The sequence below is a fragment of the Maylandia zebra genome, linkage group LG17, assembly GCF_041146795.1.
Source record: "Maylandia zebra isolate NMK-2024a linkage group LG17, Mzebra_GT3a, whole genome shotgun sequence".
NCBI classification, from domain to species: domain Eukaryota; kingdom Metazoa; phylum Chordata; class Actinopteri; order Cichliformes; family Cichlidae; genus Maylandia; species Maylandia zebra.
Genome location: NC_135183.1, coordinates 34,305 through 322,662, shown reverse-complemented (window position 1 = coordinate 322,662; position 288,358 = coordinate 34,305). Strand labels below are relative to the sequence as shown.

General features: G+C 43.0%; 3 protein-coding genes across 8 annotated transcripts in view; 1 reads left to right on the top strand and 2 right to left on the bottom strand.

Moving 5' to 3' along the window:
• Nucleotides 1-117,622: 117,622 nt before the first annotated feature.
• On the bottom strand, nt 117,623-237,866 carry kcnc2 (potassium voltage-gated channel, Shaw-related subfamily, member 2). 5 transcript variants are annotated; one of them, XR_013093996.1, is made up of 5 exons: nt 236,607-237,866; nt 128,509-129,442; nt 126,241-126,411; nt 119,805-120,911; nt 117,623-119,216 (listed from the first exon to the last, which is right to left on the bottom strand). XR_013093996.1 is itself a non-coding variant. In XM_076876266.1 (5 exons), exons 1-4 carry the CDS (start codon nt 237,159-237,161, stop codon nt 119,838-119,840), a joined length of 1,722 nt encoding a protein of 573 aa, XP_076732381.1. In that variant the 5' UTR covers nt 237,162-237,865; the 3' UTR covers nt 117,623-119,216; nt 119,805-119,837. The 5 variants fall into 5 exon arrangements, 3 of the variants coding, with proteins under 3 accessions (XP_076732381.1, XP_076732380.1, XP_076732382.1); XR_013093997.1 differs by having other exon boundaries at nt 117,623-119,899; nt 120,576-120,911; XM_076876266.1 differs by having other exon boundaries at nt 119,805-119,899; nt 236,607-237,865.
• A 21,962-nt stretch (nt 237,867-259,828) lies between these two features.
• Nucleotides 259,829-275,676, bottom strand: LOC101475347 (uncharacterized). Of its 2 annotated transcripts, none has more exons than XM_024805806.2 (6): nt 275,338-275,676; nt 265,257-265,456; nt 265,110-265,179; nt 264,938-265,028; nt 264,648-264,757; nt 259,829-261,780 (listed from the first exon to the last, which is right to left on the bottom strand). In XM_024805806.2, the coding sequence occupies exons 1-6, from the start codon at nt 275,477-275,479 to the stop codon at nt 261,443-261,445; spliced, it is 951 nt and encodes a 316-aa protein (XP_024661574.2). In that variant the 5' UTR covers nt 275,480-275,676; the 3' UTR covers nt 259,829-261,442. The 2 variants fall into 2 exon arrangements, with proteins under 2 accessions (XP_024661574.2, XP_024661575.2); XM_024805807.2 differs by having other exon boundaries at nt 265,257-265,453.
• Nucleotides 275,677-280,082: 4,406 nt separating this feature from the next.
• cmah (cytidine monophospho-N-acetylneuraminic acid hydroxylase) overlaps nt 280,083-288,358 on the top strand; it is a 17,961-nt gene continuing 9,685 nt past the window's right edge. Inside the window, exon 1 of the mRNA XM_076875746.1 lies at nt 280,083-280,179. The gene's annotated coding sequence lies outside the window, so the exon portion shown is untranslated. The remainder of the gene's footprint in view (nt 280,180-288,358) is intronic.

Sequence of the window (288,358 nt, the reverse complement as noted above, 5' to 3'; positions counted from 1 at the left end):
TCATGCATTCTGGCACCCGATAAAGGCGTGCAGCAGCGTTCTGTACTAATGCAAACGGTAGAGAGAGGAGTGAGGGAGGTCTAAATAAAGGGAGTTACAATGGTCCAGTCTAGAGGTAATGAATGTATGAATAAACTTTTCAAGGTCCTTGGGGGAGAGAAAAGGCTTAGCTTTAGAAATCTGATGTAGCTGATAGAAGCTAGATTTAACCACAGTAGATACTTGTTTCTCTAATTTGGTTTCCGTGCCTGCCCGGCCAGCCCCACAAGGCTGCATGTGTTTGTTTGGTTTTCTCTCTCTCTCTCTCTCTCTCTCTCTCTCTCTCTCTCTCTCCCTCCCTCCCTCCCTGGGCGGAGCTCACTGTGGGCTCCCGCCATTGGCTCACACACCTGACAACAATCAGCTGTCATCACCTGGAGCACTATTTGAGGCTGGTACACAGATCCTCTCGTCGCTGGATGATTGTACTACAGACGTCAGTGATTCTCCCAGCTCCTGTGAACCTGTGCCTACTATTCTTGTGATTCGTGAGTGACTTCCCTTTCAGACTTTCCTCCCCGGACCTGTGACCTCCCTGCCGTGTGAGCGTGTGTAAGTTTGGGCAAGAAGACGTGAGCGAGTGTGAGAGAGCTTCCCCGTGATTCCCTGGAGTTTGGATTTCCCTTCACTGTATATATCGTGCACTGGTGCTGTAAATAGTTTTTGGAGACGTCAAACCGCTCTTCTCTTGAGTCCCTACTACAAGTTTGTGACAGCTACGTCCAGATGAACAGAATCAATGTTTGGAAATTTGAATGTCATTGGCATAGCAATGGCAAGAAATATTATATCTTTGGAAAATAGATCTCAAGGGCAACATGTACAGAGAGAATAACATAGGGCCCAAAACAGACCCCTGGGGCACACCACAGAGAAAAGGAGCAGAGGAGGAGGAGTATTGCCCCATAGTGATAGAGAATGAGCTCTCTGAAAGATAAGATTTAAACCATGATAAGGCTGTGCCCTTAAGACCAGCTATTTGATCTAACCTTGATAATAGAATGTTATGATCTACTGTGTCAAACGCAGAAGTCAGATCCAGTAGACTAAAACTACAGCGCAACCTGAATCAGTGGATAAAAGGACATCATTAAAAACTCTTAACAGAGCTGTCTCAGTACTATGTTGAGGCTTGAAGCCAGACTGGAACTTTTCAGTAATACCTTTGGTATCTAAGAAGGTCTGAAGTTGTTTACAGACCACTTTTTCCAGAAATCAACATATAATTTGAAAGAACACTGGAGTCAAGATTAGTTTTTCTTAATAACGGGTTGAACAACAGCATGCTTGAAGGCAGTCAGTACACAGCCTGAGGACAGTAATGCATTCAATATTAATAAAATATAAGACCCAATAGTATTCAGCGCTTCCTTAAAAATACGGGCAGGAAGAATAACATGTGAGTTGGAGATTGTTAAGTGGTCAATTATTTCCTTTACATCCGAAAGAGACACAGGCTCAAACTGCTGAAAGACAGCAGAGCATTTAGAAACTGGAACTTGATGTGAGACTACTGATAAAAATGGGGCCCTTAAAGTAGTGATTTTATCAATAAAATTCCTTAAAAAACTTTCACAGAGGGCTAGAGAAGCCTCCTTTTATGCAATGGCACAAGGATTAATCACAGGGTTAAAATGTTAAAAAGGGCACGGGCTTGTGGCAATTAGTCAAAATAAGACCTGATAGGAAGGCAGATTTAGCAGCTTTCACAGTCATTGGTCATCATATACTGTATTTTGCAGACAGAGTTACAGGACTCTCTCCCAGACCACATACTCATACTGATAATACAAGTCAGAGCTTTATAAAAAACAAAAACAAAAACTGGAGTTCAAGTTTTTTTTCTTCCAATAGTGTTAACATACTACACAGGTCATGAACAAGATTTTTTATTTTCATTGTAAGTGGGATAAAGCACTTAAATAAAAGTAGTCTTTGTGGAGGTATGTAAAGACGACAGGAGAGGTCTCAATATGTCTCACTCCAACTTCTTTATTAACGGCTTCACAACAACTCCACTTACAAAAAGCGTGAAACCTCAACCCCAACACTTCCCTTAATCCTGGGTGTGAGTGGAGCCACCTGGTGGTCTGCCACACATACCCCCACCCCCCGAAAACCCAGCAGGGTCTCTTTTCAGTCCAGGACCCTGGGCCTAGGCAAACGGCCAGAACGACTGAACCTGGGAGGGAGAAAACTGGCAGAGGAAGGTCATCCTGTGAATGAGGCTGGTGTAGGCGAGCAGGAAAGGCAGGAGGAATTTCAAACACCGTTGGTTGGGGGGGGGGGGGGGGTGCTCCTGGGGGGAAAACCAGAGTCAGTTAACCCCGTGGAAGGAGGGCGGCCACAGCGAGGGGCCTGGGTTCTCGGGCAAGAATTCCTCAGGCACACAGAGGGGCTGACCAAAAACCAGTTCAGCTGGGGACGCGCCAAGATGCTCCTTAACCACAGAGCGCAGCCCAAGGAAAGCCCATGGGAGGCAGTCAACCCAATTACCATCCTTTAAGGAAGCATGAAAAGCAGCCTTAAGCGACCTGTGGAACCGCTCACACATCCCATTGGCTTCCGGGTTGTACGCAGTTGTGCAGTGGACCTTAACCTCCAGTCGGTCAGCCATAGCGGACCGAAGCTCTGACACAAACTGGGGACCTCTGTCTGAGGTAATGTCCGTGGGGGGGCCGAAACGCGAAACCCAAGTCAACAAAAATGCCTTGGCCACCACTGCTGCTGTAGTGGATGCCAGGGGGACTGCCTCCAGCCACCGGGTGGTGCAGTCGATAATAGTCAAACGGTGCGTAAAACCTTGTGACTGCAGCAGGGGACCCACCAGATCAACATGCACATGATCAAAACATTTGCCGGGGATGAGGAACTGCTCCAGTGGTGCCTTGGTGTGTTTATAAACCTTTGCACGCTGGCAAGGAATGCACGCCGCCGCCCATTCCTTCACCGATTTGCAAAGGCCTGGCCAAACAAACTTAGAGCTGACCAGTTTGACAGAGGCCCGGACCTCCGGATAAGATAGAGACGGCACCATGAAACGGGAACTACCGGGTGATGGCGGCAGGAGGAAACGTCACAGACCAGTAGAGTACCGCCATCCTGCACCGGTCTATCCTCCAGCATGAGAAACCAGCGCATGGGACAAACAGTCAGACGTGATTGGACTTACCAGCCACGTGCTGAATGTCTGTGGTAAACTCAGAAATGGCTGCAGAAACTGGCGCTGCTGGGTCAGAAACTTTGGACATTGCAAACATCAAGGGTTTGTGGTCTACGTACGTGGTAAAGTAGCGATATTTGAAAAGGAAGGAAGGAAAAAAGGAAATGACAGGTCGCCAGGTGGAGAGCTAGTAGCTCCCTGTCAAAAACGCTGCAATTGCGCTCGCTGTCTCGTAGTGTACAGCTGAAAAAGGCGAGTGGTTGCCAGACACCTGAGATTCGCTGTTCCAGCACCGCACCCATCAGTGGTCAACGTGAACTGTTCCAACGGGGATGGGTGGGCCAGAGGGGCAGCATTAGCTAACGCCGACTTAGCATCAGAAAACGCTTGGATGCGTTCCGGAAACCAGTCAACACAGTCATTAGCCTTCTTACCTTTCAACGCCCCGTATAGGGGCTGCAGCATGCAGTGCCATGCCTTTGCTCCAAAACGCTGCTGATAAAAACACAGCCCTTTTCCACGGTGCTGCCATGCAGCGATCCCAGCCACCATCGACGAGTTGAAGGGGCCCTGGAGTATCCATGGGGGGCGGGGGAAGCCGCTGGTGAGTCCGGAACAATCGCCTGGACACCGAAGCTCCTGGTAGCCAGGAGGATGCGATCCGCCTCTTCCGCAAGGGACCGGTAATCCTTCGTGGCCAATAGCGGGGAGTTGGCAAGGCCAGTGCGCACCGGAGCCCGCAGCTGTTGGAGGAAGAGGTGGATGCTAATCAAGATGGCGCCGAGTATGGCAGCCTCGTCGCGAGCTCCCCCAAGCAACGGCTTTCTTCTGTGTTTAATTTTACTTTTCCTTTATTTTTTCACGAGCAGCACTTGTCTCCTTGTGTACGACCGACAAACCTTACTGGACATAAAAGACGGTCTTTCTTATAACTTTCCGGAGTTCAAGTTTTGCAACACGGACGCTCCGTTTGCAGACCCCCCATTCATCTCACCTGAGACGCCTTTGTTCTCTGGCCCTGGAGGCCGCAAACGCCGATGCAGAGGGAGAAGATCTGGCGTTCTGGTTCGATTGAGACGGCGCACTTACAGACCACCGTTACCCAGTTTATTACTGGCTAATATGCAGTCTCTGGAGAACAAGCTGTGCGAGCTTCGGGCACGGATCTCATTCCAGCGAGAGATGCGGGACTGCTGCGTGATCTGCCTCACAGAAACCTGGCTATCGGACAAAGTACCGGACTCCGCAATACAACTGCCGGGGTTCTCTGTGCACCGCGCGGACAGGTCACAGGATCTTACTGGGAAAAGCAGAGGCGGTGGTGTGTGTTTCATGATCAACAACAGCTGGTGTGATTATGCGAACGTGCACCCGGTCAAATCCTTCTGCTCACCGGACCTGGAGTACCTGATGATTAAGTGCCGGCCATTCTGGCTACCGAGGGAATTTACAGCAGTGATTATTACGGCTGTTTACATTCCCCCACAAGCCGACACTGACCGAGCACTCAGGGAACTGTACAGCGCGATCAGCAGCGAGGAAACCGCACACCCAGAGGCAGCGTTTATCACAGCCGGAGACTTTAATAAGGGAAACCTGAAGAAAGTCTCACCAAAACTCCATCAACACATCCTTTTCAACACACGTGGAAACCGGCAACTCGACCACTGTTACACCTCTTTCCGGGATGCGTACAAAGCCCTCCCCCGCGCCCCATTCGGCCAATCAGATCACTGCTCCATCCTGCTCCTGCCCGCCTACAGGCAGAAGCTGAAACAGGAAGCTCCAACCCGGAGGGCGGTGCACTGTTGGACGGACCAATCGGAGTCTACGCTGCGGGACTGTTTTGATCACGCGGACTGGGAAATGTTTCACGTGGCCGCCAGAGACATTGATGAATACACAGACTCAGTCTGTGGATTTATCAGGAAATGCGTGGAAGATGTCGTCCCATCCAGAACAGTCAAATCCTTCCCAAATCAAAAACCCTGGATTAACGGAGATGTTCGCGCGGCACGGAACACCGCCTTTGCCTCCGCGAACACATCGGACTACAAACACGCACATTACCAACTCCGGAAGACGATCAAAGCAGCCAAACGTGAGTACAGGGACAGGGTGGAGCAACAGTTTGACAACCCTCGGAGTATGTGGCAGGGACTAAACACGATCGCAGACTTTAGAGGGAAAACCAGCACACCGCAGACCACGGCCTCTCTGTGTGAGGATCTAAACGTATTCTACGCTAGATTCGACACAGCGAACACCATGAGACCGGACAGTGTGCGCACCGCGGATGACGTCAGTGCGCACACTGTGTCTGAGGAGGATGTGCGGAAGTGCTTCAGGAAGGTGAACGCACGCAAAGCTACTGGTCCGGACGGGATTCCCGGCCGCGTCCTCAGGTCATGCGCGGCTCAGCTGGCTGGAGTGTTCACGCACATCTTCAACTTTTCCCTCTCTCTGTCTGTAGTCCCAGCCTGCTTCAAAATGGCCACCATCGTCCCTGTACCCAAATCCTCCACCATCTCCTCATTGAACGACTGGCGACCTGTAGCCCTGACCCCCATCGTAAGCAAATGCTTCGAGAAGCTGGTCAGGGACTTCATCTGCTCTGCACTACCCGACTCACTGGACCCTCTACAGTTTGCATACCGCCACAACAGGTCCACTGATGATGCCATAGCCCTGACACTACACACTGCCCTGTCACACCTGGAGAAGAGAGACACGTATGTGAGGATGCTGTTTGTAGATTACAGCTCAGCATTCAATACCATCGTTCCCTCGAAGCTGGACAGGAAACTGCAGGATCTAGGACTGAGCAGCTCCCTCTGCAGCTGGATCCTTAGCTTCCTGTCTGACAGACGCCAGGTGGTCAGACTGGGCAGCATCACCTCATCCCCCGTCACACTGAACACTGGTGCTCCACAGGGGTGTGTACTGAGCCCTCTCCTGTACTCACTCTACACCTACGACTGCACGGCCACTAACAGCTCCAACATCATTGTGAAGTTTGCGGACGACACTACAGTGGTGGGTCTTATCACCAACGGTGATGAGACGGCTTACAGGGAGGAGGTCAGCGCCCTGACCCACTGGTGTCAAGACAACCATCTCACCCTCAACGTCGCAAAGACAAAGGAGTTGATAGTGGACTTCCGGAGGTGCAGAGAAGTACACACCCCCATCACCATCAACGGCGCTGCTGTGGAGAGAGTGAGCAGCTTCCGGTTCCTTGGTGTACACCTGGCTGAGGATCTTACGTGGTCAGTACACACAAACAAAACAGTGAAGAAGGCCCAGCAGCGCCTCTTCTTTCTCAGGAGACTGAAAAGATTCGGCATGAGCCCCCGCATCCTCAGGACCTTCTATCACTGTGCCATTGAGAGCATCCTCACTGGATGCATCACCACCTGGTATGGCAACAGCACCGCCTACAACTGCAAAGCTCTCCAGCGAGTAGTGCGGTGCTCTGAACGGATAATTGGAGGTGAGCTTCCCTCCCTCCAAGACATCTACAGGAAGCGGTGCCTGAGGAAAGCGGGGAGGATCATCAAGGACTCCAGTCACCCCAGCCATAAACTGTTCAGACTACTTCCACCAGGAAGGAGGTTCTGCAGCATCCGGTCCCGTACCAGCAGACTGAGAGACAGCTTCTTCCATCAGGCCATCAGACTGCTGAACACGTCATAGACACCTCAGCTTCACTACTGGAACTTTAACATTATGCACTCCACACTGTATATAAATGCCACTTGTTTTGCACATATTCAACTCTGTATATTTTATATATTTTATTATTATTATTATTATTATTATTTTATTTTTTTACTATTTAATTTGTAAAAATGTGTATACACACACACACACACACACACACACACACACACACACACACACACACACACGTAGGAAAATATTTAGTATACACATCCAGAAATGCATACACTATTATATATTGTACATATATTTATTAGTTTCAGGTTGGCCATTCTTGTATTTTGCTCGTTTGTGTTGTTGTGTTTGCACATCTCTGTTGCTTGTGGGGCTCGCACACAAGAATTTCACTCGCATGTGCTGTGCCAGTGTGCCTGCACATGTGATGTGACAATAAAAAGTGATTTGATTTGATTTGATTTGATTTGATTTGATTTGGATGAAGAGGAATCCTCCGTTTTCCATGCCCAGTAAGGACAGCATGCACTCCATGACCTCGAGAGAGGTACCATCACCCAGGCCCGCAAGAGAGAGAAGTTTCTCTGCCCGCTCAGCGTCAGAGAGGGAGTAACGCCACAGCAGCGCCTTGAGGGCGGTGTATTTGCAGGGGGGTCCCAGAGGAGAGTCATCACAGGTGGACAGCAGATCAAGCGAGGCCACCACATAGTGGTATTTTATATCGTTGGCTGAAACTCCACGAAGAGCAAAGTGAGCTTCTATGTCCACAAACCATGAAGAGGGTTGTGAAGCCAGAAATCCAGCAGCTTAAGCGCCACAGGAAACGCAGCCATAGGCGGAGGTGGAAGTCCGGTGGCAGCTGATGCTCCCTGGCTTCGTCTTCGAACCTTAGCATGTTCGCCACAGGGGTCACCAATGCGGAGGTATGTAAAGACGACAAGTCTCAATATGTCTCATTTCAACTTCTTTATTAACGGCTTCACAACAACTCCACATACAAAAAGTGCCAAAACTCCACTCTTCCCTTAACCCTGGGTGTGAGTGGAGCCACCTAGTGGTCTGCCACAGTCTAATATAAATGTAATTGGTCTGTGAAGGTTCTCAGTCATCCAGGTCATCGTAGTCAAAGGAGCTTTCAAAGAAAAGCGTCTGGACTTCTTTAGGTTGCTTGAAGACGTTTCACCTCTCATCCGAGAAGCTTCTTCAGTTCTAAGGTCAAATGATGGAGAGTCCCAGATATAAACCTAGTGGGAGTAACCCCCCACAGAGGGACAAAAAGACCCCCTGATGATCCTCTAATCACTTGAGCCAAGGTGTGAAACTGGGTGTGGGTCCCAATCAGCCAGAGTTTCGGGTGAGCTCATTGTGAAACCTGGCCCCACCCTATCATGCGAATTCCTGAGGTCGGATGGCCCAGGATGTGAGTGGGCGTTAAGGCGTCTGGGGAGGGATTTCAAAACTGGATTATAGATGGCAGAAAGAGTCAAGAGCCTTCCTTTACACTTCCTCCATGTAAAGGTTGGCTACAAAGGTGACACGGGGGAGCCCATAGCAAATGTAATTTGATTATTTTAATAAACCATGTAACTTGGATGGATTCGACGCTGGCGTGAACCACAGTGCACACGTCTAATGTTGCTTAGAGTGTCAAGTGAAGGCTGTGTGCAGGCAGGAGTGGTGGTAAGGAGGACCCAAAGTGCAGACTCCGGAGACAAACGTGAACTCAAAAAAAGAGCTTTAATGTTCAAGTCAAAGTAACAAACTTCAAAAATACAAAGGCAGGTGGGCAGGCAGGCCTGCCTTCCTGTGTGGCAGACCACACAGCATGAATGAGGGTAGATTGCGACACAGACACAGAGAAACACGGGGCTTAAATACACAGAGGGAGCAATCAGGGAATGGAAAACAGAAGGGAAACACAGCTGGGGCAAATCAGGCCTAACGAGACAGGAGAAGCAAAACCAGACACATTAACATAAGACATGGACCTTCAAAGTAAAACAGGAAACATAACACAGAGAAGCAGACTAGACACGGGGAGACAGCAACTATCGAACACAGAACAGAAAACAGAAGGCACAACTCTGACAAAGAAACCAAAAGACTAGAAATGATAAAGGCAAAATCAAAGTACAATAATAATGAAAACTCAAAAGCCTGGGTCAACGACCCAGGCACCCCAACATACAGTGGTCCAAGGGACTGCTCAGGGAGTTTGTGTTTGCTCAGACACATGAAAAATTGGTGATGACGCTCATGGAAGCAGACAACAAACTTACAAATCTTTAATATTGTTTTATTTTGTTTTTGGTAAAGTCAGCATATCTGCGTACTGGAAGGTATTTCTATGGTTTTAATCTAACGTGGTAATAGATTCAGCTACAGGTGTTCAAAGTGATTTAGTACTAACTCTACTGAATGCTTTAGACCCACTAACATCAACAAAACAAAACAACAACAAATTCATTTGCTGTAAACGCATCAGCTGCTTTCTCATTGTGTTTTTTAGTATAATCTTTACTTTTGAAAAACCCCTTTAGACAACTGTTACTGTATAAATAAAATGCAACTGCCAATTGGTCTTTTTGTTTTTTGTACTATGTGACACTTGAAAATACATGTCATTAATTAGTTGAGTAACTTCTGTGGATGACTCTGCATTAGAATAATGATAAAAAAAATTAGTTTGCTTGTAAATGATGTTTGGTTTTTTTTAAAATTACATTTATTTAGTTTTGTTAAAGCTGACAGAAAACAATTCCCCAGGCCAATGTTGGGATAAAGTTTGACCCGCTCATTAACAAATATCCAAAACATCATGTTTTGAATGATTTGTATGAATGACGACATCATCAGTAAATGCTTCAGAGAGAGCTCTCCAAATGTTAAGCACTAATGTACAGGCACTTTTCATCAGTTAGCACACACAGGCATATACTAATATATTAGCTGCATAGTCTCTCAGGTGCTCCACGTTGGTTTATGTGTTTTATTCTGCTGTTGCATCCGCCGCTGCTGTTTAATCATTTATCATTCCCTGTTGGCCTTAATCATGAGACCCGCAATTATGTTTGTCAGGAGTGAATTTTAATACCAAACACACTTTCATCTAAATTTCTCTTACATAACCCTTTTCATATCCTCTGTTGCTTTGTCCTAAGAGTGTGCCCTGTTGCCATGGTGATCTATGAGGGGATGGATGCTGTTTGAAGGGCAAATGGTGAGGAAAGGCCCACCAAATTGCCTGAATTAGGAACACAGCTGACTATATGCCTGTAGAGATTGACCCTGCAGCTCTCCTTCTGTCCTCCTCTTCCTCCCTCTCAGTTTCTCACACACTGAGTTGATGAAAACTACTAGTCCTAAAATAGACACGTATTTGAGAGGTGGAGAAACAAAAAGGGAAGCAGGTTTTCAAAGAAGATGAATAGTCTCACTTTTTGTAAAAACAGAGCTGTAGAGCAGAGGTAAGCCTGGTCATTCCCAGCCCTCCCTGCTCTCTCCTCTGTCTGCTTCCAAATTAACTGAGTGTGTGTGTGTGTGTGTGTGTGTGTGTGTGTGTGTGTGTGTGTGTGTGTATATATATATATATATATATATATATATATATGTGTATATATACATATATATACATGTATATATATGTATATATATATATATATATATATGTGTATATATATACACATATATATATATACATGTATATATATGTATATACATGTATATATATATGTATATATATACATATATATATACATGTATATATATGTATATATATATATGTATATGTATATATACATATATATATACATATATACATGTAACTGTATATATGTATGTAACTGCCAAGCAAAGACTCACAGCCTTGGCCAGCCGCTTGAGGAGGTACACCAGAGAGATAACTAGCAGCTGGTTCATTTGTGCTGCCAGGCGCTCATGGAGTGCAGTCAGCTTCTTTAGCCAGTAGGCGTGAACCATGGCTGTTCAACTTGTAGCCAAGCATCTCACTGATCACTGCTGCCGTATTGTAGATCAGCTTGTTAGTGTCGGTAATCGTGGTTGTAGGTATCAAATCAAATCAAATCAAAATTTATTTATATAGCACATATTAAAAACAACAGTGTTGACCATAGTGCTTCACAGTCAATAAAAACATGAGACAGTTAAAAAAAACAATAGAAGAGGACAACAACAATAGGTAACAACGCAACAAGCTAAAACAGCCAACTAGACAGAATCAAAAGCCAAAGTAAAAAAATAAGTTTTAAGACGTAATTTAAAAGACTGGATAGACTCGGCAGTGCGAATATGAACGGGGAGGTTATTCCAGAGTCTGGGTGCCACGGATGCAAAGGCCCGGTCGCCTCTCGACTTCATTTGAGTCCTAGGTTGTGCTAGGAGCCTATGGTTGGATGATCTAAGTGCCCTGTTGGGATTGTATGAATGGAGTAAATCAGAAAGATAACTGGGCGCTAAATTATTCAAAATATTAAAAGTGAACAAAAGAATTTTAAAATCTATACGATATTTAACAGGGAGTCAATGTAATTTGGCTAAAATTGGAGTTATGTGTTCATGAATTCTCGTACCTGTTAAAAGACGCGCAGCTGCATTTTGAATTAACTGGAGCCGGCAAAGAGAGGAGTGTTGGAGGCCCGAGTAGAGGGAGTTACAGTAGTCCAATCTGGATGTAATAAATGCGTGGATAAGCTTTTCAAGATCTTTTAAAGGAAGGAACGGCTTTGCTTTGGAAATCTGACGCAACTGGTAAAAGCTGTTTTTTACCACAGTGGACACCTGTTTCTCGAGTTTAAAAGAGCCATACAGGAACACTCCGAGGTTTCTTACAGTGGACGAAAGATGGCTAGCGAGAGGGCCTAGGGCATCAACTAACTGGTCTAGCGGAGTGTGACTACCAAAGACTATGATTTCGGTCTTATTCTCGTTCAATGTAAGAAAATTATGTGATAACCAAATTTTAACTTCATGCAAACAGTTGAACAGAGGTTGCAAAGAAGCAGTCACATCGGATTTCAAAGGTAAATAAATCTTGGTAACCGGGTCCAGGTTTCAAGCTTGGCCATGATCCTATTTTTCAGGTCAGTTCCTCTCGCACTCAACGATCCTTCTCCTATCGCACTTGGGGCTATGTACCCAATCTCGGGTGGGGGTGATGATATCTCCCCCCTGACCTGGCGTCCTGACTCCTCCTTGCCGTAGCATTTGTGTTGTACCTCGTCAATCTCTAGCTGTGAGAGCAGTCCCTTCTTTCGAATGTAGCCCCTTCCGCCGGGGTTACTTGCGTAGTAGCATTCCAACAACGCCCTGTTTTCGTCTCTTGCCCACCGATGCCTTCTTGTTCCAGTAGCCCACTTTTCGTCAGGGTGCATGGTTTCTCAACACCTGACGCGGACCTTGTTGATCCGGGCTGGTATTTGGCCATAGGCCACGGGGACCCCTCAAAGCTCTGAAAGAGGCGTTTTTGAGCCCACATGGGGTTTTCAAAGTAAATGTCGGCAGTTATGTAAAGCACTTCCGTGAGCGTTTGAATCAAGCCAACGCTCTGGCTATATATATATATATATATATATATATATATATATATATATATATATATATATATATATATATATATTTCTCTCCTTTTGACTCTGTGCTTGTTTCCAAAACCTTCTCTTCTGCCTTTTTTCTTTCTTTCAGATCACTGATGTTCTTTATTTTTCCCTCTTTCACTCTATTTCTCCATCTTTCCCTTTATGAGAAACTCTTTCTTCAACTCAGGCTGGCTGTTAATTTTTTCTCTCCTCTTTTGTTCCTCTACTGACAGGTTCCCCTTTGCTATTTTAGCCTGAAATGTACCATTTGGTAATTACTATAATTTTTCTGAAGCATATGCATTTATACAGATTAAGAATGAATATTCACAACACAATTATGTATTAAGCAATAGAGATGCTGTTAAGTCTGATGTCATTAGCCATTTCCAGGTCCAAACTCCGCTGCAGATCCCAAAGTCAAAGGAACTCTGCGGCATCACTGAGAGTTACAAACTGTCTAAATTCTTTCATCTTTAATAAAATGATCAGTGTGGCTGCTCTACCAGGTGTCCATGAAAACAGAATACATGAAATTTAACAGAGTTAGAAGTTAGATTGCTTGTTTCCACCTAAACATGATACACCAGCTCTGCTATCACTTCCAACATAAATGGAGACAGAACACTAAACAGCAGTGATGTTTGTAGGGTTACTGAAGTTGTGTTGTGTCGCTAGCAACACAGCTATGTTAGCATAACATAAACACAGTGAAGCTGGAGGATGAATGCTAACTTTTTTCCACTTGATAAAGGTTAACGTGAGGGTTCCTGATGATTAGGCTGACAGTGATCACTGGCTGTTTTTTAGGGGCTTGTTCAGATGTAATAGAACAAGATAAAAAAAAACATTAAAACATTTTAGCAGCACAACAGGCTTAATAAACGCAGAATAGTTTAGGCACTGAAGCAGGATTAATACATCATCACTTAAAGAACAGCTCTCGGGCACAGCTAGCTCAGTAGATGCCACATGATCGGAAGGTTGGGTGTTCAAATCCAACGAACAGCGGCTATCCTGGGTTGGTAGCTGCCCACTGCATCACTGAGTGAATGGGTCAAATGCAGAGGACTAAGCATTACAGGATTAATAATGTATACATAAACAATGAGATTCAAGATAAGGCAAATTCGATAATATTTGACACATCTGTGAAGCAGAAATATCAGTAAAATACACAGGAAGTAATATATCTGAAATATTAGTAAAAAATAACTTAATGTAATTGATGAATAGCACACTTTTGTGGCATTTGTCAACACCATTTGAAAAAGGTTCAACACCGTCAGACAAAAATCCTGATGGTGTTGACATCTGGTGGTGTTGACAAAATACCCGATTTTCTCTCATAACACATGTTTTTCTGACAGAAGCCATCTTGTTTTTCATCAGTTGCTTATGGCCTCTACAATCTACCTAAATGAAGCTCTTTTTACAAGAAAAAATAATTAAATCTTGGATTACATCGACTGTGGTGTTGACGCACTATGGTTGTGACACAGAGTTTTATCAGAAAGGTGTGCAATAAATGAAATAAAAATAAAACACAGTGACCTCATGGCATGTGTAGCAAACAGGAAGTGGTAAAGGGGTCCTCAGAGTGTAAGCTGCACACAAAAATTCCTGATTTTTTTGTACTTTTAAAAAAATCTGATGGTGTTCACAAAAACTCTGGACACGATTTTAATCACTTAAAAATATTTAAAAATAAATTTTCAATTGCATATTTTGATATTATATAAGGTATTGACTTAAATACTTAGTGGTGAGAGCCATGATGTTTAATTTTATATTATTTTTAATTTTTTTCCTGTATTTTAATATTATCACACCTGCTTGTGGACAGCAGATTTTTAAGGTAATGGTAATGTATTGTACCATTTAAAATAAATATATATGTATAAAAAATGCTAAATCATACTTTTGTTGTATAAACATTGCCTTGGTTTGTCTTTTAGGCAGTTGGGTAACACTTGTATGCACATTTTTAACCACAAAATTGGGTTTTATCTGCCGGACATGTTTTGTCCCTTATCTGAAGAATCACTGACAATTGTGCTAAAACACTAGAACAATGAGCATTTCCAATTTCTTTTATGAAATGACATTAGGATGAAAGGAAAAATGAGTTGATCCGTGGACTGTCAGATGATAAATGATATTTCTTTCTTTTCAATGACAAATTATGAGAAATGACACCGTTTCTCTGACTGAGCAGGTCAGGTCAAATGTTTGACTGCCTAATTTGTCATTTCCATCAGAGGATGAGAACGGACATTTGTCCTTTGTCTTATTCCAATCTCTACATCCTCTATGAAATCTACTGGCTTCAAAATACTTCATATGTTTGCAGGGTGGAGGATTGGAAGGAGCTGCATTCAGTAGCTCAGCAGAAAGCGATTTCTATGAGTGAAGCTTCGCTCAAAGCTCCAAGGACAACTCTTTTTGTTGTGAGAGAAAATCTTGGCACCTCTAAGTAAAGGTTAACAACTCAAATTCAGTATTTCATGGTCTCCATGGATACAAGTGAAAAGTCTTTTATTGAAGTTACACAGTAACTTCGGTGTGGGCACATATGCTTTTAAAGTGTTTTTTTCATTCATTGTTCAATTGAGTTGAAAAGAATTCAAATACCTCGCATTTGAAGGTTTTTGCATTTTAATTCCTTCAATAAAAATAATCCAAATACCTGATTTGGAAAGCAAAAAATCACAGACTTCAAAGGAAAGGAGTGCAGAGTATTTCAGCATATTTAGATTTGGACATTTTTGAAAACATATTGACTTTAACTAAAAAACAAGAAATCATTTTTAAAAAACGAGAAATCAAGGAACCAAAGATTTGTATTTGTACTGTAAAACAATCTTAACAGTTCACAGTACTGAGGCTGGAGTTATATGGCCTGAGATTAAGTCTTGTTATTTCACACAAACCTGGTCAATTTGTAAGCAACACGAATTGATGAGATCAGTTCTTGGGGAGCATTCAGACAGTAAATGTGGGTAGATTTTGTGTTGGGTGAGAAAATGTTCCAAGGACACCGACCACACTGGAGGATCATTGTACCAACATTGTCTTGTAATAAAAATGGTTAATGGACATCCTGCATCTGTCCACTGCTGCCACCCAACATTTTGTTGGGTTGTTGAGGTTGAACGGAGACAGCCAAAGGAAAAAAGTCGAGTCATGCTTGGATTGTCCTTTTTTTTTCTCTTAAATTAAGTTTATAGTAATTCATTAATAATGATTATATCATTGTTTGGTGAAATGATAGCCCTATTATTGATGACCACTTTCCAAACGAAATGAATTACTGTATACAACCACAGACAGATCACATTTCAAAACCAAGAAAATAAGAAGATCGCACTCGCAGATATTTCCCAAGACTCTTCATTTGACTCAACACAATGTGGTGTTCAAATTTGTTGCAGGTGTCGTGACTACAACTTATATAATCAGTTTTGATTCATTGTTCTTTCACACAGTCAGAAACACCACTGGTGGCGGTGGCCATGTTGGCAGGCTGTATTGTTGTCTACAGTTGGTCATAGCACCTTTTCACAATTGCTTAACTGCTTAGCACGTTCTTCAGCTGCAAACTCTATTTGCTCAGTTCACAGTTCACTGAAAACATTTGAATGCATTCATGCACACAACACTGTCCAGTCAGTCAGCCAGCACAGAGCTTCCAAAATGCCTCCAACCTGTAGCATGCTTTATTCTGTTATGTGTGTCATCACATGTGACTAGTAGCACGTATCTATTAAGACATTCAGTCAGAGTGCTTTATGCACATGGCAAACAGTGTGCATGGACAGTGCAGAGAAAATACACAATCTTCGATATTCCAACAAATTCATTCAGGCTTTAAAGCCCTCAGCTAACATGTTAAATCTTAAAATTCATGACAATACAATTAGAAAAAGACTAAACAGGCCTTCCAAACATCTTGGAAAGGTTGCCAGGAGAAAGCCACACTGTCAGGGCTCTGTGTGCAGGCAGTCGGAGATGAGGATCCAAACGCAGGACTCGGAGACTGAATTGCAACAGAAAACCTCGGCTTTATTGCTGGCGACGAGCAACACATGAACTGAACAATGACACTGAGCACAGAAACACACATACAAAATCTGAGGGTACGACGTGACAGAGAGCAAAGGCAAACACAGGGCTTATATACACAGGGGAATAATCAGGGAATGGAAAACAGGAGGGAGACACAACTGGGAGAGATTAGGGCTAACGAGACAGGGGAGCGAAGCTAGACACGCTGACATAAGACAAACCTTCACAATAAAACAGGAAACAAGAAACAGACTTGATACTGAACTAAACCTATACTAAACATGACACACAAACCTAAGAGCTAATCCCTCACCAAGAATAACTGAAACATACTAAATAATCATCATCATCATCATCATCAAAGCTTGACAAGAGATCAAGAAAAAAAACAAAAAACAAAATCAAACCAAAAAATAAGAGACTCAAAACACTGGGTCAAAATAACCCAGAAGCGTGACACACACTGGCTTCAGGACCTGGACACAATCACTGAGTCAGCCTTAAACATGTACACCAAATATGAGGCCCTCTGTCTGACTGCCAAACTCTGACTGAAATTATGTCAGGAAACAGGACAAGGATCCCAAGGTAACCAACAGATCTACAATAGATTCGCTGAAAAAACATCGATATGAAAAGCAATCATGGTCAGCATCCAGAGCACAGGACAGCAGTGCACAAACAAATGCCTACAAACGGCAAACGAAACGTAAAGAAAAGTTGGTCAGATTTCATCAAGGATTACGTGTGAGACTGATAAAGCAATACAGAAAATGATCATGATCTGCTAGTAAAGGTTGTACTAGTTACAGTATCATGGGTGCATTTTCTTTTTCTTTGATTTACGTTCTGTACGCTGCTTTTCAGTCCAGTAATACCCAAACGTCTTAACCAGAAGAGAGAACAGGATGCTGAAGATGCCCGGGCACAGTGTGAGAGAGATTTTCAGTGCAGTCGTTCAGTGTTTTGGTTAAGCAGCTGAGTCACTCATCGGTAGTTTGGTTGAATCTGCTGTGAAAACTACAAACCGTGGTGACATCAGCAGCTGCTTGTATTTCCATCATTATCTTTTTCCTTTGTCTTCTAGACCCTTTACAGCATAGTGCTTATTGTACACAGAAAAGTTGCTCTTCTGCTTTTCAAATGCCACCATTTTAGCACTGAAATTCACCTCTGTGCCTGTTGCCAAGCAACTCCTGACCTGACAGGCTGTGTTTTTCAAAAATCTGAGGAGACAAAAATAAGAAAGCAGCGAATGAGTAGACTTTTATTCTACTTGTTTTTAATGCCTTCTTCAGTGTTTGTTCCAATCCTACAAACATCAGATTGTGTTTAGCTGGGTCTCTTTCTTTCTTTTACTTTTTTAAAACTTCTTATTTTGAATTTTCATTGTGACAGAAATATGACAAAAAACTAAAGCAAACAAAAAAAAACAAACAACAAAAGTGAAAGAGGCACAAAACGGGTCACTGTGTTGTATAGAGCGCTTTGAGTACTCCGGGAGAGTAGAAAAGCGCTATATAAGAATCAGTCCATTTACCATTTACTGTTCCAGGCATCATACAAACAGAGAGATAAGCAAAATTAAGTGACAGAACCTTCAAGACGTTGCTTATATTTATGCCATTTAATCCAACGTTGTTGAAGACGATGATCTTTTAGTCATAGAAAGAAAGTCAGTCTCTCCATAAGATGTATTTCCTCTATAATCTCTAGCACTTGCTCTAGTCTGGGAGGATCTGTCTTAAGCCAATTCCTTGTTATGACCTTTTTAGATGCGATCAACAGGATTTTAAAAATATATCTGTCCTTTTTTAGAATCGAATCTCTGGGTAGCAAGCCCAGTAAGAAGATCCTGGGATCCTTAGGGATGGCATAGGGCATGATGTCATCTGTTAACTTGGATATACTGTCCCAAAAGGAAGTCAGTTGTGTACTTGTCCAAAAGATATGAGAGTGATTGGTGTTCAGGTGGCCACACTGTCTCCAACACTGCTGCTGGTGCCCTTGAAATTTGTTAGTAATATGTGGAGTAATAAAGAATCTAATTGGAGTTCGTGGCGGAGGTGTGGTCCCGGGCTCGGCTGCAGGGGAGGAGTCGTGCAGTGAGCTCAACGGGGCGGTGCTGGGGAGGCAGGTGAGAACACAACTGGTGGCGTTTGGTCTGATGACAGTTTCTTCCCCTTTTTAAGTGAGACGGGAGAGGAGCGGAGGAGAGCTTGGAACCGCTGAGACCGGAGCTGACCAGACTGTGAACTGTCACAACAAGCAAAAACCAGAAATAAACGTGACATCTCGCTCTAACGAACTGTGTTTGTGTGAAGTGCATTTCACAGAGGTTTCCACCTGAATTCCCTCCACCTTTTGGAGCTAGTTGATGTTTGTTGTGTGGTGCACATTGAGAGCGAATCACCCTCTGACAATCCGATTTTCAACTCAGCTTCCCATTTTGACTTCACATATAGTGTGTTGTTGCCATTTTGCTTTTGTAGCCCTTTGTAGAGTTTAGACATGTTTTTGGTGGGCAGACATTTGTAAAAACCTTGACAAGGTTAATTTCTGGGGAGGAGGGGCCCTTTATTTCTGTACTGAAAAAATGACGAATCTGCAGATATATGAACAGATCCGTATTTTCCAGGTTAAATTCTGTTTTCATTTATTTAAATGATGTAAAGGCAGATACAGAGCTGTTAAACCTTATTTAATCCAACATGAGAATGTTGGATCTAACCTTCCAGGTAGGAAGTAGGAAGGCCATGACAAAATTTTAATATTGCTCCCCAGATTGTATTTGTTAACAACTTCATGCCAAGTTAAAAGAGTGTTTTCCACTATATGGTTATTTAAGTTACTTATCCTTGATTTTTCTACCAATCGTGTTTGGGGAGGAGACTTGCCCATGCTCAACCCAATTTGTTTCCATTGGCCCTCGACTGCCGGGAAACACTGGGCACTCCTCTGGATACTCGTACACCAGAGAAGAGCTCCTTAACTACAGGACTACAACGCCTGTGGATTTATTTCCAATATTTGTCGCATCTGCGGCAGATTTACTGCAGACTCTGATCAGGAAAGCGAGACGCAGAAAGAGAGGGAAGCGAGCCGGCGCACTCGTGCGTTTGAGGAGACGCGGACTGCGAACTGCTCTTCCTGGGATCTTCCTTTCTAATGTACGCTCACTCGGCAATAAGATTGACGAACTGGCCCTGATGAGAAGCATGAACAGAGACTTTGCCTCCTCCTGTGTCTTATGTTTTACGGAGTCGTGGCTCAGTGAGAACATCCCAGACTGCGCGCTCAAGCTGGAGGGCTTCCATCTGCTGCGCGCGGACCGGCAGGCCGCTCTCTCCGGTAAGTCCAAAGGTGGAGGTCTCTGCTTCTACACCAATAGTGGCTGGTGCACAGATGTGACAGTGATTGCTCAGCACTGCTCTTCCTCTCTGGAATATCTTTTTATCCACTGCAAACCGTTTTATTCACCGCGGGAGTTTGCTTCATTCATCCTGGCCGCTGTTTACATCCCGCCAGACGCAGATGCGCAGGCAGCTCAGTGCGCACTCGCGGAGCAGATTCTCCACACGGAGCGGACATTCCCGGACTCTCTCATCATTGCTCTTGGGGACTTTAACAAAGCCAATCTGAGCCATGAGCTTCCAAAATATAAGCAGTATATTAAATGCCCGACCAGAGAGGAGAGGACATTAGACCGCTGTTACAGCACGATCAGCGGGGCCTATCGCGCGGTGCCCCGCGCTTCACTCGGACTTTCTGACCACGTCATGATCCACCTAATCCCCGCGTACAGACAGAGGCTGAAGCTCTCCAAACCTGTCGTGAGGACTAAAAAACTGTGGAGCAACGAGGCTGTGGAGGAGCTTCGCACGTGTTTGGAGACCACAGACTGGGACACAATGAAGGCTGCTTCTAACAGCTTGGACGAGTTTACGGACACTGTCACCTCCTATATCCACTTCTGTGAGGACAGCATTGTGCCATCACGCACCAGGGTGAGTTATAACAATGACAAACCCTGGTTTACTCCTAAACTCAAAAAGCTGTGGCTGGAAAAGAGAAAGGCGTTCAGAAGCGGAGACAGGGACTGCTACAGAGAGGCCAAGTACAGGTTCACTAAAGAAGTGGACATTGCCAAACATCAGCACTCTGAGAAGATGCAGCAGCAGATCTCAGAGAATGACTCGGCCTCTGTGTGGAAAGGTTTTAGGAATATTACAAACTACAAGCCTAAAACCCCCCACTCCACTGATGACTTGCTCTTAGCCAACACCCTTAACGACTTCTACTGCCGTTTTGACGAGCCATCAGGCAGCCTTCACACCTCCAACGGCCCCAACAATAGAGACACTTTGGACACTCATTCCCCCACCTCTCCCCCCTCCATAGAGCCATCACCACCTTCAAACTGTTCACCTGCAACACCCGCCTCCTCACCCCACACAAAAGAGGATTTCACACCACCTCCTCCGACCACAACTCTTCATATTCATGAAGCAGATGTGAGGAAGCAGTTTAAGAACCTGAATGCTCGGAAAGCTCCCGGCCCAGACGGTGTGTCTCCTGCCACCCTCAGACACTGTGCAAACGAGCTGGCCCCAGTGTTTTCTGGCATTTTCAACTCCTCACTGCAGGCATGTCATGTGCCTGCCTGCTTCAAGTCCTCTACCATAATCCCTGTCCCCAAGAAACCTAGGATCACTGGACTAAATGACTACAGACCCGTGGCTCTGACATCTGTGGTCATGAAGTCTTTTGAGCGCCTGGTTCTCTCCCATCTCAGGACCCTCACGGCCCCCCTCCTGGACCCCCTGCAGTTTGCATATAGAGCCAACAGGTCTGTAGATGACGCCATCAACATGGCCCTACACTTCATCCTGCAGCATCTGGACTCCCCAGGAACCTACGCCAGGATCCTGTTTGTGGACTTCAGCTCTGCCTTCAACACCATCCTTCCAGACCATCTCCGAGACAAGCTTTCCCAGATGAATGTGCCTGATCCCATCTGCCGGTGGATCACTGACTTCCTGACGGACAGGAAGCAGCATGTGAGGCTGGGAAAGAATGTCTCGGACTCCCGGACCATCAGCACCGGCTCCCCTCAGGGCTGTGTTCTTTCTCCTCTGCTCTTCTCCCTGTACACCAACTGCTGCACCTCCACCCACCAGTCTGTCAAGCTAATCAAGTTTGCAGATGACACCACCGTTATTGGACTCATCTCGGACGGGGACGAGTCTGCCTACAGGAGGGAGGTTGAACGTCTGGTGTCCTGGTGCAGCCACAACAACCTGGTGCTGAATGCCCAGAAAACAGTGGAGATTATTGTGGACTTCAGGAAGCACACAGCTCCACTCCCCCCCATCATCCTGACTGACACCCCCATCACCTCTGTGGACTCATTCCGCTTCCTGGGAGCCCACCATCACCCAGGACCTGAAGTGGGAGCCCACCATCACCTCCGTCATCAAGAAAGCCCAGCAGAGGATGTACTTCCTGAGGCAGCTGAAGAAATTCAACCTGCCAACACGGACGATGATGCAGTTCTACACTGCAATCATCGAGTCCATCCTCACCTCCTCCATCACCGTGTGGTACGCTGGAGCCACTATCAGGGACAAACAGAGACTGCAGCGTGTTGTGCGCTCTGCTGAGAAGGTGATTGGCTGCAGACTCCCATCTCTGCAGGACCTGTACACCTCCAGGACACTGGGGCGTGCAGCTCGGATCTCAGCTGACCCTTCTCACCCTGGACACAGTCTGTTTGACCTGCTCCCCTCAGGCAGGAGGCTCCGGTCCATTCGCACCAGAACCTCTCTCCATAAGAACAGTTTCTTCCCCTCTGCTGTTGGACACATGAACAATAACCGTATGACTGTTCCCACCACTAACACATGACCCTACGCTGTGTTCACTGCATCATTCCATGTTTGGCACTGATCACCACCTGCACTCATGTATATATCATGTATATATCTATCTATCTACTTAGCACTTTTAATTCTTATTCTTATTTTTATTTTCATGTCTATTTAAGCTTAATTTATAACAGTATGTTTGCACTGAAGCACCGCAGCAATTTCCTAATGTTGTAAACCCGCTCAACATTTGGCAATAAAACCCTTTCTGATTTCTGATTATTATTATGACAGGCGGAAGAGGAAGTAGTTCCTTTGAATGCAGACAATCCGAATGATATAGTTTCTTTCCACTGTGTTCCTGTTAACGATAAACTACAAATTTACCCTAAATTACTAAAATATCGATATTTTAATGTGAGAAGCGATTCTAGAACATAAATGACTGGTATCAAAGGAATCGATATTTCAGTATCGATCTGCACATCACTAGCATTTGCACAAATTAGAAACAACTTGTCTTAACCTACAGGAAATAATTCATGTATTTATGATTTCCAGTGTGGACTATTGTGATTCATTACCAGGCTGTTGTACAAACCCTAGAAAATATTTCAGTTGATCTGAAAAACTGGAGTGAGATTAATGTCACAAGATTACTTCATTGGCTCCCTCTTTAATTCAGAATCAAATTTAAAATCCTTTCTTCACGTAAAAGGTCTTGAATAATCTAAAGGTCCTCATATGATCATATCACCCCAAACCTTTCCACAGTTTGTCTTTTGTCCTGTCTCCCTCCCCCAACCCCAACTTTTGCACATCAGCATGAGCATTTGTTAGCAAAGCATTCTTCATTGCATTAGCATGTGTGTGTGCGTGCATCACTCTTCATCGCATGAGCTTGTGCATGTGTATTTTGTTTGTGGATCATGTCAGAGTTTTACCCTGATACTGCTGGATAAACAGAAGCTCACTCAGGAACGAGGTCACACAGAGCTCAAGTTTTCACTCGCGAGAGGGAAGCACTTGTCTCCAACCCACTTCAACTTGCTTTTATTGGTTACACACATGAATATTCATAAAGCTTGTTGCTGTATTACCTATGAGAAATTACTATAACTGGTTATAAAGTGTGATTGTGCTGTGCAAGCATGATTATACATTGTGTGTGGTTATATGGTAAATGGCCTGTATTTGTAGAGCGCTTTTACTAGTCCCCCCTAGGGACCCCAAAGCACTTTACACACCCAGTCATCCACCCATTCACACACACATTTACACACTGGTGGAAGCAGCTACAGTTGTAGCCACAGCTGCCCTGGGGCAGACTGACAGAAGCGAGGCTGCCATATCGCACCATCGGCCCTTCTGGCCAACACCAGGCGGTGGGTGAAGTGTCTTGCCCAAGGACACAACGACCGAGACAGTCCGAGCCGGGGCTCGAACCGGCAACCTTCCGATTACAAGACGAACTCCCAACTCTTGAGCCACGATCGCCCCGGATGGGAGTGCAGCTCTCCCAGATTGTTGTTGGTAGAATCTGTTCTTCTCAAGGCTGCTTGTTCCCCTTATCAATGTCATGCACGTAGTCATATGCGTAGGTTACCTAGATAGCAAACAGATGAATTCTAGCTTTCTAAATGGCATTGTGTAGCTTTTCAAATGGCAACCTACAACACATACATTACCTAACAGATCACTTCTCAGTGGATCAGCATTTCGATTTAGGTGTGTGTGTCACTTCTCACTCAATCAACGAGTGCACATGTGTTTGTGTTGTGTTGTATGTATATATCACTTCATACTAAGTCAGTCTGTGTGTAGATGTGTGTGTTCATCACTTTCCTGTTCTGGTGTCTTGGGTAATCCACGGCCTGAAGCGTGCCCTGGGGTCCTGCCCTCCTCCTTTTCAGTCTGTTTGTGACCATTGCTGCTGCTGCTCACAGTTCTGTGATTCTGACCCCCATTGGGGCAGTCCTTTCTCCAGTGTCCATGCTTGCCGCAGGTGAAACCTGCATCTTCTTCTGTGTCTTGTCTGTTCTGAGGTGGCTTCTGACCTCAGTTGCTCCTTATGTCTCTGTTGCGCCCTGCTCTCTGCTGCCCGATCATCTATGTTGGTCCGTCACTTCCCTGCACTGTGTTAATACAAAGTTATCAAGGTCAGCATTCTTTTGCTCGGCATCACTTTTCATCCAGGCTTAATGGGCGTCTCGGCACAGCTCTGTCCGCTGAAGTTATCTGGGAATTTCCTCCGTGTAGTGAAACGGGCTTTGGCATCCTCCTTCTCTGCTGCATAAAATCCCTTTCCTGCAGCACTGTCGACATTTTCAGGTTTTTGTTGTGGGTCCAGCTGCTACAGCATTTGGTCAGGGTCACGTCGAAGATGGTAGAGGGGAGAGCAGGAGTCCAGGTCAGCCTCGGCTTTCAGGGCCTGCAAAGCAGCTTGTAATCAAGCATAAAGAGGAAAACAAAAACAAAACAAAACAAAAACAGACAGGAGTGTACGAACAGGAAAATGATTTTGTTTTCTGTGTTACATGGAGAGGGGAGAAACGCTGGGCCGAGCCCTGTGTCAGCCCTCTCTCCTCCTTGTTTTTTTTTAAAATAATATAATCAACTCATAGCTCGCCAAGATGACAGGACAACAGAAATGCATATTACCATATTACCACAAAATAGAATTTTCTTCATACAGTAATCACTTTTGTTGCTCAATCAGCAGAAAACATCTTACAATTTGACTCTTAACCACTAAATGTATTGTTTCGTCACTCGCTAGTCATTCCAGTCTCTTTCTTTTTTAAAGTTAAGCTGTTGTCCAGCAACCCGGAGAGTTTGTTTTGTCAGTAGTGGATAAACTCAGCATTTAACAACAAGTGTGTGTTAGGTTTCCCTGCTTTAATATTGCTGAAAAGTATTTGACATGTTTATGAGTGTAAGCTGATTTTCATTCCATGTGTGGGTTAGTGGGCAGTTCAATGTATGTGTATGGCGTGGAGCTGTGGACTCAAACTTCTCTACAAAAAGCATTTCATGTCTCCCTGTTTGAGTGTGTGTATGTTCTCTTTTTACCATTTTATTGCGATAGTCTGGACCAGGGGTCGGCAACCTCTCTGATGACGAGTGCATCTAAAATTTCCTCAGAAGTCAGTGTGCCATATGACTGCATTAGCAATAAATTTAATAATGCTCTATAGTAACAGTTACTCACTATATAGAACAACTTTATAGAATTATATTTGTTCACAGATGTTGGCAGCTATCAGCGAATAGTTATCAGCTATTTGCAAACAAAAAAAGACTTTTTATCCACAACAGCAAATGAACTGTACAACAGATAGTGCAAATGCTATTTATGGTCTCCTCACAACAATGATAAGAAAAATAAACTGGGCCAATATGGCATGTTTGTTAATACAGAGACACACATGTTAATGTGATCTCTGGTCTCCACTCAGAGACACAGGTCTCCCAGTGTCCAGCATTCAGACCTGAGGACTCATGTGAGAGAAAATCTGCTCACACAGACATGTAGAGCCAAACACAATAAGGCCTCTGCAATGTTCTGAAGACAGTTAAACTTGTCAGGTAGTGACATCCAGCAGGTGAACATGCAGCTCCATGAACACGCACAGCTGTGGATTTCAGCTGCGTTCATAGTTCTGCAAACTTTGACCCCACAGAGTCGAGCTTTTCAGTTCAAGCAGCTGCATTTTGATGTCACATTAACTGGCATTAACTCAGCCAGTTAATGCGAGACAAATCCAGCTGCTCATTAAAGCTTTCTGGTTTGATCAGAAAAGAAAACATTGGTCCAAACACCTGAAAGTCCAGAAAATCCATTGTGAATTCTGTCTCGAGTCTACAGATGTATCCGTGTGTTTCCGTGGTGCTGATGCAGCGCTGAGCGGACAGCTGCTGAATCTTTTGAAGTGTCGGAATGTGGAAATTTCAACATCGCTTGATGCTAGCAACGTCCCTCTCACCGGTAGGCTAAGTGATTTTTAGCCAATTACAAGTTGAATCTGGTAGTTGGGGTTGTTAGCTAAGATACTGTCATTAAGAAGAGGCACAATGTGTCTATGCGAGCTAATTTGCAATGTGCACCGCTGGCCCGGCCATTTATTTTTTAATGCACCCTCTCACATTAACTCACTGCGTGTTTTTCCCAGGGCTGGACTGGGACAAAATAATCGGCCCAGGCATTTTGACTAGAGACCGGCCCCCCAGGTGTTAAAGCCATGAAGCCTTATTTCCTTGTGCCCACCTCTCCCTGTTAATGCCCTACCTGCCCCCCTGGCAACACTTTGCTAGACCCGCCCCTGCACAGTTACCAGCTGTCAGCTACTTAGAAAAGGATCCTGGTGTTATTTGTCTCTCAGAAACAGTTCATAACTTCAACTCATTCATGTCACCTAAAAGGTGAACCTGTTTCTCCGTCACCTGTTCAGCTCTGATGATTCAGTAAGGACATCTCCTGGTTTCATCTTCATGTTTCCCTCTCACCACATATCCAAACCATCATGACCAGCAGCTTTACAGCTGTGGCTCCAGCAAACATCAGCTGATACTAGAAATTAATATTAAATAAATTCTAACAGCAGCTGATCAAACGTGCTGCTGTTGTTTAGCGCGACATCCGCTGGTTTCCTCTTTCTGGCGCAAAGGTTGGCAATTCTACTAACTAACCTTATGAATAAAATAAAGTTCAGTAACATCATAGCACCACCCAGCTGTATAGAAACTCCATCATGCTAGCTAGTACACAGTACGAGTTATTGTAACTGACTGTAAAAAGTCAGCACAATGAAAATAAACTCCACCTAAACTTGGTTTATACAGTGGGGCAAAAAAGTATTTAGTCAGCCACCGATTGTGCAAGTTCCCCCACTTAAAATGATGACAGAGGTCAGTAATTTGCACCAGAGGTACACTTCAACGTTGAGAGACAGAATGTGAAAAAAAAAATCCATGAATCCACATGGTAGGATTTGTAAAGAATTAATTCGTAAATCAGGGTGGAAAATAAGTATTTGGTCACCTCAAACAAGGAAAATCTCTGGCTCTCACAGACCTGTAACGTCTTCTGTAAGATGCTTTTCTGTCCCCCACTCGTTACCTGTATGAATGGCACCTGTTTAAACTCATCATCTGTATAAAAGACACCTGTCCACAGCCTCAAACAGTCAGACTCCAAACTCCGCCATGGCCAAGACCAAAGAGCTTTCGAAGGACACCAGGAAAAGTATTGTAGACCTGCACCAGACTGGGAAGAGTGAATCTACAATAGGCAAGCAGCTTGGTGTGAAAAAATCAACTGTGGGAGCAATCATCAGAAAATGGAAGACATACCAGACCACTGATAATCTCCCTCGATCTGGGGCTCCACGGATGATCTCATCCCGTGGGGTCAAAATGATCATGAGAACGGTGAGCAAAGATCCCAGAACCACACGGGGGGACCTGGTGAATGACCTGCAGAGAGCTGGGACCAAAGTAACAAAGGTCACCATCAGTAACACACTACAACGGCAGGGAATCAAATCCCGCAGTGCCAGACGTGTTCCGCTGCTGAAGCCAGTGCATGTCCAGGCCCGTCTGAAGTTTGCCAGAGAGCACATGGATGATACAGCAGAGGATTGGGAGAATGTCATGTGGTCAGATGAAACCAAAGTAGAACTTTTTGGTATAAACTCAACTCGTCGTGTTTGGAGGAAGAAGAATACTGAGTTGCATCCCAAGAACACCATACCTACTGTGAAGCATGGGGGTGGAAACATCATGCTATGGGGCTGTTTTTCTGCCAAGGGGACAGGACGACTGATCCGTGTTAAGGACAGAATGAATGGGGCCATGTATCGTGAGATTTTGAGCCAAAACCTCCTTCCATCAGTGAGAACTTTGAAGATGAAACGAGGCTGGGTCTTCCAACATGACAATGATCCAAAACACACCGCCCGGGCAACAAAGGAGTGGCTCCGTAAGAAGCATTTGAAAGTCCTGGAGTGGCCTAGCCAGTCTCCAGACCTCAACCCCATAGAAAATCTGTGGCGGGAGTTGAAAGTCCGTGTTGCTCGGCGACAGCCCCAAAACATCACTGCTCTCGAGAAGATCTGCATGGAGGAATGGGCCAAAATACCAGCTACTGTGTGTGCAAACCTGGTAAAGACCTATAGTAAACGTTTGACCTCTGTTATTGCCAACAAAGGTTATGTTACAAAGTATTGAGTTGTATTTTTGTTATTGACCAAATACTTATTTTCCACCCTGATTTACGAATAAATTCTTTACAAATCCTACCATGTGGATTCATGGATTTATTTTTCACATTCTGTCTCTCACAGTTGAAGTGTACCTCTGGTGCAAATTACTGACCTCTGTCATCATTTTAGGTGGGGGAACTTGCACAATCGGTGGCTGACTAAATACTTTTTTGCCCCACTGTATCTGACACAGATAGACTGCAGGTCATAACTTCTTACCTGAAGTTCAGTTCACCTGACACTTGGACCGGCGGCCGCCTCGGGTAAAATAACCTTTATCTGATTTGATGGTTTTGTTACAGACTTTTCAAAGAAGTGTTTTGCTTTTCTTTCACAAATGTGGGATTAAATTGTGTTAAAATGTACAAATCAGTGATGTCATGTTTTGAGACGAGGACCCAGGCACAGGGAGACTTGATGAATTTAAGAATCTTATGATTTAATAAAGAAATTTGCAGACTTTCACAGAGATGGTAAAATTATGATGACTGATAACAGAGACGAGGACAGGGAGGAACAGGGGTTTAAATGCACCAAGGAGACAGTCAGAGGGAACTCGGGACTACTGGAGGCATTTAAGGATGCAGGGACTGACAGAGACGGGGAAGAAGTCTCATCGTGATGAGTAAAGTTTATCTTGCCTGGATGGGCAGCTCTCTGGGTGCTCAGCACCCCCAAAGCTCTGATTCTAGAATCGCCCCTGTCCTTGGGGTGGACCAATTTTTGGCGCAGCGTGTTTTGGGGTTTAAAAGCCACAGAGATGCGGTGTTTAGAAAAAATGTGACTCAACTGTGAGTGACTCCTGACATGTACGGGATCACTACAGGTTTTCGCTTAGTCTCCTGGATCAGCTGGAACTTTCTTTATGTGCCTTCCCAGCTTTGACAAATGTCCAGCTGGGATAACCACATTTACTCAGGGCCTTCTTGATGTTCTTCTGCTTCCCTGGCTGCTGTGTCAGTGGGGCTGGTGTTCGCTCTTTGTTGTAGCGTCCTGAACATCAATATTAAATGCTTGCTCTAAATCCAGAGTTAAATTCAAAATCCTGCTCCTCACATACAAGGTCTTAAATAATCAGGCCCCATCTTATCTTAATGACCTTGTAGTACCATATCACCCTATTAGAGCACTTCGCTCTCGCTCTGCAGGCCTACTTGTTGTTCCTAGAGTATTTAAAAGTAGAATGGGAGGCAGAGCCTTCAGTTTTCAGGCCCCTCTTCTGTGGAACCAGCTTCCAGTTTGGATTCAGGAGACAGACACTATCTCTACTTTCAGGATTAGGCTTCAAACTTTCCTTTTTGCTAAAGCATATAGTTAGGGCTGGACCAGGTGACCCTGAATCCTCCAAATTCAAATTCAAATTCAAATTTTATTTGTCACATACACAGTCATACACAGTACGATATGTAGTGAAATGCTTACACAACTGCTCGTGACCTAAAGAAAAAAAGAAAAGGCTATGAATAAGATAGGAAATAAATATGAAAAATAAAAAGGGTCAATTTAACTAGGAAGGAATAAAATAAAATGTAAAAATTAAAGTTAAAAATGAAATAACTGTACAACACAAATTAGAATGAAGGGTAAATTTAACTGGGAAAGAATAAGATAAAATATATAAATTAAAGTTGAAAATAAAATAACTGTACAACAAAATACACAATATAGAACTATATAAGAATATATGAAGAAATATAAATAAATATATACACAATAACAGCAGCTGTACAAGTATTAACTGGAAATGAAGAATATAGTGACCAGTGTTGTGCAATCCACATTATGTCTTGTGCAGTGCAAATATGCTTAAAGTGATTAAGTGATGAAGTGAAAACAATGTCCAGTGTGTGTGTAAGAACTGTATGTGTGGGTCAGTACTGTGTGGGGGTGTGATTGAGAGACCGTATCGCCTGCAGGAAGAAGCTCCTCCTCAGTCTCTCTGTGTTGGTCTTCAGGGAGCGGAATCGCTTTCCTGACCTCAGCAGAGAGAACAGTCTGTTGTTGGGATGGCTGAGGTCCTTCACGATCTTCCTGGCCTTGGTCCAGCACCGCCTGCTGTAGATTGAGTGCAGGTCAGGGAGCTCGGAGCGGATGGTGCGCTCAGCTGACCGCACAACCCTCTGTAGAGCTCGTCTGTCCTGCATGGTGCTGTTCCCGAACCAGGTTAAGATGTTTCCCGTCAGGATGCTCTCTATGGTGCAGGAGTAAAAGTTCCTGAGCACCTTGGAGGGCAGTTGGAAGTCTCTCAAGCGTCTGAGGTGGTAGAGACGCTGTCGGGCCTTTTTCACCACGGTGTTGATGTGACAGGACCATGACAGGTCCTGCGTGATGTGAACTCCCTTAGTTATGCTGCAGTAGACGTAGGCTGTCGGGGGATTCCCATGATCAGAGGTGGGTCGAGTATCCAAAAATTGTACTCAAGTAAGAGTAGCATTACTTTAAAACATTATTACTCAAGTAAAAGTGAAAAGTAGTCGTCAAAAAAGTTACTCAAGAGTAAAAAAGTACTTGGCGAAAAGACTACTCATGTAGCGAGTAACTGTTTAAAATGTCCGATTTATTTTTTTAAATAAATGCTATCAGACAAACAAAAATAAATAAATACACAAATTTTACTATTTTCAAAAGGAATATATGTAAAAACAACAAAATAAGGCACAACAATTCTAATTTCCAGGTTTCAGTTTTTCACAACATAAAGCTTTTTTCACCAATACCTGCAGTAAATAATATAAATATATAAACAGTGCAAACAATTTCCAGTGACTAGATATGCTGTAAACTTTATATTCATCTTTGCTCCAAATGGCACAGCAGCCTCAGAGAAAACAGAGCGAGGCAGCTTCAACGTATGTTCATACAAGGCAGCTCAGTTTACCATAAGTTGTATGGGTGTGCATCTATTTCTGCATGTTCAGCAAAAATGTGCCATTTCTTCACTCAGTGAGGTGATGGTTAAGCTTCAGCAGCAGTTTGCTCTCAAGGTTCTTTCTGTGAAGCTGTGACTGTTCAGCAGTGAACAGGAGTCCTGCATGACTGAGAAGTCCTTCACAAGCTCCAGATGCAGGAAGAGCTGTACTGACTTTGATCGCAGCTTCTTGATGTGAGGAACGCCATGCAATAGAGCCACACCTCCAGTGAATGGACATGAAAGGTACCTCTCCAGCCCTGCTTCTGGCTTTCCTGACCCCATGGATCCATCATCTTCGTTGGTTAGGCCGCTGTTTGTGCTGGTCTCATCCAGCTCTGTGTCTATGTGATGTCTGATGAAGTGGAGACCTGTGGAAAGATGTAAGGTTTTCAAAAGAATCAGGTCTGATCATTATAGTGCTGTAAACACTGCTAAGCTGTGGATGTTTGTTTGGAGCTAGCCTCCAAAAGCTGCCCATACACTGTGTGATTTTTGGCCCATTTTGAGCCGATTTTTCAGTCGCGCAACCGTTTTGGGGATCGGCCGTGTTTTGCCTTAATCGTGTGTGCATCGTGTCGTATACATGGGGTAACGAAAAGCAGTTAACGACCAGCTCCCAATCATCAATCGTTTGGTCGCATGATAATCAAACCTGTTTGAAATCCTGTCGCCCCTCAACGCAGCCTCTCACACTGCGCACGCACAAACACAGAAATGAAAGAAAAGGAGGAGCAGCACAGCAGTGCAGCGTGTGATCTGCACAGAAGAGATGGAGGCACAACTTGTAGGATGAAGCAAGCTCATCTGAGTACGTAAGTGTAGAGCTGCCACCCAGGCAAAAGAAAAATAGAGCTATGTCACGTTATAACGTGAAACGTTTATTGTTCTAACAATATACTTTTCATGTTCATGCAATATACCTTTCACGTTTGAACAACGTTAAAAGGGAGTTTTTCCTTCCCACTGTCGCCAAAGTGCTTGCTCATAGGGGATCATATGATTGTTGAGTTTTTCTCTGTATGTGTTATTGTAGGGTCTACCTTACCATATTAAGCGCCTTGAGGCTACTGTTGTTGTGATTTGGCGCTGTATAAATAAAATTCAATTGAATTAATGCTGACGAAACAGCCAGCTCGCCACACTCGCCGCTGCCAGCCATACACATCACCACCTCCAAGAACAACACAGAACAGAGCACATGTTGATTGTAGTTGAATCCATCTCACCCTGCACGGCATCACAGACCACGCCCTGCCACAATAATAAAGCATTTTTTATTTAATTATAAACTTTGTCCGAATCATTTCCTAGGTTTTAACTATTTAATAATAAAAAGGAAACATCACAAAAAACACTTAAGGTTATGAAAATTAATAGAGATTTAGCAATTCAATGAAGCAGCCACCTTAAGTAAATTGTGACTTTCCCCAGTTAATATGGGCGCGCTTCCTAAATGATCAGCAGGTGCTAAATGCCTGACGGAGTGAACAGGATGAACAGGTAAACTCGACATTGGATCGAGATGATTGGTGGTGTTCTGGGGAAAAGAAACAAAATATATATGTTTTTAATTAAAGTAGCTTTATTGTTGTCTGAAGATAATGTTGATATGTAAGCTATATGTATTTGCAGGAGCTGGAGATGTATTTTTTATTGACATCTTTAATCTTGTCAAACTACATGATGCACTGGCAGATTAAAAGGAGCAAATATATATCTGGAACACAGAGAGTGTAAACAAATCTAACTAGTTAACTTACACACTTGTTCATCTGAAATAGCAGATATACTTCATGTATTTCCAGTGGCTTACCCTTGCAGACAGACTGACATAACGACAATGTCCAAACTGGAGGCTTTAGTGACAGACTGATCATATTTAAAATTGAAGCATTAATTAATGGTAGGGCTCGATTAGAGACATGGGCGTGGGCTTCTGTTTAGGACTACATTTCCCCTTCCCTTGTGTATTTTAGCCCTGTGTTTTGCCCTGCCTGTTGTTGCGTGCCTTGTAAATTCCTCGTTCTAGTTTTCCCAGTTTCAGTTCCATGATCCTAGTTTTCAGAGTTTTGGTTAGCGCTTATTTGTTTGCATTGTTTGCTAGAGCAATAAAGCTGCCTCCCTGAGTTCACTCCTTGATTTTTCGAGTCCTGCATTTGGGTCCTTCATCCTGCCTGCCTCACATCTAACTATGACAAACAGTGGCTAAGTGACCTTTCCCCACTCTGACTGCGGGGGCCTGGCTAGTTACACAATGAGGGAATACTGTGAATATTATTAGCAACTGATTCAGCAGAGAGTGTGCTTTGGATAAAACATGTGAAACATATACTACGAAATAAATCATTATCTAAAGGTTTTTAATTAAACACAACAGATAACTACATAAACACCTCTGTGCATTATAACAGGAATAGGAAGAGATATAAATGGTAAATGGTAAATGGCCTGTATTTATATAGCGCTTTACTTAGTTCCTAAGGACCCCAAAGCGCTTTACATGTTCAGTCATCCACCCATTCACACACACATTCACACACTGGTGATGGCAGCTACATTGTAGCCACAGCCACCCTGGGGCGCACTGACAGAGGCGAGGCTGCCGGACACTGGCGTCACCGGGCCCTCTGACCACCTCCAATAGGCAAACATGGGGTTAGTATCTTGCCCAAGGACACAACGACCGAGATATCGCAGCACATTTGGTAGGAAGGCTGCTGTCACAGATACATATTCTAATATTTCCTGATATATAAAACCGTGTCGTGCCAGGGTCCATGAAAACAAAGCAAACGGAATTTACCAGAAATGCTTCATTTCATATTCTTTATGTAGAAATGCAGCAATTTATTAAAACAGGCAGACATAAGCAGAATATTTTCAATACATAGTGGACCAATTATTTGTATTTAATAGCAAAGTGAAAACCACAAAAGTTAAGCATACATGCCTTTAAGTGAGCTCAAATCATCCCTAAAAGTATGTTTCGCATCGAGCCATTACCCCAACGTGTCCATTCAGTCAGAAGACTGAAGTGCTCATCAACCCCACCGTAATCCTTTGTTAAAATGATTAATAATCTATATTAGTAAAGTGAGCCCTTATACCACCAGTCCCAACTAGATGGAAACACAACTGAAAAGGTCGTGTCCCTGTGGAAGATTGTTATGTCAGAGGTTAAGTCAGAGCTGACAGAATGTATTTAGAGTTTCTTTGCACAAATGAGGCTTGAAGGTAAATTGGCCCACCAGACAAACATGCAGAGGTGACCTGATCAAATCTACTTTTAGATTATTTTGTTAGAAATATTCTCAGTAAGATGAAACTGCGGTCAAGAGTAAGCATCAACTCGACACATTCTGTCAGGGATTGTTAACTCTGTGCGATTCTATAGTTTGTACAGTTTCACTCTTCCTCCGCCTCTGCCAGGTACCTCCAGCATGACGTTGGAATAAAACCTCACCAACTTCCCAAGTGTTTGTTTTTCCCCCAGTGCTCACCTCAGAATTCATTATAGGAGTGGAGGTCAAGGAGAACAGAGACACACCTCAAATGAAACATGTGTTGTCATCCAATGAGGCTGTCAGCAGTACTTCAGCTCTCCCAGCTCTTTTCTAGCCAGGAAGGAGAAGCCCCGGTAACTCAAACAAAAAAAGATGTATTAATATAACAAAAAATAGAACTTTGACCTTGCAGTGTTAATATGTGTGCATGCCATATAAACACTGGAAGGTGTGATGAAGAAATAAATTTAATAAAGAAACAATATTGGACAATAAGTAGAATATATTTAAAGCAGCTAGTGGTGAGGTGTGGCGCTTACCCTGTGTGGCTTGCCATCACATACTAAAAACAAATGCCAGTCGTTATTGTTGGGTCGGGGCTTCCCACAGGCCCTGCTGGTTTAGAAACTTATTCCCATTAACGACAAGGAAGCAAGGCAATCAGCGATCGATCGATTTTACTTGCGTAAGGGAGGCCCCAGTTGGTGTCTCAGGAAAGCACTCTGAATCCAACCTTGCTGCCTTCTGTTGAAAACAGTTACAGTACCTGGCAGGTAGCTCCGTGCCCTCCTGGGTTTTAAATGCACCTTAGAACACACATGCATCAACACTACAATGAGCGGGTGGAGGGAGGTTTGGAGTCTTCTCTCACCCCCATTCTCTGCGACCTGCTGGAGCGGGGGGGCTAGGAGGAGGAGTTGGCCGTCCGACTGCGGTCTGGAGTGTGGGGCCTCCCTGCTGCTGCGGAGTCGGGGCGGTCTGCCTCCCCCCACCGCAGGGAAAAGGGTAACACCACCTGGGTCTGGGTGCAGTTCCCCCCTCCAGGGGCAAGGGTACCTAGACCCGGTTCGTAGAGTACGCTTGGGGAGTGTGATCGTGTGTACAACGTCTCTTTATGTCTGTCTCCACGTTGGTTGAGTGTGGAGTAAGTGCATATGAGAGCGTGAGGGTGGGAATGGATGTTTGTGTCTGTGTGTGCCTGTATTTCTGTGTCTATATGTCAGGTTGGGTGTCAGGCGCCACCTCTCTGGGGACATCTCAGGCCCTCCAAGGTTTGGAGGCCTATCTCCCCCTACCACCACTTCCCCTGCCAGTGGCGGACTCCCTCAGGTGTCGGTGCGTTGGTGGTTCTTTGTGTCCGGGGATGGGCGTCCAGGTACACACCGGCTCACTCCTTGGCGGCCGCTTATCGGGGCCTGGAGCCTGGGGCTCGCTCGGGCCACTTCGGAGGTGGGGTGCCCCCGGCGTCTCGGCCTGGGGCTCGGTCACTCAGGCACGGCTGGCTGCCGGCGGAGCTCACGGGCGCGTCACTGCAACTCCCCCTGGCTTCTGCTCCGCGGCTGCTGAGTGAGCCCTCATCTGGGACTCTCCTCAGCTCTTTCTGGGACAGTGGCGCAGCTGCCCCTCTGTTGGTCTTCCTTGGTCTCGTGTGTTCTGGGGGCCTCTGGATGTCTGGAGTTTTGATCTCCTCCATACCTGCTTCATGCCCTGGAGGACGGGGCTGTGGCCCCCCCCCCACACCCTCTAGCAGATCATTACATGAAGGAACCTTTTAAAAACAAGCGCGTCCATGCTCACAGGTGTACACACGGGTGATCACACCCACAAACTACACCCTTTTTGGCTCCTACCTCAAAGCACACTGTGCGCTGTTGATCTTATGTGCTGCACAATAATGTTTAATATTTAGTATTTACTGTCATATTCCCATATATCATTGTGATGTTGTTTATTCTATTACTCTTGTTCTCTTCTGCTTGTTTTCTTTTTTCTTTCTCAACAGGTGATCCAGGTGATCGATAGATGGATTGTTTTTTCTGCTCGTCCTGTTGGTTTTTGTCTTTTGCCCTTCTCCCCCGTCCCTCTTCTCAGCTGTTTCTCTTTCCCTCTTTCTTTCTCCCCTTCTTTCCCCCAGTCAAGTCTGTCCCGTATTCAGTAAGTGAAAATAAAATAAACAATAAAAGGTGAATCAAATGGACCATTACGGCAAGGCTGGGATGGTCAGTTTGGTAAAGTAAATCCGTTGGGCATCTTTCTTTGCCTTTAGACAACAATTCTGATGCAAAAGAGCCAAACGGGACAGGCAAAAGAAAAAAAAAAAAAGAAAACAGTTACAGTACACACAAGCACCACCCATTGTAAAACCCCCCTATGGTTCTAAAAGATAAAGTTCTATGTGTGTATGTGTGTGCACGTGTAAACACGTGTGTGTATGTGAGTGTGTGTATGCATGTGCGAGAATGTGTGTGTGTATGTGTGCATGGGAGTGTGTGTTTGTGTTTGGGGGTGCGTTTGTGTGACCTCCTGCCCACAAAAGGGTCATAAAGGCAGGAAGTGTACTAAACAAGAAAACAGAACCCTCACATAGGATGTGCCTATAATAAAACACTACAGCCTCCCACACCAACAGACTGGCTGGGGAGGGCAATAGAAACAAAAGAATGTCTTTGATCATGCTGTTTGAACTAAGAATTGTAAATTTAAGTAACACAATGACAACATTTAACAATTTGACTCCAACAGTTATAGCAAAAATAGTCTGATGGCAGCTGGAGAATATACCAGCAACAGAAAGCAAATATAAGATTATTCAGCATATTACACAGGAAAAATACGGGATAAAACATGTCCCCTCTTTAGTTGAGGTGTCCATTTTCATATTTTTGGTAAAATAATACATTAACCTTCAGTTTGGCATTTTCTCATTAATCTTATAAGACGCAGTCATATTTGGGTAGACAAGTATATTAAAACATGCATATATCAAGATCAGTGTAAATGATGGATCAGTGTTGTTACAAAGTGCCCTAAACCACTAGATTTGTGCTTTTATGTTGTCTCTCTGTTAGCCCCTTGTATGCTTTGACTGCTTTAACTGGCCATGTAGTGCCATTTGTAGATGTTGCATTGCAGCTAGGCCAAAGGTGAGCCAGTTTCTGCTGTGGTTCAACCGATCACATCAATGAGGACACCTTTATCTTTCTTTTCATCCAGATCTCCAGCAACTTTTGAAGGATCCTTTAAAGTTTTGCATGCCAGATGGGTGGTGTGAGCCCTCTGGTGTTCTTGATCTGAAGCACCTGCCTGTAAAAAGCGGTGGAGCATTTCTCAAGGAGGTTTCATCACAAACCCAAACCACCTCAAGTGAATCCTTTCAGAACTGGATCTATCCACCTAAATGTCAGAACAGCTACACTGCACTCGAATAGCCCAGATACAGTGAAACCCCCCCCCCCCCCCCTTTTTTTTTTTGCTTTAAAGACTGAGCATACCAGCTTCCCCTCCAGTACCAGCATGATGTTTCATGTACCTGAGATATTCCAAAGTCAGATTCCTACCACTATCATCCAACTCACACACAGACTGATGCTTTCAGCTGTGAGCACAATGCCAAAGATACTCAGTGCTCAGACACCGCTAATCAAATGATGGTAATAAAAGAAAGAGGTCTGCAGCGCCTCGGGTCCGCCGTCGGCCCTCTTCAGCTGATAACACAACCAATCACTTCATGGCAATTTAAGCAGCCCTGCAGCCGCAGGCAGGAAAGGAAGTAGACAAAAGATTTCACTTTTATGTGTCCAATAGATAGCCACCTGTTTATTTTCTATTGTGTTACTGGAGACTTGTAAAGGTAAAGAAACTAAATCAGAAACTCAGGTTAAACTACAAGATGGAGATGATCTATTAAAGCGCTCTCATTACAGCTGCTGTTTTGGATGTTTAGTTTTGACTTGCACAGTGGCATGACCGGTCCCAGACCTCTCAGACGATCTGTGACGGTTCATCGTGCAGCAACACAACTAGATAGCACTTTGAAACGCATGTTTGCTTAATATTTGCAGGGAATCTAAGCCTGCAGAAGTAGCTGCAGCTAAATTGGGAAAATCAGTTATGTAACTCTTTTTCTTTTTTTATCTATCTTCGTCCCATTACCATCTAGGTGTCATATTGAAATTACAAAAAGTTAAAAAGGTGTCAGTTTGTCAACTGTTTAAAATGAACTACTAGCAAAAGAACAATCACAAAGTTAATTCTTCTTAAACATTAACTACTCCTCACGCTACAGTAGCTAAGAGGCAACATTTGCAAGTACGTATGTGTCAAATACTGCATTTTATCTCTTAATATTATCATTTTATAGTGTGTTTTATAGTGTGTGTGTGTGTGTGTGTGTGTGCTCTCATGTTCTGCGAGCACAGGCAGCAGTCTAAAAAACCTCCCAGCAGAAACTCATGTGACAAATCCAGTAAGAGCTTTGAAGCTGCAAAAGCAACAACAGCAGGAGTGTTAACCAGATTACCACCAGCTGACAACCATGAGATGTGTAAGACTGCAGGTGTTAAGACCTGGGTTCAGTCTGAGCCAAACATACAGTGCTCTGAGAAAGTATTCGCATTTCTTATTTTGGGTGCATATTTATCACACTTGCATGTTTCAAGTCGTACGTTTTTAGTATTTGGCAAAAACCAACCCCAGAAAATAAAAATTACAGTTCTTAAATGATCAATTAGGTTATTAAGTGAAAAAAGCTATCGAAACCCACCTGCTCCTGTGAGAAAAGGTAAGTGTCTCCTAAATCTAATGGTTGGTTGTGCCATCCTAGACAGCAGAAATGAAGCTTATGCGTTATAATAATAATGGATTGCATTTATATAGCGCTTTCGAGACCCTCAACTCAAATGGCAGCCTCGATATGGCGAGGCTGCCTTATCGTGCCATCAGCCCCTCTGGCTATCACCAGCAGGTGAAGTGTCTTGCCCAAGGACACGACAACCAAGACAGACAGAAGAGGGGACCGAACCGGCAACCTTCCGGTTACAAGATGAGCTTCCCAACCCCCTGAACCAACCAACCCTCTGTAGTCACCAATCTGTCTGCTCCCCAAGTGTTGGCAGCTAATCTACGAATCACATCACTTCCACTTTCTCACGCTGTCAAGCTGATTGTAACATCACGGTCAGGTTCAATCAGCTTTCTGCCAGGCTTTTTCATGCCAATCAGCCTTCATTCTGCGTACTTTAAATCTCACTGCGCATCTGTCATTCTTCAAACTACAAGCTGGGGGGGTTGTAGATTACCTGACAGGAGGACCAGAATATGTGCATCTTCAACAGTATGTGTCTAACAAGGGGGTCAGCAACACAGGCCCACCACAAGGGGCTATCTTCTCCCCCTTCCTCTTCACCCTCTACAACACAGACTTCAGCCACTACACAGAGACCTGCCATCACAGAAGTTTTCGGATGACTCTCCTGTGGGTGGATGCATCAGTGAAGGTGTTAAGATGGATCACCAGGCTGGTCTCCTTTATCATGTGGTGTGAGTAGAATCATCTACAGTTATACATAACAAATAAGAAACAAGGAAATGCTGACAAATGAATCCACTGACCCCTGTTCCAATCCAGGGAGTTGATGTGGAGACAGTGGAGGACTATAAATACCTCAGAGTACACATGGACAATAAACTGGACTGGGTTAAAACACCACTGCACTGTACAGGAAGGGCCAGAATCATCTGTATCTTCTAAGGAGGCTGAGGTCTTTCAACATCTGTTGGATGATGCTCAGGATGGTCTGCGACTCTGTTGTGGGCAGTGTCATACTCTATGCTGCTGCATGCTGGAGCAGCAGGTTGATGCCAACAAGATCCACAAGATCCACAATTGATCCACGAGGCCAGTAACATTATGGCAATGGAACTGGACTGTCTGAAGGTCATGTCAGAGAGGCAGATATTCTCCAAGAAAATGAAGATGCTGGATAATACCTGCGACCCACTCCATGAAGTGCGGGCCAGCCCCAGGAGCAGGCTCAGTGAGAGACTGAGATTACAAAAAAGAACCACTGAACAACACAGGAGGTGATTCCTGCCTGATGCTATCTGGCTATTCCTCCATCTCAAAACAGTGCACACATAATATCTGCAAATCCACTACAGAGAAAATAACTATTAGTAAGATAAGAGGGGTGCATTATTTCAATTTTATTTATATTTTCATTGCTAAATATTAGAGCTATTTTGTAATGTATTATAGTATTTAATATGGTACTTTAACTTGTTTAACTTGTCTACTCACCTACTGTCTACTTACCGTCTTGGAGCAACTGTGACCACATCATTTCCTCTGGGATTAATAAAATATTCTGATGACAAGTGTGCAAAACAAAACAAACAAGCAAAATAATCAGGAAGGTAGCAAATGCCTTTTCACACCTCTGTATGTACGACTTCTATTATTGCTGCAGCGGAGCAGTGACTGATGATACAAGGTTCAAACATTTAGCTTCCACCGGACAGAACCATCTCGGGCCACAAACAGCAGAACTCTCTGCCTGGGAGGGATGTGAGATGGGCAAATGAACTGAATCATTTCTTCAACAGATTTGACTCAGCCATGAGGCAGTCTCCAACATCGGCTGCAGACTCACCCACCCCCACTGCTGCTGTTCCACCTCAGACCCTTCACACCTCCTCTATTCACCCTGCTCACTCCCCCCCACCCCCAACTGCAGCATCCAATACACACTCAACACAAGGCTCCAGCCTGTCTCTCTCAACCACCCAGGTTAGGAGGGAACTGAGGAGGATTAATGGCAAGAAGGCAGCGGGTCCAGATGGCATCAGCTCGAGGGTCGTCAGGTCCTGCGCGGACCAACTGTGTGGGGTGATGGAGCACCTCTTCAACCTGAGCCTGAGGTTGGGAAGAGTCCCACAGCTCTGGAAAACCTCCTGTGTTGTACCAGTGCCAAAGACTTCACGCCCCAAGGACCTCAACAGCTACAGGCCGGTGGCTCTGACATCCCACCTGATGAAGACCCTGGAGCGGTTGGTCCTGGCTCAGCTTCGGCGCCTAACAAGCTCATCACTGGACCCACTTCAGTTTGCCTACCAGCCTGGCATTGGAGCGGATGATGCCGTCATTCACCTCCTACATCGTTCCCTCGCTCACCTGGAGACCGCTGGAAGCACTGTGAGAATCATGTTCTTTGATTTCTCCAGTGCCTTCAACACTATTCTTCCCTCGGTTCTGAAGGACAAGCTGGTGAACTCTGGAGTGGACCATCACCTCACTACCTGGATCCTGGACTACCTCACCGACCGACCACAGTATGTGAGGACTCAGGGCTGTGTGTCGGACAGGGTCGTCTGCAGTACGGGGGCCCCACAGGGAACGGTTCTGGCTCCGTTCCTCTTCACCATCTACACTGCAGACTTCTCCCACAACTCCACCCAGTGCTTCCTGCAGAAGTTCTCTGATGACTCTGCAATAGTCGGCCTCATCACTGATGGGGACGACAAGGAGTACAGAGGTCTGACCCAAGACTTTGTGGACTGGTGCCAGCTGAACTACCTCCAGATCAACGCCAGTAAAACCAAGGAACTGGTGGTAGACTTCCGCAGGCACAAGCATTCTCCACTGCAACCACTGAACATCCAAGGTATGGACATTGAGGCTGTGGACAGCTACAGGTACCTTGGTGTTCATCTGAACAATAGACTGGACTGGACTCATAACTCAGACGCCCTCTACAGGAAAGGGCAGAGCAGGCTGTACCTGCTGCGGAGACTCAGGTCGTTTGGGGTGGAGGGCCCACTCCTGAAGACCTTCTATGACTCTGTGGTGGCTTCTGCTATCTTTTATGGCGTGGTCTGCTGGGGCGGCAGCATCTCTGCTGGGGACAGGAAGAGACTGAACAGGCTGATCCGAAGGGCCAGCTCTGTTCTAGGATGCCCTCTGGACCCAGTGGAGGTGGTGAGTGACAGGAGAACGGCGGCTAAGCTGTCATCCCTGATGGACAACATCTCCCACCCCATGCAGCAGACTGTGACAGCACTGAGCAGCTCCTTCAGTGGGAGACTGCAGCACCCACGGTGTGGGACGGAGAGATTTCGCAGGTCTTTCCTCCCCACTGCTGTCAGACTCCATAATAAAGACTTTAACTGATCAAACACACACATCCATACATATGCAATAATACTAAGTGCAATAATCCTTTCTGTCATCGTTGTATTTTTACTCAGTTGTATATAGTATTTGTATTCTATTTTTATCTTATTGTATATTTATTTTATTTTATTCTACTGTATGTAGTATTTTATTTTATTCTATTCTGTACAGTTGTGTACTGTATTTATTCTTATTGTATTCTAATTTTTGCCTCATAACTTTTGCACTGTCCACTTCCTGCTGTGACAAAACAAATTTCCCACGTGTGGGACTAATAAAGGTTATCTTATCTTATCTTATCTTATCTTATCTTATCTTATCTTACATACAAATGTAGGGTTTGTCCTACATGGAGGAATGTTTGGGGGCCACTCTACCAGCTGTACCCAGCAAAGGTGAAGATCATGAGCATCAAATAACAGCATTTGAGAGCAGTCAGCCGTCCCGTCATCCAACTATGTTAAGGTGTTTTGGTTGTGACTCAGTCTGACTTTTATACTGTTCATGGTTGTAATGAAACTACGGCAGTGTCAGGCAGGAATGGTGGACCCAAAGTGTAGACTACCGGTAGGCAAAGCTGCACTCAAAAACAGCTTTATTGCTGAACATGTCATGGTCCTGGGTCGTTGACCCAGCGTTTTGTGTTTATTCTGATTTGTATTAGTTTAGGGGTTAACCTGAAGTTTGGTGTATTGTCAGCCCTACCTGTGTCTGTCCTTGGTGCTCTGTTTTTGTTCCCGTGTTGTGTTGTAAATCAGTCTGTGTTCCCTGCTTTACTTTGAAGGCTCGTGTCCTAGATTTCCTGTTCTATTCTGAAGGTCTGTGTCTGTTGTCATTGTGTTCAGCTTGTGTGCTCCAGTCATCATGTGTATTCAGATCAGCTGTTCTTCCCTCCTGTGTGCGATTACCCGATTACCTTGTGTGTGTGTGTGTGTGTGTATATATAGTGGGTGTCGGTCTGTGTTCGTTGTCGGCTCGTCTGTGTTTCTTGGTATCCTGTTCCTTAGTCTGCGTCTCTCTGCTCCGCTCTCCGTTTTGTAGATTTTAGGTTTGCTCTTTAGTTTCTCCCAGTTTAGGTTTGTCATTACTCATGCTTCATTGCCTGTTTTTGCCACTGCCACCGTGTAAATAAACGTCACTCGTATCATCAGTTTGCTGCATCTTGGGTCCTCCTTTTCCTCCACACCACACGGCTCACTCCGCCAGCCGTGACAGAACATGAAAACTAACTAAACTGAAACTACAAATAACCTAAACAGGCTCGGCAGATGGAACACACAGTACAGGATTAGGGAGCTCAAAACACAGACCAAAGAAAACACAGGGCTTAAATACAGAGAGGGAGCAATCAGGGAATGGGAAACAGGAGGGAAAAACACCTGGGACAAATCAGGACTAAATTCAAATTCAAATTCAAAAAAATTAAAATTAAAATTCAAAACAACTAACGACTAACAAGAAAAGAGAAGCAAAACCAAATACATTAAGACGAGACACGGACTTTCAAAGTAAAACAGGAAACATAACACAGACAGGCGGGCTTGTCAAGGGGATACAGTTGACAGGGGAGACAGAGCAACCATGGAACACAGAGACAGAAACCAGAAGACCAAGGACTCTAACAAAGAAACCAAAAGACTAGAAATGATAACTAATGTCAAAATCAAAGTTCAATAATAATGTAAAACAAAAAAAAAAAACTCTGGGTCAACAACCCAGGCACCCTAATGGACAGCCCAGTCCACATGTTCATGCTTTTCTGCATCTAACACACTTTATTAGCGGTTGCTGTTACACGTGACTGCGACTTTCCAGTCGCCAGCTGAACATACACACCAAAAACTGCAAACACGAGACCCTACACAGATTTTAAGCTGTCGAGGCATGATTGCGGTGCCACGGTGTCCGTCTTCCCTGCTGCTGCACCACAGCCCATGCACCACTACAATGGCCTAAGAATACATTCTCTATTACTCTCAGTAATTGTAGTAATTGGTTACAATCCAGAATTTCTTGGTGGTTTAATCAGGAGTATATGACAGGGTTGCCAGGGCTCCATGTGTCAGTCATGAGTTAGTGACACATTTCCTTGCATTGTGATAAGTTCTACATTTCAGCATTAGCACAGGTCCAAATGGTACACCCCTGGGATCTGAGGAGCTAAGAACCTGGTGGATTAATTCCATTTCCAGTTATCCAAACTATTTCTTGTTCCGAGAGCAATTGGTGGAGAGTCCAGTCTGACCACTGGTGGTGGTCAGAGGGCCCGGTGGCGCCAGTGTCCGGCAGCCTCGCCTCTGTCAGTGCGCCCCAGGGTGGCTGTGGCTACAATGTAACTGCCATCACCAGTGTGTGAATGTGTGTGTGTGAATGGGTGGATGACTGAATGTAGTGTGACGCGCTTTGGGGTCCTTAGGGACTAGAAAAGCGCTATACAAATGCAGGCCATTTACGATGACCTGGAATGAGAGCCTTTTCAGACAGTCAAAATTAATACTTGACGAGCAGAACCACTAGGATAAACAGCAATGACATCAGAATGATGATAACAAAGAGAGGGAAGGTAGTCAGAACTGAGGGGATTGAACTACCAGAAGGCAACATTGCAGACATAGAGGACAGTTACAAGTACCTGGGGATTCCGCAGGCGAATGGGAACCATGAAGAGGCCGCTAGAAAAGCTGCAACCACCAAGTACCTGCAGAGGGTCAGGCAAGTCCTGAGGAGTCAGCTGAATGGTAAGAACAAGATCCAGGCTATCTACACCCTGCCCGTGATCAGGTACCCTGCTGGGATAATAAGCTGGCCAAAGGAGGAGATAGAAGCCACTGACATCCACACAAGAAAGCTCCTGACCATGCATGGAGGGTTTCACCCCAAGTCCAGCACCCTGAGGCTGTATGCTAAGTGGAAGGAAGGAGGCCGGGGACTGGTGAGCGTCAGCACAACAGTCCAGGATGAGACAAGGAACATCCACGAATACATCACGAAGATGGCCCCAACTCACAGTGTGCTCAGTGAATACCTCAGGCAGCAGAATCCCAAGAAAGAGGAGGGAGACGAGGAACCATCATGGAAGGACAGGCCCCTGCACGGTATGTACCACCGGCAGATAGAGGTGGTGGCTGATATCCAGAAATCCTACCAGTGGCTGGACAAAGCTGGACTGAAAGACAGCACAGAGGCACTAATCATGGCAGCACAAGAACAAGCTCTGAGCACAAGATCCATAGAGGCTGGGGTCTATCACACCAGGCAAGACCCCAGGTGCAGGCTGTGTAAAGATGCCCCAGAGACAATCCAGCACATAACAGCAGGGTGCAAGATGCTAGCAGGCAGGGCATACATGGAACGCCATAACCAAGTGGCCAGCATAGTGTACAGGAACATCTGTGCCGAGTATAACCTGGAAGTCCCGAGGTCAAAATGGGAGACGCCCCCAAGGGTGGTGGAGAGTGACCGAGCTAAGATCCTGTGGGACTTCCAGACACAGATGGACAAAATGGTGGTGGCTAACCAACCGGACATAGTGGTGGTAGACAAACAGAAGAAGATGGCTGTAGTGATCGATGTAGTGATACTGAATGACAGCAACATCAGAAGGAAGGAACACGAGGAGCTGGAGAAATACCAAGGGCTCAGAGAAGAGCTCGGGAGGATGTGGAGGGTGAAGGTGACGGTGGTCCCCGTGGTAATCGGAGCACTAGGTGCGGTGACTCCCAAGCTAGGCGAGTGGCTCCAGCAGATCCCGGGAATAACATTGGAGATCTCTGTCCAGAAGAGCGCAGTCCTGGGAACAGCTAAGATACTGCGCAGGACCCTCAAGCTCCCAGGCCTCTGGTAGAGGACCCGAGCTTGAAGGATAAACCGCCCGCAGGGGCGAGGGGGGAATTGTTTTTTTAAAATTATTTTTTATTTAAAAGGAGATTGATCTAATGTAACTTTGCTTACGGAAAGAGAAACTTCAATTTAGGTGACCCAGTTGGACTGTTCCTTGAATTGAGCCAAAATATAGGGTCATGCTCACTGGTTGATAACTGGACAGGCAATATTATCTTTGTACAGTAGGACCTTGGAGGTCCTCAGTGCTTAATTACATGTGGATTAAAAAACTGACAACCTTAATGAATCCTGACTGTCTAAGCAGGTGAAAATGGGCTAATGGAAGTAATTTCTTTGCCTGATTGGTCTGTTAGAGGTGAAGCTGGTTTTAATTCGGACAATTAAACAAGGGATATAACTTGTGGTGAGGATTGGAAATCAAATTTGTCATTTGTAAAACATCATCCACGTGGACACATTAACTGGATGGATAAGTGAGGATTTATGAACTACAGAATGGGGGACACCCAATTTGACTTTGAAAACAACAAAGCACTGCCATGCTTGAATGCTGTTTGCATGACCCTACACAACAGATAGAGAAAAACACCAACACATGCATACATTACACATTTAAATAAAGTCTTGACCCATCTGTTTGTCAATGACCTATCCTATGACCGATACCAACCCTACAGGGGCTGCATAATTGGGTGGTCTGGTAGATTTACTCAGTGTGTCACTGGCTACAAATGCTCAACCTAATGTGTATGTGTACAGGTCGCTGTGCAATTCAACACTGACTTTCCTTGAGGATGCATGTCCTTCACTGCCCTTCAGTCTGTAACCAAAACAGATGGCTGTAGCTCTTCTAATTTCTAACATGAAGTCACAGGAGATTAAGCGACTATATTCATTGGTTGACTGATATTTGAAATATGTGAGTGGGTGACAACTTAACACCTTCAGCAGAAGAGGTAGCAAAAACGAGCATTAGTGCCTGAACAAACTGAAACCTGCAGTTTGGGTATTAGCCATGCATCATGCATAAAGGACAAACACATAGCAGTGCAGCTAGTTGCAGGCTCTGAGCTTCAAAGCATGCAGTACATACCTTTTGAAATCAAAATTAAAGCCTAAGTAACCAATGGGTGTGAATTGGTAGATTGGTAGATGTTGCAAGCATCCTCAGAATTGGTGTTGTTTTAAAGTAACTGCGCAGCTACACAAAGTGTCTGAGAGCACAAGTATGCTTTTACTCAAACTGGTGACATTATGGTTTATGAATTACTAATTACTAATCGTATACAGTACTGTGCAAAAGTCTAAAGCCTCTCCTCAAACTAGGTGCAGTTATTTTTGAAATGTGAAAGCATAATATGGTACAGAAGACAAAAGAAGACTTTGTATCATTCTAATAAGCTTGAAAATCAACATTTTGTTTGACCACCTTTATTCTTTCTCTCTTTTTTTGACATTTAAGTTTTTTATTGATTTTGCAACATATAATTAAACCTGTATAAGAGGGAGAAAAACAAAAAAACAAGCAACAAAAAACAAACAAAGAAACCTCCAACAATTAAATGTAGCTGAGATCTGCCCATTTTCATAAGCTTTATACACTTTTTGTAGGACCAGAGCAAGAATGTCAATAAATGTTTTTTAATACTCAGCTGTTAGGCCATCGTTACCCAGTGATTTCCCTGATTTCATCAAGAAACTTTCTTTCTTCTTTATAGAAGCATATGCTAGATATTGCAAACAATCATCATCACACCTTCAATCCGTGCCTGAACACATATTATTCTTCCCTCTGCATCTTTAAATTCCTTTACCAGTACAAAGTTAATATTTCTTCTGATGAGGATGATAACCCCATTGAGAAGGACTTGCACTTGAGAAGGAGCTGTAGAAAATGTGACCTGCCCACCCAGTTTTTAATTTTGACTTCACCTTGCTTTAAATGTGTCTCCTGTAGAAATACTACGTCCGCTTGTGTTGTTTTTAAATAAGACCATATTTTACGTCTTTTAACAGGACTACCACATCCATTTATATTCCATGTTATTATTCTAATAAATTTTCCTGTCATTTTGCGAGAAAATTTGCAGTAATTTGGAACCAGTGCTCCTGCATTTTGGAGTGATCATTCTCCCTTCCCAACTGACTAACCCCAGAAATTGCCACCAGCCAAAACCCGTGAACAGAGAAAACATTTTTATAAACTTGAAATGGGAAAGAAAGAAAGAAAGAAAGAAAGAAAGAAAGAAAGAAAGAAAGAAAGAAAGAAAGAAAGAAAGAAAGAAAGAAAGAAAGAAAGAAAACCTTAGTTTGCTGCAAGGCAGCGATATAAAACAGAAAACAAAAAACAAAACCTTATCGGGTCCGTGAGTGATGCAGACCAGCTTCGTAGCTTTGTCCCAGATGACAGGCGGCACAGAGCCCTCTCCCACCGACTTATCAACTACACGACATCTGGTTCGTAGCTAAAGTTAAGAGCCCCTCCCTTCCTTCCCTCCCCATCTCCAGCTGCCTCCCTCTACCCGCTCCACCACAATCACTCACAGGGCCTTGGGGTAAAGGTGTGTCACCAGGGTGTAGGGGAGGCATCCCCCCCTGTCCCCTTCTGGCTGCCTGTGCCTCAATTTTATCTCACAACTTAGACATTCACATTACTCACACTCTCATAACACATACATATAGGATCTTGGGGGTGGGCACGATACACGGAGTCCAAAGTACCATCAGGGTGTACAACCTCACCCCTGGCGTCGGGTATCAGACGCCACCTCTCTGGGGACATCTCAGGCCCTCTAAGGTATGGAGGCCTATCTCCCCCCACCACTTCCCCTGCCAGTGGCAGACGCCCTCAGACATCGGTCATCGGTGCATTGGTGGTTCTTGGTGTCCGGGGGTGGGCGTCCAGATACGCACCGGCTCACTCCTGGTGGCTGCTTTTCGGGGCCTGGAGCCTGGGGCTCGCTTGGGGCCCTTCGGGGGGTGGGGTGCCCTCAGCCTCTGGGCCTGGGGCTCGGTCACTCTGGCACAGCTGGCGGCCGGCGGAGCTCACGGGCGCGTCAATGCAACTCCCCCTGGCTTCTGCTCCGCGGCTGCTGAGTGAGCCCTCATCTGGGGCTCTCCTCAGCTCTTTCTGGGACAGTGGCACGGCTGCCCCTCTGTTGGTCTTCCTTGGTCTCTTGTGCTCTGAGAGCCTCTGGATGTCTGGAGCCTGGATCTCCTCCATACCTGCTTCATGCCCTGGAGGACGGGGCTGTGGCTCCTGTTAGTACAAGAAAACATAATTAGAATATAATGTGCTTAAAGCTGCTTAGATGAGAGGGTACAGCAGTAGATCAGAGGAATAGGGAAGGATTTGTCTGTGTCTTTCAGTTTGGTTTAGCTATAGGCCTGAGAGTGTGTGTAATTGTGTAGAGGGAGGGGAATTTATGGACACTGGGGGTCAGCCTGTCATATAAGGAGACAGGAAGCTACATTTGGGGGATGCTGATGTTAATGCTTGTACCTGAATGTAATAAAAGCTCATAATTATCATTATTTAGAAGTAGGTTTGCAGGAGACTCTCCACATGCTTACCTGTAAAAGTAAGACAACAAGAGGCCAATGGCCCAGTGGATGCAGAGTGGGGGTCTCAGTGCTTGTAATCTGTTAACTATGTTTTGTAGAGGAATTTGGCGTAGCTTGGGTGAGGGGAGATGGCCCTCTTTATGACCGACGTTCACAATGAGTTTACAACACACCATGTGGGTTTTACGATGGGGTCGCTTCTATAAAACTGTGACAAACAAAGAAGTGAAGATCTGCAGAGGGACACCGGCCATGCACGTCTCCCCTTCTAGAAGGTCCATGCATAACTGAAAATGAATAAAGGTTTTATGAAATGACTACTGAGTCCGGTGCCGTCTCTGGATGCCCGAGGAATAAAAAAGAACTGGGATGAAACTGCTTTACATAACACTCCCCACACCCTCTAGCAGATCATTACATGAAGCAACCTTTTGAATAAAAGCGCGCTCATGCTCACAGTCACAAACTACACCCTTTTTGGCTCCTACCTCAAAGCACACTGTGCGCTTTCAATCTTATGTGCTGCACAATAATGTTTAATATTTAGTATTCACTGTTATACTCACATATATCCTCGCAATGATGTTGTTTATTGTATTGCTCTCTTTTTTTGCTTGTTTTATCTTTTTCTTTCTCAACAGGGGATCCAGGTGATTGATATATGTATTTTTTGTCTGTTTGTTTTGTTTGTTTTTGTTTTTTGCCCTTTATCACCGTTCCTCTTCCCTGCTGTTTTTCTTTCCCTCTTTCTTTCTCCCTTTTCTTTCCCCCAGTCATGTCTTTCCTGTGTGTAGCAAGCGAAAATAAAAATAAAATAAACAATAAGGCAAAGGTGAATCAAATAGACCAAAACGGCAAGGCCAGCATGGTCCATTTGGTAAAGTAAATCCGTTGGGCATCTTTCTTGGCCTTTAGACAATAATTCTGATGGCAAAAGAACCAAACGGGACAGGCGAAAAAAACAAAAGGAATTGATCGATGTACTAGCATGAAAATTAAGCTACTCCGATATTTTGAAAATATTTCATAAAGATGTTTTTATAAATAAAAGATGAGACTGAAAATATCTTGCAGAGCTTTAGCAGTTCAGCTTAAAGTTCCTCAGAGGCTGCAAAATTAGTGTCTGAACAGAACACTGAGAGGTGGGATTTATTTCAAAACGCTGCTTTGGAAAAGACGTGTAACAAGATAAAAAGACTGAATAAAGCTGTTTTAAAAACCCTGAAAAAAAAAAAAAGGGAGCAGATGGCTGAATTTATTAAACTCCACCGAGACAGCTGGTGACGCAAATCTGAAGGCTAAACCGTTGTCCCATTTCACAACCGCTCACTACCGGCTAACCCGGCCTTTGCGGTGTACATGAGCTTGGTCCACCGAAGGCCAGGTCGGTCCTCAGGAGGATGCTGCTTATAAATTTGGACACCCCTTGATAGTCCCAGTCCAATGTGCAGTTAATTAATGGATCAATCCCCGCAAGGCGGCAGGACCAGACAACATCCCGGGACGGGCTCTTAAAGCATGTGCCAATGAGCTGGCGGAGGTTCTGACCTCCATCTTCAACCTCTCCCTCAGCCAGAACACTGTCCCCACATGCTTCAAGACCACAACCATCATCCCTCTCCCCAAGAAAAGCCCAGCCACCTGCCTGAATGACTATAGACCAGTTGCACTCACACCAATCATTGCGAAGTGTTTTGAGAGAGTGGTGCTGTCCTACATCCAGAGCAACATCACAGACACTCTGGACCCCCTGCAGTATGCCTACCGATCCAATAGGCCCACGTCAGACACCATTGCCGCTGCCCTTCACAGGTTCTACAGCTGCATTGTGGGGAGCACCCTGACCAGCTGCATCACTGCATGGTACAGCAGCACTACTGCTGTGGACCACAAACGAATGCAGAGAGTGATAACAACCACTGAGAAGATCATCAGAACTCCGCTGCCCTCTCTGCAAAGCATCTACCATCGCGGAGTCCAGAGGAGAGCTGCCTCCATCCTCAAAGACCCCACACACCCCCAATACGGACTGCTCACACTTCTGCCCTCAAGACGAAGGTTCAGAAATGTGAAATCCAGAACATCGAGACTCACTAACTCCTTCTTCCCCACTGCCATCAGACTCTTGAATAGCTGACCCAGCCCGAAAAAAGGACATGGGCCTATCTCCCTGCACGCCCACCACCCGCAGGAGGCGCTGTAGGGTAGGGTGCATTGTGAGCCGGGCGGGGACCAGGAGGATCCCCGACTACCAAGACTGGCAATTGGGACATGGAATGTCACCTCTCTGGTGGGGTAAGAGCCTGAGTTAGTGCATGAGGCTGAGAGATACCGGCTAGATATAGGCGGGCTCACCTCAAAGCCCAGCTTGGGCTCTGGAACCAGCCTCCTGGAGAGGGGCTGAACTCTGTGTTAGTATGGAGTTGCCCCTGGTGAGAGGTGGTGGGCTGAGGAGGGTGTCTTGGTATCCCCTCATCTTGCTGTCGGTATGTTGGGGTTTCTCAGAGAGGACGATAGGGTTTGTTCCCCGTGCCTCCAGGTTGGGGAATGGGTCCTTACCGTCGGTTGCACTTATGCAACGAGTGACAGTTCAGAGTACCCAGCCTTTTTGGAGTCCCTGGGTGGGGTACTGGAGGGTGTTCTGCCTGGGGACTCTGTTGTCCTACTGGGAGACTTCAACGCTCATGTGGGCAACAACAGCAAGACCTGGAGAGGCGTGATTGAGAGGAACGGCCTCCCAGATCTGAACCTGAGCAGTGTTTTGTTATTGGACTACGGACCACAGTTTGGCCATAATGAACACCATGTTTGAACATGAGAGTGTCCATAAGTGCACGTGGCACCCTAGGCCGCAGGTCGATGATCGATTTTGTAATCGTATCACAGAGTTGAGGCCGTATGTTCGGGACACTCGGATAAAGAGAGCGGCTGGTGAGTTGGATCAAGTGGTGGGGGGAAATGCTGGACAGACCTGGCGCGCCTAAAAATATAGTGAGGGTGTGCTGGGAATGTCTAGCATAGGCCCTGGTCCACGAGATCTTCAACGCACACCTCCAGCAGAGCTTCAACAGCATTCCGAGGGAGACTGGGAACATGGAGTCCGCATGGACCATGTTCAGCATCTCCATTGTTGAAGCCGTTGCATTGAGCTGTGACCGCAAGGTGGTTGGTGCCTGTTTGGTGGTAACCGCCAAACCAAATGGTGGACACCAAAGGTGAAAGGAGCCACAAGGCTGAAGGAGTCCAACCAGTCTTGGTTAGCCTGTGGGACTTTGGAGGCAGCTGATATGTACAGACAGGCCTAGCAGAACGCAGCTTGGGCAGTGGCTGAAGCAAAAACTCGGGTGTGGCAGGAGTTCGGAGAGGCCATGGAAAAAGACTTTCAGACTGCCTTGAAGAGATTCTGGCAAACCGTCAGGTGACTCAGGAGGGGAACGCGGTGTTTTGCCTGTACTGCGTATAGTGTGAATAGAGCACTGCTGACTTAGACTGAGAAAATTGTCGGGCGGTGGAAGGAATACTTCGAGGCCCTTCTTAATTCCACTGGCATGTCTTCCATGAAGAAAACAGTCTGGGGACAAAGGGGAGGAGCCGCCAATCCTGGGGGAGGTAACTGACGCAGTTAAAAAAAACTCCTTGGTGGCAGAGCCCCTGAGGTGGATGAGGTCCACCCTGGATGTTGTAGGACTGTCTTGGTTGACATGCCTCTACAATGTTGTGTGGAGATCAGGGGCAGTAACCCTGGATTGGCAAACCTGGGTGGTGGTCCCCATCTTTAAGAAAGGGGACCGGAGGGTGTGTTCCAACTATAGGGGAATCACACTCCTCAGCGTCCCTGGAAAGGTTTGGCTAAACCTAGAAATTCTGTCCATAAAATTATGAACAGAATCTGTGATGAAGAGCAGACCTGGTGGAGCCATTATCCACCAGGAACTATGCGGACCAAACTCTTGTAACAGCTCTCAGTGAGAGAGTAATACTACAAAAAAGCACCACTGCTAAATGACACAGGAAATCATTCCTGCCCATGGCCATCTCCCTGTACAACTCCTCCATCTAACACACTGTAAATACTGCAATAGTTACATCCTGTTAGGATGCCTGGGTCGTTGACCCAGGGTTTTGAGTTTATTATATTATTTATCATTTCTAGTGTTTGGTTTCTTTGTTAGAGTTCTTTCTTATGGTTTATGTCTCTGTGTTGTCCTTAGTTGCTGTCTCCCCTGTCTGCTATATCCCCGTGTCCAGTCAGTGTCTGTCTGCCCTGGTCCCACGTCTCTGTTCCCTCTGTTGTAGTGCCTGCCTGTGAGTCTGTGTCTGTAAGTTCAGTCTGTGTTATGTTTCCTGTTTTATTTTGAAGGTCCTTGTCTTATGTTAATGTATCTGGTTTTGCTTCCCCAGTTTCGTTAGGCCTGATTTGCCCCAGCTGTGTTTCCCTCCTGTTGCCCATTCCCTGATTGCGCCCTCTATGTATTTAAGCCCTGTGTTTTAGTTTGTTGGTGTTGCAATCTACCGTTTTCTATGCTGTGTGTTCTGTCTGCTTGCCTGAGTTTATTTGGACTCTCAGTTTTGTTACCTTTTTTGAGTTCAGCATTAAAGCTGTTTTGAATTTACATTGTGCCTCCGACTGTCTGCACTTTGGGTCCTTTTCCTGCCTGCACACAGCCTTCACATAACACATCCTTTTTGCACATGCTCTACAGTAAAATAACAAATGACAAAGTTCACTGGTTAGAGTTAAATGTCAATAATATATATTTCACCTCTGTAATATTCTTGATATTTATAATTGAGCGATTTGTATATATTACTGCCATTTCTTAAATCTGTAAACTTTGTAACATATTCCATTATTTAAATAGCTTAGTCTGTTACTGTTACTGTCTTGGAGCATCTGTACCCCACATAACTTTCTTAGGGATTATTAAAGTATTCTAATTCTGATCTATCAACCTCCCCATCACTACTACACCTGTGGTAATATCACCTTAAACCTATTTGTCACTGCTATTACACACCTCACCACAGTCTTGCTGCCCACCTAAATCTCCTGCACCACTCGCCAATACTTCTCGGTGCAGATAGGAGGGCAGACAGGTGGTGATAAGTCCGAGAGCAGTTAATCGCAAGGGAGATCCGAAAAATGGTGACCAGCATCCAAGAAGTGAGTGAGCTGCTGTCAGAGCAAGTGGTGGATCCAGAGACTACAAGGGCACTAGTGGAGTATGGTAAGTTAAACATAGAAAACACATAACACAACGAGTAAAAATGGCTTGTTACAAACTCGAGGTAGCTGACAAACTAACGAAGAAACGATGGTCTTAAATACCACCTGTAGATTAACCAGGATCTTCCACAGGTGACTGTGGCAGGTGCACTGATGAATGCTTCACCTAGGGGTGGAAACAGCAACATCACAGAAAAACACTGGTTACTCGGCCCATGACACTGTTGGCACCCTGTCATATTCTTTCTCTGGATTACCACAGTATCTGGAGAAAATCAATACCATACACTTCTTCTCCATTCCTCAGGGCTCTTATAATTTTTCAAGATTGTTTAACACAATCTGGTTACATAGTCCACTGTCCTCTTTCCTAGACTTCTCCATAGGCTTTTTCACTCTCCATCCTCTTCATAGTTGCCCTCACTTCCTCCTTACTAATCCTTACACGTTACTGTCCTCCATTTGTCCTCCTCTCACGCTCATCTCCTCCATTAGCTCCTCAAAGTACTTCTTTAATGTTCTCAACACTTGTCTGTCCAGAACACACACTAAACACCTTCTTGGCAATATAGCAGCACTACAGATGTACTTTTCTCTTCCATAGCATCCACAGTCTGTTTAAACTCTTCCCTGAACTCTGTGCAACACCTCTCCTTTTTTTAAAACTTTTACCATTTGGTTCTTGCCTCTACTCACCTCCTCTCCTTAACATCAATAACCATTGTACAGCCATCCATCCAATACTGCCTTGCTGCATTTTCCCTCTCACTAACTTAAGTAGAGTTTATGGTCCAGCAGATGTAGCTCAGTCAATATCCACTCCACTCCACGGACTGCTTGTCTGCCTGAAAAGAGCTCTGTTGCCAGATAAAGGCAGGGTGAAAAGTATGTGGTACCACCAGTCTGTGGACCACTCTTGCTTGTGCTGTTGTTGGTCCGTGAGCCAGCTGCAAAGAAGAGTAAAGTTACAACATACAAGGAGCTGAAGTGAAACTGAGAAACACCTTCTCATTTAATGTTCATCTAGATGTAGCGTGTTCAAGAAAAAAAACGGTACATCTAGCTGCAAATTGTTTGATTGATCGGTGATTTACTTACCTGGATGATTAGGCATGCATCAAGACCTTCTCATTTAATGGTTTTTCCTTTATTTTCATGACTATTGTCATGGCTGGCTGTGTGGGAGCCAGGAGTAGAATCCAAACACAGGACCCAAACAAAAAGGTTAAGTGAAAGAGGCAGCTTTATTGGCTTTGCAGAAAACCCAAACAGTAAATATATAAAAACAGGGAACTCAGTTCCCAGTTTCCCAATTCCAACTAAGAATAGCAAGGGAAATGAGGAGCACAGGAAAACACAAAGCACCATGGAGGACATGACAGCAAGAAGAGTAAGACAGAGGATTTAACTACACAGAGAATAATGAGGGGATGGGAAACAGGAAGGGAACATGGCTGGAACTAATCAGAGACAACGAGACAGGGAGGAAGCAAAACAGAACAGAATGCATGAAAGACAGAAGACGTAGAATAAAACAGGAAACACACACACACTAAAACACAGACTGACTAAACATGAAATATGGTCAGGCAAGCAAACAGAACCATTAATTACACTAAATCAACGAATCAATTAAAACAGAAAACACATCAACACTGGCAATGTAAAGAACTATTTACAGCCTGGAGGTGTGTTTGGTGTCATTGTGCTGTTGAAAAATAAATGATGGGATGGCATGTTGCTGCAGGATGCTGTGGTAGCCATGCTGTGCTGGGTCAGTGTGCCTTCAGTTTTGAACAAATCCCCAACAGTGTCACCAGCAAACCCCCCCCCCCCCCCCCCCCCCCCCCACACCATCACACCTCCTCCTCCATGCTTCACAGTGCGAACCATGCATGTAGAGACCATCGTTCACCTTTTCAGCACAAAGACACAGCAGGTGGAATCAAAGAGCTCACATTTGGATTTATCAGCCCAAAGCACAGATTCCCACTGGTCTAATGTCCATTCTTGTGTTTCTTTAAATCTCTTCTGCTTGTTGCTTTTCCTTATTTGTGGTTTCTTAGCAGCTATTTGACCATAAAGGCCTGATTCACACAGTCTCCTCTGAACAGTTGATGTACAGATGTGTCTGCTACTGGAGCTCTGTGTGGCATCTATCTGGGCTCTAATCTGAGCTGCTGTTTATGTTCTGAGGCTGGTGACTAGGATGAATGTATTCTCAGCAGCAGAGGGGACTCTTGGTCTTTCTTTCCTGGGCTGGTCCTCATGTGAGACAGTTTCATTGTAGTGCTTGATGGTTTTTGCGACTGCTCTTAGGGACACATTCAACATTATAAAAGGTTTTTGGACTGACTTACCTTCAGTTCTTAAAGTAATGATGAACTGTTGTTTCACCTTTACTTACTTAAGCTGATTGGTTCTTCCTGTAATATAAACTCTTAACAGTTGTCAAAAAGAGCTGTCAGCTGTGTACCAGCCTGACTGCTGCACAACTGATGGTCCCAACCCCATTAAGAAGGAAAGAAATTCCAAAAATGAGCCCTGACAGGTTTACCTGTGAAGTGAAACCATTTCAGGTGACTACATCATGAAGCGCACTGAGAGAAGGCTGAGGGGTCGCAGCGCTGTTAACAAAGCTACTTACAGGAATCTATAAACAGTGTTGGGATTTTTTTTAAACCTGTTTCGGTCTGGTTTTCAAAAGAAACATCCTACTAAAACTGTTCCTTTGAAGGCCTGTACTAATCTGTGATTGCTCCTGACGCCCATGATGACATATCACTGCATATGCTTAATGTTCTGACTGTGATCTCTGCCTCTGTGTTACATTGGTTTTCTTATTTATCTAATAGGACCTTCACTGTTAGAGCAAATACATGCTCTCTAGCAATTACCTTGTTAAAATACCATCAAGACTGAGACCATGGTCATTGTTTCTCCTAAAACCAGTCAGGGTCTTACCTCCTTTTATTTAACTGCTAAGTTAAAATCGGTGCTTTATATTGATTCCTTGCTAGTTTCTGTTTCACGTGTAAAATATAGTTCTTGTTCCTGTTTCCTTCGATTAAGGGACATTTATAAGTTGTGACATATGGTCTTTTTGGCTTAACTGTAGATAATAATTCATGCATTTGTGTCATTGTGCTTAGATTAGTGTAATGCCTTATTTAATGGCTTATATAAATCATCTCTTTCGTGCCTCCAAGCGATACAAAGGCTGTGGCCCGACTACGAACATGATCTAATGAGTGAGCTCACATTACTCCTATTTTATATTCGTTATGCTGGTTCCCAGTAGATTTTAGGATTTGTTTTAAAATACACACAGAGCACTAAATGTGCTAAACACTCTGCAGCCTGCAGTCTTTGATCACAGGCTCAGAATTTGATCTTCTTTGTACAAGATTAAAGAGTAGAGGAGGCAGAGCCCTTCAGTCTGTGACACCGAGACTGTGGAACAGTTTCTCACTGTAATTATGCTTAGCTGACTGTGGATTTACAAATAGTTAACAGGTCTTTTTTTAATGTAACCAGGCTTTCTGTTGATTGCCTGTTCACTTAATTTTGTGTCTTAATCTTTTATTACAGCAGTTTATTTTCTTGTTGAATTGACTCTGTTTTATTGTATCTATGTATGTATCTGTGAAAAGTGTTTAATAAAGAAGCTTGTTTATTTTACTCCCCAACAACATGAGCTCCATTTGCACTTGTTAGCAGGCTAATGACTAATTATATGTGTCATCCAAGTGGTTGTTGAAGTCTGAGTTGCATAGCAGTAAATGTAATGTAAGGCTCTTTGCCTTCTTTCAGCTCCTTTTCTCTGTGTTTCTAATGGATTGTTATCAGGGACCAAGCCGCCAAGAACATACAGGCACAGGTATAATCTTCACAGAATGGGGTTTTATACCCCAAAAAGACAAAACTATTAGAAAAATTCAAAATGACAGAAACAAACTGTTTTAAGAACCAAGTGGGCTCATGAAAGAGGTCAACTTAACAAACATTTAACAAACCTTGGCTGTGTCCCAATTCAGCGACCGCAGGCTTCGTAGTGCGCATTTGGAGACCGATTACGTCACAGCGATGCGACGAAGGGTGTCCCAAGTGTACTCCAAATGCTGTCGAGAAATGCACCATCGATTTCCAAAATTTGAAGTGTGGTCTTGTGTAGACTTCATGGCCCCACATATCCCAAGATTCATAGCGCGGTGGTGGGTGTGGATATTTTTTTCTGAAAAAAACGGCGGATGCCTGAAGCGGGGCGGCCGAAGAGTAAACTTTTAAAAGTAAGTACTGAATAAGGAGCTTGCAAAGAAAAGCGTCTGGACTTCTTTAAGTTGCTTGAAGACGTTTCACCTCTCATCCGAGAAGCTTCTTCAGTTCTAAGGTCAAATGGTGGAGAGTCCCAGATATAAACCTAGTGGGAGTTTCCCCCCACAGAGGGACAAAAGGACCCCCTGATGATCCTCTAATTGCCTGAGCCAAGGTGTGAAACTGGGTGTGGGTCCCAATCAACCAGAGTTTCAGGTGAGCTCATTGTGAAACCTGGCCCCACCTTATCATGCGAATTCCTGAGATCAGATGGCCCAGGATGTGAGTGGGCGTTAAGGCGTCTGGGGAGGGATCTCAAAACTGGATTATAGATGGCAGAAAGAGCCAAGAGCCTTCCTTTCCTTCCCCCTAACCCTTTACACAGACAGTTGGCCGCCTCTGTTCAAACATGGTCGCTCACAGTGGACATAGATGCTTCTTTCACTCCTCTTTCAAACCATCTGTCCTCTCTGTCCAAAATGTGAACATTGGCATCCTCGAAAGAGTGACCTTTATCCTTTAGATGCTGATGGACTGCTGAGTCTTGTCCTGTGGAGGTGGCTCTTCTGTGTTGTGCCATGCGCTTGTGAAGTGGCTGTTTGGTCTCTCCGATGTAGAGGTCTGAGCATTCCTCGCTGCACTGTACAGCATACACCACGTTGTTAAGTTTGTGTTTTGGCGTTTTGTCTTTCGGGTGAACCAGTTTCTGTCTGAGTGTGTTGCTGGGTCTGAAATACACCGGGATGTCATGCTTGGAGAAAACTCTCCTGAGTTTTTCTGATACACCGGCTACATAGGGGATGACAATGTTGTTGCGTCTGTCCTTCTTATCCTCCCTCGCTGGTGTCTGATCTTCTTTTCTGTGCCTCTTTGCTGACTTTAAGAACGCCCATTTAGGATAACCACATGTTTTAAGTGCTTCTGTTACACCACTCCAGGACAACTTGGTGTAAACAGCAGAACCGAGTTTATTTGGGTACTTCAGAACCGTGGCTTTCACATACAGAGCCCAAGAATACACTCTTCTTCTTTTTTTTTTTCCGAACATTGTTTTTCTTTTTCCGTGACTGCCCCCTACTGGTGGAAAAACATGTAGCAACCAAAAATCCAAACATATAGTTGAATAACACAAATACCAACAGATTCGTGCAATGTTTTGGACATATTTTAGCTTTACACTTTACCAAGTGCTACATTCCTCCCCTGCTAAATAAATGTTGTCCCAACATTGAGGAAACATGACAATAAGAAACAAAAATAAACAACTATACTTCTCTTTTCCTTGTGACAACGTAGAGATGGCGTAAGTCGGCATAGGGTTTAGCAGTGCTCTAAGATCACTTTCACGATGCACTATTGGACCTCAGGTGACAGAATCACATGTTACTCTCTTACCAGATAAGCATCGGCTTACAACAGTGCTGAGTTGTTTCCGACAGTCCACATACAAATATTACCCTCTAAGACGTTACTATCACTTTACCATGTGCTCCGGAGCTTGTCAACTTAGATAGTAACCATTTAATCACAATTTACCTCATCAAACATAACGATCCAAACGCATCATAAGTCAATATTTTCCGTGGACATCTCTCCCTCTGAGATCTTCTCGGCTGCGGTTCCGACAGTTCTGGGTTCATTTCACTGGGCTGATCTGGCGAAGCAACAGTGTCTGATGATGCTGAGGTGTCATGTTTAGCGTTACCTTGTCCATTCACCATATCTACTTGAAACTCTTCAGCATCCACTCTAAGCTCCGTGCTCTTTCGCTGAAGGTCCTGGTCCAGTTCAGTAGCAGGTGCAGACACCATTAAATCCCCTTGAGGCTGACAGTGGTGGTGCCTCACTCTCTGAGACCAATACTGTTCTTCATCATCTGAGCTCTCTATATGGTTCGATGCGTCTTGTAGGTCTCTTTGTTTTTGTGTCTGTGTAGTGTGGCTTCGTTCAGTTCTTGTTATTGTGGGAAGTGGTAATGCATTACAGGGCATTAACATGTTGCGGTGGAGGATACGGCCTCGCCCAGCACCACGCTCCGGCTTAACCTCATAGACAGGGCTGTTTTCCCCCTTTTGAGAGATCACTATGTGAACTTGATCCTCCCAATAGGAGCGTAACTTTCCCGGGCCTCCCCTCTCTGACATGTTCCTGACAAGTACCCTGTCCCCAAGTGAGAGTACAGCACTTTGTCTCTTCAGGTCATAATGTGATTTCCCTCTTGCCAGAGTCTTTTTAATGTTTCTGGATGCAATGTCATATGCTTCTTTCATTTGTTGTTGCCATTTGTGAGCATAATCCTCATATGATTTGCATTTGTTTGTCTCACTCAGTCCAAAAATTACATCAATAGGGAGACGTGGATGTCTACCAAAGAGTAAATAAAAGGGCGAATATCCTGTCGAGTCACTAGTTGTGCAATTATAGGCATGCACAACTTTGTTTACATAGTCACTCCAGTTTCCTTTCTTTTCCTCATCCAGGGTCCGCAGCATTGACAGCAAAGTGCGATTAAACCTTTCCACCGGGTTCCCCTGTGGATGGTAGGGTGTAGTCTTTGAATTGGCTATTCCTGTGTACTTCTGCAGCTGTTTGAATAAATGGTTTTCAAATTCTCTGCCTTGATCGTGATGTAATTTACCAGGAAAACCAAATTTCAAGGAAAAGTCATTAAAAATTTTATCTGCTGCTGTTTTGCCAGATTTGTTGCGTGTAGGGTAGGCTTGAGCAAACTTGGTGAAGTTGTCCTGTAACACTAAAATATACTCATACCCTCCCCTGCTCTTTTCGAGATGGACATAGTCTATTGAGACCATTTCAAAGGGTGCAGTAGCCGGCACATGACACATGGGGGCCCTACACTGAACTGTAGGTTTTTTCTGAATATTAAATTTGCACACCTGTGTAATGAAAAACTCAATATCTTTGTACATATTCGGCCAATAAAACCTACTCCTTGCCAAATTCATCACACGGTCCACCCCCAAGTGACCCATTTCGCAGTGAAGGTGTTTGTACACCAGTTCTTTGTGCGATTCCGGAATCACAATCTGAGTGTAAGTCACAGTCTTTCGTATCAGCAACCCGTCATCTGAGATAAACAGCTTTTTCCACTCGTGTAGTAGCTGTTTTCCTTTAGGGGTTTTGAGCGCTGATGTCTTGTCAAAACTCGCACCAGTACTCTTTAAGTTGAGGACATAAGCTATGGCAGGGTCCTGCTTTTGAGCTTGCAATAGCTCCTGCGTTGTGATCCTCACATCTGGCGGATTTTCTGTAAGTATTTTGTTTACTTCTGGATTGCATGTTATGGCTGATATCCAATCCAGTTGTTTGTCTTCCTGTGTTTCAATGGCATTCAGTACTGCACTTAACACTTCAGGCGAACACAGCTCAGTACATTCTGACATGTATGAATCCATACTAGAAGGTGTTCTGGACAAAAAGTCTGCATCAACGTTACTTTTTCCGGGTCGGTATTTCAGTGTTATGTTAAAATCAGCCAGCTCGATTAGAGAAAATGACCCCCCTCTTAATTCATCCTGACCAAACTGGTTTCATAAAAGGTCGGCACTCCTCAACAAACACTCGTAGATTACTTAATTTAATAGACTACTCATACGATAAAAACATCGAAGCCATAATATTATCTCTAGATGCAGAAAAAGCATTTGACAGAGTTAATTGGAAATTTTTATTCGCAACTTTACACAAATTTGGTTTTGGAAACTCTTTCATAAACTGGATAAGAATATTATACAATTCCCCAACGGCTCGTATCAGAACAAATGACCAGACATCCTCCAGCTTCTGTCTCCTGAGGGGCACCAGACAGGGATGCCCACTCTCCCCCTCACTTTTTGCAATTTTTATCGAACCTCTAGCAGCAGCATTTAGACAGGCTACAACAATTAAGGGCATAAAATGTAAGAACATAGAACATAAAATCAGTCTCTATGCAGATGATGTGTTGCTTTTTCTGCAAAACACACAAACCAACCTCTCTGAGGTAATTACTTTAATAAACTGGTTTTCAAGAGTTTCAGATTATTAAATTAACTGGTCAAAATCTACAGTTCTTCCAATGAACTGCTCCTTCCATAATTCTTCCTCTGCCCCACTGCAATCCGGAAATATTAAATATTTAGGTATTAATGTCTCTCCTAAGCTTTCAGACTTAACTAAACTAAACCACATCCCACTTCTAAAGAAAGTAGAAGGCGATCTGACTAGATGGAAATCTTTACCCATATCACTCATGGGAAGGGTCGCCACTATAAAAATGATGATCTTGCCAAAAATAAATTACTTATTTTTGATGATCCCTAACAAACCATCACAAGATTGGTTCAGATCTCTGGATTCATATATTTCCAAATTCCTTTGGAAAGATAAACCCCCGCGTATTAGCTTAAAAACGCTACAAAGAACCAAGGATAGAGGAGGATTAGATCTGCCTAATTTTCACCAATACTTCTTAGCCAACAGGCTTCAGTTCATCTCAGAATGGTTAAAACATACCTTCTTAGTTGAGCCCTGGCTAGATGTTGAACAGGCACTATGCAAGGATCTAGAGATTTCAGACCTACCATTTATTAGCTCAAACATCAAAAGACATGAATGCTTTAAAAGTATCAACATCAGCTTTTCTCTAACAGCATGGTGGGAGTTTCTAAAAATAACGGAGTCTTCATTAATCCCATGCAAACGTACACCTATCTGGAATAACCCTGACATATTACAAAACAATAATATGATTAATTTCCCAGAATGGAGTTGTAAAGGAATTAAATACTTAGAACATACATTAGAGGGAACAGAATTTATTCCATTTGACAGACTAGTTACACAATATGGGATCAACAAGACAAGGTTTTTAGAATATCAACAAATTAAATCCATAGTAAAAAAGAAATTTAACCTCAGTCAAGTTGAATTACAAACACCACTAAGTGCGGCACATTTTCTTACTCTTAAATCCCCCAAATTATTATCTAAAATATACAGAACACTTTCTAAATTAGATGAATCAATATCCCTTCCTACTGCAAAGTGGGAAGCAGATTTATCAGTCAACCTAGACCAAAACTTCTGGTCTCAGATTTGCTTAAAAACTTTTAAATTAATTAGAAATCCCAGTCTGCAATTAATACAATACAAAATACTACATAGAGTGCACTATACAGGTCATCGGATGTTCAAGATGGGCTTTACATCTTCCAACAACTGCTCACACTGTCAAGGCAATACACCAGACAATTACATCCACGCTCTTTGGTTCTGTCCACCAGTGCAAAAGTTTTGGCGCGAGATATGTGAAGACTTATCGAAGTGTCTGAAATGTAATATTCCAACTTCCCCCTTAGTGTGTTTGTTGGGCAGCTTAGATAATGTCACTTCAGAAAAGAATATAGCCCATATGATCTTCACTGCCCTATGCATAGCCAAGAAAACAGTCCTCATGAACTGGAAAAATAAAAATAATCTTAATTCTAACCAATATAGAAATTATCTATTAGATTACATTAGTCTTGACACAGCCTCTGCCACCACATTAGATCAATTGCTCTGGGCCCCTTTTATCAGCTCCATCACCTAGTGGGGGTGGGGGGTCATAGTTTGGTCCCGCCTTCACTGTTGTGATTGGTGAGGGGGTAGGGACAGGCTTAGGGCGTCGGGGGGTTCCCCGGAGGCATCTTCCTTGGGGGGCTCAACCCGGGGTAGCGGTCACGTCCGGTTGAGGGCTCTGTTGGCTCTCAGGTGACTGTTTCCTCGCGGCTGCGTGCAGCGGGGCTAGGGGAGGGTCTGTGCTGACGGACGTGGGTTACTGACCTGGCAACCTGGCTGCCCCTGGGTGGGTCCGGGATGGGCGTGAGGTTCTGGGGGCGCTCCGTCTCTGGGCTGGGGCCCGGGCCGGGCCTCGGGGGCTTGGATCCTGGTTGGTGTGTTGCCGGGGTTGTGGGCGGGTGGGTGCATGGGGGCCCGGCCCTGGAGCAGGGTGCCGCCGGTGCATCGAGCCGCCTGGGGGGCTCTTCAACTGGTGGGGGGGATGGTCACATCTTGCAGGAGCTTTCTTCTCTCAGGAACTCTCTGCAGGAGGGGGAGATACAGGAGAGGTGGAGGAAGATCTCAGCCTGGGCGTTTACCGTCTTATGTAGTCTGGAAGATGTGTGGTTGGTGGGGTGGGTGCAGTTTTCTCTGTGGTGGGGTTGGGTGGACTGTCCAGGGCTCTGTGGAGCCGGGGGGCGCTACTGCACTGGGCCCCGGTCTGATGGGCCTGGGCCCCCCTTCCCTGGCGGGTCGCGGAGGGTGGGAGTGCCTACTGGGGTCAGCGGGGGAGCTGGCCCCAGGGAGGGGTTACCTGCCCCTCCCTTCCTTCCCTCCCCATCTCCAGCTGCCTCCCTCTTCCCGCTCCTCCACAACCACCCACACATGCAGGGCCTTGGAGTGGGGGTATGTCACCAGGGTGCAGAGGAGGCTACCCCCCCCCCCCCTGTCCCCTTCTGGCTGCCTCTGCCTCAATTTTATCCCACAACTTAGACATTCACATTATTCACACTCTCATTACACATACATATAGGATCTTGGGGGTGGGCACAATCACGGAGTCCAAATCACCATCAGGGTGTATACCTCACCCCTGACGTCGTTGCCCACCTCTCAATTTTAAATACACTTAGTCATTGAGGGTTAGCAGGAGGGACTATGCGCTTACCTGCTGCTCCTTGGCAGGTAGCTCCATGCCCTCCTGGGTTTTAATTGCACCTTAGAACACATATGCATCAACACTACAATGAGCGGGTGGAGGGAGGTTTGGAGTCTTCTCCCACCCCCATTCTCTGCGGCCTGCTGGAGCGGGAGGGCTAGTAGGAGGAGTTGGCCGTCCGACTGCGGTCTGGGGTGTGGGGCCTCCCTGCTGCTGCGGAGTCGGGGTGGTCTGCCTCTCCCCACCGCAGGGAAAAGGGTAACACCACCTGGGTCTGGGTGCAATTCCCCCCTCCAGGGGCAAGGGTACCTAGACCCGGTTTGTAGAGTACGCTTGGGGAGTGTGATTGTGCGTACAGCGTCTCTTTATGTCTGTCTCCACGTTGGTTGAGTGTGGAGTAAGTGCATATGAGAGCATGAGGGGGGGAATGGATGTTTGTGTCTGTGTGTGCCTGTATGTCTGTGTCTATATGTCAGGTTGGGTATCAGGCGCCACCTCTCTGGGGACACCTCAGGCCCTCCAAGGTTTGGAGGCCTATCTCCACCAACCACCACTTCCCCTGCCGGTGGCGGACTCCCTCAGGTGTCGGTGTGTTGGTGGTTCTTTGTGTCTGGGGGTGGGCGTCCGGGTACACACCGGCTCACTCCTTGGCGGCCGCTTGTCGGGGCCTGGGGCCTGGGGCTCGCTCGGGCCCCTTTGGAGGTGGGGTGCCCCCGGCCTCTCGGCCTAGGGCTCGGTCACTCAGGCGCAGCTGGGGGCCGGCGGAGCTCACGGGCGCGTCACTGCAACTCCCCCTGACTTCTGCTCCGCGGCTGCTGGGCGAGCCCTCATCTGGGACTCTCCTCAGCTCTTACTGGGACAGTGGCGCGGCTGCCCCTCTGTTGGTCTTCCTTGGTCTCTTGTGTTCTGGGGGCCTCTGGATGTCTGGAGTTTTGATCTCCTCCATACCCGCTTCACACCCTGGAGGACGGGGCTGTGGCCCCCCCACACTCCCTAGCAGATCATTACATGGAGAAACCTTTGGAATGCAAGCATGCTGATCCACACAGGTATGCACACATGGGTATTCACAGACGCGGACTAAAGCTTTCTTGGCTGCTGCCTCAAAGCACACTGTGCGCTGTCTATCTTGCGTGCTGCACAATATCGTTTATTACTTAGTAAATACTGATATCTATGACTAGCTAGTTTATTGTGATGGTGCTTTGTTTTCTCTATTATTATGTTGCTCTTTGTTGTTTGCTGTCTCCTCTGTTTGTTTTTGTTTGTTTGTTTTTTTTTTTTTTTTCTCCATACAGGTGACCCAGGAGTTTTTTTTTTTTCTCTCTCTTCCCCCCCCTTCTCACCGTCTCTTCTCCCCTTTGGTTTTCTTTCTTTCTCTCCCCCTCTCTCTCTCATTCATTCCCCCTGTCCTATTTATTAAAAAAAAAAAAAAAAAAAATGACAAAGGATGAACTGAAGCTCTGCCATCACGTAATGTCGCATACTGCTGTTTCTGATGTCATTTAGAAAAAAAAAAAAAAAAAAAAAAAAAAAAATCAGCCAGCTCGGAAACCCATCTGTGTCCTGTTGCATTCAGTTTAGCTGTGCCTAAAACATAGGTTAAAGGGTTGTTATCACTGTACACTGTCACTGAGGGAGCATAGAACAAATAGTCTCTAAAGCGCTCAGTCACAGCCCATTTTAGTGCCAAAAACTCAAGTTTCCCTGAGTGCCACCTGTAATTCCTCTCAGCTTGTGTTAATGTTCTTGACCCATATCCAATGACTCTTAATTTACTGTCCTGCCTCTGATACAAAACTGCACCTAGGCCTTCTTCTGAAGCATCGATGTGCAGAATGAAGGGTTCCTCAAATTTAGGATAAGCCATCACAGGTGGATTAGTCAAAACATCCACCAAATAGTCTAGTGCTTTTTGGGTGGCTGTCACTCCATATGATTTTTTGGGTGGGTGCAGCATGCCCCGCCTTGGCTGACCGCGCTGGTGTTTGGGTGTGGTCAACTGAGAGTAAATCATATAGGCACTTTGCATGTCTTGAAAAATCTTGTACATAGCTTCGGTAGTATCCTAAAAATCCTAAAAGCTTTCTCAGCTCTTTAATGTTTGTTGGTGGGTTGTCCTTCAAAGCTCGTACTGCTTGTACCTCTTTGTCATCCATTTTGTAGCCGTCTGCTGAAATGATTTTGCCCACATAGCGGACCTCATTTTTAAACAAGTCACATTTATCAGGTCTTAGTTTTACTCCCCAAGCCCGCTGACGTTTGAGAACTGATCTCAAATCTTCAATATGCTGTTCAAATGTTTGACTGTACACCAAAACATCATCTAAATATGGAGTGCATATTTTGTCCCTCAAGCCTTCCAAACTTTCCTCCATGCTCCGCTGGAAAGCTGCAGGTGCATTGGTGAGTCCAAATGGGATTCTATTCCATTCATACAGCCCCCAGGGTGTTGTGAAGGCGGTATATTTTTTTGAGTCTTCGCTGATTTCACCTTGATAGTACGCTTTGCCTTGGTCAAGCACACTAAACCACCTATTGCCGCCAAGTCCATCAAGGATTTCCTGTATTCGTGGAATAGGGTGTCTGTCTGGAATGGTCTTTTTATTGGGGCCCCTATAATCAACACACAGTCTCAGGCCTCCATCCCGCCTCCTCACACACACTATTGGAGAGGCATATGGTGAGGTTGATTTGTGAATAAAGTCTTTTTTTAACAAGTCCTGAATGTGACTTTTTACTTCATCATAGAGAGCACGTGGGACCGCATTATAGGATTTGGCTACAGGAATCTGATCAGTGAGTTTGATATCCATTTTTAAATTTTTTATGTAACCAACTTCCTCTTTGTGTTTAGCAAATGCGCCTGACTCCTCCCTTAACATTTCCAAGACAACTGCCTGTTGTTCTGTGTTAAGGTGGCCCAAATTGACAGGTGGTTCCCAAGGCTCTTCTGCTGAGCTAGGTGGGTTCTGATTGTCTTTTTCTACAATCGAGCCCATCTGAGCTTCTTTGAGATTTACAGGATAACTATGTGTTACCCTCTCTATGTTACCTAGAAGGGTTTTAGGTGGCAGCACAATGTCATGTTTGGTAGCATTAGTAACATAGATATTGACTTTGCGGGTACTGCCTGATATAGACAGCAACTGGCAGTTAGATTTCAGACCCTCATCTAAAGATAAGTTTTCATCTGGCTCAAAAAGCATTTCACTTTTTACCTTTAGGTCTGTTTTGATGGAACAACTAACGCCGTACATTTGTCCACTCGGTACGACAATAGCTTTGCGTCCTGATCTGATAGGATAAAATTCAAATTCAAATTTTATTTGTCACGTACACAGTCATACACAGTACGATATGTAGTGAAATGCTTGGACAACTGCTCGTGACCTAAAGAAAACAAAAAAGGAAAAGGCTATGAATAAGATAGGAAATAAATATGAAAAATTAAAAAGGGTAAATTTAACTAGGAAGGAATAAAATATAAATTAAGGTTAAAAATGAAATAACTGTACAACACAAATTAGAATGAAGGGTAAATTTAACTGGGAAGAATAAGATAAAATACATAAATTAAAGTTGAAAATAAAATAACTGTACAACAAAATACACAATACACAATATAGAACTATATAAGAATGTATGAAGAAATCTAAATATAAATAAATATATACACAATAACAGCAGCTGTACAAGTATTAACTGGAAATGAAGAATATAGTTGAAGGAAACGGTTTCCAAGGCCTACTCCGTGGATCGGCTTCCTCCGAGGCGTGGACGTCTATCAGCAGAGAATGTACCTTCACCTATCAGCAGAGAATGTCCCTTAGTCTGTAACACAGTCAAATATATTCTCAAGTAATATTCAAGCATGCCATTCAGCGTGTTAGTACGAGCTCGGGAGCAGCTTGGGAGAACAAGAAAACAGAGACTGCTTTAGATTGTCTTCCCAAAGTGACTCAACTTTATTCACAAGTACAACAGTTTATATAGAGGGTAAAATTCACGAGACAGCAGATTATCAGTTTAAACCAGTACAGACCAAGATAAGGGAGCGTCTTCCTGCCCTTGGGTGAAGAAGCATCCTTTGTGTAGTTTATTAGTTCAGCTACAATTGTGATTATCTCAGCGACATATTTTCAAGGCACAAAACGAAGAGTTCTTACATTAGTGAAATCTGAAACAAACCATTTGGCCTCAACAGGCGTCTAAAAGATTAAGAAACTAATGTAGCTGAGGGAGTGATCTCTGTGGTATTTCAACCTTGTACCAGCCTGTGATTCCCACACATCAATTCTTGGGTCAAAGAGAAAAATAACTAAAACAAAGGGGCCTTATTGAATGACAGAGTTTTCCTGCATAATGTCACTATAAAACAATATCCAGTAAATGCTACCATGGTACTAAAATACCTAACACTAGGATTGGAACCCGAACCTCATTCTGAGCTACAGCTTTTCCTCTCGAATCACAAAGGCTAAGGCTAACTTCTACCCAACCCTGGAAAGGGACTTCAGATCCATTTACAGCTCTCAAGTCTAAAAGTTCATCCTTACTTAGTAAATCGCTGATGGGGTGAACTTCTAAGTGAGGTAAATTGTCTGATTTCCAGCATGCACTCATTATTGAAACTTGGGCTCCCGTGTCCCACAGTGCCTGTGTTTTGCAGTTATTCATTCTACACCATACTAGACACTTTCTGCCCACGAGCTGTGCTACTTTTCTTTTTTTGGTACTTAAATTTAACACGTTTGGGGGTTGGTTCCTAATTTTAGGATTTCCTGAGTCAGTTGGTGATGCGAGGGATAAGCTTTGGGCCTTGGGAATGTTATCACATTGAGACATTGGTGGTAAAGCTGTGGCTTGTCCCGCAGTCACAGCCCCGCCCAGTTTTCCTGCTTCTGAGCTCCCCTTACTTTACATCCCTTTGCCCAGTGAGAGTCACTGCCACATTTGAAACAATGGTCACAGTCCCTGTTTTCTTGTTGACATGCAGAGCATCGCCTTTTTGGTCTCTGAGCTGCCTTTCTGTACGCCCTGACTTGTCTATCACCATCACCACTTCTATCTCGTTGGACAGTTTGCACTAGTGAAGCTACCTGTCCTGTGAGTTCCCTGATTGCTGAGTTACTTTCCTCAATTTTTGCAAATAAGGAGTTATCTTTGAGGGTTTTAGCCAGCTTTGTGTCAGGCTGGCTTGTGCGGGGATCAGTAAGCGCTACATTCTGCTCAACTACATTTAGTCCTGTTCTAAATGACCTGTGGGCTTTTGCCTTTAACGCTCTCTCGCTTTCATTGTACTGGGCTGTTTGCATTTTCATTAATAAGAGTTCATCGCTACAGTTTTCATCCTGCAAATATGCTCTCATTTCTGCTCTGACATTGTCATTTAGAAGACCCGTTCTAATGGACTGAAAACATTGACTTTGAACAAGTTCTTTGTTATACTTTAGGCTAGACTGGGTGCGCTCAGATGCGAAAAGGATTTTTTGACGCAAATCCAGCACTCTAATCAGGAACTCAAGTGGTGTTTCATTTGCCCCCTGTGTAGCTTTGGTTAATTGCTGGTACAGTACTGTTGCATCCGTTTCTGCATAATGGGCTTTTAGAACTTGTCTCAGGCTGGTCAATGTGAGATCTTCTTTCCCTTCCAAATAGCTCCTTAGTTTTAACCCAGGACTGATGGCACTTATGACAGCCTCCACAATCTCAGCTTCAGAGTAGCCCGTTTTTAAGCCGCTTTCCATCTGGTGCTTTAAGCTACTGAAACTCAGCGTGTCTTTAGCTGTCGACTCACCCACATGCCCACTTATCCTGAAGTCTTTTCTGAATCCACCTGATGAAACATTACAGCAGCTGTTGCCAATACAGTCTCTCCCCCTGCGCTGTGTTTCGCCGTCCAGCGACGTCCTCATGGCCACCTGCTGCTCCGCTGATGTCCCTTGAGCCGCCTGATGCTCCAGCGATGTCATCGGCCCTGTCCGCCGCTCCGAAGGTGCCCGCGCAGCTGCCAGTTGCTCCTCGTGCACAGCCTCCGCCGTCATCTCCGCTCTGTCTGAAGATGAAGACCGGACCACCGCTCCTGCGCCGACAGCCGCTGACCGCGCCTCCACCAGCAAAACCAGCACATCATTTAGCTCGAGAAGCACCGACATGCCTTCATCCTCTCGCTGTAAAAACTCTTCTCGTTCACAAAACTGGCTAATAAGCTTAACGAGAGCTCTGCGAGATTTGCTTTGTATTTCTTTGCTGCTCTTTTCTGTAATATTACATAGTTCACATACTCAGCAGTTCTTCCAAAGAAAGTCCACATAACTTCTGCTCCAATTCCAACAAAAAATCTTCACGGTTCACAGACATGCTTTAAAGATAACTAAGACGAGTAAAACTCTCTCAGTGTATCTGACCGGAGAAAAACTAGCTATGAAGCTTTGAGTATTTTGTCTCAGGTGTACACACTGCTCCTGTTGTGTAGCAGTGTGTACACCTGAGACTGTCACCTGTCTGTCCTGCACTCTCTCTCTGTTTCTTTCTCTCTGATTGTGGAATAAAAGTATGAACATGTGTTTATAAGTTACACTTGTGTTTGAATCCTGCAGCTTATCACACATTTGATTTCCATGTGTGACGACTGCAAGTGTCCAGAGTGAGGACAGACTGAGGGACCCACTGCTGCACATCATCTGTGAGGCTTTGCAGCCCTGATGATCCACCAGGACAAACTCAGCAGTGTGTGAGGAAGAGGAGGAGGAAGAGCCAGCAGCAGCTGACAGATGGAGAGAATAGACAGACTGTTCCCTGTTTGTGAAGGACTGCTAGGAAAGTTTAACATAACTGTCTGTGCTGAATCAGTCTTATTAGGTAATGTTCAAATAATGTGATCATCCCAGTGTTTCCAGTGTGGGAGAAAGTACTCAGAGTACTCAGGGCCTTCAAGTTACACACTATGAAAGGCAGCAACAAGTTTAATGTTCAGAAACCTAAAGTCTGTATCAGCAGCAGAATGGAGCTAAAATAAATGTTGGTTTCAGTTCTATGAAGCTTTGAGTATTTTGGATCAGTAGCTGCTGTGTTTGTTGCATCATATTGCTGTGATTGTTTATATGCTTTATATATTCTGAGCTAAGTTGATCTATAGTGTTACATCATATTCTATAAGGATGTTATGTGTTTGTAGACTTTCTGCCCAGTTTGACCCATTTAGCAGAAGCCAGCCAGTTTAAGGCTCTGATGTCTATTCTGTGTGACTTACAGCAGTTATGACATGGTCTGATTTTCTCACCCAATAAAGGAATATTTCATATATAAGTCTACTCTTCATTCTATCAGACACAGTTACACTGTCAAAGATACTAGTTTTTGAGCGAAGATTTAAGGTGATAGGAAATATAAATAAATGCAACTTGAATCTTTACTGAATCTCAGTGTTTGACACAGAGTTCAAGCTCTGTATAATATATCATAATAATCTGACAATAAATATAATATTGCCCATATTATATTAACATTGCCAAAGTGAGATGACTTCAGTCTCCTGAACAACATTACCTAATTGTTATTTACTAAGTAATGTTTTGGTTTTTTTTTGTGTGTCCCGTTTGGATCTTTAGCCATCAGAATTGTTGTCTGAAGGCCAAGAAAGATGCCAAGCGGATTTATTTTACCAAGTGGATCATCATGGCCTTGCCATATTGGTCCATTTGATTGACCTTTATCATAATTATGAATTTATTTTATGTTCGGTTGCTACAAACAGGACAGACATGACTGGGGGATAGGACAGGGAGAAAGAATGAAAGAAAGAGAGGGAGAGAGAGAAAACCAAAGGGGAGAAGAGACGGTGAGAAGGGGGGGAAGAAAGAAAAAAAACAAACAAAACACCTGGATCACCTGTATGGAGAAAAAAAACAGAGGAGAAAGCAAACAACAAAGAGCAACATAATAAAAAAAACGGCACCATCACTATAAACTAGCTAGCAGTAGATATCAGTAGATACTAAATAATAAACGATATTGTGCAGCACGCAAGATAGACAGCGCACAATGTGCTTTGAGGCAGCAGCCAAGAAAGCTGTAGTCCGCGTCTGTGAATACCTGTGTGTACACCTGTGTGCATACCTGTGTGGATCAGCATGCTTGCATTCCAAAGGTTTCTCCATGTAACGATCTGCTAGGGAGTGTGGGGGGGCCACAGCCCTGTCCCCCAGGGTATGAAGCAGGTATGGAGGAGATCCAGGCCCCAGACATCCAGAGGCCCCAGAGTACAAGGACCCGAGGAGGACCACCAAAGGGGCGGGGGGGGGGGGGGGGGGGGGGGCGGGGGGGGAACCGTGCCACCCTGCTGGGAAGAGCTGAGTAGAGCCCCAAAGGAGAGGTCACCCAGCAGCTATGGAGCAGAGGCCAGAGGGGGTTGCAGTGGCGTGCCCGCGGGCTCTGCCGGCAGCCAGCTGTGCCAGAGAGGACCAAGCTTCAGGCCCAGAGGCCTGAGGGCATCCCACCCCCCGGAAGGGGCCCAGCCGGGCACCAGGCCCCGCCAATCGGCCACCAGGAATGAGCCAGTACATACATGAGCGCCCAGCCCCAGACGACAAGGACCACCAACACACCAACGTCTGAGGGCGTCAGCCACCGGCATGGAGTGTGGTGAGGGGAGTTAGGCCTCCGTACTTTGGAGGGCCTGAGATGTACCCAGAGAGGTTGAGTTTAAGACCCAACCTGACATATAGACACAGACGAACAGGCGCACGCGGACACAAACGTGCATTCCCACCCCATATACACAAACAAATACTCGGCACTCACCTGACGTGTAGACAGACACAAATAAACACTGCACAGATAGTCGCACTCCCCAAGCATACTCTATATCCCAGGTCCAGGTACCCTCAGAGGGGCAAACCGCACCCAGACCCAGGAGATGTAAGGCAAGGCAAGGCACGGCCAGTTTATTTGTATAGCACAATTCAACAACAAGGTGATTCAAAGTGCTTTACAGAGACATTAGAAACAAAAACAAATAAAAAGCATGATTTAAAATTGATTAACACAAGCAAACAAACAAACTAACTAATTAACAAACAAACAACAAACAACAGTATATAAAATCAAAACAGATAAAATCAGTAGTTAAATGTAAGTTTTGAAATTTAAGCTTAAAGTGTGGATTTGGTGCTCTATTCAAATGCAGCTGAGAACAGGTGAGTCTTCAACCTGGATTTAAATAAACTGAGTGTTTCAGCTGATCTGAGGCTTTCTGGGAGTTTGTTCCAGATATAAGGAGCATAAAAGCTGAATGCAGCTTCTCCGTGTCTGGTTCTGACTCTGGGAACTGATAAAAGACCGGATCCAGATGACCTGAGGGATCTGGAAGGTTCATACTGGGTCAGGAGGTCATTGATGTATTTTGGTCCTAAACCATTCAGAGCTTTATAGGCCAGCATCAGAACTTTAAAGTCTATCCTCTGACGGACAGGCACCCAGTGTAAAGACCTCAGAGCTGGACTGATGTGGTCCACTTTTTTGGTCTTAGTGAGGACTCGAGCAGCAGAGTTCTGAATGAGCTGTAGTTGTCTGACTGATTTTTTAGGTAGACCTGTAAAGATGCTGTTACAGTAATCAAGCCTACTAAAGATGAATGCATGGACTAGTTTTTCCAGGTCCTGTTGAGACATCAGATCTTTGATCCTTGAAATATTCTTGAGGTGATAGTAAGCTGACTTTGTTATTGTCTTAATGTGTTTTTCTAAGTTTAGATCTGCATCCATCACTACACCCAAATTTCTCGCCTGGTTTGTGGTTTTTAGATGTATAGATTGAAGTTCTCTGGTGACCTGTAATCGTTTTTCTTTGGCGCCAAAGACTATTACCTCAGTTTTGTTTTTGTTTAGCTGGAGAAAATTGTGGCACAACCAGTCATTAATTTCCTCAATGCATTTACCAAGAGCCTGTACAGGGCCTCGGTCTCCTGGTGACATTGTGATATATATTTGTGTGTCATCTGCATAGCTGTGATAGTTTATTTTGTTGTTGTTTATAATCTGTGCCAGTGGGAGCATGTAGATGTTAAACAGAAGGGGTCCCAAGATGGAACCTTGGGGAACTCCACATGTGATACTTGTCTGCTCAGATGTGAAGTTACCTATTGATACAAAGTATTTCCTGTTTTCTAAGTATGTTTTGAACCAGTTTAGTACAGTTCCTGAAAGACCTGTCCAGTTCTCCAGTCGTTTGAGTAATATGTTGTGGTCAACTGTATCAAATGCTGCACTGAGATCCAGTAAAACTAGGACTGACATTTTTCCACTGTCTGTATTCAGACATATGTCATTAAACACTTTTGTCAGAGCGGTTTCAGTGCTGTGGTTCTGTCTAAAACCTGACTGGAAGGCATCGTAGCAGTTATTCTGTTTAAGAAGTAACTGAGCTGTTGAGAAACTGCTTTTTCAATGATCTTACTTAAAAACGGGAGATTTGAGATCGGCCTGTAGTTGTTCATTTGTGTCTTGTCAAGATTGTTCTTTTTCAGTATAGGTTTGATTACAGCAGTTTTTAGTGATTCTGGAAACACACCTGATAATAAAGAAAAGTTGACGATCTGTAACAGGTCTGACTCTAAAGTCTTTGAGACCTTTTTGAAAAAACGTGTTGGCAGGACATCTAAACAGCAGGAGGAGGAGTTCAGTTTACCTAAGATGTCCTCCAGGTCTTTGCTGTTAATAGGGTGAAACTGTTTCATGGTGTTTAAACAGTTTTTTGGTGGACACAGTACATATCCTGGATCTGCTGTTGATGTACCAACTGCTTGTCTAATCTTTTGGATTTTGTCTGTGAAGAATTTGGCAAAGTCATTGCAGGCTATGGTTGAAGTTCAGCTGCCACTGGCACAGGAGGGTTTGTTAGCCTGTCAACTGTAGAAAATAAGACCCGAGCATTATGGCTGTTTTTAGTGATGATGTCAGAGAAGTAGGACCTCCGTGCACTCCTCAGTTGTAAATTATAATTGTGAAGTTTCTCTTTATAAATGTCATAATGAACCTGGAGGTTTGTTTTTCTCCATCTGCGCTCAGCTTTCCTACACTCTCTTTTTTCATTTTTCACCAGTGTGGAGTTTCTCCATGGAGACTTTTTCCTTCCAGAGATAACCTTCACCTTAATGGGAGCAATAGTGTCCATTACATTTAACATGTTAGCATTGAAGCTATTGACGAGCTCATTGACTGACCCTCTGGACAGGTCAGGTGTTAATGGGAAGACCTGGTTAAAAATTGCACTACTGTGTTCAGTTATACACCGTTTTGTGATCACTGTTGTTGATATATTTGTGTGGGCTGAGATTTTACTTTCAAAGAAAACACAGTAATGATCAGACACGCCCACATCAGACACAGTAACCTTTGAAATGCTCAGGCTCTTGGAGATCAGCAGGTCGAGAGTGTGTCCTCTATTATGTGTGGCCTCTGTTACATGCTGAGTCAGCCCAAAGTTGCCCAGAGTGTTACTCAGGTCTTTAGTCCCTTTGTCCTGAGGGTTGTCCACATGAATGTTAAAATCCCCAGCAATAATTACACAGTCGAAATCAACACAGATCACAGACAGCAGTTCACTGAGGTCATTAAAAAAGTCTGTGCAGTATTTGGGAGGCCTGTAAACATTAAGAAACACAACTTTGGATGGGGCCTTCAGCTGTAAAGCCACATATTCAAAAGACTGAAAACTTCCAGGAGATAGCTGCTTACATTGAAATGATTCATTAAATAAGACAGCAACCCCTCCTCCTCTCCTGCTCGCCCTGACCTCACTGATAAAACTGTAGTTAGGAGGGGTCGTCTCGATGAGAACAGCTCCACTGTTACTTTGGTCCAACCAAGTTTCAGTTAAAAACATAAAATCAAGGCTGTGCTCAGTGATTAAATCATTAATTAAAAATGTTTTCCCAGCTAAAGATCTAACGTTTAATAAAGCCAACTTAAGTGTTTTAGAGGTATTACTTGTCCCCTCGTGTTTGGGAGCAGTCTGTGGCACACAAGGTATGTTTACTATATTTAAAGATCTTTTAGAATGCAGCTCTCTGTGTTTTGACCAGGCCACATGTCTCCTGTCACCTAAAACAGAAATTTTAAAACCTTCTAGTAAACAGGGTCCCAGCTTCTCCTGGGAAAAGTCACCACTGCCATAATCCTCACAGCCCGGACCCTTCACACATCACACATCAGACTGCGGAGACAAAGCATGAAGGTGGTAAGGAGGAACTAAGGGGGGCGAGGCTGGGCAATGTGACTTCGATTGCTCTGTTGAGGGTGGGGCTCGATGGCGAACCTTTGGCCGCTCTGGTGGGGGGTTTATGGGGGACAAAAAGGGATTGGGCCGGGGGGTAGATCTGAGCCCAGCATTGACCCGCTCCATCTGTAACCCTTCTCTCTGGGGTGGAGGCAAGCGGACCACCTCCTTATCTGCAGTAGCAGGGAGGCCCCGCATCCCAGACCCCAGTCTGACGGCCAGCACCTCCTCCCAGCCCCCCAGCCCTAACGGCTAACAGAACCGGGGTGAGTGAAGACCCCAAACCTCCCTATGCCCGCTCATATGTAGTGTTGCTGTGTGCTGTTCTAAAGTGCATTTAAAACTCAGGACAGCATGGTACTAGCTTCCTCTCAGAGAGCAGCACGGCTCCTCCCGAAAACCCTCAGTGTCTATATGCATTTAAAAATGAGGGTAGGGCACCAGCGCCAGAGGTGGGTTTGAATACACAGAACATCCTCTGGATGCTGTAGAACGTGCTCACCCCCAAGGCCATGTGTACCTACAATCCTTTGCAGTTTCACCCCGGAAATGACATCACATTTTCAGTCTCTATTGGGACACAACCCTTCACTCAGCAAACTGACCTGCCCAAATGAGAGACAGCTTCAGTAAGTGAATGAACCGTTGTATACACCAAAGGTGAAAACCACAGAGATAGTAACTAACCATAATACAAGAAGGAACCCCAGCCCCCCTGCGTGAACACTATAGATGGTTAAGTCCATGTTATTGGCCTCTGCATTCAAACCAGCTCCACCCTCAGCCTCCTCTGTTACCCTAACCAGGAAGGACTGCAGCGGCAGCCAGCTAATTCAAAAAGAAACCATAACAAACAGACTCTATGTATGTGTTATGTGAGAGTGTGAGTAATGTGGATGTCTAGGTTGCAGAATAAAATTGAGGCACAGGCGGCCAGAAGGGGACAGAGGGGGAGTGCCTCCCCTGCACCCTGGTGACACACCTGCACCCCAAGCCCTGCGCGTGTGGGTTGGTGTGGTAGAGCGGGAATAGGGAGGCAGCTGAGGATGGGGAGGGAAGAAAGGGAGGGGCCAGCTCACCAATAGCGGGGGAGCTTTACTAACTAATCTTAAATGACTGTTCAGTACAGAAATGAAGCCCAACAATCATGTTTTACAGTCCTGTGGTCTCAGCCTCAGATACTCAACTAATCAAAGTGATTTCATAAAATAAATAAAATAAATAAACAAACAAAAAATCATTTTTTCTCCCATATGAAACGTTTCTCGCGGTTAGTATCATGGTTGCTAGGCAACCTGAGCAGCGCGACAAAGGCTAGACCTTTCCATTTCACGAGCCTCTGACTTCCGCACTTCATAGTACCCGACGTACGCGAGCTGTGTCCCAAAACGTCGGCTGCATCCTCCTGAGGCCGCATTTGAAGGCCGATTATGTCACAGCCAGGTGACAAAGACTGTCCAAATTCGTCGACTCCTTTAAATGCGACCAACAAATGCGTCCTTCATTTCCTTGAATTTGATGGATGGGTCGGGTGTGTCCTTCGTGGCCCACCATATCCCAGAATTCATAGCGCGGCCCAGCCAATTCCAGTTTCCAACAATGGCGGCCGCTACTAAGTTCTAATATTGCTCATATTAATATTTCTGTCACAAAATAAACTTTTAACATATTTTCGTTACACCTTAGTTTTACTTAAGACCAACACATTAACACAAAATTTACTCAACATTTTACATTTTAGGGCCACCAGACCTTCTTTACAAAAAATAAACCCTGTTTTTTAGCGAAAACAAATTGAGAAAATTAAATATTTAATTGTTTAGATAATTTTGACTATCTGAATAACTAGAGAGTGCTGTATGTTGAACTTTAGTGAGAAAGTTTTTTTTCAAGCGTTTGAAAATTTTTAATGGCAGCAAATAATCACACTGGTGGTCCTCAGGGGTCAAAAATAACCCCACTTCATTTGACTGTTTTTTTAAAGTAAAAAGTATAAATTGTCAATCAATTCAGTGTTACACCTTAGTTTTACTTAAGACCAACACATTAAAACAAAATTTACCCAACATTTTACATTTTAGGGCCACCAGACCTTGTTTACAAAAAATACACCCTGTTTTTTAGCGAAAATAAAACAAGAAAATTTAATATTTAATTAAATTAAATATTTAAAAAAAAAAAATTTAAAAATTTAAAAAAAAAAATTCTCAATAAAGTTCAACATCGAGAGTGCTGTATGTTGAACTTTAGTGAGAATTTTTTCTTTTGAACCATTTATAAATTTTAAATGGCAGCACATAATCACACCTGTGGTCCTCAGGGCTCAAAAATGACCCCGTTTGCTTTGACTGTTTATAAAGCAACAAGTATAAAATATCATCCATCTCTGTGTTTCAAGGTTTTATTCAACTTTATTCCAACTCATTGCCTGACAGTTTTCTATATTTTGGCATGGTAGGAACACCAGGGCATGAGTCTGAGTGAAGGCAAACTTTCATGAGGACAAAGGCGTGTCCATATTTGACCCAAGTGCAGGAGGAAGCTCAGGTTTATTCCTCTGCACTGGTCCCATCATGGACAGCTTTCTTTCTGCAGTTGCAGGCCAAGGGGCATATACAGTAAACAAGCTGTTACAGGTGATTGTTTTCTTTTGGAAACCTGCAATGTTAGGGACAACTCGTGTCCTGACTGCAGGACAGACGGTTTGCCATCGCACAAGAGCATGTTCCATGTTCCATAACGGACTATAAAGCACCAACAACCGGTATGACGAACGCGGCCGTGACTCTGGCAGACGAGCTGAACACTTTCTATGCTCGCTTCGAGGCTGCAGCTAAGGTCTCCAACAATGCTAGTGTTAGCGGCGCTAACGGCTGCAGACAGGAAGATACTGCCAGCACCGGAAACGTGCTCGTCATCTCCGAGCATGAAGTAAGGAGAGCCTTCAAGAGAGTGAACACCAGGAAAGCAGCAGGACCAGACGGCATCCCAGGTCGTATCCTAAGAGACTGCGCATACCAGCTAGCTCCTGTGTTCACTGAGATATTCAACATCTCTTTATCTCAGTCGGTGATCCCCACATGCTTCAAAGAGTCCATCATTGTTCCTGTCCCGAAGAAACCCCACCCTGCTTCTCTCAATGACTATCGCCCTGTAGCCCTCACCTCAGTAGTGATGAAGTGCTTTGAACGCCTGGTCAGAGACTTCATCATTTCTTCACTACCAGACACACTGGACCCACTACAGTTTGCTTACCGTCCAAATCGTTCCACAGACGATGCCATCTCTCATCTCCTCCACACATCACTCACTCACTTGGACACTAGAAGGGGGAATTATGTTAAAATGCTCTTCATAGACTACAGCTCTGCATTTAACACCATAATTCCCTCCACACTCACCACCAAGCTGGAGCATCTGGGACTCAGCTCATCTATGTGTCAGTGGATCTCCAACTTCCTAACTGGCAGACCACAGGCAGTAAGGATGGGCGGACATGTCTCAGCCTCCACCACTCTCAGCACTGGAGCCCCCCAGGGGTGTGTTCTGAGCCCCCTGCTGTACTCTTTGTACACATATGACTGTGTGGCCACTACCAGCTCCACCACCATCATCAAGTTTGCTGACGACACCGTCGTGGTGGGCCTGATCTCTGATAACAACGAGACGGCCTACCTGAAGGAGATTAGGAATCTGGAGAACTGGTGCCAGAGGAACAACCTCCTTCTAAACGTCAGTAAGACAAAGGAGCTGATAGTGGACTTCAGCACTAAGCAGGAGAGGAACTACCAGACCCCCGTCATCAACGAGTGCCCAGTGGAGAGAGTGGACAGCTTCAAATACCTCGGAGTTCACATCACGCAGGACCTGTCATGGTCCTGTCACATCAACACCGTGGTGAAAAAGGCCCGACAGCGTCTCTACCACCTCAGACGCTTGAGAGACTTCCAACTGCCCTCCAAGGTGCTCAGGAACTTTTACTCCTCCACCATAGAGAGCATCCTGGCGGGAAACATCTTAACCTGGTTCGGGAACAGCACCATGCAGGACAGACGAGCTCTACAGAGGGTTGTGCGATCAGCTGAGCGCACCATCCGCTCCGAGCTCCCTGACCTGCACTCAATCTACAGCAGGCGGTGCTGGACCAAGGCCAGGAAGATGGTGAAGGACCTCAGCCATCCCAACAACAGACTGTTCTCTCTGTTGAGGTCAGGAAAGCGATTCCACTCCCTGAAGACCAACACAGAGAGACTGAGGAGGAGCTTCTTCCCGCAGGCGATACGGTCTCTCAATCACACCACCACACAGTACTGACCCACACATATGGTTCTTACACACACACTGGACTTTCTGGACTTTGGTTTTGCACAACACTGGTCACTATATTCTTCATTTCCGGTTAATACTTGTACAGCTGCTGTTATTGTGTATATATTTATTTATATTTAGATTTCTTCATACATTCTTATATAGTTCTATATTGTGTATTTTGTTGTACAGTTATTTTATTTTCAACTTTAATTTATATATTTATCTTTATCTTATTCTTCCCAGTTAAATTTACCCTTCATTCTAATTTGTGTTGTACAGTTATTTCATTTTTAACCTTAATTTATATTTTATTCCTTCCTAGTTAAATTTACCCTTTTTAATTTTTCATATTTATTTCCTATCTTATTCATAGCCTTTTCCTGTTTTGTTTTCTTTAGGTCACGAGCAGTTGTCCAAGCATTTCACTACATATCGTACTGTGTATGACTGTGTACGTGACAAATAAAATTTGAATTTGAATTTGAATTTTTGTACAGCTGGACCTGCATCACATGCTGCCCATGTTTTTGTCTCAAAGTTCCCTGGTTTACTTGGATGTTCTGTTGGAGGGGACAGAGTCCTTTGAAGGGGACTTGGTGCTCATACAGTCACATCAGTACCAGGATCTTACATCACAGCAGGAGGAACACCCACTTGTGTTTCAAGTCAAGTCAACACCAACACACATCATACACCTCAAATGGGAGCACGTTTGTGTCATGAACGATGATCATCTATTGTGTCTTTATCAAGAAATTATGTCCTTTTTGTGCTTCTGTGATTAATCTTGTGTCACCTTTAAAACTTCTCTACCAGACTCAGGATGTCATAAACTGGCCGTAGCGACTCTACTGGATGCACGGCAGTAAGAATCAACACACCCACATATGCCTACAGCTGCATTCGGTCCATTTTTCTTCCTCTCTTGTTGTCCCTCCTTGTTCATCATTGAGTTGGCTGTAGAGCAGGTCATCTGCTAATTGGATGGTTGTTGGTTCAATCTCTGTGTGCTCTAGTCTGGAGTTCTTACCAAGGTGTCCTTGGGCAAGTTACTGAACCCCAACTTGGTCTCTGATGCATCCATTGGCATGTGAACGTTAAAAAGCAGAATACAAGCAGAATACACTGTGTATAATGCTTTCAGCACTCGAGTAGAAAAGCCACTGAAGGAGTATGGGACCTGGCACATGTGCTTGGACTGTGGTAGATCATCTTTCTCTGAGGCACATGAGAGAGTCAGGCATCGTCTGTCACTGGGAAGGTTAGAAGACCAGATCAGTGTTTCCTCACATTACTTTCCTCACATTACTGTACTAGCGCACATTACTGTGCACTAGTACCACTTGCCATGTGTACCTACAATCCTTTGCAGTTTCACCCCGGAAATGACATCACATTTTCAGTCTCTATTGGGACACAACCCTTCACTCAGCAAACTGACCTGCCCAAATGAGAGACAGCTTCAGTAAGTGAATGAACCGTTGTATACACCAAAGGTGAAAACCACAGAGATAGTAACTAACCATAATACAAGAAGGAACCCCAGCCCCCCTGCGTGAACACTATAGATGGTTAAGTCCATGTTATTGGCCTCTGCATTCAAACCAGCTCCACCCTCAGCCTCCTCTGTTACCCTAACCAGGAAGGACTGCAGCGGCAGCCAGCTAATTCAAAAAGAAACCATAACAAACAGACTCTATGCCATCATTTGGCCTGTAGCTTACTGCTGTCATGTATTACAAACTAACTCAAAAGTTTAAATTGGTTAATATATAATCACTGAAGCTTTACAGCACAATGCAAAAATAGGAAAGAAAGGTAAACATGAATATTATTATTAGTATTTCAGCTGTGTGGTTGCATGGAGCCTTCACAATTGTTTCTCCCAATTTTAATTTGCACAACAAGAAATGAAATAAAGCTTTTTTTTCCAGATCATCTTGGTGAATAAGCATCAACTCTATGAATTCAGTTTTTATTACCAGGAAACATAAAGGCGGTGCCATTCTCTACAGTGGATTAAGACTAGGTGCTGTTTGTATCACATCAGGTAAGGACCCAGTCATGTGTTCGTCGCTGTGCCTCTCTACTTGTGATAGCAACAGCAGATGACTACAACGCCCGGGATTCCTTTTCTGCTCCTTCGTCCTTTTCCATAAATGGGGTTTAAGTGTTTTGTGTCACACAGCTTAATCTGTGGTTACGTTTCCTACTCTGAGGCTTTTCTCACTCCCTCTTGTTTTTCTGTTTGTTCAGACACAACCTGACAAGGCAAAAACCAGGTGAGCTACTTTGTGTATCTAATTTTATGTTTTTCATTGCATTTTAAGCTTATGCTTTGTGTTTTGGTTTCCAATGTGAATGTTTCTGTGATTATTGCTGAGACCTGCTGTCTTTTGCTTAAGCTTTCATTAGTTAGTTCATGACTCAACCCAGAATTTAGCCAGTTACAGTCTCAGGTCTTCCTGCCCTAGTTCTAAAATAGTTCTAATACTATGAAAATCTACTCAATAATGAAGTATGATTAATTTGTTTCTTGATTCAGGTTGGCTTATCTTAAAATAGAGCCTAATCCATATTAAATCCAAGCACAAAAACCTTACAACAGACCTTTTTCCTAGAATACTCCTTGGCTTCTACTGAAATCACAACCAGGACAGGAGTGATATATGTCAACATTCATTCCTCTCATGAGAACAAAATCCTTTTTGTAAACAATATAGGGCTGCTGCACAATCCCTAAAGTCTAAATCAACCCTTTAAAAGGCCTAAACAGAGAAACAAATTACATTTTTGGCCCTAAACTTTGTAAATAACGGCATTACTGACTTAAAACTTTACATGCCTCAGGTCAAGTGTCACTAAGAAAAAAACAACTTTCATTTGTAAAGCATTATAAGTAGAGCCGTTTCTCAGGACATTTCTAGGCAAATTAGGAACAAAGTTGTACAAACGCACTACAAAACTAAACAAACTGCAAATGACCTGATAAAATCCTGCTTGGTATTCACCTATTTTTCAAAGAATGACTTCCACTCAGCTATTGCTTTCTTGTATGCACAAGTAGCAATCATGGATGGCATCCGTGATTACCTCAGTTTGTATGGCAGAGAGGACCGTTGCAACACATTTCGGGTATGTTAGGTGCAAGGTGTAGTAATATGCCATCAACACCAACATTCCTTCCCAGAAATCCTCCAAGGGGAGAGTGGTCACTGGTATGTTTCCTACAGCAACAATGCTGGTTGTCCCAGCAAAAAGCAGCACTGGGGAGGAGAGAGGCCGCTTCTCCAGGTATATCATCTCAAGTTCAAGTTCAACTTTATTGTCACTTCAACCATATACAGTTTAAAAATACACAGTGAGGCGAAACAACGTTCCTCCAGGAACCAAGGTGCTACAAGACAAGTTAGTGCAAAAAAAATAATAATATATAATATATCTAGTAATAATATTGTGCAAAAGAGCATTTACAGGTTGGTGTGTGCGATGGTTTGGTGGTGTAGGTCAGTGTGTTTGCGCTTTGTGTTGGTTAGTCAGTCCAGTCTCAATGTTTTGAGGTATTTGAGTTAAGCTGAGTGATAATGTTAGTGTATGTGTGTGTGTGCGTGTTTATCAGTCAGTCCCTTTTTGCTGAGGAGACGGATGGCTTGTGGAAAAAAGCTGTTGCACAGTCTGGATGTGCGTGCCCGAATGCTTCGGTACCTTTTTCCAGATGGCAGGAGTGTAAAGAGTGTGTGAGAGGGGTGTGTCCGATCAGCCACAATGCTGGTGGCTTTGCGAATGCAGCGTGTGGTGTAGATGTCCTCAATAGAGGGTAGAGAGACCCCGATGATCTTCTCTGCTGTTCCCACTATCCGCTGTAGGGTCTTGCGGTCTGATATGGCACAGCTCCCAAACCAGACAGTGATGCAGCCGCTCAGCATGCTCTCAATAGTTCCTCTATAGAAGGTGGTCAGGATCGGTGGTGGAAGCCGGGCCTTTCTCAGTCTTCTCAGAAAGAAGAGACGCTGTTGGGCTTTCTTGTGCAGGGAGCTGGTGTTGAGGGACCAGCCGAGGTCCTTCTCCAGGTGTACGCCCAGGAATTTGGTGCTGTCAACGATCTCCACAGAGGAGCCGTTGATGCTCAGCGGTGAGTGGTCGCCTCGTGTCCTCCTAAAGTCAACAACCATCTCTTTTGTCTTGTCAACATTCAGAGACAGGTTGTTGTCCTTACACCAGTCCGTTAGTCTCTGCACTTCCTCTCTGTACGCTGACTCGTCGTTCTTGCTAATGAGACCCACCACGGTCGTGTCATCAGCGAATTTAATGATGTGATTTGAACTGTGTGTTGCTACACAGTCATGAGTCAGCAGTGTGAACAGCAGAGGACTGAGCACACAGCCTTGTGGGGCCCCAGTGCTCAGTGTGGTGGTGCTGGAGGTGCAGTTCCTGATCCGTACTGACTGAGGCCTTCCGGTCAGAAAGTCCAGGATCCAGTTGCAGAGGGAGGTGTTCAGGCCTAACAGGCATCTTCACCCGGCTAGAAAAGCACAATAAAGGGACAAATTCTTCACGATTTTAAATGAAAGGGTTGCTGTGCATCCAAACAGCTTAAGACACAAAAAGCAAAAGCAAGAATGTTTAGAATGATTTCCTGTTGGAATAGAAGAAATAAATGAAATTTTGGAAATGTATTAATTCTGAGCATGAATTTTCTCTAGTTTACAGCCTTTTTATCGTGTATATTTGTGCTTTTTTTAAAAACTTTGTTACATATTCTAGTTTTTGAAGGCCTTTTTAAATATATAATTTTACCCATTTTACTTGTATCCCGACTGCAATGTGCTTTTGCTCTGTGCTGCCTCTCTGGAGTAGGTTTTAAATGACAATTTAGAAATCCTGAATAAGGAGTAATTTAATCCCTGCTGAATTGAACTTTGACCCTCTCTTATTAAGCATGAAAAGCAAAATAATAATATAATAATAATACTAATACAAGTAAATGGAGTACAAGTTACAGTGGCTGGTATTGCAGCTGTTCTCACCTTGAGGATATGAAGGAGAGCCTCACTGGCACTTCGGTGGTGTAGTTGGTGAAGGAAAAAGAGATGGAAGTGCATTGAAGAGAGTGACAGTAAACTCCACCGTGGACAGAGAAAAGTATCTTAATAAAGTAATCTGAACATATCTGATGGATTTAATGTATGAAAAGGCCACTTACCTCCAAGGGGAGAGGAGGTTTCAGGACCTTCTTCTAAATGCCAAAGAACTGCACCTTCGATCAAAACTCTGCCCATCGACCCTCCATGTGATCTACCGTATTTTCACGACCATAAGGCGCACTTAAAAGTCTTAGATTTTCTTCAAAAAGTACGGCGCGCCCTATAGCGCAGTGCGCCCTGTGTGTTGTAATGAGGACGTAGTAGAGAACACAATGAGAACGCTAAAGGGTGAAGTGTGTCCGAGTTGGAGGAAAGACTCGAGCGGTGGATCATCGAGCAAAGAACGAGCGGGAGAAGCGTTTCGACGGTCACCATTCGGCTAAAAGCAGTTTCACTTTCACTTTTTATGAAACGGTGCCATTTTTCCATCCGGACCAGGACTACGGTAGCGCAGCAACTTCCAGCGGATTATAAGGAAAAGCTGGCCATCTTCCGCTCCTACTGCAGCAAACACATTGGCGACAAAAACATCCAGCCCAGCCACATCACAAACATGGACGAGGTCCCGCTCACTTTTGACATCCCGGTGAGTCACACTGTGGAGAAGAAGGGGACCAGCACGGTAGCGATACGCACAACGGGGTATGAAAAGTCTTCTTTTACTGTTGTGCTTGGCTGCCATGCTAATGGACAGAAACTGCCGCCTATGGTGATTTTTAAGAGAAAGACTTTGCCTAAAGAGAAGTTTCCAGCAGGAATCATCATTAAGGCAAATGAAAAGGGCTGGATGGATGAGGAAATGATGAAAGAGTGGCTGAGGGAGGTGTATGTAAGGAGACCAGGTGGTTTTTTCCACGCATCACCATCGCTGTTGATCTGTGACTCTATGCATCTCACAGCCGATGTGAAAAAACTAGTGAAACAAATGAACTGTGAGCTTGCTGTCATTCAGGAGGCCTGACAAAGGAACTCCAACCGCTGGACATCGGTGTGAACCGCCCGTTCAAAGTAAGGCTGCGAGCGGCCTGGGAGCGATGGATGACCGGTGGAGACCACAGTTTCACTAAGAGTGGAAGGCAGCGCCGGGCGAGTTACGCCACAATTTGCCAATGGATTGTAGATGCTTGGGCTAACATGTCTGCTGGCACTGTTGTTCGAGCTTTCGCAAAAGCCGGCATCATTTCCGAGGAGCCGCACGGCACGGAAAGTGACTCTGACGGTGAAGAAAGTGAACCTGGCATGTTTGATGGAGATTTAGCGCAGCTGTTCAATTCAGACACAGAGGATGAGGACTTCGATGGGTTTGATTGATGATAAAAATGTGAGTACCAAACTCAGTTTTGCTCCTGCTTTATTTTTAAATACGCACACTTGTATGCTTGTGTGTTGTTGATGATGACGATTACTGGTAATAAAAATGTGAGTAAGGTACCGAACTCAGGTTTGCTCCCGCTTTATTTTTAAATACGCATACGGTACTTGTATGCGCCCTACGATCCAGTGCGCCTTATGTGTGTGTTAAATACAGTAAGGGCACACATAACTGAGACTGCGCCTTTTAGTACAGTGCGCCTTATGGTCGTGAAAATACGGTATGTATTTGCACTTGGAACCACCAACGATGCGATGCAGTTCATCCATCGCCTATGACAAGGTTGTGCTCAGTTAGTCAAGAACTAACTAAACCTATCCAGAGAAAAGCAAGGAATTTAACTGAAGGTAGTTGAACTTACATTTCCTATGTCTTTGAAGCACAGGTATGCTTCAAATATGTTTGTGGGCCTGTCTTCTTCCCTTGTAACATCTGCATCAATAAAAGCTCGTGTGGCCCCAAACTCCAGTCCAAAATTTGAGCAACGTCACTTTGGTTGGGTTTTGCATTGGGTTTCCTGTACATGTTGCTCAAGGTTTTGTAATGTCTTGCCTGCATCTTCAGGTTGTCATGGTCTGCTAGGGAAAGGTGTAACTAGACTTCAGAAAATCCAGATTTTTCTAATCAGTCATTTCTAACAAGGTTGTAGGATTATTTTTAAGTGACTGTTTTCAGTTTAATATTTATGAGAATTAATGTTTGGGTTAAATATGTTTAAGTAATGAACTGACCCTACATGTCCTGATGATTTCCCTTTATGTCCTTGTCCTATAATGATCATGGATTTATGTTAATTGTTACTTCGAACAGAATCAAATATTAAAAGGAAAGTTAAAGATGCCCATGAATAAAATCATTGTGAAAACAAGGTACAGTTTGTTTACTCTGTATACCGTTCACAACAGTGTGGACAGTGATTATGAGCTGATGGATAAAAATCTTTTAGGTAATTTGATCTATGACAGAAACACTGTGATAAAGCATGATAGATGTGACCAGCATGAGGATTTACATGTGTAAATAATCAGTACTGAATAACACCCACTACAACACAAGGTATTAAAATACACTGAACAAAAATATAAACGCAACACTTTTGTTTTTGCTCCCATTCCCCATGGGATGGACGTAGAGACCTAAAATTCATTCCAGATACACAATATAACCATCCCTCCCAAACAGTGGTCACAAATCAGTCCAAATGTGTGGTAGTGGGCACATCTGCTATATTGAGATAATCCATCCCACCTCACAGGTGTGCCACATCAGGATGCTCTTCTGACATCATGAGTAGTGCACAGGTGTACCTCAGACTGCCCACAACAAACGGCCACCCTGGAATGTGCAGTTTTTTGCGCTATTGGGGGTCTGGGGACCCAGAACCGGTCAGTATCTGGTGTGACCACCATTTGCCTCGTGCAGTGCAACACACCCCTAACAAAACTGAAAAATTGGATAATTAAGGAAAAATATATTTTTAAAATTGCCTACATTTCCCATGGTCCCACGCTCTCATCTGTGGCCTTCGGTGGAGAGCGGTAAAGTATGCCGCATGGCTACAGCACATAAACAGTTCACCATGGCGCTCTGGAGATGTATGATCTGTTTGATCTTTGTTTCTTTAACTCTGAATGTGCTCCTAAGCCACATGAATGCAGCTCGTGGTCGAAGGCAGGATTTGGTGGTTTATTGTGGAAAAGATGGCTGTGAACAGGAGTTTTTAACTCGTTCTTTCGCCACATTAAACGGACGCACCCTCTGTATTTGACGAATGGAAACCCACCAAGAGGATGGAGGATCCCCCCAACGTCCCACTCTGTAGGATCGGAAAAATTGTCTGGTTCTGTGTTTGCCAACCGTGGTACTACAACAACAACCAGCACTGTGGAAATATCAACTCGTGGATCTTTGCCTGAAGCGCAGGAGCCTCAGGTTGACAGCCCGGTCACAGTAAGTAAGATAAGATAAGATAAGATAGAACTTTATTAATCCCTCGGGTGGGTTCCTCTGGGAAATTCGACTTCCAAAAAGCACAGCAACGACCGAAGTTACAGTTACAGAATTGTTATATATATATATATATATATATATATATATACACACACACATATATAAATACAGAGACAAATATAAATAAAATATACAAAGGGGATAAATAGAATAAATAGGAATAAAAAATAAAAATACAAGTGAATTGCACATTTCAAGTATTGAGTCTATTGCACTGTTGACTATTTACAAAAAGTATTGCACAAGGTATTGTACAGTGAGGTGAAGAGGCACTACAGCTTAGTTGTTCCCCCCTCCTTTGTCCTCCTGTTTCCCCTCCCTCTCCCCTCCAGAGAGGAGTTAAACAGTTTGATGGCGTGTGGGACAAAGGAGTAAGTGTTAACCTAAATAAAATGTAGTGTGACTTCTGATGACACAGCCATGGTCCTATATTACTTTTACTCATTTTCTCCATTTTCAAGTGTTTTTCACTATGGTTGGATTGTAAATCACCAGGATGAGTGTAAAGGTCACGTTGCAGCCGGAGCAGGCACGCACTCTGCGGCTGGCATGTCTCCTGGTGTAGTTTGCATCAAAGACACTTTGCTTGTTTAAATCGTTCATGTGGCAGCAATTTGGGCATCTCGTAGGAGTTACAAATGCTCAATACAGTTACAGATAAGACAGTATTTGAAAGCCCTGTAAAAAAAGTAAACAAAAAAATACAAAATCTATTGGCCAGAAATACTGCCAAAACGTATGCGCATGATTCTTTGGAAAATTAAATAAAATAATAAATGCATACAATAAAAATATGACATATATATTTATATAAACATCAATTCTACGTGAAAATCTAAATTACATTATTTTAAAATACATAAATAACGGGCACGGTGGTCAGCACTGTTGCTGCACAGTAAGAAGTTCCTGAGTTCAATTCCACCATCAGGCCGGGGTCTTTCTGTGTGGAGTTTGCATGTTCTCCCCGTGTTTGCGTGGGTTCCCTCCGGGTACTCCGGCTTCCTCCCACCGTCCAAAGACATGAAGCTTGTGGGGATAGGTTAATTGGATAATCCAAAGTTCCTACTAGGTGTGAATGTGAGTGTAAATGGTTGTCTGTCCCTGTGTGTTGGCCCTGCGACAGACTGGCGACCTGTCCAGGGTGTACCCCGCCTCTCGCCCTATGACAGCTGGGATAGGCTCCAGTGCCCCCCGCGACCCTGAAAAGGATGAGCGGAAGCGAATGGATGGATGGATAAATAATTTAATAAATACAACAAACATGTAAACAAACTAATATCTAAGTGCGAACAAAAATTCCTTAATTACAAGATAAAATCTCGTTCTCATGAACACAATCTCTTGTCTTGTCTCATCAGAAAATGGGCAACCCCTTTTTTATTGTCTTTAACTACTTTTCCATTTCTTCCATTTCACAGCTTTAACAGTAATCACTTCATTCACTTTGTTTTTGTTTCTTTGTTTTTATGGTCTAATCATCAGGTGTAACTGATTATACCTGTTGTGTAAGAATTTTAGAATTGGCCAAGTGTTTGGAGTAACTTTGTTTGTCAAATATTTTCACAGAGAACGGTCAAACATATCATATCAGGACAGCAACAATATCAGGCAGTTCTTCTGGATACGCTCAAGGAAAAATTGAGGGCAGTGTTTGAAGATCATGCCGAGAGAACCACTCAGCTTCAAGATGAGGCTTTGGCTACATTTGATAAGTTCATGGATCCTTTCTCCAGCATTGCTATGGACAGAGTAGAGCCATAGGGGAACTGTTCAGCCCAGTCAACTCACAGGAAGTAGTAGTATCCCAGAAGATTTGTTGGGTAAAGCAAGGTCTTTGAAGGGTCATGTCCATAAGCAACAAAAGTTTTTACTACGTACCATTAATTGAAAGTGTAAAGCAGTTATTGACTGATGAGAGAATCTGTTGAACACTGCACCACAAAGAAGCAGAGAGGGATTCTTCCATGATTTAACAAACGGATCCCTCTTTACATCTCACCCCATATTTACAGGCCAAATGCATTGCAATTAATACTGTACACAATTATAATATGTAACCCGTTAGGGTCCCATGCTTCTGCAAACACATTGGTTATGTTTTATTGTACTTTAGAAAATATTGATTCCAAATTTAGGTCAAAGTTAGCTGCAATATGACTTTCTTGCTATCGCTAAAGGAAATGACATTGCTCAGTGGGGTGTTGATGTTGTACCGAAAAGAATTCTTCAAGATCTATCACTGCTTTACAGGTGTAAGGATTGAAATGTCAAATGGTGAAATTGAATAGTTTGGTGTTTTTTATAGCCAGTTGCAGAAACATGCTATCCCAGCATGAGATTGCTGGCTTTAAAGAAGGGGTTGGTTTTGCTTATAGCAAATACAGACACTGTGAATACAGCGACAACAAATTGAAACAGTCTTGTGGACAGATGCTGATTCTTTTGAAAAAGCAAGAACAAAGAGCAAGAACAAATAAGTTCCCATTATTTCTTTACAAACTGTACTGCGACTGAAAAGTAAGATTGAAGAACACCTGTATCAGTTCATGCTACAGAATTAGCACACGAGCTCATTGATTATACTTCATACTGTTCTGTTAGTTTCAGGGAAATTGTGTTTGTGCCAATAACATAGAGTCTTTCTGATATCATTTCCCATAGAAATCAGCCTTAAGATTAGAGCTGCACCAACGTATTTTCTTAGTGTAGTGTTCTGATGTCGGTTAACAAACCCTCATCAAATGTTCCCTAAACCAATGTTAGGGTTGTGCCACAATAATGCTGGCATGCTGGGACAAACGGCTGTCTCTGAAATGAGATTTGTATCATGGATTTTGGTAAAATGTTTTCTCTTTTATATAAAAATTTGAAGTCAGACATGATTTTTGTATAAATCATTCAACAGATGCCTTGTGTGAATTTTTATTAAATCAAGCAAATGGAGTTTGTCACTGCATCTTGAAACAAGTTATATTTTGAGAGAGATCCGGTGAGAGACCTAATGCAGGCTATTTTAAGAGTTATTCTTTCCATTTCAGGATTTCTGTACTAATATAGACACAATTATATGGTTATTCTTGATTTAACTTTATAATCTAAAATCAAGGCTTAGAAACAAACATATCATTTTCAAAAGAAGGCAAATTACCTGGCCTGTCTAAAAATAAGATTTTAAATCATGGTAAGCACCAGATAACGTGCAGTGCAGTCACACCAATATGCTTTATTGACTTTATTGTCCTTGTTTTGTGTTTCAGTGGCTACTGTTTACTTAAGCATTAATGGACCTTTTCAGTGCCAAACACAATACATAGAGAAGTTACTTTTCAGTCTATGTTTATGTATTCAGATTACATATTACAGCACACACAGGCCCAGATCTTCTGGAGGCTTGTGCATGGCAAAGTTGCCACTCTTAAAGTGATTATGTTTCATTACAGTGGAAATGGGAGGACAGGGTTTCCTGGTGCCTCCGGATCAATAACCCAGCTCTCGTTCTGTGAACACACGAACACCTGCTTTACTCTCATGTCCAGGTTTGTCAGGATGTTCATGAAAACGGTCCCTATCCTCTGAGGGGTGTGGATGACGATTATTGCTTATAGATTACCAGTATTTATCTTCTGTGTATCATCTCTTTTCATTTGCATTTCTCACAAATTGATCTAATTTGCGACTCCAGTGAAATCCATTGTGTTGTTTTTATGAGCTGCAAAACAGGTGTTTTGTATGCAGATTTACAGTTCTGTGAAAAAGGGTTTGTCCTTTCCTCATTTCTTTCTCTTTTTCGGCAAAAATAAACAGTTTTAAATGATTTATTTATTAAGAAAAAAAAAAGAGATCCAAACCTATCAAAAAAGTAATTACCACCTGAACCTAATCACCCTGGGCAGCAAGAACTGCAGTCGAATGTTTGTGATAACGGTAATGAGTCTTTTACATGGGTGTGGAGGAACTGTTTGAATTCAGCCAGGCTGGGGGACTTTCACTTCAGTTCAGTTTGATTTATAAAATGCCAAATGACAACAACAGCTGCCTTCATTACGTATCCTCCACGCTCCATTCAGAAGCATAAACCCTCTGGAACGGCCTTTTGTCTGCCTTCCTCTCTCCTGGTAGCATTTCATGCAGGACACCTGTCAGCAGCTTGTTTTGAGGTTGTGTGAAACCATCTCAGTTGGATTTAAGGCTAAACGTTGAATAGGCCATTCCATAATGTTCATTCATTGATTTAGTTTAACAATTCAGGGGTGAACACCCTGATACGTTTCAGATCAGTGTCCTATTGCATAACCTTCATGCTCTAAAGCTCATAACCATTGTCATTCGGGATTTTCTGTTAGTGAGCAGAATTCGCAGAGTTGTGGTCCAGGTCCTGAAGCAGTAAGTTCACTTCACCACCACCCTGCTTGACTATTGGTGACGTTCATTTTATGAAATGCTATTATGATTTTATACCACATGTAACTGGATACATTGTTCTGAAGAACCACAGTGACTCTGTTGGTTGTTTTACTCAGTCTGTACGGACTGTAAGCTGCATGTGATGTCACAGGGTGGAATTGACATGTTTTAACTTGGTGGGTTTTTTCTAATCTTTCTGCATGGGTTGCTGTGTTTTATCATTTCTAATCTTTTAATAACGTAGAGTATTTTATTCCTACATTTTTATCGCATGTTTTATTGTGCATATTGTTCCGGGCACACTCCCTACCCCTACTGATCACTAATTCGGCACACCTGAGCGGACTACAACCAATGAGGGTTCCCCTTTTGGCCGCCGAAGGCCAATAAGAAGGCGCGGTGGAATGGACGAGAGGGAGAGCCGTGGAGCGGTAACTGGCAGTAGGATGGCTGGCGTGGTGAGGGGCACTGAGACCCGACTAAAGGAAGCCTGGTGGTGGCCAACAAAGTGGGGGTGGAAGGACGTCCCATCTCGGGAGATAACGAGACACCACCCACGCGTGTTGTTTGGGATAAGTTCCCACCCGGTTAATTAATGGAGACGCTCCGCGTAAATAAAGAAACGTGACTGCTGCTGTCCCTTTTCTTCAGTGGACGCTGGTGCGAAGTGATGGAGAGGACATCTGAGGGCACTGCCGCCTTTTTAGTTGACTTTTCTTAATTAGACTTTTATTGATTTTAATTGATCGGCCGAGACTAGGACTTGTAGTTGTGCTGTTTTATATATTTAAATCCTTGTGTCCCTGGCCAGGGTATTTTAATTGTTGGTTTTAAGTTAAATAACTTATACTTTAGAAACCTAGTTTTTATCTTTCCTACTGCCTTCGCTCCACTTTTCCCATTCTTACTGTTTCAGAAGTTTCCCTTCTCAGAGAACACCTCGTGATACTAACATCAACTAAAAACAAACAGTATAAGACAGAACGCAAACTTTGACTGAAATTAGTTTTTTACCCATGTGATCTCTACAACCCTCTTCTGTAAAAGCCAAAAAGGTTTGAATGTATAAGCTCAAAGTGCTTAAGTAAGGCAGCTGGAATGGAAAAGCAAAGTACTGTGACCTGGGCACAAGAGCAAGCTACTAGTAAGTTCACGGTTGTTTGGCTGCATTTAAATCACAGGCATCTGAATTATTCACAATTCCGAGGAGGGAGGAGAAGGATACTGGGTGTGGGAGGCTTCCATGCTGTAATTACTGCCTTTTTTAAAACCTAGCATAACTATTAAATATATTAGAATTTATCTCTGACACCGTTTCTGGCAATAATCCAGAACAGCAAAAATGGATTCTGTGAATTACAGCTCCCACACCTCTAATTCTATATTAAACACCCTAACCCTCAGTGCTCTCTGTCTCCCAGACATGATGACTAATTGATGTTGCTGAGCTAAGAGATTCAAAATGGTAATTTAGTCCAATTGTTCAAATTTGTATGTCCTGATTAAAGTTGAAACTTCTATGAATATCATGTGTAAAAATGGTTACTGAAGAGATGTTATAAAATTTTGGTTAAGTGCACCTCCATAACCAGAAAACCTGCTAAAGCTCTGTGTGACACCTGCCAGTCAGACGTCTAAGAATCCACCTTTAAAGGTTGTGTCTCCTATATGACATTAAAATTGTTTTAATGAGTAGAAAGATGCACATGAGTTTTATAGTTTTACAGATACGTTTGAAACACATTTCCACTCTACAGTGGATGTTAGAAAAGTACAACACTGACGTGATCTGCTGTTGTCAAAGTCGGGTCCACTCTCTGGGGAACACTGTTTTGGACAGTACTGATTCATACATTGCAGAATGGGCCTCTCACTGCAACTTTCTTATTCCTCTAAAGGCATAATAAGAAAGTTGCAATCTTCCTCACTATTTGGAGATCAACTAGATACAGCAATTTATGGTTGGGGATGAGGTCCCAATGCAAGGCTTTGGAAACTGAGTCGTATAGGGCTGCGCTTTAGAAACTGCAAAATAGTAGGCTTCTACTTGACCCCAAAAACAGACCAGAAGTTGGCGTTCCAGCAAAAGTGCAGGAATTTAAAGGCACTTTTGCAAACCAGGCACCTGTGCCAGAACATTTAAGATGGAGATGGTGTGGTTCAGTTGAGTATTTAACAGAAAAGTCATAACTAGGAATTTATTTCAACTTGTATAGTTCCATTTTGACAGTATTAGAAAATATAAGAATTAAAGCTGACAGTCTGTTTCAATCACTTTTTTCCATAAGTGTCAACCATTTCATTTGCACTTCATATTCATGTGTGACAGGAGTCATAATGCATAATTGCTGTGTCCTAAAACCTAGGCCGCATCCTTCGGAGCACCCGGCCTTCACGGGCTACGTGGGCCGGGTCCTTCGAAGAACGAGAAGGCTGGAAGTGCGAGGCTGTGAAATGGGACAGTCTCGCCTTCAGATCTGCAGCACCGCTGTCACCGCCGTGGAGTTTAATAAACTCGGCCGTCTGCTCCTTGCTATCTAAAATATAACAGGACACTGGAGTAAATTTTCGACCGTCTCACACTTCTGTTTAACCAGTTGTCTGCTTGACGTTTATTCAGAAAGCTATAAACTATTGTGAAAACTAGAACTTTAATCTCAGGCAAACTGATTTACTCATAAATAAAACACTGAAAAAAGCCAAACAATAACTTTAAGTTATGTAAATGACTTGTATATCATGTTTAACCTGAGTAGTGAAAGACCACGGGGGTTTGAAAACGATGTGCCGGGAGTTTGCTGTTATCGCCCCAGTCAGCTATCGAGCTGGTGGGTCACAGACGTCTCCGAAAACGTCGGAGCACTTTTGCAAATATGTGATGTCTTGATAAACCGAGGAGATATTTGAAGTTTACACAGCTACATTCTCGCCTGAAAAAAAAAAAAGTGAAAAGTTTATTTTGTGACCCAGAAAGTTTAATAAGAGAAATATTAAAACTAAGTAGCTGTCGCCATTGTTAGAATCTGGAATTGGCTGGGCCACGCTATGAATTCTGGGATATGGTGGGCCACGAAGGACACACCGAACCCATCCTTCAAATCTGTGAAATGAAGGACGCATTTGTCAGCTGCATTTGGAGCAGCCTTCGAATTGGGACAGCCTTTGTCGCGTCGCTGTGACGTAATCGGCCTACAAATGCGGCCTCTGAAGGACGCGGCCTGGGTTTTGGGACACCGCTTATATCGCCAAAAGTATTCACCTTTCCGAATCACTGAATTCAGGTGTTCTAATCACTTCCATGGCCACAGGTGTATAACATCAACCACCAAATCATGCAGACTGCTTCTACAAACATTTGTCAAAGAATGAGTTACTCTCAGGAGCTCAGTCACTCTCAGCATGGCACCCTGACAGGATGTCAAGACCAGTTGTGAAATTTTCTCACTACTAAATATTGTATTACTAAATAAAATCATAGTCAGCAGATGTTTGCCACCTTTCTGCAGAGGCATTGACTACAGATCTCCCAACTTCATGTGACCCTCAGATTATCTCACAAACAGCTTCAAGGAATGGCTTTCAGTGGCCGAGTCCTGCATCCAACCCAACACAACCCAAAGTGGTTTAAAGGGCACTGCTACTGGACTTCAGAGCAATGGAGACATGTCCTCTGGAGTAGTAAATTACCTTTTTCCACCTGGCAATCCAATGGAGGTGTCTGGGTTTGGCAGTTGCCAGGAGAATGATACTTGTGTGACTGTATAGTGCCAAGTGGAAAGTTTGGTGTCAGGTTGTTTTGTTTTTCTACTCAGCCTCTTAGTTCCAGTAAAAGGAACTCTTAATGCTTCAGCATACCAAGACATTTTGGACACTTTCCTGCTCCCAACTTTGTGGGAAGACTTTAGAGATGGTCCCTTCCTATTCCAACATGATTGCACACAAGTGCACAAAACGTCCATAAGTCCAGAAGGACATGGATGAGCGAGTCTGTTACAGAAGAACTTGACAGGCCTGCACAGAGTCCTGACCTCAATCCAATAGAAAACCTCTGGGATGAATTAGAACAGAAACTGCAAGCCAGGCCTTTTTGTTCCACATTAGTGTCTGACCTCACAAATGCACTTCTGGAGGAACGGTCAAACATTTCCATTAACACACCTTCAAGGTTCAAGGTTCTTTATTTGTCACATGCATAGTTATACAAGTATAACACACAGTGAAATGTAGTCTGACACGCTCCTCGACATGTACAAAAGGGGGGGGGGGGGGGGAGAGGGGTAGAGGAAGAACATTTATATATATATATATATATATATATATATATATATATATATATATATATATATATATATATATATAATGTATATATATATATACATTAGCGAGACAGATAGATATGAAGGCATGCCGGCTCGGATCAACAAGGTCCGCGTCAGGTGTTGAGGAACCAGGGCACCCTGACGAAAAGTGGGCTACTGGAACAAGAAGGCATCGGTGGGCAGGAGACGAAAACAGGGCGTTGTTGGAATGCTACTACGCAAGTAACCCCGGCGGAAGGGGCTACATGATTAGGATGAGGGACCTATGGATTCTTCGAAACCCAACATCCACAATGACGGCGAAACAACTAGTAGCTCAGTGTTCCAACATTCGAAAGAAGGGACTGCTCTCACAGCAAGAGATTGACGAGGTACAACACAAATGCTACGGCAAGGGGGAGTCAGGACGCCAGGTCAGGGGGGCGATATCATCACCCCCACCCGAGATTGGGTACATAGCCCCAAGTGCGATAGGAGAAGGATCGTTGAGTGCGAGAGGAACTGACCTGAAAAATAGGATCATGGCCAAGCTTGAAACCTGGATCCCCCGTAGCCGGTTACCAAGATTACGTGAAGTACCCTCAGAAGGTCTGCTAGATGATGTTAATGCAGCACTACGGGCAATACCTACAACCACGATTACCGACACTAACAAGCTGATCTACAATACGGCAGCAGTGATCAGTGAGATGCTTGGCTACAAGTTGAACAGCGACAAGGGCCAGTACCCTCCATGGAGAAGGAGGCTAGAGGGCAAGATCAAAGTAGCACGGAGGGAGGTTAGCCAACTAACGGAGTTGCAGCAAGGTGCGACAAATAAGGTGCCTAAGAAATACAGCAAGCTGTCCATACCTGAGGCCTTGGAAACTGCCAAGCAAAGACTCACAGCCTTGGCCAGCCGCTTGAGGAGGTACACCAGAGAGATAGAAGGCAGGAGAATAAACCAGCTGTTCTCCACAGAACCAGCAAAGGTGTACTCTCAGTGGCAAGGGAACAATAAGAGAACAGCACCACCAAGGCTGGAGACGGAGCAATACTGGAAGAGCATATGGGAGAAGGATGCAACCCATAACGGCAATGCTCAGTGGCTAGAGGATCTGAGGGCAGACCACAGCGACCTCCCTGAACAGGGTCCAGTAACCATCACAGTGGCAGATATCCAAGAAAGGGTCTCCAGTATGAAGAGTTGGACAGCACCAGGGCCCGGCATGGTTCACGCCTACTGGCTGAAGAAGCTGACTGCACTCCATGAGCGTCTGGCAGCACAAATGAACCAGCTGCTAGTTAACGAGAGACACCCGGAATGGCTAACTGAAGGCCGGACGGTCCTGATCCCCAAGGACCCCAAGAAGGGACCGGTCCCCTCCAACTACCAACCAATAACCTGCCTCAGTACTACATGGAAGCTCCTGTCAGGCATCATATCGGCTAAGATGAACAGGCACATGGGTCAATACATGAGCGGGACACAGAAAGGAATTGGCAAGAATACCAGAGGCGCAAAACACCAGCTACTGGTAGACAGAACAATCAGCCGAGACTGCAAGACCAGACTGACCAACCTGTGCACTGCCTGGATTGATTACAAGAAGGCCTATGACTCAATGCCCCACAGCTGGATACTGGAATGCCTAGAATTGTACAAGATCAATGGGACCCTAAGAGCCTTCATCGGGAACTTAATGGGGATGTGGCGTACAACACTAGAGGCCAACTCCAAGCCCATAGCACAAGTCACCATCAAGTGCGGGATCTACCAAGGAGATGCTCTGTCCCCACTGCTGTTCTGCATAGGCCTGAACCCCCTCAGTGAGATCATTAACAAGACTGGCTACGGATACCGACTACGGAACGGAGTAGTTGTCAGCCACCTCCTGTACATGGATGACATCAAGCTGTATGCCAAGAGTGAACGAGACATCGATTCACTGATCCACACTACCAGGCTATACAGCAATGACATTGGAATGTCGTTCGGACTGGAGAAGTGTAGTCGGATGGTATCAAAGAGAGGGAAGGTAGTCAGAACTGAGGGGATTGAACTACCAGAAGGCAACATTGCAGACATAGAGGACAGTTACAAGTACCTGGGGATCCCGCAGGCGAATGGGAACCATGAAGAGGCCGCTAGAAAGGCTGCAACCACCAAGTACCTGCAGAGGGTCAGGCAAGTCCTGAGGAGTCAGCTGAATGGTAAGAACAAGATCCGGGCCATCAACACGTACACCCTGCCCGTGATCAGGTACCCTGCTGGGGTAATAGGCTGGCCAAAGGAGGAGATAGAAGCCACTGACATAAAGACAAGAAAGCTCCTTACCATGCATGGAGGGTTTCACCCCAAGTCCAGCACCCTGAGGCTGTACGCTAAGCGGAAGGAAGGGGGCCGGGGACTGGTGAGTGTCAGCACCACAGTCCAGGATGAGACAAGGAACATCCAAGAATACATTGGGAAGATGGCCCCAAATGACCGAGTGCTCAGTGAATACCTCAGGCAGCAGAAACCCAAGAAAGAGGAGGGAGACGAGGAACCATCATGGAAGGACAGGCCTCTGCACGGTATGTACCACCGGCAGATAGAGGAGGTGGCTGATATCCAGAAATCCTACCAGTGGCTGGACAAAGCTGGACTGAAAGACAGCACAGAGGCACTACTCATGGCAGCACAAGAACAAGCTCTGAGTACAAGATCCATAGAGGCTGGGGTCTATCACACCAGGCAAGACCCCAGGTGCAGGCTGTGTAAAGATGCCCCAGAGACAATCCAGCACATAACAGCAGGGTGCAAGATGCTAGCAGGCAAGGCATACATGGAACGCCATAACCAAGTGGCCGGCATAGTGTACAGGAACATCTGTGCCGAGTATAACTTGGAAGTCCCGAGGTCAAAATGGGAGATGCCCCCAAGGGTGGTGGAGAATGACCGAGCTAAGATCCTGTGGGACTTCCAGATACAGACGGACAAAATGGTGGTGGCTAACCAACCGGACATAGTGGTGGTAGACAAACAGAAGAAGACGGCCATAGTGATCGATGTAGCGGTTCCGAATGACAGCAATATCAGGAAGAAGGAACACGAGAAGCTGGAGAAATACCAAGGGCTCAGAGAAGAGCTCGAGAGGATGTGGAGGGTGAAGGTAACGGTGGTCCCCGTGGTAATCGGAGCACTAGGTGCGGTGACTCCCAAGCTAGGCGAGTGGCTCCAGCAGATCCCGGGAACAACATCGGAGATCTCTGTCCAGAAGAGCGCAGTCCTGGGAACAGCTAAGATACTGCGCAGGACCCTCAAGCTCTCAGGCCTCTGGTAGAGGACCCGAGCTTGAAGGATAAACCGCCCGCAGGGGCGTGCTGGGTGTTTTTATATATATATATACAAATATAGTATATACACTGGGTGAATGTGCAGTAGTAGCAGCAAGCAGGTGAATTCTGTACATTAATATGAATAGACATCTGACTATTTTACAGGATAGACAATATAAACATATTTAAAATTAAAGGAATTGAAATGTACATTGTGCCTTGGTTTAGTGTCTGGAAGAGTCCTGTCTCAGTCAATTATAGATGATGTGAGAGGGCGGGTGTGTGTGTTTAGGGCACGGATGGCTTGGGGATAGAAGCTCCTCTTGAGTCTCTCTGTCCTTGCCCGGAAGATGCGGAACCTTCTACCAGATTGCAGAAGTTGGAACAGTTTGTTGCCTGGATGGGACGGGTCCTTCAGTATCTGCGCTGCTCTAGTCCGGCATCTCCTGGTGTAGGTGTCCTGAAGCGGGGGGAGAGCAATCCTGCAGCAGCGTTCTGCTGTACGGATCACTCTCTGGAGAGCTTTTTGGTCCTTCACACAGCTGTTCCCAAACCACGATGTCATGTTCTGTGTGAGGATGCTCTCCACAGCGCCTGTATAGAAAATCCTGAGGATCTTTGGAGAGACCCTGAACTTCCTCAGTTGTCGTAGGTGATACAGGCGCTGCCTAGCCTTTTTGGTCTGGACCTGAATGTGGGCAGCCCATGTCAGGTCTGAGGAGATGTGGACACCGAGATACTTGAAGGACTGCACCCTCTCCACTGGAGCTCCATTGATGATAATGGGCTTGTAGTCTCTGTGCTGACCCCTTCTGAAGTCCACCACCAGCTCCTTGGTCTTGCTGACGTTCAGCTGGAGGTGGTTGTCCTGGCACCACGATGCCAGATTCTTCACTTCATCCATGTAGGCCGCCTCATCGTTGTTGGAGATGGCACCCAACACCACTGTGTCGTCAGCAAACTTCACAATGTTGTTGGAGCCGTGGGTGGCCACACAGTCTGAAGTGTAGAGGGAGTAGAGCAGTGGCGAGAGGACACATCCCTGAGGTGCTCCTGTGTTGATGGTGATGCTGTTGGAGAAGCACCTGCCCACCCTCACCACCTGAGTTCTGCCAGTGAGGAAGTCCAACACCCATGCACACAGACGGCTGTTAAGTCCCAGATCCCTCAGCTTTGTGAACAGTCTGCAGGGCACTATTGTGTTAAACGCTGAACTGTAATCAACCATCAGCATTCGCACATAGTTACCCTGTTTCTTGTCCACATGGCTGAGAGTGGTGTGTAGGACGTGGGCGATGGCATCCTCTGTGGATCTGTTGGATCTGTAGGCGAACTGCAGCGGATCTGTAGTGTCTGGGATGGAGGAGTAGATGATGTTCTTCAGCAGCCTCTCAAACACCTTCATTACTACCGAGGTCAGTGCAACTGGCCGGTAATCGTTCAGGGATGAGGGTTTGCTGTTCTTGGGCACAGGGATGATGGTGGATCTTTTGAAGCATGTGGGGACCACAGACTTTGCCAGGGACTCGTTGAAGATGTAAGTGAACACACCTGCTAGCTGGTCAGCACAGCAGCGCAGCAGACGGCCGGTGATGCCGTCTGGCCCCGCCGCTTTCCTTGTGTTCACTCTCCTCAGTGCCGCTCGGACGTCATGCTCCGCGATGCTGGTCACCGGTCTCTCGCTGATGACGTCACTGTCCTCGGTAGTCAAGCGGTAGATAGCATTAGCCGCCTGGCTAACCTCGAAACGGGCGTAGAACTGATTCAGCTCGTTGGTGAATGCAGAGTCGGCGTTGATCGGCGCAGTGGATCACTTGTAAACACCTAAACCTTACTCTGTCCTTAAAGCAGTCCAGGTTAACACAGAAGCTTTCACTTTTTATTTTCTGATCTTTTCACAGTGTAGGAACAGAGTAGACTCCACACACGTTTACTTGATTAAATTAAATTATACCGTTTCTTATGAGGAACTAAAATTACCAGAGGTACTGCATTCCTACTACATGTGGCACACGTGTAAAAACAAGCAAACCTACAGTTGCAAATAGGTTAAAAGTTTCCTTTACCTTCTCTTGATCATCCAGTTTCTAATCTTATAATAATATTTCCCCTTAAAAGTAAACCTTGTCTACATACCCTCATCACATACTGCATGTGTACTAATTTTGAGTTGTTCCAGTTCTGTAAGCTCAAACTGACTTTTTTATGCTTAATACTTTTGACAAAATGTCTTTTTGGCTCAAATCTCCACATTCAAAATTAAGAGCCTAAAGCTGTTCTATACACTACAAAAATATCAGACACTTAAAAGCTTCAGAGCATCCTCAGGTACTCTGGCTGCTTAACTGTGACAACAGGAGAAAAGCTCAGCAACCACTGTGAGATCAAAAATCCACCATGCTAAATTTAACTGGCTGATATGAGTGCCCCTCGCAATGCCTGATGCAACGGTGTGCATCGGCTCACCTTACTCCGACTGGCTCATTAGCATGCTGCTGGGCACATGCTGTCTGTGATCTCTCTTTGTGTTATAACACAGAGGCAGCTGAGCTGGATAAAGGCTGGGCTGATCAGTGGGTATGTCTGACGCCAACCCCCACCCACCACTCTGCTTATCGTCAGGATATCAAGGCTCAGGATGTCAGGTGCTTCACTTCTACAGTACATAAAATGATTCTGGGAACCTGAAGATACTCGAAATTGACTCAGTATGTTGTAAATCTTCATCATTTGTTCAGTCGGTGATCTCATTTGCTTTTCAGTACAGGCTTTTAATGTATTTTTGGCAGCAATACAGTAGGCACTGAAAAAGTACTCATCAAACAGCTGAGACACTCATTTCGCCTCATCTTAATGGTCTTATTCTGTCTCTGGATATTTGTGTCTCATCTGTGGTTATTGTCACTTCGGAAAGCTCCTGCGAGTGTGACTGTAGCAAAAAGTGTTCTCATGCTACAGCGACACTATGAAAAACAACTGTCATTGATTTTGAAATGGTTGCTAAAAAAGATGCAGAAGACGTCTGTGACCATTAGGTTGTTGCAGTTTTCAAAGTCACTTCGAGTCAAGGCAGCAAATGTGACAACAAAATGATTAGTCTGCTACCAGTCTGCTGTCAGTTTGTGACTTCAAGCTGGCAACTACCAGTTTTTTTTTATAATCAGATGGTGATAAACTGTGACAAATAAGCAAAAATCGTCATCTGTGGCAAATTTGGCATTCACATAAAACATTGAAAGTCCAGCCAAAATGTCACTGTCACGGTCTGCGGGTTAGGGTGGGTTAGGGTTAGCAAAACTCAATACATTGACAAAGGACATGGACTTTCAAAGTAAAACAGGAAACAATGACGCAGACTTAACCTTCCTGCCTTCTTGGGACCTTTTTGTGCCACTGCTATGTGTTAAATGGCTGCCATTTCCACTGTGTTCAGTGGAATATAACCAAACTTGCCACAGGATAGTTTTTACCTGTCAATGTTAATATTCCAGTGTGAATTCCTTAAATCAGCCTAAAATGGCTGAGCAGCAGAAATCCCCACACCCATCACCCTGGGGACCATTTTCTGCCCATTGACTTCCATTATAAACGCTATTTTTCAACCCCAAATTATCATCATATGATTTTATTTTTTCTTCTTTTCTTGGATGTCAATGAAGACTCAGGGCCTTGAAGTTTTAATTTTTAAATTGCAAAAAAAATGCAAAAAAAATAATGGCAGGTCAAAATGTATGTTGGTGCCAATCTTTGGTCCATCTAAAGGCCTACTTATAATGACAATCACATATTACTTCAACTGGTTTTTTGTGGAAATATTTAGTTTCGTTTTTTGGTTTTTGGGGCTTATAACACAGGGCGCTCATGTAATAACACTGGGATTTGGAGGGTTAAAACAACGAAAATATAATTAAAACTTTACATGAATATTTCAGGGAGAAGTAGTTTTACAAGGTTGGCTAATTTAAAGTGGAATAAAATATGGATATATGGTCTTTTTATGGCGTGGCTGAGAATGGTCCCTAGGGTGATGGGTGTGAGTTTTTTAAAGGATGGCAGGAGGGTTAACGCAGGACTTAAGCTATACTAAAAACACGAGTGTACAAGAACAAAACCCTTAACTGAAACATAGACTAAGAATAATAATAATCAACAAGACACAACCAGAGATTAAGAATAGCCCATAATACAAAATCAAACCAAAAGATAAGAACTCAAAATGCTGGGTCGATATGACCCAGAACCTTGACAGTCATAGAAACTCAGGAAAGGAAATCCTGAAATTCCTCCATAAATAGTGAACTAGTTGCTTCAGGATGATGATTTAACTGCAAAATGACATGGCTTGGCAACCATGCTTTTATAGAAAGTAGGAATATAACCATATTACAACCAGTTGGCAAGCAGCTGTGTCACGGTCCTGGGGCAGTGACCCAGTGTTTTGAGTTTCTTGTGTCTGAGTTTTTGTATTATGATCTTAGTTCTCTTTGTTGCCCCAGTTTATTCTTTAGTCTAGTGTCTTAGTTTGGCTTTCTTGTATTCGAGTATTTCGTAGCTGCCCTCTGTGTTTCTTCGTTGCTCTGTCTCCCCTAGTCAAGTCTGCGTCTATGTTACATTTCCTGTTTTACTTTGAAGGTCTGTGTCCTACGTGAATGTATTGAGCTTCGCTTCCCTTGGGTCTCGTTATGTCTGATTTCTCCCAGCTGTGCTCCCCGTCTGTGTCTCATTCCTCTCGTTATTTCCCGGTGTATTTGAGCCCTGTGTTTCTGTGTCAGTGTTGTGATCTCCCTCATGCTGTGTGTGAGTCTCCCTGTGGTTCCTGGTGAGCTTTATGTTTAGTTTTCCCAGTTTAGTTTTTTATAACTTGTGATGTTTTTCCAGCAATAAAGCTGTGCTTTTTAGTTTATCACCCGTGTCCCCGTGAGTTTGCGTTTGGGTCCAATTCCTGCCTGCCACACAGCCGAATCATGAAAGCTGAGTTGAGTCATCTGTTGCAAAGAAACTGGGATGGACCGCAACCAATCTGTCTGAGAAAGATTCCAGTTCGCCCAATGCAGGACTCTGATTTTTTGCCACCAGGTGACCTACGCTATCACCTCACAGAGTGGTTGCAACAGCTAATAGCAATACTAATGTTTCTTGGACAGCTTTTCTAGTGTGCCTGACCCATGACACCGACAAACCACACACTACATTGTCTTTAAAGACTGTAACTTTAAACATCTGCATTTCTATTTACACTAAGAAGTATAAAAAAACACATCAAAATAAGGCAGCCTCAACAATGTAGAGCTTGATAGGAACATTTCAAAAGCTTTGAAAGGTGAGAGAACCAAACAACAGCTTATTTCACAAAGTCAAACGCTTTGTTTTTCTTCCATCAGACATAGTGGTCAGCTCTGGTCAGTTTAACCCTCAGGGCCCAGAGGGGATAGTTCGTTTTAGAAGTGGTATGCTGAGACAGTGGCTCTCATTGTCTGTGTCACAAACAAGGCCTCAAAAACCTCTTTCAGTTCCCATAAGTGTTGGTGAAAATGTTAATGGGAACAGAACAAGAATCAGGAGGACAGGTGTTTCGCAGTGTACAGTTCCTGCTAGAACGTCCCGTGTTTCGAACACCTGTTTCACATTCAAACATTGATTTCCTCTAGATGTTCCCATTGTATTCAGACAGACACGTGAGACGTTGCTGTGACGCTTTACACTATTTAGTAATACAGATGAAGAAGCAGGATGGCATTAACGTCAACGTAAATCTATCTAGTATCCATCCCTCTCTGGGGATCATTTACCTGCCACAGGGTGACCTCTGACCTCTCTGTGAAAAGAGAGACAATTCTATGTAGGAAATTAATAAAATTAATAACAGCAAAACAACCACAACAATGATGATGATAATAACATACTAATTATTATTATTATTATTATTATTATTATTATTATTATTATTATTATTATTATTATTATTATTATTATTATTAACAACAACAACAACAACAACAACAACAATAATAATAATAATAATAATAATAAAGCCTTGAAGTGATGAGAAATACTTTCTTTGTTATTTTGTATCTACACCATTCTCCTGGTGTGCTCAGGGATCATTAAAGTCCTGCAAACCTTCACAAAGCAGTACATAAACAAATATTATGAAACCGATTTAATGTAGCTGAAGAGAACATTTGCACTGCCATGACTCCCTCTTCCTGCAGCTAAATAAAGGATGAAAACTCTAAACTATGGAGGAGTACACATTGGTAACCCACATACTTACAGTCATGAAGTGGTGCGCAGGATCGCTCAAGGGCCGCTTCCCTGCGAAGCTGATGTGTGGACTCATTTCCTGCTGCAGCTGGAGTGTCTTTGCAGTTTGAAGTTCCTCTCATTTCTGCGGTGTATTTCTTTCTATCTTAATTGTTAACTTTCTGTCATCTCCCAAAACTGATGCTGGTATTTAGAGCCCTAGCAGGTCCTAACACTTAGCGCAGGCCACTACATGCTGCCCTTCTGGTTTTCAGTGAGGGTCTCCATGTCAGTGTGTGAGTCATTTACAGTGTCCCTGTGGCTTTTTGAGTATTTACCTATAACAAAGCCTGTAAACGGAGCCCCTACTCTACTCCCTGACTCACTCTGCCCTGGACGACTACGCCAGTCTCAGTACATGGTACTTATCAGGATTTAAATGCCACACTGCCGCTGTGTAGCAGCTCCAGGACCTAGCATCTTGCTTGCATTTCAGCAGTGTGTATAAATATACAAAGGGTCATGATTACAACAGTCATTGTCAGGTACCTTTTATCATGACACTTACCAGGGGAATCCTTTCTTAGCAATTAACCTTATTTCTTACCTTTCTTTTCCCCAGTCAAGTCTGCCCCGTATTTAGCAAGTCAAAATAAAATAAAATAAACAATAAAAGGTGAATCAAATAGACCATTAAGGTAAGGCTGGGATGGTCCATTTGGTAAAGTAAATCCGTTGGGCATCATTCTTCGCCTTTAGACAACAATTCTGATGGCAAAAGAGCCAAACGGGACAGGCAAAAAAAAAAAAGAAATTAACCTTATTTATTTTTGTCAGTTTATTTTAATGCAACCGCTGCAGTTCTATGGATTGTAAATGCTTGGGGCTGATTGATTGTTATGTGATATTTTCTGTTGATTTTAATGACACTTCGTGGATGAACTTCAGCTATTCTAGTTCCATTCCTCATCATGTAAAGTATACCATGTGAAGTCTTTAAGAAGAGATGTAGATTTGAAGGGTGGCAATCAATGATTGAGGCAGTGCAGGACGATAGTGTTGCTGCCCCTACAACGCTGAAGTGGACGAGCAGGAGAACATGGATGGCGTGTCATTTTTGTGTACTGGACATCTTTCTTTCTTACCTGAAATATATTTACTATATTATGTGTTGTCATCCATGTATAATCTATGCAGTGAGGGAGGGTCCTCTACACTCCTGTGTGAATCCAATGTATTCATATGTGTTATTCTCTAAGACTTCCTGATGCTTTTATTAATCATCTATCATGACCATGGTATTAAACTCCTGCTTGTTAGAGAGAAGCTCCCACAGGTGTTTCCGGGTAGTCATTACTATTCTTTAAGTGTGTTTGAAAAGGTTATTAACTGGTTAGTAATGTGTTGATTAATAGAAACAAGCACTTATTACACAGAAACTACCCGAGGTAATTGAGTGTTACCCTACTATTACCCCTTTATTACCGGGTTGTAACTAACATACAAAATGCGCATAAACATGCCTACTTATTCCCAATATTGTCACAGTTACCTGTTTGCAGGAGAGTAGACGTGCAGTCTCTCGTCTCTGAACAGCTGGCAAGAGCTGGCTAAACAACAGCAGCTGGTTTATGACGTGACATTGTGCCAGCTAATGTTAGGCTTGAGTGTCCTAAAAAATTACACTTTCACTCTGATAAACAATTACTTTCTCATATCCATCCATCCATCCATCCATCTTCATCCGCTTATCCGAGGTCGGGTCGCGGGGGTAGCAGCCTAAGCAAAGAGGTCCAGACCTCCCTCTCCCCAGCCACCTCCTCCAGCTTGTCCGGGGGAATACCAAGGCGTTCCCAGGCCAGCCGAGAGATATAATCTCTCCAGCGTGTCCTGGGTCTGCCCCGGGGCCTCCTCCCGGTGGGACATGCCTGGAACACCTCGCCCAGGAGGCGCCCAGGGGGCATCCTTGCCAGATGCCCGAACCACCTCAGCTGGCTCCTTTCGATGTGGAGCAGCAGCTGCTCTACTCTAAGCCTTTCTCATATCATATGAGTTTATTCACTAAGACTCCAGCAATGTTACATCCACTTCAAAGAAAGTTTCACTTCTGGCAAACGACAGCTAACAGATGCTAACAGTAGCTAACAGTGCCAGAAATGCTTAACGACAGTTGAGGATGTCCTCAACAACTCACAGTTTTATGTCTGTTATCAGTCAGAAGTGACGAACTCTGACTCATAGACCGATCTCAATTGGGATCCAGTCCGAACTGTAGTAGAAACAGGCGAGACATTTAATTTTAATGTGCAACACATCTTGCTTACAAGAAATACAAAAGGGATCAGTGGTTCAAGTGGCCAATGGAAAGGCTTGTTGCAGTAGTAGTCATCAGTACTAAGCATATCATACAATTAAAATTAAAGTAATCATACAATGCAATGACAGTAGACCAGTAAAAATGTAGAGGTTACTTTGGTAAAATAAGAATTTTCAGGGTGCCGGTTTAGCTCAGAGTGCGATGAGCGGGCGCCTACATGCATTATGGCTGAGAGCAGCCGTCCCGGGTTCGAGTCCAACCTGCCGCATGTCTTCCACCTTCTTTCTCTGCCACTGATCTATCTAATAAAGTTGCCCCCCCCCCCCCTTCCAAAGATGTTTAAAACAGCCCATGATGCAATATTCCTGCCACGAATTTGGTATTTTGGATTTCAGCAGCGTCCCCCACCCCCACCGTGCCAAGGTTGAGGCAGGGTTGGTGGGTGGAGGAGAAGAAGGGAAACGCAGAGTTCCTGTCCTGAAAAACACACTCCCAGCTTTGGGTGTTTACATCTCCTTGGCATGTCTGTGGCTGTTTCCATAGCGACTGGAGTAAAGGAAGTTGGGATGTCTCAGAGATATGGTGTGCCGAGTGCTGTTGACTGTTGAACCCGAAGTGGGAAATGATCAGGGAAAACAGGAAGTGGGAGAGGAAGGTGCTGACTCACCATTATCTCAGCCTGAACCTGTGGGAGTCATCAGAGCTGGTCTCCATACAAAGACCAGCTGCTTTGTTTGTCTGTTACTCTCATTCACAGCTGCACTGGCTTGGCTTTAAACACACCTGTGTTATAAGAGTAAATGGGAAAGTGCAGCTACAACAATCAGCTTCCCATCAAACTGGAGTACTGCACATTTTACTGAATGACAGTTTGACCTGAGGCAATACATTAGACATATTTTGCTTGAACCACATCAGTGAAATATGATCACATACATAACGTTTTTAAAGATATGAGTAAATTTTCTCTCCAAAAAATCTCCCAAAAGCTTTATCCCAATAAACTTTTACATTTTTGGGGATCTAGTTTCCATTCTTTCTGCAGTATATACTTGCCATATAATAATTACTGGACTTGATTTTTTTTTTTTTTTTTATTTGCAGAATGCAAAAAAACTCAAAAAACAAAATGTGATGAAGCTCTGCACAGCTGGATAAAGACCCCTCTGCTGAGAGAGGAGAGACTCATTTTGGAGGAACGTCTTCAGGTCTTCTTTCAAGAAGATGTCCAATTGTTTTCTACATAAAGATCTTTCCTGACAGTTATCGCTGAAGTCCATGACTGAATCTGTTTGGTAAATGTGTGTTCTGCTCATCTTGGCAACCTTTCTGACGTTTTTCAAACATTATGAGCAAAACTCTGGAAACCAGACTAAGTGTAGTCTGTGGTTCTAAATGTTTAGACAGCAGAACTATTTTTAGATGCTAATTCCAAGTTCATCTCTGATGCATCCATCAGATTGCTGTGGAGCACTCAGAGTAGAGCACTATATAGCAATATCAGAACCAGTCTATACCATTAATCTAAAGCAGGGGTGCCCAATCCCGGTCCTCGAGAGCTACCGTCCTGCAGCTTTTAGATGCATCCTTGTTCCCACACAGCTGAATCAAATGAATGGCTTGTTATCAGGCCTTTGCCAAACATGATGGCATGCTGAAGAGGTAATCAAACCATTTGATTCAGCTGTGTTGGAGTAGGGATGCATCTAAAAGCTGCAGGATAGTAGCTCTCGAGGACCGGGATTGGGCAGCCCTGATCTAAAGGAACAAAGTGATGGAACACAAACTTGCCTCCTGGCTTTAATTCAAGGTTAGAGTATACACCAGTACACCTCCAGCGTTGGTCACATGTGTAGTCAGTGACGTCATTACATTGCCACCTCTATTTATGCTTCATGTATGCAGAAATGGGACTAGCGATGTTACAATTTTACATCATCTTTGTCGGCCAGCGCTGTTGGTGTGTTCACGGCAAGTGTCAAATGACCCTTACACCCCCGCCATCGCTCAAATGTCCTCATAAGGAATGTCACACTAAGGACAACAGCAGTCAGCATGGTCACCACGACACAACCGAAATTACGGCAGCTGTTTGCAGCGAGCATGTTGCTTTTGAAACAGTTGCTTCAAAGATGGGGACCAGGTGTGTGACCACTCACAGCCAGCTGCCATCTTCACATCCACTTTGTGTTGAGGCGTCAATAAATGAGCGATTAGATGGATCAGTCTGGTTTCAGTAGTTAACTGAATAGGAGCAAGTTGGCTACTAACTGTAATAAACTTGCAGAAATATCAAATCTATAAATGATGAAAATCATATATCATGGCAAAAAAATGTATCTGTTTGAGATTCACTGCAGTCAGTTTAAGTCGGGCAGGTTGGCTCAGGTTGGACGGCTGGTTCAATGTTGGGGGTGTTTCACACAAACTCCCTGAGCGGACACTTGGACCACTGTGAGCAACAGCAGACGTGTGCACTGTGGTCACGCCAGCATCCAATCCATCCAAGTCACATGTTTATTAAGATAATCAAATTACAGTATTTACATTTATGTTAGACGACTTTTAATTAACTGCTTTATCCCACTTACAATGAAAATCAAAAAAAATCTTGTTCATGTGCAGCATGTTAACGCTATTGGAAGTAAAAATAACTTCAACTCCAATTTTGAAAACACAACTTTCTTCTTTTTTTTTTTTTCCTTTTTTTTATAAAGCTCTGACTACATTATGAGTCTGTGGTTTTTTGCAGCTGTTTACCTGAAAATGCAGCCAAGGCGTTTTTTTAAATAAACATTTCAAACTATTTACAGAACCATCAGCTGTTCTGCATCTAATCTGATGCCACACAAATTATTTGTGCTGCTCCAAAAAATAATTTCTGTCCACTATGAGATGAAGGAGAACAACAGCTGATACCTGCAGGCCTGACAGCAGCAGATGTATCACTGCTGTAACACCTGTAACACTCAGCAGGCGCCTCATTGTTCTGACACACAACAACACTACTGACCACACTACACACTCACTACACACTAACTACACACTGACTACACACTAACTACACACTAACTACACACTCACTACACACTAACTACACACTGACTACACACTAACTACACACTCACTACACACTCACTACACACTAACTACACACTGACTACACACTAACTACACACTCACTACACACTGACTACACTACACACTCACTACACACTGACTACACACTAACTACACACTAACTACACACTGACTACACTACACACTGACTACACACTGACTACACACTCACTACACACTGACTACACTACACACTCACTACACACTGACTACACACTAACTACACACTGACTACACACTGACTACACACTGACTACACACTAACTACACACTGACTACACACTAACTACACACTAACTACACACTAACTACACACTGACTACACACTGACTACACACTAACTACACACTAACTACACACTGACTACACACTGACTACACACTGACTACACACTAACTACACACTAACTGCACACTGACTACACACTAACTACACACTAACTACACACTAACTACACACTGACTACACACTGACTACACACTGACTACACACTGACTACACACTAACTGCACACTGACTACACACTAACTACACACTAACTACACACTAACTACACACTAACTGCACACTAACTACACACTCACTACACACTAACTACACACTAACTACACACTGACTACACACTAACTACACACTAACTACACACTGACTACACACTGACTACACACTGACTACACACTAACTACACACTGACTACACACTGACTACACACTAACTACACACTGACTACACACTAACTACACACTAACTACACACTGACTACACACTGACTACACACTAACTACACACTGACTACACACTAACTACACACTAACTGCACACTGACTACACACTGACTACACACTAACTACACACTAACTACACACTGACTACACACTGACTACACACTGACTACACACTGACTACACACTAACTGCACACTGACTACACACTGACTACACACTAACTACACACTAACTACACACTGACTACACACTGACTACACACTGACTACACACTAACTACACACTAACTACACTACTGACTACACGCTGACTACACGCTGACTACACACTAACTGCACACTAACTACACACTGACTACACACTAACTACACACTAACTACACACTGACTACACACTGACTACACACTGACTACACACTAACTACACACTAACTACACACTAACTGCACAAGACAACACACTATGTTCAGACTCCAAACACGCTAAATGTCGCAAATCTCCGCCGTCACTCCTAAAACTTCCCCCTTCCTAAACAACTAAATGTCATGTTGCCATATCATTTTTTGATTGGTCGACCAGGTTTCATTTTTCCACCAATAGGAAAGGCTGGGGGGTTTTTTTGGCGTTGTTTTTGCTCACAGGCTTTCGAGCGTTTTCCTTATAAAACGCCGTTTTTACCGTTTCTTCTGCAGTAAATATAAACAACGACAGTATTCAGGAAGAAAAACAAACATTGCAGATATTTTATCATAACTCTGGTTTTACGTGGCCGATCAACACAATTTAAAATCTGGTATAAAGTCCACACTTTGTCCGTCAGTTGTTCCGTCTGTCCTGCTCACATCTCCAATGGTTGTACACGTTGTCATTAACCTGGCTTCACTCCACATCAGCCGCTTTGCTCGCTAAAACTCCGGCACATAAGGACGCTGTCAGAGCCTGTCAACCACGTTGATTAGCTGCGTATATACGAATGTGAATCGCATCATTGGCTGGACTGTGGGATAAGGTGGCATCGTTCTGATCCCATACAGGAGCAGCCAGTCACTGACTAACACTGTGGAACAGGATTGTTAAAGTTTTAATTTTAATTTCAATTCAGGTTAGATTTTTTTTTTTCTGTGCGCAGAGACCTGAGTCACTAATGTAAAGGGGAAAGTTTGAAGGTGGTTTAATAGGTGAAGTTAAGCATTATCAAAAGAAATAAGTCGATTTTCTATTTAGAAAAGTGGAGACGATTGACTCCTATATGAAAAGTGAGGGTTTGTGTGGTGTGCGTGAAGGTTAAACACACATTTGTGTTTTTCTGACAACCAAGAAGAAAATAGGTGAAATTAAGCAAAGACAGAGACCATCTGTTAAAAGATAAATAGTTTATGTGAGTCTCTCACATAGTATTTACCTTTACTCTATACACATTGTTTTGAACGTGATATACAATATGTCATCTTATTTTATTTTTTTTTACAATTTGACATAATGATTTTTCTTTTCAGCATGCACTTGCCAACAAAAGGCTCCACAAATACAGAATTACAAAAACTAGAATTATGCTCACAGTAAAACATACGAAACATGAACTTGGATCAAAAGCCTGACAGTTGGAGGACACGATGTAGAAGCACAGCATCAGACTACCAGGACTTTACAGGAAAGAGCAAAGTACTCCACAGTAAGACACAAAAATACATGTTCTGGTTTCAAAAAAATAAACACCTTTTTTTTCAAGTTATAACATCATCCTAGAAATACACGAAGAACGGTACCCCTTTGTCAATTCAAAGAGTGAAGCAGCGTGTGTACTACATGAGGAGGATGGTGGGTTCAGGGCGACACTGGAACAGCTAGCCTACAACTGTGCCGGTTGTGCCACTTTCAGATCTCGCCTGGCAGCTTCTCCAGCTGCTTTTTCACTCGTTTTCCTTCACCTTCCTGTTTTAACAGGCTCCTGAAATCACAGTGTGGATCGGTGCTTTTGTTTTTCGGGTGCTTATTGCGAATCCAATCTGATTGTGTGGGTATGTGGGATTGCTACGGTGCAGATGTAGCCATTCTAGAAGTCCCGCTGTATAACTTGGCAAACTTCTGCTACACGTTTGCTTCACCCCCACAAGGGGAAAGATCTGGAAGAATCAAGTTATTTTTGTTAGCCACCAGGAGTCATGAGGAATAGTCTGGTCAGAACAATTTGGTTTGTATAGAGATGAACGTCTGCAGCACTAACGCAGGGTAGAGAGGGGACTTCTACAACGGCACTGCATCACAGGGGAGCTCTGTCTCATTTCTGTTTGTGCTAAATGTACAAGAGTGACAGCATCGAGTCCACTCGCTGGTCTTCTCTGACCGGGCCTTTCAAGCTATAGACCTTACCCTGGATTGTTAGGACACGCACACACGCACGCACACACACAGTTACACACAGCAGCAATTAACCTACTGAAATTACAGAGAGAAACAAAAGCAGAGATGATCGTAATGTCACATTTGTTCAACGTGCCTCTCTACACTGTATATACTCGGTGTGGAATTTCATATATGAACACACTCCTTGTTTTGAACACAAAGTGCCTCGACTGATGCGTCTCAATACATTTATTGCAAGGAGGGATATCACAGCAAGAAATATGATCGACTCAGAGTGTCAACGGCGCAACGTAGCAGCGAGCCGCCTCGTACCTGACTCGCTATATCAAAAGACAGATGTGTGGACAGAGCCACATGGCCCAGATGTGCTGTGTTGTTTTGTATTTACAGGAGCAGAATCTACACACTAGATAGTCTCTTTTAAGGACGAGCCCAGTTTGCTTTCCTCTCCTTTTCAAAATAAGAATTTTTTGTGAGTTGTCCAGTCTGCTCACCGACAGCCTGTCAGTCAGTGGCTCTCGGGTGCGTCCTCATCCTTATTGTCCTGTAGGCGTGGCCTTATGGCTCCAAATGAGGTCTTCCCACTGCAATAGGTCCTCATACTGATGACAATTTATCCCACTGTTATTCAAATAGGAAATGAATTGTCTAAATAAAATATAAACACATGTCTGGATGAAAGAAATGCATCAGATCTCACCATGCACACGCTGTCTGTTTAAAAATATATGCACAAAAATCAAAACAGTACAAAATTTTATTTCTAAAGGCTCGTCTGTGTGCTGGGGTCGTTCATGTAAGGCGTGAATCAATAACTAGGTGCAAAGACAAAGACAAGCTCCTCTTTCTGATAGTTTGACTTTTTGCCGAGCTACGTGGAAGATGCATCTAGTTGTGAGCCAGTTGCTTAGCAACCTCCTGCTACTTCTATAGACACACTGTAGTGATGGGCGAGGCACACTGCTGCATGGTTACGTCTGCTTCCCCACACCTGTTGGTACGCAGAGGCAGTTTATGCCTGTCATTGTCAAAAAGACTGATTAGCTTCAATTTCAACTGTGTAGTCTGGGGACGTACATCTATTTATTTTTTGTGGACATTGTCTCATGAATAAAATGCTACCTGTCTATGCCCCCCCCACACACACACACACACACTGAAAAATAGCCAAGAAAAGGGTGAGATGGCACCGCACCCTCATTCCTTTACCTTTCCACTATGGCGGTGCCTTTCTTCAAGCCATTAAGATAGAACGCTGCTCTCTGCTTGTGTAAAACCAGTAAAGACAACCTCTTTGCAGTTATCTGTGAGTAAACAACCAGAAACACAACAGATTTGGTGGCACTACGTCAGAGGAAAAAGAAAATTAGACACAGAGGAGGAGAAAGTTATTCAGAAATAGCAGCAAATGAGCAGAAAGCAACACCCAGCTGGGCTTCTGTGTTTTCAGTCTCCTCGTGGATTGTTGCTGAAGCCAATGGCAAAATGAGACATGGTACGAGTCGGGTACGCCCTCCCTCGCCTAAATCCCAACATAACAACATTTTCTAGAAACAACTCCAAGTCTGTTCTACAGATCCTCGAGCTCTCCTCCCCTCCTCTGTGCACGCTGCTTGAAGACGATGGTTACAGGATGATCCATGCAAAAACATGAGCAGGCCCAACAGCGGGTGAAAAGCGACTTGCCCCTCCTCTCCAACTCCAACCCAATTATAACACAGTTTACCATCAACAAAGTCACAGTTTGTGTGAGGTTAAAACAAAGTGACATCTCTCTTTCTTTTTCTGGAAGCACATCTATTTCAAGGTATCTAAATATAACAACATCTAATATCCCTGATTATTAAATGTCCTTTATTACACGTTATGGCTGCTACCTCTGAAGCCACCAGTAACAGTTTTTTTATTGCAAGACTCACATTATGATAATATCGAGCTAAAAGGTACATCAGGAGATGAATGTGAGCTAAGCAGATGTACCTCGAAGGAAAAGCGCAGAACTTGCTCAGGTTACTCGAGACATTTACACAATTCTTGGCTACGATGGTGGAGTACTTCTCCACTAGTCACAAGAACTAAACAGAGTTCGGATTTGATGCCAGAGGGATGTGGTTTGTTAGTGGAACGGATATGGGTTGGTTGGGGTCAAAGTGGTCCAGAGGTGGACATCTCACAGGATGGAAGGGATAGGGGAGCGAGAGCGGCGTAGCGGGCAGGGCGATCCATAGGGCGAGGTCACAGGAGACAGCCTCAGAGTGTTACCAGCCATGCCAGTCATGCCCGCTATGTTGTTTAAGCTCCGGGATTTCTCATAGCCTTCAGATGAGGGGGGCGACAAAGGTGGTGGTGGTGGTGGTGGAGGTGGTTGTGCAGGAACAGGACATGAACACACACAGGCAGGCAGGCAGGCAGGCAGGCAGGCAACGATCCAAATCCGAGCCAGCCGAGTGAACCGAGACAAGACAGGAGACAGGAGTGAGACATAGCAACAGTAGCATACTGTATGGTGAGTGCATGTACAGCACATTTCATGACACTGGCCATAAAGCATATTGAAATTCTTAGGCCTGGAGCTGCTTGAGAGGAAGAAACAACCTGACTGGCTCAAAAGTGCTTCTTAAGATTGCTTTAAGTGCAAACTATCTATATTGTTGCTGAAGTAACTGAAATATGAAATCCATTACATCTACAACAAATACAAACAACACTGGATACACCGATAGCTGTTCACATCTTTAGTTCCTGCAGTAAATCGATGCATAATTAAATTAAATTCTCTTTATTTAAATCTTTGCCTACTCTGAAACAAAATAAGTTTGTGTGGCGACATTTTAAACCCGAGCTGTTCTTTATGCTGCATTCATGCTATGCTAGCAGGGAGTTACTGGTAGCCTTGTCGTCACAGCAGATGTTGAAAAAAAGGCTACTTTTATTGTTGAACAATGCACTACTATATCAATTTATTGCCCAATAATATTATATTTTCAGATGGCAAGAGAATCTCTATGCCACATCAAATCGTCTAAATGTTTTAAAATTGAGCGATGAAAAAGTGGAAGACTTTAAAGCCCCACCATGCACAGTATTCATGTTTTTCTCTTTAGGGTCCAAAAATGTAACAATGCCAGCAGTTTAGCATGTCAGAGTTGAATCTCACTTGTGTTTGCTGTTTGGCCAGCTGTGCTATTTATTTAAAACTTTTAAGATGAAATATTGAATTTCAACAGTACGAAATGCTGTCATTTAAAAAGATCAATATTCCTTTAAGTAGATTCTTAAGAAAACATTCTGCTTTAATGAACTTGTTCCTGCTTTGACCCACATCTGCAGATCTTGATACAGAAAAGAAAGCTCTGTGATTTGTTCTGCAGCATCTTGGACCACAGGTTTGCTAACTCGTGGATGGTCAGTGAACAAGTGAATTAGTCATGGTAAAGGTTATCTGTTTCTACTGGCGTGTGGCTGCTCCTCTCTATCAGCGGCAGCGACATGTCCATAATTTCATCAGAGATGCCCCTCATAGCTGCACGACGTCACAGATGGCAGCTTTGGTGAAATTAAGTTGAAGAAAGAAGCTGCACAGCTATCTTTGGTTAGGGAGTCTGAGGTCAGTGATCAGGCCAGTGTTGGACGCACAACAGGAACATTCGTTGGATTTGTAGTCAGTCCTCTGATGCTGGGAATCTACTTCATTTCTCTTTCACTTTACTGACAATCTTTCCTCTGAAAAAGTGGTGCTTAGTTACTTAATGAAAAGTTGATATGGGACGGAAGAGTCAGCTTTTGATTTTGTTTATATTGTAGACAGTGTTTCTGTTTCTTGGTGCTTGTAATGAAAACTTAAACTAATAATAGAGCAGTCGTGCTACCCTGTAGTTAGCTAGGTAATTAGTAAGTAGCATATCTATTATATGTGTTGCCATTTGAAGCTGTATGTATCTTGAAGTTCTTTGAACTTTGCAAGCCAGCGGAGCTCCTTCGTAATTGTATTTCTGTAACTTGCACAGCAAGCTCCACCCCTGAGAAATACCTCTGTGAACTCTGTCAGAGTTTTAGCTAAATGAGAGATATTATAATTCTTTAACTTTAGGGCTGAAGAAAAAAAAAAAAGTCGTTCATGTTGTGGCACCAGTGACAGCATCATTAGTATTTTCTCCCATTAGAAATGGATAAAATTTCCAAGGAACGGTTAAAGTTAACAAGTGCACATATAAACCACCAATTCATATATTGAGCCACAATATGTAGCTTAAAATGAACAACATGCATGTGTCTTAGATTATGTATCAAATGTTACTGTGTGTGTATGAATCCAGACACATACTGATGATGATGATAATCGACACACCGTAATTCAATCATCTTAACAACAACAGCTCAAACTTCTGAAAATGCTGCATGTGATGCACATCAGTAAATCTGCATTGGGTTCAAAATAACCAAACAAGCCACAGCAGCCAGCGCAGTGATGGAGCATGCCAATCGGCTGATGAGGAACAGCAAATGGAAATGTTGCCTCATTACCACTCTGCATACACCACCATTTGATTCACTGAGAGCATGGGTGCAAATTAAACTGGGGCTCTTTCAGAATGAGCCAAGCGAGCAGAACAAAAGAGAGCCTGGGTCTGAGCCAACAGGTAGCAGGAACAAGAAAGGAACCCATGTTTTATGCATTACCGTCAGTGTGGCGGCAACTGCAACCATGATGGATAAAAGGGACAGCTGCTCACCTGACTTCACTGAAAATCATGATGCGCTGTCGCTGAAGATGTGGACAGGTTAACCTGTTAGACTACTCCAGTAATCACCTCAAAGCCATCAGCAGTTGTTTTTTGTTGTTGTTGTTGTTTCTTTTGCTTAATGCAATGAAAAATAAGGCTCTGTTAGCAAGCCTAATGAATGATTTGCATTCATTAGAATTCTTGTATAATGGGTGCTTTAGCAAAATAATCAGTGGAACAGAAGCACTGATTTGCCTGCCATCCAATGAGTGCTAGGTGGCTTTACAGCAATAACATTAGGAGCCGGATATTCAGCTAGGCTCCTGGAGATGCAGCTACCTTCCCATACAAGGCAGTTAGCCAAGGCTTAACACTTCCACTTTACTTTGCAGATTAACACAAGATTCATGTCTCTGCAGGTAAATAGAAGAAGCAATCTGAATGACATATGTTTCACATAGCATCCAAATGACATTTTGGTATGTTCTCTATTTAGCAGAGATAATCTGCATCTATCAAAAAAACTGCAGTCTGAACTAATCTCTGCTCTGCGAGCTGCTTGATTTATGTGCTTTGTTTCCTGTAGTGATGTGTCGGTCGCGAATGAAATGGCTCTTAGAGCCAGATCTTTGACGTGAACGACGCGAGCCGGCTCCTTATCGCGAGCCGTGGTTTTTTTTTTTTCTTTCTCTCTCTCTCTCTCTCTCGCACTTTTTTCGCTTCACTCCGCACACGAGCCTTGTGCTTTGCTGGGCAGAGGAGGGAGGGGCGATAGTTAAACTCGCAGTAGCACAGGAACAGAGCGGGAGGGAGAGAGAGAGAAAGAGAGCCAGGGACAACAACCTCCCATCAGAAAGGTATTGTATCCACAACTATTTTCAGCTGTGGATGATAAAGGATTCAGAAAGTTTATTCATGCAGGTCCATATGACAGAGAATATGCATCTTCTTTTTGTTTTCATATTTTAATTTATATTTAATTGTGTTGTGGTTTGCAGTGTTTTGTGTTGTTTCACTTGAAATTTGTTTAAAAGGAAAAAGCTGAAAATTTAAATAGTTAAAAGTTGAACTGTGACTAGTTGGTTTTTGTATTATATGATTTATTTATTACATTTTATGTGGAGTGAATAAATAAAAGTATATTTACGGTGGCCCCTACAGACAAAGCACATAAAAACTCAAAACACGTACAAAACACAACAGAGGTGCTCCAGGATGCTAGGGGGCAGTGTTGAGCTTTTGTTACCTAGTGGCTACACAAGCCAGCAAGTACCAACGACCGGATTTGGTGTGTGGTTGTAACAGGTAAATGAACATTTTTTAAATTATTTGAATATATATGAGTGCCTGTGTATAAATACACAAACACATTGCGTTCAATTGTGTAATTTAAGTGATGTAGGCAGCTCTGTTTTGGAAGTTCAGTTAACGCTAGAAATGTGTTTTGGAGTTTGTACGTGCTTTGTCTCTAGGGGCCACCGCATATGTTTATATGTAAACATGTATAAATAAAACCACTCTTTTTTTTACATTAGTAATTCCTTTTGTGCATAATTTCATATTATTGTTAATAATAAATTAATTAAAGCAACAAAACAACCTGAAGAGCCGGTTCAGGGGGCGAAAGAGCTGGCTCTTTTTAATGAGCCGAGCCGAAAGAGCCGGTTCTCTAAAAAGAGCCGGAAATCCCATCACTAGTTTCCTGACCTTTTCTGCCTTTGATATCATACAGAACAGCAACAACACTTTTAGGAAATTCAGCAGGTGCAAACTTAACAATAACCTTTAGGCTGGGTCAAAGTGTTAGCAAGCCCTTTCTGAGTCTGACCTTTTCACAATGTACTGGCACAAGGTGAAATGTGCTATGCAATTCAGGAGGGCAAGTCTGACAGCAAATAAAGATGAATTTTATTCCTGTAGTTTTATGAAAAACATTATTTCAGTCATGCAATCAGAGCTATTTCCAACTCATAATATTTGGGAAAGTGACTTCTTCATTTTTCTGCAAACTCAAATTTAAAGAACTGCTTTATTGGAACTGATGGTTTGCTAAATAATGTAAAAACCAAAGGTACAAGGGAAAAAGTTTAAGAAACTGATAAATAGTGTATTTATCAATTCTAACAGGAGCTGATAATGTAAGCTTCTCTTCCTAGCTAGCTTCAGTCTTTAGAAATAAATATTAGCTTTATGGCCAAGAGTTACAAACAGAAACTAAAACCTCGTCTCTTTCCTGCAGATCCTCTGATGATGATGTTTGGTAGGGCTCAGCCAGTACAGGATTTGTAAGAACGGTAGCCAGAGCTATAAGACTGATATCCATTGGTGATTTATACCCTACCCTATAAATATGTTTATGAGTTGACTAAAGACACTGGGTCAGAAATGTATTCAACTGTTTCCAGGCAACCAGAAAACAGGAATAAATTGTGAAGAAAGCAACAGTTCTGAGTCAGCTGCCGGGATGCGTTTGCCCCTTAGAAAGGCCAAAAATGTTATGCAGTGTGTCTGTGGAGAGTCGCGACAGCACGTCAACAGGTTACGTTACCTGAGCTGACTAGGGCTGAACATAAAGCCTCCTCCCTTCCTGGGATGTTGGTGTGCCACTCACTAAGGACATGGATCAGCTGATGAGCATTTGGACAAGTATCTGTGATTTTAATAGTACCTTCTAAAATGATAGGCGGTTTATTCAGACCGGTGGTTCCAGGAAACTGAACTTTACTAATGATGACTGATGATTCAAGCAACTAATCAGTAGCAGTGCACAACAGCAAGCGTGGATTTGACAATGATTTCCCAATAAACAACAGATCTGCATGCTTTTTAGAATACTTTATAAAATCACATCACAATGTTCTAATTCGATGTTGAATTAAATGACATTAAAAAAGTTAAATTTTACATATCAGTTAAACTACCTGTCTTTCGTATCCCTCCGTCTGCAGGGCAGGTGTAATCACTGGCAGCAAGCAGGAAACAGGTCCCCCCACTCCGGCGGTCCTGTTCTCGGGTGCTGGACCTACGCATGGGAACCCTCTCCTCAGGAGACATGGTGAGGTCGCTGCCCCCGCTGCAGTCTACAGACAGAACTGAGAGAAAAATCCATTTGCACATCCATATTTGCTTTTGTTCATTCATGCAATTTACACCAAGCTGATGATTTTGTGGTACTTTTCCCTCATAGACATGACAACAGAAGAAGTTACCAAGCAATGAAACTACAATCCTCACGTCTGCCTTCAACAGAAAGAAACTACGATCTGAATCCATGGAATAACGACACTCTGTGGATTTCAAAGATTTCAAGAAATCTGTTTTTACTTTAACCTTGTGAAAAGATACAGGTGAGACTGATGTTTCCATTCTTACCCAAAAAGGAAAACCCTGCCAAACAGCATAATTCATAGAGCCAAAACCTGATGTCGTTTTTGCCTTGTCTATATAAAAGAGCTATGACTGTGTATTTGAGTGACATTTTCCATCCATTATTAGGAAGGAGATCAGGCTAATACATTCTTCTTAACGTGTAACTACATGCTCTGGCAGTCATAGAGCTCCTCTTTGGGGACTAAAGACACGTACTGACAGTTTCACAATTGGCCATGTCAATTTTTATGATTAAATATGTAATAAAATTGAAGGGCTGGTACATTTACGTGGTTCTAATAGTTTGTGGATGACAGTGGAGGTCCTTGGTATAGCAGTGTTTCCCTTTGCAGGAGAATCATATCAATTTTTGGGGGGGATGGTGAAGATGAAAAAGTATCAAGATTAAATAACACCAGTGTGGAGCATTAGCAATTACCATAGCTACACAGATTTATACATCTGTGCCCTCAAACGTATTAGATTTTAAATCAAACAGTGAAGACGTGATTGGTGCAGACTTTAACTGAACGGGTGCAAAAACTGTATTATCTGTTCAGGAATTAGAGTCAATTGTTTGACATAGTCTTAATTTCAGATGCACCTTCATGGCTCCAATGAATTAACTCGCATATATGTTACCTGGACAGGTGAATTCTCTATATTTGATCCAAAGAGACATCAGTGCAAGGAGCCCCTCCCCCAAAAAAGCAAAACCAAAAACTGAAGGCACAACTTATAAACGAGTGGCAATTAAATAAAGACCTAGCAGAGCATCTCAGTGGCGGAAATATACATGTAATGAGATCCATGGGCTCCAGACTTGAAAGGACTGTTTTGAATCCTTTCATTTAAAATTATGTTAGTTTGTCCAATTACTTTGAGCCTCTGACAATGGGAACTATGGCTGTGATTCATAAACAGTAAATGCAAACATTATTGTAAAACTCTTTGAATTAAAAGCTACAATTCTGTACTTTGATTACACTGTGATTGTTTGATTTAAAAAACTGCAAAAATATGTAATTGTTCAGAACAAGTTGTATGATTTGGAAAAGAAATATGTGTGCCATTACCAACAACAGTTAAAACAACAACATATTCTGATGTCATAGGGTTGGGGGTTGTATGAACTATCAGACTCAGTACAAAGCTGGTATCTATATGTCCTATCTAAAGGACACATGAGAGGAAAGTATCTTTGCAGCCTTAAATTCTAAATGACCTTTGAGAAAATCCGAGAGGTGACTACGGCAGAATGATTCTGTTTGTGCATCCAGTCAATGAATCATGAAATATTCTGCGGTTATTAAATGTAAGTTTCAGGGACTTAATAAACAGATAGTAGGGAGCACCAACCCTGAGGAATGTCTGTATTAGAATTGAAAGAAAGCGAGTATACAGAGGTCAACATTAATTTCCATCAATATCAGATGTGTCAGAGTCAATTACTGATATGGTACTGGAGGGAAAAACAGCCACCTACGGTCTGAGCACCAAATGAGCAATCCTTACAGGAAGAAACACTTGGAAACAAGGAGTCTGAATGCTTATCTCCCACTCTCTGTACCTTTGGCATTGGTGCTGTAAAAACAGCTCAGTCATCTGTAGGGAAACTGCTTTGGAGCTTATGGGTCACATGGGGAAATCAGTAGAATCTGTCAGATGGCCACGGCTTTCTAACTGAAAGGAAGTCCCTCATGAATTCTCTTCATTGTCACTACATAAACAACCCCCTTCAGTGTAATCTGAATTAACTGTTAAACAAAGCGTCTTAGTTCTGTTTTCCATATGACCTTTGTCTAAACATATGGTCTTACCTGAACGGTTGCGTTCTAGTACCCTGCTCCCTTTGACGTGGCACAGGTCACCTTGAGTACTGTTGCAGGTGGTGTTGAGATCAGCTTTGCAGTAGGTGGGGGACCCTCCCTGCACTGCTTGAGGGATATGTTTCTTCCTCTTTTTGGGTAACTTCTGCTTGGCCATAGCCAGAGAATAGTACATCCCAAAGTTATTGACGATAACGGGCACAGGCATGGCTATCGTCAGCACACCAGCTAAAGCACATAATGCGCCCACGACCATACCTGACCAGGTCTCTGGATACATATCACCATATCCCAGTGTTGTCATGGTTACCACGGCCCACCAGAAGCCGATGGGGATGTTCTTGAACTTAGTGTGGAGGGTAGCCGTGGGATCATTGGGCTTGGCGCCGATTCTTTCGGCATAGTATATCATTGTGGCAAAAATTAACACTCCCAATGCCAGGAAGATGATGAGCAGCAGGAATTCATTGGTGCTAGCCCGTAACGTGTGGCCCAGTACTCTAAGTCCCACAAAGTGTCGTGTTAACTTGAAGATACGCAGAATACGAACAAAACGAACCACCCTGAGGAAACCCAACACATCCTTGGCAGCCTTTGAAGAAAGGCCGCTCAGCCCAACCTCCAAGTAGAAAGGCAAGATAGCCACGAAGTCGATGATGTTAAGAAGACTCTTAAAAAACTCCAACTTGACTGGGCAGAAGGTCACACGCACCAGGAACTCAATGGTGAACCAGAAGACACAAACACCTTCCACATACGTAAGAGCAGGATCCGTTTCGATCTCATACTGTGGACCTGAGTCGGTCACGTTGCTGTCTCGCGCCACATCAGTCTTGTTGATGATTTTGTTGAAAGCCTCATGAGTCTCCAAACAGAAGGTGGTAATGGAAACCAGGATGAAGAACAAAGACACGAAGGCAATAAACTAAGAGAAAGAAGACAAAATAGAGAAAAACACATTATCGCCATTACATTTCATTTCAACCATGGCTTCCTATACTATTTAGGATAGATTTGACACCAAAATCCTTCATTAAGTGTTCTCATGAGAAAGGGACAAACTACAACAGGTTTATTACATTTGCATCATTTTGAAGAGCGGAGACTCAATCTGGGAATGCAGATCCAGTCTAGTAAAGCAAGAAAGGCCCAGTAGACTTCAAACCCAGTGGAGAAAGGTGACGGGGAATCTCTTCATTTGGTTTTGCATATTGAGTTACACACCCGCTCTCAAAAACATACTTCATTCTGACCTCATAGTTTAGCTGCTGTTACTATATTAGTCTAGAGCCAATAGCTCAAAGCTTACAGGGCAAATTAAAAAGGCTATTCTGCTGTAGGATGTTCAAACCCTGATCTCTAATACATCTGGGCATGTCTATTAGCAACACGTTATAAAAAATGATCATCTTAATTATAGATCGACTGACTTTGGCCTTATTTCTGTCACTTATGTTAGTGCTAAGCAATCGTCTTTGGAGTAAGATGTGACGTATGGCAACTGGGAAAATGCCATACCTTATCAAACCCTGTAAGATGCAGTATTATTTGAAAGGTCAATAGTAAATTGCTATGCTATAATAGGTTAACTGGCACCCAGTTGCAGACTTGTTCTTAACTCATTCACTGGTAGCGTACCTTACTGGACATCCTTGAGCAGATAGAAATTTGTTGCACAGTGGTAAAGTCTAAATCTATAGATCTACGATAAAAATATCATTGACATCAGTTTGGCATTAGCAATCTATTCATTTTCCCAGAGGGAGTCTGCATGTTATTAAAGTAACATCGATAATTTCCCAAGCTATTTTACTTCATGTTTTTGACATATTTTGCAAATCCTTAATGGAAACAGCTTCCTGAGCTCAAATCCAGACATTGAGCTGCTGTGGAAGAAGACATGCTCAACCCTCTCTAAGAGCTAGATGGAGCAGATTTACAGCCTGGTATGCTGCTTCTCCACCATCCTCCCACAGTCCCTCCACTGGTGTGCTCTACCTACTGTGCTCTAAAGAAGTCGTTTCACACTCTGCCTTGTTTTGGATTGCATGACTCACACGCTCTCATAAATATCATTGCCACTATTTGGGTTACTGTGATCCTGAACTGTGTGTGTGCATTCACTCAAGTGCCTCTCTTTATGTATCTTTACTACCCTGTAAGTGTTTTTGTTCATACACTTTCAATGGCACAAAGTTAAAGCCTCAGCACAGTGTGTGGGGATAAGTCGGTATCACTAAACACCATGTACTGTGGATTACTCAGTTTATATGTATTTTGAGATTGTTGATTATATAGTATATGTAGATAGATATGCAGAAAGTGCTGTAAAAAGTTTGACAGAGGCAATATAACAAGGCTGTTCAGTTCCCACCTCTGACATTGGGCTATGAGTTTATTTTTCCTCTACTACAGACTGATCCAAGCTGTAGGCGAAGGTAAACAAGACGCCATTGCTGCAGTGGGATGTCACTTCTGAACTAACACAATAAATCTCTGCAGTACAGTGCACTGCATGTGAAGGATTTTACTCTGATTTTGCTAAGAAATTAAGCAAATCATCGGACTCAATCTGGATGCAATCAAATTCTGATACCTGCTGCAAAAATAAACATCATTCAGAAGAATAATGCTCCCTCTCGAGGGCCGTGGCTGAGTCTGTCCAAACTGTTTGAAGGATTCCAAAATGCAAGATCTAAACAACTGAGACGGGTTTTCACGCCATGCACGGTTTGAATACAAAATATAAGCGTAGTTTTTGAGAGCTGAATGAGTAAAAAGTTTGTTTTTGTGGTTTAGAGCAGCGGTCTCCAACCCCCGGGCTACGGACCAGTACTGGGCCGTGCGAGAGTTGAGGCTCAGGTGTGAAATTCATGGGTTTTAGGTTTTTATCGGTTTTTAGCGTTATTTTTTTAATCATTTTTATCATTAACTCTGTTTCCCTGGGTCTTTTCCTGTGTGTTATGAATACATTTTTTGGTACCGGTACTGGTTTTATTTTGTTATATTTATCTGCGACACCTGAAAGGCCGGTCTATGAAAATATTGTTAGACATAAACCGGTCTGTGGCGCAAAAAAGGTTGGGGACCGCTGGTTTACAGGGTTTACAAGTGTGCTTATCAGCCACAACCACAACAGGCAACATGACAAATACTGATCACGTTATTAGAATGCAATGTATTGCTAGAAATCTAAGACTACTGCTGTACGTGTAGATATTATTTTTACATTTAACCCTACCAAAGACAGGCACCAACCCATGGTAGCAGCCTGTGCCTGCAAGACACTGCACCCCGCCAAGGTGTTGACCCAGCTTTGAAACTGCAGATTTGAATCTGATGGAGCATATGTGGCATGCACTGTAACATGCTAAACAGCAGGACCAAACAATCCTTTGCCAGCACCACAGGATGCCACCATAGCTCCAGTTTGCATGCCCCGATAGGTCAGAGCTCCTGTGGAAGCTCTTTTAAATTTTCACAGTGTTTGTTTGTTTTGTTTGTTTTGTAGTCGCTTCTTTGTGTACATTAAACAGAAAAATGGAAAAATTCACTACTTCAAAATTCATTCTTTTTTCCTGTGTTTCTTTTATGATGTCTTTATTTCACCTTCCCTGCTGTCTCCATCTCTGTCTTATCATGACATTGGCTGAAACGAGCAGCCTGAGCTGTTTCCTGTAGCTGTGTGGATGCTGCGCCAACTAATGACTAGTTCTGTCTCATGCTGGGATGTAATTCTGATGTGTTCACGTCTGTAGAGAAAGGATGTAGCATACAGCAGCCTTTAAAAGCTGGATCACGTCACAGTACAGCAGCTGGACCTGAACTCACACTCACATGCTGGTGTAGCACTGATGCCCCTGTTTACACACAGCCTCACAAGGTTATTTATGGTAGGTGTTAAAAATGCAAAAGTGCTAACTTATCATGTGATTGCAGCACATGCACTCTGCATGATGAAGAAGTCCTGTGCTTCTATGAGTCGCTGTTTAAAGCCAGCACAGGGAGCATCTCACACACACACACACACACACACACACACACACACACACACACACACACACACACACACACTGTTCAGTCGATTTCTGAACAATGCAGATCTAATTTAGCCAGAGGACGAGCTCCCTTTGTGTGGCATGCTTCTTCAGAGAGTTTTTCAGACACAGTGATAACGGCTGCTGAGGAGCTACGACCTGTGACCTTCATGTACGGCTGCCACGTCACGTGCACATGGGGTAGAGACTGTAGATTTGACAGTAGAAAAAGTATGTCCACCAATACTGCTGACAAAAACTATTTGCTTATTTGTCACTATAACAAGGCAGCCCTTAGCAGCTGGATTTACAGTGAGAAACGGGACAATTTTAGTGGAACAAACTTATATTTATTTGCCATACAGCTCTCCTTAAAAACAATTCACTCTTGAGCTTCTTCACAGCACAATCAACCCTCTCTAATGAGAGCTGGCAGCCTTAAATACCTTCAGCTGTCACAGACTAAACCATTATTCCACTCACAGGTGAATTCTTAAATCCCAACCTTCCACCACAATATACAATATACCAATTTGAATAAATAAATAAATACATACATTTCACATTTAATAAATATTATAGACTTTAATCCTACACCAAACCCAATATTATAAAACCCCAAAAACCCAAGCACAAAGGATTCCCCACACTCCCTTAACCCATGGTCTCTCCCGGAACCTTTAAATGGTGTCTGGACCCCGGGGAAACATTTGCCCAAACACCTTGGAGAGAACACAGGTTTCCTTACTGGTAAAAGCTTATGTTCTCTCAATCACCATTCCTTTCTCCTCACAGACACCACCACGTTCCTAGATGAAGAGCAGCTGTGCAGGATCTGAAACAAGGCTAGCAACTGATTTTGAAATTCCCAGTAAATATTCAATTAAACTTCTTGTGTGCAAATGTTTAACTGTGCAAATCCATGCTGAAAGTGCGATGCTAAATGAAGTGCTTGATAAGGTGCCTTTAATAAAGTGCAAGGTGTTCTCTAAAGTGCTATACAGATTATAATATAAATAATAGTAAGGCAGTCCTCTTCCTTACAGTCACACGTCGATGTTTCAGTTCATTAAACACATTATAAAATTAGACAAAGTAAAAAAAGAACCCAAGTAAATACAACATGCAGTTTTTCAAAGCTGTTCCCTTAATAAAGTAGTTTGAATAACTTTTCACTTAAGCTGGATTTTGATTTTCCTCGGGTTATCTTTGTCTAATTATATTTTTTGTCTAATTCTTGTGCTGATCAATTAAAAAACATTAAGTATGAAACATTCTTCATTATGTGTGAAGAGAGAATGGGGGGACAGTGGCTCCTTTTCTGCCATCATGTTGGATAAGTGTGAGAAAATGGATCGATAGATTTAGATTTTATTTTACCAGTTTACCAGTCCAGTTAATCAGGAGGGCTCTACTACAGAACACTGTATGAAAAACAAATTAGGAATATGGCCTTTTTTTAATCTCCTGCATTGAAAAATTCCCCTCAAAAAGGAAACATCCATCAGTTCTACTAAAGGACCAGAGCTGTTGTATCAGTGAACTCTAACATGGTCTCTATGATTGAATGCACTCTTGGTCTAAACACGATGAATCTCAAAGGTGCCTCTGAAGCTGATTTGGTGTTTTTAACACACTAACAAAAAAAACAAAACATCATCACTGTGTTGTTTGCTCTGTTTGTCCAGTGGATTTATTCTGCAGACTGAATTGAGCATCTTGGTCTCCAAGGGCAACTAGCACAGCAATAACCTTTGGCATTGCTTTAAGCATGACTGAAATCTCAAGCATATCTTTCTCTCCCCTTACAATAATATATGCAGCCGTTTGTTCTTACTGAATATCAACAAGTGGCTTGGAAAAAGATGAGACCTTCATGTTGCTCAGGCGCTGATTTTGTGTTATTTTATTGTGTCTGAGCTGAATGCTTTCATATCACTGCTGCATCACGTTAGGCTTGGTTCCCTATCTGCCACTCAGAGGAAGAACTGTCTCCTTCAGGAAAGACTTTATTTTATTATTTTATGATGTAGTGTTAACTAGGGATGGGTACCGGTGTCCGGTGCCATGATGGCACCGGTTCTGACATAAACGGTAGTAACCAGACCGAAAAGCAGCGCACATTTCTGTGCTTTATTTCGGTGCTTTTTTTTCCTGAGCTGTGATACACTTCTAGCCAATCACTTTACGTTTCCGAGGATAGTAGGCGGGGCCAGGTACGTACGTTCTGTTAGAGCAGAGCTACAGATTAAAAATGTCCAAGGCGAAGCGGTCAAAAGTCTGGCTGTACTTCACAGCAAAATATGCAAACTCAGCAGCAACAAGTGCTTTAAGCTGATACTGTGATACTGTCAAAGGAGGTAACACCTCGAATCCGATGAAACACCTGGCGACGCATAGCGTTTTTTTTAAAAGCCGAGAAATGCGCCGTATGATAGCTTGCTGCGAGACCTCACACCGAGCACATCTACTGCAGGTGGGTTGCCTGTTATGCAACAACCTCCAAAAACCCGAAGAGGACAGTCCTGGCCCCTAGCCCTGCCAGTGTAGCAGGAATGATGAGGATGATGATGCAGCAGCAGCCGTTCTTCTCTGCGTGAGTAGCTTAATGTTGTTCGTGTGTAATTTACGTTGAGTAGGCTAACCACGTTATTACGTTAATGCATGTAAGGTGAACTAGCAAACACCATCATAGCTACATGCGGCTGTCTTCTTGTTTGATGGCAGATACTCCCTTCACCCTGGCCAAAAAGGCTAAAATGACCAAAGAAAAAGTGGAAAACAGTTAAACATGAGAGGTTTTTGGACAAAGTTTGTGTTTTTTCCATTGTTTAAGCACTGCTTCCAGCCAAGAGTATATACCATATATGCCCCATAGATGCAGAAAAGGCTAACATTGTTATCTTTTTACAAAAAACAGCTGAACATGAGAGGTTTTTGGACCAATTTTGTGTTCTCCATTCTTTAAGCACCGGTTTGAGCACCGTTTAAGCACCGGCACCGTTTCAAAAGTACCGATTTGGCACCGGTATCGGATGAAACCTAAACGATACCCATCCCTAGTGTTAACTCTGATTATTCAGAAAAACCATAAGCAGCATCATGAAACCAGGATTTCATAATGACTGAGAAATGAAAAGCAGGAGATGTCAAGTCATCCATGTAGTACCTCTGTTAGACGCACTGTACAAACAGAGTGATTCATTAGGAGTTTCTGTCAGCAGCCCCATCACCTCCCCAAACCCTGATGGGGTCTGATAGTTGTCAGACTTGAACCGTGGAAGCCATCCACATAATCACACAATTTTTCACCTGACATTTCTGCCTCGTGTCTCTTCTCGCTGTCCACAGCCAGGAGAAGAGACACGAGGAAAATGCCAGATCAAACTGCTGCAAACACACCAGCTTCCAGTGCATCACAACTGCCTTTGGCCTAGTAGCACAACAGATGTCACATTCAACACCAGTGTGTGTGGACTCCACAGCTTTCTGCAGTCAGGGTTGATACATGAAAGAAAGCCTTGTCCTGATTTAAACATGAAGTCAAGGCTTCGTCTACTCTGCACATCACATCTGCTGTGTTCTCGCTCGAGTACATGGTTTTAAAAAACAGAAACACTTTGGACTGTGTTTGATTCACCACCTCCATCTATGCATACTGGGTCAGGTGCTTCCATTTGTAATAGTGATCAGACAGCAGTTGGATTTATTATAGCGGAAATGTAGTAAATACCACAGAGATAAAACTACATCCTCTACAGTGCAAGAGCTCAACGTGTGTCAGAGATTGCAGTACTGCTGAACTGTCATGGAGAGATCCATGATTATTAGCTGCCAGTCTGGAAAGACATTTACAGTCTGTTGTGACGATAAATGTCTTAAACCCCACGATTTGAGATATTCTCTGTAAATCCCGGTAGCTTTGGGTCTCAGTCATAGAGCTAAAAACAGAACGACTCTAATGGACAATACATTTGTTTGTATACTGGCACAGCAACACGTAGGATGGACAAATCTTGGCAGTCTCCCAGTGAAAAATCCCCCACATTCACATGCACAGACACAACCAGCTCACCGCGCTGCTCAGGCTCTGTTTCAGAAATTGCCCTGCTGGCTTGGCCAATCAGCACGCTTGCTGTCCTCACGTCCACCATCTGTTTGACACTATGAGTGGAAGCTCTGTGTTCGGTCCCTGGACCCGAGACCACCATCCACCACTGTGATGGTGAAGGCCCCTGTAAAGCTGTTATGACATGATGAAGCTAAGGGGACCCTGGAGGTGCTAACACAGTCTGAGAGGAAGTCAGACACATGCACACACGCGTGTGCACACTGACATGATGAAACCTGTGGGGTTTGAGCCTGTATGTGAGCTGTCTTGTGTTTCTCTTCTGATTGTCTGGTTATAATTTCAGTTTCAGGGCTTTTCCATGTCTCAGCTTAAACTGCACGTCCACATAGTCGCAGCCCTAACTCCCAGTATGCAAAGATAGCATGTACTGGGAGTGTGCATTCACCTCGAGACACCTGATCCCTCTGGCTCTGCTGCTACTCCACTAGCTCTTTAGTCCAATCCAACATTACATGAGGTTTATGACATTGTAACACAAAATGGGCAGTTACCAAGTCAATGAACTTTATCCCAGTGGTGAACAGCTGTGCTGGTGTAGTTCTTCTTCCCACCAGCAAGAGTCACTACAGTTCTTTCATGCCAAGATTTGTTTGTTATTAGCTGTAGAGTTAGTAATGCAGCATACTTTGAGAAAAGACTGACTCAGCATGTTGTTCTGATAAACATCTACATCCATCCTCTTCGTTGTTTTACAGAAAGCATCGCTTATGAGTATTTAAGCTGAACAAGAGTTAATGCAACTATATTTGCTATTATTTATGCACTCTTATGGTTAAAGGTGTACTGTATTCAGATTTACTTTCTTTCCAATGTTAGCTAGTTCAGTCAACTGATTTGCATTATCGTGTGAATATATAGACTGAATATTGCTTATTTCTTCTGTTTGTAGTTTCACTCTGTTGATAATTGAAGGCAGCGCCAATAAAAGGGACGATACACCTGTCAGTGTTCGGGGAGTTTATCTATCTGCATAACTGTATGGAGTGTAGCAGTGAGGGCAGAATAACAGCTACCACTGGGAGTGAGCACCACAGTCCTCTGGTGACCAACTGTAATGAAGAAAAAGGGATAAATATGCAGTTCGTCTAATGGCCACTTGGCTTCAGGTGAGTCAGTCGCCTGCTGCATAAATGGTTTCAGACTTCAGACCAGCTGTAGGGTTGGTCTTTTTTAAAATTCATGATTCATCCATTTCACACCAGCAGCTGTAACTAATGTCTGCCAGGCTCCGCCCCCTCCAACTGGAGTAACTGAACTGGACCTATCAGCATTTGGAGAACGTTTGAATGAATGCTACGACTATCATATGGCTGTCTGTGTGATGCAGACTGTGCAAGAAGTCTGTTCTTCAGTTTGGGTGAAAGTCACACGGAAACACGGATCTATGTGCTGCACCTGCTTGCACTGACCTGCTGCAGTCATTAGATTCATTTAGAGTCAGATTTCAAAAGCTCTGATGAACTCAATTTATACTTCATTTATAATACTCATAACAACACAGCATCCAGAAGTAGATGTAGAAGTAGATTTTGTTATTTCTGAAGTGAGCAAAACAACAACAACAACAACATTTTCATTTCAGTGTTGAAAAAAATGTAAAAATAAAAGCATTTTTCCATTAAACACAAATTTAATTGATCAAAGTTCAAACAGATCCTCTCAGTGTAAATATGTTGCTACCTTGCATTACTCTAGCTGGATCAGGCAGAGATCAGCGTGCAGACATCCAAAGCTTTCTGCTCCTTCAGTCGCTGAGCTTAGCTCCAGCTGGAAGCAGAGACCCCCGGGCAGAGACATCCCTCTGTCTGTCACTCAGTAGTGTTGTGTCTCTTCAAAGCAACTCCCCCTCCTTGCTTTCACATCACTACAACCCACTTTTCTGACAACACACCAGGGAGCGACACTGATCACCTACATAATGACGAGAGCGTCTAGCGCTGTATCTAACCCTGTCTTCTTCCTCTCTTTGCGCTGCCTAGTAACCAATGAAGTGAGTCTTGTAAACATAAATCAAACCGATTCCACAGCTGCTTGTTTTCTGACTTTTGGAAGTCTGTAATCCGAGCAGATTAGGGATTTTTGCAGCTAGCGAGAGAGATGGACAAAACAGATGGACCACATATTCCAGATGAACCGTTAGCTGTCTCCATATCTAGAAAACCTCCATGTATCTATGCCACAAATCACTTTTAAGTGTCTTTTATGGACAGAGAATTAAATTATAAAGAGTTGTTCACATTTGACATTTTAACTGTCATTGTTTTTTTTTATTTATTTATTCATTTGTTTATTTAACAAAAACATATTTGGATAAAAGTTTGGTTAGCTTGATCAGCGAGACACATTGATGCTCTGCATGTGTGGACAGGTCTACACTGATGCCTGCAAAGAGGTGCAAACAAGTGAACAATTAACACTAGGATTTTATTCGTAGGACTAGCAGACCGCTAGCAGCTACTGTCAGTAGCCTTACTGAAACTTAAACTAGTGAGCTATAAACACTTTTCATAAAGTTTGGAAGAAGCTTGTAAACGTGTTTGCAATGAGCTTCCAGTTACATGATCCCATTAGAGTCAGATTTGCGTCACTTCTTGTGTCCACACACATTTAAAAAAACAAAAAACAGAAATTCTGTTTCATCCCAAATGTATTTGGGTCAAATCTTGATAATAAACGTAAACATGATTATCATTGATTGTATTGTTACAGTACTCACTGTCGAATTTGTAATAATATACACAACACATATGCAGGTAACTAATGTTTTAGTGTTGACATCAGACAATCAGACGAGGAAAAACAACCCTTGCAAATCACAAACAGGCTCTATTTCAGCTTTTTCTGCTTTCATGTGAAAATTCCCACATGGAAAAGATATTTATAAATCGTATAAAGTTTGTATCTGTCTTGTGTGAAACTTGTATGAAAAGCATATAAGAGTGAAAACAGATATAAGATCCCTTGAAAAATTATATAATGAAACTTGTATGTTTTGGATACTTACTGGAACGATGTATGAAAGTAATGAGAAAGTGGCCACTTTCATGAGTAATCACATATAAGTTTTTACTATTTCTTTTCCATATGGGTTGATTTGAATTGAAACATCAAGTTTGATGGCAGCCCTTTCTTTAAGGACAGGCTCAGTCTACATGAAGATATTCTTCACTTGTTTGACCTTTCAAGTGTGAATAAGAGGCCAAGTGACTGACACAATCCTCCAATGATGCTGTTTTCAAACGCTGAACATGCTGCTGTCCACTCTGTGTAGTCAGTCTGCTGAATACTAACACTGAAAGCTAAGTGAACTGAGTAGACAAGGAGAGAGTATAGAAAACTGGCACCGATATAGAAGATTTTGAAATCTTGAAGTAGTTTAAAGCTAAAGTTCTGTAAAGCTCACTCGCCCTGTGGGGATCGAGAACCTTTGGATGACTGCATCCGGAGAGTCCAGCCCGTTAGCTGTATACACAGTTCGTGTATGTTCTTAGGCTTGCTGTTTGCTAGCTGGGCCACCCTGTAGGAGCACTGTGCATGCTGTCGCATTCAGCTCCCAATCTAAAATCAAACAGCAGCTAAATCAACTTTAATCAGTGTAGTTAACTGAATGGACCATTTAAAGATCATCGTACCACATACATAATTAAACCGCCAAGTAACTGATTTCCATCTCAGCCTTTATTTAATAAAAGAAAGCCCTGTGTCTATAAAATAAGCAGGGGAAAAATAGAGCAAGGGGCTGCGAGGACAGTGATGAGTCCTGGGGAATATCAGAGATGGCAAAAATAGAGTCTATTAATCTTACATTACAGTAAAGTCCTCCCCAAACGCATGTTTTTGTCAGACACAGGACTGCACTTTTCTTCATCCATGTCAGCTGCCACCATGGAAACAGCACCGTTCCTTTTTTCCTTTTTGTGATCGCTCACGATGGTGAATCGCAAATGAGGAGAGAGAAAGGGAAGAAGAATGGGAGGCGGAGGAGGCAGCAGAGGGGTAAATGAATGCTCGTGTTCTTTAGCAGGGAGAGGGTTTCCCCTCACTGTCACTTCCTGCCTCGGTCTCCCTGAACTAAAAACATGTTTTTGTTGTTGTTAGCACAGACTAATGACAATGCAACATTAGCTGCTGTCTCTCAGCCTAAGAGACTGGTTTCAGCGCTTACTGAGAACCAACAGATGATGCAGGACAGATGTTAGCAAGCAACATCCAACCCCACACTGCAAACCGAAAACCACAGAATGTTCTCTCTGGCATTAGCTCCCTCATTATACTGCTCGCTGTGACATGACAGCCAGCTCACAGAGGGAACCCTTCTAAATCCACAGATTTTGGCAACCAGCCACTTGTTGGGGCTAAAAATAGCCTATCAACATTTTTTCCAGGCATGCTAATTTGAATAATTCGTTGTCACTTTAAGTGGATGAAGTCAGCGTTGGAGGAAATGTTGGGGAGCTGAGGTAGAGACAAATGAATCCTTGCCAGCCCCTGCTGTTGACTCAAAGGGTCAAGACAAATGTAGAGAGATTCAGCTTTAATGAGCACAAGGCCTAATTTATGCTCATATGATTTCTTTGGTATTGTGCAATACATCCATTCACTTCCGCTCATCCTTTTCAGGGTCGCGGGGGGCGCTGGAGCCTATCTCAGCTGTCATAGGGCGAGAGGCGGGGTACACCGTGGACAGGTCGCCAGTCTGTCGCAGGGCCAACACACAGGGACAGACAACCATTCATACTCACATTCACACCTAGTGACAATTTGGATTAAACAATTAACCTATCCCCACAAGCTGCATGTCTTTGGACGGTGGGAGGAAGCCGGAGTACCCGGAGGGAACGCACGCAAACACAGGGAGAACATGCAAACTCCACACAGAAAGACCTGATGTTGGAATTGAACTCAGGAACTTCTTGCTGTGCGGCAACAGTGCTAACCACCGTGCCACCGTGCTGCCAATTGTGCAATAAAAAGTACGATGTGACAAAGCTAGGTTCATGGAGCATTTAAGATAGATTATGTTGATAGGATTCAGCCTGTGTTTGCCATTAAACCACATCTAGTTCAAACCAGGCAGCATCTCGAGAGAACTGCTGATCAACAGGGTCACAACAGTGGCTGTATTTTTGGAAAATCACAGCCTGTTAGAGCCTTTACATGGACATTTTTATTTTAATACAAACAGAATAGCTTGCTACTTCCAGTCACCTGCCTGCATTTTGTAGGGCTTGCCCTGTTTCCAAGCCTTTTCATTGCACTGTGTGACAAACCATCTGATGTGAAAAGTTAAAATAACAAAAGCTGAAGTAATAGTTCCATTTAAGGAATCAGAACAGCTAAAACCAAAGAAACTGGCCGGTGTTACATACAGAAAGGGTTTTTTTGCATATTTTTGTATACGTGGATCACCACAGTGGATCACAAATAATCAAGATATAACTGAAGTGCAGACTTAATTCAACTTATTGAGCATAACACTATATTAATCTGTTTATTTAGATACAAAGTATTTATATAACTAACTGGAAAAACTAATATAATTTTATACATAAGGACTGTTTGAAGTCTTGGATCCGTCACAGTCAAAATCAATGGCTGAAGTCTAGAACCAAAAGAAATCACCAAATAATGCGTACCTTCATTTACTGCAACAGCTTTTACTTGTTGCGTGTTTGTGAGTCTCTGCCTAGAGATGGACCGATCCGATATTACGTATCGGTATCGGTCCGATACTGACCTAAATTACTGGATCAGATATCGGAGAGAAATAAAAAATGTAATCTGATCCATTCAATATCACAAAACCTGCAACGTAGTGTAACCCAGCTCATAACCTTAGCGTGCCAGAGGAGTATGCGTCTCGTGATAGAGCGGTTGTGGCATGCAAGACCTGTCGGCGGTCTGGTTGAGCATTTGGAGCCTCACTACGTGCTTCCAAACCGGCATTTCATCTCCGAGACAGTTATCCCAGAGAAGTAAAGCAAGTGTGTAAGTTCATCTCCGAATGTTTGTAAAGCATTCCCAGCGACTGCCTCTCTCCCTCCCTCTCCTGTTGCTACTTCAATCATGAAACTGATCAATGATCAGCTGATTGGCTTTTCTCTCTTGTTTATTTATCGCCCACTTTGCACCAGAAAGAGGAAACCAGGCGCTAAACAACAGCAGCACGTTTAAGCTTGATCAGCTGTTGGTAGAATTTATTTAATGTTACTTTCTACACCGGCTGGTAACTGTGCAGGGGCGGGTCTAGCAAAGTTTTGCCAGGGGGGCCGATAGGGCATTAACAGGGAAAGGGGGGCACAAAGAAATACTTTTCTTTCTTATTGTCATTTAAATTGTCTAGCTTTTAATAAATAATTATCTGAATCTTTCACCCAAAGTTTTAATCTGATGTAAAATATATAGAAGTCCATTACTGTATATGAACTATTTTTTTTTTTTTTTTTTTTTTTAATAAATAGGACAGGGGGAATGAATGAGAGAAAGAGGGGGAGAGAGAGAAAGAAAACCAAAGGGGAGGAGAGACGGTGAGAAGGGGGGGGAAGAGAGAGAAAAAAAAAAAAAAGAACTCCTGGGTCACCTGTATGGAGAAAAAAAAAAACCAAACAAACAAAAACAAACAGAGGAGACAGCAAACAACAAAGAGCAACATAATAATAGAGAAAACAAAGCACCATCACAATAAACTAGCTAGTCATAGATATCAGTATTTACTAAGTAATAAACGATATTGTGCAGCACACAAGATAGACAGCGCACAGTGTGCTTTGAGGCAGCAGCCAAGAAAGCTTTAGTCCGCGTCTGTGAATACCCATGTGTGCATACCTGTGTGGATCAGCATGCTTGCATTCCAAAGGTTTCTCCATGTAATGATCTGCTAGGGAGTGTGGGGGGGCCACAGCCCCGTCCTCCAGGGTGTGAAGTGGGTATGGAGGAGATCAAAACTCCAGACATCCAGAGGCCCCCAGAACACAAGAGACCATGGAAGACCAACAGAGGGGCAGCCGCGCCACTGTCCCAGTAAGAGCTGAGGAGAGTCCCAGATGAGGGCTCGCCCAGCAGCCGCGGAGCAGAAGTCAGGGGGAGTTGCAGTGACGCGCCCGTGAGCTCTGCCGGCCCCCAGCTGTGCCTGAGTGACCGAGCCCCAGGCCGAGAGGCCGGGGGCACCCCACCTCCATATATGAACTATTAAGTCAAATTTATACCCTAGTAAGCTATAGTACTTTTTCCTTTGGGAAGGTACCATCTGTGCAGTCTGCAATTCTGTTGAAGAAGATTTTGAATCTATTTAATATTTTAGAAAAACAATTGATTTCTGTGCATTTTTATTTATTTATTTTTTTTTTTACACATGCATTAAATTAAAGTTGATTACGTCAATTAAGCATCACGAGGCGGAGAGTGGGGGTGGTTCCCTTTTTTTTTTTATATGGCTGGGAGTTTGTAACCCTATTCAGGGCTCTAGACTAACTTTTTGCCATGGGCGTACCAGTACGCCTAACTTTAAAAAGTTGTGTTTACGTCTTTGTGTAGAATCCGTGTACCTGCTCTCATTTGCTGTTTGGTTGTTGTTGAAATGGTTTTGTGAGCTTTAATCTGAGAATCTGGCGTTTCTGGCAAAACACAGTTATGTTTAAAAGTCGATTCAGGATTTAATGAATTGATATCGCTTTATTCAAGCTACTCACCTCCCACTTCCACCTGCACTTTCAACTGGACCACGGCCAATCAGAGAGGTCCCGCCCCTGACTATCTCTGATTGGTTTAGTCCACGATAGGGGCACAATGTGTGTCTGTTGTTGACCACAGGGAAGGTTGCAGATTTTTTATTTTTTTTGTTACCTGAACAGTTGGTCGCACAGGTGCAACCAAATATTTTTTTTAGTCGCACCACTGAAAAATTTGGTCGCATTTGCGACCAAATTGGTCGCACTCTAGAGCCCTGCTATTAGTTAGGTTGTTTAACCCTTTACAGCCGATCGGAGCGGGCACGCTCTGTTTTGCGTAACTATTTTTAAATCCCAGTAGCACTGCAACCACGTAAGCTAGCGCAAAAAAATTTTTTGCATATGAAACCGGAGGAGTTGTACTCACATCTTATGCCATCAGCTTGTCCTCGGTCACGGTTTCCTTCCACATAAAGCTTTGCAAAAACTGCATAAAAAGCGCTTGCAGGAACAAAAACATAATATTCCAGAAACACGCTGTGCCGGTCCGATCAGCTGTTCATAACACTTCCTAAGTTGGAATAGATGTCAGCGCGAACTTTTGCATTTCCGCCATTACCTGCCCAAAACCGGAAGTGACGTCATTTTCGCGGAAATGTAGTCTTTTTTACTATCAGGCCCTCAGAGCCTATACTCGTCTTTTTAAAAGTTATCTTTGACTTTATGACTTTCTGTGTGGTTTCTGGGATGCTTAGGACTCATATTGCACTGCTGGAAATAGTTTATTTTGATGCATATGCTGCTTTTTTGCAAATTTGCAGTATAATATTTATTTTCGTTTTTCCTGCAGTGTATAAAAATTGGTGTATTTCAAAAATAAAACTATGAAGACACTCAAAATAAATTTCCTGTGGTGGGAAACTACTTTGTGCAACTTTTTTGTATTTACAGTTTTGAGGGATAAGCCTCTTAAATTTCTCTAACTAGAAATATATGTTAAAAAAACAAAAACGATTTTCAATTTTTTTTGTAGTTTATTGCACTTTTTTGCAATTTATGTAATTACTATGCACTTAATGAACACATATTATTAAAATCTGGGCTATAATGGTTGTATTGATGTATAGCAACTTGAAATGCTCCCAAAAATGGCTCCACAGCAGGTAAAAATATGATATAAGCTCTGGCGGACTTGGTTCTATGGTAGGTCTTAAAGGGTTAATATTTCCACTAAGTACTCTTTAAAATACCAGAATAGGAAGGATGGAGCAGGTTTAAGTTTATTAGATTTTGCTGATCTATGAAATATTTTGGGTGCAGTGTATTTTTTGCATACAGGTATAACAGAATAGCTTTAGTTTTGTTTTGTTTTTTAAACTTGAGTATGAACTTATACAAAATGCAGCAAGATATTAAAAAAAACATTTTACTGATTATAAAATTCGCTATATCGGATTTATATCAGTATCGGCAGATATCCAAATTTATGATATTGGTGTCGGTATCGGACATGTAAAAAAAAGTGGTAACGTGCCATCTCTTCACTGTACCCGGACAAATATCTAAACAGTCCAAGTTGCATCCTTTTAACTCATTTCTTTAAAGCCTATAGGCTCCATAGGTTGTGCAGTATGGATTAGGGAGGTGTATAACCTGTTAAGAATGAAGCACTGGTGCTGAAATGCCCGTATACATCCCTTACATGAACAATGAGCAAACCAGCTAATAAAACTGTGTGTCACCACAATGTTCCTTGTATCTTAAACTAAGCACATTTCTCAGCTGTTGTTTCCTGTCAAAGCTGGCCCAAATAATGCCTGGTAAAAAAAAAAGAAAAACAAAGAATTGAAGACAAAGATTAAAGTGAACAGCAGGCAGACAGCATGTGAACGCTTATCGTAACATCACTCAAAAACCTACAACAAAAGCTGTATTCAACCTCTCCAGTCAGACAAAAATACTCCTGCTTGAAGATCCCAGTGAGAATGTGCTTCTAAATATAACCAACAAGCCTCTCTTACTGCTTTGCTCTTTCATCTGTTCATCTAACCATCAATATTTCAGCTCTTTGCCTCAGACAAATCACTGACTCATGAATGTTGATACTTATTTGAGCACGTTTACAGTACAGTGGCATGAACAGTAGACATAATGGTGCTGATGTATTTAAGAACCCGTATGTCACAAAAAAAGGTTCAGCTGGGGAAAACATGATTTGAATCCCTGCTGGTTTTATACGTTTGCTCGCTAACAAAGAAACGATCAGTCCATGATTTCAATGGTTGAACAGTGAGAGGCAGAACAAGCACCAATAATGCATTTCAAGAAAGTGATAAATTTAGTTATAAGTTATACAAAGTTATACATTTTCATGAATGAAATAAGTATTTGATCCCTTTGCAAACTGTGCTTTAATACTTGGTGGCAAAACCTTTGTTGGCAATCACAGAGGTCTGGCGTGGATCGTAGTCGGCTATAAATTTTGCCCACACCTCAGGGGGGATGCTGTCCCACTGCTCTTTGCAGAGGATGTCATTAATGTTTCGTGGCTGATGTTTGGCAGCTCGAACCTTCACCTCCCTCCACAGATTTTCTTTGGGATTAAGGAGACTGACTCAGCCACTCCAAGACCTTAATATTCTTCTTCAGCCAATCCTTTATTGCCTTAACGATGTGTTTTGGATCACTGTCATGCTGGAATACCCATCCACGACCCATTTTCAATACCCTGGCCTAGGGAAGGAGGTTCTCACCCAAGATTTGATGGTACATGGCCCCATCCACCCTCCTTTGATGCGGTGCAGTTGTCCCATCCTCTTGGCAGAAAAACTACCCCAAAACTTAATGTTTCCACCTCCATGTTTGACGGTGGGGGCAGCATTCTTAGGCAGGTCTTATCTGACCACAACACTTTCACCTCTGAATCGTTGAGATGTTCAGGGGCAAACTTGTGCTTTCTTCAGCAGGGGGACATTGCGGGCACTGCAGAGTTTCAGTCCTTCACGACATGGTGTGTTACCAGTGGTTTTCTTGGTGACTGTGATCCCAGCTGCCTTGACATCACCTCCCGAGTAGTGCTGGGCTGGTTCCACAGCGTTCTCATTTTCATTGAAACTCCACCAGGTGAGATCTTGCGTGGAATTCCAGACTGAGGGGGATATTTTATGGTTCCTCCATTTGCAAATCACACCAGCTGTTGACACCATCCCACTGCTTGACGATGGTCTTGTAGCCCATTCCAGCCTTGTGTAGGTGCAAAATCCTGTGGATTCAAATGATTCTCTTACTGTGCTGTGTTTGGAATCTTGACAAAATAAATAAATAACAGTTAAAAAAATAGAAACTTACAAAAAGTAAAAATGTATACTTTTCCTTTAACTTAAAAGCAGCAGTAACAACATTTCATTGCTTGGACAAGTCCTACACGATCATGTGAAACAGACCAGGATCAGAGACGAGGCTCCAGTGGAAGACGAATAGCCTCATTTGACTTAACATCCTTGATGTTTCGTGGTCCACAACACATCTGATTCAGGATGGCACAGAGCGCTCTGGGCCTGGCTGTCTGGTAAGTTGAGGAGCCTCAATTTGACAACAGGATTGTCGTGTGAGCCACAGTGGAAAAAGGCAGACATACAAGCCAGTGTTTCTTTTGTTTTGTTTTTGCCTTTCCCGTTTGGATCTTTAGCCATCAGAATTGTTGTCTGAAAGCCAAGAAAGATGCCAAGCGGATTTACCTTACCAATTGGATCATTGTGCAGCAAGCTAGATCGACAACGCACAATGTGCTTTGAGCAGCAGCCAAGAAAGGTGTAGTTTGTGTCTGTGTACACCTGTGTGGATCAGCACGCTTGGATTCCAAAGGTTTCTCCATGTAACAATCTGCTAGGGAGTGTGGGGAGCCATAGTCTCGTCCCCCAGGGCATGAAGCAGGTATGGAGGAGATCCAGGCCCCAGACATCCAGAGGCCTCAGAATACGAAGACCCGAGGAGGACCACCAGGGGGGCAACCATGCCACCCTCCTGGGAAGAGCTGAGTAGAGCCCCAAACGAGAGGTCACCCAGCAGACACGGAGCAGAGGCCAGAGGGGGTTGCAGTGGCGTGCCCGCGGGCTCTGCCGGCAGCCAGCTGTGCCAAAGAGGACCGGGCCTCATGCCCAGAGGCCTGAGGACACCCCACCCCCCGGAAGGGGCCCAGCCAGGCCCCAGGCCCCGCCAATTGGCCACCAGAAATGAGCCGGTACATGCATGAGCGCCCAGCCCCAGACACCAAGGACCACCAACACACCAACGTCTGAAGGCGTCAGCCACCGGCATGGAGTGTGGTGAGGGGAGTTAGGCCTCCGTACTTTGGAGGGCCTGAGATGTACCCAGAGAGGTCGAGTCTAAGACCCAACCTGACATATAGACACAGACGAACAGGCGCACGCGGACACAAACGTGCATTCCCACCCCCATATACACAAAAAAATACTCGGCACTCACCCGACGTGGAGACAGACACAAATAGACACTGTGCACACATTCACACTCCCCAAACATACTCTATATCCCAGGTCCAGGTACCCCCGTCCCCAGAGGGGCAAACCGTACCCAGACCCAGGAGATGTAACCCTTCTCTCTGGGGTGGAAAGCAGGCCGCCTCCTTATCTGCAGTAGCAGGGAGGCCCCGCATCTCAGACCCCAATTCAACGGCCAGCACCTCCTCCCAGCCCCCCAGCTGGAACTCACCCCCGTTCTGGTTAACAGAAAGGGGGTGAGTGAAGACCACAAGACCCCAAACCTCCTTCCGCCCGCTGATATGTAGTGTTGCTGTGTGCTGTTCTAAAGTGCATTTAAAACACAGGAGGGCATGGTACTAGCTTCCTCTCAGAGAGCAGCACGGCTCCTCCCGAAAACCCTCAGTGTCTATATGCATTTAAAATTGAGGGTAGGGCACCAGCGCCAGAGGTGGGTTTGAATACACAGAACATCCTCTGGATGCTGTAGAACGTGCTCACCCCCAAGGCCCTATATGTATGTGTTATGTGAGAGTGTGAGTAATGTGGATGTCTAGGTTGCAGAATAAAATTGAGGCACAGGCGGCCAGAAGGGGACAGAGGGGGAGTGCCTCGCCTGCACCCTGGTGACACACCTGCACCCCAAGCCCTGCGTGTGTGTAGGTGTGGTGGAGAGGGAGGCAGCTGAGGGTGGGGAGGGAAGAAAGGGAGGGGGAAGCGGCCCCTCCCTGGGGCCAGCTCCCCCGCTGACCCCAGGAGGCACCCCCACACTCTGGAATCCACCAGGGCAAGAGGGCCCAGGCCCATCCGGATCGGGGCCCACAGCAGCAGCACCACCCCACCCCACAGAGTCCGGGGCAGCCCACCTGACCCCACCGCAAAGAAAACTGCACCCACCCCATCATCCAATCTTCTCCCAGACTACACAAGACAATAGACACCCAGGTTGGGTCATTCTCCACCTCTCCTATATCTCTCCCCCACCCACAGAGTGAACTCCTGTTTTTGCTGAAAAGGAAGCAGATTTTTTTGACGTGTGTTATTCCAGGTTTATTCAACACTACCTGCTTCTGTCAGGAGAAATACTGACAAGTTGGCAAAGTCAGAGCTGGAAAAGTCAGAGCTGGAAGGGAATCGTTTTTGGCAGAAAAACTAATTTCACACTCCTTTGACTACCTTGGAACAGCAAGACAAATAAAAATACCACTGACAGACTTTAAGAAATGCTTCCAAAATCATAGGAAGCAAGAAATAGGTCAGACAGCAAAAGTAGTGTCTGTCTATCCTGGATATTCAAATGGGGCTTTTATGAATTAACTAATGGAGCTGTTATTGACACAACGTGTTTACTCTAAAGTCTAGCGGGGTGTTGCAGTACTCATTATTTAAACGTGTTCTGATTCCCTTAAGATCTGACCCAAGTGTAGAGATGTCCAGTAGCAACAAATTTGATTCTTAAAGGAAAACTTGTCTTCACTGATTTGAGACTCTATATTTCTTGGACTTGCCAGACTTGAAAATTAACTTGAAGTCTGCTCACCTGACTTAAGACATGAGACCATCATCCTGATGAATCTGTCACTTGACTTTAACTGGAGAAAAACCCCAGCAAACAGTGAAGCACATTTCCTTACACACCACTGTGAGAGCTCATGGTATTCATTCAATAAGCAGCGCTGGAAGTGGGCTGCATTTAAACTTGACTAAATCTTCATATTTTGGGACTAATTTGCTTGCACTGACTGAGGACTTGCAATGACCAAGGTTAGACTTTGTTTCCTTCACACTGTGAGACTGTGTTGTTCAGTGTAATAGGATTTTCAAACACATTGAATAGCAATGTAATAAATATGGATTATGTGCCTTTTTCCTGTTGTCAGTTTATAGATGAGCGAAAAGGAACATATGATTTGTGTGTTTGTCTTTGTGATAGAATGTTAAAAGTTCATGTCAGTATCTGCCCTCTTTTCTGTTGTGATTAAAAGCCTAGCTGGCATTTACTCGTCCCTCCCAAGATTTCATGAATACATTATTGTCTTTTAAAAGAAACAAACATGCAATTATGTGGAGGATAAGAATAAAGAAGAGAAACAGGCCTATTCAAATGGCTCTACATACCCTCTTTGAGTGTGACTGAACACACACACACATACAGACAGTACCCACTGCTGACTTCTGCACCACTTCCTGTCAATCTCATTTTGCTAAAAACAGCCTTTACGTCACATACATACTTTTATCTGTCACTTTGCTATTATTTATGCTGTGACAAGTTTCCTGCTCCAGATTTCATCAGCTTAATTTAGACAAAAACTACACTGAAGTGGATCACAAACACACAAATAGCCCAGCTGGCAGTGTCCAAAACAGAGCAGCCTGAGTACCGATTTCTCTCACTCCATCATGGAACAGCTAATACCACACTATGGAAAATTCATAACCCCAAGCATCCTAACTGTGGCCTCCCAAAACTAGAATATTCTTCATTTTCAGGCTTTGATAAAATCCTAAAATGTGAGACAACTGCAGCCTGAAATTATGATATACTGCACACGTAGGGCACCATGAAGGACAGGGAGGAAGACTGGGAGGGGGCGATTCATCCAGTGAATACCAAAACTGCAGGTTAGTTAAGACTTTAGAGGTGCACTAACAGAAAAACTGCAGAAAGAGGTGCTGTTTGTCACTCATCATATTTTGTTCCCTTCTGTGTTCACTCTGACATCATGGCTTCTAGTGATCATTTATTCACTAACAAGGTACTCAGGAGTTTCTATAGTACACGTTCACATACTTGTATACATGCAAAGGACACCAGTGTTGTGAGGAATGCTCCTAATGAGACCATGAATGATGTCCTGGGTGATCTCCTCCCAGACCTGAACCAGGGCGTCTTTGAGTTCCTGGACAATCTGAGGTCCAAGATGGAACGACCATCTTTGAACAGAGGGTGGGGCTTACGACACCAACTGTCTGCCATCTATAATCCAGTGATGAGATCCCTTCCCAGACGCCTTAACGCCCACTCACATCCTGGGCCTTTTGACCTCAGGAAATCACATGATAGGGTGGGGCCAGGTTTCACAATGAGTTCACCTGAAACCCTGGCTGATTGTGACCCTCAGTCGGGAGGAGTGTGAAGTCAGTCAACTGTATCGATTCCGTCATCCTCCAGGAACTGCCTGCATACTTGTGTCACATGAAGTCCAGGCCTTGTGTTGCACCAGAAGGAATCCAGGATCCACGTGGATCCAGGCAATGAATCCAAGGAATGCACACTTAGGGTGTCAAGGAATATTAAAAGTCTTAAATATGAAGGTCCAGATAAAATAGACGGACAAATCCTTAAGAACGGTGTTGAGCAGTTGGCTGGGATTTTTCTTTCGTCTTTTCTCAAAGTCTCTTGAGTTTCGCAGTCCCTTCAACCTGGAAGGGCTCCAGGTTGACGCTAAATGATTTTCAGCCTGTTGCTTTGACTTCCCTTGTGATGAAAACTTGAAACTAGCAAAAACGTAACTTTTGCATGGCACTCAGGAAAACCTAGACGTCCTCCAATTTGCTAGAGAACAGAACAGGTAGAACAGGTAGAGGGGTAGACGATGCTGTGTGCACCTTGCTCTAGATGGTTCTGAAGCACCTGGATGGCATGCAAAACTTTTCCTGCTTACTTTTTTGGATTTTCCATGTACTTTTAATGACACCCAGATCTATCTGTCCATGAAGCCAGATAACACACACCAATTAGTTAAACTGCAGGAATGTCTTAGGCCCTGAAAATCTTAGAAATATGGTATCTAACCAGATTCTTACTGTCATGATCCTGGGTCCTTTTGACCCAGCGTTTTGTGTTTTCTCTTCGCGATTTTGGTTCTGTTCTCTAATTGGTGTTTACCCTGTTCCCCCCGTGTGTTCCTGTTTTATTGTGAAGGTCTGCGTCTTATGTGAGTGTTTTCAGTTTGCCTCCCTGGTCTCGTCATGTTAATCACTCCCAGCTGTGTCTCCCACCTGTGTGTAATCTCCCTGTGTTCTCTGAGTGTATTTAAGTTGTATTTTCTGTCTTGGTAATCGCTGGTTCGTCTGTGTTGTTTCCCCTTGGTCTCCCTGCGTCTTCCCGTATATATTTCTCCGGACCTCCCTGCATCCTCATTCTGGTTTGTCTTCTTAGTTTACCCAGTTTAGGTCTCCAGTTTCATGTTTTGTCGCCACCGCTGTTTGTACTTACCCACCACTGTAAATAAACACTCACCTGCACCAGAGCTGCTGCCTTTTTGGTCCTTTCCTACAATCCCACACGGCTTGCCTCGGCAATCCGTGACACTTACTCTGGATGGCATTACCTTGGCCTCCAGTAACGCTGTGAGGAACCTTGGAGTCATTTTTGACCAGGACATGTCCTTCAACGCACATATTAAACAAATATGTAAGACTGCTTTCTTCCATTTGTGCAACATCTCTAAAGTTAGAAATATCCTGTCTCAGAGTGACGCTGAAAAACTAGTTCATGCATTTATTACTTCCAGGCTGGACTACTGCAATTCATTAGTATCAGGAAGTCCTAAAAACTCCCTGAAAAGCCTTCAGCTGATCCAAAATGCTGCAGCAAGAGTACTGACAGGGACTAGAAAGAGAGAGCAGATTTCTCCTGTTTTGGCTTCCCTTCATTGGCTTCCTGTTAAATCCAGAATTGAATTCAAAATCCTGCTCCTCACATACAAGGTCTTAAATAATCAGGCCCCATCTTATCTTAATGACCTTGTAGTACCATATCACCCTATTAGAGCACTTCGCTCTCGCTCTGCAGGCCTACTTGTTGTTCCTAGAGTATTTAAAAGTAGAATGGGAGGCAGAGCCTTCAGTTTTCAGGCCCCTCTTCTGTGGAACCAGCTTCCAGTTTGGATTCAGGAGACAGACACTATCTCTACTTTCAAGATTAGGCTTCAAACTTTCCTTTTTGCTAAAGCATATAGTTAGGGCTGGACCAGGTGACCCTGAATCCTCCCTTAGTTATGCTGCAATAGACGTAGGCTGCCGGGGATTCCCATGATGCATTGAGTTTTTCCTTTCCAGTCACCTTTCTCACTCACTATGTATTAACAGACCTCTCTGCATTGAATCATATCTGTTATTAACCTCTGTCTCTCTTCCACAGCATGTCTTTATCCTGTCTTCCTTCTCTCACCCCAACCAATCACAGCAGATGGTCCCGCCCCTCCCTGAGCCCGAATTGAATAAAGTGTTTATGAAAATGTTTTAAACTTTCCTTTAATCTGCTGGTTTGGGTTTCTTAGTTTGAGGAATAGAAAGACGTTGGAGCATATTGTTAAATTTTGTTTCAAAGTGTGAGGCATAACGCTAAATGATCTTGCCTTCTGTATAGAGGGAGGGTGACCCTGAAGGCAGAAAGGAGTTGGGGTGAGAGCAAACATCCTGTGTGAGTATGAGCAGTTGCCTTCAGGGAGGAGTTATTCTTTGTCTTGTTGTAAAACAAATAGATTTAAATTCACATTTGTTCCTACCACTATTAATGTTTTAAATTCTATAATGTGATTTGTGGGTTTTTGGGTGTATGTGTTATGTGTGATATTTATGCTGCTGGCTACAAATCAGATTGCCCCTCGTGGATAATCTTGATCTTGATCTTTCCTATCTCCTGGAATTTCCTCCATGCTCTTGAGACCGTGCTGGGAGACACAGGAAACATGCTGGCAATGGCATGTATTGATCTGGCATCCTGGAGGAGTTGCAGTGCCTGTGCAAACTCTATAATATCCATGTATTACAGTAGCAGTCAATGTGATTGCAGCCAAATGCAAAACCAGTGAAAAAACATAAGAAGGGAAAAGTGTCCTCCACCCATAAAACCATTCTTGTTTTGGGGGCTGTATCATTGTTGCCCCTCTAGTGTCCCTGTTGAAGCAGTTGAAACTGATTAACAAGTGACCAGATCAACACCCCTGAAGTGTAAAACCCCTTTTCCATTAGGACCTACTCGGATCGACGGTTCACTATGGTTTTCAGGGTTTTCCGTTAGTTAATAGTACCAGGTACTAAAATAGTACCTGCTCAGCCTGCTCAGCTGAGGTTCCCAGCGATATGAGCAGGTAGTAAAATGTGACATTGTCAGACTGCATGTCTCAGATAGGCTGGTCAGTAGCGTCACTCGATGAGAGCATCTCATTTCTGGAAATAAAAACAAGACAATGAGGGAAATGGCTAAAAGAAACCCGACGCTGTGGTCCCCGAGTCTGACGAAAAGACACAAACCAAGCAGCAGGTATTTTCTTGCCTCGGTGTCCACCTTTGTTATAGTGTTCATGTTACATATTAACCCTTTAAGACCTACCATAGAACCAAGTTCGCCAGAGCTTATATTATATTTTTACATGCTGTGGAGCCATTTTTGGGAGCATTTCAAGTTGCTATACATCAATACAACCATTATAGCCCAAACTTTAATAATATGTCTGCATTAGGTGCATAGTAATTACATAAATTGCAAAAAAGTGCAATAAACTACAAAAAAATTGAAAATCGTTTTTGTTTTTTTAACATATATTTCTAGTTAGAGAAATTTAAGAGGCTTATCCCTCAAAACTGTAAATACAAAAAAGTTACACAAACTAGTTTCCCACCACAGGAAATTTATTTTGAGTGTCTTCATAGTTTTATTTTTGAAATACACCAATTTTTATATACTGCAGGAAAAACGAAAATAAATATTATAGTGCAAATTTGCAAAATAACAGCATGTGCATCAAAATAAACTATTTCCAGCAGTGCAATATGAGTCTTAAGCATCCCAGAAACGACACAGAAAGTCATAAAGTCAAACATAACTTTTTAAAACACATAACAAGTAAAACACAAGCTCATAAGGCCCCGATCGTAAAAAACTACATTTCCGCAAAATGACGTCACTTCCGGTTTCGGGCAGGTCATGCGGTCATGTGATAGTTCGCGCTGATGGACGTAGGAAGTGTTACAAACAGCTGATGGATCGGCGAAGCGTGTTTCTGGAATGTTTTTGTTGCTGCAAGTGATTTTTATGCAGTTTTTGCAAAGCTATATGTGGAAGGAAACTGTGACCTAGGACAAGCTGATGGCATCAGATGTAAGTACAACTCCTCTGGTTTCATATGCAAAAAAAATTATTGCGCTAGCTTACTTGGTTGCAGAGCTACCGGGATTTAAAAATAGTTACGCAAAACAGAGCGTGCCCGCTCCGATCGGCTGTAAAGGGTTAATTACGTCACCATGCACGTTTGGAGGTATTGTAATGGGAAACCAGTCCATCCAAGTTGAGTCGTGGTGAACCGTGGCAAGACGATCCAAGTAGTACTAATGGAAACGGAAACTGACTTTATGCTACAGCTGATTAAAAAGTGTTCCTTTCCTTTTTTTCACTAGTGTATAAAACCTTAAGATTGAAAGAGCGTGTGCACACAGCTAATGGAAGGAATGTTTAAACAATGTTTTGTGCAATTCTGTCATATTTGAAGCTCGTCTGATTTAACTTGTGATGCCATACATGCAGTTTTATGTCTCAGAACGACTATTGAAACTTGGTTCTGACTTGTTGATTTGTTTTGTGTTTTCCACTGACACACAAAGGTAATGTGCAATTCTGAATACCAGGAGTAATGATGACTTTATGACATCATCGTCTGAGTCACATCCTACCAGTCATGAAGGAAGTCTGAATTGTTGGATATGTAAGACAAAGTCATCACATCTGCCCCATTCACTGATTCCCACAGCAGATCAGCAACATTCAACATCTTTAGGGTCGTGGCTCTAACTGAGAGATGAGGTAGGGAAAGGCACTGTTGCTATGGCGATGAGGAATGTGAACACGGTGGCTCAGGAGCACTCTGACAAAAGACGAGGCGAAATCCAACAACGACTGCACTGAATGCTAATGTGTTTTTACACGTCACCGTGTTGAACTAACATCCAACTGGAGTGCCATACCTCGGGTTCTTTACTCTCATGGCATATGCTCTAAATCAGCAGATATTTAGACATTTACACACTGATTGCATGTCATTATGTCAGACTGCAGTAAAATAATCTCAGAAAAAATACCTAAACCACAGTGTACACCGACTGACATCATACGGTGTAGACTGCTGTATTGCCATAGCTCGTTTTGTTGTCAGGCTGCAGATGTTGCTTAACAATGTTTAATTCAATAATAACACAATAGAGACTTATCACAAACACAGTGAAGCTGGCATTGCTCGATTTGCTGTTATAAAAGAAAACACAACAAGAGTTTATTTTAATAAAAAAAATTCAAATCACTCATCAGAAAAGCAAATGTTGACATTTTGCTTATGAACGACAAACTCAGACTTGGTTCCTTTGAAGGCCGGCCGTGTGATCTGATCTGTGCTGAGGTTTCTGCAAAGACTTCAGAAATAACTATCAGCACAAATCTGTTGCTGAGCATCAGCAGCTTATTTCACATCAAAATCTACTTTACCAGGACACAAACACACTCACACAATTCAGAATCACACTTTAACCCCACTAACCGCACGTCTTTGGACTTTGGAGGAAGCCAGAATACAGAATACCAGTTTAGGACAGGAGTTCCAGTCAGGCTGTACAGGTATAATTCTACCAATGGACAGAGGCTTAATTACAAAACACAATGGCCTGTATGAAACTTATTTAGATTTAATAACTCATTTGGCAGTGATGTCACAAATCCTTTGTCATAAGATGATTTTATGACTGAAGTGTGTCTGCATACACTTAACTCATTCACTGCCATTGACGTCTATAGCCGTCAATTGCAGTGAATGAGTCAATGGGTTTAACTCATTCACTGCCAATGGCTGGCAGTGAATGAGTTAAAAATGATCCTTCGGCAGTCACATAGAGGGAACCACCCTGCAGCTTATCATTTCTTATCTGTCTACAGCTGGAGAGCAGGGAGGCCCCTGATCGAGTCTGGTTGCTGCCTCACGTGTTACCTCTCTCCCCCACCCCAGGAAAGTTGAAATTGCAGGTCCCACATTGCCATCGTGCTGTGCAGGATGAATGCCCACATACTAACAGTCAGTGACTATAGCTACTTGCCATATACAGGGAGTGCAGAATTATTAGGCAAATGAGTATTTTGTCCACATCATCCTCTTCATGCATGTTGTCTTACTCCAAGCTGTATAGGCTCGAAAGCCTACTACCAATTAAGCATATTAGGTGATGTGCATCTCTGTAATGAGAAGGGGTGTGGTCTAATGACATCAACACCCTATATCAGGTGTGCATAATTATTAGGCAACGTCCTTTCCTTTGGCAAAATGGGTCAAAAGAAGGACTTGACAGGCTCAGAAAAGTCAAAAATAGTGAGATATCTTGCAGAGGGATGCAGCAGTCTCAAAATTGCAAAGCTTCTGAAGCGTGATCATCGAACAATCAAGCGTTTCATTCAAAATAGTCAACAGGGTCGCAAGAAGCGTGTGGAAAAACCAAGGCGCAAAATAAGTGCCCATGAACTGAGAAAAGTCAAGCGTGCAGCTGCCAAGATGCCACTTGCCACCAGTTTGGCCATATTTCAGAGCTGCAACATCACTGGAGTGCCCAAAAGCACAAGGTGTGCAATACTCAGAGACATGGCCAAGGTAAGAAAGGCTGAAAGACGACCACCACTGAACAAGACACACAAGCTGAAACATCAAGACTGGGCCAAGAAATATCTCAAGACTGGTTTTTCTAAGGTTTTATGGACTGATGAAATGAGAGTGAGTCTTGATGGGCCAGATGGATGGGCCCGTGGCTGGATTGGTAAAGGGCAGAGAGCTCCAGTCCCACTCAGACGCCAGCAAGGTGGAGGTGGAGTACTGGTTTGGGCTGGTATCATCAAAGATGAGCTTGTGGGGCCTTTTCGGGTTGAGGATGGAGTCAAGCTCAACTCCCAGTCCTACTGCCAGTTTCTGGAAGACACCTTCTTCAAGCAGTGGTACAGGAAGAAGTCTGCATCCTTCAAGAACAACATGATTTTCATGCAGGACAATGCTCCATCACACGCGTCCAAGTACTCCACAGCGTGGCTGCAAGAAAGGGTATAAAAGAAGAAAAACTAATGACATGGCCTCCTTGTTCACCTGATCTGAACCCCATTGAGAACCTGTGGTCCATCATCAAATGTGAGATTTACAAGGAGGGAAAACAGTACACCTCTCTGAACAGTGTCTGGGAGGCTGTGGTTGCTGCTGCACGCAATGTTGATGGTGAACAGATCAAAACACTGACAGGATCCATGGATGGCAGGCTTTTGAGTGTCCTTGCAAAGAAAGGTGGCTATATTGGTCGCTGATTTGTTTTTGTTTTGTTTTTGAATGTCAGAAATGTATATTTGTGAATGTGGAGATGTTATATTGGTGTCACTGGTGAAAATAAATAATTGAAATGGGTATATATTTGTTTTTTGTTAAGTTGCCTAATAATTATGCACAGTAATAGTCACCTGCACACACAGATATCCCCCTAAAATAGCTAAAACTAAAAACAAACTAAAAACTACTTCCAAAAACATTCAGCTTTGATATTAATGAGTTTTTTGGGTTCATTGAGAACATGGTTGTTGTTCAATAATAACATTATTCCTCAAAAATACAACTTGCCTAATAATTCTGCACTCCCTGTAGAGTATCCAGCCAGTGATCCAGTCCCCTGTGGGACTGCTGAGGGTCACACAGAATGTAATACAGGTGAGGTATAGAGTTTCTCTGCAGCCTCCAGTTTCAATATGTATTCCTGGATGACAAAAACAGTCTTAACAAGTTCCAACATCCATCATTTGACAGTTCTTTGGCAGATCCATGCATAATAAACAGGATAAAATTAGAACAGTGTTTACTGGCAAAAATAGCAAATGTTCAAAAAGGAAACTGCTTTGCATTCTGCTTGGATTCATCAGAGGTGAGCAGCTGCTTTTATACAACTTTCACATTTTGGAGGGGACTTAAGTAAATACGGTATTTACTTAAGTCCGAAGTCTTGCCAAACATCCACAGCTTGGCAGTGTATACAGCACTATAATGATCAGACCTGATTCTTTTGAAAACCTTACATCTTTCCACAGGTCTCCACTTCATCAGACATCACATAGACACAGAGCTGGATGAGACCAGCACAAACAGCAGCCTAACCGACGAAGATGATGGATCCATGGGGTCAGGAAAGCCAGAAGCAGGGCTGGAGAGGTACCTTTCATGTCCATTCACTGGAGGTGTGGCTCTATTGCATGGCGTTCCTCACATCAAGAAGCTGCGATCAAAGTCAGTACAGCTCTTCCTGCATCTGGAGCTTGTGAAGGAATCTCAGTCATGCAGGACTCGTGTTCACTGCTGAACAGTCACAGCTTCACAGAAAGAACCTTGAGAGCAAACTGCTGCTGAAGCTGAACCATCACCTCACTGAGTGAAGAAATGGCACATTTTTGCTGAATATGCAGAAATAGATGCACACCCATACAACTTATGGTAAACTGAGCTGCCTTGTATGAACATACGTTGAAGATGCCTCGTTCTGTTTTCTCTGAGGCTGCTGTGCCATTTGGAGCAAAGATGAATATAAAGTTTGCAGCATATCTTGTCACTGGAAATTGTTTGCACTGTTTATATATTTATATTATTTACTGCAGGTATTGGTGAAAAAAGCTTTATGTTGTGAAAAACTGAAACCTGGAAATTAGAATTGTTGTGCCTTATTTTGTTGTTTTTACATATATTCCTTTTGAAAATAGTAAAATTTGTGTATTTATTTATTTTTGTTTGATAGCAGTTATTTAAAAAATAAATTGGACATTTCAAACAGTTACTCACTACTTAAGTAGTCTTTTCACCAAGTACTTTTTTACTCTTACTTGAGTAACTTTTTTGACAACTACTTTTCACTTTTACTTGAGTAATAATGTTTTAAAGTAATGCTACTCTTACTTGAGTACAACTTTTGGATACTCGACCCACCTCTGTAAATACCAGACATTTATTGAAGAACTAATCAGATAAGAACAGTTTCATTTAGTACCAAAAGTATTTTTCCCCATAGGATTTATATTATGGTATCTCCATTCATAGTATCAGACAACTTTTCTATCACAGTACTAATACACTTCTTTCTTTCTTTCTTTCTTTCTTTCTTTCTTTCTTTCTTTCTTTCTTTCTTTCTTTCTTTCTTTCTTTCTTTCTTTCTTTTGCAGGAGTATAAACTTCTCTCTCCTTGTCAATTTGAGCTGCTTATATCGAAGTCCAAGCCTCCCCCATAGTTCAGTAAACACTGCCAGAGAAAGAGCATTACCCTGGGATACATCACAACTAAAATGTGGTTTTTGCCACTGATTTCTCCCTTAAATGCATGAATGATTCAAAGGTCAGTGCAAGTTGGTAACAAAGAAACAAAGCAAAATTCCTCTGAAAATAGCCAACTGCAAGGACTGGAGTGAAAATTCAGCTAATATCCAACAAAAAATAATTTGAAAGGCGTTGAAAGCCTGGGGAGCTCCTGGCTCCTTGGGACAAAAATGCAGATAATGAGCGCTGGCTGAAGACTATTGCACAGTACTGCCTGCACTCTACTTTCTTCTGTGAGTTGAAAATCTACAGCGTGGGTCATTTATATGAATACATCGTAATAACATGGGAATGGTTGGTGATATTAAAGTCCTGTTTGTGGCACATTAGTATATGTGAGGGGGCAAACTCCTCAAGATGGGTGGTGACCATGGTGGCCATTTAGAAGTCGGCCATCTTGAATACAACTTTTGTTTTTCCAATAGGAAGAGGGCCATGTGACACATCAAACTTATTGGTAATGTCACAAGAAAAACAATGGTGTGCTTGGTTTCAACGTAACTTTATTCTTTCATGAGTTATTTACAAGTTTCTCTTTGTTCACAGCCATTGACATGTCGAAGAGGTTAACACGTGAGGATCGAAATTGTGTTGATATCTGGTGAACGCAGTAACCGGGTCATTGCAGCAGATTTCAATGCAAGACACCCTACGAGACCACCCACCTCCCATGCTGCAGTCAGCAAACTGCTTGCTAAGTTTCGTGAAACTGGTTCAGTGTTGGATTTGCCAAAATGTGGACGCAAGAAAACTGTCACTAATGAAGAAACATCAGTGGCTGTCCCAGCTTCATTCAGCAAGAGCCCACAGCGTAGCACTCGCCGCATGTCAATGGAGAGTGGCATTAGTCGAACATCCCTTCGGCGGATATTAGCTACTCACAAATGGCACCCTTACAAACTCCAGCTACTGCAGCATCTCAGTGAGGATGACCCAGATCGGCCACAGAATTTGCAGAATGGGCAAAACAAAAATTGTAACAGGACCCTCAGTTCACGCAGAAGATTTTGTTCAGTGATGAGGCAAACTTTTATGTGAATGGTGAAGTTAACAAACAAAACAAACGCTATTGGTCTGACACTAACCCACATTGGATGGATCCCTCCAAGACTGTTGGAACAACAAAAGTGACGGTTTGGTGTGTTTTTTGTTTTTTTTTAAGAACAGGCTCAAGACCCACCTTTTTAATTTAGCTTTTACTTAGCGTTTATTTATTTTATGCTTATTTATTCTATCCTGTTATTCTATTATTAATTTAGGCTTTACCTAATATTTATTGATTTTATTCTTATCCATTTTTTAATCTCCTTACTCTATTTATATTTATATTTATATTGTATCCTGTTCTTATTTATTTTATCATTTTACCCTGTATATATCTTATTGTGTCATATCTCCAGTGTTTCCTCAGAGGGGGTCTCTGCACCGGGGCTGTGATCGACCGTGGCAGCTGGGGCTCTGGGGGTCCTCTCAGCCTGGCTGGGGGGCTCCTTTGCCTCCCTCCTGCTGTGTGCCCAGCCTGGAGGCTGCGGTCTGTGACCGGCTCCCGGTGCAAACGGCTCCCTGTGATAGTGTTTCCTCACTTGGCTCATGCGAACCCAGCCCAATTTTTACTCTTTAAGTGTGCGTGTGTGTGTGTGTGGGGGGGGGGGGGGGGGGGATGGGGGGGGGGGGATATGTGTATATTCACATCATTTATGTTAATGACAGTGTGGGGAGTGAGTTGGAGGGTGGGGTGGGCTGCTTTTAACTATGTAAAGCACTTTGTGCTACATTTTTTGTATGAAAAGTGCTTTATACCGGTAAATAAAGACTGATTGATTGATTGATTGATTGATTGATTGATTGATTGATTGATTGATTGATTGATTGATTGATTGATTGATTGATATGGGGTACAACGATAGTGGGTCCATTCTTCATCAATGGAAACCTCAAGGCCACTGGATATTTGAAATTGCTACATGATGATGTGTTTCCCTCTTTATGCACTGAAGCTGGCACGTTCCCTGAGTTTTTCCAGCAAGATGGTGCACCACCACATTATGGGTGCAGGTCCGAGCATTCCTAGATGAACCGTTTCCTGGAAAGCGGATTGGTCGTCGTGGGCCAGTTGAATGGCGCACAAGGTCTCCCGATCTGACCCCCTTAGACTTTTATCTTTGGGGTCACCTGAAGACAATTGTCTATGGTGTGAAGATACGAGATGTGCAGCACCTGGAACTACGGATACTGGATGCCTGTGCTGGCATTTCTCCTGCAGTGTTGCTATCAGTGTGTGAAGAGTGGGAGAAGAGGGTTGCATTGACAATCCAACACAATGGGCAGCACATTGAACACATTTTATAAGTGGTCAGAAACTTGTAAATAACTCATGAAAGAATAAAGTTACGTTGAAACCAAGCACACCATTGTTTTTCTTGTGACATTACCAATAAGTTTGATGTGTCACATGGCCCTCTTCCTGTTGGAAAAACAAAAGTTGTATCCAAGATGGCCGACTTCTAAATGGCCACCATGGTCACCACCCATCGTGAGGAGTTTGCCCCCTCACATATACTAATGTGCCACAAACAGGACTTTAATATCACCAACAAATCCTAAGTTATTACGGTGTATCCATATAAATGACCCACGCTGTATATTACTCTTTTAAAATAATTTATTTTTTATCATTTACTGTCCCCCCTTTTTTCCCCGCTTATTTTAATCTCATCTATTTTTCTTTTTTGGCTTTTGCACAAAATCACTAGACTTTCCTCTGGCGCTTCACTGTCCCATCCTCCATGCAACATTGCAAAAAAACAACGACATGCATGTTGGTATTCAATCATCTCACTTTACTGTAATTGCGCATGACCACTTCGTCTCTGTCCTGTCTTTGTTTATTATACATTGATATAGTTAATAATAGCACATTTTTATCTCTTAATTCTCACCCAAATTTAGCAAGTTATTATTTATTTGTAATTCTTAGTTTTATAGCTCTTGGAGATATATCATTTACATTATTATAAATGCACCATGGGGGGCTTGGGGTGTGTTATGGAAGTTTTCCATTAAATAAAGCCTGCAGACAAGCAATGAGCGATAGCCAACATTCTTTAATCATAACGAATGTTATGGGGCGACCGTGGCTCAGGGGGTTGGGAATCGCATCTGTAACCGGAAGGTCGCCGGTTCGATCCCTGGGCTCTCTGTCCTGATCGTGGTGTCCTTGGGCAAGACACTTTACCCTACCGCCTACTGGTGTTGGCCAGAGGGGCGCAATATGGCACTGTAGCCACAGCCACCCTGGGGCGCACTGACAGAGGCGAAGCTGCCGGACACTGGCGCCACCGGGCCCTCTGACCACAACCAGTAGGCAACAGGTGAAGTGTCTTGCTCAAGGACACAACGACCGAGACTGTCCAAGCCGGGGCTCGAACTGGCAACCTTCCGATTACAAGGCGAACGCCCAAACTCTTGAGCCGTGATCGCCCCAGTGAATGAATAGTGGTATTGTAAAGCGCTTTGGGTGCCTTGAAAAGCGCTATATAAATCCAATCCATTATTATTATTATTATTATAACAAAGAGCAGAAAACCAAGCTTGGGGGAGAGCATGCATGATTGCGGGGCAGACGGTCAGCAGAGTCTCGCTGAGCCTAACATGGCTCTCAGTTAAATACCTTCTCCAGGAACAAAAGGCAGTACACGTCTAAGGCCACGTCCACAAAATGATGCGTTTTCATTTGAAAACGCATCATTTTCTCTCCATTTTGGCCTCCCGTCCACACTGAGATGGCGTTTTCCTCAAGGAAAAACGCAACATTTTGAATTTCAATTCAATTCAATTTTATTTATATAGCACCAAATCACAACAAAAGTCGCCTCAAGGCGATTCATATACGCTCTTGAAAACGCATACAACGGAGCTGCCCCGTCGCAGTGTGGACACTCGAAAATGCAGACTTTCTAAAACGATGACGCATTTTAGTCATGTGATGCAGTCATGTGACCAATTAAACAAAGATAGCGGAGTGCATTATACAACAGTTGTTTTGTTTGCTCTCAATTTTGACAGCTCTTTGACAGTTCTCACTCACTTTTGCGCAGGACTGGAACGTCAGCGTTTTGGGCCGTTTCAATGTGGATGCTCAACTCTGTGAAAACAACTGAAAATGCGAGTGTGGACGCGAAGCGTTTTCAGACAAAAACACCATTTTGGTATCTATCCAGGCCAGTGTGGACGTAGCCTAAGAGACAAAAGACTCAACAAGAGACATGTTAAAATCCAGTGGCACCAAGGCATTATACAATAAAATAATGTGAATAATACATAAATAAAAGAACTTATACAGGTGAAACAGCATTTCAGTACGCTGTATAATGTGTATATTGTTGTATTGACAATAAATTTCTTGAATTTTGAATGTATGAGTAGCTAATATTAGCAAGTTAGCTAAGAAGAGACAACTTGTAGCATAAACAAGACAACTGCAGAGGACAGCCTATGTGCTCCCTCTGAACTTATAATACAAATATATGACACTAACATTAAGTTAGTTTTGAAAATAAAATTAAAACAGAACAAGGTCTTTTATCAGAGTTCCCAAGGGTCACATCTGCTTAGATTTAGGCACAGCAATTAATACGACCCAAATGTTGATTGTTAACAATCATTGTTCCCCTGAAGTGGAATTTGATGTCGCTGCCAAATGGAGTAGATCTGGGCTCATTCTGCAGGTCCCCCTGGGCTTAACAACCTCAGCAATGAATAAATTCATGCTTGATGTAGCTGCAATCACATCCCCCTTTTACCTCTACACACACACACACACACACACACACAAAACCTGAATGTTAATGCAGATGAAGGTCACGGCAGTGTGTTTTGCTCTGGGGATCTAGGCCTTTTGACTGATGACTGTCCCCCGGCTAAATGTGAACACCTCCTTTTCAATCTGATGTACTCCATTTGCCATGTCACAGGGAGATATAGCATTCGGTTTATTTCTACTCGTGGGAGCTACGTGCAAAATAATTGGAAAGGAGATCAATTATTTATCCATGTAATGTTTAAAGTCCTTGTGCTGACACGGTATGACAGAAAGCATTCTTGTTTTCCACCTTCTGTCCATCTGCTTTTATGTCTCAGTGATAAACCATGGACGACACTCAGTGAGCAATAATTTAAATATATTCCTGCCATTTGTAACTAAATGTTGACAAACCCAAATTAAGCTACTGTATTCTAGTGTCACCTCCACTCACAGTGTGTCTAAACTGTAACACTTTTTTTGCCAGTTAGTCTTAAATAAGTAACAAATTTGTAAATGTAAACAAACAGAATTATTAATATCAGATGATATCTGATACCTTTAAACAGGGTCACGTTAAAACAGTTATGTCTAGAGGTGTAGATGATTTTCAGAAGTAATTTTGGAATTAAAGTGTTTGGCTAAGATCAAAGTATTACTAACACTTTATTTCATGAAGTCATTTTTAACAGTTTACTTGTGTAGATTTTGCAATTTTTTAATAGTTCACAGTCTTCATCCCTCACCTCTAACCGGTCGCAGCAGATGGCCCCGCCCCTCCCTGAGCCTGGTTCTGCCAGAGGTTTCTTCCTGTTAAAAGGGAGTTTTTCCTTCCCACTGTCGCCAACTGTTTGCTCATAGGGCTGATTGTTGCAGATGTCTCTCTGTAATGGTAGAGTCTTTACAATAATAAAGCACCTTGAAGAGATTGTTGTTGTGATTTGGTTGTTGATTTGTTGTGATATAAATAAAATTGAATTGAACCAAATAATCAAATCAAATCAAATCAAATTAAATCACTTTTATTGTCACATCACATGTGCAGGCACACTGGCACAGCACATGCGAGTGAAATTCTTGTGTGCGAGCCCCACAAGCAAGAAGTTCCATCCATCCATCCATCTTCATCCGCTTTATCCGGGGCCGGGTCGCGGGGGCAGCAGCCTAAGCAAAGAGGCCCAGACCTCCCTCTCCCCAGCCACCTCCTCCAGCTTATCCGGGGGAATACCAAGGCGTTCCCAGGCCAGCCGAGAGATATAATCTCTCCAGCGTGTCCTGGGTCTGCCCCGGGGCCTCCTCCCGGTGGGACATGCCTGGAACACCTCACCCAGGAGGCGCCCAGGGGGCATCCTTGTCAGATGCCCGAACCACCTCAGCTGGCTCCTTTCGATTTGAAGGAGCAGCAGCTGCTCTACTCTGAGCCCCTCCCGGATGGCCGAACTTCTCACCCTATCTCTAAGGGAGAGGCCAGCCACCCTTCGGAGGAAGCTCATTTCTGCCGCTTGTATCCGCGATCTCGTTCTTTCGGTCACTACCCACAGCTCGTGGCCATAGGTGAGGGTAGGGACGTAGATCGACCGGTAAATTGAGAGCTTCGCTTTTACACTCAGCTCCCTCTTCACCACGACGGACCGGTGCAGCGTCCGCATTACTGCAGCTGCAGCCCCAATCCGTCTGTCGATCTCCGGCTCCCTTCTCCCATCACTCGCGAACAAGACCCCGAGATACTTGAACTCCTCCACTTGGGGCAGGAACTCATCCCCGACCCGGAGTGGGCACTCCACCCTTTTCCGGCTGAGAACCATGGCCTCAGATTTGGAGGTGCTGATCCTCATTCCCGCTGCTTCACACTCGGCTGCGAACCGTTCCAGTGCGAGCTGGAGGCCCTCACCCGATGAAGCCAACAGAACCACATCATCTGCAAAAATCAGAGATGAGATTCTGAGGCCACCAAAGCGAAAGCCCTCCGCCACTTGGCTGCGCCTAGAAATCCTGTCCATAAAAATTATGAACAGAACCGGAGACAAAGGGCAGCCCTGGCGGAGCCCATCACCCACCGGGAACGAGTCCGACTTATTGCCGGCAATGCGAACCAAGCTCTTGCAACGGTTATATAGGGATCGAATGGCCCGTAGCAATGGGCCAGACACCCCATATTCCCGCAACACCTCCCACAGGACACCCCGAGCGACACGGTCGAATGCCTTCTCCAAGTCCACAAAACACATGTAGACTGGTTGGGCAAACTCCCATGCACCCTCAAGTATCCTGGAGAGGATAAAGAGCTGTTCCGCGACCAGGACGAAAACCGCTTTGTTCCTCCTGTATCCGAGGTTCGACTAACGGACGAACTCTCCTTTCCAGCACCCTGGCATAGACTTTCCCAGGGAGGCTGAGGAGTGTGATCGTAGTTGGAACACACCCTCTGGTCCCCCTTCTTAAAGATGGGGACCACCACCCCGGTCTGCCAGTCCACAGGTACTGCCCCTGATCTCCACGCAACATTGCAGAGGCGTGTCAACCAGGACAGCCCTACAACGTCCAGAGCCTTCAGGAACTCGGGGCGGACCTCATCAACACCAGGGGCTCTGCCACCAAGGAGTTGTTTAACTGCCTCAGTGACCTCGCCCCCGGAAATTGGCGGGTCATTCCCCTCATCCCCAGACTCTGCTTCCTCCTCGGAAGACGTGTCAGTGGGATTAAGGAGGTGCTCGAAGTATTCCTTCCACTGCCTGACAATTTTCACAGTCGACGTCAGCAGCGCTCCGCCAGCACTATACACAGTGCAGGTAGAGCACCGCTTTCCCCTCCTGAGATGCCTGACGGTTTGCCAGAATCTCTTCAAGGCAGTCTGAAAGTCTTTTTCCATGGCCTCTCCGAACTCCTCCCACACCCGAGTTTTTGTTTCAGCCACTGCCCGAGCCGCATTCCGCTTGGCCTGTCGATACCTGTCGGCTGCCTCAGGAGTCCCACAGGTTAACCAAGCCCGATAGGACTCCTTCTTCAGCCTGGTGGCTCCCTTCACCTCTGGTGTCCACCATTTGGTTCGGGGATTACCACCACGGCAGGCACCAACCACCTTGCGGCCGCAGCTCAATGCAGCAGCTTCGGCATGAACATGGTCCATTCGGACTCAATGTCCCCAGTCTCCTGTTGAAGCTCTGCCGGAGGTGTGCGTTGAAGATCTCGCGGACTGGGGCCTCTGCTAGACGTTCCCAGCACACCCTCACTACGCGTTTAGGTGCACCAGGTCTGTCCAGCGTCCTCCCCCGCCACCTGATCCAACTCACCACCAGGTGGTGATCAGTTGACAGCTCAGCCCCTCTCTTTACCCGAGTGTCCAGAACATATGGTCGCAGGTCTGCTGATACGATTACAAAATCGATCATCGACCTACGGCCTAGAGCGTCCTGGTGCCACGTGCACTTATGGACACTCTTATGTTCGAACAGGGTGTTCGTTATGGCCAAACTGTGATTAGCACAGAAGTCCAATAACAAAGCACCGCTCGGGTTCAGATCAGATAATCAGAAGTTGACTTATTAAATATTAACTACAAACAATAGCTACGTCCCAATTCAGAGGCTGCATCCTCTACGTAGGCCGAGAAGGCCACAAGTGCGAGGCAGTGAAATGGGACGGTCTAGCCTTCAAGATTAGCGTCACCGCTGTCTCGATGGAGTTTAATAAACTCATCCGTCTGCTCCCTGCTATCTAAAGTATAACAGGACACTGGAGTAAATTCTCGACCATCTCACACTCACACTTTACTCAGGAACAAATAAGACCCTGAAAAAAGCTAAACAATAATATTTTAACTTATCTGAGTGACTTGTATATCATGTTTAATAGGGAAAGACCGCGAGGGTCTGAAACTTTGTGCCAGGAGCTCGATGTTAAATGGACTGGACTGGTGCTTATAAAGCGCTTTTCTACTCTCCCAGAGTATCCAAAGGACTCTATACAACATGCCACATTCACAGTCTTCTAAGGTTCTTAGTGCTTCCTAACTACATACACATCACACTCCGATGGACACATATCCTTGGACTGCCCAAGGATACTTGGCATGCAGACTGGAGGAGTCAGGGATTGAACCACCAACCTTCCAAACAGTAGCGGACCTGCTCTACCACCTGAGATACAGCCACAGATGTTCTCGCCGGCTCATCGAGCTCCCGGCTAGCTATGGAGCTGGTGGGTAACAGACGTCTCTGAAAACGTCGGAGCACTTTTGCAAATATGTGGTGTCTTGATAAACCGAGCAGATATTTGAAGTTTACACAGCTACATTCTCGCCTGAAAATATGTTAAAAGTGTATTTTGTTACCTAGAAAGAGTAATAAGAGCAATATTAAAACAAGTAGCTGCCGCCATTGTTGAAAACTGGAATTGGCTGAGCCGCGCTATGAATTCTGGGATATGGTGGGCGATGAAGGATACACCTGACCCATCCTTCAAATCTGGGGGAATGGATGTCGGCCGCATTTGGACAGCCTTCGCGTCGCTGTGACCTCAGGAGGATCAAGCCCATGAATTTGGACACCCCCTTTGTTGCATCTGGCCATTTGTCTTCCTGTTTCTATAATTTTCTGGGGTTAGTCGATAGGGGTGGCTGTAGCTCAGGAAGGTTGGTGTTCAGTTCCTGGCCATTCCAGTCTGCATGCCAAATATCTTTGGGCAAGATACTAACCTCTGATGCATCCATCAGAGAGTGAATGCTAGATAGAAAGCACTTAAGCATAAAAAGTACTTGCATAAATAGGTATATTATTTTTTAGAAAGTGATTTGAGGTTTCAGGTAGAGCAGGAAAGTGCTGTAAAAGAACCAGTCCATTTCTCAAATAGGGAAATTTGATTTTCATATTTTCCTAAGACGTGACCAGGCTGGACGACAAGAAACAGGAGTATCACCCCAGTTCGAGCAGTTGTAAATAAAAATTTGGTGAAGGATTTTAAAGATGGAGCTGCAAGGCAAAAGGATTTAATGGTTTTATCAGGAGTTGAAGCTGTATTACAACCACTTTTGTAGATATTTCAGTTAGTGGGGCAGTTTGAGCTCTTGTTAGCAGAGTAGGGACAATCTGTGAAATCATTTCAGAGAGCCAACTGACCTGGAGCTGCATCAGCTGTATGTCTGAGATAAAGTAGTATTATTTTACTATTTCCATGCTCGGTACCGGTGTGAGATTTGGGTTACGAGAGCACATGTTGTCAAATTTAATCATTTGATTGGTTAGATACTCAGACATACAATATTGTTTATATGCAGAAACATAATTTAACCTTCAGAACTGTTTTGTTTTACTTTAAACGTCAGTTAGTCTCGAACAATGGCCTCAAATTATTGCGTTATGTATTGTTATGCTACAAAGGTAGCCATACTGCTTAAAAATGTAAAAAAAAGCTTTATACTTGTTTTAAAAAGAGGTAAACATGTTCTAAATTTAAATTACTACACCATGGTTAAAACTTCTTCCTGCCTAGTTGTAATAGCAGTGTGCCAGAAAGCTCTCAGGGATAAAATTTACAGTTAATTCAATAATTACATTTCTGTAATTAGATTAAAACCCTCAGAGAAAAAGACACAGATCGAGTCAGTGATAAAAAGGCTGTGAGTACAGGAAGTAACAGTGAGTGATGCTAAAAGGAAGGCACGAAGACTGAGGGAAAAATAAGATATCAGAAGTAACAAAGGAGGAAAACAAAGAAAGGCAGAGGGTGATGATAATAATGAACGGGGTTGATGGCTGTGCTCACACAGAACAATCCTAACCCTCCATGGTCCAACTGCTCCGTGTTAAATAATATAGATAAGAGAGGAAAGCAGCTCGTTGTCCACATCAATTTAGTGAAATCGCCCTGTATTGCTGGGAAAAGAGTGCTTAATGATTCATGAGCTCCCATTACAATCACACCAACTTCCTAAGAAAGCCTCAGTAAAGGACGTGTGAGGAGCTGAACTATAGCAATATGAAGCTTGACTTTCATTAACAGAAAGAACAGGGTTGGTGAGCAGGTGGAAAAGTATGCACACTATGTATGTGGCAGATGATGGATCGAACATTTGACCTTCAGTCCTCACTTTCTTCTCGCTGCCCAGCAAAGCTAAAGCAATGACTGCTGGTGGTGTATGTTATAGGGTGTATGTTAGTATTACACCACCAATGTAATAATAATATTTACACTTCTGTCCAGCAAGTCGGCAGCTTTTCAGCCCTTTTTGAGATGTGACTGTGATTGCTGGGAGTTTGGCCATTAAAAACCAGCATATTAACAATGCAAAACTGAAGTATTTATAGATGGTGCTATACAGCAGAAGGTTTATCAAGGAGAGAGCACTAAATCACAGACAATGGGACCTGAGAACAGAAAGTCAAAAGTTGTATGAGAAGAAAGCCAGATGCAGAATGAAAGGCAGATTTTGGATTTGCTGTTAATGTGACTGCGATAATGAATAAACTGAACTGCAGTGCAGTTGGTATTTAGGTAGAGAGCTCAGAAACAGCACTGCACAAAATCTGCTTTTAGATACATAACTGAGCGACCAAATGACCGGCTTTACCCCAAACCTTTCAACAAGAATTCAGTTACTTTCAGCACTTGATAAAAAATGAACAAAATAATCTTCTACAGGAGTCATAACAAAGAAAGACTTTAACTGACATCTCAGCTTATTTCAGTGCTTCAGAAGCTACTGTCACTTTAAGTGCAGAAGCTTTCACTCCCATACTTTATTTAGCTTGCAAAGAATAAATAAAGAATGGCACCCTTTCAAATCTAACACCCATGCTTGCTATTTTATGATCTTTAACAAATTTCACATGGAGGTTTGTTATTTTTTCACTAAGACTCTCACAGCCCCCAGACTACAGCAATTACAATGATGAGTTATTATTTCCAGTATTAGGCTTAAATAATGAGGTTTGGAATTATGATAATCTGGCTAAAGAGTGAGTAAATACGCAGCGATTTCACTACAGCTTCTCCAATTAACGTGCTCAGTCAACCTGAACATTCTGCCAGGCAACATGCACAACACAAACTGACATTTCAGAGCAGCCATTCGATATGTTAGCGCTGTACCATGGAGATATCTGGCACACACTTGCAGACAGACACACAATATTGCAACCACACACACAGTCTGGTGCACAAGCAGACACGCAAGCCACCACTACCCCCCCCCCTCCACTGTCTGTGTCTCACGCTGAGGCAGTGAGGTGCTTTTGCTGAAACAGAAAAGAGCAGCCTCCCTGCCCAGCAGAAAGATCAACACAGGCATCACTGATGGACCTTTCTGGTGTAGGAAGGCAGAGGAGCCGGCAATGATTAGAATGAACTGTTTCCCACCATGAAGTCCAAGCTTAATCTTCTATGTTGAACAGATAGATAGATAAAAAGCTTGTAGAAGCTAATATACATAACCTCCTGTTGTGCTCACAAAAATCAATGTTTGACTGAAGGTGCTACTGTGGATAACCTCCAGGCCATGGATTGGGTGTGCAGGTGCTACATGCAGATTGTAACTCATTTCAGCTTCTAGAATGTTCTTCTTTTCAAAAACTTAGTTGTGGAATGCCGTTGGTGTTTCTGGATGTGGTGGAGATGAAAATTCAAAGTATTCACACCCCGAAACTCAAGCACCCTTAAGGAAAGTGACTGGAAAACACACCAGCAAGTCCACTTCTGAATGGCCCAAAAACCAAAACATAAAAACGTCTTTGGTGAGACCGAGTCAAAGTCTCTACTCTACTCCTCCTCATCTAAAGAAGCCAGCTGTGGTGGTTGACGAGGATGCCTCCTTAGACCACATCGTTGGATGTCATATGTTGAAAATGCACTCAACATGTCAGGCCGAAAATTTTGTTCTTCATAAATAAACTTAGAGTTGAAATATTTTAAAAAATGGTAAATGATCCACTCTGAGACAACAATTGTCCGTATGTTGCCCATGAACTGAAGTTTGTCACGCCTGTTATAAATATGCTCCGCAGGTAAGTCAGATTATAAGATTATACTCTCTCCATGAACCTTTGTGTCACAGAACCAGCCAATGGACCGCCTATACTGCAGCCACAAACAGACAAATGCATTTATCACCCCAGGAGTGTGTCAAACGTGTCAGGATCAACAGGATTTGATTATGATACATTATAATAATAATGGCAATAATCAATATTTAAGAAACAGGCCTCAGAATTACAACTCTAATAAAAAACCAGGATACAACAATATTCTTGTCCTGTATGTTTACCATAAGTACAGTATGTCTGCTGTTCCCATCTCCCCTTGCAGATTTCAAACAGCACTTCACAGACAGACAACTACAGCACCTGTGTGTAGCATGAGCGAACCAGACTGCTTTCAGTGTGCAGGGATTTCACAAGCACTGCGAGGTGGAGGTGATCTAAGCGCTGAGGCAGGATGGATATAAACATCATTTGTTTTCCCTGAAGGTGACTGAGATAAGCAGCCCAGCGATGGATGTGTGGAGCGAGAGGGCAGCCCTGCAGATTGATGTTGTGTTAACATGAAATGAATTGCCAGAGGGAGGGAAGCTGTATAGTGTTTGGAGATATGATAAGAGATCAAGCAGAGATGGAGGTTGTGGGCATGTGCGTCACCATTCGTACGCGTGTGTGGGAACATGAATTGTTTGTGAATGAGCAGCTCTGAGAGCAAACGGCAAACCATCGTGTGAGATTCAACGGCAGTATCCAAATGCACCTCCGCTGCATTTATGGGAAAGTAGAGAGAGCAAAAAGAGTGCGAGAGAAAAGAAAGTTGAAGACAAGAAAATGTGAAAGACAGTCAGAAAGAGAACACCAAAAATGGACACGTACTCTCATCTGGGATCCTGTGCCCCTTTCCCCTCCTTTGACTGTCTGTAGCTCCAGTCTGTCTCCCTCTCACCGGTGGGTCCGAGTATCAGCTTCTCGTAATGAAAGCACACACTTCCCCTGCTCACACTACCCAGCTTCCAAATGAGGCCTGGGATCTGCCATCGACATCCATCCCTCCCTTGACTGTCTAACGGGTTTGTGATTTCCAAATTCTCCAATGTCTCAAGGTCGTTGCCATCCAGGAGGAGGGAAGGGGCTGTGACTGTGAGCTTTGTAAGCTCCTGTTTATGTAGAGGAACTTACAAACAGCTAATTTATAGAGCTTAAAAATGCAGCTGCAAAACCTGCAGTTCCTCCAGATGCTGCTGGTTTCCCAAAGAATCCCAAATTTAGAGCATTAAGAAGTATGTCTAGGGTCTAGTACAAAGTGCAGATTGACCCCGTTGATTGTTTCTGCCCATCTTTCTTCTTTCCAACAAACCAATCACAAGGTAGTTACTGGTGCACCTTACCCATTTTTGCACCTGAACACATGCATGCCCGAGCCAGTTCAGTCAGGTGAAACCATAAATATACATCTTTAGAAATCCAGCATTACTTTGGTTTACCCACTGATGTAACTGCCATAGTGTAGAAGCCTTAGATGTAGAGGCAGCAGATGTGGTGTCAGTGGGTTCTTTGTTATACAAAGTGATTTTGCCACCAACTCTATATCACTTCATAACAACATAAATGTCTGGAGTAAATGGTGACCAATGAGGCTTTGTGCTGGAGGGCAGTTCATGCAACGATTCACTGCACATGGAGTTAAAAACACCTCACACACCATCCTTTATCATTCCTATCCCCGCCCCAAAACCAACCCCAGTAACAGCAAAGGTTCACATTTGTGTTCACAGTGGCAGAGAGAGCGTACACAGAGACACGTGCTGTTTTAAGCCAGATCTTTACTGTGCTGACATTTAACCCACAGCAATCTGAGGCAGACAATTGGTCTGTGACTATCCAGTTACTCATGGCAACCAGGAGCTATGTAAAGCAGCTAGCATGCCTCACAAACATTTTATTGCTAATTAATGAACACTCCAGTGTTAATGAGCAGAGCTGTATTTCACTCCGGTGAGAAGTGTTGCTGTATTTTTGTAACCAGTGATATCAGAGCTGCCGCTGCACAAACTCTCCTCCACTTGCACTTCGGCTGATAATCATCACAAAGCTACATCATTTTAGGACAAACCGCTGTCTGCCCTGAGACACTGACGTCTTTAACACAAGTATGGAAGCATTAATAAAGAGTTGCACCGCTGCCTGCCTTCTCATATAACTTATAGAGAATTGTCCTTCTACACTGGGTGAAACCACACTCAGTGTCCAAGTCAGCCTATTGGCAGCTACAATAAAAAAAACTGCAGTGAGCCAACATGCTGTTCTACCCTCGGGGGTAGTCTGAGGTCCTGGACCGATCTGGTAATGTACATTGCAAGTATACCTGCACAATACATTTTGCTTGTTGTTTTGTTGTTTTGTTTGCTGGCATATTCTGAACGTTGCATTTTGACTCCATAGGCATCAGAGCAGCTGTAGTCCTCAGGACAAGTTTCACATTTTAGGAAATATTCTCCATCCAGCCAGGCTTTCTGCTACACTGTGCCTGATCACTTGATTGATTGGTACAGATAATGGGGTGTCACCTTTACTTTCTCTCTATTATACTGTTGTGTGAGTACGCCTGAGCCTGCTCCAGCTCATGTTGAAAACCATGAACAAAACTTCTGCTTTAGAAATAAGTTTTCCTGCCCAGCATTAACCTCCTAGCACCTGCCGTACACATATGTGGACATCACATTTTGGCTTGTCTAGACCACAATACTAAATTTTCCTCTACAAGGCCCTGATGTCATCTTCTCAGAAACTACATCAGGTAAAAATATCATTCTTTGTTTTTACATTCATCAGGTCCCAATCAGCCCAAAGAGCAAAGAGAAAATAAAAATGCAGTTCAGGTCTTTGGAGATTAGGATTATCTCCTGAACTTTGTTTGTTTCATTAAGCAGCATTAGCATTAGCAGGTTAGTACCCTGAATTTAAGGATGTGGCCTTTCAGTTTTTTGTTTCTATCTACTGATGAAGATGTCAGTGGTCTTCCACTCCCACACAGTCTGAGGAGCAAACAGGGAAAAGAACTGTTTGGTTTTTAATAGTTATGAATACTAATATACACTCAACCTGGATGCCATACACAGTTAATATTTCAAACCAAGAAGCATCTTGTTTGGCCTTGTCTTGTTTTTCATGCACAGAGAAAGTGACCTCCTCCTGCTAATCTCAGCTGCTTGCAGCTTCAACATTCATGCACTGCTTTGCAGGTGATAACAGAGTTCAGAGCGAATGTCTTATTATTACCGATCTGGGTGAATCTGCCTTATAATGGAACCCAGTTTTTGGGAAATTGAAGTTTATGGTTAGAGCATGAAAAATAGAGAATACCTGCAAACTGTGGGACAAAAAGGAAAACATGTTTTGCCAGCGGCCTGTTTTACACCTTGGGGACTGGATTCAACTTACATCCACAGCATTCACAGGCACTTTTGCACAGTTGGGGAAGATGTGAGCTCATGGTGGAGATATTGATGCCTTTGCATTTGGTGGAAAATGCCTGAATGCCATGTGAGACAGGAAAGTTGAAGGAGAGCCTCAAAGAACTGGCTCCCCAAACTGGCCTACTGGTTCCAGTAGATTGGCTTGAGATGACGTGGCACTCCAAACAAAGCTATTTCTGTCTTTCAAGCTTGCTTACTTCATTCTGATGACAAATGGCCAAAGTCTGACCTCCCATAGAGGCCATTTTACACTTTAACTCAATTCATTAATGCTCTAAAAATACCAACATTCAAACAGCAGCACAGCTCCAGATGTCTGAAGGTTGGAAAACAAAGAAACCATGTAAAACCGTGTTTTCCTGAGCAACAAACACTTGGAAAAAAAGGGGGGATTAGTGGATATGCATCGAGAACTTTGGCTATGCGTAGCTGGAAAACACACTTTGGTGTTTCTACGATGTGTCTGCGTGGCCACAGAGGTAAGCAGAGCTATGCTGTCTTCTTATGCAAAAACCTTTTCCTTCAGAATAAAACTGAAGATACAAAACAAGCACACATCAAGTTAGGGCTGGGGAATGAGTCAAAGCTGTGTCCCGTGTCAGTTATTTTGGGTCTTTGTTTTTAAATGCTATTAATTCTTCAGCACTTTAAACACTACGTGACCCTGACCTGTCCAGAAACATCGTGGAGGAAAAGTCAAACGCTGGCTGACTGCAGGGCTGGAGCCATTTGTACCAAATGAAAACGGTGAGTCGGCTGTTTGTAAATAACAAAAGATGAAATTAGAAAACTGTGTGAGGAATGGCTTTGACAGTAATGCCATTAAAACCATACCTGAAACAATATAAAATAAAATAATGACTGAGATCAAATGGGAGGTCAGATCAGCCAACATCAGTCTTACTGCTGGTGTCGTAGGGTGCATGCTGTGCACAAACACATCCACCAGATAAAGTGCAGCAGGAGTTTAGATGTGTTTAGAGTCTGATGCTCAGTGATAAGAGACAGCATTCAGACAGCTACAGGAAATCTCTGAAAGTCATCTAATGATAGTGATTCCATATATTCTGCCCGTGAGTGTAGTCAGGGATGGGAGGCTTTTAGCAGGTCACATGGTCCTGTGGGCTTTGTGAGAACATAACCAGAGAGCATGCAGCTGAGGTAAACACTTCCAGGTCATAGGTCACCTTGGTTGGGGGAAAGCTACTCTCTAAGCAAAGTGATGTGGAATGTATGTAAGGATGTGTTCATGAATGTTGGGGAGGTGAAGGCTAAAGAACCCGACTTAAACTCAGAAGGAACGAATGCAATGGATTCTGTATAATGACGTATGTTTGCATGAATGAACGTCTGACGTCCAGTTTTGACACAGACACGGAAAAAGATCAAAGATCAGGCCTGGTCCAAGCAAACACAGGACAGGGATCATTTCATTTTACACAAAATTAGCTCCTAAACATGGGAACTCTACAGATGGAGCACATCTAAGAACACTGTGAATGTGGGCCAAAGTCAGAGACAGAGCGTAGAGAGAACAGAGGTTCAAACTGGTCCCTGGTGTGTCTGTGTTCTTCCTGTTCCTGACTGATCACCCTGCTTCCTCTACAGGTGAGGCTTCCTGCTCCGCTGCTACCTGAGCTGGGAATAGATGCTGCCTGCAGAGCCGAGGGAGTTCTGAGAATCTGAACCCAAGAGGACGTTTGGCAACAGCTCGGTGTTAGAGAGCAATTCTGCGCTCAGTCAACTGAGATACCTGTGAAACTTTCTACAGCCAGTCACCGCGCAAACCTGCTTCATTGTTTATACAAATCAAAATGGCCGACTGGAAGTTTTAGTTTCACTGAAGCCTGGAAGATTGTCCATATTCCCGACAGGCAGGCAACAGGAGGGGACAGTGGGAGATGTGATGACTGAAAACAGAATCAAAGACACAGGACGTTAGCACAATATTATGTCATGTGACTGGTTGGGTACATACAGACTGAAGAGTGCACAGCTTGTAAAATCAGGTTATCATACTTTAGGGTAAAATACTACTGTCTTTGATAACTTCTGTTCTTTTTTTGTTCTTGTGTTAAAAGCTACAAGAAATCAAATTAAAGTTTAATAAAAACTAAAAACTAAGAGCACTCGTGCAGCATCCTTTGTTATATCAGGGCTGCATGAGGTTTGTCCTGTCTGTCAGTGCTGAGATTGTTGTGCATGGTGCCGTACGACAAAGCCGCCGTTGCTGCCAGTCGTGTACGTCTTACTGTGCCGCTTTGGTGACATCAGAAGCGCAGACATTCACAGATTGGACAGAGCGAGATGTTGCAGCAGTTTGAATTTCTTCTCCTCTGCTACTACCTGTACTAACAAGGAGAAGTGAATGAATGGTGACACCTGTCTTTCAGGAGAATGCTGCATGTGCCATACCGGCGTGCATAATGCAGGTGGCAAAGCAAATAATGCAGCAGGTGCATGTGGCCCTAACTCTGTTTGTCTCCGAGTCTGTAGTGGCAGTGAGTCGTGTGACAGACATCGAAGGTGTTGAGCTGGTCATGAACTCACTACAGAAAATCATTCTCCAAATGATCGCATGTTTTGGGGAAGAACTGGAGGAATGGATATTTGGGGGTCCTCTTCCTGACCGGGGAAGCCGGACAGCCATCTGTGGGATTCTGTGTATTTTGTGCCACGACGTCTGTAAGGCTTCATATTTTCTGAAGAGTAATCGAGGTGATCATTGACAGACGAGCGGCGTCAAGCTTGTAGCTATGATTATTCCTTAAAAAAGTAAAAATGTATTTTAAAAAATCAATGTCACGAAAAATGTTTTATTTAAAGTTTCAATAAAAATGTTACATTATACATTTTTTATTGAAAAACGGGTGATACGTACTGATCGAACCGTGATGTGTGAGAGGTACAGAACAGTATTCACTAAATATTGATTGACATGATTGGTAATAATGAGCTATAAACCCACTTGTGTGTAGCTGCCCTGGGTCAGATTAACCCAGGAACATCATTGCTGTGCCTGACAAACACATAATGCAGAGCGGTTATTAACATCGTCTCCGTGACAAACTTCATGCATGAAATCCTGCCAATAACGTTCTGTTGTTATCAAGGTTTGGACTCGGGATGCTGTTGAGCGATGTTCTCGTGGCATTCCCACAAAGTGATTTATTCCACAGACACGTTTGAGGAGAGGACACACCAAAATGACTGGGAATGCATCCAGCCTTCTCAATCCAAGGAAAAGTCATCTTTCTTGTCACAGCAGTGTACATTATTCTGTCATTATGGCTGCCTGTCCCATGGTAATCATCTTAGGCCTGTGGGTTTCTCTTTGTGACCATTAAACCTGTCAGCTGATTTACGGAGGCCAGCGCTTCCCCGGAAACCGTTGAGCTGTAATGATAGACACGTCTTCCTTTTGTTTTCCCCCAGCAGCTTAGACTGTGAGCTCTACTGCCATTTAAAGCACTTAAACATTAGACTTTGCTCTCTAACACCTATTGATTTAGACCGCTTTCCACACAGCTTTGATCATCTATGAACTGTGGCTGCTTCCAAGTATCATCAACGACTGTTCTGCTCTTAACATTCAGTAGAAGTCACCGGTGTTTGGCTCAACTGATGCTTTTGGCACTTCTTACAGGCCAGTAAATTACTCATTGATTACCTAACATCACTTTCATAGGGTTCCATCATTGTAGGAAAAAAACGTCTGTAGTCCAGCATGTGATTAAACACAAAATGACCCTGAATTAAATGGAAAGAGGGCAAGTTTAGAAGGTGCAGACGGATGATGATTCCAGGAATAGGATTTAAGTGAGGAGTGTTATTCTGTGGTAGCACTTTGGCACAGGTACACGGTGGCTCAGACGTGATTCACATCCAATCCTTGTGGCTATCTTTGTCTGTCCCAGTGACAGGAACTCTGCCTACCCTATTCTTTTTCAGGCTTAAATGCCAAACTGATCCTTTGTGCCCTTCTTGAAATAGAAAATCGAACTGAACTGAACTGACCTGTGAGATAAGGCTCAGTCTTAAGTTTCAAAGTGAAATTATCTGCTTCTTGAAAGAAATGATGCCACTGTACAGGAAACTCTATCCAAACAAAGTGGATACTGTTGGTATTCAAAGCAACGTCGTTCTGTGTTTAAGAAAATGATTCATTTTAGCTGATAAAAAAGTCCAACAAGAAGTAGCTGCAAAGCTGAACCAAAGACTAGAGTTCACACAATTCTTTAAATAATCAGAAATCAGAAAGGAATCAAAACTCAACCCAACAGCCAGAAAATAAAGACACTAAATCGTGAACACTGCGACAGCGACAGTTAGTAATATCATCACAGATATCATAAATGTTTGATTACAAATATTTATCCGTTTGTGTTCAAATTTCCTTTTATGGAGCAGAATCTCTGCTCGCCATCTGAGGCCGAGGCGTGTGCGCAGTGGCACCATAATGGAAGCCTATCAGGTTACTGCATGCAGCAGGTTGGTCTTTGAGTGCCATTCAAGACTCGGGACATTATACTGTCGATTTTAGAGCCATGACTGTTGAGGCATTAATAGGCCCCTGTGATTGTTGTTATGTGAGCATAAGGTTAGAGGGAACACATGACAGCAGGCCGCTGGCTATGTGCTCTCCTCCATAATCACCTCTATTTGGAGGGGTTAAAGGAAGGGCCATAAAACATGACCTTTCCAAAGGCTCTAATCTCTGTCCTTGGGGCTATTCCGAATGTGACGCTTTTACAAGTCCCTTCTGACACCATTGACTGTGTTCATGGTCACTAAACATGGATAACTACGGATTAACACAGTCAGGGATGACAGGAGGGGAGGGGTGAAGGGCAATAGAAGGACTTCCTGACATATGGTCTAAGGCACTATGACAAACATCAAGAAGGCAGAGAGATTAAGATGCTGATTAGCAACAAGCATCTGGTTCAGTTTCCCTCCATTACATAAACAGTCATCTTTCATTTACACACTAAACTTTAGTGTGTAAATGACTAAAGGAACAGCCTGTACTAACATAAAGGCCAGCATATGTACAGTGTACTTAAAAGCAGTCATCAACCACCATCTACAGAAGTTTTTTGTTGTGTTGGCTCAGTGTTTGCTTCTTTTACTTACAGAATAAAAGCAGTGTTAGTTCATGTCTTAAATATGGTGGCCAACTTAAGAAAACACCAGCTGATAGAAAATGCTGCAAAAATACGCCAAACATGATGACGCACTGAAACACTTCCTTTATCCAGCACGTTTTCTGTATGTATTCTGCTGTGTTTTGGGAGTTTTTGTTATTTTTCTAAAGTTGCAGTGCATTTGACCTCTCAGGGCCACCATACTTCAACCCTTTCAAAAACATTTGTGAATTTGGTCCAGCTAATTTATTTTTAACACTGTCATTTTTAGCCAATATCTCCTCCTATCAGCTCACCATAACCATCTTTGTCTTTGAGCAGATTTCAGCAAACCTTGTATATATCATTCATTCAATGCTGCTATGACTGCATTCATGTGAAAGTGAAAGCCTACAGTGTAAAAGCAAAGGTAACACTTGTAAGTGAAACACATGAAGTGATGATAATTTTTTGGTCGTCTCTGTATATGCCGAGACATTTCTCACATTGAAAACAGATGTGTGACATGTGAGACGGTAAAAGGCCGATAAAGTCAGAGCACTTCAGTGAACAAGAGAAAACGATGAAGCATGTTGCTTCAACCACCAGTGCTGACAATAAAACACTGCAGTTCCTCTTATGGCTGCTTTACATTGCCTCCAAAGTGAGACAGTTCCCACAAACACCCATGTTTGCATCCAGGCTGTATGGATACTCCCCCCCATATGATGGCTGGTACATCCTGTCCAGGACACTTGTGCTTGAGTTTCAGACAATAAAGTTTAGTGTGTTATTATTAGCAATAATTTCTAATTAGTGCATTGCAGCTTTAATATGGGTGGATTATGGCTGTAGCCTGTTTTCTCCTAGTATTACCTGCAAACTTCTCTGGCCTGCTATCCAAGTGAGGAAATGTCGGCTCCAAAAACAACACTGCAAAATGTTACCATTAAGGCTTCAAAATGCAAAGTCCATAACCAATGGGTGAGTTATGGTCATGTGTTATACAAGCCGCACTCTTATATTCCATATTAACATGAATCCAGTGCGACTCATCGTGACTGACAGTTTCAACAGTGACAGGAGTGGCTGGCTTCCTCTGGAGTGAACGGGTTAGGGTGCTAATTCAGATGTACTTTGTAACAAATGGAGACCTCCTTAACATGAACTTCTCTGAGATTGTAGCTCAGAGATGAGCCATGATAGGAAATCTGTTCTTTTTAGTTCAGGGAGCACAGTTGGGAACTGGTCAATGTCCAGAAGAAAGCATAGTAACAAACTGCATTAATTTAACAGTACGCAGTCCAGCATCAAGAGTCTCACCATACACTTTAACTTGAGGAGATCTTTAGTGAGAAACTAGAAGCTTGCAGTGACATAAGTGTGTACTCAAGAGTTCATCTGTCACGATCCTGGGTCTTATGACCCAGTGTTTTGAGTTTTAGTTCATTTTGATGTTTTAGTTCATGTAAGCCCTTCAGGTTCCTAAGTTCATTTGTTATCATGCTTAAGTGTTTCTAGTTCTTATTATTTCCCCCTCGTGTTTCCAACTATGGTAAATCTCCCCTGCTCTTCATGTGTTTCATGTCTGTGTCTTACATTGTGAAGTTTGGGTTGTCATGTCTACGTCTCATTATGTTTCCTGTTTTATTGTGAAGAGGTCTGGTGTTTCTGTGTTCATCGTGTTCAGTTTTACTCTTCCCCTGTGGCGTTGTTATGTTCATGTTGATCTACTGTGCCTTTCTGTTCCATGTTTCAGATCCCTATGTTCTGTCTCCCCCAGTCTGTTAAGTTCACATGTCTTGAGTTCCGTCAGTGTGTTTCCTGTTTTACTTTCACAGTCTGTTCTATGTTAATGTTTCTAGTTTTGCTTCCCTTGCCTCGTCCTGCTTACTCTCAGCTGTGCTCTCCTCCTGTGGCTCATTCCCCCTCGTTATCCCTCAGTGTATTTAAGCCCCATGTTTCTCTTTGTCAGTGTTGCGTCCTCCCTCATAGCTGTGTGATTTTTCCCTGTGGCTCCTTGTGCTTTAGTTTTTCCCAGTTTAGTTTACTTTGTATTGTTTTTTCGTGTCCCACTCCACGCCAGCAATAAAGCTGTGTTTTTTGAGTTTACCTTTTGTCTCTGTGAGTTTGCGTTTGGGTCCTACTTTTGCCTGCACACAGCCGTATTGTGACATCATCTGCAGTGTTTCTGCATGGCAAGCTTTCTAAATGTTGAAGGGGGAAATCTTTTTTCAAAGACCTAAAGAACAAGGACTGACAAGGCACTGAATAACGGCACAAAATACCTATGTTGTTTAGCAGGTTGGTTTCAGTTTGAGAGGATACCAACGCCACTGACCAGGAAAGTATATAAATAATAATTAAGTGATCCTCTAAATATAGAGGAACTAAGCAGTTGTATAGGTAGATAAAGGACTATTTATTTGGAGTGTAAGAATTGGAAAAACAAAAGTCTGACATGTGTGCCTGTCATGGCTGTCATACCGCAGGCTTTGAGCTCTTTAAGCAGTTGTTGGGAAACCCATCAGCACTTTGTGGCCTTGGTCGTGAGGTTGCTGAGTGTGTGAGCGTTGGGGTGGCAAGAACACCCGTATGTGAGTGACTTTACATGCCAACACCTATAAACAACACAATAACCAACAATTCTGAAAAAGCTTTGGACACTCTGACCTGAGGAAACCTTTGGGTGAAGTGGCTTACATAAGCACATGACCTGCTCTAGGACATAAATATCATAAAAGGGACAATGTGGCAGCCAATCAAATATCTGACTTTCTATGTGTCTAAGCACAAATTCTTATAACAAAAAAATCTATAAACTGCTAAGAGATGCTTGTAAAAGTGTCATTTGTCATCCAAATAGTAATTCCCATTCATCAACAATGTCTACACACAATGTCTATACCTGATAGGTTCGTAGCTTGAACCCATCCGCTGGAACGTTGAAGACAATATAATTACACTGCAAAGCAAGACACAAGTAGGCAAAGTTCTTCATGTTTACTCATGCATGATGGGAGATCTGGCTGGAGCCAAGCGTCGTCCCACCACCTGACCTCCATCAGACTCTCAGCCAGGCTCCCCATAGCACTCCTTTTATTGTGGTTACATGAATATGCATAGGGTCATTAACATATAACATCTTACATAGGTATACATGTAAACAAAGAATACTGTGTGTGTGTGTGTGTGTGTGTGTGTGTGTGTGTGTGTGTGTGTGTGTGTGTGTGTGTGTGTGTGTGTGTGTGTGTTACTGCTTTTCAAAGGGTCATATAACATGAAAGCACGAAGGCAAACATCCTTGGTCAGGAAGAGGCTAGACCCCCCCTCACCCTAGATAACACGGTGAGGAAGTCAAGCAGTTAAAGCACTTAGACTAGAACAGACGCAACTACGTTAATCCTACCATAAAACAATAAGACACGGTACGACCTCTCATGCTCCCAGAGTGCTGTCTAATACACACAAGGTTTGCAGACTATCAAGGATCAAAACCTCTACCAATCTACAACTAATTACAAAACTCTAAGCACGTATAAGTAAATATTTCTAAGCATAAATGACAATCAACAATACAAATCTAACAACACCCTCAGTACCCTAAGAATTATTATGGTAGTTAAACACAGTGATAGTCACATATCATATCACTTCAAACACAGGTGATCCAGTAATGCTGCACTAATGAATTAGACCAACTATTCACTTTAGCTAAAGTTATTAAGTTAGCTAAAGAGTTGGGATGCTGTGTAAGACATAAATAAAGCTAAAACACAAAGGTTTGGACACCGTTTTGCATGTTTCCCTACTGTAGGGGTCTCTGCAAGCATACAGAGGGGGTACTCTGAGAGGGTATAAGATGACAACTTTGGAATACTACTAGAAACAGTCGATCATATTTGTTTGTCGAAGCTGAATCCAGGGCAAACTAGGCTAAATTAGCGTTTTTAGCTAACAGCTACAATAAGCATAAAAGTTACTGTACAGCCAGGGGCGATTTTAGCCCATTTTTGGTGCTTCAGCACCCCCAAAATGAATCAAAGCACCCCCAAAGATTTCTTACTTTTTTGACAATATTTGCTGTTTGTGTGACACACTACTAAAAATATAAAAAGCATACAGTACTTGGTTGAGACGTAACATTTTAACAACAAAAGTATAGATACCCCCCCTAATGGTTTGTTCCAGCTCTCCCCTGCTCTGGCTCTAGCGCCGTTGCTGCCAGAGCGATGGTGGCTGAGACGCAGCGGAGTGGAGGTGTAAGTGCCTGGCTTAAAACAGGACATATTAGCTGCATTTAACCTTCAGTTACTCTTTATATAGTTGGGTAGGAGTCAGGCCATGAAAACATTACACCAGGTAACCTGCAGTGTTGGAAACATGTTTTCCAACGATGTTTGCTACCCTACAATCCGTCCTGCTCTGTAGTAAAATCATCAACATTTCACCGTCCTGTTGCTCCCATTGAAATGTATACAGCCTGTTTAAAATCTAAAACTTAAAATTGTCCGTAGCCTGCTGTTGTTACCACTGTCCTGTTTGAAATGGATACTAACTAGCTAACTGACTGGATGTCCATTAACCTTATAACTCCTGTTGTGTGTGTGTGTGTGGTTGTGCACAGAGAGAGCCAGGTTCATAGGTTGAAAGTACACTGAGAGGACTTTTTGTTAGTGATCTTAATAGTATTTTTTTCATGTTAATGTAATTTTTCATCTAATTGAATACAATCTATTTGTGTATGATTGTCAGTCCAAAGAGGGAGAGAGGAAAGAGGGAACGTGAGGAGAAAGTACAAGGTCAGGAAGAACCAGGTAAGCAAACAGACAGGGACCAGTGACAGGCAGAAAGTGTTAAACTGACAAAGACAAAAAAGCTGATTTTACTCACAGTCTGGAAGTTGTGTCCTCCCTATATTAAAGCTGCTGTACAGAATCTGCAAAACAAACTGGGTTGAAGCATTTTGACCCTCTTTAACAACATTCCAACATAACATTATCATTGATTGGGGAGATTCAAATTAACCCAGGCACAGAGAGACTTGATGAATTTAAGAATCTTATGATTTACTAAAGAAATTTGCAGACTTGCACAGAGATGGTAAAGCTCAGCACCCCCAAAGCTCTGATCCTAGAATCGCCCCTGTGTACGGCTATCATTTGTTAACATGATGCTTGTTCTTATACATGTAATACATTTATTACCAACCTGAGAGTTTATCCGCTGGTGATTCGAATGACTTCTGAAGTCTTAATTCAGCTCAAGACGCTGTAGATTCCCGTCAGTAACACTTTCTGTCCGCTAGTAAAACGTAGTTCTATTAATCTGAGCTCGATTTTCTCTTGAACCGGAACTGGATGTTAGAAGTGAATCTGAAATTATTCGAGAGCTAAACTTTTAAAGGATAAAATACAGTTTCAAAGCAAAAAATTCATTTTAAAAATATAAAATTCTATTTCAATTTAGTGATGATCATTTTCAAACCAATAAATTGAATTTGAAATTAGGATAATTCATATTCAGTTTTTAAAAGCATTTATTCAAGTTACAATTCAGATTCAATCCAAGCGATTCAAATTTAAATTTAACTTATTCAGATTCAGTTTCTGATGGCACAGATTTCTGCCCATACAGAACGTTTGACTTAAAAGAGCACTGCAGATATTTTTAGATTAAAAGCATTTAGTGCTTTCTGCAGATTTTTACTCTTCTTAGTGTGGAAGCACCTCTGAGACAGCATTTTGACTATAACGGGATGCTAAACCTGAGTCATATTTTAAGAGTTGGTAAGGCACAGAAGATGACTCACCGGATATACTCAGTGAGAGGAAAACACTGGGGTATATTTCACTTCAATAAAGAAATATCAGACAAACAACAAAGGGACTCTGCTGCTTTAGCTTGTTCCTTTTTTACATTTTGATTGGAGAAGAATGACCCATATCGTGTTAGCACAGTACTGAATAGGTGAGATCCACTGAAAGTTGCCTCTAATGTTTTCATTTCCCCATCGGGGCTTAGAAAAGTTTTTTTTTTCCAGCTTGTTTCATGCAAGCCAGTAAATGTAAGGCTTCTGTATACATGGATTACAAAAACCAGCCACCCAAGCCATTTTAAACTTTAATGGCATCTGAAAGTAACACGGACATAGACCTCACCTGTTTATATGTGAGCGGTAAAACTCAAACCCAAACTCAATGCACACTTTGACTTCTTGCCATATTTCTGCCGAGGCAGAAATATGCATAATGCATAAATGCATAATTCCTAAGTCTTTGGATACAGAAGGATATCTGAATCTGGTTTTGTTTGGGATTTTTTCTTAACAATATAAGGCATAATGACTCAGTGTTTTCTTATTTCAGTTGATATTTGTGTATTTGTGAGGTTATTGGGATACAGGTTGGAGGAACTGAACCAAGTTCTTACTGCAGTTAAATAAACAAAGCAGAATCTTGGGACTCAGATCAGGTATTTTAATAAAGCTTGGTCCAACTGCACGAGGGCAACGGTCACCAACAGTCGACAAAGAAACAGGACAGGTTTACAGAGTTGTGTCAAAATTGCTGCATAATACACATAGAAAAGAATAAGGGGTTGTTTTTGCATGACTGCATACAGCTGCTCTAACTCTATAACAACTAAAGCTTTGCAGGAACTGGATCATGCAACAGGATAGTTCAACAGAGTGACCCAATCAAAGCCAAGAACTCAACTGAGAAGCTGTGATGGGAACTTAAGAGAGCTGTGCATAAACAAATGTCCACCATCTTCAGTGAACTGAAGCAATGGTTTAAAGATGTGTGAGCTGAGGCTGCTCCAGAGCAAAGCAAGAGACAGAGAAAGTGTGATGTCTCCTTAATGAGACAACTCCATGGACGCAGTGTGATGAAATGGCTCACCCATGACATTTAGAGAATATGCCTTTGAAACACATACTCAGCTGGACCCAGTTAGATATCACGCATGTTTCTGAATCACATAGCAACATATGACAGCAAAGTAAAGATATACACTGAGAGTCCATGAGGGCAGATTTCATGTGAAGGATAACAAGACAGACATGTAGACAACCAGACTACATCCTGTCAGATAGGAAGTTCTGACAGCAGCCTTATACTTACATGCTGGGCATGAATTTCATTGCTGTGCTGGGAGCTGGTTAGATTGAGAGCATGTATGCCGTTAATGTGTATGAATGCATGTGTGTTGCAGCAGGTGGTGCAGTGACGTTAGTGTCATCATGTGATGTTGATCGTGGAGAGCCAGAGCTGCACAGATGGTGTCGAGGCAGGGCTCCTCCAGTGTTGTGGCCCCGCTGCCGTCTGTGCTCACAGACGGTGAGCAAGAGATCAAAAGGGATGGCAGAGATACGTCACATGACTGAAACTGCTAACCATGTTCACATTCTTGGGTCTTTAAAACAAGGCTCCATCCACTGATTTTAGACTGGTCTCCCCGATGAAAGCTAAGGCGAAGCGGTAATCAGGGTTTGGGAGAACCCTGGTTGGCAAATAAACATTAATAGAAGTAATTTCACTATTTGGTAGGACAGAGCATTCCCATTCCCGCAACATACCGACGATTTGTCCCGAGGCGTCTCATAGTAACGCGAAAGGTGCCCTTCGGCATCCTTGTGATACGCTCCAGACTCTCAACTGAATCCAATAGAATGCTGCTCGCAGCGGTAACACACGCTCCAGCCATCTTAACCATAACCATCAGATAGAGTTTTCCAAAGTGATCAGAGCGTAAAACACATTTACATGTATAGATTCATTCCAAACGGCTCTCGTGCCTCCGAACGCTTAACATAGCGGCGATTTGTCACATAGTGTCGGGATGAGAACGTGTTGCCTTTTGTGATAACTTTCATCCTTTATGAGTGTGCAAAAGCTTGAGTAGTACAAAAAGCACAAAACTGTTAGACTTGACAAGAAGAAAGTTCATGTAGTGATGAACTTAAACCAGTTGAACCGTTCAGGATGTAAACATCCTTAACAGCGCCTGTTAGATCCTTTAATTTATTTTGCATTGCCTCTAATGATTCTCTTCTATGATCATAATTCAACAGTTGCTTGGTGATTCTGTTCAGCCTGCTTCACTCTGAGGGTCTCTGTACTCGGGCTAGACCAGTCTATCAAAAATCTACCCGCTGTTTCTGATCCAGTCCAGAAGATTGGTGATTTTGGACATTTGTGAAGCTAGTGGCTGAATTTGAATTTGAGAATATAATATTTAATGTAACATAAGTCACATTTCATGATCTTTCATTGTGTTTTTTGCTAAGGGGTGCTGTAGCTCAGGAGGTAGAGCAGGTCACCTACTGATTGGAAGGCTGGTGGTTCAATCCCTGGCTCCTCCACTCTGCATGCCAAATATCCTTGGGCAAGACACTAACCCCAAACTCCAGTGCATCCATCGGAGTATGGATGTGTGTGTGAATGTTAGTTAGAAAGCACTAAGAAAATATGCTTGTGCGAATGGGTGTGATTGGGTGAATGCACAACTTGTGTGATGCTTTGAGTGCTATATAAGAACCAGTCCATTTACCAAAACGAGGCTAAGCACAAATAATTATGGAAGCTGTAAAGGCATGGACATGGCCAGCAGAAGTACTCAGGTAGTCTGTGACATTTGCTGAGGGGCCCAAAGTAGGTACAGAAAACGTCCCCCACACCACTGCACCATCAGCAGCAGTTTAAACTGGTGATACGAGGTAGGGTGCTTCGTGGCTACCATCCACCATCTACCATCCAAATGTTGCTGCAAAAATCGAGACTCACCTGACCAGGAAACTCTTTCCCAATCTTCTGCTGTTCAATACTATTGATCCTGTGTTAATTGTAGCTTCCTGTTCTTAGCTCACAGGAGTTGCGCACGGTGCAACTTTAAGCATAGCCCCAAACTAAATGAGAACGGAGGAAATTAAAAGTTGGATGTCTAAAACTTTCCTGAGCGCAATTTAACCAAGTGCTGAAAGCTGAAGTGGGCAGGAGATGAAGCTGGAGCTTTATTGGCTGTCACCCTCATTAGGATGTCTTAGTGTTTGGAAAGCTACTTATACGCACACTCTAAGTGTAGGTCTAAGTGAAAAAGAGACCCTCTCCACAAACGCACTAGCCTCCTTCAACATGCTGCTTAAGTGACTTCTAACGTGAAGAGAGTCATGGATGGGGGTAGAGCTTGGCAGAGAATGAATAGCATAATTGCCTGTGTCTGAGGAGGGTGGGGATATGAGGGTGCTACAGAGGAGAGGGTTATATTTACATGCTGGGTGGTGCGCAGACACACCATTTAAATCTGACACTGCACGTCACACAGACCTGTAGATCTCACACAGCACCTCGTTGTGTTTTACTCCCATGACTGCTCGGTGCATAAACAGTGGGATGGCTTTAGTGCAAACATGCTGCGGTAGAACACGTGGGAACTCGCGCTGCTCATTGATGACATCACTGACTTCAGAAAATGATTAAGGGGTGAAGGTTTAGCTCCAGTTTGTGCTCCACAGCCTCCCAGTACATTGACCCCAACAAGTCAAAGAAAGACTTGAGGAGCTGCTTAGATTGCTGTCACCTGGAGGACTGAGAACATACACAGAAAGATTTTATTGTGCTTCTAAATCACAAAAGCCTGGGATGAACAAAATCTAGAAAGATCTATTTATCAGAACCCTGGAGGGTAAATGAATAAACAAACCTTGGAGTAGTGAAGGGATGGTACTATTCAAGGAAAGAACAATGCAATTCTTAAGCTTTCAGATTAAAGAGATTATATTTTTATTTCTCCTGCTTATCCAACACTGGAGGTCCTGGACGGGTTGTCAGCCTATTGCAGGGCTAACATAGAAACATACACCAGTTTGCATCCACAGTCTTCCCTACAGTGAACTTCGATTAACCACTGAACCTAACATGTTTGGATTGTGGGAGAGGAAAGCCACATGTGCACATGCAAACTCCACACAGAACGGCTGGAACCAAGAACCTTGTTGCTAACCGCTCACTGCTTATGTCTGATGAATTTGAAAACATAATCCCAAATATTTACAGTCTTGAAGCTTTTTCTCTTTCTCAGTATTCTTAATAGTATGCACTTGTAAAGCATGGCTGCATATACCGCTGGCCTTTTATTGACTTGAGTCAACGTTTTTATGAAGATCAGACCATTAAATGTGCAGTGGGACGAACTCAGCATGTTGACTGTTATTCTGAGCAGCAGATTTCTAAATAGTCTGCTGTCCTTCAGTGACCCACACCTGAGTAAGGCTTATCCTAGCAAGGCTTCTGACTTTCTGCTACCTCAACTTAAAAGTGTAATCCCGTCAAAGTCAAGCCATTTACCTGAACAGCAGACCCATTTCAGCATCTGGGTGAATGTGATACCGGAGGTCATTTAAATAAAACTCCAGACATGCAGTGACTTAGCTCTTTCTCTTTTTTACAGCAACCATCCTGCCTGCTGTCCTCTCTTTCTCATCTAGTGCTCATAAAAGGCCAACAGGCTGCAGGTATTTTAGGTTGGTGCTTTAGTAAAATAACCCATTTCTTTTTTTATTATATCTTCCAAATGAAGATGGTAGCGCTGGCTGATGGATCCACATTTTTCTCTCATGTCTCTGACTGACCTGGGCTCTCACAAACATGGTCATTTTACATATTAATATTGTCAGTTGCACTACGAAAGTTCTTATCTTCTTGCTAAATGATAAAATAAGATTTTTAAGTAGTGTATGCTGATTCTTACTGCATGCATACATAAATGTGTTCATTAAACCCGTGACTATGTGTGACATACAAACCTCACATCACTAAACAAACAGATACACACAGTCCAGCCGGACTACAGGCTACACACAGGCTCTTCTGCTTTCAACAGTATTTTCAGTTGGACACATTTCATCACAGCTATATTCACAAGACTGTGTTGCTGTGCACATGATGCTCTATACCCTGATAAAACTATGGAGTAGCTGTTGTAATTGGCCAAGGGATTTTCAACATAGTATTTCTAACACGCTAGTTTTCCTTAGAAAGCATCCATTATTTATATTTGCACACAATAACAAAATGATTTCAGAAACTTTTCCAGAGTTAAAATCAAAACCATTCACCTCCTGAAAAGCTGACAAACCACTGCTGTGCTTGCTTTACAACTCTTGCAAAACTCGGCAGCTCATGTGCTGACGAAGACCAGAGGGCGGGCCCACATTACACCGGTTTTAGAATCGCTGCACTGGCTCCCCGTGTGTTTCAGGATCGATTTTAAAGTTCTTTTATTGGTTTTTAAATGTCTTAATGGTCTTGGGCCTTCTTATCTCTCAGATCTGCTTTTACCATACGAACCCTCGCGGACCCTGAGGTCCTCTGGTACTGGCCTTTTGATTGTCCCTAAAGTCAGGACACATACTCACGGAGAGGCAGCGTTTCAGTGGTATGGTCCTCGTCTGTGGAACAGCCTGCCGGAGGAGCTCAGGGCCGCAGAGAACGTACATGTTTTTAAGAACAGGCTCAAGACCCACCTTTTTAATTTAGCTTTTACTTAGCGTTTATTTATTTTATGCTTATTTATTCTATCCTGTTATTCTATTATTAATTTAGGATTTACCTAATATTTGTTTGATTTTATTCTTATTCGTTTTTTAATCTTCTTATTCTATTTATATTTATATTGTATCCTGTTCTTATTTATTTTATCATTTTACCCTATATATATTGTATTGCGTCATATCTCCAGTGTTTCCTCGGAGGGCGCTCTCTGCACCGGGGCTGTTATTGACCGTGGCTGCTGGGTCTCTGGGGTCCTCTCAGACTGGCTGGGGGGCTCCTTTGCCTCCCTCCTGCTGTGTGCCCAGCCTGGAGGCTGCGGTCTGTGACCGGCTCCCCGTGAAGACGGCTCCCTGTTATAGTGTTTCCTCACTTGGCTCATGCGAGCCCAGCCCAATTTTTACTCTTTAAGTGTGCGCGTGTGTGTATGTGTGTGTGGGTGGGGGTGGGGGGATATATGTGTATTGAGAGTGTGGGGAGTGAGTTGGAGGGTGGGGTGGGCTGCTTTTAACTATGTAAAGCACTTTGTGCTACATTTTCTCTGTATGAAAAGTGCTTTATAAATAAAGATTGATTGATTGATTGATTGATTGATTGCTTTGCTTCTAAAATTAAGTTCAAGCTGAGAATTATCTCCCCAATTTATACACACTATAAAAACTTCAGCAAATAATAAAGTTTATTTGTTTGTTTGTTTGCTTGTTTGTTGAAGCTGTCATTTATGTAAACAGAAAGACATCAGTTGAGAAAAACAAATGATTTATGTTCACAAAGTAGGAAACACATATATGAAGTTTTCATAGCTTTTCCAAGTGTCGAGAACTGGCGTGAGAAGAAAGAGAACCACACAGCACAGAGCAAGCATGGTTTCAAAGACTTAGGAAGGAAATCTAATGAGAGATGTGTCCAAAGACACAAGTGAAGACACATTCAAGCCAGACTGAAGTATGTTGGGGACAACCTGGACAGAGACAGTGCGTCATTGAAACTAGAGCTGATTGGAGAAAGAAGGGAGAGGAAGCGAGGAAAACGCTGAGAGGAGAAGATTCGCTGCTTATTGTCAAGGTGGAAAGAATTATGAATGATGTGCGAAGATTTTGAAAGAAAGCCTCACGCAGTCATCAGTGTGTGCACCAGCACAATAACAACATGCCTCGCTCCAGGTGAAGACCACATGAAATGTTGCTGACTGGCCTTCACAAAGCTGTGACATCATTTTAAACATAATATTATTGGTCTCCCAGGATAGGGTTATCGGGGTCCTGCCCTGGAGCCAGGCCCAGGGAGGGTGCCCGAAGGCGAGCGTCTGCTGGCCGGGCCTTAGTCCATGGGGCCCAGCCGGGTACAGCCCGAAAAGGGGACATGGGCCACATCCTCCCACAGGCCCACCACCCGCAGGAGGCGCCGTAGGGGTTGGGCGGCGGCCAGGAGCGGAGACCCTGGCAGACTGATCCCCGGCAACCAAGACTGGAAATTGGGACATGGAATGTCACCTCTCTGGTGGGGAAGGAGCCTGAGTTAGTGCGTGAGGTTGAGAGGTACCGGCTAGATATAGTCGGGCTCACCTCTACACATGGCTTGGGCTCTGGAACCAGTCTCCTGGAGAGGGGCTGGACTCTGTCTCAGTCTGGAGTTGCCCCTGGTGAGAGGCGGCGGGCTGGGGTGGGTATTCTAATATCCCCTCGGCTTGCTGCCGGTACGTTGGGGTTCTTCCCGGTGGATGAGAGGGTTTGTTCCCTGCGCCTTAGGGTCGGGGAACGAGTCCTGACTGTCATGCACTGAGTGCATTCTTTTCTATTTCTATTTCTATTTCTATTTCTTCGATGTATCTTTTTGAACATATGGGAACCCGCACTTGCACAATAAACATGGTTTTAAAAGAAAATAACAGTTGAACATTACGACTGTAAATCGTATTAAACAAGTGGTTAAATAAAGTTTCAGTGGAAATGAAACAGACTTTTTTGGGCATCAAGCAAAGCTAATTCCTGGTTCTTAGCGGGGGATGATCACATCATCTTTTCCATGGCAGAGAAAAACCCTGTGAAACATCGACCCAAGTTAAGAAAACAAGCAGAGGTTCGAGTCGACGTGCTAACTTGTGACCAGTTCATAGAACAGAATCACCCGGAGTCAGACTAAACCAAGCAGCTTTAGAAGAGTATTTTCTGGACAAAAGAAACTTGGATAAAACGATGTCAAAATAATTTCATTTTTTCACATATGGAGAAGGATAGTGAGGACATATTACACCTGTAAAACAAGCCAAAGGCAGAGTGATGGATGGTTTCTAATTTCCAAAGTCACTTTTATTTACTGGTGACAAAAGACAAAAGCAGAGACATAAAGACAGCCTGCTCATACTGAGCCATAGCAGTTGTGCTGACTGACACTCCTATTGTATTGGCATGCACACATAATACTGTCTGCATGCATTCTGTTGCTGCCTGAAACATTACAGCTCTTCTGGCAGCAAACAACAGTGGCAATTTAAGATATATGACACAGCAGGAGGCACTAGCGTCTGTGAAACAGTGTCATGCACCTGGTCAGGTGAGGATTACCACACACTGGGAGCCTGGCACCGATGCAGTTGTCCTTGGATAACAGTAGGCATAATGCCGAGAGGCTGCATTTGGTGCACTTGAGTGGTTTTGAAGTCAAACTCTTTAATGGCTCCTCGGCCTGCAGGAACAGACGCCCGGTGACCCTCTACACCGAGCCATATGTGGGAAAATAATCCCACAACATTCAGTTTACTGTTCCAGAGGAGCATTCAAGGAACAGGTGGGAGCGCTCAGGCTGGAAGTGAGTTTCATAGAGACGTGCGCATCAAGCAATCTGCTGAAATTCATTTTTAGACTAACTCAAAAGTGAAAAGTGCCTCATCGTATTCAAACTCCAATACATACAGTGTGCAGCTCCAGAGTCACAGAAAACCTCTGAAATATACAGAATACCAGGAAGCATCCTTCACTCCTATTAGCACAGAGGTGTCCAACTCCAGGCCTCGAGGGCCGGTGTCCTGCAGGTTTTAGATCTCACCCTGGATCAACACACCCGAATCACATGATCAGTTCATTCCCAGGCCTCTGGAGAACTTCAAGACATGTTGACAAGGTCATTTAGCCGTTTGAATCAGCTGTGATGGATCAAGGACACATCTAAAACCTGCAGGACACCGGCCCTCGAGGCCTGGAGTTGGACACCCCTGCATTAGCAGTTCTTTCAGTCATTCACTACAAAGTCAAAGAAATGCTTAAATGTGTGACTGCATCACCAATGGTTTCATCTGTTGTTTCTTCACAGTCTGTGTGAAGGCGTTCCATAAAACCAGAAAAATCAAAAGCTCTGCTAACTGCAACCTTAATTATGCACTTTTCCCTGTCACTTTTATTTATAGAGATCTGATATTCTCCAAAAACATCAAAGATGGAGAGTTAAAAATAATTTTTCAATCGTTAACACAGGTATTAGAAGCTCTGAAGTACACTGCTGTCCAACATGGACACGGCCACTATCATGCAACACAAAGTAAGACACAGCAGCAGTTAGGTCCTCTGCTTGTTCCACCATCAAACGTTTCCTCGGAGGACGGGCTGATTATGAAACCGTCTGCCAGGTGCAATCAATCATTGAGCTGACCTGCAGCAGCGGCGTGCTTCTCTCTGTGCCACATGGTTACGCGTCACTGACACAGGCATTTGCACCATAAATGACTTTCAGAGTGTTATCATTAAACAGCTGAATTTTGGAGTCATTTATAGAAACGGCCGGGGGAAGTGATGTCATGCCAGCCTCACACCTGCAACACTGACGTGGGAGTGAATCAGCGATGTCCTTTGAGAAAAAAGCTCCTCTTTTGGAACATTTACACAGAAATTATGCAGAATATTTTTTCCAAATGGATCGACTCCACCTCACTCACACTCAGTTTTTCTCCGGCTGAGATAATATCAAGGCTCCCATCCATATCATCTCTGCATAAACAGGTGCTGTTTGGACTGTATGTAAGAAGACTACAAACATGGTGCCCCGTGTGCTGCCTATCAACACAATAAGTTCATCTTTAACCGAACACCAAGATAACAGTGGGACAGTCGCACACTGGAGCATTATAACACTTGTATTAGACTGCTTAAACTGCTGCTAAACCTTTAATTTAATACATTTTCATTCCAGGTGTGTTCAAAATGTGATCATAACTAATGGGCCATAGTGTATTCAGAGCAAATGATTTTTTATCATGATGCTGGAAACATACTGGGAAGGACTCTGTGGTGGATAGTGACAAAACAACAACAGATGACCGCATCAATATTTCCAATCCTAAACAAAATAAGTTAAAGAGCAGAAATATAAATAATGTCTTTGCTTATAAATCAAATCTCTGCTAATAAACTAATTAAGTTATATTATTAAGTTGACTTCATTAATGTAACTTGATTTCAGTAAATGTTTTTAAAACACTGAGTTTCACATTGTTGATGATGAAATAAATAACAGTTAGTCACAAACACCGTGTTCTTTGGCCCATTTAGTCCCATATCAACCATTTATAAATCGTACTTGCCCTTCCTTCATAAGTCATATGAACTATTTACCTGGATTTATAATAATAATACTGTCATACTAGTTGGTCTACTTGATGCTGTGTTGTGTTCAGATTCATGTAGACGGTCGTTTGCAGTGTCAGGAACTTTATAACGTTTTAACATTACGAGCTCATCATCAGGGCAAATAATTAGAATTTACACACAGAGACAAAATGTTGTCATGTTGCAGTCAGTTTGTATTAATGTGTGCACATCTGCAGTGTGTGTGTGTGTGTGTGTGTGTGTGTGTGTGTGTGTGTGTGTGTGTGTGCATGCAGCAGCTGGCTGTACTCTTTTTGTCATCCTGGACAGAAGGATGTTTGCAGATCTTTATTATTATTATCAACGATCCTCTGGATGAACTGTAACATTTATTTTTATTACATATTTCTATATATGCAGGTTAGCATGCTGATCAACATTATCACAAAAATGCAAATAATTCCCATTATATGCATTTAGTTTATATCCATGAAGTCACAAACTATTTCAACATCTATTTCATGTCATCTCGATGCACCAAAGTAGCTCTGACGAGGATCACAGACCTGCAAAGCAACCAGATCACCAACTCACTGCACACAGCTGCAGTCAATCTGTGTGGTTGTGCTTTTAATCAGGAGATGATTCCAGTCAAAACTAAAACTGAGATTTCCAAAAGTTGATTCTGTTCATCTGGACGTAGCGTTTTGTGGGAGAGCGCTTCGTCACTTGGATCTCACACACCTGAATCAGTTCATTAGTTCCAGGCCTCTGGAGAACTTCGAGACATTTAAATGAGCTGTGTTGGATCGAGGACACGTCTAAAACCTACAGGACACCGGCCCGCGAGGCCTGGACTCGGACACCTCTGATCTAGAGCTCTTTTACTTTGGTATGAAAGTACCAAAGTAAATGTGAGTTCTATGTTCTCAAAATACACAGAATAACTCTTAATTGAAAAACATTTAGTGGTCATTGTTACATTTATATGGCTTTTATAAATTGTACTTCAGGTTATGGATCATATTTTTAAAAGTGTGACTTTTGCTCCAGGGCTTATGACTCTTATGAAGTCGTTCATGTGTAAATGCTGCTCGTTATTGCTGTTACTTTGTATTCTTTGCCTCATGCAGACTTTTCCATTGGTTGGTCTTTATCTATAAATCTGTAGTTGGGCTGGTTCCCTCTTATTATGTGTTGATGTGGGTAAAAACCACAACCAACAAAGCCTTCGTTCGCACAATATCATACAACTGATGGTCCCAAAAATCAGAACAGAATTAGGAAAAAAGGCTTTAAATACACTGCCCCTGTTTCCTGGAATGAAATGATCAGAACTGGTTACCTTGGAGGAGTTTAAGTCCATCTTAAAGGAACGAGAGAACGACTCTTTTACTCAGTGTGATTGTTTTTAATGTCGCTCTTAATGATTTGTTATTGTATATTTTTCACGTTTGTACAGGATATTGTATTTGTTTTAAATGTTATATTCTTATGTAGTACGTGTACTTTGACTGCTGTTGCCATGACGCCAGGTCTCTTGGAAATGAGATTTTTAATCTCAGTGAGATTTTTACCTGGATAAATGAAGGAACCGACTGTTAGTGCTGAATTTCAGGTTTTATCGCTGATAACTGAGGAATGAGTGTGTCAGAGTGAGCGGCCTGCTGATATCATAACTCAAATTCAACATTGTCACAAAGTATTGCATTTTGGTGACACTTACGTCCAACTGACAAGTAGTGAGCGGAGTCAGCTGAGAAGCCCCGGGGCAGCTGCCCAAAATGAACTCTGAAAGGTAGAAGCCTATAAACGCTGCCATGGTGGTTTTTTTAAAGCATTTAAGCATTTATTAGAGCGCTGGAGTCTGGGCGGATGCTGAAATCTAAATTTGATGACATACTGATCTACAGACATGTAAACTGTATGTCCACAGCTTCTGTCTTTGTTTCAAGGCTAATGTTAGTCTCTCCTTCAGGAGCAGAATTCAAATAATATTTCTTTCTTCTTTTACATCTTTTACATGTTTATTGGTGCCAAACGATCAAGGATAATTACTACTAAATGTCTCATTGGAAACTCCCTGCTTTGCATTAATTAGTATGAATTTCTGTAGCAGGCCGTGACACTGATCTCTGGGTTGAATTGGGAAAGTGAGGTTTGTGATTGAGGCTCAGATTTCACCAAAGGCGTCATAAAAATCATTAAATATTTACCATCCTGCCATCCACCTGCCCGAAGCTCGGTCTGATCTTTCCATTTCACCCAAACACGTTTTTGGAACTGCACCATCAGTTCGAAACAAAGAAGACTGCTGCTGTATTTTTTGCTACCAAATCACAACTGTGTCACGTAGATGTGTAGTGTAGTTAACACATTGACTAACAAGTGACAGATCTGTGGTTTGAAGAGAAATCCCCGTCAGGTGGAAAGAGTCCATCTACTGTGGCAGCCCGTTCTCACTCCCGAGGCGTAACATGTCGACGTTTTGTCACGTCCCGCGGCGTTCCTGAGGAACACGAAAGGAGACCTTCGGCGTTCTTATGGTACGCGGCGGGTTATGGCTGGAATCCAGTGCAATGACGCTCCCGTGGTAATAGACGTTCCAGCCCTAAACCTAACCTTATTCCTGATCTTATCCAGGACTATAATGATGTTAAATTGCGTGTTTCTAAGCGATTTGAAGAAAAAGAGCGAACATGTGTAGACGGAGTCCAGACGGTTCTCATATTTCCTCTTTTTTCCGAGGTCGTCATTTAGGAACGTGGTGGGTAGCCGAAAACGTAATATGGTGACGATTTGTCACCTAGCGTAAAATGTTACGCTTTGGGAGTGAGAACGTGTTGACTGTGGTGATGCACCAAACATTCAATTGATCACCCGTATCATTTACAAAGGCATCGTTAAGCCTTTCAGCTATGATAGCAATCTTTACAAACATGCCGAGGCTTCAAATAACCTGCAGACATCTGACATATTTAAAGAGCATGAGGGAAATATATGTTCAACTCCTCTTAGTCCTGTTTTATCTTGATTTTTTCCTTAATAAACGCAGTGATGATGCATCTTCCAACAAAAGTCTTATCAACAAGAGGATGCAGGAGCAATTCAGCTGGCCACCAGCTGCCATGAATGAGGATAAAAGACGTTTAAAGGATGTTGCAAACACAATGAGAGAACTAGAGCGTCCCCGGCAGCGGCCTCTTAAAGTCCTTCTTCACAAACAGGACTCCAACTTTGTACCGGCAAAGCTTGTGTGGTTGTTACTGAACAGCACTCAGGCATGAATATCCTCTGTCCTGGTGCCCGTCAGAGAGAAGAGGATTGTGTGAGTAGAGGGCTCCTCTGAGACCACAGGAACCTGAATCCGGTAGAGAATTACTAATGGGATGGATTGTGTCAGGTCTGTGTCAGTGAACCACAGAATGCAAACTGAGAAGCTAGGGTCAGCTCGCCTTCACTTCAGCCACGAAGCTGATTCAACAACAGAAATGTTCTTTTTTCTGTCACTGAAGCTTAAGTCATCATTTTCCAACATCACTCAAGCATCACATGTGAGCTTCAACAATGAGGAATTTTTAAATGTACCTAAAAATATTCAAACGTTTGGATGTCTGCTGCATGAATGCTTCTACTCTCAGAGCTGCAGATCCACCCAACATCACTGCTAGGTTTGTTGGGTTAGGGTTGCATTAAAAATAAATCTGAGGCATATTGTTTATTTAATATGTTCAGCACACTTTGTCCTCAGACTGATCCCAACATGCACAGTTCAGCTTTTCTCTGGTAACCTTTAATTTCACCACTTTGTGTCCGTACATGTGCTGCATCCTGTTCCTTTATAATGCAGGCAAGATGCATCAAATATGTTCTTGGTTGAAGACGTTGAAACCTGTTAACTTGTTATGATGAATAACTGACTAATCAAGCTGATCGCTGGATTCGAGCGTTTCGATCTAAATGTATACGTCTACTGTAGAAGGCTAAACTTAAAGCAGTATTGTTATTTCAGCAACAGGCTGGTCAGACAGTACAGACATGCTATTCCAGTGTTAAATAGTGTTTGTTTGAGTGGGTGTGAATGAGGCCTGTTGTATAAAGTGCTCTGAGGGTAGAAAAGCTCTATGTCAGAATCAGCCCATTTACCTTTGAGATCAATTGATCACATGATCTCCACCGTCGTGTGGAAAGAATGTGCTGCTGATCAGCAGCCGAGTGCTCAGAGATGTTCACAATGACACCGGGCTGCCCCTGTGCAGAAATAACTGTTCAGCAGAAACATAAATAGAATATAGAAATATTGACCATCAGTGAGCACAAAATAAATGGTTGATAATAACTGACAAACCAAAGGATTTGTAGATTTGGGTTTAACATCCATCCTTTTCCAATCAGGTTTTTTCCTAATTAGAGAACATCTAAATGTGAAAGCTTGTAAAAAAAACCAAAAAACCAAAACCTTACAATAACAAAAATAATCTGTACTCTTAATTCTAACCCAAGGACAGCTGACCACTGAACAGATCGAGTACCGTAAATTTAATTTTGCCTTTGCCTTCCATAAAGCTTTTTCTGTATGGATACATACAGTAATTACACTCTCAGCAGGGTTTATACCACGAGAGACGTCCTATCACTGTGTGCAGTGAGTAAGAAGAGAGTGGATTGTTCAGCCGAGCGTAACATCTACCCAACAACATTTTCCGCTTCAAATCAAACAAGCTGCAGATCCCAGGAGGGAAACAGACTTAAGTGGTAGAGGTCTGCAGTCTGGTGAAGGTTCATCAGCAGAGGCAGAAGAGAACGTCTTCGCTCTGATTCATACAGCGATTGAAGCCTCAGCTATACATCTGAGTCATTATTTACATTATTGTGAAAATGTGTTTTTATCCAATTCCTTCTTACGTACTCAACAATATCCATTTCACATCTTATGCAGATTTCCTCCTGGAGGAAGCTATGAAATAAAAAACCTTTCTGGAGCTCCACCTCAGGCCTGACTGTGATGTTGTCAGAGGGCAGAGGCTCTGCACAGACGCCTCGTGTAGTCGACTTTCAGAGAAACAACCCACTGGGAGGACTCTTTCACTGGCTGCAGTCACACCCTGTATTATTACTACCAGCCAGAGAGACTCCTGATGATGATGACAGAAGTTTCATTAAAAGTATTTACAGTAACTGGTTACAGTTCTTGAGTCTGCCCAAGAGAAAAGACATGGAATAAATGGTAACAGGAAAACAGACAAGATGTAAACACATTTTTACTTTTGCTTTTATGAAACAAACATGACTGATGGAGTCGATGCAAAATGACTCTATTTCTTTTCCATACTGGTACCTTCCACGGTACCTTAGAGCGCTTTGAATGTTTACTGTTGTTTCTCTCTTTGACTTTTGGTAGAAAGCACAATTCACACTTTGAGTGGACACCGAGCCGGCACACTCATGTCACCTTACACCTTAGAATTAATTCTAAAAGTTCCGTAGTTTAAGATAAAGATATTTGATCCCTTTAATAAACTGTTGCCAAATTACCAAAAAAAGAAAAAAGGTGTTTGTGTCTGACTTTACTGTTTGATAACTCACTGTGAACTCAGACGATCAAAGTAACTCCCAGGTGGATGCAGGACCCAAGGTTTCCCAGCAGGACGTTACCCAAAGCTTGCCTTTATTCCGTTGTGTATCCTTGTGCCAGGTGTTCCCAAGGATAAGCAATGCACACACACCTGAGCAGGCCACCTTCTTCCATTGCTCTGTGGTCCCACAGGCCCATTGTTGGTGCTTTCAGTGGTAGACAGGTGTCAGCATGGGCACCCAGAGTGCTTTGTGGCTTTGCAGCTTCATAAGCCACAAACTGTGATGCACCGTCCTATCAGAACCAGCTTTACATTTTTGACAACTTGGACAAAGCTACAGTAGCTCGTCTGTTGGATTGGACCACATGGGGGCAGCTTTTGCTCCCCACGTGCATCGAGAAGTCTTGAGTTCACTTCACCTGTCAGTGGTGTGAATCTTATGCCCAATCAGTGGATGCTTTGCAGTCTTTGTCCTTGTGTTGTCTTGTGATGGATTCTGTGACACTATCGGCGAGACAGTCCCAGCAATAGCTCAGTTTACATTTGACTCATTTGGAGCATTAAGCTTGCTGCTGACCAAGTGAATCGTTGATTTTGTCCAAGGACACAAAATGATGAAATATTTTCTCTGCATTGTCTGAAACCACAGGCTGGAAAACAAGCGAAAACCTTCAAATCAACACTGAAGCTACATATGTGTGATTCACAAGATCAACTTCTTTCCACACACTTGTTACAGGACTGTTTTGTCCTCAGTTGTCTGGCGGTCTGTCACTTTGGTCTTTTTGAGGTGTGGATTTGTCTCGCCATGTAACTGAACACCTGCTCGCTCACATGTGGCTGCATTTGACAGTGGACCCCCTTTAAGCCAGCATAGACAGACAGAGAGATCCAGGGGCTGATGCTGCCGAGTAACCAGGCACTCAGTTAGCATCAGATAAAATGACCAAGCAAACATCACCAACGTTACTGCGCTTCACTTTGTAGGGACAGAAATAAACACCAACAACACCTTCAGCTGTTACGGGGTCAGCTTGCTCCATTATTAGGAGATGGCAGCTCGTTTCATACACGTCTGTCTTTTCCTTGTTTGTATGATATTTTTGAAGCCTGACCCTTGTGTGTCTGACAGTGTACAGTCTGTACAATGGATATTTGGCCTTTTTTCAAAGCTGTGAGGATAGCTGAGCAGTGTGCTGTCAGCCAAAAGCCTGTGTGCAACAACTGTGACTCTTGGCAGATAAATAAGATGCCACTGAGCATAAACACGTCTTTAGAAATGCAGCCTGACCTTTGCCTAAAGTCAGAGGCTCTGATGGTGCGCTCCTACAAGATGTGAGTTAATCTAAGCAGCAGGAAAGCATTTCTTCAACACTTACTTTGGCTTAAAAAAAAAAAAGGTCTGAAGGATGTGCAGCTTATTAGATTTCATCAGCCTTCAGTTGCTAAGTGACTGGATTTCAAACCCTGGGTAGGAGAAGCAGACAGACAGAAATATTCTTTTACATGACTGAAAGCATTTCACTATTGGGTCAAAACATTAGCTTCACCAGGATGTCCAGCTTTTTATTGAGCTACATTTTATTTGATGATGTTTTAACTTGATGATAAAACATTGATGTATTATAATGCTTTTTAAAAAGGCCTCGTTGTCTCACACAGTTACACTTTAACCAAACCCACAGATGACATGCTCACACCGAAGTCTGGGGGATCATCATCACAGCTTAATAGATTAGAAAGAACAGTTCTGCATATAATTTTTTATCTGAGTACTGGAAATAAACAGCGTCCATTTATCTGAAATACCTCATGTTACCATATCACCCTACTAGAGCACTTGGCTCTCGCTCTGCAGGCCTACTTGTTGTTCCTAGAGTATTTAAAAGTAGAATGGGAGGCAGAGCCTTCAGTTTTCAGGCCCCTCTTCTGTGGAACCAGCTTCCAGTTTGGATTCAGGAGACAGACACTATCTCTACTTTCAAGATTAGGCTTCAAACTTTCCTTTTTTAAAATATTATAGTTGTGGTTGGATCAGAGGATCCTAAATCCTCCCTTAGTTATGCTGCAATAGGTGTAGGCTGCCTGGGGATTCCCATGATGCACTGGGTGTTTCTTCTTTACTCGCTTACCCTGTGTTTATACACCACTCTGCATTTAAGCCTTAGTTATTATTCATCTCCGGTTCTCTTCCACAGAATGGTCTTTGTCCTGTCTTCCTCCCCACACCCCTGGTTGAGGCAGATGGCCCCGCCCCTCCCTCAGCCTGGTTCTGCTAGAGGTTACTTCCTGTTAAAAGGTGTCATGGTCCTGAGTCTGCCGACTCAGTGTTTTGTGTTTCTTCATGCTTTTGTTTATCCTGAGCATGTATTCTGTTATGATTTGCCATTTGTTAGGTTTCTGTTCTGTGCCTGTCCTGGTGCCACTTCTGTCTATGGTGTCACACTGTGTGTGAATCTGTCTGTTCAGTTCAGCGTCTTGTCCAGTTCTGTGTCTGTGAGTTTCCTGTTTTATTCTGAAGGTCTCTGTCTCATGTGAGTGTGTTCAGATTACGCTTCTTCTGTCCCGTCGGCTCTGATTTCTCCCAGGCAGGGGCGTCACTATGTTTTAAGGACAGGGGGGGCTTAGCCCCCAAGAGATGCACACGATATGAACGAACGTAGTGAATGAGCACAAAATTTCACAAACAGAAAACAAGACTGAGAAATTGTTTTCGTACTTTTTTGGATAAATTAAACATCCTAGGCCACCAATAGATCTATTGTTTTATTTCAGTCTGTTTTATAATACAGTGCAACAAGAAACAGAGGAAATGTGTTTGCTGCATCAATAACAAGAAAAAAACTGCACCATCATATGTTTGTGCTACACATTTAAGCTCTGCAAGACCATAGTTTTGGATCTGCTGCTGAATCTCATTTGCAATGGACTGGGCATCAAACGATTTTATCTCTGCTAGTGCAAGGAAACCTTCACTGCCCCCTCTGACACGTACCTGACACAAACAGCTAACTGCTCTGCCTTTTCATCCCTTGCCTCATCTGCCATGATGGCATAGACTTTAGACTTTGTCATTTCAGATACAATGACACCAGTAACCAGTAACTTCCTGGGCACAACAGTCAATCATGTCATTCTGGGATGTTGGCGAGATATACTGTGCATTTGATGGGGGATTATGTTTTTGAAGAAAAGGATCAAACTCCTTCAAAAGCTCCATGCACGCAAGAAAATTCCCTCTGTTGGTGCTGTCTTCACCTTCATCATGGCCACGAAAAGGGAGTCCCTGTCTCCCTAACATGGAGGTGAGTAGTAATATACCTATACTCCCCCCCCCCCCCACCCCGAGGGCATTCCCCCCCCACCCCCCCACACCCCCCTCTCCCCCCACACCCCCCACCCCGAGGGCATTTTCCCCCCTCCCTATCCCCCGCCGCGTCCATGTGCGTGTGCACGTGCGCGAGAACGGACTTTTTGCATGTGCGTGTGTGTCCAGGGGTCATATGAGTTCACATGTGTTTAATAGAGTATTATTTAATGAAACCATTATGTGTTTTAATTCAACTCTTTTTAAAGGATTGTATAGGTCTCAGAGTTCTGTTATTTAGACATAGGTGATTTAATTTAACTACTTTAGGGGTATTTTAACTAGTTAGGAGCCTTTTGCATTTTCTTCAGTGCTATTTAGGAGCAAATAACAGGTATCCCTTTAGAAATAAACAGTGATACTTTTAAAAACCGTGTATTCCCACACAGCATTTAATTTAGCTAGTTTAGGAAGATTTCACTTTTCTAATAGTTTCACAGGCTAGTAGTTTTTTTTTAAATAGAGCACCACAAACAACATGTATCCCTTTAGAAATAAACTGTGATACTTCTAAAAGTACATATTCACACTAGAGCTGTATCAACCTCAATGTGGCTTTAATGCAGCTAGTCTTATAATTATCTACTAGTCTGCAACAGTTAGACTCGCTGATTACACATAGATGATTTAACTACTTTAGGGGCATTTCACTTTTCTAAAAGTTTCACAGGCCAATAGTTTTAAATAGAGCACCGCAAACAACATGTATTCTTTTAGAAATAAACTGTGATACTTCTAAAAAACACATATTCCCACACTCTGTAACAGTTAGACAGAGGGGGGTACAGTTAGGCTCCCAACAGTCTGTAAAAAAGGTATGAAGCAACAAAAGAGGAGACCTTATCAAGAGCATCCCAGCCCAAAGGTGTTTCTTCACAAATAGTTAATTCCCACACTCTGCAACAGTTAGACCCGATGATTACACATAGCTGATCAGAGGGGGTGCAGTTAGGGGCCCAACAGTCTGCAAAAGAAGTCATGAAGCAAACAAAAGATGCTCCTTATCAAGAGCATCTCAGCCCAAAGGTGTTTCTTCACAAACAGTTAATGGCTTTAATGCAACTAGTCTTATCATGTCAGAGGCCAGCAGAAACCATGTCCAACAGAGTCTCCAAAGGCCTGCCACCTTTCTTCCTTACGTCACACTCTTTTATCTCTACATCTCAGAGGTCAACTGAAAGTAGCCCCACCTATATAAAAACACCCCATCAGACACACAGTATTTTCCTCAGCACTTCCCAACTGCCGCAAGGTATAGCGTTTTAACTTGTTATTTTTTCACCTGAATGTGCGTTGGAGCCGACTTTGCTACCCGCACAGAGCGTTTCTGGCAGTCGGGCGCTGCTTATACAATAGAGAAAAGCAACAATACAGAGTGTCTCTCTGCTCCAAGAAATCCGAGGGCCTTTCACAAGGTAAGCATGTCTGTTATACCCAGGGCATAAATGTCTGTATGTCAGTGCTGATTATTCAAACATTGTTTAAAATGTGACACATATGTTGTCCGAAAACAATTCCTCTAAATTTGCAAAGTTACTGATTTAAAATATATATATTTTGAATTTTTAGTTCCATGTCAAACATATGATAGACTCTTGAGCATATTCGTATAGCTAAATTCACAATGGTATAACCGTGCTAAATAAAAGAGGCCCAAGCACCAATGCACTCTAATCCACTCCGCTAAACTGTATGTTGATAAGTACATGTAGCGTACCTCTACCTCTACAGCTGAAAACAGTTTGTATCCGCACTCTGAGGGGCTGCTGAATTGTTTTTAATACGGCACTTTTTGACGAACAGCAGATGATGAAATCCTCTTTATTGTAGAAACTGTCCCTAAGCTATTGTTGCTCATACTTACTGAGGTCCCTAGCTACTTCCTTACTATGTCAGTAAACTTTTTTGAAAAGGAAGCTGTTGTAGATTTAAAGAAACATCTTAATTGAAGCAAAGGCAAAAAAAAAATGGAATGAATTTAATGTGACTGTTCATATTAAAGCCAACAACAAGTGAAAATCCAAAAACGGCTCCAATCCTTTGTATTAATGATCTCCCCCCCTCTCTCTCTGTGTGTGTGTGTGTGTGTGTGTGTGTGCGTGAGTGTGTGTGTGTGTGTGTGTGTGTGTGTGTGTGTGTGTGTGTGTGTGTGTGTGTGTGTGTGTGTGTGTGCCCTCACAGAAGGAAGGTCACAGCAGGAGCTTTTCTCAAACGCATTACCAATCAGTTTTTACAAGAAGTGTAGCTCATACAATGGTATAAATGTATTCTTTGCGATACTTTATAAATATGAAGCTAAAGATTTTGAGTTCGTGCACATTATGAAGCAAGAATCTAAATATCTGTGTCACAATGATTTCTATAAAAGCGTGTTGTTTATGGGGATAATGTAACAAATCTTTTGTGCGTCCTATTAATGATCAATGATAATTAAAGAGGAACCCTGACTCGGGACATTTTCATGACAAGTGACAGTGCAGACAACTACTAATGAGAGAACATGTTTTATCATCATAAACACGATGATATGAAGCATCGTTAAAGTGTCACTTCAGTAATGTTGACTCATGTTTTTAATAATGACTTTAAAACACTAAACTCTAATTTCTGTGGTTATTTTAAGTTTACAGAATATAACATGTGGTAAGACGACGAGTTTTACTTCTCACTGTCCGTGTTATGTGTATCTATTTATCATGTATGCTACTTTGCTCTGTGGACTGTAAAATGTTTCATTGTGTTCATGAAATAAACCAGACTTTCACTGTCTGCATCTTTTACTGTTTTTCTGCTTTTGTTCACTCCAAGTTTGACAAACCTACAGATATCCAGAGTTAACTCGCTAACAATGTGGAGCAGTCTCAGTGTATTTAGCTGCTTTTTCCCTGAACACAACCAACTGAGAGAAACGCCTGTAGGCCTCACTTTGGTCATTTGAACGCTGAAGGAGATTTGTTCCATAGACACCTTATACTAGTGTTTCCTGCACTACTGTGTTCTATTTAAATCCAGATTCCTTTTATAGTTTGCAGTGAAATTTGTTAAACCGTTGCTTAATGGGACAGAAGTACAAGTCACTCTTTACTAACACATTTGTAGATAAGTTTATTGCTGAACAACACAGCTAGCAGTCTCACACACTCTTTAGGTTTTTCATGTTATGTGTGTGTAATGGTTTAGTCTATCAAACCTTACCCTTTTTCCCCAGTATCACAACAGTATGACTCCCAAAGTACAGATCAGTAAACAACCAATGATTCTAAAGACAGAACAGAAAGATACAGTTGGAAGATGAATGATTGCGTTTTTATGATGCGTAGTAAAACGACCCCCTCTTCTTCTTCTCTGTGTTGTTGTGTGTGTGTGTGTGTGTGTGTGTGTGTGTGTGTGTGTGTGTGTGTGTGTGTGTGTGTGTGTGTGTGTGTGTGCCTTAGAAGTCAAATAATACATTAGCCATACTTAAAAAAACATCTGAATTTCATTTAGAACTGAGATTCTAAGTTGTAAGCAGAAATCTTATGCACAGCCAGAAACATGTTTCCCCACTTTCACAATGCTGAGGTGACAAATCCACAACCCCCAACAAATGGTTTGTTACACGTGGGTGTGAAGGGCAAGCTTTACTTACACAGCCTCACACACAGTAGATTTTTAAAGTTTTTGGGTACAGTGGTTTAGCCACAGATGCAACATCCACTTTTGATAAAGATCACTCCACCTGTTTATTTCTTAAGAAATTAAGCGTCTTTATTAAGCTCTTATTTATACATGTCTACACAATAATAGACACCGTGTGCTCTGAGACATTATAGTCTTCTACTTCTGCTTCCATCGGTTTGCATTTTAAACTCCCGGCCTTTCAGTTTGTTATGAACGACTTATATTTCTAACATTTTGTGATATAAAAGTGAACCATGCGACTTTTTTTATTTTCTGTTTGATGGAAGGACTTAAGACACGAGTTATTTAAACAATTCTAAATGACAGTGTGATGGCCATAGTACTTTATGTGGGCCAAATGTGTTAAGGATAATGTTTATCAATGTAAAACTGCAAAGAATCTTTGAATAGATTATAACATTTTGTAAACAGCTACCTCAGAAGCTGTACTGGTAGATCTATGTATGTAAGGTAAAACTATCCACAGTACTTCCACTAAGTAACTAAACACATAAAGTCACCCTTACCAATAATCCACTGCTCCTTGAAAAAAAGTAGCACAAACAGACAACTGACTGAGCAATGATAAGTAGAGCTACCCGAGGCCGAGACTCAAGCAGAAGAAAATTAAAAGTTGTTGTTTTTGTGGCTTGAAAAATTAAAGAAAGTATGTTTAATAATTCAACAAGACCCGCACCTTCAACACATGTACATTCAAATTTTGGAACAGGCTCAACATTGCTGCTGTTCAATAGTTTTTATCCGTTTGAAAAAGTCATTTTACGGCTTTAATGTTTCCAGCTGATAAGGAGAATGAGTGCATTTCAAATGTGCGTCCAAAGGCTTTAAACATCTGCTTTGTCTGTAACGACAGTATCAAACTACAGAGCATTGTTTTTACTAAAATTCAACATTTTCAGATGAAAATTTGGCTGCTTTTTGTTTTTTCACTGTAACACACACCTCAACGCCGTTTTTAGGATATTCTTGGTGATCCCACCTTTTTCATATTTAGGCTTTTGGCACTGAGGGTATCTAATACGCATGTTGTCACGGTGTTTTTGTACTACCAGCTGCGAGGGCTCTGCTTTTGCTTTGAGCAGTCTGTTTTTATTTTGTCTCGTGACTGTGTGTTTTTTTTTTCAAACGAGATCCTCCTCAGTTTGATTTTGTTACCACAAACTTTGTGTGAAGTTCACAACAGAGGTAAAGAGATTTAAACACCCCAGTTTAAGGAGGCAGGCAGGGGTTGGACCAGCTGCACAGGGCTGGTGAAGCAGAGAGTGTCGGGGGGAGATGTGCAACAGAAGCAGAGGGAACATTTTACAAGATGATAAATGGCAGATTTAGATGATTAAGGATTTGTTGACAAGATTAAAAGACACGTCCGTCAGAGTTCAACAACATTACAGTTTGATTCAATAAAAAGTTTTTAAACTACACAAGGGTCATTTTCTCCTCTGATAGTAATCATATTAAACATGTCGAGAAAGAAAGAGTATAAAGAAAAATAGTAAATGTGTGTCTAATTAAACTCTTCCTGTGAGCCTTACATCATCCTTTAATATGTTTGGTGTTACAAACTTGAAGAAGCACAGAAAAGATCATCAGACATTAATCTAATCAGTTTTCAGCCTTCATTCATATTGAAAAGTTGAAATCTTCCCTGCTAGACCCAAGTGCAGCGTTTAACACCGTCGGCCAGAACATTTTATTACAGCTATTATTAAATGGAGAGTCCTCTTCACACACTGAGGTTAATTATGAAGCTCCACAGGCTTCTGTGCAAAGACCAGTTTTGTTTACATTATACGCGCTTTAGAAGGCATAGCATAGCATACATTTTCACTGCTATGCATATGATACCCGCTTTTATTATTCAGAGAAAAAATCAGACAGCGACGGTTGGTCGCAGAGTGTTACAAAGGTGGCTGCTAATGTTTTCTCTGAAAGACTGATTTTTTCATTCTTAGAACGTGTAACCAGCATTTTACCAAACAATGTATTCTACATTTAGTGCATTTAAAAAGAAAATGTACCCACGTAACCGGTGATGAATTGTGAAGTTACAATTCTTTTCTGAAAAAGCATTTTTATTTTTGTATATAAATAAATGTTGATGTTGTGCTATGGGATTGTGTGCTTCAATTTTACCTATAATGTGCCAAATCACTACAACAGGCGGCTCAAGGCGATGCCATCCAGAGTAAGGATCTTGTTAGCCGCAGTGTTTCTAAGATTTTTACGCCCCGTTACAATAACCTCAGTTCTATCTGAACTTAGAAGCAGAAAATTAAAGCTCATTATGCGTCTAAGACATCCCGGCGGTTTAACCAATAAAAGCGGGTATCATATGCATAGCAGTGAAAATGTATGCTATGCTATGCCTTCTAAAGCGCGTATAATGTAAACAAAACTGGTCTTTGCACAGAAGCCTGTGGAGCTTCATAATTAACCTCAGTGTGTGAAGAGGACTCTCCATTTAATAATAGCTGTAATAAAATGTTCTGGCCGACGGTGTTAAACGCTGCACTTGGGTCTAGCAGGGAAGATTTCAACTTTTCAATATGAATGAAGGCTGAAAACTGATTAGATTAATGTTTGATGATCTTTTCTGTGCTTCTGCAAGTTTGTAACACCAAACATATTAAAGGATGATGTAAGGTTCACAGGAAGAGTTTAATTAGACACACACATTTACTATTTTTCTTTATACTCTTTCTTTCTTGACATGTTTAATATGATTACTATCAGAGGAGAAAATGACCCTTGTGTAGTTTAAAAACTTTTTATTGAATCAAACTGTAATGTTGTTGAACTCTGACGGACGTGTCTTTTAATCTTGTCAACAAATCCTTAATCACCTAAATGTGCCATTTATCATCTTGTAAAATGTTCCCTCTGCTTCTGTCGCACATCTCCCCGGACACTCTCTGCTTCACCAGCCCTGTGCAGCTGGTCCAACCCCTGCCTGCCTCCTTAAACTGGGGTGTTTAAATCTCTTTACCTCTGTTGTGAACTTCACACAAAGTTTGTGGTAACAAAATCAAACTGACGAGGATCTCGTTTGAAAAAAAAAACACACAGTCACGAGACAAAATAAAAACAGACTGCTCAAAGCAAAAGCAGAGCCCTCGCAGCTGGTAGTACAAAAACACCGTGACAACATGCGTATTAGATACCCTCAGTGCCAAAAGCCTAAATATGAAAAAGGTGGGATCACCAAGAATATCCTAAAAACGGCGTTGAGGTGCGTGTTACAGTGAAAAAACAAAAAGCAGCCAAATTTTCATCTGAAAATGTTGAATTTTAGTAAAAACAATGCTCTGTAGTTTGATACTGTCGTTACAGACAAAGCAGATGTTTAAAGCCTTTGGACGCTCATTTGAAATGCACTCATTCTCCTTATCAGCTGGAAACATTAAAGCCGTAAAATGACTGGAAACATTAAAGCCGTAAAATGACTTTTTCAAACGGATAAAAACTATTGAACAGCAGCAATGTTGAGCCTGTTCCAAAATTTGAATGTACATGTGTTGAAGGTGCGGGTCTTGTTGAATTATTAAACATACTTTCTTTAATTTTTCAAGCCACAAAAACAACAACTTTTAATTTTCTTCTGCTTGAGTCTCGGCCTCGGGTAGCTCTACTTATCATTGCTCAGTCAGTTGTCTGTTTGTGCTACTTTTTTTCAAGGAGCAGTGGATTATTGGTAAGGGTGACTTTATGTGTTTAGTTACTTAGTGGAAGTACTGTGGATAGTTTTACCTTACATACATAGATCTACCAGTACAGCTTCTGAGGTAGCTGTTTACAAAATGTTATAATCTATTCAAAGGTTCTTTGCAATTTTACATTGATAAACATTATCCTTAACACATTTGGCCCACATAAAGTACTATGGCCATCACACGGTCATTTAGAATTGTTTAAATAACTCGTGTCTTAAGTCCTTCCATCAAACAGAAAATAAAAAAAGTCGCATGGTTCACTTTTATATCACAAAATGTTAGAAATATAAGTCGTTCATAACAACCTGAAAGGTTGGGAGTTTAAAATGCAAACCGATGGAAGCAGAAGTAGAAGACTATAATGTCTCAGAGCACACGGTGTCTATTAATGTGTAGACATGTATAAATAAGAGCTTAATAAAGACGCTTAATTTCTTAAGAAATAAACAGGTGGAGTGATCTTTATCAAAAGTGGATGTTGCATCTGTGGCTAAACCCCTGTACCCAAAAACTTTAAAAATCTACTGTGTGTGAGGCTGTGTAAGTAAAGCTTGCCCTTCACACCCACGTGTAACAAACCATTTGTTGGGGGTTGTGGATTTGTCACCTCAGCATTGTGAAAGTGGGGAAACATGTTTCTGGCTGTGCATAAGATTTCTGCTTACAACTTAGAATCTCAGTTCTAAATGAAATTCAGATGTTTTTTTAAGTATGGCTAATGTATTATTTGACTTCTAAGGCACACACACACACACACACACACACACACACACACACACACACACACACACACACACACACACAACAACAACAACACAGAGAAGAAGAAGAGGGGGTCGTTTTACTACGCATCATAAAAACGCAATCATTCATCTTCCAACTGTATCTTTCTGTTCTGGCTTTAGAATCATTGGTTGTTTACTGAGCCGTACTTTGGGAGTCATACTGTTGTGATACTGGGGAAAAAGGGTAAGGTTTGATAGACTAAACCCTTACACACATAACGTGAAAAACCTAAAGAGTGTGTGAGACTGCTAGCTGTGTCGTTCAGCAATAAACTTATCTACAAATGTGTTAGTAAAGAGCGACTTGTACTTCTGTCCCATTAAGCAACGGTTTAACAAATTTCACTGCAAACTATAAAAGGAATCTGGATTTAAATAGAACACAGTAGTGCAGGAAACACTAGTATAAGGTGTCTATGGAACAAATCTCCTTCAGCGTTCAAATGACCAAAGTGAGGCCTACAGGCGTTTCTCTCAGTTGGTTGTGTTCAGGGAAAAAGCAGCTAAATACACTGAGACTGCTCCACATTGTTAGCGAGTTAACTCTGGATATCTGTAGGTTTGTCAAACTTGGAGTGAACAAAAGCAGAAAAACAGTAAAAGATGCAGACGGTGAAAGTCTGGTTTATTTCATGAACACAATGAAACATTTTACAGTCCACAGAGCAAAGTAGCATACATGATAAATAGATACACATAACACGGACAGTGAGAAGTAAAACTCGTCGTCTTACCACATGTTATATTCTGTAAACTTAAAATAACCACAGAAATTAGAGTTTAGTGTTTTAAAGTCATTATTAAAAACATGAGTCAACATTACTGAAGTGACACTTTAACGATGCTTCATATCATCGTGTTTATGAGGTGACTGCAACAATTCGTCTGAGATACTCTCTTCTTTCGACTATCTCTCTCACATTTGCAGTTGCTATCATCTGTGCAACGTTTCCCTGTTTGCTAGTTCCCTGGTAGCTTTTCCATGTAACAACACTGTCCTTATGTGTTTGTGCCATCTCATGCTTGCCAAAGATGACTAAAGCTTTCTTCCAGTTCTTGCAACCGTTACTGACCAAACTATCATGTTTGATGTTTTTGCCAAACACTCTACATGGGAAGCAGAAAGCTGCATTCTGGTTGACTGAATATTCAAACCAGCTGTGCTTTTCAAACCAGCTGTGGTTAAATGCTCGCTTCTGTGTACCAAAAGTATCATGTGGATAGCTCTTCAGCTTCACCTGTCTGGGCCCTGTGTCTTTGTCACCTAAATCAAACCCTGTAGTAGAATGAGTTGCTGCAGCTGCTTCATCATTTTCCCTCTCTTGGCCTGTTTGCTCTCCTCTCTCTGTAATAACTTGATCTTCCTCTGTCTCTCGATCTATTTGCTGCAGCTCCTCTGTCTCTCCTTGCTCTCTCTGACTTGAACTTGCCTGTTGACCTTTTTCTCCCTCAGCCACTCCTTCTGCCTCACCCTTCAAGATACATTAAAACATACTGAATTGTAATGTAAATTGCTAATATCATGACTTATGCTCACGCGCCACAGTAATTTGTTGCTCCCAAATATTTTGAAGTTACAAACATTACATTTTGAGCACGCATGTGACTAAAATGGTTGCAATTTAAAGCCCTGAAAAATATTACTAAATTACTTGAATTGAAGTAATATTAAAATAGAACCCTCAAAATATGTGAGTCAGGCTAATTTGACTTATATATATATATATATCTTTGTTCTCCCCACTTTCTAACCTTGACTCTCCTAAATAAAAGCTCAAGTTAAACAGGTCTTATATGTTGTACCGTGACTGAAATGTTTCATATTTCATATCCATATTGAGTCCCATAACATTCTAATCAGACTGTCTGCATCACAAATGACTCCATCCTGTGAAATCTTAGGGATGATCTGATATCCTCGTGTTGGTGTTGTTCCCACATCATCATGAAAATGTTGTTCCAGGTTCAACATTGCAAGTGACCAATCACATTGTTGTGACGTTATTCTTTTGCGCGCCAAGCCATTCGTGCATTTATGAAATTCCAATGTTGCAAGGACAATATCAATTCTGCTTACTGTTTATTAAAGGGTTACGGTTAGGGTTAGGGTCAGGGTCCGTTGATCGGCGGACAGAGGCGGTTTCATGCAGCTTTAGTACAGTTTTTTGTTTTACGCCGGTTTTTTACGCAAAAGTATGACGTCACAACATTCTGATTGGTCACTTGCAATGTTGATCCTGGAACAACATTTAGTATGATGATCTGGGAACAACACCGACACGAGGATATCAGATCAACCGAAATCTTAGACCCACCTCTCCAGCAGAGGTCTCTCCCTTCTCCCTCTCTGTGATCCTCTGCCCTGACTCCTACAGGTTAATGGGGATGGAGGAGTGATTATTATTATTTCCACTGATGATAACCATACCTGAATGAGCTCAGCTCGATTTTTCAGAGCTACAACGAGTGACAGAAATTAACATTATGCTAACAATTTAACTTAATGCGCTAGCCAGGTTTTTATTTATCAGAATGGGGAGCACCTGGTTCATTATTTACATGGGACTCGCTGCTGTTAGCTGGAGCTAACTAATTGTTACTACCAGCCAGTGATGAAGACTTACTTTCTTGAAAAACTTGCGTATATCCATGATTTCTTGCTGTTTGGTGCATGCACGCTAGTGTGTCTGCAGGTGTATACGAGCGGAGTGTAAAGTAGCAGTGAAAACGAGGACTGGATTTTCAGTAATGTGGATGTCCCCTGTGAACAACTGGAACGGATTGCATAACGAAGCACTGACGCTACCTTAACAGTGTAAAGTGAAAGGGACCAACCGAGTTATGATCATATTTATGTGAATAGCGACAGGTTTATATTATTATTTCTTTAAACTCATATTCCTGCATCTTTATATTGAATTTGTCTGCAAGTTCTGTAAAAAAAAAAAAAGTTGAATTAAAAAAAAAAAACTAAAAAAAAACAAACAAATTATTTAGGGGGGCTTAAGAATATTTTAGGGAGGTTTAAGCACCCCTAAAATAGCCTAATGACGCCACTGCTTCCAGCTGTGTTTCCCTCCTGTCTCTCATCCCCTGATTGCTGCTGTGTGTATTTAAGCCCTGTGTTTTCCTGCCTGTTGCCGGTTCGTTTGTGGTCCACGGTGTCCTGGCCCTCGTCCGTGGCGCCCTGCCGCTCCCCCCTGCTGCCCCCTGCTGGTACCCTCTCAGGTTTGTTATTTAGTTTTCCCAGTTTCTTTAGTTTTGTCATCCCTCACTGCCTGTTTTGCCACTACACCACTTTGTAAACATCACTAGCATTATCATCTACTGCCTGCATTTTGAGTCCTTTCTCCCTCCAACACCACACGGCTCGCCTCGGCAGCTGTGACAAAAGGGAGTTTTTCCTTCCCACTGTCGCCAAAGTGCTTGCTCAAAGGGGGTCGTCTGATTGTTGGGGTTTGACTGTCTTTACCTTACAGTATAAAGCACCTTGGGGTGATTGTTGTTGTGATATATATACAGGTGTTAGAACATCATCAAAAAGTTGATTTATTTCACTAATTCCATTCAAAAAGTGAAATGTGTATAATGTGATTCATTCCACACAGACTGATGTATTTCAAGTGTGTTTCTTTTAATTTTGATGATTATAACTGACAACTAATAAAAACCCCAAATTCAGTATCTCAGAGAATCATTGTGAAAAGATTCAATATTGCTGCTGCTGAGCAGTGAAGTGATGTTCTCTGGTGAAGGAAAATTCTGCATTCCTTTGGAAGTCAGGGTCCCAGAGTTCCAGAGGTGAAATGTTTCCACAGTCAGTGATGGTTTCGTGTTGCTCCACTGTGTTTTCTGAGGTCCAAGGTCAACACAGCCATGTACCAGGAAGTTTTAGAGCAATTCATGCCTTCTGCTGCTGACCAACTTTATGGAGATGCAGATTTAATTTTCCAACAGGACTTGGCACCTGCACACATTGGCAAAGCTACCAGTACCTGATTGAAGGATCATGGTATCCCTGTGCTTAATTGGCCAGAAAACTCGCCTGACCCTAACCGCGTTGAAAATCTATGAGATATTGTGAAGATGCGATATATGCCAGACCTAACAGCTGAAGACTCCTATCAGAGAGTCTGTCATAACACCGGAGCAGTGCCACAGACTGATCGAATCCATGCCCCCCCCCCCCTTTAGAACTGTTGTATTATAATACCACCATTATCATGGGCAGTGTCACATTGTTCTCACTCAGCTATCCCACCATTAATGAAGTTATTATTCATGGTTGCAGATTAAATTGTGATCTGTAGTGAGAGCAGGTGGAAGAGAGCCTGGAGAGGTGGTGGTACGCTCTGGAGAGAAGAGGAATGGAAGTCAGCAGAAGCAAGACAAAGTCTGAGAGGGAGACTGGTGCAGAGGTAGCAAACATGGATGGAGGGTGGACTGAGTAGAGATGAGTGCAAGCGATGATGCGTGACAGAGCGATGGCAGCAAAAGTGAAAGGGAAGATTTATATAATGGTAGTGAGATGTGCTATGAGGTCTTGTTTGGAGACAGGATTAGAGGTAGAGCTCAGGTGGAGTAGTTTGGAGACAAAGAGCAGTGAGTCTGAGATGATTTGGACATCTGCAAAGGAGGAACTGTGGATATACTGGACAAATCATGTAGAACACGGGAAAAGAGGGACCACAGTGAAGATTCATGGATGTAATGTAAGAGGACATGGAGGATGAATAGGTTGTTCCCTTAAGGGAGCAGCTGAAGGAGGAAGAAGTAAAGGTCTAATTTTTTGACCACTTTATGTCTCTTTTATAATAGAAATCCAATATTCAGTGTTGTGGCCTTTTGTCCCTGGGGCATCAGCTACAGTACAAAGGTTACACATTCCACTGTCGTGGCAACAAATACAAAATCATACTCGTCTTTTCCTCTGCGTGCTGGATGTTTGCATGGAGAGGATTTCTTGTTGTGGCGCCCACACATGGTCAAAACAATGAATACCCCTTTTGTTACAGAAGCTTAGGTTCTCAGACACTGTTTAGATTCATAAATGTTCAGTATCATCTGCATCAGCTGATGAATGACTCGATTTACTAACAACAAATATGTGATGTGTTTGGCTAAATTAACGAGTCAAGGGTTTATGACCCACAATTTACACACAAAATTAGTAACTGCTGAGATTTAAGGGACAAAACAGGATCATCAAACCAAGCTTAAGCTGGTCCCAGTGAACTCGTGCTATGCTATGTAAGGAGCACCTGAGCTACAGTCAGCCAACTGGAGTACAGACTTGAACACAAATCAGACTAAAAGCCTGATTTATTAATTACCTTTTAATGCATGAGCCTTGAGGTTGTGCAAATGGTGCCAGAGGAAAGAAGTTTCAGTAAATCCATTGTCCTTGGGAAGCGCTCAGTCTCTTAGAGTGAATGGCTAAGCATTAATTATTCAGCAGTAAGCCCAAACAAATGGCACATCTAGTGTCTCGGTGCCTGCGTCAGGGCCCCTCCTGGCAGTCGATGGGTAGAGCACACGCAGACAGGAGGAGCACACCTTTAGCATGCATCGCATTACATTCATAAATGCATGATACATAGCTTGTATCTCACCCACTCCTAAGTGCACTTCTGAAGCATGTCTTTCTACTGTATAACTGAGTATCTTTCAAGGTGTCCTCCTGCTGATACAGACATCAAAGAACAAGACCTATCTCCTTCGCTTTGATCCGTTCCAGTTCCAGCAGCACTCCTCGCAGTCTCCACCCATGGTCGCATCATTTTTGTTTGCAAATTGAACATTAAAGCTCTTCCAGTTTGGGCGACATCGAGCCATACGCTTTCTGTGAAAACCACCACATTTTTGTGGTGACTGTCACACAAACTGGCTGTGTGCAGCAACCCATCCCACCCACCTGAGGTGTGTGCTTAAATCCAAGTCTGGTTTTTAATGGAAGACTCTAACTACCATCAGGACACAGAGGAGTGTGGCAATCATGGAAGTCAAACATGCAGTAATTGTGTCATGCTGCAAAATGCTTCTACGTTCACAATCAAATGCACATCATGCCGACTGCCTTCCACATACTGTATGTATTTTACATGAAATGCAGGAACCTTGTGGTCTTTTTTCCCAGCTGCTCCATTGAGGGCGAACACATTCAGATCAAACTGAGGTTATTGTACTCAGCCCTGAAAAGCTTAGAAATATGGTATCTAAGCAGATTCTTACTCTGGATGGCATTACCTTGGCCTCCAGTAACGCTGTGAGGAACCTTGGAGTCATCTTTGACCAGTACATGTCCTTCAACGCACATATTAAACAAATATGTAAGACTGCTTTCTTCCATTTGTGCAACATCTCTAAAGTTAGAAACATCCTGTCTCAGAGTGACGCTGAAAAACTAGTTCATGCATTTATTACTTCCAGGCTGGACGACTGTAATTCATTATTATCAGGAAGTCCTAAAAACTCCCTGAAAAGCCTTCAGCTGATCCAAAATGCTGCAGCAAGAGTCCTGACAGGGACTAGAAAGAGAGAGCAGATTTCTCCTGTTTTGGCTTCCTGTTAAATCCAGAATTCAAAATCCTGCTCCTCACATACAAGGTCTTAAATAATCAGGCCCCATCTTATCTTAATGACCTTGTAGTACCATATCAGCCTATTAGAGCACTTCGCTCTCGCTCTGCAGGCCTACTTGTTGTTCCTAGAGTATTTAAAAGTAGAATGGGAGGCAGAGCCTTCAGTTTTCAGGCCCCTCTTCTGTGGAACCAGCTTCCAGTTTGGATTCAGGAGACAGACACTATCTCTACTTTCAAGATTAGGCTTCAAACTTTCCTTTTTGCTAAAGCATATAGTTAGGGCTGGACCAGGTGACCCTGAATCCTCCCTTAGTTATGCTGTAATAGACGTAGGCTGCCGGGGGATTCCCATGATGCACTGGTGTTTCTTCTTCACTCACTATGTGTTAACAGACCTCTCTGCATTGAATCATATCTGTTATTAATCTCTGTCTCTCTTCCACAGCATGTCTTTATCCTGTCTTCCTTCTCTTACCCCAACCAATCACAGCAGATGGCCCCGCCCCTCCCTGAGCCTGGTTCTGCTGGAGGTTTCTTCCTGTTAAAAGGGAGTTTTTCCTTCCCACTGTCGCCAAAGTGCTTGTTCATAGGGGGTCATGTGATTGTTGGGTTTTTCTCTGTATCTATGAAGCGCCTTGAGGCGACTTTTGTTGTGATTTGGCGCTATATAAATAAAATTGAATTGAATCTCCACCGAAGTTATTACGCACAGTCCACTACTTCTCTTTCATTCAAACTGCCGTTGCATCAACTGGGATTTTTTTTAAACAACTGACTGCAAAGCGTGAAGATTAAAGACAAATATGTCAGAACTAACAGTTACTAAAAATAATTCCAAGCAAAATGTGATTAAAAAAAATTCATGAAGAACATTATTTTTAAAAGTGATTTCAAATCGCCCCGTGAATATTCAACAGTTCTTACAAAGAGAGAGAATGACGGAAACCCACATTAGCGTCTTAGAGTGACAGTCATCATGTATGCCACAGCTGGCACTTTCATCTGCGAGGTAATAATTTAAAAGTCTCTGTGTTCTTCAGTGAAATGCTTGTGACTGTGAATATGTGAGAAAGGGTGATTCTGTCAGAAAGACTAAGAGTGCAAGACCTGCATATAGCAAACAGCGAGACCTGTGAGGAAAGGGATCCAACCATGCATGCTGAACACTCTCTGTCATAAACTATCCAAAAGGCTCTGTCTTACCTCTGCTTTTGATTGTGCACAACAGCACAATCCTCCAAATCATCTTTTTGGTGGTGAATGCTCACTGCATTCTCACAAAGGATAAATACTCGCTTTGCTAATCTATTTGCCAATTCATAAAACACAAAAGTAATGAAGCCACTTTATTATCCAAGCACAAAAAGGTGTTTATTTATCAAATGCTTGATATTCTGATTGGTCTGGTGGGTTTGGATACAAAATGTTCTGTTTGACTGTGATAAAGCAAACAATAGATGGGTCTTCAGCTCCTGGCAGTATCTCATGTGCTTATATACAGTTATGTGGCATTTTATAATATAACATGTTAGAAGTGTTTTTATTTATAATCTTCAAACAAATTAGTAAACAATGATTTAAAGTGAATGTTATGAAATGTAAAAGAAGCAGCACATATCATAAGTAGAAATACTAGAATATAGTCAAACTGCATTTCAGTAAAGTACTTGAGTACTTTCTATCACTGATGCATCGTAAGACTAAACGACTCTAGCCCAAAGCCATTTGAGATGGGCTAGTGAGGGTCCAGACATAGTTTGGAGGGCGGTACCATCACATGACCTCCCTGTGGACACGCCCCCATTGATCAGGACAAAAGCCAAAACTTTTCAGGGGTGACTGTGTAACACCTGTGACTTATAACATAATTCCTTAGATGGGATCATGGGATACTGAATAAAAATGTGGAAAAATCTAATATTCCTCAATGATTTTAGGATAGTTTCCTTTATATGCCTAATCTTACTCATACTAAACTAATTACCACAGCTGCAGCCCCCCACGCTTCCCCCTGCACACAAGCTATTATAGTCCACCAAAGCAGCGCAGGATGATGATTGGCGGGGCAGATTAACGTGACTGGCAGCGGCTACAAACATGCCCAGCGGCGTGCCGTCACCACCCACACTCGGGCAGCCATTCGCCCTGTTCTCCTACCCAGTGTCAGGTCTGCTACTGTTTACATGTCAGACTCTATTTACTCAGCGTGGCCTTGCAGTCTGTTTGCAGTGGATCAGGAAAATTTCCTGTCTTACAGCCTCAAACTCTGCATAACAGGATTCAACAAGTGTTTCTGATGAGGCACAAGGGCCTGTACACCTGTAGCTCAGACAGAGAGTGACAAAAAGTTAAGAAGCTACATCACAATCAACATGTGTCACCTCTCACAGTGATAAGAAAACAGTTAAAGAGACATGCAAATGCAGATCTGTTGTGCAAGTGACTCTCAAACACCCTTTTTTTTGGCATCACAGAACTAACAAGCCAGCACGCAAGGGGTTACTGAACATTAAGGGTTCACGGTCGAGCAGGTTTCTGAAATCAATCAGTTTCACGGACCGGACACATCTCAATGAAAACAGGCCGTGGTGATGAGCAATGATGTTGCCATGACAACAGGAAGGCTGAGCGTGCAGCCTGGCTTCGGTATCTTCAGGCGTGCGGCAGGCGGCACCCAGACGGTTTGGGTTTTTAACCTTTTAAGTGGCAGAAAGCAAGCTGCGGTTTCAGATGGGATCATGGAAAAATGGGGGCTGTGGGCGTGGGTGGATGGGTGAGGCGTTTGTGAAGAATTGGGGGTGTGGGGTGTCGGTGGGGGGCACAACAAAGTCAGGCATCATTTAAAACTGTGCCTCAAAGCATACACAGGGGAAATGGAAAAGCTAGTGGGTGGGCTGTTTGTTCTGTTTTGTTCTTTTTTTTTGTTACCCTCCTAATCCAGCCATGGCCAACTACAGAGACATGAGAGGGACAAACAAACAGGTTAACACAAATACACACAGAGACACACAACCAAAATACATTCACTTTTCCTTTTCAGAATCATAATCAACCAGAAATGTTCAGACTTCCTACTATTAGAGACACACACACACACCAGTGGACATGCTGACAGTCACTCTTAAAACACACTGCATGCAGATTAAAGAGACAGCACTGAGAGTGAGAAGAGAACAGGATGGCTACAACAATAGAAACAGTGTGGGGAGCTCAGAGAAACACGCCTGCTACCACTGACTGCTGGCACATGAACACTCGCATACGAGCTGGTTAAAGGAACAGCTCAGACTTTGGGATTTGAGCTTACCTGCAGAGACAAACACATGAAAGGCTTTCTGACAGCTATAGACGGCTGATCTGACACAGAGCTATGCCCTGGTGCCACTCATTCTGCTGTTAATGAAGCTGTCATGTGGAGAATTGCCACACTCGTTGTGATATCATTGTAAACAAATGATCTTGTGCAAGACAAAACTATAGCATCTGAAAATGTACCTCTTTACCTTACAATATAAAACACCTTGAGGGAACTATTGTGTATGAATGTGAGAGTGAATGAATAGTGGCATTATAAAGCGCTTTGGGTGCCTTGAAAAGCGCTATATAAATCCAATCCATTATTATTATTATTATTATTGTTGGGATTTGGCGCTATATAAATAAAACTGAATAGAACTGAATCTATCAGCTAAACATCGAGCAATTTACCCTTAAATTTGTAGCACTGTTTGCAAGGTGGATGTTTTGGTCGGTCCATTTGTGAAATAGTGCATTTATTATGGGGCATGCTTTTACAGCATTTGCCATCTGCGAGCATTAAAGACTTTGAATGATCGGAAAGAACTTTTGCTCGGTGAGCAATCACAAATTTTTTCCAAAATATCTCCCCAGTGGCTTATCCAGTCTTTAAGTGTGACATCATTAGCCGTGCCTGAGCCCAAACTCTGCTTCAGGTCCCAAAGTCAAACAAACACTGCGGCATCACTGAAAGTCGTCTAAATTCTTTCATCTGTAATAGAATGATCAGCGTTCTGCTCTACCAGGTGTAACAATTAAGTTTAACATCCAGGCATCCATGAAAACAGAATTTAGTAAATTTAACGGAGTTAGAAGTTAGCAGGAAGTTAGCTCGCTAGTTTCCACCTAAGCATGATATAGCATGTTCTGACTGAGAGATTTCTGAAAAAATTCAAACGTACAGCTCTGCTATCACTTCCAACATAAATGAAAAATGGCCTGTATTTGTAAAGCATGGAGACATAAAACTAAACAGCAGTGACGTTTGTAGGGTCACTGAAGTTGAGCTAGCTGGTATATAATGATGTGCTACGTGATCGCTAGCTATGCTAACAGAGGGATGTTAGCATAACATTAACTGTGAAGCTGGAGGATGAACGCTAACTTTTTTCCACTCGATAAAAGTTAACGTGAAGGTTCCTGATGGTTAGAGACAAATGCAATCGCATGGCAGGATGCTGTAAACGGACCAGACTTCAGTCAGGAGAACAACTGAGATAATCCATCCACAATTGACTATGTGCACGTTAGCATATGCTACTTCCGGTGCAGAAACTCCTGTGGGGAGCTGTGTTTCCGGTGTCCTATTCGCGCCTGGTTTACGGTCCAAAACAAGTTAAGCAAATGAATGAATCAAGCGGCGATTTACATTTCTATAGATGTCTCGGGCATTTACCCAATATATCTGTAAATGATGTTCATCGACTTGTCGATATTTTTCCCCCGCGCCTCAGAGCAAAAGAGAAAAGGGATTCAAATGTTATATTTCTCAGCTGTCCCTCATTTATCGCGGGTGTTATGTTCTAAAAATAACCAGCGATAGGTGAAATCAAGTAGGTCACACTGCTAACGATCGATGCAGCGATTCTGTACTGTACAGGAGAGACGTCACGGAGGAGATCGTCTGCAGCGATCAGGACACAATGTGACGTAAAAAAAAAAGCATGCAAACTTGCACTAAAAAATCCGTGAAACAGCGAGGTGAAAGGTGAACGTTATAGCGAGGGACCGCTGTAATTTGGAAGGTAAGTCACAACATACCCTTCGTACATAGTAATGTATAGAAACCGTTACCAGCAATCATTCGTTTTTTGTGTGGCTTTTTTCACGGTTTGTTAACATGCTGTGTAGGTGTGTACTTGACTAGCTGATCTCGACATAATGGGGAAACATCTGGTTTGACTGTTCTTCACCTGTAGTTTGAATGCTGAACATTTGCCTGTTTAAATCATAAGACCAGTCACTATACAGAGATGTGCTTCTGAGTGTGGACGAGGTGTCTTCTGCTGCAGTGATGCAGTTCTGCTTGTGCTGAGTGATGTAAACAACTGATCGATCTAAACGCTTTAAACGTCAAAATTGATCATTAGATTTTTTATGACACAACAGCGGTGAGTTTTCCCACCTCTGCTCTTTGTAACTTAACGCCATCTTTCCGTTTTCGAGTTTTGGACATGATTTTGGAGGATATCTTCGCAGTAGCGATTGACCGCAAAGTAAAGCTACCGGAAATGCACAACCCCACATCCGGTCTCAAACCAGGAAGTAAGCATTGTCTCGTGCACAGGGTCAATACGAGGTTAGTCATTCATATACTGCTGCATGGGCTGGGCTGTAGTTGCATCGTAAGGGCTTACAAACTGAGCTTTAAAAACGGAGAGAGGCCGACAGTGATCACCGACTGTTTTTAGGGGCTTTTTGAGATTAAATAGAACAAGATACAAAGCACTAAAACATGTTAAAAACACAACAGCCTTAATAAACTCTGAGTAGTTTGGACCCAGAAGCAGGGTTCATACGTCATCACTTAAAGCCCAGATAGTTCTTTTATCACTCTTTCACAGATCCAGTATTACCTTTAGTTACTTTCAGTACTGAATATATAATAGGTCACCCTAGCGGACTCGGGGTTTAGGGAACATCTCTAAGTTTGTGTCTGTAGAGGGACAATCAGAAATTAAAACGTATTTGTTCAATAAAAAAAAAAGGACTGAGATTTTTTGAGATTATTAAGGAAAGCACAACAGTTTTGAAGGTCATATCATATGAACACACAGTTCAACATAATTGAATATAATTTGCATTTTCTATCAGTTTTCCTGTTTTTGTCACAAGACGATGATACTGCACACTAGAGAGGTCAGTTACTTCCAAGAGCACAAAACTCAATAACATCTACAAATGTAAGGGCATAAAATTAGGTAAAGCAGATATGCTCCTGTGACAGGGTTCACCTCTGTGGTTTCAGTGACTGTGATCAGAAACAATCCCAGTTCACATCCAGCTGTTGCTTCTTCATCCAGCTTGCTCATTGAAATGCAGTGTAGAGGTCTGAGGTCAGTGTTATAACTAGAGATGGACCGATCCGATATTACGTATCGGTATCGGTCCGATACTGACGTAAATTACTGGATCGGATATCGGAGAGAAATAAAAAATGTAATCGATCCATTAAATATTAAAAAAGCATCTCACAAAAGTTGCGACACGGCGTAACTCGGCTCATAACCGTAGCATGTCGGAGCAGTGTGCTCACCTGATAGAGGAGCTGTGAGTATTTGTAGCCTCGCTACCAAACCAGCATTTCATCTCCGATGAAGTTACCCCAGAGAGAAGTAAAGCAAGTGTGTAAGTTCATCTCTGAATGTTTGTAAAGCATTCCAGCGTTAAGCTTAACAAGCGATATATGGAGCGACTGCGTCTTCTTGCTGCTACTTCAATCATGAAACTGCTTAATGATCAGCTGATCAGCTTTTCCGTCGTGAGTCCGTCTCTCTTGTTTGTTTATTGCTCACTTCGCGCCAGAAAGAGGAAACCAGCAGCTGAACAACAGCAGAACGTTTAAGCTTGATCAGCTGTTGTTAGAATTTATTTTATATTACTTTCTACACCAGGATCTTTTTCTACGCAGCTGACGTAACTGTGCAGGGGCGATCTAGCAAAGCTTAGCCAATAGTCAATGGTAACTTTATCGTCCCTAACGGGAAATTGATTTGCAGTATGTCCGTACAAACAAACAAACAGACAACCAACACGTCACCTCACCAAGAGCCCTGTGTACAGGAGCTGCATGCAAAAAGATATTTTGTTAAAAGGGTTGGCGTAATAAGCAAATGCTTCAGCCAATACCTTTTGATTAGCCTTGTCTCATGCTTTCTTGCTTGGTGGTAGATCTTTGTTCTGTTTTCACTGAGATATTTGAATGCTAATCAATAAAAATCAAATCAAATAATATAATATAAGCCTGATAAAACAACCTAGATTTTTCATCAAAAAAGCACAATGTGCAATGGCAACAACACTCATGGTTTAGTGTTATTAACTATGATAATAGCACTAGGTACAAAAGACAGTCTATGTCTCTTTGTCTTCACTGCAGGCACTTTATAACGACGACCTGATGGAAGCAGTTGAAAATCATTAAAGAGAGGGTGATCTGAACACAACAGGACAGAGGCTGCCTTGCTCAGCACCGGCCTGTTATAAAAGTCCACAAGCTGGACCTGAGACCTCCCTGAAATCTTGACAGACACTTTAACCAGGTTGTTAAGTCTGGTCTTATTATTCAGGGACATATTACCGTACCAAGCAATGATGTGTAATTGTTTGAGAGTAGCACTGACTCCAAACAACCGTCAGGATTGCCAATAATAAAACCATGCGAAATAAAAAACCCATCTTCATTAAAAGAAGTTCCACAAAGCACAAGCCGATGCTATAGGATTTCCTCAGGCAAAAAAAAAAAAAAAAGATAAAATAAAATAAAGGAATAAAAGAATGAAATAAAAAAAGTAAAAACACTGACAGACAAAGACAACCTGCTGGTCGCCGCAAGAGCAGCGCCCTCTCCTCCTGACTGAGGCCTGGGACGACTGCCACCGGGAGCCGGGGGGGCCGATAGGGCATTAACAGGGAAAAGGGGGCACAAAGACATACTTTTCTTTCTTATTCTCATTTAAAATGTCGAGCTTTTAATAAATAATTATCTGAATCTTACACCCAAAGTTTTAATCTGATGTAAAATGTATAGAAGTCAATTACTGTATATAGTAACTGTTAAGTCTAATATACCCTAGTAAGCTATAGCACTTTTTCCTTTGGGAAGGTACCATCTGTGCAGTCTGCAGTTCTGTTGAAGAAAGATGTTGAATCTATTTAATTATTCTTGAAAAATTATTTATTTCTGTGCATTTTTTTTCACACTGCATCAAATTAAAGTTGATTACGTTGATTAAGCATCATGGGGTGGAGGGTGGTTCCCTATTTCTTTTTGCTGGGAGTTGGAACCCTATTAGTTAGGTTGCTTAATATTTCTGCTAAGTACTCTTTAAAATACCAGAATAGGGAGGATGGTGTAGGTTTAAGTTTATTAGATTGATCAGTATTGCTGAACTATGAAATATTTTGGGTGCAGTGTATTTTTTACATACAGGTATAACAGAATAGCTTTAGTGTTGTTGTTTATTTAAACTTGAGTATGAACTTATACAAAATGCAGCAAGATATTAAAAAAACTGTTTTATTGATTAAAAAACACTATATCAGATTCATATCGGTATCAGCAGATATCCAAATTTATGATATCGGTATCGGACATAAAAAAGTGGTATCGTGCCATCTCTAGTTATAACTCACATTATTGACATGTTCCCTGGATATAAAGAAAGTGTTCGGTTGTTAGCTGTGCACTTCGTTTGGCCAAAGCTACCCCCTGAAAATCCTTACAACATCACGCCGTGCACGGCACCCTGCACAGAGGTGAACCCTGTCGCAGGATGGATTTCAGCTTGTCTTTGATTTATGGGTCCCTGAACACAGTGAGTTAGAAAGAAAACTGGGACTGCAGCAGATCACAACCCTGAGACGTTTTACAACTTCCTCAGCAGGTAATATTTATCACATACAACTACAAAAGGAAAAATATGTGGAAATCATCTACTGCTGTATATATCTGTGAAGGTTCTCAGTCATCCAGGTCATCGTAGTCAAAGGAGCTTTCAAAGAAAAGCGTCTGGACTTCTTTAAGTTGCTTGAAGACGTTTCACCTCTCATCCGAGAAGCTTCTTCAGTTCTAAGGTCAAATGGTGGAGAGTCCCAGATATAAACCTAGTGGGAGTTTCCCCCCACAGAGGGACAAAAGGACCCCCTGATGATCCCCTAATCGCCTGAGCCAAGGTGTGAAACTGGGTGTGGGTCCCAATCAGCCAGAGTTTCAGGCATAGCTGGACTGGCCATCGGGCATACCGGGCATTTGCCCGGTGGGCTGCTGGCGATTTTTTGTTTTTATGGGCCGATCGATTTTTTTTTTTTTTTTTGGAAGGGTATAAATAATGAAAGGTGTTGGATTGGCCAATTGGTCATGATCAACTCTGGGCTGGACCAATTACAGCCGAGGAGGTCGGCTGCACCCTCCCCCTTGTTTAGCAATCTTATAGACGAACTAAAGAAAATGGAGAACAAAAAAAGGAAAGGAGGTGCAGAAAAAATTAGGGCCAAAAAGAAACAAGCCCTTCAGGCAGATGCTGCCAAATGTGTAAAAATAACTGAATTGTTTGGCGGTAGCTATGGCATAGCTTCCACAGATTTAGCAACATCAGCAAGTGGTGGAGGCCAGCAGGTGGATAAGGGAAAGGGGAGGCAAGAGGAGGAGAGACCGAGGCGGCCGCCGGTCATAGTGGCAGAGGAACTGAACTTCAGGTAAGAAGTTATGACCTGCTGTCTGTCTGTGTCAGATATAAACTAATTTTAGTTGTAGTTTGTTTTCGTTGTGCTGACTTTTTACAGTCGCTTAGAATAACTGGTACTGCGTACTAGCTAGCATGACGGAGTTTAAATACTGCTGGGCGGGTGCTATGAAGTTACTGATAGTACATTTTATTTTATGCTTAAGGTTAGTTTCTCAAACTCCTCAAAATCTTAACAAATTGTGCCAATCCTTACATGTTGCACCAGGCTGATTTATCATCAAAAGTGGAGAAGTCTGTGACAGAGGAGACAGAAGAGCAGCAGAGAGAGATGGAGAGATGACTTTATGTCATCCGTGAGGGATGCATTTGACATGTGTTTCACATATTATAGCCCAACAAGTTACTTATAGCAATTTAAATACGAGCAATCAGTTTTTGGCAAATACCGGAAATCAGTTTTTGGCAGACAATCACTTTTTGGCACAACACCGGCTATTGCAGTTAATAATACAACAGCTTCTTGCCATTTTTTGTGTTTCTTTTTATCGCTGTGTAACTGAGTTCAATTGAAAGCCTGCATGTGCTAGTACCTCTTGCCACAAGTTCCCAGAATCCTTTGCGATTTTACCCCTGAATGACGTCACAATTTTGGTGGGCCGGTCTCTAGTCAAAATGCCCGGGCCGATTTTTTGTCCCAGTCCAGCCCTGGTTTCAGGTGAGCTCATTGTGAAACCTGGCCCCACCTTATCATGCAAATTCCTGAGATCAGATGGCCCAGGATGTGAGTGGGCGTCTGGACTTCAAGAAGCCAGATGCTTCTCTATTGTACTGGTGGCAGGAAAATACGGTTGGTTAGTGTTGCTACAGGAAGACAGACGTATGCGTGTTGTAAACACGAGCATTCATCTCCATCTACTCCGTCCTGCTACTAAAGCGACGCGGAGACTAACTCAATATTTACCTCTTACACGTCTGCTCCTTCCTCTGTCAGCAGGGTAATCGCCAAGAAACACTTCCAAGAAATTAGCAGCCACGTCTGGAGGAACAAAAGGCTGGAAAGATTGAATTTTGTCCCCATCAGTTAGAGTTTCCATTTACAGATTAATGATATGAAATAAATCCAAGCTCAAATTTGTGTGGGAACGTCAGCCTTTTCACACACAGGAAAAATTCCCTGCCGTCATCCTCGCTCAAAGTCTGTTGATGGACTGAAAGAGGAGGACAAGCGATCTGGGGCGAGGTCACCTGCCCACCCACACACTCTCATCCTGCCCAGCACCTCCACTTTGGTAAAATTATAGAGTCAGACTCTGAAATGACGAGTGAAAGGACATTTACATTTCCTGCTGATCTTTGAGGACTCCTCTGACCTGAGAACATGGGCTCGTAGCAATTCCACGAGTGAACAAATTTACACTGATATTCTGGCTTTTCTGCAATTTTTCACAGTTTTCAGAACTGGAACAATTCTTATCTCACCACAGAATTATGATAGAATTAGCGTATCAGTACAACATAATTAAGAAATGTATGTTTGCCTTATCACCTGCTGTTACGGCAAACTTTGTCTGATGAGTTGTTGTGCGAGGCAACAACTCTGCTTTCTTTATTTAAACATCAGCCTCATGGTGGTCCTGCAGACGCTGAAGAGGAGGAATGATATAATGGTGAAAACGGACTCTGCTGTTCTCTTTTTAGATGGATGAGCTGCTGCGTGAAGAAGGCAGAGCCTGATTCAGCTTACTGATGAAAGGAAAAGCAAACGCTCAAACATACTGAGGGGAAATTTATCAATGAGCAGGATGTGTGGTGAATATATAACAGCAGCTCTTATTGTTCTGTACAGACGCGGTACGATAAATGCTCGAAGCACAGAAATCTACTTTGTGCTTACATGTTTTCACCAAAAAAGATAAAAGCATATTTTCCCTCAGCTGTAGGTTATATCTAGCCTAATATCAGCCTGTGGGCGGAGCATTTGTGCCTGACTTACGGACGCCTTCAGAGCCTCCGAGGATTATGGGTGAAAAAGCTAAAGAGCTGTACTGGATGCAACAATCGTGCCGTGGTGAGGATATTCAGTTTCCAAGTGGCACTGCAGGAGCCTTCACCACCTTTCTATTGGCCGATCTTCTCTGAGATGATTTTGTCCCCGGTTTAAAGACCAGTGGTTGTTGACATTTTGGATATTATATATGCTGTAAAAACTTACAAATGTGGGAAAACCAACTTCAGAAAGAAATAAAAACAATATCAGCTAACAGATATTCAAGTCCATCCAACCTCTCCAGGGTGGCGGGTGCTGGAGCCTATCCCGGCTAGCTCAGGGCGCGAGGCGACAGGTGGCCAGCCTGTCACAAGGCTGAGACACAACCACTCACAGCTGTGGGGATTCAAACCCAGGACGTTCTTGTTGCTGTGCTTACTGCGCTGCCTGTATTTTTTCAAAATGTATTTATTTTAAATAATGCTAAGAGAAATATTAATCTTGTACTAACATCAAGATCACAGTGTGTTGAAACAAATAGTTTTATTAAATCCACAGATGGATGATCAAGTAGTGCCGCTGGTGTCGCAGAGAGAAACAAGCTGGCATCAGAGCTTTGACACAGCAGCTGCAGCAACAATGGACACCAAGACAAAATGCTCTTTTTGAAAGGCTGATGAAGGAGGTGTGAGGAGTGGCGCTGGCATTGCAAAATATCACAATACTGTCAAGCAGAACTCTGATTCACGTCCACAGTGGGAGCCTCGTTTTAGCACTGCGTTTTTTTATTTATGTTTCTTTTTCATTCACTGTGGTTACAACAAACAGCTCCATTACAACAAAGTGGACCTAATTTATCATGCCTTTTTCTATACATAATATATGCATGTAACAGTAACAATATACTGTTACTGTAAAAGCTTCGTTTCAGACAGTTTTCTTCTCTATCTGTGGCTCTCTGATGTCAAACACATCCGATATGATTGATGTAGTCTTCTCATGATAGTACTATCTGCCTTACATTTATGAGACAGCGAATCAGAAGACAGTTAGTTAAAAATGTCAGACAGTGCATGAGCAGAGAGACTGCACAGAGTCCCAGCACGACATAAACAAGGTTTCATTTGAACTGTAAATTATGCCAGGTCACTCAGGTACGAGTGGAGGAAGAATAATGTGATACTGGCACGTTCCTTTAACCACGCACAGTGAAACATGATGCCGTTCATTTCTATGTGACAGATTTGAGCCCTGGTTTGTATATATATCATAAATGTGGCCTCAGCTATGAGCACTTCAGGAGCTCTTCCAGCCCCCCTGACCTCTAACCACACCCTGAACAGTGATGTCAGGTCAGATGTTCGTTGCCCTGACACTTAGATCAAACCTCGCCAGAGCGCTTTGTTCCTGCGTCGCTGTCTTTGTGTTTAATTACCCTTCAAATCACCTACATCACTCAAACCTGTGCAGCAGCAGCATGCTGTCTGAGACATCCTGAAGACTGTGAGGCATCATTTCCATTTACACAACATGACATCACAACTTGCTCATATTCCCTCTTACAGCACATCAATCAGCCAATGAGGGAACAATTTGCCCCAGAATATACCAGCAGCCTGAGGCGAGCTTACCACAGCTCCTGCTCTGAAAGCAGACAGGCAGCTGTTCCAGATGTGGACTTCTGCAGAGAGACTGAATGAACTATTCCCAAACTTTTGCTGATTGATTTATAACACCTGAGGGCAGCGTGTGCTTGTCTGGGTTGGTTCTAACATCTTGGTGTTGCACATTCAGTAAACAACAAGCCTCGTGAGCCGGGTGGTTAAATCCTTTGATTTCACATTGTGCTCGAGTCTAAAATAACTAAAAGATGAGCAGAAAGGAAAGATGAAGATGCCACATGCGGCCTATAAGTTGACATCACTATTATTCCCAGCACGAGGCACTGCTCTAATTTTAGAAAAGATGAAAGTCCCACACATTTCTTTGGAGCAGTGCTGAGATGCAGTTTATTAGAAAAGGCTGGCTGTGATCTAAATAGTGTCAGTGATGGAGTGATATTTCCCAAGCTGGGGCCGATAAACAGGAAGCACTGAGAGACAGATACAGGATACAACACTGCTGCTATGAATATCCACCCTGACGGTGTTGGCACCTTGTTTGATCATGACTGGAAAAATCTGCTTATTTTTAAAGTGGCATAATTAAATCTGGAAATCAGCAGGACTCGCTATAAAGCAATGGGTTCTTCCTATTCACAGTAAAGCTTTGGTTGCAAAGAAAACACTTCAGGAGCGCAACGCTCACATTTTGGGGGAGGTGGACAAGTTTCGAGACAACTTGCCAACTTGTGAATTTGACTCATGCAGTGAAACTGTGGAGCTACCCTTAACAGCGTGAGCTGCTGTTTGTTTCTGTGAATGAAAGGCAAAGAGTTAGCAGAGTGGAGCTCATTGTGTGTTTTGGAGAGCCTCAGACGCAGCGGTGCGCTCTTACCCTCGCCGCCCTGGATGAGTAGGGGTCCTCGAACAGATTCCAGATTACCGGCTGCCACTTCCTCCACAGGCTGACATTCCCGTCGGCAGCCACGTCCTCGATGCCGAGTCTCTTCCCTATCTCGTCGTCCTCGTCTCCGTTGTCCACGTTGAGCTCGAACACGTCCAGAGCCTCCTCCGCGTCCCGGTGCTGTCGGTATGTCATCCAACAGCAGGGCTCCACGTCCGTCTCATCGATGCCCCAAAAGGAGAGCTCCTCCTCGAACAGCGGTCCGCACACATCCGCCGGGCAGTGAAGCTTGCCGGTGCGGTAGTAGTTGAGCACGTAGGCGAAGACGCCCGGGTGACGGTCGAAGAAGTACTCGTTGGTCCGCGCGTTGTACTCGATGAAGCCGGGGACTTGTTGCAGCTGATCCAGCACGGAGTCGATGTCCGAATCGGAGGCGAGCAGGGCCAGTCGCGTCCCCGGCAGCGTCTTTAAGGTGGTTTTGTAGGTCTCGTGCCTCGTCCCCCCGACGTTGAGGATTATCCTCTCGTTGTCGTCAAACTTGCCCATCGCTCTGTATCAGACATGACTTGATGAAAGCGGGGGAAGTTGGCGAGTGCAGTCTGAAGGTTTAACAGCGAGCCTGACGCGCACACACCCACAGCCCTGTTCACAAAAGCTCCGGGATTTTGGCCGCCGTGCGCAGCATCTCCGATTTCACTCACCCGTCGCTGTCGTATCTTTTGGGGGGGGCGAGGAGGACATCCATCTTTTGTTGACGGATATTTCACAGAGACATAAGGAGTCTGTTTGTATCCCGCTATCTGTTCAGTCGGCCGGTCGGTCAGTGCTGGGAGTGATGAATGATCTCAGCCGGTGGCTCCAAACAGACTGAGCTCCTCATGCCGTTGCGCGTCTCCGGCGTCCAAGACGCACAGCCGCTCGTCATCGTCGGGCTCGTTACTTAAAATGTGTAACGTGTCGACACCTTACATATTATCACATGATTAAAGTCACCCATTGTGGCACCGCCTCACTCTTTGCTTCAGAAAATCAGGACGTTGATCTGCGCCCGTCTTCCGTGCCGTCACGGTTTGGACTCGATCAAAGAATCTGAAGAGGAAATTTCCACCCAGGAAAGAAAAAGAGCCTCCAGGAGGCTCCAGTTTCAGCACAGATCGCACAGCTCGCTGTGAGTGATGGTTTAAATACTCCCATCTAGAGGACTTCATGTGTGTTCATGCAGAGGCAACACCACAGAGACACCTGTTGTAAAGGTTTGCCTATAAATGTGTGCAGATGAATGAAATACTGACCTTAAAGAAGACATCTGTCCTCCTGACAGCACATCACACGCACAGTAGCGAAAACACGTGACAATAAAGTAAGTATTAGTTTAGTCATGACGCTCAACTAAACAGGAGAATAACAGGGGCCGACACACAGACAGTAATCATGTAACCAGGGCACCGATTAAAGCTTTAGTGCGTAAAGGGCAGGCTGGGACGGAGGAGCTGATCCGTCCTCTGCCACCACAAAACCAAAACTGTGTTAACAGTGGCAGAAGAAGCAACAACAGCTGTCTCTGCATTGTACAGGTGGTGCATTACAAAATCTAGCTGGACAGAGACAATTATGGCTCAGATACTGAATAAAACCTGCATAGAAAGTGTTTGTTTACAGCAGCACTTAGTATGTTTGTAAATGAAAAGCCAAAGTAAAGACTTCACATTTATATCACACAAAGGAGCATTTTTATGTTTTTTTTACAAAGGACAAGAAAATCTTTGCACAATCCCGACGAAGAAACAAAGTGACCAGCGAGAAAACTGAAGGCAGTAACTTCCTTTCACAATCAGCTTAATAGGTGTCATAAAAATTGGGTTCTGTTTTTTTAATATACATTTTAAAGTGCAAATCATACTTGACAACATTCAGTGACATACAGTTATAATATAAAATTCATATTCTATAATCGTCTGGGATAACTGTGGTTGCAGATGAGCCAGTATCGTGCAACTCTGCATGTAGTTTTCTTTACTCTGATATAAAACTCTGTGTAGCTTTTTCCTTTACTACTGTTATGTTTTTGATGTATTCTTTATTTATTGATGAAAGCAAACGAGGCCCTGCAGAGCTGTCTCAGACTCACCAGTCTGAGCATCCTTCCATGTCAAAACCAACACACAGAACTGGTTACCACTGCAGCTGTGTATCTGTGTGACCGATGTATCCGTTCCCATCTTCAACCTTTGAAAAAAGGAACCTCAAAGGCCTGAGACCTAACCACAGCAGCCCACTTTACTCAGGCTGCCATCGAGTCTCAGATGCGTGGAGTGGTAACATCAGTAGTACAACTTGTAACAAAAGTACCATAAAGTACTTCATGGTGTGAACAGAAGTCATAGCAGCAGTTCAAATATAAGCTGTATATGTACTTTAGTGTCAAGGTAAAGTGTTGCTTATTCACAAATTATTTGTGATGTTTTTGCATCAGGTGGCAAACGTCAGTGACAAAACCAAGAACTTTCCTTTTCCTCAGTGAAACTCATTTAACAGCATTTGCGTGGTTTTCAGCCAGCAGGTTTTACAGCTGAGACGCTGCCAACCAGAGTGCACGAGCAGGAAACAGTGACATCTCTCAGCAATCCAAGCACAGCTCAATCAACAAGTAGACACAGCAGCTGATCTGTCTGTAATTACATGCATCATTATTCCCTGACGTACGGCTGTTCAGTGAAACTCTGAGTAACCGAGTTACTCTCCCTCTTCATCACATCTATAAAATCTGGGATCAGAATGAAACACAGAGTATTTTAGTGGGGCTGATGTTGGTCTCTCATTTGGTCTTGGTTAGCTTCTAACTGCACTGGCAGATAGAGAGGGAGGAAGTGGAGCGAACAGAGCTCCAACAGAGCTCTTTACGAACCCCTGTGAATGATCCCCACAGCAGCAAAACATTCAGCACACTGTAGCACATCAGTCAGACACAAACACCACAGGACAATCAGACACGTTTCACCCTTCATTTCTTTATATTGTTCTGGGAAAATTGAAATAGGCCCCACTCATCGTATAATTACTACTAATTACTTACTACTTCTACTTCTACATAGTACAGGATATTCCATAGTATACTATCAAATGTTTGCAAACCTCATTTCAGGATTATGTTACCTTCAAAATCAACTTAAATAGCTGGATGACCTAAGAATAATGAATTATGACAGATTTTAATGTAATGCACCAGTTTTAAGGTGGACTTGAATTTTCAATCCTAATCAAAGGGTTAATCATGTTGAACAACTTGTGAGGAGAGAATCACACTGCTTCTAGTCAAGGTGTTTGGAGGAGCGAAGTAGTAACTGTGTTTACTGTAAAGTGTTTTAATTCATGCAAACGATCATTTCTCAGCTCAAGGGGCTTTGCAAGATTTTCTCCCTTCTTTAGGCCTGACACTTATTTTTGTCCTCTACATTCCTCAACTTTCTTTAGGACACATTGCAGCAGTTTGGGAAACACTTTGCTACTTCTGTTTTTTGCCTGTCAGATTATGTAGTCTTTGATATTTTGCATAGATTTTAAAAAAAAAGGGAGCAAATTATATTTTTGCAACAGGCTGCTAAAAACTAAGGTGCCCAATTTAAAATAGGTTCTTTTTATGTTGTAAACACAACTCTGGTTCATCTCTTGAGTTAGCTGTCTTTTTATATTTCAGTTATTCGGAGGTCAGTTTTAAGTAGTTCAACTACCAAAAACCAAACAAAGAATAATCCTCTGAAATGTTCAGGCACAAGGACTCAAAATGGGTGAAAAAGCAGCCAATGTCCAAAGGAAAACTTTGAAAGATTTGAGAACTACGGCTCAAGAAGACTGGCAAACAAAAAGAAATGCGGGGCACAGTACCGTACACCATATAGTGAATGTGGTTTTAGGACAGTGGGCGTCGGCTTTGCCTGGAATTCTTGTTGATCACCACCAGAGGTCGGATCAGGTCACGAACTCTTTCTGTCATAACGTTTCTCATTTTCCACAATGTGCCTTATCCCATTTCAATTAAACACAGGCGACTGAGTTCTGAATGTGGGGAGTTGAGACCCTTTAATGTTTTGCTAATGAGGCCGATCATCATATAATTTGAAGCGTCGGGCACAGCAGTGGGGTTCAGACAGTGCTTGCTGATGAACAGCCATCCCTGATGATGCAGGAAGCAAGCAGCATACAAAGCTGGAGTCTCCATCCCCTCCTTGCCAGTAATATCTTTACTAAAAATAGAGCAGCCAGATTGCTGATCTTTATCAGGAACTGGACAGTTAAAAAAACACAGGGTCCCTGGAAGGCCAGCGTCCTTCAGCTGCAGAATCCGACCTGCTCGGGGCTCGCCCCCCAGCCTCGGGGTATGGTTACAGTTTCTGTTTTCTAGCAAAGAAAATTAAAGAATTTGTTTTAATGTCTCATTTTTTCACCTGCTTTGAAAATAATCCCAGAGAGACATTTTTAAGGCAACAGCAGCAGGAAGTCTCGTCTCTGAAAACACAACACTGGAATATAAAAAGGACAGTAGCAACAGAAATGTAAAGCTGAACAGTTCATAGAATACAAAATAGCACAATGTGAGTTTCAAAGAAACGACAAGGGTCGCTGTGTCGTTGAACTGGCGCCACAAAGGCAGCGGTCCAGTCAGACAGAGAGCTTTCTGCCCTTTCACTCTGAACTTTCAGTGCTGTCTGCTGCGATCATATCTGATGAAGCGCAGCACCTCTGCCTCCATCCCAAAGCTCCGACAGCACCATCCTGCTGCCTTTGAACACATCCTGGGACCAAAAGAAAACGTCTCTGTCTGAAGCCTAAAATAGAAACACTGCCATTTCAAGTGGCGCTTCAAATGATGACAACAAAATGAAGCTTGCAAGCTTGTGTTATTTCTGATGTGACACGGTGACCTGCACCGCAGGAGTGCAAAATGATCTCAGCCAAAACACCGCATGCCGTTGTCATATATCTGCTTTAACTGGTACTCGTCTTTGAGCTTTTTTAAGGCTGAGAGACTCAGGAGAGACAGAAAGGAGGAAAAAGAAGCTGACAGTTAGTTTCTAGCATGAACACATTTCCTATAATCACCTTCAGTGCACTCTTTATGCAGATCCTCACTGCTTGCTGAACATCCGTACTGTGAGTCAGGCTCAGGTTGATGAAGTGTGTAAGTCTCTAATGTTTCTGTGACAAAAGGCAGAAATTTTCATTTGAAGCAGCGTGTCTCACAAACAACGTTATCTTTACCTTCAAAACAGCTTTTATCCTGGAGGCCAAAGAACAAATATACTAAATTCATTTTTTTATTTATACATATTAATTTATGGTAATGGTAGCCAGCTTACAATTAACAGCAACTTGGGAGTCTGTATGGGAAACAGTCAGAGGTCAGTCATGCTGGAGTATTTCCTCTGTATTGTAGGAAACAGAGATGTGATCACAGGATGTAAATATGGTGAACCTAACGCTATCAGTAAGCGTGCGCGCTGCATGAAAACATAAACATCTGTCTTTACTACCAAGCAGTCACACATTCAATTATTCCCAGGTGCATTTAACTAGCAGTTAAAGGAACAGCATTAAATTATGTGGAAAAAATGAGGATGGGAGAAAAAAGCCAGAGACGCACAGCCGTCAGCTCAGGCGGTACAGAAGCACCAAAAACGAACACAGCAAGAGCGACGAGGACACAAAAACTTGAATGTTTTGGAGGCTAAATGGTAAATGGATGATTCATCTTTATATTTTCTAAACTCCCAAAGAGCTCACAGTGCATTTTATGATGTTTTATGACAACATGCTGGCGTCAGCTTGTTATGGTGTCACTGGGATGTAAGACACCGTATTGAAAAAATAAGACGTGGTTGTTCAGCTCTCTCCATGCCCTTTTATACCACATACTCAATACGGTTTAGTCAGTGTCCAGATGAAATACTTAGCCAACCTAGGTACTCATGTCCCCCAAGACCCAGAATATTGCTGTGAAGTTTGAAGATGATCCATAAAAGCGTGTGTGGTCTTAAATAATCAGGCCCCATCTTATCTTAATGACCTTGTAGTACCATATCACCCTATTAGAGCACTTCACTCTCACACTGCAGGCCTACTTGTTGTTCCTGGTGTATTTTAAACCCCCAACTGGTCGCAGCAGATGGCCCCGCCCCTCCCTGAGCCTGGTTCTGCTGGAGGTTTCTTCCTGTTAAAAGGACATCAGAGCTGAAATCGATTTCTTGAAATCTGTGGACACTAGACCGCTAACAAACGGATAAACCAAGAACAAAAATGACTGAAAGCAGAACCAACAGCCTCTAAGACAGCTGGAATAATAATAATAATATAATAAGCTGGAATAGTGGAACGCTGTAACATTATCGAAGGTGGAATTCGTTCCAGGTCAGATGTCGACACGTACAGTCAATTTTTCAAAGTTTGCAGTTTGGTGCAGTGTTGGGAAATAATGAAGCAAGACTACATCCACATGTACACAGGTAGTTTTTATAACAGGTGGTGATATGACCCTAATCGCTGGCCACTCAGAAGCCTCCGGACAATAACACAGTCTGATGTCAAAAAGGGGAAACAGGCGCACGGCTGGTTCCTTTGTCTGCATGTAAATGTAGAGACAGAGTTTCTGAAAAGCTTCAAAATTCTGTTTTCAGTGACCTAAAACACACTTAGCATGTGAACAAAAGGCTAGATAAAAAATCTGAATAGCTTCAGGTTACTTTGTGTTACATTTCATTATTCATTATGTAAAAGTAACAGGTTTTTAGTTGTTGTGTTTGATGTGATAACGGAACAATCAGAATTCACATGAGGCTGGAATATTGACTCGTCAGTTAGCTAAATTTTAATGCATTGCATATTAACTCAGTACTTTTTTTTCTTTCATGTTTTTGCTAACATGTAATATATAAGCTTGCATTACATCAGAACCACTAGCTGATCTCTGCACAGGGACCTAAACAGCCAGCTAAGCAAGAATTATTCATTACACTCCTTCACACAGCACAAAAGCAAAAATCCACTGTGTTAAAAACACACTTAACAAAAGTTCAACAAATGATGTCGATTATATCTTCAAATGAAGATAAGAAGACCTGACTGAAACATTTCAGTTCCACATACATCCACTTTATAAATGCTCTAACTGCTTTGAGAATGCTTTCAGTGTGATTAGAAGTCCAGCCCTGAAGGAAGCTGTGAGGGAATTAGTTCTGTGTACAGGTCGTGCTGTACTTTCAGCTTCTGTCTCACAACTGTGGAATGCAGTCATTAAAACACACACACACACACACACACACACACACACACACACACACACACACACACACACACACACACACACACACTATCCTGCTAACCACGGGCTCTTGGATGGAATTAGGCAGAAATCCCAGTGGAAGAAAACTGAGCTGATTAAATGTTGCTTTCCTAATTGAGAGAGCTAGGCTAATTTGCAATGAATCCCAGACCTTTTTTTCTGTGTTTCATGGGAGGAAGCTATTAATAAACTTTGTTATGTTTAATTATAAGTTTGGATTAGAAGAGCAGGTTCGTATCACCAGGATGCTTCTGAGAAGGGTCCTAAAGAGGTCTGTTGTACTGGAACATTTATTGTTCCCCATGTAACTGTTTTCTGTTTGACTATCCATAAATAAATAGATCCTTTTTTAATGCATTAAATAAATAGAAACCTATGCACACCCAGTAAACAGTCCTGAGCCCTTTTGCTTTTGCTGTAATTATGTTCCTGTGGCGCCATCTGCAGGTAGTGCTTTGACATTTCGTCTGGAATGAACTCATTGATACTTGCTGACTGTGCGTCTGCATCTTTTACTATAATGGCTGAAACAATAACGTTTCATATTTCACTATGTAAGGTCTTTTCACCTGTTATTCCTCAAACCTGTGTGTCTGTGGTTGCAGCCATGTCCTCTCACTTCTGATCCACTTACCGTGTGTTCATAATCCTCTGTCACAGAGAGCTTAAACGATCCAGTGACTAAAATGGCAATGGGGTGGTTCTGATGTAACTCCACTCTTACCCACAAACACATTTAGTCTGATACAGTTTCCCTTATTTGGGAAGACGGGAGACGTACAGGAGTCTGTTCTTCCACGATGGTTCCTCCTCTTTCTTGGATTTCTGCCCCCTGAGGTACCAGAGCAGAGTCACAAATTCTTTGGCACTCTTTGGTAATATTGTAGAAAATGTTAAACTTAATCATCATCTTGGCCTCCTCTGACAACCTGTTTGCTGTTGTCTGCTGCTGAAAGGCAGTGGGGAGAGGGGAGACTTGGGCAGTGCATTTATAGCAGCATATAATGTGTTTCTGGATACACTGCTGCTTTTTCAGCATTCAAATATTGATGGCTCCGTGTCAGAGCTGGCTATGAATTTAAGACGGATCAGGCCTTAACAAAAAAGTTATCAATAGTTCTTTTCAGGCTGCTCACTGGGGCTCACTGATCATCACTGATTTCTACAATCTATTCGATTCCGGTTCACAAGGTCCCGGTTCAATTCAATTCAACTTAGCCTCAGACAGTCAGAAATATTATAATTCTGAACATTTATCAGTACTGATACATGTGAGACTTCATCAGCATTGTGAACATCACAGCAGAGACCTTTGTGTGAAAGTAACTGAGAATAAAACACAGAAAAACATGAAGGAGATTTTCCTGGTCTGGCTCTTTGTGGCAGATAACCATAAAAATATTCTGCAGTTTTGCATCATTTTAAAATGTTTAAATTTCTTCAGTATTGAACAGCAGAAATGAGGCTTTCTTGTCCGAGGTCATTTAAATGAAAAAAAGCAGACAGCGCTGTGAACAACAGTAGACTGATGGGTAATAAGCGAATGAATAATGCTGAAAAGAGAAATTTGAGATGGGAAACTGTTCTTGAAGTACACACAGAGCTGTGCAGGAAGTGTGATTTTTATCGCGGTGGAAGCAAAATAGTAAAAGTCAGAGGGAATTCATGACGGTATTTATCAAATGTGAAGCGTAGTTTGCTGCTTCTTTTGCTGCTGGTTCAGTGAATTTTGGTCGGAGAGAGACAAAACCTGCAGCTTCAGAATCGAGCGCAAAAAAGATGTAAACACAAAGCGCAGACCCAACGCATCAGAATCAGTGAGCTGTCGGCTTTCAGCCCCGATGGCGCGTCCGTGTACGGGTGGTCGGGTGAGACAGCTGAGAAAGACAAAGCTAATTCTGATGCGTCAGGTCCGCTTTGTGTTCACCTGCTCTCAATATGAACATCTGCATGGAGCCATTCGGTACATGAAGAGAGGTAGGAAGTCCTCTTCCTTTTTTTGGGTGGAACAGCTAGGCCCCTCCAGTTCTCAACTGCATCCCCATCAGCCGGAAGAATGTTTGTGGCAGCATCAGATCCCACAAACGGGTGAGCATCCATTTTTATTTTGTCTTCTGCATTGTGAGTCGACATGGATCCAGAATTGGCATCTGTGACTTTCAGTGATCCCACTGTTGCCTCATCTTTGACCTTTTCTTTTGCAGAACAAATACGCATATTTCCCTCGATGAAGGAAAGATGACGAGCAATGAAGCGATCGACTCGAAGAGGCAAGTTGTCATGTTTGAAAAGGCCGTGTTTTGTTTTTGAACTCAGCTTCAACAGTGTCTGAAAGGTACCATCTGTGCAGTCTGCAGTTCTGTTGAAGAAAGATGTTGAATCTATTTAATTATTCTTGAAAAATAATTTATTTCTGTGCATTTTTTTCCCACATTGCATCAAATTAAAGTTGATTACGTTGATTAAGCATCATGTGTCAGTGCGCTACAACGTAGCTGCCATCACCAGTGTGTGAATGGGTGGATGACTGGATATGTAAAGCGCTTTGGGGTCCTGAGGGACTAGTAAAGCGCTATATAAATACAGGCCATTTACCATTTATCATGGGGTGGGGGTGGTTCCCTATTTTTTTTCCTGAGAGTTTGCAACCCTATTGGTTAGGTTGCTTAATATTTCTGCTAAGTACTCTTTAAAATACTAGAAATATTTTGGGTGCAGTGTATTTTTTGCATACAGGTATAACAGAATAGCTTTAGTATTGTTGTTGTTGTTGTTTTTTTAACTTGAGTATTAACTTGTACAAAAAGCAGCAAGATATTAAAAAACAGTTTTATTGATTACAGTTTTTGCTCGTTGCTTGAACACTATAAACCCATGCTTAGACTAAAGTAACACAACTTGAAGCTTTTGTTACCATACCTCAAACACATGTACCCATACCTTAAACAAAAGCGCTGCTTTGCACCCTAGTTGCAATTATGCAACACACCTACTCCTTTATGCAACACACATGGTCCTGCATGCTACACTCTATTTCATACATAAGACACTTCGTTCAAAAATGAAATTTCAGGGTGCCATTTGGAAAACACATGTATCCAAAATACAAAACACATCGGGTAATTGCAACCACTCAAATACACACCCGAAGGCACTTACTTGCAAAACTGAACACCAATTAGCCAACTACAAAAAGCCCTCAGTTTAGCCAATTCAAGAACTTTGCAAGCATGGATGGAGGGAGAGCAAGAGGAAGAGGAGGAGGAGGAGGAGGTCGAAGAGGCCATGCACAGACCCATATTTCTGATGATATAAGAGCAACTTTGGTGGACCATGTCATCAACCACGGCCTGACTATGAGGGAAGCTGGGCAGAGAGTCCACCCACATCTAAGCCGCTTCACAGTGGCATCTGTAATACGAACATTCAGACTAGAAAACAGGTCTGTCTTCACCTCCATACCTTCTGCTCTACTCAGATGGTTTTATAGCACTGTTCTACAGTATATCACATTACCATATCAAGTGTACGGGGTGCTAATGCTCCTTTTGCAGCCAAAGTGGCTGATTCCTTATATTGAAGTACAGTGTTGTACAGTGGATGACACAGTACATACAGTAAAGTACTGTAAGAAAAATAAGCAAACCGATGACAATATGTGGTTGTATTTCTCCAGAATGACTCGAAGACCTTCTGGGGGAGGACGGCAACGCCTGTTCACACAACAGCAGGAACTTCCCGTTGTGGACCTAGTGAGGGCAGACAATGCCATCCGTCTCCACCAGCTACGACGGAAAATACTTGCAGACAGGCGAGTGTTCAGCAACATAAACCATGTGAGCATCACCACCATCAGACGCATCTTGGGTAAACACAGCATCACCATGAAGCAGCTCTACAGAGTCCCATTCGAGAGGAACAGTGACAGGGTCAAAGGACTTCGAGCTGAATATGTACGGGTACGTGTAACTGTCCCTTACATTTACAATAGAGTATTGGTGAAGTCCAGTAGCAGCTGAATATGTACCATATCAGTACCACATGGATCTATTCTGAGAGCTACACAGGTACCTGTGTGATGGGTGAGGGTTCTGTATGTGTAGCACTGTAGTACAGTGACATGTTCCCCTTTTTTTCAGAGAATCTTGGCCATGGATGGAGCTGCACAGCCTCATGAATACATTTTCATTGATGAAGCTGGATTCGACCTGAGCAAAACAAGATGACGGGGTCGTAATGTAATTGGCCAAAGGGCAATTGGGGCAGCGCGGGGGAAATATCACATTATGTGCCGCCATATGCCTTCGAGGGCTTCTGCACCATCATGCAATACTAGGTCCATACAATAGCCAACACATACTCACATTTCTAGATGCTCTCCATGATATATTTGTACAGAACAGAGCAGATCAGCCCAGGTTTGTGGTGATATGGGATAATGTCAGTTTCCATCGGGCTGCTCTGGTCCAGGCCTGGTTCTCCAACCACAATCAATTTGAAGTGGTATACTTGCCCCCTTACTCACCATTTTTGAACCCTATAGAGGAATTTTTTTCGGCTTGGAGATGGCGAGTATATGACCGCCAACCACATGCCCGCATGCCTCTTCTGCAGGCAATGGAACAGGCCTGCGGCGACATTCAGGTGACAGCAATCCATGGATGGTTTCGACATGCAAGAGGATATTTTCCCCGGTGCCTAGCGGGAGAGGACATTGCTTGCGATGTTGATGAGGTCCTGTGGCCAGACCCCAACAGACGGCGGGATCCATGAGCCCACTTATGCACAATTGTCATGGTTTTTTGTGTTTACAGTATAGTGTTTTTTCTATTGCAGTATTATTGTGTTGTTGTTGTTTTTTGCTTTATCTGAATTCATGGTACTGCAATGTACAATATTGAGTAGGTCTATTTGCGTTTTTGGTTGTTTGAAAATGTGTCTCCTGTAAATGTGCCTTCTGAATAAACAATGGAAATCAAGGACTGCAGTGTTTTATGTAAAGGAGACTAGTGTGTTCCCCCTGATCTGTCAGTGTTTGCATATGATGCAAGTATGTGTCATTTTGTCAACAGAGTTACATTTTGACAAAGGAATGTTAGGTTTTGACAGCAGAGTTTAGGTTTTGGGAGTAGAGTTTCAATTTGGCACAGATGTGAATGGTATACAGTGGGGCAAAAAAGTATTTAGTCAGCCACCGATTGTGCAAGTTCCCCCACCTAAAATGATGACAGAGGTCAGTAATTTGCACCAGAGGTACACTTCAACTGTGAGAGACAGAATGTGAAAAAAAAAATCCATGAATCCACATGGTAGGATTTGTAAAGAATTTATTGGTAAATCAGGGTGGAAAATAAGTATTTGGTCACCTCAAACAAGGAAAATCTCTGGCTCTCACAGACCTGTAACGTCTTCTGTAAGAAGCTTTTCTGTCCCCCACTCGTTACCTGTATGAATGGCACCTGTTTGAACTCATCATCTGTATAAAAGACACCTGTCCACAGCCTCAAACAGTCAGACTCCAAACTCCGCCATGGCCAAGACCAAAGAGCTTTCGAAGGACACCAGGAAAAGTATTGTAGACCTGCACCAGACTGGGAAGAGTGAATCTACAATAGGCAAGCAGCTTGGTGTGAAAAAATCAACTGTGGGAGCAATCATCAGAAAATGGAAGACATACAAGACCACTGATAATCTCCCTCGATCTGGGGCTCCACGCAAGATCTCATCCCGTGGGGTCAAAATGATCATGAGAACGGTGAGCAAAGATCCCAGAACCACACGGGGGGACCTGGTGAATGACCTGCAGAGAGCTGGGACCAAAGTAACAAAGGTCACCATCAGTAACACACTACAACGGCAGGGAATCAAATCCCGCAGTGCCAGACGTGTTCCGCTGCTGAAGCCAGTGCATGTCCAGGCCCGTCTGAAGTTTGCCAGAGAGCACATGGATGATACAGCAGAGGATTGGGAGAATGTCATGTGGTCAGATGAAACCAAAGTAGAACTTTTTGGTATAAACTCAACTCGTCGTGTTTGGAGGAAGAAGAATACTGAGTTGCATCCCAAGAACACCATACCTACTGTGAAGCATGGGGGTGGAAACATCATGCTATGGGGCTGTTTTTCTGCCAAGGGGACAGGACGACTGATCCGTGTTAATGACAGAATGAATGGGGCCATGTATCGTGAGATTTTGAGCCAAAACCTCCTTCCATCAGTGAGAACTTTGAAGATGAAACGAGGCTGGGTCTTCCAACATGACAATGATCCAAAACCTGCCAGCTCCATAGCAGACCAGGAGGTCGAGGGTCACCAGAGCTGCCGAGAACAGCGGACTCCTGACAGGGGCGGATCTAGAAGGGTGGCATGGGGTGGCAAGTGCCACCCTAAAATGATCCCTTGCCACCCCAAGTGCCACCCCAGTTTTGCATATGACAGTGTTGGTTATTAAAATAAGATAGCATTAATAGTAGGTATGGTGTTCTTGGGATGCAACTCAGTATTCTTCTTCCTCCAAACACGACGAGTTGAGTTTATACCAAAAAGTTCTACTTTGGTTTCATCTGACCACATGACATTCTCCCAATCCTCTGCTGTATCATCCATGTGCTCTCTGGCAAACTTCAGACGGGCCTGGACATGCACTGGCTTCAGCAGCGGAACACGTCTGGCACTGCGGGATTTGATTCCCTGCCGTTGTAGTGTGTTACTGATGGTGACCTTTGTTACTTTGGTCCCAGCTCTCTGCAGGTCATTCACCAGGTCCCCCCGTGTGGTTCTGGGATCTTTGCTCACCGTTCTCATGATCATTTTGACCCCACGGGATGAGATCTTGCGTGGAGCCCCAGATCGAGGGAGATTATCAGTGGTCTTGTATGTCTTCCATTTTCTGATGATTGCTCCCACAGTTGATTTTTTCACACCAAGCTGCTTGCCTATTGTAGATTCACTCTTCCCAGTCTGGTGCAGGTCTACAATACTTTTCCTGGTGTCCTTCGAAAGCTCTTTGGTCTTGGCCATGGCGGAGTTTGGAGTCTGACTGTTTGAGGCTGTGGACAGGTGTCTTTTATACAGATGATGAGTTCAAACAGGTGCCATTCATACAGGTAACGAGTGGGGGACAGAAAAGCTTCTTACAGAAGACGTTACAGGTCTGTGAGAGCCAGAGATTTTCCTTGTTTGAGGTGACCAAATACTTATTTTCCACCCTGATTTACCAATAAATTCTTTACAAATCCTACCATGTGGATTCATGGATTTTTTTTTTCACATTCTGTCTCTCACAGTTGAAGTGTACCTCTGGTGCAAATTACTGACCTCTGTCATCATTTTAAGTGGGGGAACTTGCACAATCGGTGGCTGACTAAATGCTTTTTTGCCCCACTGTATACAGCCAGGAGCAACCCCTCCCCCAAGTTCTCCACCAATCTACACTTTCATATTTTGTGGAATTTTTGTTTTTAAGATGGAGCTGTTGAATTTGAGTTTATTAAATTGAGTCTGAGTATTTAACCCATGTACTGTACAGCACTTTAGTCCAGTGTGCTACATGTTTTAAAGTGCTTTAGGCTACGTTCACTCTGCAGGTCTTAATGCTCAATTCCGATTTTTTGATCAAATCCGATTTTTTTGTCTGCGTGTTCACACTACAAATAAAATGCGACAGCAAACGCGCTCTAGTGTGAACGCTCAAAGCGGCCGCATGCGCAAAAGAAGACGTCACACACAACGCACTCTGTTTAGACCCAGAGCAACAGTATTGTTTGATAGATGGCCCTTAATATAAAGACTTTACGTTTCCCAATTTTTGCTTTAAGTTATTTTGTTATTTACATAATAATGTAACTAACCTAATAATGATCCTTATTGCTGTTTTAGAGGAGCGGTGCTTCAAAGGATAGTTGCAGATTTCTGTCAGAATCTGCAGATTATACAGTACAAATAAAATGTTCACGTTTCTCCAACATTGTCTTCCCAACAGTTTCACTGATATCTACACGGGAAGCGTTCGCGATGTCTTCTCTGGCGCTGATAATTGGTGTCTGTCTTGTGTCGGTGACGTAAAAGACGGATTTAATGCGACATGACCATCAAACAGCAGTCGCTTTCTAAAACATCGGATATGTATCGGATTCAGTACCACATACGAAAGTGACCCAGATCGGATTTGAAAATATCGGATTTGTGCCGTTCACGCTGTCATACCATGATCGGATATGGGTCGCATAGGGTCAGAAAAGTCGGATTTGATGCGCTTTCGCCTGCAGTGTGAACGTAGCCTTAGAAACTTTTTTCTTGGGCATTTTTGAAAATGTTTAACATTGAAAAAAAATCCTTTTGATCCAGTTAGCTATATCATGTATTAACTCAGTAACTAAAACCTCAGTATTTTAAATGTAAGCTTACCTTGTTCAGAAATCAGATGAACGCTGTTCTAAGAATCCTTCAGACACAGTAATGCCAAATAATATTTTTTCTGCCAGAAAATGTGTATTTGATGCAAAAGACTGCTAGCTTGTTCGTTTCTCAAAAAGTGTTCATGGGAGTGTAAAAAGTTTTTTTAATCCACTCTGAAAAAAATAAATACTCAAGCATTTGCATCGTGGTTTTATGAACAAAAAGTGAGTAAAGAAATTGAAGTTAAAAAAAAATACACTCATTACAAATTTAGCTGATTAAATACAACAAGAGGGTTTTTTTAACAAAACTTTATTGAACAAGTGAACACACAAAGTGAAAGGTCATATGAAAAAGACATTTTTCAGCAGTAAACCATAACAGGATATCTCAAATCATAGCAGCATAAACGCTAATTTTACCTGCACAAATCAGCACAAACGTAGCACTAAAAAAGTAGACCATTTTGGCCCGTTTTGGAGCAGTCTGGGGGGATGGTGACCTTTGAATGACCTATAAAATAATGTTTAATATCTCGGAAACCGTAGCAGCACAAACGCTAATTTTACCTGCACAAATCTGCACAAACGTAGCACTAACTGCTCCGGCTATTTGCCTTTACGTTTCAAGTGGGTGGGGGGTCAGCTTCACTCTGCTGGAGGGAGAGAGAGCCAGGGACAACAACGTCACATTAGAAAGGTATAGTAATCATCCACAACTATTTTCAGTTGCAGATGATAAAGGATTCAGAAAGTTTATTCATGCAGGCCCATCTGACAAAATATGCATCTTCTTTTTGTTTTCATATTTTAATTTATATTTAATTGTGTTGTGGTTTGCAGTGTTTTGTGTTGTTTAAGTTGAACTGTGACTAGTTGGTTTTTGTATTATATGATTTATTTATTACATTTTATGTGGAGTGAATAAATAAAAGTATATTTATGGTAGCCCCTAGAGACAAAGCATGTACAAACCCAGAAGCACGTACAAACTCCAAAACACGTAAAAACTCTAAAACACGTAAAAACTCCGAAACACGTACAAAACACAACAGAAGTGCTCCAGGATGCTAGGGCGCAGTGTTGAGCTTTTGTTACCTAGTGGCTACACAAGCCAGCAAGTACCAACGATCGGATTTAGTGTGTGGTAGTAACAGGTAAATGAAAATGTTTTTGAATTATTTGAATATATATGAGTGCTTGTGTATAAATACACAAACACATATGCTTTCAATTGTGTAATTTAAGTGTCTAGGTAGCTCTGTTTTGGAAGTTCAGTTAACGCTAGAAATGTGTTTTGGAATTTTTACGTCCTTTTTGGAGTTTGTACGTGCTTTGTCTGTAGGGGCCACCGCATATATTATATATAAACATATATAAATAAAAAGGCCCTGGGGACTTTTTGTGGCTTTCTTTTTCCGGTTACAAGCCATTTGCACTGTGTTGAATGGAATATAGCCAAATTTTACAAAAAAAAGTTTGGTATAATTTTATTTCAAAATTTAAGTCTGACTTCCTTAAATTAGCTTCAGTGGCTAAGCTAATAATGCACATCCTCTTAAGGCCCTAGTGGCCCATTTGTGCCCCATTGAAACCCATTATAAACGCTATTTTTCACTGCCCAATCATTACCATCAAGTTAAATGTCATCTTTTCACTTTCACTGTGACTTTGAAGCAGGGGTCTTAGAATTGTAATTCTTTTTTATTTGTCCACCAGGTGGCGCCCTTGTTTCACATTTGACACCTGCTGGAAAATACAACATTTACAGCTGGAAAATCCCACATTTACCACAGTGTCTTTATGCTCAAATGATGAGTTTGGGTCACTATCAATGTGGGTGTGTCTTAAAAAAAAATAAAGGAGTGTGTGTCTAACCTCAGAATCAAAGAGTGTGTGTCTAATTTCAAACGCTTTTTCTCCTTTTGAAGTCCACACTGCAATGCAAACAAATCAAATATAAAACTAATACCAAAGCCAAATTAGACTTGTTTTGTCTGCAAGCTCAGGTTGTTTATGCAGCTGCACTAAAGCCGTGGTTATAAGAATGAGCAGTAGCGCGGGAGTAGTCTTTTTCACAATGGCAAGACGGTACAACACGGAGGAAGCGTTGCAAATGATCCTGGACCCCGAGTGCGAGGATAGCGCCTCATTATCCACCGAGGATTCGGGGGATGACGCGGAGATTTCTTCGGAGGAGGAAACGGAGGAGCTGGAGTCCGGTTCCGACTCATATGGATCAGAGTCTGAAAATGAGAGCGGAGAGATGGAGGAAGAATCAGCAGGGTGGATTTCCAAAAATGGAATAAAGTGTTCTCCGACAAACGCTGAGACGCTCCGCTACGTTCCAGCGGCCACGGGACACACCGGACCTACTTTTCATGCCACCACCGGGATCAGTGACCCACAATCCAGTTTTTCTCTTTTTGTCACCGATGAAATTATCCTGCATATCGTCTCAATGACCAATATCCAGGGGAGACGTACTATCGCTGACTGGAAAGATGTGAACTGCGTGCGTATGTGGGGCTACTAATTCTGGCCGGTGTTTACCGTTCCCGAAACGAATCAACACTCAGTCTCTGGAGTGAGAAATCCGGCCGGGTGGGTTTCGGGCTACCATGTCCGAGAAAAGGTTTCGCTACATCAGCAGCGCTCTCCGATTCGATGACAAACTTCCGAGACCAAGACACCGTGATGACAAACTGGGTCCATTTCGCAAAATCTGGGATATGTGGACCCATCGCCTCCAGATGATGTTCTGCCCAAACAGGGAAATTTGTGTGGAAGAAAAACTTATTCCTTTCAAAGGGAGGTGTGCCTTCAGGCAGTATATGCCCAAAAAGCCAGCAAAGTATGGTCTGAAGGTATGGGCGGTCTGCGACGTAGAGACGTCTTATGCCTGGAGACTGCAGCTCTACACGGGCAAAGCAGTCGGTGGGAGCGAGATCAACCAGGGGATGCGAGTGGTTCTGGAGCTGACAGAGGGGCTCCAGGGACACAGCGTCACGTGTGACATTTTTTTTACTTCCTTCCCTCTGTCAGAGGAGCTGCTCAGGCGAAAAAATACCCTGGTTGGCACCATTAGGAAGAACAAGCCCGAGCTTCCGCCACAACTGCTGCAGACAAGGGGGAGAGGAGTGTTTTCCGTCTTTGCTTTCACTACAACGCACACGGCCGTGTCATACGTCCCCCGCTGCGGCAGAAATGTCCTCCTGTTGAGCTCCAAACACCGCACTCCAGGAGTATGCGACGACCCGAAGAGAAAGCCCCACATAATAAAGGATTATAACAAATCTAAGGTAGGTGTGGACAAACAGGTAGGTGTCATTACGCATCAGTTGCGCACGAATTTATTCATTCTTGCTCATATATTCTTGTGTAAAATATACGTAGGTTTAATGTTTTTTGTGTGTGTGTGTGTTTTGTTTTTTTATTAGGCTGTTGCCACCTACACCTGTAGGAGGCGAACGAGGCGGTGGCCGTTAGCCCTTTTCCACCACCTGATCGACATTTCGCTCTATAATGGTTACGTCCTGTGGACCGCGGTTGACCCAGCCTGGCAGCAAAGCAAAGCTTACAGAAGGAGGCTCTACATCGACTTCCCCGCTCTTCCCATTTGTGAAAAATGCGCAGGGTGCTGCTGCTGCTGCTGCAGGTCCCTCTCCAGGCCCCTCTGCAGCCATCAAATCTAAGGTGAGGAAGCGATGTGACCTTTGCGCAGGAAAAAGGAGGGTCGTTACCACCTGCTGCAAATGTGGGAAGGCCACATGCAAGGACCACAGCCTGACCATCTGCAGCAACTGCTCCACCTGAGCAGGACTGCCCCCCCCAGCCCCCATCTCTCACTCTTTATCTCTTTCTCATATCTCTCATACCTTTCCCCATTCCAAACAGTATATGTTCATTGTTCTAAAGTTCTAAAAATAAATGTTTTGTGGTTCAAAGTGATCTTGTATTTTTATTTTCATATATTTTTTTTTTATTTTAGAACACAACAAGGTAATAGTATTTAGTGGTAATAAGCAATAAGTAAATAATAAGTGCTAATAAGCAGTTAACATAATCAAAAAGTGAAAACATGATCACCATTATATTACATTTACTGTGCTCCTAGAAAAAATAGTAATTGATCAGAATGAATGTTGGTGCCAATCTTTGGTCCATCTAAAGGCCTAATTATAATAACAAACGAATATTACTTCAAATGTTTTTTATGGAAAATATTTAGTTTCTTTGTTTTTTGGGGCTAAAAAAACAGTGCGCTCATGTAATAAAACTGTGATTTAGAGGGTTAAAACAACGAAAATATAATTAAAAATTTATATGAATATTTCAGGGAGAAGTAGTTTTAAAAGACTGACCAATTTAAAGTGGAAAAAAATATGAATATATAATATTTTTATTGCACTTTTTGGGGCGTGGCCGTTTTGGTCCCTTAGAGCCTTTAAAGGGTGCATTTTTTTAGGGCCTAACAACCGAAAGAGCCGGAAATTCTATCACTAGTAAACTGCCATTAAACAAAACAGAAGAAGAAGAAAACCCCTGCACATGCACGGTACGGATCGGGTAGACCCGATTTGTACGGTCCGACTTTGCACATGCGCAGTAAGGATCGGGAGTCCTGATCCGTAACTATCTTTTTATTTTTCGTTTTTGTCTACATTATATTGAAATGTTTCATTATTGGAAACATTTTAAGACATATTTATTATTCTTAAAATCTTAACAGATACTCTGACCTGTAACTATTGTAAAATGCTTCGAGTGGAAGCAGTGGCCTTTTGGCAGAGGTGGGACCAAGTCATTGTTTTGCAAGTCTCAAGTAAGTCTCAAGTCTTTATCCTCAAGTCTCAAGTCAAGTCTCAAGTAATGTCAGGCAAGTCAGAGTCGAGTCTCAAGTCACTGGTGTAAAAGTCCAAGTCAAGTCACAAGTCTGAAATTTTGAATTTCAAGTCCTTTCGAGTCTTTAAAAAAAAACAACGAAAAAATAATGTTGCAGTTATGCTAAATGTAAATATTAGACCATGTAATTTTTAAATCTGTGTTTTTCTCAACACATGACAAAATAGTGAACTTAGAAAATATACACAAATTGTGAAATTGCACCTCTTTAAAATGCAGCTCAATTAAACCTAGCTCCAAGAATAATTTTCACCGACAGTTCTGAGATAAGCTGCATGTTATTCTTGGATGCGGTTGTAGGACCAGCTTTAAAATCGCATGACAAAAATATCATACACATTAAAAAAAACTGCATCACCAACGTAGCCTGGACAACATTTGCTAGTTAGATGAAGTCAGCTATCTCATCTTAGCATATTTATATGCATATTTATAATCATACGGTTCTTGGAGTGAGTGCATACACTCATGAAGTTTAGTAACTTCAGGTCACTGCAACAAGCCCAGGTACAGTTTACCGACGGATGGGTGCAGGACCTTGAAATGCACCGTGTAGAACGAAAGACCATCGTACGTATCATAAGTTTACCAGTCTCACAAATCGTCGTCATAAACACACATTCGTTAACCGTTTATTAATAGGACCTTTGAGCTCAACGGTAATTAATTAGTAGTGGAAATAATTTCTTGTTCATCACAGAAATGTAGCAGTGACAATAATATTGTATGCTGTAATCGTACTGGGCAATTAGTGATACAAAAACCCTGTTTTATCCTGTGAATAAAAGTATATGTTTTTGTCAATGTACCATAATAACAGAAGCGAAACACAATATTGTGTCAGGACAATTCACTATTTATGCACAATAAATAAAGGAGCATAACGCGACAATTTCTGTTCAGCGCCAGACTTGCTTGTAACATATATCACCAATTATGTTATGAAAATGACGTATTAACTACTAAAAAACACTGACTTTTGTGTAAATGCTTGGAGCAGACTAACCTGTGAGCTGGAGTGTTCGGGGACGTTATATTTGCTCTTTGAATGGCTGCAATCCAGGCCACCCGTCGCGTCTTTGTTACTTCGGAAACATGGCTCGAACAATTTCTCTTCAACGACGTAATCCGATAACAACCGATCTCTTTACCCGTCGGCTTCCCGTGGCTGTCATGCGACCGGCTATTGCAGTTAATAATACAACAGCTTCTTGACATTTTTGTGTTTCTTTTTATCGCTGTGTGACTGATTTCAATTAAAAGTCTGTGTGCGCTAGTACCTCTTGCCACGAGTTCCCAGAATCCTTTGCGGTTTTACCCATGAATGACGTCACATTTTCAATCTCTATATAATATGTATGTTAAATTTTATATTTGGGGTAAAATATCAAGTCTTTTCAAGTAAACCGGTTCAAGTCCAATTCAAGTCCCAAGTCATTGGTGTAAAAGTCCAAGTCAAGTCACAAGTCTTAGAACATTTTTTCAAGTCAAGTCTAAAGTCATAAAATTAATGACTCGAGTCCAAGTCATGTGACTCGAGTCCACACCTCTGCCTTTTGGACATGCGGGGTACGGATCGGGTTTCTGATAGGTTTGTAGCTTGAACCTATCCGCTGGAACGTTGAAGACAATATAATTACACGGCAAGCAAGACACGAAGTAGGCAAAGTTCTTCATGTTTCTCGTGCACGGGAGAGAACCGGACAAACGCCGTTCCTTCGCTTGACCCCAGTTGCTCTCGTCCGTTCTCCCGTAACACTGCTCTTTTATTGAGGTTACATGAATATGCATAAGTTCATTAACATATGATGTCTACATACACACAAAGAGTACCTTGCCTTTGTGTGTGTGTGTGTGATTTGTGTGAGGTCAAGATGTGACCCTGTGAAGACTCCCCAAAGCTGGTGCCAGGAGTCTAGCGGGTCCATCTGAACAAAAGGCTCTTATACTCAAAGAGATATACGTGTGTTTGCTATACCATATAACAAGAGAAGATAGGACCTCTCTTATACTCCCAGAGTGCTCTCTAATGCACACAAAGTTTGCAGACTATCAAGGATCAAACCTCTACCAATCTACAACTAATTATAAAACTCTAAGCATATATAAGTAGATATTTCTAAGCATAAATGACAATCAACAATACAAAACCTAACAGTTTCCGTTACGGATCGGGTAGCGACAGTGACAGACCGCATTTGGAGTACACTTCGGATTGGGACAGCCGTCGTCGCGTCGCTGTGACGTAATAGGTCTTTCAATGCGTACTCCGAAGCGTGCGGTCGCTGGATTGGGACACGGCCTCTGTCTCGAGCCTTGCTGTTCTCATATTGTTCCCTGCCACTGAGAGTACACCTTGGATGGTTCTGTAGAGAACAGCTGGTTTATTCTCCTGCCTTCTCTCTCTCTGGCGTATCTCTTCAAGCAGCTGGCCAAGGCTGTGAGTCTTGGCAGTTTTATATGTGTGTGTCGCACCATTGATGAAAACTTCTTTATAAGTGACATGAAGGCGAAAATATCGAATGATCCAGCATCGTTTCATATTCACTGAAACTCCGAAAACAAGCAGAACCAAAGAATGACATTGAATTATTTTTATTTCATTCTAAGCCGAGCCAAGTTTAACGACTCAGCAGACACACAAAACACACAACCTTCATTACACAAATGTTAATATGCATAATAGGAACATAACAATATGAAACATGTAAGTAGGTTAAGGCAGACATTAGTGCTTTCCAAAACGTGTTGATGAGTAGTTGGTGTCAGAACTGTGACGTCTTGTTTTTTTATTTCTTCACATATAAGGCAAAGTCGTGCTTTGGTCTGACAACAGACAGTAAAGACCATCGCTCAGGGCAGCCTCTATTATTTTAAAGTCATTCGATTCATTTTACTACATCGGCATTAGTCCCACATGGAGCAAATTTAGATGCAAACCACACACACATGCTTAATATAACCATAGCTTCATTTGTGGAAGTACTACTTGCCATTAGCTCATATCAGCAAAAAGACAGAAGAGAAGCTGCCTTCAAACTACTGAGAACCCAAAAGCAGTCTGAGGTGCACAGGAGCCTCGTCACAGTAAGCTCTGACTGTTAAAATGTCATCAGATAAATATTTAAATAAATAACAGCAAGAAGAGGTAAAGTGATGACTCGTGCTGACAGAAATGAAACATAAGGTCAAATGTTTCTATCATACCAGGTGAGGGTCATTGTGGCGTGCATTCACCGCGTACACACAAGGAAGTCACACATGCAATGTTTTCATGTATAAACAACTTTCCACACGTTGGACATATTTTTAGTTCCAAAAGGATCCAGCAGCAGCACTTGGTCATTTCCATTAGCACAGAGGGGATTTAGATCAACATGTTCTTTATGGGGAAGAAATCCTGAAACTATCAGACTCCGCACGAGCGCAGCTAAACCCAGCTGTCAAATCACAACTAGGCCGAAAGCAATCTGAGGGTGGCAGCACAGCCCTGCACTAGAGTCCGGTCGTCCTGCTTCATGGTGAGAACAACAAGCGCACAAGCAGACACGGTGCTTTGTCTCTGCAGGCTGAGCAAACAGCCGGCACAAGCTGCCCCACTGGTAGGTAAACACAACGTGTTTGCATTTAAATATTCAAGTAAGAGCAAAATTAAAATGAATGTCAGGAGTAGATCCGATCAGTGTATAAAAAGCTTAAACAACCTGTTGTCTCTAATTTTCGCTACAGCACAAAGAAGAGAAGCCAAATGTGCGGTGGCTGAGTCTGTACAGGCGACAGGACGCAGACAAAGTTAGACTGCGTAGCATCACTGACAGACTCTGTTAGGATGCAACAGGATGAATTTAAAAAAACATTTTAGGAACATGGAAACTCCTTAATGGGAATCTTTGAGCCTCGTTGAACCTTTTACCTTGTGTAACTGCAAACTGGCACCATTGACTTTATAGGCCGAACTGACTACAAGCTGAATCTTGAGTGTCTTTGTTGCTAAGATTCTTTAAATTCATGGTGGAGCTGAGGAGAAAACAAGATCAGACCAAAGTGCCATCTCCATCTTCGGGAACATGTTACCAGGCTTTCTTTTCCTAAAGACTCTATCATACGTCTTGATGAATATGCAGACAGGCTTTTGGGAAACATCTGAAGCATTTTTAAAGAATAAATATTTGTAATAATGTCACAGTCCAGGTTCATTCAGGCCTGTTGCGTCGCCTGAGGCCGGACACGAGCTGCTCCGCCCCAATCTCCTCCGTCTCACGTGAGGCTTCTAAAGAGGGTATGAGCTCCGAGTGTTCCCACCCTCCTTCCTCCTCTTCTTCCTCTCTGTCACATTCTTCCACTGTTTCGTCTCCATCATATTCCTCTGGTCTCACTTCCTTCGTCTCTTCACCTTCTGCTTCATGCTTAATGTCTGAATGCTCTTCAGAAACTCTTGCAGTAGGCTCTGCTTTCTCGCTGGACGGCTGCTTGTCTGAAGTATCACTTGCCCCAAGGGACTCAATCAGGTCGTCCAGATTACGCTCGCCACCTGGAACAAAGAAGCTGATTAAAGAACAACATTTCTTCTTGTGCACGTACCGGAGAGCCAGCAATAAGCTTTATGAGTCAGGACTACACATGACATTGCATGTTCCACTCAAAGATATTTTTGTGACCAGTTCAACACCTCGACTTACTCAAGTTTGCCAAACATTTACAGCAAAGTTGTAGCAAATTTACTGAACAGTATTTCTTATTTTGCACCTAATGTGTGTGATAGGAGGAGCGCCTAGAGTTTCAAATCTCTGCCCTCTCTACTCCGCGTGCTTAGAGCCACATGTTTTCATTACTAACATTATTGAAACACAGCAGAACTGAAGTGAACTTGATGACAGGAGGACCAAAATCTGCAGATATCTTGTTTTTACAGCGAGCGGTGGATTTCAGTGTTACATCTCTCCGTGCCTTTTCTCAGCAGTGTGCACACAGAGCAACTTCCTGTGAAAGGTGGTGTCAGTCAAAATGCAGCTATAGCAGGGCTGTATTAGTGCGTTCGATTGTGTGGCTGCTGGTTAAATTCATATGCACAACATTCTCAAACCAAGCTGTCCTCTTTGCATTTGACAAGACAAAGACAAACAATTTTATAAGCCAGAAGTGAATCGAGTGCTGTCACTCCGTTTCACTCTTTAATTTGTAGTAATAATAATGTTACAGCGTCGCGGCACAGAATTCAGTTTCAGGCTAAGAAAGAAAAGGAGACGAGATCAGATTCCTTAAAGAGTATCTGCTGTGATGGCGTTTTGTTGCTCCGACAGTCTAAATGTCCATGCTGCGATGATGCAGGGAATGACAGGTTAGTGCAGCTGCTCCTCTCCGTCAGCTCTGACGCCAACACTGAGCGTAGTATTTCTGCTTCGACACATCACACGTGTCAGCTGATTATCTGCAGAAATGGTTTTTAATAACGAATCCTGTGGTGAGCAGAGTCTCTACCAAAGCTCAGCCACAGGTTTTTAGTTGCTTTGTTTTAAAACAACTAAAAACATCTTTTTAAAATTGCATTTCGTTAACTTTTGTCTGTTTTTGTTTTATACTGTGTCATCTCTGAAGCACTTTGTGATCTATGAAGGTGCTATATGAATAACATTAATGACTTTTATTCAGCCTCCTTTCATGTATCTACACTTGTGTAAACACACTGATTTCAGAGTAAAGGTGCATTTTTACTCTACTCGCTCCCTCATTTGCTCCCCAGGTTGCTCGTGGCAGATTGCTGTTCGTTAACGAAGTAAACGAGTTACCTTTGTTTGTTTCTAAATGTGTGAATGAGAGACTGGCCCCACTCTGTAGCTGAGACACGCCTGCCTCTGGCACAGCATAACTATTCATCGCTGTTGAAAGATGATCGCAGACTGATGTACCAAAGTGGGTTTGAAGATCACATAAACTCAGTTTTGATTTTGTGGAAGTAGAAGCAATGGACAGGATCCAGAGGAACAAATGTCAATTAAAAAGGGAGAGTACGCTCCACCAACACGTGAGACTGTGGAGCCTTCAACTGGAAACTGCTTGGCTGAAATTGGACACCCAGCTGCCATCCACAGAGATGATGCATGTAAAGCGTGAGGTTTGTGGTCAAACAGCAGAGTGCACACTATAAGGGCTTACAGCGAGATCTCCAGGATGTGGCTAAAAATGGTGCAAGAAAAGGCACACAGGCCAAACTGAATCAGACGTGCTTTTTGATTCTCACGGGTGGAGTGGTGGAATATTTGGGTCACACCTTCAGTTTTAGGAAGAGAAACCTGAGGAGAGAGCGACACCAACCAACCCTGCAGCCCACTCTGCTCTGCTGTCAGGTGTGACTGTGGTTGTCAGCTTCAACCACCTGATTTTAAAACACAGCCCACAGTCTTCACGCCACACGCAGGATGGATATCGAACAGTGCTGAATGCTGAGTTACTGCAAACCCAACGCTGACCATAAATGCAAAACAGAGAGAAACGAGTCGGCATCCCGGTCCTGACCTGCCTCGCATCAGCCACACACGCCTCTCCTTTCACAGGAGACCTAGAGTTAGACACTGATACACTACACGATACACTACACTGATACAGTGTAGTGTATCAGTGTAGTGTATCAGTGTACACTACACTGTACACTACACTGTACAGTGTAGTGTATCAGTGTAGTGTACACTGATACACTACACGATACACTACGGTGCACTGCATCAAGATTTCCTCTCATGGACTGATCTGTGCAGGCGCTGATGTAGAAACATTTCTTTAAGCAATCAGTGATTTATTCAGACTTTTGCACCTGAATTTATTGAGTTTGTGAACAAACTTAGAAGTGCCTCTCACCATGCGTACGAACAAATGTCACCATCACTACAGTAACATCAGCTTTGAGTGATCCTGTATTTCAGCCACAGCCTCTCTTTTAAAAGATGTCCTCGCTGCAGCGTGGACCCTTTTACAAAGCCTGTCTGGGTCACTTTCCCCACTCACTCTTTCTCCTCTGGTGGGTCAGCTCTGCTTATACAGAGACATGTGGGCGTGCCACGTGCAGACAATATGCAGATTCCACAGGCTGGTCGAATTCACTAACATGACACGACAGCAAGAACAAAACAGGCTTTGTTAATGAGGACCATTGTTCTCAACTATCAAACATATCACGCTCCTTCAAACATCGACGATGTGCAGTAACAGTGTAAATCAAACACTGAGAGCGTTCTCCTCATTCGTCAGTAAGAACAATAGAAACTGGGATGTGTTTCTATTTTGCACACAATCTGAAAACAGCAACCACACAGTCTAGAGTCAGGTCTGCAACACCTGACAAATTCACTCTGATCACCACAAAGTGACTGAATTATGCTGCACGGTTAAAAACAAACAACCCACTGGTGGCATGGAGGGGTGGACAGTCCATTCCTCTCTTCTTCATCAGGTACCGAATGGTCTGCAGCTGAGACATGATCTCATTCTTCTGTTCCTGGGCCACCGACTTCACGCTGGAGGAACAAAAGAGAAGAGACGATTCTCACAGGGTCTGTGTTTGTCATAACGGCCGTTTTATTACATGAAACTAAAGTCAGGTGATCAGCTCCACGCCGTCCTGCAGGCGGGTTAGAGTCATGTTTGAGAGCTGTGTGGGGAACACCTGGAGAAACCTGACTGGGAAGGTCACTCACCAGTTGGTCAGCGGGTCCAGCTGGGTGAGGATGGAATTGAGCATCCTCTCTGTCTGTGCAAGCCTTTGTTCCAGCTCGTTCAACTGGTTCTCTGCATGAAAGCAAACACACACGATGGGGAAACCACGACTGAAACCAAATAAAACGTGCAAACACAAATCCTGACACACACCTGCCTCCATGGATTTTTTGGCCCCTTTTGCAAACTTGTCCTTTTGGGCCTTGTCGTCTGTAGACCTGATCTGGAACAAAAACAAACATGACGGCTCAAACTGTAGATGCTATCCGAGACCTGAGGTGCTGCAGTGTACGTAGTTACCTTCAAAAACTTGTATGCTGCAAACACTCCCACTCCAATGGCGTAGAGCGGCATCAGCGTGAACACGTAGCCCTTATTGCTGCTCGATTTGTATTTGTCACTCTTCAGCTCTTGCTCCACCCGTTTCTTCATCTGCTGCAAGTTCTCCGGGGACTGGCCGGCGCCGTTCATATTGATGGGCTGCCCTCGCGCTGGGCCTGCTGACACAACATCGTGACGGACGTCAGAGACACGCTAAGAAATCGCATTCATGGCACATGAGCACCGTTCCAAATCGTTTGTCTTAAAGCAGATAGTGAGGTGAGGGTCAGGGGTGTTACCAACAAGCTACAGTAGGGGTTTAAGTCACATGTTTACGTAGTGCTGTATGACAGTAGGAGTTTTATAGTGCAATCATCTGCTGTTAAAGGCCGTTCATGCACCACCCTGCTTTTACAGCCTTTCATAGTTTACTTAGTGTGATAGTTCATCTCGAAACAGCTACTTTCAGGCTGTTTCCTGACAGGTGACGATGACAGACAAATGTCAGCATCACATTTTATGGACTGGATTGGAACAGGCACCCATGATCACCATAAGAAGTGTGATTACTGTGTGAAGGAGTCCAATGAGACTGTGTGTGCGTGTGTGTGTGTGTAAGATTCAAGCTTCAATAATCATATTTGCTAAAGACCTCCTGCAAACAGAAAAGGTCTCCGAGTCATGATGTCATCTAGGGCTGCTCGATTATGGCAAAAATGATAATCACGATTATTTTCACTGAAATTGAGATCTCGATTATTTGACGATATTTATTTAACCCTTTAAGACCTACTATAGAACCAAGTCCACCAGAGCTTATATTATATTTTTACATGTTGTAGTGCCGTTTGTGGGAGCATTTCAATTTGCTATGCAACTGTTATAGCCCATATTTTAATAATATGTATGCATTAAGTCCATAGTAATTACATTAATTGCAAAAAAGTGCAATAAACTACAAAAAAAATTGAAAATCGTTTTTGTTTTTTTTACATATATTTCTACTTGGAGAAATTTAAGGGTTTATCTCTCAAAACTTTAAATACAAAAAAGTTGCAAAAAATAGTTTACAACAACAGGAAATTTATTTTGAGTGTCTTCATAGTTTTATTTTGGAGATACAGCAATTTTTATATACTGCAGGAAAAACAAAAAACAATCCCATGATGCAAATTTGCAAAGAAAACAGCAGGTGCATCAAAATAAACTATTTCCAGCTGTGCAGTTCGAGTTCTAAGCATCCCAGAAACTATTCAGAAAAGTCAAACATGACCAGTATAGGCTTTTAAGGCCTACAAGTAAAAAACTACAATTTCCGCGAAAATGACGTCACTTCCGGTTTCGGGCAGGAAATGGCGGACATGCGACAGTTCGCGCTGACGTCTGTTTCACTGTGGGAAGTGTTACGAACAGCTGATCAGATCGGCAAAGCGTGTTTCTGGAATATTATGTTTTTGTTCCTGCAAGAGCTTTTTATGCAGTTTTTGCAAAGCTATATGTGGAAGGAAACCGTGACCGAGGACAAGCTGATGGCATCAGATGTAAGTACAACTCCTCCGGTTTCATATGCAAAACAAATTATTGCGCTAGCTTACACGGTTCAGGTTCTACAGGGATTTAAAAATAGTTACACAACACGGAGCGTGCTGCTCTGACCGGCTTTAAAGGGTTAACAATGACTTTAAAAAATAATATAACATAGTGTGCAACACCACTGAAGTTTTTTTTACCTCTCTTTTCAACCAACGGCAGTCACTCTCCAAATAACTTCTGCTTAGCTTTCCGAGCTTCCCTCGGGTCCTCTTAATCAGCGGTCTCCAACCTTTTTTGCGCCACGGACGGTTTATGCCCGACAATATTTTCACGACCGGCCTTTAAGGTGTCGCGGATAAACGAGGGAGGGGCTAATAATCGGCTCCGTCATTTTTAATGATCGTTGAAAGCCCAGATCGTAATCGTGATTAAAATTCGATTAATTGAGCAGCCCTAATGTCATCACCAGCCGACCCGTCACACGTCGTGCAGCATCCTCACACTCTGCTTCCACAGGTCCTTTCTTGGCACCCTCTCATATGTTTTCTCTACACAGTACACAACAAGTGCACAAACATACACATAAGGAACACGTAGACGACGATGTGTAGACGATCAGTGTCAAACACTGTGTGCGGCAGTACTCTGCAACTAGACACCGGTGCTGGGAATCTTGACGCTCCATTTGGCCACAGATTTGAACTGACCTCAGTCCTAATGCCACTTAATGGGGGCAACACATATAATCATCATCATCATCGTTTAAGCCACATCTAATGTGCTGCTACATCACCACATCCGTCACCTCTTCCTCTAGCACGTGGAAGGCTTTTCAGAGCAGGTTGCTCCGTTTGCACAAAGCTGTATGAAACCCGGGAGGACGTCATTTCACACGGGAAGCTTTGCCCTGCAGGGCCTTTCAAAGGTTTACTGCTGTTTTTGACAGTTTCTGGGAGGCTGAGAACTTACACTGCACTGTTGGAAACAGTTTTGATGCTGTTTTGTTGCAAATTGTGCACAATAATGTTTATTTTCATTTTTCTTGCAGTTTATCAAAATGAGTGCATCTCAAAAATGAAACTATGAAGATGCTCAGAATAAATTTTCTATGCTTTGAAACTATTTTATGCAGCTTGTTTTGTATTTACAGATCTGGGAGATCAAACTCTGAAATTTCTCTAACTAGAAATATGTGTAAACAAACAAAAACTATTTTTGGAGTTTATTGTTTTTGCAATTTCCTGTAGACTAATTACACATCATTACAATTTGGGATATACTGCTTGTATTGATGTATAGCAACTTGAAAAGTCCAAAATGGCACTACAGCATGTAAAAATGTAAAAATGCAAAGCTCTGGTGGACTTGAATAGAATAGAATAGAATAGAATAGAATAGAATAGAATAATCCTTTAATTGTCCCACAAGGGGAAATTTGGATGTAACAGCAGCAATAAAGACAAATACAAACAAACAGTACACAGGACACAGAACAGAAACATACACAATTTTTACATATTTACATCAAGGACAATGGTTACTATAAACAGTGAGTACTGTACAGTTATTAAATTAAATAAAATTAACTACAGATAAGAGGCAAAGCAGGTTGTAGTGCGAATCGGTTAATAAAATAAAATAGTGCAGTTACAGATGTGAACATCTATGTTTGTTAGGAGCAGTTCTGATTGTGCAGTCTGACAGCTGCAGGGAGGAAGGACCTGTGGAAACGCTCCTTCATGCCTCGAGGATGCAGCAGTCTGTCACTCTCTCTGCAGCAACATCTGCATGCATGGGAGGGGGAGACTCTGTCCATCAGAGATGTTATTTTGGCCAGAGTCCTTCTGTCTCCACCACCTGCACTGGGTCCAGGGTGCATTACAGAACAGAGCTGGCCTTCCTCATGAGTTTATCCAGCCTCTTCCTCTCAGCTGCAGATAAACCGCTGCTCCTACATACAACACTAAAAAATGACAGATGCCACCACAGAGTCATAGAAGGTCTTTAAAAGCGCTCCCTGGACTCCAAATGACCTCAGCAGGTAGAGTCTGCTCTGACCCTTCCTGTACAGAGCATCAGTGTTGTGGCTTCAGTCCAGTTTATTATTCAGGTGAACACCCAGGTACCTATAAGAGTCCACTATCTCAATGTCCACTCCCTGGATGTTCACCGCTGTGAGTGTGGTGGGTCTGCGTCTCCGGAAGTCCACCACCAACTCCTTGGTTTTCCCGGCGTTGATCAGCAGGTGGTTCTGCTGACACCAGTCCACAAAGTCCAGAGTCCAGTGTCTGTACTCTGAGTCGTCCTCACCTGTGATGAGGCGACTATGGCAGAGTCGTCAGAGAACTTCTGTAGGTGGCAGCGTGGGGAGTTGATGGAGACGTCTGCGGTGTAGAGGGTGAAGAGGAACGGTGCCAGCACAGTGTGGGGCCCCCGTACTGCAGACCAGCCTGTCAGAGACACAGCCCTCTGTGAGGTAGTCCAGTATCCACTGGGACATGTCCACTCGTCCACAAGGGTTAAAGGGTTAACCAATGAACCCTACGACACCACACACACCCAGTCCACACAGACAGCCTGATGGTGGAGTTGATCTCAGGACCTTCATGCTGTGAGGCAACAGTGCTAACCACCACAGACAGATGAAGGCTGGGGGTTTGAGCACAGTGGAGAAGCAGGCAGGTTTGTGGCTGTGCAGAGCAGCCACAAACCTGCCTGCTGACCCTGAGCACAGGAGTGTGGAGAACTCACCATCCAGGCAAATAAAGAGTGGGCAGAGCAGCCAAAGGTTTGAGGGCTGTGAGCAGGTGAAGCTGCAGACTGAGGCGGAGCGCTGGATGAGAGACTGCAGGTTCTGGTCAGACGTGGCTGAGATGATGAACTCTACTTTTACAATCATTATTTCAAACGTGTTTCTTACATTTTTGTAGCTAGCTGTGAAGTCAGTATTAAAATGTAGGCAGTGCTCTGGTTTTTATCTTTAATCCCACACACTAGAGCTGCTCGATATAACGATATATATCGGATGATGATATAAAAACATCTATTGTTTCATTTTACGCTATCGTTTGTTTCGTGGTGTCGTAAAATAAACTGTTTGCAGTAGAGCTGGGCGATATAAGACTTTTTCATATCACGATATGTTTTTTTCATTTCAGGCGATAACGATATCTATCACGATATCAGCCAAATAACTATATTTGTAAGATTTAAATGTGCCGTTGCTCACAAGTAAAATGTGAAATAATCAGCAGCTTGTTTTTATTTAAATATTTATTTCCCATAATAAGTTCAACAGGGTAGATGTACTTAAGGAACATGAGACTTTTTCAGATAAATAAAGGCAAATATTACAAACTACACAAAAGGCAGCCGCTAAAGCGTTTAAGTTTCAAAATAGAACAAACGAAACAGACTAAATTGTCAATTCCACTTAGAAACAAAATATTAATTCTAAAAATAAATCTTAGTTTGTTTTACAGAAGAACAGACAAAACTGACTAACTTTTGTCAATATCAAAGAAACTGAGAACTAAAAGGAAATTCTCAATCTCTCCTTGTTGTATAGCTGAGCTTTTCAAACAGTTTTAACAGTTACTTTAGTCTGACAAAAGCCAAATGACGAATTAGCGCTTCCAGTCAGAGACTGAGGCTACGTCCACACGTACACGGGTATTTTTGAAAACGGAGATTTTCCGTTTTCGTTTTAAAAAATAATCCCGTCCACACATAAAGGCAGAAATGAAGGAAAACGCTGCTATGAACATGCCAAAGCAGCAGGTGGCGCTAGATTCCTAACCGTGCAGAAATGCTGGCCAATCAGAAGTCTAGAAGCCTCGGTGGGAAAAGTAAACAAAGCTGGGGCATAGAAGCAGAACCGAGTCGTATGTGTGGACGGACAGTAACTGTGTGTATATGTAAGCATTTAAACACTGCAGAGAGTAGAATTAACAGTAACAGTATTGTAGAAATTCATTTCACCGAAACAATAACGTGGCGCACAGTGTGACGTCAAAAAATGCGCACACCTTTGACGCTGCGTTTTCTCCATTTTTCTAGTCCACGCGTAAATGCAAAAACTGAGTTTTCAAAAATCTTCGTTTTCAGTGACCAAAGACGCCGTTTACGTGTGGACGAAAGGTGCAAACGCATAGAAAAATCTGCGTTTTCAAAAATACCCGTGGACGTGTGGACGTAGCGCATGCACCAGTTTATTGTATTTCCAGACTTGCTTTCGGCACAATTTACAGTGAACGCTACTCTGTTTTTTGTCAGACTTGAAATTAGGGCTGCTCAATTAATCGAATTTTAATCACGATTACGATCTGGGCTTTCAACGATCATTAGAAATGACTGAGCCGATTATTAGCCCCTCCCTCATTTATCCGCGACACCTTAAAGGCCGGTCCGTGAAAATATTGTCGGGCATAAACCGTCCGTGGCGCAAAAAAGGTTGGAGACCGCTGATTAAGAGGACCCGAGGGAAGCTCGGAAAGCTAAGCAGAAGTTATTTGGAGAGTGACTGCTGTTGGTTGAAAAGAGAGGTAAAAAAACTTCAGTGGTGTTGCACACTATTTTATATTATTTTTTAAAAGTCATTGTTAACCCTTTAAAGCCGGTCAGAGCAGCACGCTCAGTTTTGTGTAACTATTTTTAAATCCCTGTAGAACCTGAACCGTGTAAGCTAGTGCAATAATTTGTTTTGCATATGAAACCGGAGGAGTTGTACTTACATCTGATGCCATCAGCTTGTCCTCGGTCACGGTTTCCTTCCACATATAGCTTTGCAAAAACTGCATAAAAAGCGCTTGCAGGAACAAAACACGCAACACGCAAAACACAAAACCAGAAACACGCTTTGCCGATCCGATCAGCTGTTCGTAACACTTCCCACAGTGAAACAGACGTCAGCGCAAACTATCGCATGTACGCCATTTCCTGCCCGAAACCGGAAGTGACGTCATTTTCGCGGAAATGTAGTTTTTTGTACTTGTAGGCCTTAAAAGCCTATACTGGTCATGTTTGACTTTTCTGAATAGTTTCTGGGATGCTTAGGACTCATATTGCACTGCTGGAAATAGTTTTGATGCACCTGCTGTTTTCTTTGCAAATTTGCATCATAGGATTGTTTTTTCGTTTTTCCTGCAGTATATAAAAATTGCTGTATCTCCAAAATAAAACTATGAAGACACTCAAAATAAATTTCCTGTTGTTGTAAACTATTTTTTGCAACTTTTTTGTATTTAAAGTTTTGAGGGATAAACCTCTTAAATTTCTCCAAGTAGAAATATATGTAAAAAAAACAAAAACGATTTTCAATTTTTTTTGTAGTTTATTGCACTTTTTTGCAATTAATGTCGTTACTATGGACTTAATGCAGACATATTATTAAAATATGGGCTATAACAGTTGCATAGCAAATTGAAATGCTCCCACAAACGGCACTACAACATGTAAAAATATAATATAAGCTCTGGCGGACTTGGTTCTATAGTAGGTCTTAAAGGGTTAAATAAATATCGTCAAATAATCGAGATCTCAATTTCAGTGAAAATAATCGTGATTATCATTTTTGACATAATCGAGCAGCCCTACTTGAAATAGCCGAAATACCTTCACACTACGGAGCTTCTGTGGCTCTTCCGTTCGACAATCTCTCCGGCGTTGGAACCATCATCTGTTTTCTCCTCTGTAACCTTCGGTCACGCTCGGTTGATTTTTCTAGTCGGCACACTCATTTCCTCCATTACCCGGGCGGCACGGCGGCTGGCTGCTTCCCAAACAAATACACATGTGCGGCTTGGCACTTGTGCTGTACGTAACAAGTCACGTGACGCTGCGGCTGTGATTGGTTCGGCTCTGCGCTACGTAATTTGGATTGGCTGTTCTTTTTTTTTTTTTTTAAGAGGACAAGAGCGGTGAGGTCTATCGCGATAGTTTAATTTTTCTATCGAGAAAAAGTTATATCGCGATACATATCGTTATATCGCCCAGCTCTAGTTTACAGCTATATTTTTTCATGGTTTTGATGTCACTGTAGTGGCTGTATTCATTTCTTAAAGTTCTCTCTTTCTCTTATATTTAATATAACCACACTACAGACGGACAAGCGCCTGTTTTTATGAGTTGTCGTTAGCAACAACGACGGTAAAACCATCGTGTGTCCGCTTGTTTATGTTCCACATAAACCTTTCACAATAAAGCTCAAGATCCTGTTGAGACTTTTCAAAATAAATGGAATCACGTGAAAGATGCAGATTATTTACGGATGAGAAGTAAAAAAGAGCCGCCAAGTGCTAAAAAAATAAACCTTAGACTCAAACGTTAGAACAGGCTTTTCCCCGCAGCACGCCGTGTAATAAATACTCACAAAGAAAACGGCGCCGTTACAACTTATGTCTAAAAATGTATCGTTTCATGCATCGGTTAGACCAGCGGTCCCCAACCTGATTCGTCATTCGGCTTTTGTCAGACTAAAGTAACTGTTACAACTGTTTGAAAAGCTCAGCTATACAACAAGGAGAGATTGAGAATTTCCTTTTAGTTCTCAGTTTATTTAATGTTGACAAAAGTTAGTCAGTTTTGTCTGTTCTTCTGTAAAACAAACTAAGATTTATTTTTAGAATTAATATTTTGTTTCTAAGTGGAATTGACAGTTTAGTCTGTTTTGTTTGTCCTATTTTGAAACTTAAACGCTTTAGCGGCTGCCTTTTGTGTAGTTTGCAATATTTGCCTTTATTTATCTGAAAAAGTCTCATGTTCCTTAAGTACATCTACCCTGTTGAACTTATTATGGGAAATAAATATTTAAAAACAAGCTGCTGATTATTTCACATTTTACTTGTGAGCAACGGCACATTTAAATCTTACAAATAGTTATTTGGCTGATATCGTGATAGATATCGTTATCGCCTGAAATGAAAAAAACATATCGTGATATGAAAAAATCTTATATCGCCCAGCTCTACTTTTAACTCTTCATCATGGTCGTCTTCTTTAACAAAGACATGTTTTGCATCTGTTAGCTGTTGTGTTACTTGTTATACCCTTTGTTTATTAGGCTTCTGTCATATTTTAACTTTAAAATCTGTAATGACAAGGATTCAATGAAAATGAACAACTGAGCTTCATCAAGAAGACGATGTATGTGCCATTACTGCTGTTGTGGTAGTTCTAGTGTATAAAGTAGCTGCCTTTTTGGAGGCTTTGACCTGCCAGGGTGTCTTGTTGTTCGGGCTTTATTACCCTTAATTGATAGTGGGTGAACTGGTAATTCTAAATGAATGTGAGTGGGAATGGTTGTATGTGCCTGTGTGTTAGCCCTGCGACGGACTGGCGACCCGTCCAGGCCGTACCCTGCCTCTCTCCGTGTGGTAGCTGGGAGTTGACACTTTATGTTACACGCTATCACTTGTATGTAAGCAAATGTTATCAGTTACGAAGACAGCCCTGCATCAAAGACCTCGCTTTAGTAGCTAGGAGACTGTTGCAGTTGCCCACAGTTTACATGGAAGATGCCAACTTGTCTGCAAACTTTTGCTAACGACCAACGAGCAGATGTAAAATTAGAAAAAGAGCGGCACAAACCAGAAATGGGGAATCTTGGATTTCAAAGTAAAAGCTGAGGCCAACACATTTTAAAAGGTGTAACTTTTACTCTGAAGGTAAATGGTCTCACCGCTGCTAGCCAACTTTGCAGTCGCCATGTTCCCCCTTCACCAACCTGCCAGCGATCAAAGCAATCCTAACTGGGTTTCTGAGACCGCTCCACATGCTTCTTTGCAACCAATGTCACTTTCTCACTGCCACCAAACATTCACCAGCTGGTGGAGGAATGCACATTTTTACCCACTGACTGGTGGGCTCTGGGTCTAGGTGACAGGCCTTCTTCACCTGACCCTCCAGCATGACACGTCCACACAATGCACTGACATCATTAGCAGTTACAGGACTGCAAACCCTGTGACTCTTTTGTCCTCCTCCTACAAATGAGGGCTTCAGCCATTTTCCAGCTGGATTTCTCAGGACACACTTTTTGCCCCATTCTGATGTTTCAAGTGAACGTTAACTAAAGTTCTGCAGTCCTGTAGAAACACATCAATGATGATGAATAACTGCATGAATACGCAGGTGTGCGGCTAATAAAGGCACGTGTATTTTGGGATGGAAGGACATAATTCATTAATGGCCTCCACGGCGTCACGGATGAAGGATGTCACAGACATAAATACACAAACTCACATGTGTGTACAGATCTCCACCAATCTGTCATTTCATTAGGAATAATGTGTGTAAGCTGAACCGACCGAGGGTGGATCTGATCGCACTTAAACATAAATAAGGTAGAAACACACAGAGAATGTGTAATGACTAAGTTTCTCTGGAAAATTTAATATACTCGCTTTTTCCCCTCACGATAACTAGTACAACGTGAACCTCAAAGCAAATGTGGAAATCAAGCCAAATCTCGCGATAACTAGAGCAAAGTGAACCTCAGAGTGCCCAAGAACCAGTTGTATATTGCTACCTTTTCTGCTGTGACGAGCGTCCAGTTTGGCGTCCTTCGCCGCGGTCCCGCTGCCAAAGCCGTACAACCGCGGCAGCACGACAAACATGAAGAGCACGCCCGTGAAAGCCAGAGCGACTTGTTGTGATGTTGACAAAACCATCTTTCCGTAAAGCCGCGGAAGGAAGGAGCAGCGTAGCAGGCAACTAACGCTGCTAAGTGCTAAGAGAGACGCGAAACAGTAACCTCACACAGTCAGGCCAACGAGAAAACTCTCGGTAACTTGCATGAGTCCAAAACTCAGCCCGCTGCTCTGCAAAACAAGCCTCCCGGAAGCGGACGTTTTCTTCTTCTTTTTCCTGGTTTGGGTGGAGGCTGAAGAATGCACCGTAGTGCATTACTGCCCCCTACAGGAAGACAGATGAGCAGCAAGCGTGAACAATGGCTCTTGTCTTAATTCAGACATGAAATGAAGCGATATTAACAGCCATGATAGTCACAGAGTAATACTTGGCCGAGGTGTTGTATTTTATTTTTGTAGTAGACTTGTTTTTATCCTGATGTTGCTGTCATTCGCTACATCGATCACTACGGCCGTCTTCTTCTGTTTGTCTACCACCACTATGTTGGTTAGCCACCACCATTTTGTCCGTCTGTATCTGGAAGTCCCACAGGATCTTAGCTCGGTCATTCTCCACCACCCTTGGGGACATCTCCCATTTAGACCTCGGGACTTCCCGGTCATATTCAGCACAGATGTTTCTGTATACTATGCAGGCTTATATACAGTTTATGTTATGGTTATGGCTTCCTTCCGCTTAGCGTACAGGTGCTGGAATTGGGGTGAAACCCTTCATGTATGGTCAGGAGCTTCCTTGTCTTGATGTCAGTGGCTTCTATCTCCTCCTTTGGCCAGCTTATTATCCCAGCAGGGTACCTGATCACGGGCAGGGCGTAGCCTGGATCTTGTTCTCAACGTTCAGCTGACTTCTCAGGACTTGCCTGACCCTCTGCAGGTACTTGTAGCTGTCCTCTATGTCTGCAATGTTGCCTTCTGGTAGCTCGATCCCCTCAGTTCTGACTACCTTCCCTCTCTTTGTTATTATCCGACTGCACTTCTCCAGTCTGATGACATTCCAATGACGAAAAAGAATCAGCTTAGAAGGAAACATATCTGGGAAATCATTTTGTTTTGTCCAACATAATAAGAACATGCTGACCTTCTGCTGAGTTTTCTTTTTACGGCTCGTTCCACCAAAGGGTTGGAAAAAAGCAGTTTGAAAGAAGTTTCTGTTGCTATTGGTCAGTTTTTCCTGGGTCCCATCACTGCTGCAAAATTCTTTACAATAGTGACAAAAGAGACGATACATTTTCCCACAACCTTTTACTTTGTACAGTAAAATACTGTAAAAACATTTGACAGCATCTTATGATACAAATCCTCATAAAGTACTCTTAAACTTACTGAAACTCTTTACACTGAAGCCTCTTCAGGGAGTTTTTAGGACTTCCTGATAATAATGAATCACAGTCGTCCAGCCTGGAAGTAATAAATGCATGAACTAGTTTTTCAGCGTCACTCTGAGACAGGATATTTCTAACTTTAGAGATGTTGCACAAATCACAACTAAGCTGTTACATCACTGAAAGTAGCCTCTGATAAAGCGCACGTCTCACATTCTTGTGGTTTCTGACCTGTAACAACAAAGGATCAGTCGTCTCTACCTTACATTTTTATGTTGTTTTCAACCAGTGAAACACATTTCAGCTATACTCGTGTCTTTGAACACACTCGACTTAAAAACCAGTGTAAGGGCAGATAAACACATCATGATATAATGCATGTTTCTTGTCATGAAGTGTGAGGCAAGTTTATGTTTATGCATAAGATTATTTAAGGCCACTCATTTGTTTGTTTGTTTGTTTGGCATGTCAGAATCAGAAAGACTTCCCGCTCCACCACAACCACCCACACATGCAGGGCCTTGGAGTAGGGGTATGTCACCAGGGTGCAGAGGAGGCTACCCCCCCCCCCCCCCCCTCTGTCCCCTTCTGGCTGCCTCTGCCTCAATTTTATCCCACAACTTAGACATTCACATTACTCACACTCTCATTACACATACATATAGGATCTTGGGGGTGGGCACGATACACGGAGTCCAAAGTACCATCAGGGTGTATACCTCACCCCTGGCATCGTTGCCCACCTCTCAAGGTTAAATACACATAGACATTGAGGGCTAGCAGGAGGGACCATGCGCTTACCTGCTGCTCTCTGGCAGGTAGCTCCATGCCCTCCTGGGTTTTAAATGCACCTTAGAACACACATGCATCAACATTACAATGAGCGGGTGGAGGGAGGTTTGGAGTCTTCTCTCACCCCCGTTCTCTGCGACCTGCTGGAGCAGGGGGGCTAGGAGGAGGAGTTGGCCGTCCGACTGCGGTCTGGAGTGTGGAGCCTTCCTGCTGCTGCGGAGTCGGGGCGGTCTGCCTCCCCCCACCGCAGGGAAAAGGGAAACACCACCTGGGTCTGGGTGCAGTTCCCCCCTCCAGGGGCGGGGGCACCTAGACCCGGTTTGTAGAGTACGCTTGGGGAGTGTGATCGTGTGTACAGCGTCTCTTTATGTCTGTCTCCACGTTGGTTGAGTGTGGAGTAAGTGCATATGAGAGCGTGAGGGGGGGAATGGATGTTAGTGTCTGTGTGTGCCTGTATGTCTGTGTCTATATGTCAGGTTGGGTGTCAGGCGCCACCTCTCTCAGGCCCTCCAAGGTTTGGAGGCCTATCTCCCCCTACCACCACTTCCCCTGCCAGTGGCGGACCCCCTCAGACATCGGTGCATTGGTGGTTCTTTGTGTCTGGGGGTGGGCGTCCAGGTACACACCGGCTCTCTCCTGGTGGCCGCTTATCGGGGCCTGGAGCCTGGGGCTCGCTCGGGCCACTTCGGAGGTGGGGTGCCCCCGGCCTCTCGGCCTGGGGCTCGGTCACTCAGGCGCAGCTGGCTGCCGGCGGAGCTCACGGGCGCGTCACTGCAACTCCCCCTGGCTTCTGCTCCGCGGCTGCTGAGTGAGCCCTCATCTGGGACTCTCCTCAGCTCTTTCTGGGACAGTGGCGCGGCTGCCCCTCTGTTGGTCTTCCTTGGTCTCTTGTGTTCTGGGGGCCTCTGGATGTCTGGAGTTTTGATCTCCTCCATACCTGCTTCATGCCCTGGAGGACGGGGCTGTGGCCCCCCCACACCCTCTAGCAGATCATTACATGAAGGAACCTTTTAAAAACAAGCGCGTCCATGCTCACAGGTGTACACACGGGTGATCACACCCACAAACTACACCCTTTTTGGCTCCTACCTCAAAGCACACTGTGTTCTGTTGATCGTATGTGCTGCACAATAATGTTTAACATTTAGTATTTACTGTCATATTCCCATATATCATTGTGATGTTGTTTATTCTATTACTCTTGTTCTCTTCTGCTTGCTTTCTTTTTTCTTTCTCAGCAGGTGATCCAGGTGATTGATATATGCATTTTTTTTCTCTGCCCGTTCTGTTGGTTTTTGTTTTTTGCCCTTCTCCCCCGTCCCTCTTCTCAGCTGTTTCTCTTTCCCTCTTTCTTTCTCCCCTTCTTTCCCCCAGTCAAGTCTGTCCCGTATTCAGTAAGTGAAAATAAAATAAACAATAAAAGGTGAATCAAATGGACCATTACGGCAAGGCTGGGATGGTCAGTTTGGTAAAGTAAATCCGTTGGGCATCTTTCTTTGCCTTTAGACAACAATTCTGATGCAAAAGAGCCAAACGGGACAGGCCAAAAAAAAAGAAAAAAAAAAAAAAGAAAGACTTTATTTATCCTCGAGGGGCAATTAAGATACAACAGAGCAGCATGACGTTGAAGATAAGGACAGGGCATAACAGGCAGTAAGAGTGAGATAATAAATACACAGAATATACAGTATATACACAGTTTTAACATTAAAGTGACCGAATAGGTGAATAAATAACTGTAAGTAACTAAAAGTGAATAAAGTGTCGGCAGTATAATAGAGTAGCTGAAAGGCAGCAGCACTTTGTCTTGTAACTTGCTAATAAAGATTGAAACAAGAAGGTAATAATATGAAAATAACCAAGTAATAACCTGCAAACACAATATAAGCTCTGTAATATTACACTGAAATGTATGCAACTGCTAACAATATGATAAGCTGCTAATGTTAAAGTAGTAACATGTGTACATTAGAATTTTAATGTATAGATTTCAAAGTGGTAATAACCTCATAATAATACTGTTTGATACTATAACAATAATAGGCTAGTATTATTGTAACAGAATGCACAGATGGACTCTGTGGGTTGGGACACAACATCATTTGTGCTGTGATAATCAAACGTGTGCATTATTATGGAAATCTGAAGCAGATCGATGACACAAACAGCTACCTGTCGTGGTCCTGAGTCTGCCGACTCAGTGGTTTGTGTTTCTTCATGCTTTTGTTTATCCTGAGCATGTATTCTGTTATGATTTGCCATTTGTTAGGTTTCTGTTCTGTGCCTGTCCTGGTGCCACTTCTGTCTATGGTGTCACACTGTGTGTGAATCTGTCTGTTCAGTTCAGCGTCTTGTCTGGTTCTGTGTCTGTGAGTTTCCTGTTTTATTCTGAAGGTCTCTGTCTCATGTAAGTGTGTTCAGATTACGCTTCCTCTGTCCCGTCAGCTGTGATTTCTCCCAGGTGTGTTGCCCTCCTGTTGCTCATCCCCTGATTGCTGCTGTGTGTATTTAAGCCCTGTGTGTTCGCCTGCCTGTTGTTGGTTTGTCTGTGTTCCACGGTGTCCTGTCCCTCGTGCGCTGCCTCGCCCCATTCTGGTACCCTCTCAGGTTTGTCATTTAGTTTTGTCTTCCCTCTTTACCTGTTTTGCCATCTCACCACTGTGTAAATAAAACATCACTAGCATTGTCATCTACTGCCTGCGTTTTGGGTCCTTTCTCCCTTCTACGCCACACGGCTCGCCTCGGCAGCTGTGACAGTACCTTTGTCAGGTTTCAGTTTGATTGCATCAAAGAAACAACAATCCACAGTGCAGCAGTCTGCACGGCTTCTAACAGAGAACAGAAACAAGCACAGAGTCATTTATAGATCGTGTATGTGCATCAACCCTGTCCCTGTCATGGAAAGATGTGACTGATTAAAGCAATAGAGCCTTATGCACCTGCCATGGTCACAGAACTAAAACAGAACCTGTACACAGGTAACGTGTGCTGTCAATGATATTTGTATTCACAGATTATACTGAGCCAAAACAAGATGCTATCATGATCCTCCATTCAGACAGGACAGCCAATCACAGAGAAGGCCAGTATCTTCCAATCACAGCATAAGCATTGTGTGTTATTAGAACAAATGAGGAAACTGAAAACAAATTCAAGATTAACCCTCCTGTTATGTTGCGGGTCAGATTGACCCAGAACAGAAGAGATGCCCCACTCCCCCACTTCTCAGGTAACGACCTAATTTACATATGAATTGATGCTAAAAGACTAGCCAATTTAGCTTCCACTTGGCTGACAGAGGGTTAGAAAGGCCTGGGACTTCCAGTGTGAATCAGCAGCAAAGGCAGGAACATCAACAACTTCTGGCGGGGGAAAAACATGCCCACCAGCTAGATCATTACCAAGAATGAAGGAAACTCCTTCGATTGGTAATCGCTGGCGCACGGCGACTTTAACATAGCCCGACACTAACAGCAAATGCAGGTGTACCATATGCAGAGGGGCTTTGGTGACACTCATCTTTATTCCCCACACTAGTATGTCGGAACCACAGGATGTTTTTTCAGACAAAGGCAGCACAGACTCTAGTAAGAATGAGTGGTACGCACCCGTATCTCTAAGAATCGTGACTGGCACTTTATCATTTTCTTCACCCGTCAACGAAACAAAGCCGCATGACACAAATGGTAGAAACTACGGATCAATGTCAGTTTTCGGGTTTTGTTCAGCCTCCATGCGCACCTTTGGCGAGCAAGTGGTTTTAATCAAACCCACGCCTGCAGGAGATTCAGTGCCCCTCGCTTCTTTTCTTTTTAATACTGGACACGCAGCAATCAAATGTCCTGAGTCGTGACAATAAAAACATTCTCGACCGTTTGATTTGGCAATAAACGCTGATACATTTTTACGCACTGCTCCTGGTGACTTTTTTCGTTCAGAGAAATTTTCCTGAAACGAATTCTGTGCACAGAAAACACTTTTGTGCGTTAAAACAAACTCGTCAGCCAGGAGAGCCGCGTTAGTGAGAGACGACACCTTTTGTTCGTTTAAACAAGTCACGATGCGTTCCGGCAAACACTTTTTAAACTCCTCCAGCAAAATAAGAGTTTTCAACGGTTTTAACTTTAGATGAACAACACCTTTTCTCAAACAACACATTCTTTTCTCGCGCAAACTCAAAAGTCTGGTTAGCAGTTTTATTAAGATTCCTAAATTTCTGCCGATATGCTTCAGGGACAGGTTCATACGCCTGCAGCACAGTTTTCTTAAGAGTTTCATAATCTAAACTCTGCTCAACAGACAGGCTTGAACACACTTCTTGGGCTTTTCCCACAAGCTTACATTGGAGTAAGAGGGCCCAAAACTCTTTCGGCCACTTCAAAGCAGCGGCTATGCGCTCGAATGCACTGAAAGAGGAGTCTACCTCAGACTCGAAACGGGGGAACCAACTTGATGTGCTTACTTATGTCAAAACCAGCAGAAGAAGAAGCGCTTGTGCTTGATGACGTTGGGGAACCATTAGCTGAGCCCTTTTCAAGCTCAAGAGCTCTGATACGGAGATGCATAGCTTGCACTTCCAGCTCCCTGTTGCGGGTCTCCACCTCTCTTATGCGGAGCGTGAGGCGCAGATCCTCAGTGGACATACCGTCACTGGATTCAGAAATCACGGAGGAGCACCTGCACGCTCAAATTTACATATAATTACGACAACAGTCGTAACACACCATAGAAACACATGACAAGCAACAGGGACGGGTAAACGGTGAGAGACAGCCAGTGTAGACAGCTCATCCGGGCCTGCAGCATATGCGCTGGTGCCCTTTGATCCACCATCTGCATCGGGAGGGAATAAGTGTCGAAGGCGTTTGCAAGGGGAGGGGGGGTGACTGTATATCTCCGTGTGTGGTGGAGTTTGACCGAAGCAACTTCGTTCTAAGGTTCGTGAGAAGCATCTCTTTGAAAACAGCGTCTTTGACGGTGAGTTGAATAAAAGTCTGACTGATGTTAAAATGCTCTGAGAGGGACTTTAACAAGCTGCAGCACCTCATGGAGCTGATGTGTTCATGTGCCGTCATGCAGGGGGATGTATGTACAGCATTCATTTCTACCACTTACTCTAAAATTAAGTAGACGAATAAAACTCAGGTATTCAGTCTGCTGCTAGTGTTAACATCTACACTCCACAAAGTGTTATTTGTGCAGTTTTACAAATGTTTTGAAACATCCTTAAGGTGTGAATAAACAGATTCATCAAAAAAAGTGATTCATTAAGAGCCGAGAATATTCTGCTGTTAATTATAATTTAGCTTTAGCTTGATTGGCGGCTTGAATTTGTGGCTCTGGCTCTCCTGACTGTGGTGAACACGGATAGTTTATAGTGCAGAACTTCGATCGGCCCTCTGCAACACTTCTCTTCTCTGCAGCCATGTTATGTAGATGTTCTTATGTGCTTGGCATCATTGGTGGGGATAGGTTAATCGGATAATCCAAATTGCCACTAGGTGTAAATGTGCGATTGAATGTGAGTGCGAATGGTTGTCTGTCCCTGTGTGTTGGCCCTGCGACAGACTGGCGACCTGTCCAGGGTGTACCCCCCCCTCCTATGACAGCTGGGATAGGCTCCAGCGCCCCCCGCGACCCTGAAAAGGAGAAGCAGAAGCGAATGGATGGATGGTATCATTGGTCTTCATTTAGTAACAGTGTGCTATTTGAGTTATTTGTTGATTGTGCCGCTGGGTTTTGAAATTTATTTGAGTTTTGGTCATTTTTTTGTTTAATAATTTTAGAGCCTCTTTTCAGTTGCATTCATAAGTTTTGGTTAGCTTGTGTTTTGCACGGATTCCTTTTGGTCTCGACGTTCATGTTAATCACTCTGTCTGTCTATGGGTACATATTTCTTTAGCTTTTACAAACATGAGATTGTCATATATTTTATGGGAGTGTGTCATTAAGATAACGGTGTAATAAGACCCAGTGTTTGTCTGCACATTAATGCAGTCATCCACACATGTATGAGAGACAGAGCTCACACTGTATCAATAAACTGTTTACCACAAGTGACCTTTGACATCCGCTCCATATTGACACTTGTTCAGGAACTGTTGATACCACATTTTAATACCTTAAGCATAATTTATTAATATCCAGTAATTTGGGGGAAGAATGTTATGGATATCTGAAATAACACAGATGTAGTTCCAACACAAATCTCTATCCTAATAAAGAAACACAAACAGTCTTTTTGCTAGTTTTTATGTATGAACATAAAGCTGACAACATGTCGCAAAGATAACAAGCAGCACAAAGACATTTCAACGTTATCACCACAGTGGTTCCAGGCGGAAACGTGAAGAATTAGAGTCTGACTCATCTCTGAATTTTCTTCTGACTGTTCTGACTGCCGGTGCTGTGGTCAGCATGCACTCAGCGTCATCTTCACGCTTCTCTGTAGCTTTGCCTTAGTACACTGTGCAGCTGAAGCACATCAGTATAACTGACAAAACACGATCCTTATGTTCAGTCATATCAACTCAACAGAGAAGGTCAGAATCCTGAAACTTTCCATCACACGGTGCAGTTCAGGATTAAAACTATACCAGAGTTCAGGTGAGGTAACCTTATGGATGTCGTTGTGCAGTGTGGGGAAAAGCAGGGCTTAGAGTTAAGGAACATAATCGTTTGTTTGTTAAGCCAACGATCAGCTGATGCACGCTGCTTTTTCAATATTCACTGTTATTTGTGGATCTAGCCAAAATGAATTCAGAGCTGTATAACAGATTTAGATCTACTACAGAATATGAAGCTAGTAAAACAAAGCTGGGGTCTAACCTTGCAATATAAAGTTCCTCGAGGCCTCTGTTTCTGTGACTTGGTGGTACATAAATGAAACTGAACTAGAGCTGGGCGATATGAGATTTTTTCATATCACGATATGTTTTTTTTCATTTCAGGCGATAACGATATCTATCACGATATCAGCCAAATAACTATATTTGTAAGATTTAAATGTGCTCACAAGTAAAATGTGAAATAATCAGCAGCTTGTTTTTATTTAAATATTTATTTCCCATAATAAGTTCAACAGGGTAGATGTACTTAAGGAACATGAGACTTTTTCAGATAAATAAAGGCAAATATTGCAAACTACACAAAAGGCAGCCGCTAAAGCGTTTAAGTTTCAAAATAGAACAAACGAAACAGACTAAATTGTCAATTCCACTTAGAAACAAAATATTAATTCTAAAAATAAATCTTAGTCAGTTTTGTCTGTTCTTCTGTAAAACAAACTAACTTTTGTCAATATCAAATAAAGTGAGAACTAAAAGGAAATTCTCAATCTCTCCTTGTTGTATAGCTGAGCTTTTCAAACAGTTTTAACAGTTACTTTAGTCTGACAAAAGCCGAATGACGAATTAGCGCTTCCAGTCAGAGACTGAGGCTACGTCCACACGTACACGGGTATTTTTGAAAACGGAGATTTTCCGTTTTCGTTTTAAAAAATAATCCCGTCCACACATAAAGGCAGAAATGAAGGAAAACGCTGCTATGAACATGCCAAAGCAGCAGGTGGCGCTAGATTCCTAACCGTGCAGAAATGTTGGCCAATCAGAAGTCTAGAAGCCTCGGTGGGAAAAAGTAAACAAAGCTGGGGCATAGAAGCAGAACAGAGTCGTATGTGTGGAGGGACAGTAACTGTGTGTATATGTAAGCATTTAAACACTGCAGAGAGTAGAATTAACAGTATTGTAGAAATTCATTTCACCGAAACAATAACGTGGCGCACAGTGTGACGCATGCACCAGTTTATTGTATTTCCAGACTTGCTTTCGGCACAATTTACAGTGCACGCTACTCTGTTTTTTGTCAGACTTGAAATAGCCGAAATACCTTCACACTACGGAACTTCTATGGCTCTTCCGTTCGACAATCTCTCCGGCGTTGGAACCATCATCTGTTTTCTCTTCGGTCACGCTCGGTTGATTTTTCTAGTCGGCACACTCATTTCCTCCATTACGCGCTGGCTCCATTACCCGCTGGCTGCTTCCCAAACAAACACACGTGCGGCTTGGCACTTGTGCTGTACGTAACAAGTCACGCGACGTGACGCTGCGGCTGTGATTGGTTCGGCTCTGCGCTACTTAATTTGGATTGGCTGACCTTTTTTTTTTTTTTGAGGACAAGAGCGGCGAGGTCTATCGCGATAGCTTAATTTCTCTATCGAGTAAAAGTTATATCGCGATACATATCGTTATCGTTCTATCGCCCAGCTCTAAACTGAACTAAAAACTGATAAAGATGAGTGAATCAGCATCGTCACTTTCAGCCTGCCCTGCAACAGTCCAACACTGTGCATCACTGTAAACTAAACAGCAATACTGCAAACTAGCTGGTTTAGCACTAAACTGCTTAGCACACATTTTCATGCAACCTTTTAATAGCATGATTTTGACGGTGTTAACTACGAGAAGACTAGAGGAAATATTAGTTATATTAATGGAAACAAAAACACACTCCCTACACGCCTTTTTTTCCTTTGTATTTTTTTATTTTTCTGCTTTGCTTATTTCTATTTTCTTTCCTTTTTTTTCTTCTTTCATCCTTTTGTATGGATATTTTAGTTGGTTAAATACAGAAAAAAGAAAAATACATGTAGTGACAAATTGTTGAAGTTGGTGGTATTGTACAGTGATTCCTAATGTCAATTAAAAATAAATAAATAATAGCACAAAACCAGCTGAAGTATACTTCAGTTTTGTAGTTTTGCTCCACAAAAGCTTAATCCAGCAACAGATCATGTGTATATGAAATACCTGATTTAAAAACAGATTATTAGGATGTGACAAATAAGATTTAATGTTCACAAAATGTGACTTGCTGAGCAGTCTTATCTTTGAAAATAATATCTTCCTCTTCTGTCCTTTATTTCTTTCAGCCTCTGTCAGTGCGCCCCAGGGCAGCTGTGGCTACAACGTAGCTGCCGTCACCAGTGTGTGAATGTGTGTGTGGATGTGTGTGTGAATGGGTGGATGACTGGATGTAGTGTAAAGCGCTTTGGGGTCCATAGGGACTGAGTAAAGCGCTATACAAATACAGGCTATTTACCATTCTTATATCGTTCTTCGTCTCTAGGTTGCCTGTGGAACTGTAGATGGTACTGTACTGCTAGCAGGCCTCGGTGTAACTGCAGGAGCAAATAGTTTTCACAAAACAGCATTACAGGAAAAGGTGCAGCAGCATTATGGTAGAGTGCAAAACGTAGCACTGTCTGCCGTCTAACACATTTTGGTAATTATAGACAAAAAGCAGAACTAGGTGATGAACTTGTTGTACGTCACGACTCTGTATATAACCACTCACGCCATACAGGGATAAAGACAAGTGTAGCAAAGGAGACAGAATCAAAGTGTAGCACCATAAAGGAAGGATTGATTGTTAAAGATAGACAGAGATGTTTTGATCAAAAGTGTGTATGAAGGGTACAGGAACACAGAGTACCAAATAACAGGAAAAGTAGGCACTGAATTAGAAATTATAAAAAGTATAAATGTAAGAGATCAAGGGACTGTCCCCCGAATATGCAGGCTTTTAAATGTTTTTAAATTTTATTTAATCACAACAAAAGTTGCCTCAAGGTGCTTTATATTGTAAAGTAGACCCTAAAATAACACATACAGAGAAAACTCGACAATCATATGACCCCCTATGAGCAAGCAGTTTGGCAACAGTAGGAAGGAAAAACTCCCCCAAGCTCTTAAATAATCAGGCCCCATCTTATCTTAATGACCTTGTAGTACCATATCACCCTATTAGAGCACTTCGCTCTCGCTCTGCAGGTCTTCAAACTTTCCTTTTTGCTAAAGCATATAGTTAGGGCTGGACCAGGTGACCCTGAATATGATTGCTGGGTTTTTCTCTGTATGTATTATTGTAGGGTCTGCCTTACAATATAAAGCGCCCTGAACTGACTGTTGTTGTGATTTGCTGTATAAATTGAACCGAATTATTTCTGTTGACATTCCTTGAACAACCATACTGTATACAAAACCAAATGAATCATATATTAAAGTGTTTTTCAGCTTCGCTCCCAAATTGGTTGAAATATGGGTTCATTCTTTCTTTCTTTTTAACTGTGTTAAAGTTTTATTCCTATTGATAAGGAGAAATTTGAGTGTCCGTAGAAAAAGAAAGGGACTAATGTTGGTGATAGAGAAAATTCTCAATGCAGATAACTGAACTGAAGTAGAGTATGAGATGTATTTGTTGAGCAATGTGCATAAAGGGATTTATAAATGTTTACATTAATTTGAAGAATTTCGACCTGAGCTCATATTGTAACTTTGGTCGTTGCTGTGCTTTTTTTGGAAGTCGAATTTCCCAGAGGAACCCACCCGAGGGATTAATAAAGTTCTATCTTATCTTATCTTATCTTATATTGTAAACCAGACTTTTGTCCTCCATGTGTACATTGTTCCTTACCTCCTGAAGTTATGCCAGTGCCATTAGCTATCTCATATAGTTTATGGGAGTGTGTCATAAAGATGTAGTTGCCATAAAGAAGCAGCTGAAGGTCAGGTAAAGGTTAACATTGCCAGAAACCAGGTCAGTTTGGACGACACCTTTGAAACTGTGAAAACTCACAAACAAATAACTAGTCAGTTAATACGAGCAACCAGAGTAATACGAGCAACCAGAGTAATACGAGCAACCCATTTTCATTGATTTGACCCTCACGGGTGGATTAAAAATCCATCTCAATAGAAATGTAGGTTAACTTGGTCCTCCAACA

Coding starts and splice junctions, on each gene's coding strand:
- kcnc2 (XM_076876265.1), bottom strand. CDS start 237,161: ATGGGCAAGTTTGACGACAACGAGAGGATAATCCTCAACGTCGGGGGG. Junction 129,443..236,606: donor ACTCATCCAGGGCGGCGAGG/GTAAGAGCGCAC, acceptor TCTTTCTCTTAG/TTTATTGCCTTCGTGTCTTT. Junction 120,912..126,240: donor CGGAGGGATACGAAAGACAG/GTAGTTTAACTG, acceptor CCTCATCTGAAG/GCTATGAGAAATCCCGGAGC.
- LOC101475347 (XM_024805806.2), bottom strand. CDS start 275,479: ATGGTTTTGTCAACATCACAACAAGTCGCTCTGGCTTTCACGGGCGTG. Junction 265,029..265,109: donor CAAAAAATCCATGGAGGCAG/GTGTGTGTCAGG, acceptor GCTTTCATGCAG/AGAACCAGTTGAACGAGCTG. Junction 261,781..264,647: donor TCCACCCCTCCATGCCACCA/GTGGGTTGTTTG, acceptor TCTTTGTTCCAG/GTGGCGAGCGTAATCTGGAC.